Source organism: Seriola dumerili, unplaced genomic scaffold (assembly GCF_002260705.1).
Source record: "Seriola dumerili isolate Sdu_G_001 unplaced genomic scaffold, Sdu_1.0 BDQW01000450.1, whole genome shotgun sequence".
NCBI classification, from domain to species: domain Eukaryota; kingdom Metazoa; phylum Chordata; class Actinopteri; order Carangiformes; family Carangidae; genus Seriola; species Seriola dumerili.
The window spans coordinates 555,060-843,417 of NW_019174705.1; the positions used below are offsets into that span (position 1 = coordinate 555,060).

Consider the following 288,358-nt stretch of genomic DNA (forward strand, 5'->3'; position numbering starts at 1 on the left):
TCCCAAAAGGCTTCCTGCTGACATTTTGATCCTCTCCCCCTGCATCCCACTGTGAGCTCATATGACAAAAAACAGCCCTGATGCCTTTTGGGAAACCCACACAACAATGGTAAAATTTGACTGACTCCATCTGACTGACTCTGTTTCACGTCCTCCCACACACACACGTACACACACACACACAAACACACACACACCCTCCACAGTGTCCCTGGAGCCCAGCAAGCTGAAGCACACCTGTCATACTCTCTCTGCAACAGAGCGTCACAGACACAAGCGCACACCTCAACTGGTTTTGTCTGACGTCACTGGGTGGTCAGTGGGTCACCCTGTTAGTCATGTGGTGATCCAAACCACAGCCAGTCCAGGGGGTAGCAAGCTTGGCGACAGCTATTTGGCTATGTTGCTGTCTGACGGTGAATGCTCCATTGTGTCGAGAAAAACAATTTGCCCTGCACGCGCGCACATACGCACACACAGAGTTGCTTGTTTGTTTTCTCCCTCAGTCTATCTCCGTTTATGATTTTCTTCTCTTTCTGCCAGAGAGAAACAAAACGTAGCTTTATTTCTGTCTCGCCGTGTACTAAGGTAGAGCAGACAGTCCATCGTAATGCGTCTGTTTTCAGCACAAGGGCATTTTGCGACAGCGGAGAAGACAGATTTTTTCCCTTAAAATTTAATTTCATACTGTTAAGCTGAAGAAAATAACAGTGCTACTTCATCGTCAACCTGGCAAAGGCTGTCTTTTAAATCAATGTTAAAAATGAGATTTGTAGTGAAGCGTTGAATTTCCATTACAGCACCTTTATGGCTCCCTGCGGTAACGATGTATATTACTGCTCCTTTATGACAATAATAACATGCTTAATGAGATCAGATATAATACACACTCTGTGGCCTGATACTCTTCATCCAAGAGCCATACCTTTCATTAAATGTCCCTTTTTTGACATTGAGTCATGAGTAAAATGCCAATACAATATATATGATAATTACAATGTGTGGGTTGTAGCATCTCGCACCTCTTTAAAGTCACTCATTATCCATCTCCAGAGGTCGCGTATCTGTGTATCTATGTAAGTGTATGTGTGAGAGAAGATGCGAGTGTATGCTTAAGTTCTTCACTTAATATAATTTGAATGAAACGCAGCCGCAGTGTTTCAGTTTGGCCTCTACTTTGCCACAGATGATACATGTGTGTCTTTGTGTGTCAGAGCCTCCATGGCTGCACTTCAGACACGAGGCCTGCGGACAAAGGACCATTCATCGTCCCATTCAGGCGATTGCAAGGCCTCTCTTGGAGACAGTGGGGCTGACGCCGAGATTGGTGGCACCAGGCGCTACAATAGTGACATTATTTGGTGTCAGCACAGCTTCTTGGAAGAATGACTCTGGGCTTCGGCTCTGAATGCTAAACACACACACAAAAAAGGCGTGCACCAATGTAGGATGCATTTGTGAATCGGTGGTGTGTGTGTGTGTGCGTGCGTGCGTGCGTGCGTGCGTGCGTGCGTGCGTGCGTGATACAAACTCAAGACACTGCCATTCAGAAAGTCTTTGGCAGTCAAGATCGTGATCGCTTGTTTCTCTTCCCAGGAGCAGCACGTGTTTAGAAGCATGTTGTCTTGGTAACGGGATATTTCTCTTCTCAGTCAAGGTGATCGGCTTGGTTCTCACCTCTTTTGCACATTCTCACAAACGCTCATTGTTATATAGCACGCCGGTGAGGAGCACATGGTTTGGTTTGACTCCCCAGGCCCTTCAGAGCCTCAGTGTGTTTCCAACACGTTTCCCGCCGACATGCTCACAAAGCGTTGTTTTCCCCTGCACAAAATGGTGCCATCAAGCAGTGATTTTTGACATAGCGGTAGTGGAAAAGGGAACAATAAGGTGCCCAAATAACCTGGAAGGTATAGAGAAAGGATTACAAGGGGACACAAAAACCATCAAGTCACATGGGGCTAGTTCTGATGTTTTTTGGCGAAAGTGTTTGCTCACAAGTCAAACATCCAAAAATAAGCAATGTGAAATGTTGCAGACAGACCAAATTTGTTTGTTTGTGATTGCTTTGGAAACTGTTGGCTGTCTAATGATCAATTTTAACTGTAAAACCACCATAATCATAAATATAAGGAGTATCTGCACTAAAAGCAGCTTTATTGACAAACCCATTAGACAATCAGATAAACTTGATTGATTTTTTTGTATTACTGATAAAGTCATGCTGTGCTGCTTATGGTGAGATGTTATTGGACTTGATTGCTTATCATCATTCATGCCTCTCCCAGACAGATTGATTAAGTTATTGATTGGTCATTACAGAACAAAACCACTGTGGCCAACATCTCCTCTGGCATGTGTTTTGCCCTCTTATAATGGCTGATGCTATTGATCTAAATTATTAATAAAGCACGCACCATAAACATGCATTTTAACGCTAAGAACTAGGCATGTGGTAAGATCAGGGGGATAATAAGGGAGGCACAGAGACAGGAAATGAGGGATGTTGATGAATGGAGGGTGAAGAAATGGGAACAAAGAAACATAAACAGGTCGGATATGTACATTATTTCACTCCTGATCTCTATGAGTCAGAGAAGAAAAATTAGGGAGGGGCAGAAAGTTAGAACCGCTTACTTTCATCCATGTGATACTTTCATGCACCTTTTCCTCCAGTGTGTATTTACAGTGCAGGCTAACGTGTGCAGGGAGTGACTGCTTGGCCAGTAATTAAACTCTAGTTTGTCTTAACACTCACCTCAGAGCCAAAGGAAACACCAAAGTGTCAGAATTAACATACAGGTGTAAAAACCTGTTCAGCCCTGTTATTACAGAGCCACGGGCTTGGCTGATATATTCTTGTCAACACATATTTTAATCTGCAAGCTAACATACACAGACACAGGTTTATTTGAGTGTGCATTTAGAAACCTTTTGAAGTAAGCTGACTGAGAGGTGGCCTTAAATCAAAATCTATGCACTCAAATACCAGATGTTGAAGCAAGTAAATCTTTTTTTCTTTGAAAAAGGACCATACTGCCTAATGGTATTAGCTCATTAGCTATAAAAATGTGTTTACATTGTTGCTTACTGTTTCTGAAAGAATCTCTTGATTGATTTCCTGCCTTTTAAGCAGCCACTAATTCGCATTTACAAGTATTTCACAAGGAAAATCAACCTGCACAGGTTATTTTTAACTGAATCCATTGTTGTTATCTTTAATGTTTGTAAAAAACAAAAAAGAAATAAAAAAAGAAAAAGAAAAGTTGCAATGACCATGATAAAAAATCCTCCCTGTGGCTGCATTCAAAGATGTTCCAGCACTCAAGGTTTCATTGGCATTTTCCAAACTTTATCCAGTTGACATGTTTGCTTATTCTGGAAAGATGAGCAATGGCTCTTAATAAATTGCTGCATCTAATGTTTGACACAAAAAAAGCTTCAGCTGTAAACTGATCCAAGAATTATTGGGATTGTTGGCTGTGCATGCAGAACCTGCATGTCAATTCAATTCACTTTTATTTGAATGGCACCAAATCATAACATACAATATCTGAAAGGACTTTACTGGGTAAGGTCAAGACCCTACAATATTATAGTGAGAAATCCAACAGTTCCCACATTGAGCAAGCACTTAACAGAGAGGAACAGACTTCTTCTCAGACAGACTTCTCTTATTGATTGGTCATGGAACATGGGGACCTTGTAAGCTTTCCTTTTGTACTAAGCAACAAAAAAGTTGTAGCATGATGTGTTTGAGTTCATTTGCCTTGGCATTGTACGTCCTGCGATGTGACTATTGCACATGCTCACAATGCTGAAACGATATATTATGCAGCCCTAATGTAAATGTTTGCAAAGTGATTTTCATTGTGATTTGAAGATAACAGAAACCAGTGGCTGTCTGGAACTTATCTTAAAATGCCTATGGTATACTTTGAAATAAGGATGGCAGAAATGCAAAGCATGCAGTTTGTTGTTGTCAGGCTAAAACTTGCAAGAATTTAGACAGAAAATCCAGGACTCTTAAATCTGACAGTCTCTTTTTTTCTTTTTTCTTTTTTTTTGGTCAACTTTTCTTTTGAAATAATTAGACTTTAAAACTTTCTGTGGGGCTTATATCAGATACACTCAGATGTAATCACAGAGAGCAAAGATGGAGCATAAGCATTACGTATCAGTTGAGGATTTGGGAGAAAGAAAGTCAGACTAATGCAGGGATCTGTTCAGGATGTTGATGATGAGCTTAGAGTTGCTGCTTTGTGTGAGGTTAGGTTTCAGGTAGTTATGAGGTTAAGGGGAGAACAGAGGAGGGAGGAGGGGGGTGAGGGGTGAGAAGATTGAATTTAGGTGAAGTAAAGTGTGCAACGTTAGATTTAGATGAGGGGGGACTTTTTCCCCTAATAATAGAGACAGACGTGGCGCGGTCAGAGGATGCAACTAGAAACATCCACAGGCAGTTCGTTGATATACACAGCAATGTCCTCGTCCACACTTTCTTCACGGCTCTGTCTATCACCTTTGCCAACACGCAGACGAAACCAAAACACTAGCAACAAGTCATAGACTCCTTCCTTGCAATATGAGCTTTCAAACATATACAGTATATGCGTGTGTGTGCATAGTTGTGTGTGTGTTTCTGTCTGTCACCTTGCATTATCGCCCTTATTGTACCCTGCAGCCTTCCTGTTGACGAGCAAAGCCAGAAAAGCAAAAAAAACAAATGTATCTGTGAAGCAGAATGTGAGAGACATGTTGGATGAACTGTTAACTTCCTCAACCCACCCCCATCCATCTCACTCACACACTCTCTCACACACACACACACACACACACACACACACACACACACACACACAGAGTCAGTCCTACACTCTGCTCTTTGTTCCCCTATCTCTTTCTCTACTCCAACCCTTTTCTCCTCCCCCCTTGCTGCCTCCCTCTATTCAGCCTCTTTCCTCTCAGTCACTGCCTTTGACCTCGGCACCAGTATAAAAGCTAACCTTACACGTCAGAGGAAGGTCACTTGCACACAGGGAGGTCAAGGAGAGGTTTCGTCCGTGCCCCGGGGCGCTGCCTCTGTCCCAAAGGACTGTAGGCAATGTGACAAGGACGAGGCGGGGGGTTCCCACTTGACCTCAGGGAAGGGGGGGGGATTGTGGATGTTCAGCTACATACATATACAGCTGTATGCTTGACTTTTATATTGTGCTGAATATGGAGCTCCAGTTACAAAATAATTCAACTACATGAGAGAAATTTGAATTTTTGCTCAGTTCAAGGGAAGAATGGTAGAAAATAATGCTTCAAATTCACATTTAGCGTTGATGTGTTCACTGTTTATTGTGATTCACAGCATCTATATCCAAATAAAAATGCTAACAGTCTTTTCATGCCCACAGGGAGAGGTTTTTTTTTTTTACTGTCTTTATGTTTTAAAGCAGCTTCTCTGGACTGTTTTATATTTTGCATTAGAAAAAAATCTTATTCTTATTTATTTATTCTTATTTTTCTCTATTGCTCATTTTTCTGAATTATTCTCATTCTCTACCCCCTTCTTTCCTCCCGTCTCTGGGGAGTGTGTTTGTGTGTGTGCGCGTGTATGTGTGTGTGAATGTGAGTGTGTGTCCAGTGATTGTCTGCCTCCTACAAACTGATCTGTCTTCCTCAGAGGAGGGTGACAGGTCCCTCTGTGTCTCACAATAGACAGACAACCCCCTCTCATGCACATGCACACACACACACACACACACACACAGAGTCACACTTACCATACAGCCAGATGGGCTTGTGTCCCCCATCGCCAGACAAATTAAGTTTGGGCCCCCAGATTAATATTCAGGCAAAGCACTGGCTCTATATAATTGAATCATGGTGCCATGAGTGTACAACAGGGGCTACTTTAGATGCAGCCACCATGTGCACACACACAGACACACACCAACATCAACACTTGGCTGCCAGCTGCGCTCGGTATCCTGTCTACTGGTTGGGGGCAGGTCATGAATACAGAATTGTGGTTCTATGTGCACCACACACTGTTTTATGGTGGATTTTACCTTTATGTTTCTGAAAAGCTATTCAACTACTGTCAGAAAAAGACCTGCAAACAATAAAAAAATAATTCTTAATCATTTTTTGGTTCACCATGAGGCATGCCAGCCAAAATGAAACCACAAAACAGAACAAAAAAAGAGCTAGGGAGATAAATTGGCCAGGCAGATATTTGACATGACAAGTACTCTAGCAAGAAATTGCTGTGCAGAGATGCCAATAATACAAGTACTACTTTTTTTCAAGTTCATAAAATAAAAACTATTATTGCATTAAACTTAAAAATGAATTTTTTTTTATGTCTGTTGTCGAAGGTTGCTGACTTTTTTTCATCACAAAAAGTCAACAAAATATGTAATTTGCCCGGGGATGCCCAAACTTTGGTATATAACTATGAGAAAAGTAACAGAAATCTGTGCCATTATTATATAGTTTCTCCACCTAAAAAGCATTGACCAGTTTATTTATCAACCTTCATATCATTTAAACAAATTTAGAAGGATCCATAAACCGACCTCTGATTTCTGTTTCCTGAAAAGTCTGGAGTCTTACATTTCATTTACAAAAGTATTAAATGTTTTCTCTTGTTGTTATAAAATCTTCTTGTAACCGATTCTGGATGTCAGGAGACATTATAAACCTATTTACACCTATACATCTATGTAATTAAAAGTGGGATTGTTGTGACAGTGGATTGTGCTCAAAGGTGACTATTCAACCCGTTTTCTGGTGCTTCTGTCAACACCATATTGTGAACAGCGTCACTACTGGTAAGAACAGCAGCTGCTGCTTTTAGCAAAAATGTAAAGGAACTTAAAAACAAATCTATGGATGGAACCAGTTACAAATGATTCATTCTCCTTATGTACTTATCTAGGTCCCATGTCGCATTAATTTAATTAATCATATCATTTCCATCACACTTTCATGCATCGGTCGGTATGATCATAAAACAGATAGAAGATTGTATTCTATGCGCTATTAAAAAGGTTTAAAGGTTTAAAAAGGTTTTTTAAATTAAATAAGATTTTTTTTACTCTCAACCAATATCACTATTAATATCTGAATCATTCTTAAAAATTGCAGTATGGGTTGAGCTCTACTCGTTTCCTCATTTCCTGGTCATTGGTCCACAGATCAGTGTTCATTCAGTCCCATGTCATTGCTGTTGTAGATATTTTAGCAGCAGACACCAGCATTATCTTATGGCCAATAATCTTGGTAGGCTCCATTGTGTTCCCCCAGACACGTTGGTGGGAGGTCTGAGAGGAGAGCATCAGAAACACACAGCCTTCTTCTGTGGTGTACTGTGGCGAGAAGAATGAACCCTTTGGAATTTGGAAATCTGCATTTAGGTATGAATTGGTCTATAATATCACATTTTAGTCTAAATTACAAATTATGAACAAGCACTATGTAGTTGAACTAATAACACACAAATAATTTCATTGTTCTTGTCCATCAATCAAATATTCACAGTATAGGGTTTAAAAAAGTATGTGAACCCCACAGCTAATGGCATCCACATCAAACCTGGAGTCCAGCCAATGAAACCAGAAACGTGTGAGTTAGATAGATACTTTGACTTATAAAAAAAAACAACAAAAAAAAAAACATTTTGAGTCGCTAATTACAAACTTCTGCGGAATGATGTGAAACATGCCTCACATAAAAAAAGAGATGTGAGAAGATTTAGGATCAAGATGTGGATACTCTCTCTAGAAGTGGGCGTCAGCTGAGATGACGCAGAACAATCAGTGATGTAAAAGTGAAGCCCACAGTAACAGCTAAAGGCAGCTCGACCATACACAAATCTTGCTGCACGGTTGCATCGAGCATGTTGTCCTGCTATGGACACCACTGCTGCTCTCTAAAAAAAATAAATAAAATAAAAATGTTGAAGCATGCCTGAAGTTTGCCAAAGAGCAGCTTGACACTCTTCAACACTACAAGGCAAATATTCTATGGACTGATGAAACTAAGGTTGAATTCTTTGGAAAAGAACATGCGGCACTCTCATGTCAGGGTGGTGGAGCAGGACAATGACTCTAAACAGCATAGTAAATCTACTACAGAAAATCCAGCTTCTGGAGTGGCCCAGTCAGAGCCCAGACCTTAATCCCGTAGAGACGCTGTGGAATGAGCCGCTCACACCAGAAAGCTTGAGAATATGACTGAGCTGAAGCAGTTCCATGAGCGAGAATGGTCCAAACTTCCTCCCGAACATCGAGCAGGTCTGATCAGCAGCTACTGGATGATCTTGTTTGAGGTTATTGGTGCCAAAGGTGGTTCATTCACTTCCACCAGCACTGTGAATGTTTAATGGGTGTGTTCAAGAGAGACTTGAAAGATAACAATTGTTGGTGTGTTATTAGCTTAAGCACATTGTGTTCGTCTGTACTTGTGACTTAGATGAAGATCAGATCCCTTATTATGACCAATTACTGCAGAAAACCAGGTCATCCCAAAGGGTTCACACACTTTCTTGCTGCTGTATATGGTCAAAAGGTTAAAACCTATTTCTGTCTGAGTTGTGGCTTAAAATGTTGTGTTAACTCGGCCCCGATTGCTGCCGTTCATCTTTATTAGACAAGGAACCAGCTGGCTGGGAGGACTCCAATTATAGGGCTCTCCGCCTGTTAATGTCTTTGCATCAGTACCTCCATTGTGCCACCTTACGTCAAAAAATAATAAAATAAATAAATAAATAAAAAATCCAGTCTTAAAAATTCTCTTGAAGCTGTGATGTGTTCAGGTAGGCTGTTCACATATGCTGTGTATAGTGAGTGTATTCTATAGATTAAAGGAATCAAATATTAAGTTTCCTTTTGATAAGGATTTCTTTTTGATTGAGTATGCTTTTTGAATGAAAGTTTCATATTGTTTTTTTTTTTGTTTTTTTTCTTTTGGTCTTAGACTTTTTAACCAAAATTATTCTGTGTAATATTCTTAGTGGTGTAAACAAACTTTGAAGCTAAATTAAATTCATCATTCCCTCCAGGACTTTACTTGAAAGAATAATACAGTTTTGTAATTTGTAAAAAAAAACAAAAAAAACAAAAAAAAAAAAACAACCGTGTGGACACTTAACAGTTGTTTAGTGGCTCGAGCCCTTCAAAAGACATATTTTTGGTTTAATATTCAACCGGGAAGGTGAAAAGTGATTTGGTACCTCAAGGAATTACAACTGAATTTTCAAGTACAGCATGTAGCTATCACCCTGCCAGTCTGGTCAGTCATGTCAGCTGTAGTTTAAAGTAAAAATGCCTATTAAAGGGGCAAAAAAGAGCATATCTATGTAAACAATATAGTTTTTATGATGGAAAATCAAATTTAAAATTATACCTTTACCACATAATTACTTTTTCTTTGGAATTCAAATGCATGAAAGTAGTTTTTCTTCCCTGAGAAGTGACTTCTGGAGATACAAAGTATTGATCTAATAATAGAAGAGTGCCAGCCTGCTCAGCTAGCTGCTAGACTGCCCACTCATCTTTTACCCTCTTACACACACACACACACACACACACACAATATACACACACACAGGGACATGAACAAACTCACACACACTTGCACACTCACACCTCCACAGTCTCCTCTGCTTCCTGTTCTCTCACAGGCTGTCGCCCTCACAAGTTGTGGTGCAGAGAGAGGAGGTGACATGGACACACCCCGACTGCACACACACACACACACACACACACACACACACACACACACACACACACACACACACACACCACTTCATTTCTCACCAGGCTTTTTCTGTCGCTCCCACACCTCCTCCTCCTCCTCATCCTCCTCCTCATCCTCGTCTCTCACACTCTGTCACAGTGAGAGTTCAGTTGTGGGTTAGCTGGCACAGTCGCTACATATTGGATTTCATGTTGACCATCCGTCTGATTTCTACATTTGTTTTCAGCAGTGTTCGTATATTTCTTTAGGGTTTTGCATGATGTCAGAGGCACCATATTATCAGATCTGATAAGACTCCAAGAAATGCCAACTTTCACAAAGACATCAAGACCACTGAAGTGGTAATGATCCCTCATCTGCACCTTTTTGGTAATTTTCATAATTTTCACTTCATACCATGGCTCCTCTTGACATCTCTTTTGTCAAAATGAGAAGGGAAGGGAGGACACACCAGGGATGAATAAAGGTACCAATCAGTGTCATTTTGGCATGAACACAGCTTTTGCTCCTCCAAATATTCAAACTCAGTCTCAGGACAGACAGTAGAGACATGCTAACCACAGCTGTGAAAGCAGCTTTACTTAGCAAAGACACTCCCACGTAGAGCTCTCCAAAATTACATCAGTGCTTCCCTTTGTCAGCTTGATAAAAATTCTTCAACCACCAGACACGACTACATGCACATCAGCGTGTGTTTAAGGCCACAGTGCCAGTGAGGCTGAGTCTGTACTGTGGTAGAGGAGGTATCTGTCAGCCACAGATGTTTGTATGCTGTGTGAGACCCATCACTTTCACTTGATTAAATCCCCACAGTCATCTTATCTGAAGGCAGCAGGACAGGTGAGTGCACTCCACTGGCAACCGTTAATTTGAGGGATGTGCTGCACATCTTCAAAGAGCCAGTCCAATTACATACACCACTTCCTGTGAAGGTGCCTCGGTTAGATCTTTCTCAATCAGAACCAGACTTAACTTCTCAGCTTGTGTCTTCACTAAGCCGGTTGTCTTGGTTCTGCACAGCTTATAATTTACAGAAATTATCAAGGGTATACAATTATTCTCTGGGAACACACAAATCCACCCAGGATCCATTTGGAGCCGTTCATGATGATGATTTGTTCATTATGAGGAAATAAAACCAATAAAGCGTCTGAGCTTGATTGAGACACATATCTGCATCAACCATTTGCATCTCTCTATTTTCTGTTACTGTATGTGCTTTATAGTGAGTTTCTTTTTGTTTTTCGTTTTCAGCAAAAAGCTCTAAAAACACACTGTACGCTACCTGCTGAGCAGCAAACAACAGACGGACACAGCTAGTGACTAGCTGGTGAATGTAGTGGAGCAAGAGCCAGATTTCCTCAGGAGTTGATGGAGAGTAAAAACAGAGCGAAAAGGAGAATGAATGACTAACATCTGGCTGGCAGCCAGAAACACCAACGAATTCTTATGTTTCTCTAAGTTTGTTATATGTGTAAATAAGCAACTGTCAGCTGACAGTTCGCCACATCAACTTAAAAAGATGATATGTCAATACTGTGTTCACAACTTGTTTCTACGGCTCCCAAGTTGCCAGAAAATCAGTTAATGCAAGTTTCATTTCATGTGAGTGGCAATTAAGGCTGAATATAGGTATTGATCTACCAAATCGATTCTATTGCAATTCACGGAGTACAGAATTGATTAAATTTGATTCATTTGACCTTTGATGATTCAGTTACATCAGATAAAAAACTAATGTTGCATAAAACGCTTCTAAGAATTTTCCCTGTGAACTTAAATTTTATGAATATTCAACAAGTGAGCGACACTGTTGTTTCCTTGACTATAAAACTGCGTAAGGCTAAACTGTAAACATGTTTCATGGTTATAAAACTATGAAGGAGTAATTTTTCTTGGCAAATGCAAAATGACAAAAATGTGATATTTTTTAGGCCTATGTGTGAAAAACAGTTGAACAAGAATAAGATAAAAACCTGCACCACTTACAAGAGTGTCTTCATTATCCATATTTTAAAAAGCAAATGCTATCCCATAAACATGGACTGTCAGTAGCAGAAGCTTCAACTAAGTACAGACATGCACTTTAATGATCACTCTCAGCGCAGATAGAGCAGAAACTGAAAGTCTGCTCTCTAATTCATCTGCACCATTTCTGTTGACAAGACATCAGCCTGATATCTGCAGACAGCTGTTAGCTAGTGTTAGCTCCCCGGCAGGCACAAACTGAATAAAGTAGAAACCACACACAGTTCACTCAACTTCCACAACCAGAGATAATATCTCGTCAGCAAACAGAGCTCAGTGAGCAGGCTTTTTTCCAATTTTATCCCTCTCATAGATGTGATCTCAAGATCCGCTACGAGAGTCATCTAACTATCCCGAGTCACGACAGGCCTGTGGCCTGTGCTGGGTCGTAGACTGTAACTGTTCATGTCACAATTCACAGGATTGTTGTGACTCAAGGTGACTCACTTGGTCAGCTTTCGTCTACATTGTTTTTTAATTTCAAATATCCTTTTTGTGCATGTTGTAATAACTTAGCCACTATAACAACTTGTCACCATTGGAGTCAATAGTAACTAACTTGTATTTATATTGGCTAAAGACCTGCATGCATAGTTGCTCTATTTTGCATAATAGGTGCTACACACGCCCGTATACACAACGCTATGATCACACCAAGGGTGCCATTAATGACATGCTTCATAATGCCACACCTTTATTAACTGACACCACAACATAACGAACCAGGAAAGAGAAACAGATGCTTTTGAACTGCAGCTCACTCGTCACCCCAGACTCAACCTCTCCCCAAGGCACAGAGCTTCGCCACTGTAATCTACTACTGTACTCTCCCAGGCCAGATGAGGGTATTAGCAGGATGAATAATTAGGCCAGATGTCCTGTTCTGGGCCAGCAATACCCCGCTACGTCCCCCAGTGAGCTCAGTGCAGACACACATAGGGAGCCCTCATGAGAGACAAGCACAGGATGGTCCAAGGCAACGAGAAGAGAGGCGCAGATGTGATGTGTGTCATGACCACACAAACCACAAATGGTTAAATATCATGGCAGAAAAGAGAAGAGAAGAGAAGACCTAGATATCAATGCAATGCCCCTGCAGTCATGTTTTTCAATGTCTGAACCACTTAGCGAATGAGAGAGACAGAGATGGAAAGAGAGACAGAATGACACACACCACATCTTTCCTCCTAATGCAGCAGGGACAGCGGCAGCTCTGCTGAAAAGCACATGAAGCCCCAAGGCAGCTTTCTGGTCCTTGGTAATCTTCTCCAAATCTCATCCCTAATGCCCACTCACACCCAAACACCATCTGAAATGTTCCCAAAAAAAAAAGAAAAAAAGAAAAAAGGAAGACTGGCCGCCTGGATGACTGGATGGCTGGCTGGATGACTGACTGGCCGGCTAATTGACTGGGTGAGTGAAATCAATGTTGTGAACTGGATGTGCTTTTCAGCTCCACTAACAGCACACTGGTTCAGTAAGAGTTCAGCATGCCACAGTAAATGGTCTGGGGGATTTGTGTGTGGCTCAGCTGGTAGGACACAGAATCACCGCCATTACCATGAATCCACGAGAGAGGTTGCTTTACTGACATGTATTACCAAAAGATGAAAGACTGCATTATACAAGTGTGCACCGAGGAAAAAGGAGGACTGAAGGAAAATCATAACAAAATCAATTTTTGTAACTTTTGTTCAGTTTCTCTTCACTGATTATGTAGTTCTGTATCAAAGGTTAGAAAAGTTTAATAATTTGCCTTCCAATATCTAAAATGTTATATCTTTTATTTGTTTCATTCACTTTGAGACACATTCCTGCCAAGTGCATGAGGGCTCTCTCGAAGACATTTTGAGCCCTTTATGCACACTTTCCATATGTCTGCATTTCCATAGACTTTTCCTGAGAGAATTACCCACAGTTCATAGCGTGGTGACGTTAAACAGATGGTTACCAGGAGAACTCTTGAAGTATTCAAGATTAAAAAAAAGTAAACAAACAAGCATGGAAGGAGCAACTCACCCCAACGTTACAAGAAGAAAGAAGTTTCCATGCAGGTATAAACACATAGTTCACTGGTGATTCATAGCCAGAACTTTGTGTAGCTGTAGATGTAAAATATCCTTTAAATCCCAAACACACAATGGTACGAAACATGTTTTAGCCTCATCAAAGTAGTGACAGGTAAGGTAAGTAATATGACCCAAAGTGCCATCCCATTCCGCACGCGCACACACACACACACACATACACCCACACACTACAACAACTTACTATACACAGACTCAAACACAAGACCTCACTGCATCTGGCCTCCTCTCCCTCACATTTCAAGGCTGCTGTGGGATTTTCTCTCCCCTCACATACAACCTACATGCACACCCACACCAACACCCACACACACACACAAAATGGACACACACACTCACACTCACTCTACACATTGATACGCACACATCACAGTTCAGGCAGGCTTCTCTTCTTACTTCCAGGGCACCTCCAAGATGGGCGCAACGTTGAAATGAGTCCCCAGGAAAATTGGATCCCATCCACTGTTTAAATTCCACGGACTTTGAGGCATGCAGTTGCTTAGCAACAGCAGTGCTGTATCCCCCTCTCTGATATCCATTTTGGTTTAGTTTCTGCATATTCCAGCATTGACTCAGACCTAAGTTCATCTGAAATAATTCTAGTTTATGTTAATACACTTCAGAAGCATTTTTAGAAGAATTAGCAAACAAACAACTTCAAATCAAACAATTTCTAGTTATGATTTGTCATGTTTTTGTTTATACTACAATTGGGGAACATGGACATTTTAATTGTTGATGGAAAGGAAAGTCATAAACAACCACAACTCAAAATATCAAGTTATTAAAATATACTCAAACATTTGACCTCTCCACATGCTAATATGTCAAGTGTAAACACATCACAGCATTACAGCAGTGGGACCAGAGAGAAATATTTAGCTGTCTCTCTCCAACAGTTTACTTTGTTAACTCATTACTAGGGACGCCAAAACGTTTTTTTGGCCCTGATCCTGATCCGAGCCTTTATACTGTTGATACCAGGTCTGATCCGATACTTATATTTATGTTGTATAAATGTTGATTAAATAGTTTATGTATGTGACAGATTGAAATAAAACAGCTGAACACTACTAAATCTCACACAACTTATTTCTTATGAGTGTCTTGATCCATACACTGACGGTCATGGTTCAAAAATATAAAGTCTATAAGATTAAATTGATATCATATGAATGACAGTTCAGCTGGAAGAATGCCATCTCTGACAATGACACAATCTGCTAGAAAGAAGATGTCTTCTCTCACTGCATTTCTTGGAAGAAAAGAAACAGTTTACTTGTGGTTGTACAGTGGTGTTACAGTTTGAAGGCTCTTCCCTCATAGACCGTCTTAGACATATACTGACAGCAGTGTACAGAGAGCGCACAAGCCGACAGCAGCCAAGTTTCATTTAGGCCTCTCATCAAGTTACTCGCAGAATTAACATTAATTAGTTACAGCTGATATGACTCACCGCCGGCGACATTTGTCATTTTAACCTGAGAAAGCACTGTCTAAAAATGTGATGCTGCTAGCTGAACGTTTTCTACACTGCTTTGCTAATGATTATTATTGTCAGAGCTCAGTAAATCAGTGTATTTTTCCAACCTCAATGCCTGAACACAGAGCTACTCGCTGCTGATCCCCAGTAATATTTCACATTTACATATGAGACATCTCTGCTCATTACGCAAACTCATGTAATTAATGAATATTTTGGTGTGGTGTCATTCACTTTGCTGAACATTTGTTTCCTTGTAACCACGCACAACAGCACAGTAAGATGAAAGTGCGTTCTACTCTGATTAAAATCGGTCCATGTCTTGATTTCATGTCTGATGGGACTGTAAAACTTTAAGAAACTGTGTGTGTGTGTGTGTGTGTGTGTGTGTGTGTGTGTGTGTGTGTGTGTGTGTGTGTGTGTGTGTCTACTGCTCTAATCACGATAACTTTTGCATCACAGTCCCCAAGGGACAAGTGTACGTAGGTGGGGAGGTTGAAAACAGTGGGAGTGTGCGTCTCCTGTTTTTTTTCTGTTATGTTTTTTGGTTTTTGTTTCCTGTTTGGAGGTCCCTGCACGTCCCTTGATCCATCCAACTGTTTTTTTTCCTCCCTTCAGCTCTCCATCATGGTCACAGGAATCAAAGAGGCTCTGTCTGGTGTGTTGCCAAATATTTGATAAGGCTTCACATTGCCCAGATAGACCCTGGACCCCTGGACGAATTCCTCTGCTAACAAAGGGGATTTCATTACATGAACATGATTTGGTGTGTGTGTGTGTGTGTGTGTGTGTGTGTGTGTGTGTGTGTGTGTGTGTGTGTGTGTGTGTGTGTGTGTGTACTGCTTAGAATGAGGGACTGACTCATGCCGACAGTGGTCCACTAAATTCAGTGTATTCTCGTCAACGCTGCTCACTAATCCCACCATGTCTGCCTGCGCTGTTTAAGGTTTAATGCTCTGTGTTTAAGACGTCATCGGCTTCAGACATTTGTTTACAACCAGCTGCACACTACGCACTGTCCTCTTACTACCAGGGTTTCTGTCTGTTTTAAAAATAGATTGTTCACCGGCCTTTCTGTTCTCTACCGCCAGCTTCTCCTTCTCCCTTTTTTCTCTCCACTGTCCACAGGTGACAGACAGTCTTGTATGTGATTACAGACAGTTTTAATTATGAAAGCAGTTCCAAGGTTATTTGGTTTGTGCGTTTATGAGGAGACTATATCCTATAGCCCGCCTGTCTCTATGGCCATGGCTACGGCGGCTGTGGACCCTTGAGAGAGGAACCCCTGACCCCCAGTCCATACATACGGGCTGAAACGCTGGAGACTTGACAGTAATGATGTAAATGACCTCTGATGCACAGGAGTGACGGCTGATCAAAATCAAAAAAGCTGACCCTGGCAGTCAACGGCTTCTCTATTTTCCATGATAGAACGTTAATAAGATGCTGGGATTTGAATGAGAAAATAATAAATGTGGACAAATTTCTCAGAAAATGAAAAACTACTTTGTAGTCAAGGAAGTACTATTGAAGCTGATTCTGTAAACTACATACTTAATGCTTCCACAACATCGCACTTCAGACTCATAAGAGGCAAGAGAGAGCCACATGAGTTTAAATAAGGGCTGCAACTAAACTAAAATAATTTATTTTTTTTTGATTGACTAAATCACTGCAGCTCTAGTCTGTAGATGTGATCAGGGGCATGGCTGAATTCAAAACTGATCTCACTGCCAAATTATATCTGTGCATTTGCTATGATGCACCTTGTTAGGCATTTTTGTATAATCTCGATTTTCTCTATCAGTGGACCTACTAATGAGTTTTCTTTCTCTCAAGTATCAAGCAACTTAATGATTTTAAAACACTGAACTAGTCTATGCAGAAATAGCACACAAGAAGCTCCATAAAAAGTTCATGCATTAAGGTGAACAATTGCCGTCACGTATTTCTCACAACAAAGAATTGTCATCAGCTGCACACAAAGACTTCTGAAATGAGCCCAGTCTCTGAACACAGATGTGTGTGACGTGGACATGGACGACGTCGAGATGACATTCTTCCATCGCAAATTGTGTTGTGTGATGATAACATTAATGGGCCTCACTATTTTCACTTATTTGTCGACTGAGAAATTAAGTTATTGATTTATGTCCGTAAAACAACTTTTCTTGAAGGAATACTCTGACAGCACTCGGCTTGTTTGCCATCTCACTGGGAGTCAGGAGAGCGGATCGATATTAATTTCATCTGTGTGTTCAGTACAGTAATAGGTCTGAGACATGTTTAGCCTAGCTTAGCTCCAAGAGTGGAAGCAGTCAGGTGCATCCTAACAACTCCAAAGCTCAGTTTTCATCCCTGTGGCTTTTCCACTCAGCACAGGGGATTCACATCTTTCTTGACTGAAATATGAAATTCCTGCATGGAGCTTTATGATAGGAGGTTTCTATAAAACAAAAAAGATCCAGCCAGCTCGAGGCTTGATTCCTCTCTTATGTCTTTCGGATGGAGATATTTCAGTACTTCCATTTGCTGTAAAACACTGTTTTATTTTGTTAAGGTTTTGCTTTTTACAGTAGACATATGTATTTATCTTATTTGACTTCCCCATAAAAATGTCTACATTTCTGTAATGCGAGAGATTGCAGTAAGTAACGGTGGCAGAAAGCTGGAATGAAAAACATTTTCTCAGGCTCTTTCCAGACGGAGACCTACACATCATCACGAGCATAAAGCTTGTCAGCACACTTCTCTCTCCGTCTCTGATTGTTCTCAATAACCCCTGTTGCTCAGATGAATGATGGCAGGTACTGGATGAAAGCCAGCATTTGCTTCACTTCAGCTAGAAGTCTCTCTCCAATGTTTCATTCAGTATCATTCAATATCAGGCATCACTGCACAAACCAAAGAGTGATGCGTAATAGAGAGAGAAAATGGTTTAAGATGAAAGAGCACCCGGTTTCTCACGTATGATTAGCTCCATCAAGTGTGACCAAGGCAATCTGGAGTGAGGTGTTTGTCAATGTGCTGTTCAAAAGCAGAGAAAGAAAAACTTTGAAAGTGTGAGGAAACTTTTTAAAGCAGCAGTTTCAGCCACACTTAAAATAATAATCAGCAGCAGTACAGTTACAACAACAGTTAAAGAGATTCTCAGGAATGAAGATGTGGTTATGATTTAATATGCGAAACGTCCATACTGTCTGTACAGCACTCCGTGCTATACTGACTGTATGTGCACTCAGGACTTTTTCTTTCTCTGGTATCTCATTTTAACAAACAGTCTTTTCCTGGTGGTAATTTTTTCCTCTTTATCTTGCTCTTCTATCTGCTAGTGTGGCTCTATCAGCCTCGGTATGTTTGTTTGGAGAGTACAGCTCGCCCAGTACGACATGGAAGTACGTCAGCATTGTTGGCTCATGCTTAGAAAAGGGCAACAGGAAGAGACCACTCAAGAGAGAAAGGAGACAGGAGGGGTGGTGGAGGGGAGAAGGGGAAAATTGTGTTGGAGAGAAAGAAAAGAAAAAAATATAAGGAGGAGAGAGACGGAGAGGTGACAACAGTGGGCAACGTCGATAACTCACTAGATCTTGTTTTGTGCCTATTGATTGCCACTTCAGACAGCTCTTTGTCAGATTCATCGTTTGAAACCATTTCTTTATTAACAACACAAACAGTGGACACGGATGAGTAATGGTGCTTTTCCACTGCATGGTACTGGCTCAACTCGATTCTCCTAACCTTTTTTTTTTTTAGTTTCCATTGGGCAAAAGTGGAGGATAGTACCTGCCAATTTCTTTTTTTTTGGTATCACCTCCACCAAGCTGAAGCGATACCAAAAAGGTGACGTGAAAACGTTGCAGACTACTGATTGGTAGCTCACTGTTACATTTCTGTTAGTTATTGTACAATACTTTTAGTATATGGCAAACCCGGAAAAACACACCACGGCCAATTGAGGAGGTAGAGATGCTTCTCTGTTTGGTGCACCTTCGATATCCTCCATTGTTTGTGTTTATATTAAAGATGACGTCACAATAGCTTTGTGCATCGTCACTATAGTAAAAACACCGCTTTGAGGGTGAAAAAAGGTACCAAAAGTGAGTAGAGTTGAGTCGCAAAATGGAAAACTCACACACAGGAGAGACGCTGCATTAACTTGAATATAAGATGGCCTTCCCTTTTCCAATACCTGATTTTGGAAAAAGTCTCTCTGAAGATATAAAACACTGTCAGAGTATATCCTGCTTGGAAAGTTTAAATGAGATACTACTAGTCCAAAGAGAGAAAAACATTATTGAAGCCTTTTCTCTTTTAAAAAGTGAAACATGAAATAGGCCTACTTCCATTTAAGCATTTGTGTAGTTTGTCTCTCAGTCACTTAATCATCCTGCCCTGTCAGTCGTATTAGCAGGCAGAGTCATTTGCTCTGGCTGTTAGCATTTTCCTTCATTTTTAAGTCCTTTTAATTTGGTCCCTGGTCCATTTCTGCAGTGAAGTCGGGTCAGATGTTTTTGCTTGTCAGGGATTTATTTCCTCTGAGGATGCAAAATATGTCAAACAAGCCATCAGGAACACTTGCTGACTAATCCAAAGCACAAATTACCCATAATGCAACTCTATCTGCAGGAGCTGGTGTTACAAGGGGACTCGCTCCATTCAAAAAGACTGTCTGATGTTGTGAATACATCCATGTTAAGTCCTTATTTTATTATCATAAAAAGCTATTATCTATTCAGGCCAACATAACATTATGTCAGCAGTATGTAGCCATACAGGTAGTTTGCGTTTTATTTCTTCAGGTTTTGAGAATCTTTGAGTTTTCTGTCTCCAACCCAATATAATGGAGCTGGATGAAATGTTGAATTTGTGGTTCTCAAAATATCGAAAACTTTAAATATTTAACTATGTCAAATATTCAACAGGAACCTCTTTTCTCTTGTTTATCTGGATAATCCGCAGAAATCAGTCATCACAGTTTTCTATGGAATTATTTTTCTCAGTTAAAGAAAGTAGTTTGTTTTTTAAACTGTAAACTGCAGCAAAGACTGTGGATCATCTAGAGTAGCAACAACACAGTTTCTGGAAAGAGAAGTTGCTGTTGAAAGTTTTTATTTTTCTTAATAGTTCCTGTCAATGCTGTTAGAGCCACAAAAGAAAATTCAACTCCACTGTAGCTGGGTGGAGACAGAAAGTGAGAAACAAAAACTGTCTTTATGTCTAGAAACCACAGAGGTGAGCCAGTATGGTCGGTATTGTCGCTCCTAGGCGGATGTTGAGCTGAAGACAACTGAGTCAGTAGAAACTGGATCTTTACCAAGCTCTCAGTCGAGTGTGTTCAGGATGAACAGACAGCAGTCTCTCTACTACTACTGCTGGCATTTTGGGAGAAGATAATTAGAATAAAAGCAGAAGTTACAGTCGTCTCTGCATTCATTGCAGGATGTTCAGTCTTTCTCTCCCTCTTTGGATCTCCTTCTCTTTATCTCTTTCTCCTGCCTGGATCAGCACTATTACTTTGATCTGGCTCTTCATATAACAAGGCCCCAGGGTCTACTGTACAAGAGAGCAGAAAGAGTCCAAACTACAGTGTGTGTGTGTCTGTGCACGAGCCACGCACATAGTGTATGTCTACGTGTATACATGCTTTAACTATGTGCTGAATATCTTCTTGCTTGTGTCAGACACTTGACAAATTTCCCCTCAGGGATTAATTCTTCACGAGGATTTTTTTTTTCCTGAAATGCTCACTCTACTTTTATTGGAAGAGGATATCATAGTCTATTAGTGATGCTGCTTGGTTGAGTTTTTTTTTCCACTTCAGTCCTGTGGTTGCTTAATTGGCATGAAATCGGGACACTCTAAATTGCCACTGAGGAAGGTGATAAATGAATATCATTATGTTTTCTTATATTAACTATAGAAACGGAGCCATGAATTTGGTCATTCAGTTCTGTGGCTAATTGTCATGGTTTTGTTGCCATAAACAACTCATTTTATAACCGTACACTGACTATGGATCTATGAGGAACTGTTTCAGGATCGGGGAAATCTTTAAAGTTGGGGAATGTGGATTATTTTAAGACTAATGAGGAGATACACAGAAAAGAGGAAGGACATTATGTTCTCCAGCAATTAGAGCAAGTACTATTTCTGGAATTTTGTCAGATTTTGTTTCTCTCTGCTATTAAATAACATCATCTATCCCATCTTGTCTGTATCTCTCCCTCTCTCTGTCTCCGGTCAGACAGGATGTTTTGAGGAGGAAGACAGCAGGGTCACGGTCTGATCCAGAAAGTATGATAAAGATCAACCATTTCCTTTGCATCACATGCGTGTGTGTTTCTGTGTTTGTGTGTTCGTATTCAAGCATACTCTCCACGCAGATCCTACAATGAGCTTTATGTTTGACGATTCAAATACTTGCTGTGTTTACTCAAAGGCAAAGTAATACCACACAAAGCGAGGTAGTAGTAGTAGTAGTAGTAGTAGTAGTAGTAGTAGTAGTAGTAGTAGTACTCAGGAGTTTGATATTGAAATACAGGGATGTTGGATGTGTGTTACATGAATGTGTGGTAATAAATCGGTTGTAAATGCTTCATAGTTTGTAATAAGCCATTAATAAGGACTGCATTTGGAAACAGCCAATCACTTAACTGACTCCGCCCTGTTTGTCTTGACTGCCAGGCAAAGACTTTGTGATGAAAAGTGGAATTAAAGGAATAGTCTGACATTTCAGCAAACGGGTAAGATGAGATGATAGATGAGAAGATTAATACCACTCTCATATCTCTCTGTTAAATACAAGGCTGCAGCCACCAGTCGTTAGATCAGCTTAGCACAAAGACTGGAAACAGGGCGAAACAGTTATCCCGTCATATGGAAATGTCCTGTCTATCGTCACCTCCTAAGTCGCTATGTATAAAAAGAAGTAATTCTGTTTTATCAGTGTTATGTGCTGCTCTTTGTGCTTTGGGGAAACTGGAAAAAATTATGGCGTTGTGAAATGAAAAACTTACATTAAACTCTGCTGTTGTGAAAAAAAGGCGGAATAAAAAAGACATTCCATAACGAGAATGGCACGCAGTAGAGCACGTACCTCCGCCAAGGAGAAACAATCGTACACGTCTGTTGGATCCAATTGAACAAACTCATAGAGCTCAACACCATTAATATGTCTATTTTTTTCTTCTCATCAAGAGCCATGCATTATTTACATTACAGTCTTTGAACTGCACTACCTTGTAGGAAAGTTGCTATACAAAGGAAGTTTGATTTATTGATTGAGTATTTCCTGAGAAATTCACAAAGCTGTCTGAAATATCTCGCAACCAAACTTTAATGGGTTCTTCTCTGGCCCATGCCCCACCTCTCCACCAAGTCTGGCTAACAAGCAAACCAACAAACAAACCAACAAACAGACAAGGGTGAAAACATACGACTTGGAGTTTTTAAAAACTGAATTATTTCACTTGTTCCTCTATATATTTTGTGGTATTTATTCATCTTCTTTTGAAAATATTGGGTTTTCCACAGTGTATATCCTCCTCAATTATAAGTCAAAAGTTTTTTCCTCACAAAAGGTTACTGACTTATAAAGCTTTAATAATTGATATATTAACCATTAATAAAGCAGTTACAACGTATAAACACTTTAAAATGAATGCCCAATTAGAAAGCAGTACTGTCTTGTCTATACGTGTAACTTTTTTTTTCATTTTACAAACAAGTATAACGTCAGGTCCTGTTTCAGCTTGAGAACAGTGTCAGTTCAAGGTCATCTGTGTTTCATGGGGTGTAAACATACTACATAAGGACAAGTAGACAAAATGAACTGAATGAATTTTTGCAGTGAGGGTGGGAGGGTGAACACTAAGGCCAGGTTTGGGTTAAAGGGGGTGGGGGGGTGGGGGGGTCTTAAGGTCCCAGCCAAAGTGTCTCCTGCAGGAGGTGGTGTGTCGGCGTGGAGGGATTCCCACTCCTCTGAAGTCTGGCAGTCGGTATCTGGTTACTCCTGTAGGTCTGCCATGATTACCCTCCACTCACATTCCACAGCCCTCATTTACTCCAATCCACACAGGAATCTTACAAACTCAGCATTACACACAGAACAAACACACACACACAGGCACACACATAAACACAGGGACCAACAAACCCAACAGATCTCAAGTCAAACGTCAAAGTCAAAACATTCATCTCAAATCACCACATTTATCGCCCCCAGTCTTCCCCATCCCCTTTCTCCCTGTCACAAACTCCTTGTCAATCGAAAAATGTGACACAACTTTAGACAACAACTTCGACTGTGGCTGAGGTTTGTGTTGCCGCTGTAGTGCTAACCTGGTTGTAAAATGCCAGAAATGCTGTAATCCACATGGAGGCGTTTGTCATCTCACACCAAACTGTGAGGGGAGCAGCGGTAATGTGGTGGTTTAGCCCTCAGCCTCGTCTGTTGCCCTCCTGCTGGAAGGAATGCCGTTACAGACGGCCGACTAGACGCCCAGCTGCTCATGTGGCCACATGTTGCACAGTCCTTCTGCGATACTGCAACCGGATGTTGTGTACTTTCACAGACTATCCACTTTATGACGTAGGTGTTTGTACATATATCTGTCTGCTGGTGTATGTGAATGGGAGCACGACAACTCAGGCACATGCTACCTTGTGTGCGTTGCCGGGCCTTAGGCCTCGTATTTGAGAGATCTTGTCACCGCACACTGCTTCCTTCCTTTGAAAATGAATTTCCCATTGCTTTATTAAAGTCAGCTCTCTGTCAGTGCGTCTGACATCAACATTGTTCCTCTGTGGGGGGTTTCTGGCCTCTGGGAGGAAGGCCCTATAGGACAGGGGACAGCGCAATTCATAATCAAGACGCAGGCAAAGAAATGGCTCTTCTTGTGTAACGTAATTGAAAAAGAAAAAGGAGAGGATATTGCAGTCATCTCAAGCTTGTCTCATGCTGATATTGCACCTATCAATCATATTTCATAGGGTATATTCTCGATGTTCACTGACATTTCTCTTGATTTATCATAGTAATAATACACGCATACTGTGTGTGTGAATATAGAGAAAGAGAAGGGGCATCGGAGAGGGGGCAGCATATTATGATTTAATGTGATGTGATGTGAGTGGGGGGGTATAATATATAAAATAAGGGTATCTATGCAACAATATAGACATCCAAATAATCATCTTTTCATCCAAATGCAGCTAAAGAGAAAGCTTTGCGCCTGTGCAACCTGCGGAGGAAGAGTAATTCATACTCAAAACACATTTTGGGTGAAGTTATCACATAACAAAATATTCATTAAAATAAAGATTCATTCTCTTTCATCCATAAAAGAAAACAGCAGCTTCTGATAAAACTTAAGATTGCTTAAGTAAATTACAAATTATTGAGTTGGATGGGACCTATTTGTGCTCTCGCAAACACATTTAACAAAGTCGATATTGTGAAAGTGCCAAAAAAAAGGCTGCAGCTGCTTAAATTAACAATGATATTTAGATACTGTATGAGATCTAAGGGGTGATATTTGTGATAAACATTTAACCTTTGATGAGGATGGAAAGAAAACATTTTGCTTCTTTCGGTGGAGAAGAACTAAGGTTTGCTCGGTGCCGAAATCTGAACTGGCAGTGATATTATCCAGACCAAAACAACTTCTTCTGTTTGAATCGTTTTCTTGTAATTTTGCAATTCAGTCACTTTATTTTTTAGTTTTTCATGGACCTACAAGCTGTCTAATATATGCGTGTTATGAAGAGATGCACCTTTTAAAATAAACACGGACAGACAAGAGAAAGCTTATAACAAAAATGCTGATTTCTGTCAATCTTTCTGTCATGCAAAAATACCAAACATTCCCTCATTGTGGCCTCTCAGGTTTGAGGATTTGCTGCTTTTCTTTCTTTCTTTTTCTTTTTTTTTGGTGATTATCAAGTGGACTGTTGGTTGCACAAAGAAAGCACAAAAAAGACATCCCCTTAGCCTTGACAGGCACTATTTTCTGACATTTTATAGACCAAAAGATTCATTGATTAATTGACAAAATAATAAAAAGGTAATCATTCATTCTAGCCCTGTCTCAGTGGTAATCTGATGCTGTTGTCCATCTGAAAGTGGCGACCATGACAACCATGTTTATGCTAATCTGGATGTGTTTTTTTTTTTTTTTTTTTTTTTTGAAGCAAGCTGTTGTTAATTGTCCTGAAAGCTCAGTGTTTCCACAGTCGTAAACAAAGAACATCGCCACTTCTTCCTAAACCCAATAATGCATGAAATTCTATCACATCGGTCTAAAGGTTTACGTCCATCAACATAACCAATGACATACTGGGTTCAGTGGGTGAATTAGTTATTTATTTATAGCAATGTCTGACTTTGACAAGCACTTTAACAGGATACCAACAGGATTCTGCAGCACCCACAATAATTCTGTTTAGAAAGTGCAAAAATGTGGATGTTTGTGAATTTAACCTCGCCAGGGATAATCTAGTCTGTTTTTAAATGATTGTGATGAAAGTTGATCCTCTCCTCAAGTCTACACAGTTGTAATGAGGTGACTCCTGCTCTTTCACTGATGTTACTGCAACCACCAATTGGTTTTGTGTTTTTTTTTTTTAAGAGAGGCCTCCTTATTTATCAAATTTGGACTTTCTGGCTGCAGTAACTCACAAAGATGGTGGAGAGCTGCAAAACTACCTTTAGGTGATGAAACATTCCTTCAGAAACTTCTTAAGAGATGCAGCATCTGTGTTTTTCTACACTCTACAGACAAACACATGTGGTGCCAACATCAGTTGGCAAGGAGATGAAATAAGCACTGGCATCTAAACTCACTAACTCTATTTACAATGTGCACAGAAAAGCAGTCTTGTGTGTGACTGTTCCCAGCAAAAGATCAATATTGGCTCATAATTAATCACATGGAAAGTGCTGTACTCAGAACATTTTTCTAATGACGATCAGCGAGCTGTATACTCACCACTGTGAGCTAATTTTGGTGGCAGTGGTTAGCATAATAACAAAATCTTTTAATTACGCAAAATGCAGTTTTGACTTCCTATGAAATAAAAGGGTCTTTTATTTGTAACAGAAATCAACCACCATCTAACATGCCTACTTTGTGCACGTGTGTGCACATACGTTTCAGCCACTGAGTTTGTGTATATATTGTGTTAGTGTGTGATATTCTCTGTGATTCACTGAGATTAGGAAAAACATGACTGCAGGCCATGCTGAAGCTAAATAAGCATAAGAATGCCAGAAGTGACTGTCCCCTTCTTTAAACCCCCAAACGACACATCCAGGCTGTAAACACGGCTAGACTGTCCCCACTCCGCCACCTACATAACCACCCATCCCAGGCCCCAGCCCCCCTCCTGCTGGGAGCAGGCACATAGACAGACTGTCTTATCTCCCCCCCCAGGGAAGAGGAAGAGGGGGATGGGGGTGCTGGCTTTGTGTCTACCGGCACAGACAAGGACTTTGTGTTGCATCCCCACATGCATGCAGGCACGTGTGGGAATAAATGGACATACATAAGCATGCACGCACGCACACACACACACACACACACACACACACACACACACACACACACACACACACACACACACACACACACACACACACACAAGAGCAAATAATATATGACACATAGCACGCAAATGCAAGGCCAAAGCGTTCAGGATCCTTTGATCTATATATACCACTACCACTATAGGATGTCCCAAACAATAATGCAGTTTAAGATGACTCACATTCCAGACAAATCTACAACACATTATTTAGACAATCAAGAGGATGTTTTCGTCAGGCTCAATGTCAGATGACATTCTAATTAGAAAAAATAATTCCTGAACTGAAAAGGTCAGGGCACGTTCACACACAAAGACCACGCCAAAGCAACCCCCACTAACCCCACCTAGACAGGCTCATAATGCCCCACCTACACACCACAACCCTGTTCATCCTCCCAACCCCCAAGGTTTGTATCACACTCACGCACACACCCATACATATGTACGTAAATACATGCACATAGGAAGTGGGTGACTGCATGGGTGTGACAAACACAGAAAAACCACATGCTGGTTTGATTCGTAGATATGACTTTCCAACATGCAGGCTGCAGGTATTGCATTATATTGTGGAATGTAGCTCATTGCATTCAGTTAAGATGGTAGAACAAATATGGCATTTTTGTCAACATGATTTGGACAAAGTTTCATATATTCAAGCCTGTTTAATACAGTATTTACAATATTACAGTATTATTTTCTCCATACTGATGGTGGAGTAGGACACTGCGATATAAGGGAAGGAAGACAGAATCCACAGTCTTCATTTGTGCAAACATACATTTTTAATTGGTATCTTTGAAAGTATTTCGTTACTAAGCTGCAGTGGAGGGGTAGAAACAGCAAGCAGTCATACTTAAAAGATTGTACACTCAAGGATGAGCTGTGTAGCTAAAGGATGAATGGATGGATTTTCTTTGGGGCTGTACTCTGAACTGTGAACTGTATAGTGACATATGTATTGTGGTAGTTAATTAATTTACACATCACATTGTATGTGTGTGTATATAAACAAGGTTGTTCACACCTTCAGCTTTACGATTTGTGGTAAACATTCCATGTCTTTGCAGAAATTAAAGAATAAACAACTGGGAATAAAATAGCAGTGGAGAGGTATACATTGCCTCATGCAGATTGAATAGACTGGAAAGGATCCATCTGAATTTTGTCATCTACACGTCTGTGATGGTTCACACAAATGTCTTGCGGACATCTGTGTGCAGTCCAAAACGTATGAGCATGTGGACCACACGTGCCAAATGCACATGTGTGAACACGTCCACCTACGCAGACAACTGATATAGTATAAACAGAACCACGTGCAGGTCTGCAGTCCATGTCTCTCTGTTTTGAAGTACATCAGGGTTGATTTGTCTAATTAAGGTTGCTGAAGCCATATTATCTGTTTTCTGAACTTTGAAATGAAAGGAAACAGGCCGAGGAACGTGGATTTTGTAGCCCATCTCCTACAATGTAGCTATGTCAGAAAAGGCCAGTATGCATAGGAGGAATGATAACAGCAACCAATTACAAACTACAATTTAAATCATCGATTAATCGTTTAAATCATTTTTAAAGCAAAAATGGCCTAAATTCATTGGGGCCAGGTCCTCACCATTCTCCACTATTTCCTGATCTTTTATAGACTAGCCAATGTATGTACTGATATATTAATCTAACAAAAGGTAGAAAATATGCAAGAATAATTGACAAACATAAACACTGGCTACTACTACTTGAGTATTGTATTGAGACAGCTAGGGCTACCACTAATGATTATTTTCATTATTGATTAATCTATTGATTAGTGAAGCTGGAACCGGCACATATCTTACATTTTTCCTTTAGAAAAAGGCTTAAAACGATTATTTGATTATCAAAATAGCTGCTGATTCATTTTCTGTGAATCAACTAATCCAGTAACTTCATCCATTAATTAACTAATCACTGGAGCTCTAAAGATAGACTTGAGTGAATCTGGTCCAATCTTCAAGGATGAACAAACACTGGGTAGGTATTCCACAAAAATACCACAACAACTAAAACGTGTCTTTTTTTGCTCTACATAAACTACAGTGTTCAAGTTGCTTACTCAAGTTAATTCTGGCATGTACAATACCACTTAACACGGATGGAAAAAAAACTCTAAAAAGCATCTACCAGACCTTCTGCGCAGGCTGCAAATAACCACAAACTACAAACATACAGCTGAAAGGTGACTGAACAGCCAATAAATGCAAACTCTCTCCCTGCTCCTTGTGCCTGTCCAGGCAGCACAGACAGATTCACTGTCCAAGCAAACAAGGCACTGTCCATTTAACTAGGACAATCTTCATAACACACAGCCATAACCACACAGCAAGTTGTTAAATAAACATGTAAGTGTCCGTAAAGCCAACAGCGAGCAAAGACAGACAGAAAGAGTGTATCTGACTCACATTTAGTTGAAGCCGAAACCCATTTTCCTGTCTTTCATGGGGGTGAAGTGGTAATTATCCAGGTGATAGACACATCTCTCTGCACTTCATGGTAATTTTGTTTTGCTGTAGGTTACTCTTCTCGTTTTTCCACCTCTGCTGACGTAATTAACAGCTCTGGAAAACTACTCAACTACCAAGCTAACTCCAAACTCTAACTAATGTCTACAGTTAGTTTGTGTAAGGCTGTGTGATAATGAACAGCTGTGTTTTTAATCGAACGATGTGAACTGCACCTGGTTTCACTCCCGCACACCTGAAAGAGGTGTTATACCCTTTTTCACCACGCACACTGACTGACACGTAGCGGCCGTTAGAACCCAGAGGGGCGCTGTTTCACAAACTTGAAGAAACTCTGTTTAAAGACATGGTGGAAGAAGTACTCAGATCTTTTGCTAAAGTGAAAGTTGCAATACCTCAATGTGAAAAATAGGTTGGAATATTGTTATTGCACTGTCATGAATAAAATGGCTTGAGACGAAGAGCAGATCATATGTTCTTGTGCTGCAAAGTGACTAGTAACTAGCCCCCAAATAAATGCAGTACAGTGATATCCTACTTGAGTTAATTACAAATACTTAGAATTTGTACTCAACTACAACACTTCATTAAAATAACTGAATTTCCACCACTGATTTCATGACAAAGACTATCATTAGGTGTACATTATTAATTCAAATTACAGTGATGGGAGCCTTAGTTCCTGAGAAAACACCATTGGGTTTAGGAGGGGGCACAAGACAGACTGTAGCCAAGATATCACCCACATGCACCCACCTGAAAGGTCTGTATTTTATTTATTTTTCATTACTTGGGTTTTTCACATTTTACTTATTCAGTTAACTGTTCAGTAATATTTTATGTAAATTTGATTTCCCAACATGATGATCTTTCAGGAACCTTCTTCCCATTGATTTATTTATTATTTTCTTAGCTTAAAAATAGACAGAATTAAACATTTAGCATCTAGGCTAGTAATACTGGAACCAGTAACTACTCAGTGCTTTTCTTAGAAGGTGCTCACACAAACAGCTTACATGTGTAATGCACTGTACATCTACATGCTGACGAGAGATGCTGCTGAAATCTGTAATAGTTTTAATGGAATTATTGCCGGCCAGAATCAGGGTCACCCTGTCTGAGGGAAGTCATGGATATGAGGCCATTCCTCTCTCTCACACACACACACACACACACATGCACATGCACACAAAGCTTAGAGCCGCTTTGGTTGTATTAGCAGGGTTTGGGATTACTGGTGGGAGGGCATGGAGATGGCCATGAGTTTAAAGTGCATGATGTCAAGGAATAGGTTCCCACCATGTGGTCCCACCTGCCTGGTGGGATATATTCGAATAGTTTTTGCTATAATTTTAGTTTTCTTCCAATGTTTTGTAGTAAATATGAATATACAGACAGTAATTTGTGTTCTGGGCACAGTCAGTAATAGAACAGGAGGGGAAGATTATACATTTCTATGTTTGTACAAGTGGAAACTTTTAATAGTCAACCACAAATATTTGTATCTATCTGTGCGGATTCATATTTAATGTTTGTAGTCTGAATTATAATGTCTTAAATAAACCATGTGTAATATAAAAAATAATGTGAACTGTGCTAGGCAGCATCTAATTTTCAGGGACAAGGAAATGTGTGTTTGTGACTTTTCTAAAGGTTTTCTTCATTTGCATTTTGCATTTGCTTTTATAATTATAACTAAAGGGACAGCAAAGAGGCACATACATGCTCCATTTGGATTCTGCTTCCAACACTAAATATGTTTTTTTCTCTTATTTTCTGAATAAAATTGAAGGTTTTGCAAAGTGTTGTCGAACAAAGCAGAGGATGGGGGTTGGATGGCGTGGAAAGTGGGTCTTGTGAATGTAGGTCTTTGAGACAGTGTGTGTGGGTAAAGCAGGCTTACAGTAGTAATCCTCTTCACAGACACCCATCTGACTAGCAACAGGACGGGGCTCAGACAGACACACACATGCGTGCGCACACACACACACTGAAAGGGTTTATTAGAAGGAAATCTATTTTGTTTTGTCTGGTTTTTAGAAATACAGTGGGTCATAAATAGGCCTTCATCTCTAATCGCATACTCAGTCCAATCCTCTGATATCTAAGATGTCTGAGTGAAGTTGTAATCTTCCAGTACGTGCGTTCATTCCCGCAGGTGTGGCACCGAATTCTTTGTGCGATTGTTTGATACATTACATGCCTTTTCTTTTATCAGCCATTAAAATGAGGAAGCTCCTCCAGGAAGCTGGATCCTCTGTTGACTTTATTGGTTCCTGAAATTTGTCATTACTGCTTCCCGGCTGTGATGTCAGTCGATTAATGACAGAGAGGAAGAGGGACATTCATCCCAAAATAACTCAGGAAAAGCAGACAATTTGAAAAAAGGCATAATGAGCCTGTAAGAGCAGAGACAGTGAGTTATGACTCTGTCACAGTCTGACTCATGTTGTCTCACAGGGAAATGCTTTTACGATCCACGACATGACATTTAAGTCCTTCTGTGACATAAAGTGGAGCCTCTGTTGACTTCACTTATAATGAAGAGACAACGTTCTTCACCAAGACTACATTAAAAAGGGTTTTAGAGAATTGACATGTGGATCCATTCACATAATCCAATTTGGATTATGAGCGAAACAAACAACCAGAAAAAAAACCTCCAGAAAAAACTGAATGAAACATCACAAACCCAATAGGTAAAGCATAGATTGAACAAAGAATGTTATTTGTACTTTTTTTTTTTATTTTGGCATTTCTTTGTTTTGCATTTATATTAAGCAAAGTGCATCTTATTTTCTTTTTCTCATCAACACATTGCACAATACATAAATAATGATGCATATAAAACGTCTTCATATTTACAATTAATAATATATTTATATATAACATAAAATACATTTTCGCTTCTTATTTTATTTAATTAAATCTTCGTCATTTATTAAACAAAGTCCGTCAGAATTTTATACTTTCTTCTTCTTTTAAAACTTTTTTTTTTCTCTCTTTGAACCTCTGGAACAAAAAAGGACAGTGGGTGTAGTCTGTTTGTGAGGGGGCAGAAGAGGCCAGGAGGGTGAAGAAGAGGAAGGCTGCTGCTATCGGGTGTTGAAGATGACTTCCAACCAGCACGGGCAGCTACTGATGAACTGTCTGGTGTAGCACTGTCCCCAGCCTTTCACAAAGCTTATCTGCACCGTGAAGCCTGTGCGAGGCTGCTGAGTGAACTCGTGGTCGTTCGGCCTCTGCAGGCTGCCGGCCTTGTCATAGTCAAAAGCTTTAATGGAGAAACCGGGGAACACCTTGTGCACCAGCAGCGTGCGCGAGTCCGGGTTGTCCAGTGTGGCCGACTTAATGAAGATGGGGTAGCAGCTGCGGTTGTAGACCCACACCCCGTCTGGCTCACGCGTCAGCTGGATGCCATAGCCGATCTTGGCCCGCACCATCTGCACCAGCTGGGACTTGTTGTCGGAGCAGAGCTGGCCCAGGCAGAAGCCGTTCCCCTGAGGTAGATCATAGAAGATGTCCAGAGAAGGCTCCTGGACTGAGTAGAGGCGCCCGACGCGTGTCTTCTCCTCCCAGTATGCCACCACGCACCAATGGGCCCGCTCTCCAGACTCCTGCAACGCCAGGGAATCTGAGGGAGGAAACAGAGAAAGAAGGAGATGGTTAGACCTTTGGGAAGGCACACAGGAACGACATGATGACACTGAAACATCAGACCATAAAGTAAAGAAAGAGAGTAGAGGGTGGGGATCAGTGCAAGAGGCAGTGATGAGGGACATCTGAGCAGAAATATCTTTCTAAACTATTATGAAATTACTCAAACATTGCTGCTTCTCTACAACTTCTTCCTTATCCTCGTTTTGGGAAATGGAGAATGTGCTTTAGTCGAGAGCCAAAGCTAAACCGTCATCCTCAATTTCTGCCATACAGGAAAACCATGTTGGAATTCCTGGACTTCAGACAAGAGAAGCAACTCAGAGACACTGGCAGGCAAGTGTCCACACGCAGTACAATATTTGTCTAGGCATTAAATGCTTATCTTCTGTCTGGCTCACTGTATTTTTGTAGCAGCGCGGCCAACAATGTACTGACGTCAACCGACCGTCCCGATCATCTCTCGACAGCAACATGCTTCACCCCGCTGGAGGAAATTAGAGACTATCTTTGAATTTGTGTCTCACAAAGTCGGGGCCGCAGTTACTGAGCAACAGCAACAAGACGAGGGACTTTCACATGGACACATAAACCATCCGCTGTCTACGGTCGAGCACATGGTGTTTAGCTGCTGAGCGAGGCAGGCCGTTAACTCTCAAACCCTGGTGTCTGAATCGTTGACAAGCTAGGCCTCTCCAGTCTAAAGTTTCCCCTGAGCGTAAAAGAAGTGTAGCATTGGCCATGCTCCAGTTTCCACCCCCCACCCCACCTCCTCCCTCTCCTGTCTCCCTTTAGTGTGCCTCCTGCGCCGTCCCACTCCCCCCTTCATATCTCTATTCCACAGAAATCTGGCTCCCAGCTACTCCCAGCTAGAAAAGTAGGAGCCAGTCAGGCGCAAGGGAAATAGAGGGAGACAGAGAGAGCGCGAGAGGAAAGAAAGAGGGGGCGGGGTGGGGAAGAGAAGGAATGCTTTTCACATATTTTGACTGTTACTTTTGCAACTTTGCTTCCTCTCCTGATTTTTAAGCGTCTCTTGTGCTTTTAAGGTCATCACCTAATTGCTGCAACTTCTATCAACTGCTCAGTAATCTTTCATACTTCCTCTTCTCTCTGTCTCAACACCCACCCACACACACACACACACACACACACACACACACACACACTCAAATCCAGCCTCGATGAAAGACACATTCAAGGGTTAAGAAAGCTTGAAGAGGGGAAATATATGTGAGGGAAAAAAAATGAACAGAGCCCCTCTCAGAGCCATTTCAGTTGCCCCCATCCTTCCCATCCGACCCCAACCTACACCCCCCCCCCAAGCCCCCCTCCTTTCCTCGTTTCATCCTGCGGTAGCTGTGAGTGTAACCGGTAATTTGGAAGGTCCCGTCTGAGACAAACTGCAACGTTAATGCGGCAGGATCTCTGTCAGCCCGAGCGGACTCACCGCGGCCTGTCATTAGCCTTCATTAGACGCAGGGAGAAGGAGGAAAAAAGGGAAGAAAAAGACAACACTGGGAGAAGAGAGACAGAAAGGGGGGGGGGGGGGGGTACTGAAAGCATGCCTTCCGTAAAACAAGAGGGGCTGTGTTCTTTGAAGTTGGTCAGAGCCGAGCCTCGGGGAGTTTATCGTAAATCCGTCCTCATGAGGTGCTGGGGGAAAACTAAGTACCCAGCTATCTACCCTCGACCAAATGCAGGGGGGAAAAAAAAGCATCTATGTGTGAGATTAGAGACAGAAAGCGTCTTTTTGTATCTCAGGCTGATGTCAAACAGAGTCCGATTCTGGCCGGGGCTTTGCTCTCAGGACTGCTTTACATGTACGTACAGAAACAGTCAGGGTTGATAAGAAGAGGCACGCGTTGGACTTTCTTAACAGCTGACAGAGGGCCTGCTGGTGGAGCTCACCTGTGGGGCCCTGTGTGTGTGTTTGTTATTGCTGAGAGAGACAGGGCCTGGCGTCAGAGGTCATTAGAGCGGCTGCCTGTCTGAGCCTGTCATTGCAGCCTGAAAACACCCTGCTATTCAGGACTACACTAACTGCCCCGCTTCCCCTCCCTCGCCGCCTCTCCTCTCTTCTCCTCCTCTCAGAACCTCTGACTGTGGGTAAGTGAGAACCACAGAGGAGGGAAAAGAGAGGGAAGGATAAAAGCAAAGGGTTGAGGAGAGACAGAAAAACAACAGAGGAACATATGATGGGCAGTAGAAAGGGTCAACTAGTAAAGCAGTGATGTTAGAAGTATTCAGACACTTCTCTCAAGTAAGAGTTGCAACACCACAGTGTAGAAATACTATGTTACAAGCGCCATCTTGCCAAAGACTCATGAGAAAAGGATGGTGACGAACAATAATCATCCAAGATAATCTGACTTTTAGTTCCTAGTAACAGTCAAGCTCCAGAAAACACTGGATCCTGCATTTACCCTCTTCTGCAAGACCCTCCCTGACAGGCAAATGTCAACGTCTTCCAAAATCCATTTCACACAGACTTTCTGTTGTACATTTAAAAGTCTCCAGGAGCATATATCTGATGACAACACTATGACATCATTAGGGGGTTATTTTCTCAGACTTCCTCCAGAGCCACAGAGGACATCATACGACTGGATGAGAAGTACTCCTCATGTAGGTGGACTGCCCCTTTAACATTAAGCTGTTTGAGGTGAAGCTAATTTTAACCAATTTCTGAATTTATAATGTAACTACAGCTGTAAATGAACAAAAGAGGAGTAAAAAAAATAGAGTATTTCAATCCGAGCGTGACAGCAGCTACCCTGAATTCTTCCCATTCCTCCGCGGTTGGATAAAAAAACTGACTGAAAACTAATCTGAGGGGGAGTCCATCGAGACAATGACAAAAATAAATCTATCTGCAGGATTCTGTCCAGCTCAGACTAACCTCACAGGTAAACAAAACCAAACTTTTTCTGTTCAGTACATCAGCAGAGAGACAGCGAGACAGGCAGACTCCACCATCTGCGGGGCGCAGCCCTGTGAAGAGTATGTTCACAGCTTGTCCTGACAGCAGATGAGCTTACACCTCATGAGTAATGCTGCCCAACACAGAACCACACACGCACATATAAACACACACACTAATGTGAGTGGCCCCGTATCAACACACCTTGTTCCAAGTGCAAGGCTCATTTAACTGAATTTTAATTTTTAACACATCGTGTGCTTGTGTGTGTCTCTGTATTTGCGTGTGAGGTGTCTGCTGCTTGAGCTCCTCATATTACAGTCTGACACTATTTCAGGTGCTTCTCGCATAGGTGTATGCGTGCGTGTCAGACAGTGTCGTCAGACTGTCTGCGCCGAGTCAGTCTGTCCTTGGAGCGGCGCTTTTCCATCAGCTCCGGCCACTGAACACTTAGAGAGCTGTCTGTAGTCTCTGTCTGTACATCTGTCTGTGTGTCTGTCTGCTTTCTGGATGTCTGCCTATCGAAGCATTAGTCCGTCTATCTGTCTGCCGCCCCACCTGCTCATCTGCTCTGCGGCCTTTCAGCCCATGTGTCTCAGGCTTCTCCTCACTGGAGATAAGCTGGCTAGCTGGCAGCCTGAGGCCATCTGTCAGCCCGGCCCTTTCTGCTCTGCTCTGCCTCTGTCAGTCGCCTGCTGCTGGTCTGTCCCATTCTGGCCTGTCCCATGGGGTCTACACATAACCCCCATCCGAGAAGGAGAGATAAAATGTTGATAGATCATTGCAGAGATACTGGAGCAGACTGGTGTGGAGTGCATCATGTGATGGTGGACGATAATAATGATAACAGGCTTTTTTTTTTTTTTTTTTGCAATGTAAGAAATTGCGAGAAGCAGCTGGCGAGAGCTAATGTGGATGTTAGCCATTAGCAACACTGTGCAAACAAAAACAGCATATTGCACCCACGTTTTTTAGACATTTAATGGATGATCAGATTATGGTCTGCGTGGAAGGGAGGGGGGCTCTTGCAACAAACCAGGCCACGCTTCAAAGAAATCCGTCAACGTAAATAAATGCGTGCAAACCATTTAAACCATAGCAAAAGGAGGGAATATTTGGCAAATAGACACACACACTGCTAGCTCCCCTGTGGATTTTTAATGGTCCTATGGTCTTTAAGAGTGGACGCCACGCTAGCTGAGACAATTGGACTTGGTTGAAGGGAGGAGGGACGGCTGAAAGGTGGGGGAGGGGCAATGAGAGACTGGGTGCTTCTCTCAGGGCCAGAAACGCAGTCTGGAAAGGTTAATCATTACCTCTGTCTGACTCCACACACACATACACACACACACACACACATACACACACACACACACCAGGTCGCTACTATTCTTAGAAGTCAACACAGTCACAGAGTAGCACGCCTACATGCTCATGAACACACACGCACACACACACACACACACAATTTTCAACCTTCAGGCCTGGACACAACACTATCAACATCAGTAAATAGTGAGTAGGCTCNTTCTTAGAAGTCAACACAGTCACAGAGTAGCACGCCTACACGCTCATGAACGGACACGCACACACACACACACACACACACACACACACACAATTTTCAACCTTCAGGCCTGGACACAACACTATCAACATCAGTAAATAGTGAGTAGGCTCCTGAGAACTGTCTTGTATCGATCCCTGAGAGCTCTCTCTCTCTCTCTCTCTCTCTCTCTCTCTCTCTCTCTCTGTGTGCCTCTCTCAGCTCAGACGTGTAATGACCCTGTCGTCAGACACACACAAGGCAGCTGAAGAGAGGAATGAGGAAGACGTGAAGGAAACAGCTCAAGGGGGGAAGGAAGGACTCTTCACGGTGCCTTATTTTCTAAGTCAACACCCTCTCTCGAGCCGGGGAAAGTCTATTCCAAAGGTCAAGGGTCACCCTGGAGGCATTCCTTTTGTTCCCTCTGCCATGCCGTATATACTCAACCTCCTGAGTATGTGTGTGATTGTGACTGTAATGAAAGCCTGTGCATTTCTTACAAAAACATTTGGTCTCATTGATATTTTGAGTCAATGCAAGTTAGAGTCCTCAACAGCGGGTTTATTGTCTTCGCTTCACTGTCATTTGCGGCAAGAAATTCAATGACAGGCGACCCCTTCAGAAAGAAAAGGTTAGCCAGTGAAGACAGAGGAACTGTCCTTGTCTCACATCAATACAACTCCACAGCCTTGCAAATTTAAGCCAAGTTTATGCTAGTAGCGGCTAGTGTAGCCTCGAGCTGCTAGCTTCAAGCAGAGATGAGGAGTGGGCTACAGAGGTCTGGTTACCTCACTTTCTAACTTAAAAAAAGAAAGAAGAAAAAAATGATTTTTTTTCTTATCTTCAGCCCCAACTGACATTGCCTCAAGTAATGTTCATGCACCTCCCTCTGGGGCCACAAAAGGTTTTATGCAACTTTTTTCACATATGCAGTAGTATGTGAACCTGTAAACAGACTTTGATGCGTAAAATCGGTGCAGTTTCCCTTTAAGTTCGGTCACAAGGCAGAAAACAGTTTTCATTCATTTTATGAAGCAGCAAATGTGTGCTGGCTGTGCCTGATTTTCCCTATTAAAATACAACTTTTGCAAGACAACTAGTTTGAAGAGGAAATGACATATCGTTCAGCAACAGTAGATAAATAAACAGACAGATTGATGGTAGTGGGTTTAGTAGGTGACACAGGAAGTGCCTCTTTAGAATGGCACAGTATATAAGAAGATGTTAAGTCCTTCTTCCATTTCAAGAAACCCAAATAAGCCCTGATGGCAGGAAAACCACACAGGGGAGTGGCACGGTTTCGCTATCTACAGATCTGACTCCTTGCAGAAACACAGATAGAGAGAATGAGTTGCAGACACGCCATCTCTAACATGAACCATCCGGCCACGACTGGGAGAAGATAAGGAGGAGAAATGGCGCATGTTTTCCTAATGTGTCCATCTACAGTATAATTTTCTCTGAGTGGAAGTTTCTGCTATAATTACACGATCCACATGTCTCGATGTCCCTCAGGAATGGTGTTTTTCCTCAGTCGGAGATAAAATGGAAGAAGGTATCATAATTAATTGGGGGTGAATCTTCCATTTGCATCCTTCTCATCACAAAACTTTTTGGACATTTTGTATCCCTGTAGCACCTCCCTCCTTCTCCTGCAGAGTTATTATTCAAACACTTCATCGTGCTGACCCCCGCACACACACCATCCGCTGCAGCCCAGATTTCCCAAGGTGACAGGACAAATAAACACTAGCTAGTTGGATACAGGGTGCCAGGCAGGCCATAATGATGTCATCAGCTCACTTTTGCAAACACACAAGTCAGAAGATCACCCGCAGGTTCTGCATCTCAAAGCCACGCACACACACACACACACACAGTGCTATGGGCAGATGGACAGACAAGTGAAACAATCGCCCACATTGTTGTGGCACTGAGACACCGTGGGAACTAAATAATACAGGCACCGCAAACAGACAGGGAGACAACCAGCAGAGCCAGTTGTGTGCGGTCTCAGCCTTTGTTGTGTTGTTCCTCTGTTATTAATAATTATTATCCTCTAGATGTCCGTGAATGCATGTGTGTGTGTGTGTGTGTGTGTGTGTGTGTGTGTGTGTGTGTGTGTGTGTGTGGTTATGCCAGCGCTGTGGTCTGTGATAGAGATGTACCTAGTGACAGGGCTGAGATAAAAAGACACACGCACACCCCTCATACACAAAAGACAAAGTGACTACATGAATGAGCAGGCAGGAGGGTGGAGACAGCAGCCATGTGTGTCACACTAGAAATCTGACACACACACACACCCACACACATACACACACACACCCACCCACACACACACACACAGGTTTACAGGAATGTGTCTCCACTTATTTCCATTTTCATCTTTATCCTGCTGAAGAGGGGTGGGGGTGTGTGGGATGTGTGGGGTTCTCCCTCCCTTCCTCGTTCGCCTTCGCACACACACACACACACACACACACACACACACACACACACACACACACTCTCTTTCTCTCTTTTATATCTTCATACATTGAGGTAATGTCAAAATCCACTTCCACAGAGTGACTGCAAACCAAAACAATGTTCATCTTGTTCTGGGCTTCCCTCCAGCTCTGGCTCGGTGCCAAATCTGCATAGCCCACCTTCCAATCAACGGGCTATGCTAAGGTAGGCAAATGTTTTCAACTGTAAATGTTATCTTGATGCTACGCTAAGAACAAGACGGCATTAAGCATCTGAATCCGAGAAAAATCTTCAGAAAAACCATGCAAGCTAGGCACGCTTTCCCCTATCCTCTCCTCTCTTTTTCCCTCTCTCCATCCTCCACTGTCTCCACGTGCTGTTTTTTCGATTTGTGCAGCATAATGACACAGGGTGGGGAACAGAGGACGGCCAAAACCAAAATTAAGTCCCTTGCCAAGAGGCGGCTTGGCTGCCGCGCAAGGAGAGGAAGTGGGGAGTAATGAGAGATCCTGGCCCGGCACGGAGCGGCCCGGCTCTGCTCTGCTCAACTCGCTGGCTAACACGCAGCCTCCAAATTACAGAGAACAGAGCAGAGCTGCCGGCCATCTCTCCCTCCACCCAAAGCCGCCATCTTCTCTCCCTCTTCATTTTTTCCTCTTACTATTCAAGCAAGGGAAAAAAAAATAACAAAAAGAAAATCAAGATTCAACCAAAATAGAGACAGTTTTATGGTGTTCGTTTTCTCTTAAGAACATCTCCGCAGCGCGTCACCTGGCTGTAACAGTCGATATATACATTTATATCCGCCTAGAAGTACAACAAATGTTCAGTTTCTTTCTCTCTTTCTTGTTTTACTCCCTCCCTTCTTTCTGGTTGGTGCACTCCAGTGTTTGTTTTCCGTCAAGATGAGGCCTCGGCAGCCTCCCTGTCCGCTCGCCTTTTCCTCAAAGACATGAGGTCATATCCTGCGCAGCCCTTTCCTTTCCCTGCTAACCCAAACAAGGCAGGAATGCCGAGAGAGAAAGAGGGAGAGAGAGAGAGAGAGAGAGAGAGAGAGAGAGAGAGAGAGAGACTGAGAGTGCTCTGTTCTGAGATGAGCTGTAGACTGCTTTCCAAAAAAAAAAAAAAAATCTAAGATAGTGTCTTAGGTATTACATTGGTAATAAACAAATTCAAAACAACAGACAGGCCTTTTCTCTCACTGGGCTTGGACCAAAAATGGGCTGTTTCTGCGAGGCCATTCCATATGACAGCAGAACTAGCTTGATTTAATGAAGCGAGATGCCAGGACTAAATTTAATCTCTGTCAGAGCCCCTGATGAAGGTTATACCTCCAGCCGATTCACTGGATGACTAATTGACTGACTGATGGGCTGGCCGACTGTCTGTCGAGTGAGGTGACTGGCTGGTGGTATAAGAATACAACTCAGCCTAAATTTAACCTGCAGTGGGAGGAAGCGCCTGTGTGACAGTCGGCCGTGCGCCAGGGCTCGCACCAGGTCACTCTATCTGTGTGTATGTATTGGCGTGTGTGTGTGTGTGTGTGTGTGTGTGTGTGTGTGGGTGTCACCACTGCCCGAATGGATCCTCTTACACACAGGCACTCCGGGTCAGTCCCTGATGGCACCAGCAGGCATGCCACCAACACACACGCGTACGCACACACACATCAATGCTACACATCCAATAAGAGCATGGCACAAAGAGACGTCTATAACTCACCTCTTAAGAAGAGTTAATGCATATATGTAACACACTAAAGCTGGGCATTGATCCTCAGTGCTTCCTTTGACTAAATCTGTCCAAATGACCCAATATCAAAACTATGAAGAGCAGAAAACTGGCATGGAACGTCTGGTCAGGTTCATAATCCTGTTTACTTGCTCTTTGATCAGGTAGTTCCAGCTCAGATCAGAATTTGGCCAATTTTAAATAATGGAAAGTTTTTGTACAGCTGCTTGTATTTAGACAACATTCGAGAACATTTGGATTCTTTTTTTTTTTTTTTTAATAAATGTAAATTTGTCAAACTATTGTTTCAGTATCAGGACCAGGTATCGTTACCTGAGCTGCTCATATACTTGACGACTTAAGGATATCGTCACTAACAAGTTTAAATATTACTTAACACAGATTCCCAACCGACAAATCCAGCGTCCTCCTAACCCCGACCTGAGCTCCCATTTCCAAATCTCTCTCTTGATCTCTCTCTTCATTTCCTGGGTGAACCTAAACCCCTGAGCTAAGCCCTCACCCCAGCTCAAACCGAGATCAGAACCCCGACACCCAGCTCCAGGCCTCCAGCCATCGACCCTCCTCTCCTCTCCAATGCTCTCTGCTCCGCTCTGTTCCAAGCTGATGACGTGAGCCAGCGAGAGGAGCTTTGGAGCTGGTAGCCTGGCAGGCAGCCTAGTTTGCATTTGCGCTTGTCGCTGTCGCAGCTCACTTAACTCCTTCCAGCCTGGATGGCCTCAGCTTTCCGAGATGGAGAGAAGGATGTTTTCTTTAACCTCATCTCATCAGCTCTGTCTGAACTATGTTTTCTAGATGAAAGGGGATTTTCTTCTGGGTGCCTTTTTGCTCTTGCTAAGGTCTGACTCCAAAGCAGGGCCTCAGCTGCTCTACCAATACACTTTTTCTGAAAGTCGACAAGCACTGAATTATTCCACTATAATGCAAAAAGACCTAACAGTGTAACTCTCGCTGACTGCAAGTCTTTGCCACCCTCCTTCCCTCAACGCCACCCTCCTCTCTCTTCCTTCTTCCTCTCTGTAAATATGTCTGGAGAAGAACATAAAAAGGGCAGAGTGAGTGAATTAGAAGGTCAGCGGCGGGCCTCTGGGAGAGCCATGTTTCTTTTGTCAGGGCCCCAGAGGGAGGGAGCAAAGGAGGGAAGCAGGGAGGGAGGGATTGTGAGGAAGGGGAAAGGAGGAATCAAGCCACTTTTTTTTTCCTTGGCTTGCCAGGGAAATCATGAGGGCAGAGCGCTTCAGCCATCCCGCCCCGGCCTTTCTACCTCTACTGCTTTTACAGAGGGGGCCCATTCACTGGAGCGCTGGCCGGCGCTGCCATGTCATCCTCGCCAGGAAGGAAAACAGGGGAGGAGGAGGAGGAGGAGGAGGAGGGGCAGCATGTACGCTTAACTGAGGGAGGGAAGGAGTAAGGGAGGGAGCATGGGGGCGCCTGTTAAGACACGAGTTCTTGGGTTTCACAGTTTGAACTGGGTCTAAAATGTGTCTTTACTTAATGCACACAGGGAGGACTTTAATGTCCATCTGGGGGTCTGGAGGAGGAGGAGGAGGAGAGGAGAGGTTGATTTTTGGTTCCTCTGTTCTCTTTAGCACTGCTCCAATCTCTTCTCCCATCTAAGGACACACACACACACACACACACACACACACACACACACACACATACATACATAACCCCTCCATCCCCCTACCACCAAACAAAGGAGGGGGAAAAATGGGCAGTGAACACCAACTGACATAAAACAGGCTTTAAAGGCCCAGTAATGAGAACCATCTGAGGCAAAGGAAAGCACAGAACAGCACCAAGCAATCTCAGGCAGTGGAGAGCAAACTCTCGCACTCGCGGACACCATCTTGCTCTGTAGCCTGCGGACAGGGTGCTGGGTAAGGAAGGCAACGCTGCCAAAGGGGATTATGGGAGAAAAGCTGAGGAAGCCCGAAACACGTCCTGCATGAGAGATGGAAGAAAGAAAGGCGCCTGTGTCTCGTTCTTATCCACACAGAGAGCCCAGAGGAGAGTTAACTGTCTACAAAGACGTCCCCTGTACGCACAAACACACCCAAACAAACACTCGCATGTCAGTTGAAGCCGCTTTTCCTCCCCACAATACCGCACGCACAGAGCATATTCTTCTCCAAACAACGGTTGAGCATGTTTGTCTTCCATTACAACATAACACGGAAAGGGATGAGAGGGAATCGGGAGAGGAAGAGGAGAAGAGAGGAGCGTTGTTCAAAGAGCCAGGAGGGAGGAATTTATGTGAATGTGGGAGAAATACACCACCCTCCTTCACTGGCTTTTTTTATTACAGAGGGGAAGCAGGGGCCCCCACAATCACTGCCTCATCACAAGTACGGAGGGGAGATGGGTGTGCATATTGGGAGGAATGCACAGGACAAGGAAAAGAAAACAGAAGAGGAAAATAATATGGCTGGCAAAGGAGATGAACAGTAGACAATTGGTTGTTTAAATAGGAAGTGTATTGGTAGGGATATTTACCTGAAAGCCCCACAGGGGCCGAGTATGTCGTTCCCCCAGTATCACTGGATGAAGGTCCAGAGTCTGGAGAATCTAATGGAGAGAGAGAGCGAGGGAGAGTTTGAATTAGTACTGTGTCTGTGTGTCTGTGTGTGTGTTCCTGTGTGCGAATGCCTGTGTGTGTGTGAGGAGAGAAGGCAAAGCAGCAGCTGTGAGGCCGTCAATCACTCCAGTGAAATCAATGCCTAATGAAGACGCTGACGACGAAGCTCACACACACATACACACACACACACACACACACAAAGATACACACACACAGAAGACTTACAGCGGAGAGTTTCTTACACCCCTGATAATCCCCCATAATCCACTGCTTCAGGAGGAACGTTAGCCCCACATCTCTGCACAGACGAGCTGCTGATCTGGAAAGAGCTGTATTCTCTTTGCTAATGACTGAGGCGAGAGTTTGGGCTGGACACTGATCCCTGCTCAATAACCAAACACAAATCAAATACTTGAAGACTGTAAGTGCAACACTTTGTGTTCTGGGTGTCCTTTAATGGCCATTCAAATTCAACTCTGTGAGAAAGAGCTGAAAAATACACGTAAAATTTGATGCTTATAAGCCACATCAGAAATCTGAGCCTCCATACCAACAGCCAAGGTGTATCAGAAATCATTGTACCTCGAAAAAAAGTTAAATATGTGTCTGTGTGTGTGTGACTGCCTTGGAATTCAAAATTTCAGCAGGAGACACACCATGCTAGCAAAAACAATGAGGCACACAGAGCTTTGAAACGGCCTTGAAAGCAGCTCACCATAGATTTTCTTAACGGCGCACTAGCAGGCAAACAAGAGAGAAAAACTAGTCATTCTCTCTCGCTCTCTCTTTGCATTTGAATACTTAACTCCCACTAAGACTTGTAATGTCGACTAGTTTCAACATGACACCTGAATGGGGCTTTAACAAAACGGAGTGGAGCAACACGGCGCTGGGAGAAGGCTAGCTCTGCTGCAGAGCTGCTGCTGCTGGAAGCTTGGTATTCACTAATGATACATTCCTTTTGCCGCACGTCAACGCTTCCCTACACCTAGCATCCATTGAACCACAGTGTGTGGTGGTGGTCACCTCCTCTCCGACTGGATTATGACTCTAAAGTGCAGTTTGTCTGGTGGTTATATTGTAAAAGGAACATACACATAACTGTTTCACTGCATTCAACCCTAAAAAATGCTGAAGAAACTGAAGAAATAAAAGATGATTCCCGCCACACAGCATGCAGGGGTTCAGAAATCCACATATGCTGAGGAGGAGGAGGAGGAGGAGGAGGAGGAGGAGGAGGAGGAGGGTGGTGCTTCTGTTGAATACTTCCTCTCTCTAGCAAACAGATCGTCTCATTGGCCTCCTGTTTGACCGAGCATAGCTGCAGGAGCAATGAAGTAATTAAGAAACAGCGACCAGAGCGGTTTCACTGCGAGTCCTACTCCCCGCCACCCTGCCCCGTCCGGACGCGGCCCGTGCTGCTGTGGTCGCAGTAACGAGATGCACGGGCATAGCCCAGCCTGCCTCGCTTTCATTGGTTGCCAGCAGCCTTGCCCTGGTCTCCCGGGCAACAGTTCACAGCTGACCACAGGGCTGAGGGGGCATCAGAGAGAAAGAGCTAAACAGTGTGTGATTTATATTCCCCACAGCTGAAACAAGGTAGCGTTTTACGTCTGGGCTGCTTTCATATTGACCGCTGCTGCTGGAGCGGACAGGCACCCTGACACATATAACCCCACTTCCTGCTCACTGGAGTCATAAATCCATCATCATAAAATACATCGCTCTTCCGCTTCATGCAGATTTTTACAGCGTTTAATTGCCGTCTAAAAGTTAACTATGCAGATTTTCTGAATGTCATGATGATTTAACACAGCCCTATACAAAGCAAATGCAAAGAATGGTATAGAAAATTGGAATAGCTTGCAGTAATGGGAAGGAGTTGATGACTGACAGCTCCCTGAGGCAGTGGGGAAAAACCCCTGTCTTTCTGCATGATAAGCTCATCTGCCTTCTGTGCATGTGAGTGTGCGTGTGTGCGTGTGTGTGTGTGTGTACCCTCCAGCCTGCTCCATTGTCCTGGTAATATATGTTGTCTTTCACCCCCATTGGCCAATACAGACAGACAGACAGACGGACTCTTTGATTAACCACAACTGCAGCTGCACTGACTGAATGCAACCAAACAAGGAAATAGTTTGACAGGTGAGGCCGAGACTGTTGCACTGTTTCACTTGAATTATGAAAAACATGATTTTAAAGAAAGACATATTCACAAAACATATGAAACCCTCTACTTAAGAAAGACAAGCGACCTGATGATATTTTCCTTGTCTTGTACTGTTCTTGTTGCCAACGTTTAATTCCGCCACACGGTCACGCCAATGTAAGTTTTTTTTTTTCTTTTTTTTTTCAGTTTGCTCTGAATAGGGAAACAGGGCAGTAACACGGGTTGAATAATCACTTCCGCTGTCTGCATCCAACTTGCATTTCCTATTTACCTTCTTGTTTCCTTTCATCACAGGAAAGTCTCCAAATGAACCCGCTAGCTCTGAGACGGACGTCACAGCAGCAGATCGGATCAGGTCGAGTCAAGTATAAAGAAGATTTCACTCAACAATTTTTTGGATCAATGTTTGCTCCCATTTAAGGTTTTGGAAATGCTTTTCAGGTAAAACAATATCGCGAAAGCCTGGTAAATACAGATGACAAAGACGGGGGGGGGGCTCTTTGAAGAACCACAGCTGCAGCTGCAATGACTTCCTATTGTTTCCACTCACTGAAAGCCACTTTCTCCTTCTCCTGACTAACTAGGTGGCTGGTGGGCCGACTGGTCATTGTTTAACTGTGAGCTTTTCCTGCACTGACAGACTGCCAGACAGGGGTAAATGAGCAACTACGTGAGGGAGAGAGATTCAGAAAATTTAAAAACAGAGGCGTTGACAGTCCCACAGTTGGTCTACGCATTTATATCTTTGTCACCATTTCTGTGACATGAAAAGAAGCTGTTGCACAGAGTAAAAAGGAACTCATCTCCTCCTCTTCCTCCCCAGTCTCGCACTATTCTGGGTATAGCCTGAAATTTAACACACTTCAAAACCGACTTAATAGGCGATGACATAACCCGATGCCACTTTCTGGCACCAGGGAATAGGATGACAACCACAGCAGCATGTGGAGTCTGGCACAGGTGGAGGGAGAAAACAATTAAACTAAACCAAAGCTTGTTACGAAAAAGAAGAAAAAAAAAAACAATTGGAAGATCGTACGCAAATGCCCCCCCTTAGTCCCTAAAACAAAACACATCCAAACAGAGATGTGGGACTGTGACACACAGACACGCACACACATGCACACACGCGAACACACATGCACACACACACACACACAAGCCCTCAACCTTAATCATTTGATTAATTCAGCTGATAAAGGCTGGCTGGCTCCAGAGACGCCGCTGTCTGTCTGTTTCTCTCCCTGTGATTCACAATAGATAGATGGACACACAAACAAACACACACACACACAAGTTCCTCTCAGACACACACACAATGTGCCACTGGTGACGTGCCAGTCAGTCTATAGCTGGTATCTCAACTTTGTGCTGCTTTGCCCTGGCTGCCAGCCATGCTAGAACTGCCCAGCCAGCCAGGCGTGCCACTCCACTGCTATCATAAATCACAACATAACATAAACAAACTTCCTACACACACACACACACACACACACACACACACGCACACGCACACACACACACACACACAATTGCACTGCAGGGGTAGTGTGTAAGACTATATGCAATATAATTTCAGACATATCAGACAACACATAAGCATTCATGAATACAAGATGGCTTTTTAGATGTGTAGAAAATAGTGGTTCAGTCTAAAATATACATATGTATGTGTGTATTTATATATGTAGATTGAGCTCACCTGGTGGTTTAAGATAGTCCATGGGATAGCGCGAATATGGAGGAGGAGGAGACTCTGCATGTGGGGAAAAAAGAGAAGCAGAGCATAAGGAAAAACAAGGGAGAGATCTAAACTTTATGATAAGAGTTGTCATTCTTCAGGGAAAAGGGGTTTGTTTCTGTCAGCTCAGCCTGGAGAGGCAGGCGGTGAGGCCGGCCGGGCGGCTATTGCCTTTCATTGGCAGGCAGATAAACAGGGGGCCGCCTGGCGCCAGGAGGGCCACTATCAGCGTCTAGGACAAACTGAGATACGGGCCTCTTTTGGCCCAGGACGCCAAGCAAGCACACACACACACAAGCTCTGGAAACTTCAGCGTGGAAAGACTGTAAAGCCCTGGCTGAGTCGCTTTGCACTTTGGAAATGCCAATTGTGAAATGTTGAAATGCCAGAAAGGCTGTTTGTTTGAAAAGCGGGGCTTTGATGAAGTTGAAAATATCCTCATTTAAGATGGAACAAACAACTCATAAGTGCTTTGGCACCTTTTAAAGCGCCAAAAAAAAACAACAACATGTTGTTAAGGTTGGGTCGCAGCCTAATTAACCGATCTCTATTAAGAAATCAACACATGTAACATTTAAAAACACACTCACAATTATAGGAGAAAAAAACTAAACTGGAGGACATTTAGTGGAGGGGGAACCTGTGATGTAACTATTTTAATGTAACTTGCCAAATTAAAATCTAATGACACAACAGTGCCGAAAAGATGAAGAGGACCACTTGGCACGCTTTCCACTTCGGTCAAGTTTGACCTTATGGAAACTCAAGACAACTGTGCCAAGAGAGGTGATGTCATTTGAATTAGGCTAATTAGTCCTTTAAGAGCCAATTCTTTGACATAATGTCACGGTGTCTGAATTTGTACTTGATTCAAAATGAGGCCCGACCACCAGAGGATTAAACGCAATTTCAGAACTTTTGTTGTGAAGATGAGGTTATTAAAATAATCCAGCTCACCGAGTTCACAAAGCCTGCTCATGTGGTGCGGGTTGCAGCAAACGAGCTCTGGGTTGATTTTCCCGTAGGATTCACAGCAAGACAGCCTCTTCAGCTCCGAGGAATGCCTGAGGTCCGGCCACCTGAACACTTTGTAGAGCAGCATGGGGAGAGAGTAAGACTGTTGACCCACTTTGGCGTCCACTTTGCTGGGCAGGAGCAAGCAGGGGCTTCGGGCACCCCCCTTGGACTCCACCGCCTGCAAAAGCACCTCTAATTGTTTCTCTTTGATCTTTTTCAGTATCGAGTGGGTCAACGCCTTCAATTCAGCCTCCGACCCGGCGTTGGACTTGGCCACCTTTGTCGTTTTGCCCATGCAGCAGCCCCCGGAGCCATGCGTCCCTCCTCTATCCGCCTCCCCGTCGCCCTCCACGGGCGCACGGCTCCTCCAGAGTCGCCGGACGAGCCCCGATCGTTTGGTCCTAAACATGCGGGACGAAAAGAGGGTTCCCCGGCTAAAAAACGAGCATGGTGTCCGCAAATCATGAAGATTCCGGGATCCGAGTCCAGGCAATGACAAGCAGCCTGAGAAAATACGGTGGAAAAACTGGGAGCTGGATAAGCAGAGGAAGTCTGTAGCATACGCCAGTCTCTTTTGCCTTCTCCTGCAGACTAGATCACCGAAAAGCAGTCGAGGTTCACGGGACAGTCAGCTTTTCCTCTGGGGATAAATAACCATCACCCCCGGGCGTTTAAGACTAGGCTATAAAACTGAGTCTAGCAGCCTGTACACCTCTATAGCGGCAGGGGAAATGTGCTACAACAGAAGCATGTAGCCTCAGTGTGTTACAATTATTCACTTGGTGATGTGCAGCCTAGCGCACATCTGAACTGACCCCTTTTAAAACGATTTTCAGCTAATAAACAGTCAAAACATCTTTGTGAGCGCATTAGCTGTAGTGGAAACGAGACAAACTGGGGCCTAATTAAGCCTAAACGCGATCACAATTATCCCATGAAAACCGAAGCTCGCCGCTGTGTCTTCAAGAGCATTAATCCACAAAATCCTTGATCCGACTGCACAGAGTAGGGCTCTCTCCACCAGGCTAGCGGAGCTTCTTTTTTTTTTTTTTTTATCCGTTATCGTCTAAATATGCCACTCGTCTGCAGAGGATGTGGTCTGCTGGCAGGAATGAGTCTCGTCCAAAGAGCCAGGGATCAAATCCAGGACCGAATCTCTAACCCGAGTTGAGTTGCGTTTGAAAAGCCAGAGAGAAAGCGAGAGAGACCCTCGGGTTACACGTCCACGCACTGAAGCCTTGTAACCTATTTTAGTTGGCGAATCCCTCAAAATAAAATAATCCAACCTCGTATCTCGCACGAAGTTTCCGCGTCTGAGTGTGGAAGAAAGCGAGCCGACGAGTGATTTCGAGGGGGGTTAGAAGGCTCTCTGTCTGTAAATGAGGCGGATGGTTTGGGTGCCCTTGCTCCGTCTCCAGTCTCCAGTGCGCATTGACGCGCCCGGTCACGTGTGTGTCTAGACACCCTGTCGCTTAAAAGAAATGTGATTGTGTTGCGCAAACAACAGATCAAGCAGAGCCCACGGCGCACACACACACACACACACACACACAGGCACGCACACACGTATACGCACACACACATACACACACAAAAAGAAGTAGAAAAGTTAAAATTTTCCCAGAAAAAGTTGACAAAGTGTAAAGTTGAGAATGGGAGCAGGGGAGTTGTGAAACTATGGCAGTGAGGCCAAAAGATACAAACTCTCGATGAAAGTCATTTCTGTTACACTTTTGAATGTTAAATAAATGGCAAACGTGATGAATAAAAATTAGTTTAGGCAATTTGTTTGTCTTATTAAATCATCTTTTCCCCACTCATTCACCTCATTCAGTGAGCTTTAATGGCATGACAATTAAGAAAAAAGAGGCAAAAACCTAAATATTTGCAACTTTTGTCTTTATCCCTCAGTTGCCTGATGTGTTTGATGAGTGTTTTATTAGCAGTCTATTCATATTAAGTAGACATGTATGTTAGAGGTGTGTATTAACGGAGCTGGAAATCAGTCAAACTGATGTTGTGCTTTCAATTTTCCGCTCAAAATCTCAAACATCTTTGTTATTGTCATGTTAATCGCCCAGAGTAGTTTTGCTTGTTTTAATACGATGGGCTTTTTGCCCTGTGTGCAGCCTTTTAGGCCCCTATTCACCCCTGCAAACCAAATGGCTGTTCTGGTTTTAACTGTAGGCCTACTCGAAAGGGATTATGGTTACAGGACTGTAGATAAGGTCATCTCCTGCAAGCGAATCAGTCCAGAGAGAGCACTTGTGTTTGAACTGAAGTGAAATTGTACCTGCAAGACCGAACTTAGGGAAAAGAACCCGAATCTCAGCATGTCCGAAACAGGGATGGGAGCGCGCTGCTGCCGCCCTCTGGACGTTTAGCTTTCAGGTGGGACACACACACACACACACACACACACACACACACACACACACACACACACACACACAGTTTGTCTGTCTTAATTATCAACACAACAGTTTCCACCCAGTATTTATCCAGTAGAACCTTTCCAGTAGCCGAGGATCAATTTCCTTTCTTGCCGACAGTAGTTGTGTAACAGCATGTGGCCATTTTATTATTGTTTTTGCTAAATCTATATTTATTGTGATTGGTACAAGGGTTTGTTTTGAGCTATTGACAATATCACATGCAGTCTAAGAGACAAAGGCATAAAGACATTTAAGTGAGGCAGCTTAGTCTGCTATTTCTTTTTTATAGTTATACATGGCCTAAAACTATAATAAAAAAAAGGGGCAATGAAAATGTTTTGACAACACTGGCCGAGCTGTTGTCAGATTCAATTTATTAGCACTGATGTATACTGAATTGTAAGACCCAAACCAGAACCGTATGAAAGACACCAAACTGTGCAGAAATAATATAATTTTAAACAACAGAAGCATCTGTGGCTGCAGCCTCTCAGACCTCAGACACTCCCAGCGTCCTTCAGTCACTCTGTGCTGCATTAGCATGAATGCGGGATAAATAAGCATTTTTGTGAAATGTATGTGCGTGTCTCCTCAGTGTTCCCCAGACAGACAGTATCCAGGGGAGGAGGTGCAGGCAGCAGTATGTTAATGTGCCGGTGAGCCAGTGTCGCTGCAGGGCAGGAGGAGGGGTGGGTGGCTGATGATGAGATGTGAGGGGGTCGGAGGACGGAGGGGAGGGTGTGTGTGTGTGTGTGTGTGTGTGTTTGTGTGTGTCTGTATGGGGGTAGTCAATAGCTCATCCCCGCATTGTCCCAGGATCCCCCACTGGCGCCGAGCAAGAGCGCAACGCAAGAGCCCAAACGGTGCAGGGGACTGCGCCGCTTTTAAGGTAGTCTGGAAGCAATCAGTCAGGGGGAAAGGTCTGTCAGAGGGATCGTAGAAGTGACTGCAGACGCACACTACCCCCACCCCCACTCCCTCCCTCCGTCTCCCTGCCCTTCCTTTTGTGTGTGTGTGTGTGTGTGTGTGTGTGTGAGACTATTCTCCAGACTCCAGGAAGTAGCCAAATTTATCTAACCGTTTTCCATTTCAGTCCGGCTGGAAGAGTGTCTGCATTTTAGTCTGCACCAACGTGCAAGACATGATTTTATTCAATATTTAGCAGCATGACGTATGAGCCACAACGCTTGTGTCTTTACTAATTTCAAAATCCTACTTGCATTAAGTAAAACTAATTAATATTAAATGGTGCAAGCAGCTGCATGGGCCAATAATATGGCCTGGTGTTGAGGCCTATGACTGAATCCTAGGGACTGTGGGATGTGAACATTATTGTTGCAGTGAAGGGAGCTGGACTTAATGGTCTACTCTGTAAAACAGGAAAGGCCTCAGCATGGTTATTAATGTTTTCTTTCAACCCACCTCTTGACTTTGAGAAAAGCTGCAACACCCTCTATCCAGCAAGTAACACTTCAATTTCTATATCTTGTTTAATTATATGCCCCAGTTTAAACTGCAATGTCTTAATGGAACTTCTAATGTCACCAATGTATGTATTAATAAAACATTGGCATAGAGACAGAACTGTTGTGCTCTGCATATGGTGGGACAAAATGAACAGATAAAATACACTCCCCCGCTCTCCCAAAACAGTCAGACTACCCTACCTTCATCCAAAAGAAAAATTAAAATAGTTTCCCCCTTTTCTGACCACCCCCACCCCCCCCCCCCCACCCCCACCCTCTCTGCCCTACAAATAATTTTTGTATATACTCCCAGCTGGGTGATATGACATTACATCCCTTGGGATAATATAAATTAGTCAATGGTTAGATATTTTGTCTGAGTTTATATCGAGGTATCTCTACCTTTGATATATCTAGCTTTAGGACATTATGGACAATTGGCTTAATTGGCTTTTTGGCATTTTTGCATTGATGTGATGTAGTACCTTGATTTGTCAGATATTGTTTTGTTTGCTGGATTTGCAAAACGAATGTCATTCCTACCTGGTTATTTGATCCATTTGCTGTTTCACCATTTATCTTTCCAGAAAATGTACTATATCACGATCTATATCAAAATTATAATTCATTTATTTTCATAGACTACAAACTGTAGCCCTAGTATCTGCTTATATTGTGTATTACCAGGACTTTCTTTCCACACATTTTTTCCCCATTAAAAATAAATAATCCCACAAGGTTTGATACACTTAAGTTCTATAAAACTGAGTGAGAAATCCTCACTTTAGCCTGTCATGTGGTCCACACAGCTGATTCAAAAGTGGGCATGCAATGGGGTAAAACAGCATTATAGATAAAGACGGATGATTAATATTCTAGATAGCAGTCCTGGCCTTTACTATAATTTATTGACACAGTGACTGCTTCCAGACAAGGGGCCATGCATATGCAATTAAAGAGGCTTATTCTATTTGAACCACAGTGCTCAGAACAGGGTGAAGATGGCACACAGGGAGCTCGTCATTGCTAAGATAAGAACAATAAAAATAAGACAACTTTAATTAAAAAGATATGAGACTTTTTTCACCACTTGCACATCTGATAGCTTGTCAGGAAAGAGCAAAAACACCCACACTGGTAAATGTCACTGCATAATTAAAATATAAAAATTCCTGGGGGGGAAAGTGAGAAGCCTTACAATATTAGCTGTGGATTTACCTGTCTCACACTCATTTTAGCCAGCTGGCCTTTCAGTGAATTATGACTAGAGGTCAGAGGTTTTCACTTTCACTCTTCTCTATTCTTTCTAAAAAGGAAATTAATGAGTTTTATTCCCGAGTCAGAATATTTAGTCAAGATTTGTCTTGATAGTTTCCCCTGAAAGTGAAAGTGAGTATAATATAATCTGACCTGACAGCAAAAAGATGCCACTGGCAGCTGGGGATGAAGCCCACAAAGGTCTAAAAGCTCATTTTGTGAGTTCACAAAGTTAAACAATACAGTAAGGTAGAACAGAGAAGCTCCAGAAAAGCAGTAGGGCTAACAATTACTTTCATCATCAATTGTTTGGACTGTAAAATCTCAGAAATCCCAGAAAATAGTAAAAAGCCCAACAATGTGGCTTTTTGCCTGACCTACACTTCAAACTCAAAAATATCCAGTTTATTATCACATAAGACAATAAAAGCAACAAATACCCCCAAGTGAGCTGCTGGAACTAAGGAATATTTGCCATTTACTTTTCTGTCCGTTGACCAGTTCACCATTCAACTGTTTCATCTTAAAAAAAAGCAATAAAATGTGGTATCAAAATGAAATATATAGTAATATCCCCAGACTATAAAAACATTTCCATTTAAAAGCAAGGCCACATCTCATAGGAGCTCAGTGATTTTGTGACATGCTAAATTTAAAATGTACACTTGCTGAGCAGCTAATACCGCTTATGAATTATTAATCAAAAAAGAGCAAAACACACGATCAAAAAGTAATTCTAGAAGGTGCCGGATGCAAATAAACCCCAAACATTCAGACAAATAAGCCTACATGCCAGCAGTTCCTGTTGTAAAGTGTTATTTAAACGCTGACAGCCTTAAAAACATGTACAGTCATAATCTCTCACTATAGTTACATGAGTCAGAGAAATACACAGCATTGGCAAATTGAATAATAAATCTATTACAACATGTGTTATCAAGTGTTCCCTGTAAATACAATGCAAGTATGCCCTTACCTTCCAATATGACCGGAAACATGAAGCAAATTAGCAACATACTGTCATATGAAATCAAATGAAGGAATGCAAAGGTCTGTGTCCTAAGGCAGTGCCCTCCCAAAGGGTTTGCAAAAATAGATCTGAGATGATTAATAATGTAAAAGAAAAAAATGTTTCTGCTATGCAAATTCACTTTTCCCCAGTCTCCCTTTCTTCATTGTGAAGAAACCCTCTGCAGGCCTCGAAAAAACTTTTCAAATGAAACAACATGAGAGGGCAACATCACTCTCACTGAACCGCTCGCAGCTCATAGATGGCCTGTGACAAGGGCTTGCGGAGAGGCACCGCAAGGCACTGAAAGAAGTAATGGCACATTTATCCTCTCACAAATGAAGAGTTTAATTCATAAAAAAAAATAAAACTCACCCTTGCTTAGTTCAGTACATACAGGGTTTAGCTGTATGACTGGTAGCTTATACCTTATGTTGCAAACAGTAGATAGATACTGCTGTGGAACTGACATCAGACAGTAACCTTTGTGACTTTATGACTCTTCTCTGCTTGTGCTCCTGTTACACAAAGTTTTGCTATTGCGACACAGCCAAAGTTAGCATTAACAGCTGTTTACTTACCGGTCTGGAAGAAATGTTGCAAGTTCAGCATCAGACTTCAGTCTTTCACTCTCCAAGAGCTGTCTCCAGAGGTGGAAGGCAACTGCGATGCTAATTCTTGTCTCTATCACTTCTTTTCTTCTACTGAAGTTAGCATGCTAACCAGCTAGCCCAGGTCCATGTAGTCACTTTTCGATAGCGACACACTGTAGCCTCCAGTCTGCCATGAAGATGTAGCGCTGCTCAGAGGGTGAATTATAACTTCTTTTATTATGGAGACAACAATGAATCACAAAGTCAAACAAGTAATAAACACTGTAACTCTCCAGTAGACATGTTTGCTGTTTCCTTTTTGGAGCTTCAAACACTCTGGTGAGACGATTTAGTCCAACAGCAATTTTTATTAATTTTGATTCTTTCACCAGTTCAGCCTCTTTCAAACAATTCATTATGATTTACAACTTTTCATTCTACAAACCTTACAGGGAACAGTTCAAGACTTCAGCATCAACTGACAACAGTTCATTATGTTGTATGAGAGATGGAAGCTGGAACAGAAACATATCCCCAGCCCGCACACAGTAGCCAGTAAATAAAAAGAAACACCATAATACAATATTAATTACTTCAATCTATCCAAACTTTTCAAATGGATCAAATTGAAACTGGTGTTGTGTGATGCATCAATGGATGTTTTATATCCCTATATACCCCCATCATACATTTACATAGTAGTTAAAAATTAATAGGTAGCCAACCATCACAAGTAATTATAACGTACTGGGAAGTGGCTGGTTGAAACAGTCATGAATATACCAAGACTTTTAATTCATATCTTCCTCTCTGCAAGATCATTTCTTTATTTAAGAGGTTTTGGTGAAAAGAAACCTTTTCAGTGTGGGATTCATGTCTAAAAGCTATTGTTTGATAAAACTTTCCCCAGTGGAGGGTATAGAGAAGGTCATTTTACATTCACGTTTCTTTAGCCTGGTTTTGTGCAGGGATTCAATTTGTGACATTTTATCGAAGTAGCTGGAGGACTCAGTGACCCATTTCCCTTTATAGGCCATTAGAGTGAAACAATTTTGAAGATCTGCATACGTGTAAGTGGACTACATACAAGAGAGCCAAGGCCAAATGGTGATAGCAATGTCAGTCAGTCTCTTTGTCCATCCAACACTTTGGTCCAGAAAAAGATATCTCAAACCTAACGGTGAGACAAAAAGCATCACAATGCACTGGGCTTTGAAATGTAATAAGCACATTCATGCTCTCCAGAGGATACACTTTAACAAGCTAGGAGCTTTCTTCTTAGTTCAAATTTGGACAAAAATGTTAACTTTGAACATAAAACATATAAAACAGCCCCATTACTGTTTAAAGGAGCTATTTCTAAGTTTTCCTATTGCTACATAGCCAGCGTTAGCATTAACAGCTGTTTACTTACCAGTCTAGAAGAAACGTTGCGAGTTCAGCATCAAACTTTATTCTTTTATTCTCCAAGAACTGTCTCCAACGGGGGACCAAAATTTCATGGCAATCCATCCAATTTTCACTTAAAGCCAAGAACTGTATCCTGCTGATCGCATAAGTGGAAAAGGGGGATCACCAAAATGATCAGGATTCATCTTATGGGGACCATAAACAGCAAAATTCCATCTATCCAACAGTTGTTGAGACATTTCAGTCTGGACCAAAGTGATGGACCAACAGACAGACCTTGCCATCCCTAGAGCTTACATTGTCTCTGTTTCTTTATTTCTTGTCTTGCACAGCTTCGATCTTGTGATGCGTCAATGTAAAAAGGTCAACAACTGATCTGACCTAGAAAAAATTTGAGCAAGGTAAAAAATATTTCCTAAGGTGATTTGGCCAGAGATTGTTCACTTCCAGTGACCTGTGACTGGTGAACACAGGCTTTCTTGCAGACATCAAGATCATGATAAGTCTGTCTGTCTCTTCTTTTATATCCGTCAGTGTGAAAATTTGGTTCTGTTTTTCCATTGATGGATCAGCTTATTGAAAGACTGTTTTCATTCCACTGGAGATTTGTAGGAAGGAATGACAGTGAGACTGAGCGTTATCTGTTTTGTCTGACAGTTTATTTTTATATTTATATCTTACTCTGTTCTGTTTTCATGCTGTGAGCTAGCTTCCCCCTTGCTGTGACCTCATCCTAAAACCACTGAGCCTAATGACCTTCCATCGTTACTGTAGTGATCTGTCATATTAATGAGTTTGGTGTCACTAGGGGCAACCAGTACTTAGTACAGAGCCACTTCAGCAAACTGGTCTCCAGCGCCCTACTTTCTACAACACTCAATAGACACTGATCTGGGTGTGACCTCTGCGTCTGGAGTCACGCTGCAATGCAATCTCACCTAGACCTTGAGGAAAACGTACCAGCCTCTAAATAAAATAAATAAACTACCCATCCCAGAATCCCCTGCTCCATCCATCTTCCTGCTGTCACCTGAAACGGGAGCCCATGGTAAGGTGATCCCGCACCATGAAGGAACAAGGAGGGCCATGTCACTTTGTGAAAACCTCCGCTCAACCATCTGGCACTGCTATAATAGAGCTGCAAGCAGGTGAGAGTCGGTGCAGAGAGACAGAGCGCCTCAGTCTCCTCGAGCGTGAAGACTCACTGTAACCTACCAACGACCTCATGTTGAAAATGGGCCATTCTTTACATCAAATTGCATCTATTATATTGTCCTTGAGAATAAGAGAATTTCAGGCATGAAAATCAATACAATAGAGACGAAAGGCATGAAATTCTCCCGGGAAGTGGGAGCTCCAGCGACACAGTGGGTGCCATTGTGCTGCAAACCCCCCCCTCCCTCCTAAGTGGTTTCATGCCTCTGTTACTGCTGCCTCTGCAGCTATGACCACAACAGGCAACAATAAGACATGAGATACTTTCAGTGCTAAAGTTTATTAATATTCTGTGATGCAGATATCAACAGTTTGGACAGTTGGGCTGATTTTTCTTTTGTGGTGTTTGCTGTACAGAGGTACACACACATTGTTGAAAGCACTGATGATGTCTAAAAAGAAAAAATTCTCAGCTATTGTATGTACAAACTGTTGTAGTTATGGTGTCTCAATAAAGTTGACAGATCTGTCTCTGCCAATAGAAACCCATTTAAATTTCTTAACTTAACCTAAAAAAGTAAAATAAAGTCTTGAGTTTACAAGATAAATCTGACTGGTCTTGAGATGATTAATGAGGTACGATAGAAGAAAAAACATATATTATAATTTTTCGGACAAACAGTGAGGAGTTCCACTTCTTCAGACCTCTAAAAACTTTTCAAATCAAACTTATGCAGTGTGACAAGAGCCCATAAAAGATATTGCTTTGCTTTAAAGGAATAGTTTGACACTTTGGGAAATATGCTTCTTCGACTTCTTGATTTCTTGAAGAGAGTGACACGAGAAGATTCATACCACTCGATATTGAGCTAAAGCTAGTAGCCGCGTAGCTTAGCTTAGCATAAACACCGGTAACACAGGGAAACAGGTAGCCCGGGTCTATCCAAAAGGCAAAATACACTTACCAGCACCTCTAAAGCCCAGTAATGAATACACATTATATCATGCATCAACAAAGGCTGTGAAGAAAAAGTCTTAAAGCTAGAAGACATGGATGTAAACAATACAGGAATTTAAATGTTAGAAAACATAAGCTTTGCAAATGTTTTATGAGGCAGGAAATGCACTTGACAAATTTGTTAGACCTGAAGAATGCACATGATGCGTTTTGGTGAGTAATTATGTAAACATCACTTTTGTTTGTTTACGAGAAAACTCCACAGAACACATTTAATCTGTACAAAAAAAAAGAAAGAAGCAAGTGCAAAAACTGTGTCATTTTATAGTGCGTTATGTATTTGGGCTATTTCTTGGCCGTGTTCTGTGAACACTGTGAACCACAAATTGTTGTTTTTAAACTTGAGTTTTTGTGCGGATTAATCAAGTGAGATGTAAAGTGTAAATCAGAGCTTTAGAGTTGTTGGTGGGCAGATTTCTTATCATTGGAACAAGCTAGGCTAGCTGTTTTTCATGGCTGTTTTTTTTGTTTTTGCACTAACCTGAGCTGTCAGTGCTGTAATATTTCCATTCACTGACAGCTCCTGTGTTGCCTGCCTGACATAATCCACGAGTTAATGCAACAATTCGTATAAACCTAAAAAGATGACAAATCCAATATACTCCACTTTTAAGTCTACATTCTGCCTGAATGTTGGTGTTTCACTTTGCTTAATAACCATGTGACACTTTGGTTGCTTTGAATTATTATTTTTATTTAAACTCCTATGTTCAAAGTAATATTTGCCACAAAATGACAGCTGTTGTCATATAATATGTAATAATATAAAGCCAGTTTCCCACCTGGGAAGAATCAAAGTATAGTACCACCGTTTCGCTTTCAGAGTAGTAGTCATTTCAGTACTACTACAGTTTATATTTTGAGGGGCTGAATATATAAAAAAAACAATATACATGAAAATAAATAATTTCATACAAAGTCTCTAGTTAAACATGCAAATAAAGTGACAACTGTAATTATGCACAATAGGACAGAGGGGTTTAATGACTTGCCCCAGTTTGAGCACTTGCCTTAGGTTACCGTCAGGAAAAAAAATGAAAACGACAAAGACAGGGTAAAGTCAGATAAATGGGCTTGGAGCAACAATGAAATCACATGAATCAGAGTGACGTGGATTGCTAATATTATCCAGGGACTGAAATTAGGCATTAATTAAACTGTAACTCAGTGTGAGGGTATTGGAGGTGGCCACAGTGGTGGGCTCAAATCTGAAAATCCTGCATGTTGCAACACTGCATAAGACCTTCTGCTGGACATCAGTTCTCTTTCTCCGACCAGTTTTGAACTTAATTTCACAAACACAAATCTTTTATACAAACCCACTGTATTTGGAGAACTGTGCATGGTTAAAATAAAACACTAATTTATGCAATAATCATACTTAAAATTCTGTATTTTAGAGGATATTTAATAAAATGTGTGCTGTGTCTTCGAAGACACATTGCCTGTCTTGAATATTAAGTCTGTACTACTTCTTAGCATTCAGTGCAGCAGTAGATGAATGTTCACTAGAGCAGTGTAACTTAGGTGCATATGTTTTAATTGACCTTTTCTTTGTAAGTAAGAAAAAAATGTGGGATTACCCACCGCCAGTGTCCTGAGCTCCTCACAACAACAGAAGGTTTTACAGAAGAGATGTGACTCGGCATGTGCTATGGAACCGGGTGAAGCTGCTCAAATGTTAAATAGGTATTCACTACAGGACTGACTGTACATGAGTGGGTGCTACCGTGTGAACTGTTAACCAGTGCAGATGAAGCTTCACAGTGTAGAAGCAGAGGAATTATTAGGATATGAGGGGAAAAAAGAGGTGGTGCTGCAGAAAAAGAAAGAAAGAAACACCTTTCTGTACAAGGTCGAGGCACTTTCAAAGCAGCGTGCACATACTTATAAAGGGTAATGCACACACACCCACCCAAACACACACTCATACACACACACACACACACATGCTGTCAGTCTTTTTTCTTTTTTTTTTTTTCCTTTACTGAACGGAGATGGAGACACACACAGTCAGCTGCAGAAGGTGTTTCAGCCAGAGTCCATGCTGAACAGCTCGATGCCATGCGGGCTCCAGTTGAGGCCGACTCCAGAGTTAAAGACCAGGGACCAGACGTAGGGGATGAAGAAATCCTCCGGCTGGTCTTCCTCCACGTACTTAAATTTGAGCTCCGGAAACTTCTGTTCACACAAAAAGAAAAACAGAGAAAGTTGTTAGGAAAAGAAGAATGTTCAAATTCAAAAATGATGCTGTCACAATGTTAAACCTACATGCTGATATTTGCTATGTGAACACACTGACCTTTTTCACAGCAGACATTTTGATGAGTCATAGTAAGAACAACATATTATTAATGAACCATGCCCTTTTCTGTGTTGCATTTCAGTGTTGCAGATAGCAGTCAAAACGCACCCTGATATTTAATGGGGTGCACTTGACAGCTATGTTGATTGACGATGCATTTTAGCCACAAATGTCTAAATGAAAGGTAAATAGCAGTGATTAAAAAACAGCTGGATAAGTGAGTATGAGCTGCTTCAGATGTTGTCCATCCATAGTTTGAGGGCTTGTCAGATGACTTAACACTTCACAGCAGTTTGTAATACAATGAGGTTTAACAAATCATTTTATCATCTGCTGCAACGATCGCCAAGTAAACGGTAAAGTTAGCCCATTCACATACTTGCACATATTGGATTTGGAAACACAGTATAATGCCTGATGACGCTTCATGGTGCTGTGGAAAAAGGCCCCTGAAGTTAATGAGAGAGCAAAGTTTTTTCCCAAAGTATTATTGGTCCTAAAACGGCCTGTGACACCAACACCACTGAGAAATTGCCTCCAACCACATTTGATACTTGTAAAGTGCCATGACCAGTGAAATGACGTCTGTCTTAGATGGATGGAGGTGCGGCTACACAGGTAGGTTAACTTGCTTAGGCCACTCAGTAATCACTTTTCATCAGGTACAGTATTTTGCTGGCAGATGTAATTCCATCTGTCTGTGAGGTAAATTTGGTTACAGCTGCCTGCAGGACAGGTATCACTCTGTGGTCCAAATACTGACCTTTTAATGGGCTGGCTAATGTAGGAGTGTTGTTTTACAGAGCAGTCTGTCAGCCATTCTGACCTTACTGTTTGTAAGTGCTGACGCTACATCCACACTAACAAAATTTAGTTTTAAAGCACATCACTTGTGCTATGTTTTTATGCCTGGCCTTCAGGAAACACTACTGGCCTCGTTTTAGTTTGAAAACTCCTGGAAAACAACAATATGAATAAGAGGACTTTGGCTCTGGGAATCAGTGATGTACATTTTTTGACATTTTGTGGACCAATGAACAATTAATTGTAAAATCAAAAAAAGAATCAATAAATAGTTGCAGTCCTAATGGATTATATAAGATGTTGTTTTATTTTGTCGTTTTTCTTCTCCATCTGGTTAGGACAACAGATGAATATTAGTGTTCTAGGCTCATTTATACTTATTTCTTTCTGTTGATTAATACACATTATCACTGTAAAATAAACGGAAATAAATAAACCAAAAGAGGAATTCGGGAAAAAAAGTAAAATCCAGGATTAGCAAAAACCTAAACAAAATCCTGCACATAAAATGAATTAATTTTAAGAGCTCAAAACTAATCCTGTTACATATACAGAGAGGAAAACAGCTACAAGTAAATTTGTTTTTATTGACATTTGTTTCAGCACATTTCATTTATAATAACTTAAAATAATAACTTGAAAATTTAGCAATGAATTAATGTCTGCATTGCAAGTGCAATGTTTGAAACTAATGATTATTTTCATGATGATTCGATCTAAAGATGATTTTCTCAATTAAATTATTTTGTCTATAAAATGTCAGAACATAGTGGAAAATGTTGTGTAATTTCAGACAGTCTTGTCAGACTTGTCTGGTTTTGTTCTACCAACAACCCAAACCCAAGAATTTTCAATTTACAATGATACAAAAGAGAAAAGCTGGATCCTCACATTTTGAGAAACCATAATCAGAGAATCTTGAAGATAATTGTTCATTTCCTGGTGATCAACTAGTTGATTAATCGCTCATTTTGACACAACCCCCCACTGAAATAGTGGGTGTTCAAGTCTTTTTCCCAATTTGCCTGAAGCATACACGAGCCCACCAACCAGCCTAAACCAGGCTTCTGCCAGACCACCTAACAGCAGGTAGGTAGCAGAAGAAGAGCATCAATAATACAACGGTACCTCATTATATCCTCCTGTCTACACATGCATGTATATGCACACACGCAGCCAGTAATCAGTCTGCGGTGAAAGACAGACGCTGAGGGCCTTTATGTGATGGTCCGAGTCCTGTCTATTGACTCCTGGCTGGCTCTATTCACAGCCACACTATCGGTATCATAATGACATAGACAGAGGGGCTACGGGGTCACAGGCCATATGCCAGGCTACTGAGGCTAGACCACACACACCACCGCCATTGTGACAGCTAGACACAATACAGGAACTCTATTATCTGGCTGGTATTTGTGTGTAGGTGACTGTCTCGTGGACAAGCTTACCAACTCATCAAATGTTCATATGACACTGATGGTGACAGTTACTCAAGCCTGACTCACTTTCACTTCTTAGCATAGTTTTTAGTCTTTCATTTTAAGATGGAAATTGATTTTCTAGCAAAAAACAAAACAAAACAAAACAAAACAGAAGGCAGTTGAGCTGATTAATGTCCTGCCATAATCACCATGATATATGAAACATAACCAGTTATGCTAATTAGGTAATTAAGATAATTAAAGCATTAATCAGCAAATACTGCAATGTCAACATACTTTGCAACACATCTCCATCTTAAGGCATTAAGGAATCAAATTTCCCCCTCATTAATGTAACAGTGCTCCAAAAACTAATCATCAGGAAGTTGGTGGTGTAAGCAGTATGTGTCATGTAATGTTTTGAAGTTATCGTTTTCATAAGAACACATCTATAAGGCGACAAAAGCCACTGTAGAAGTGTTGCACATAACAAGTTTCCTAAGTGGCAGGACATTAAAAGAACAATATTGCAGCTCTTTCAAACCATGACTGGATTGTGAATATGAGGAGCACTTCATCGCGACCTCTGAACGCACTCTCAGTTTACAGGAACCGGTGAGACAAATCAGAGCTCTACTTTAAAGCACGCAAATGGTCTTTTCTCAGCCACTGCTGCATATATTTGAATGCTTTGTGCCTTTGTAAATGAAGGTATGATTGGCCTAACATCAAAAATGACTGCATAGAATTCTTTTCAACCCTTTACATAATTCAACATTTTCCCCTAAGATCAAGTATGTTCCTTTCTTAGGCCTCTGGTTTATTGTGTCATGGAAAGGCTATTGATGGGAGATAAAGAAATTACATATGTACGACAGCTAGACTGGCTCTGTCCAAAGGTTAAAAAAAAATGTACCAACCACCAAAAACCAAAGTATAAAAACTACAATTTGTGGTTTTTATGATGGTTTTTGTGAAGGTCGATTTCGTGGCTTCTAGATTCAGTTTTACATTTCTTTTTTGTACAGACTTGCAGGGTCCCCATTTCCTGCCCTCATGCCAAGCTAAGATAAACTAAACTAAGCTAAGCTAAACTAAGCTAAGCTAAGCTAAGCTAAGCTAACCTAACCTAACCATCACCTCAAGCTTCATACCTAATATAGTATACCTATTATATAAGATAGATGGATAGATACTTTATTTATCCCCTAGCAGAAATTCAGGAATGTATGTACAGATATGAGAGTGGTATTGATCTTCTCATCTAATTTTCTGCAAGACAGCGAACAAGAGTATTCCCCAAAATATTTTATTACCCCTTTAATGATAAAGGTTGTTAGTGTGGTCTTATATCAGTAAAGCAGGCACTATATAATCTCACAACTTGCCAAGAGACTGAAAAGTAAGTGAAAATGATGCAGCTAGAGCTGCTAAAACAAACATCTTTTATCCAAATGAGTGTTTCTCAAGACCTCAAGTGCCTACTGGAGGAGAAATTATGAACCTAAACAGCAGGAATATAAAGTCCCCTGTGCACCTTCGACCACTTTCACTAGATATTGAACACATAATGCGAAAAAAGAAAAATGATCCCTGAATCACAATGGCCACCATTTTTCCTCTTACTTTTATATTGGACAAGGGTCGCCAGGGGATTTGGTGCTTTGGGAAGTCTTGGATATCACTACATGTAGTACGGCTCACAGCAAAAACGACCCCTTCAGGCTCCAGTGCTTTCTTGGAAAAATCGGAGCATCTAACACCCTAATATTATCCCTGTCCCTTATTCTGTCCATACTGCGGCTTCCTCTCTTTCCTCTGGCACTCTGTTGCCTCCTCCCCTCCTCTGTTTTGTTCTCAGTCTGGCAGCTGTCTGGGCCCAATTGGCCCAGGCTCATATCAGTTAGTTATGGGTCTTGGCGGGTCAGGCCCTCGCCCCTGAACACAGACTGACTGGCTGGCCTCATATCTTCACTCAGGACTCTGTGTTCCCTTCCCTCCTCTGCACGCTGCTGTGCTGTCAGAGCTCAGCCAGACAGAGAAGAATGCGGCTAGGGAGCAAATATGAACTCAATACACACACAAATACACACACACAACACACACACACACACACACACACACACACACACACACACACACACTTAGATGCAGGTACAAAAGCATTGGAAGGTTATAGAAGTCATAAGTGCAACAAATTACTCCTTGATAAAACTTGTAGTAAATGTACAAATGCTGGAATTTCATTGTGTATCATTGTAAACAAAGGGCTTGCAATTAGTCATTCACTTCAATAATAACCATTGGTGATTTCAGGCCATGTTCACAGTGATGTGGACACAAAATATCCTGTGTAAGTATCCATCAGGCCCAATATTTTCAGATAGTTTGGTTGAAGTTCACTGTCTTCACTTCCTATCCATACTCTTTATTAGTGCAACTATTGGATGGACTGCTCTCAAATTTCGTGCAGACGTTCATGACCCCCAGAGGCTCAGTCCTAATGACTTTGGCTATCCACTGACCTTTCCTCTATCGTCACCATGAGCTAAATTTTTTTACTTATCTAATAAAATACATCAACATCTTATGATGGATTGGCACAAAACTTTGTACAGACATTCATACGCAGCTCCCACATGAAAAATCTGAATGACTTTGCTGATCTCTTGACTTTTCCTCTGGTGCCACCATGAAGTTCACACTTGTGGTTTTGAGTGACATATCTCAACAACCTTTGGACAGATTGCTATGAAATTCGGTACTCACATGCATGTTACCCTCAAGGTGAAATAACTTTTCATCATCTCCATGATCAGGTCAAAATTGTAATTAGTCCAGTACTGGGGATTATGACAGACATACCTGCAAAACTAATGACATTCCCATCAGCCTCCGCAGTATGAACATACAGTGTAGCCTCATAGAGCTGCTAGTGGTTGTAGACATTATATAGACAAAACAATGTATCATGTTTTGAATGAAAATAGTTGCAATATTCATTGATTTATTTGGTCAATTTATTAAATGTTAAAGCAACATTTTGAAATCATATTTAGGTATTGAAGATTGATAGGAGCAAAATTTAAGGTTAACTAGCTAAAAGGTATCACTAATTTCTACTACCTGGTTACAATAATCTTAAAATAATTTATTTTCACACTCTGGTTTTATTGCACGAGCCTTGTTCACCCTAAATTTGAGTTGTTGTCAGATGTTTATTGAATCCAGGACTAAAGATCATTCGGTAAGACAGGTTGTGTTACACGGCACGATCTCAAACAGGGTTTTCATAAGTTACTCCATTTGTCTGAGAGAGGCTTCAGAGTGAGAGACGTGTGGGAAAGTAGTACTGACCAGCCATCAGACTTAAGATCAAGGCCCAGGTACTGAGTAACAGCTGGTAAGCCCCACCCCCACCCAATCACCCCCCTCCGTCCTGTCCTGAGGAGCCAGAGAGTCTGTAGGCTATCGCTGCTCAATAAGGCAGATTTCAGCTGGTCAGGCTAAACAACACATTCCACAGGCACTGCCCATGAGAGCCTCTTAGCCTCACACACCCTGAAACAACACACACACATACACAAAGAATGAGAGAGAGACGGTTGAGTGGCGAGGCACTGAGGATCGTCCCTGGGGTATTTACCACCTTCTTTAAACCCTTTCTTTCAGTTGGAACCTAATTTACATGTCTACGTCTTTGTGTAACTGCTTTTAGGTACTTTAAGTAAACAGGCTTTCTGTAGTCTTGAGTCTACAATTCTCCCTCACCTAAAACGGCATAGTTGTGTTTTGTCAGTAAAATATAAACAAAATTATTTACTTTACAACTGTCACCTCCGCCCATCAAACAGATTTCCAGATACTAAGGTGCATGTCCACACTAAGGCGGATCAATATAAAAATGCAGTTTTACATGAGAAAATGAATTGTGTCCACTTTCAGGTAGCTGGTAGGAAAATGGCATCCATTGACATACATTGTACTACTATTAAATGTGAATATTACCACAGGATAGAGTGACTTCACCAATGAATGAAAAATGAAGTTGAATTACATGCTTGTACTCGACTTGTGTTTCTTTTTTTTTTTTTTTTTTTAAGAGAGGAACAAACATCCTTATGTCTCTTTCCTTTCAGCCCACACTGTGCACGCACAACTGACCAAGACACCAATACTCCTTCTAAGAGCTTTTACTGAGTAATTAACAACTTATCAATGAGTCCACACAACATTAATCCAACCTATGGATTTTCGCGTTGGAGGCTGAATAGCAGAATGAGCTCATAAGATGAAGAGAAGCGAGAGGTAGAGGGACAGCTGTTTGTTTGAGCGATGGTACCATCAAGCGGCGGGGACTTCTCCCCGAGGAGACATTGCCCAGATATTCTCTTCGCTTCACGGCACCCTGTGGAGCTGGAAAGCACTCAGATGTTGGAGAGTCAATGCGAGACTCAACACTTCTGCACAGAAACAAAGACTGGCACACATGGCTGCACACACAGTTACACATCTGAACACACCAACGCTCACACACAAATTAAAATGGTCATCTGCAAACGTGCACACACACACACACACGGAGAGGATGATAAACACATATGCACCTATTCCAGCCACAGCTGAGTGCGCGAGTGTGTGCTACAGGTACAGCAACCTCGCTGAAGGACATGGCAGGGTTATCCACATGGCTCCATGTGTAATTCTACAGCTCTACGGTCGATCGCTACATTAGCGCTCCGAGGTGCTGACTGAGAGCGAGACAGACAGAGCACATGGACTCGTGGCCACGCACCATCCCTCTTCCACACTGGCTAGTGAGACAAATGCCTTGCAGCCAGCCGCCAAGTATAGAACATGAAACACATGATAAAACATGCAATTAAGAGCTTCTGTGCGGGTGTGGAGTGGAGTGGGGAGACCGCCGGTTACATATTTCCTCACTGATTAATGGAGGAGCACTGGGAGGGGCGGGGGTTAGCGAACCCGCCAGGAGTGTTGGGAGTGTTGGGTAACGAGGCGCGGTGGCAGATTTATTTCCCCCCACCACCCTCCTCCCAATCTTATGTGCCCATGACAAAGTGCCCCATAGCCCCCCATCCCATCTCCTTGAAATGTCATTACATGTTCGCATGTAGCAAGCTAGCAAAGATGGAATGAAGATGGGCATTAATGCTAATGAGAATTGGGGTTTGGCCTTTTGTCTCACGTCCCAATGGTTCTTTCCATCTTTCCCTCGCCTCAGTCCATATCCCTGAGCCATACCTCTCCCGCTCTCTCACCTGTCCAGACAAACTAATTCGTTTTTCTTCACCTCCCCAGCACCAATCCACCATAGCTCGCAGCCCTTAACAACACATTGTTCAATTCTACACATGAATCTTGATGTCCAATATGTCCCACTTCTTTTTTCCTCAGCTAGCTATTTTTCATTATTCCTCATCTCCGTGCACTGTGATGTGTGTGTGTGTGTGTGTGTGTGTGTGTGTGTGTGTGTGCGTAAGATTTACCTTCAGTCTGTCTTTGGGCAGGGCCTGGGCTCCTTTCATGATGACCTCCTGAACCCTCTCAACTGAAAGGTCACTTCCAGCCTGCTCCAGCCGCTGACTGAAGAAGCCAATCACCTAATGGCCACACAAGAGGAAACAGCCAATCATAATAAAGAACCCAACTTTGCCAAAAATACATTTGGTCTGATGGAGATGATGATAATTCATTTTGGGAAATTCACGTGCACTAAATATTAAGCTACAGCCGGAAGCTGGTTAGCTTAGCATAAAGAAACTGGGGGAAACAACTAGTCTGAGTCCGTCTGTAGATAATACACCTATCAGCACCTCTAAACTTCCCGAATTAATGTCAATTAATACCTGAAGCAAGTCACTCCCGCCGGTGACGAAACAGCCCCAGACATAGATGCAAATTAAAACCACAACTCGTCGTTTTTTGAACAACTGATAAAATCAACTAACACTGGGTTGTAAAGTTTAAAGATATATCTGAATTAGTGCGTGTTGGCATATGTAAAAAAGAAATTGAAGAACAGTAAACTGCAGTCAACGTGTTTTGGTAGGACTCAAATGCTTATTTGACTTAAATTTGTCACGATTCAAATTTAATATAGTTTTTATGTGTAGTATTTAGATGAATTTCATTTAAATTCGGTTTTATTGGTGTATCAAAGAAGTAGTCGTGTTTAGGTTTAAAAAAAAGAAAGAAAGAAGAAGAAAGAAAAATTTCAGCAATATATTGTTATCATATTGTTGTATTGTTACTGCTCTGAAGTATCAATATCAGTATTGTCCTCAAAAATTCAGTATTGTTTGGTCTCTAAGCTAAATCTTTCACCATTAAATCCTGTTCCTGTTTCTAAATACACAGGATCTCATGTCATCTTGATCTCACTGAGGTTTAACACTCCACTCCCAGTTCTGTCATGAAGCTCTTTGACTCGTCTAATCCTACTGTTTGGAGCTGTCACACTGATATTGCAGCAGCCACACCCTATATGATGACACTGGGTGCAATATGAAAATCTGAGTTAGAACAAAGTGGCATCATGCTACATATAGAGGGCTTCAATCTGAAAATAACAACAGTGCTGTTGATGTTAAACCCTGTTAACAACATCAAGAGTCACATAAATTGCTGTTAAATCTATGCAGCTAGCTTGTTTTGATCGGTTTGATTTGGAGTCGGCATTTTAATTACTTGCATCAAGAGCCAATGAGATGCATCCAATGGTTGTCATGTTTCCTAGCATTAGCCCGTTGCTCAAGAAATGGAACTATAGTATGCAAGAATACAGAGTTACGTATAGTGTAATTTAAATGCCAATTATATCACAATACTAATTGAGAATATTCGTAACTAAGCGGATAAAAGTTGACGAAATGGATACAACTTTATGAACTCTGCTTTTAGAGAGTGGAAACATGCTGTACAAACTCAAAATGCTACGAACACAGGCTTGGCTAATACAGTATGCCTGTAGGCTACATACTCAGTAAAGACATGCAGTATTTCAGATTACAAATTCACCATAGGGTTTGAGTGTGTTTCTTCCCACTTAAAATAAGCACTTCAGTGGAGCTCAAATTATTTGAGGCCTTCTGGGTTTAAGCCAAACAAGAGATCAAGGAAACTGTATTTTGCATTTCCACTGCTGTGCTAGGTTCTTCCCTGGAGAATTGTTTGATATTTGATCATTAAAAAACTCTAGGTATTACTGATTCTTTTTAATGCTCTTCTTTGTCAAACCAACAGTGAAAAATGCATCTACAGGCAATGTTTTCTCTGCTCATGCTCCGTGGTTGCTTAAGAGAATTCAAACACACCATAGCCCACAAGCACACTGTGTGCGTGTGTCTACATCTATCTAATACTAATCTCTTCATTAACTCTGAAGGCCTCCCATATGGGGTTAATTTAGAGGAGCAAAAAAGCAGCCCCTCATCTTGAATCTCATGCTCACACACACGGATTTGCAAGCACGGGTAAGGCTTCGGAGAATAGCCTTAGGGAGACTGACTTAACTGAGAGATTCTAGCTAGCATGCTTCCCTCATACTTATGGATAACAGCAAAACCCCTGGCAGTGTATGCAGCAACCCCCATCCCTCACACGTACACACCAAAGCTCGCTTTCCCCCTCTACATGACTAATACAGTGATGAAGGACAGCTTTCTCTCGCTCTGTCCCTTCCTCCCCCGTACACCAAACACTCTCAATGAATATTTGACACAGAGCCTCTTGACACAAGGGGGTTGATTAATTCATCAATAGTACTTAAGCTCACAGAGCTCAGCATGCCATACAGTCCAACTGCACACTATGTTAATGATGCAGTTTGCATGTGTTCCAGGGGTTTCGGGCTTTTTGAAACTTTCCCTGCAGACGAAGAGGACATTCAGGGAAAACCTGTATAACCTTGATCTATGGAGTAATTACCACAAATCAGCCAGCACCACGAGGTAAAGCTCTCCCAGGCCAAAGCTTCCCTCACATTACTTCTGCTATTTGCGTAACTACCACAGAAAGAAGAGGACTGACCGTGTCCAGGTTCTGCATGATGTCCTGGAAGGATGGGTGCATCCTGAACTGCTCAAAGAGCTCCCTCTTGTAGAGCAGCGCATACACCAAGTTGGGGTTGTGGTGTAGAGAGTTGCACAGGCAAGAGTTGATGATTTCCAGCATCATGCGGATGACCTCTTCAATCACATTCAGGTCCTGGGCCTGCGGGAGAGGGAGGATGTAAAGGTTAATTGGTTTCCCACTACACTGGTTTCACTTTTAATGGTGTTTTAAAATAATTGCCTCCTGATAGACTGATCAGCAGGGGGTAACAGAGAGGTGGAAGAGATGGGAGGAGGAGAGAGAGAGAATGATGAAAGGAGGGAAGGAGGAATAAACAGTGTTACTAAGTTGTCAGCCAAGGTCTTTGTGAGGGACAGAGAGGTGACCTTGTAAGTCACAGATCAGGACATGTCACAGTTTGTTTCCTCTTGGGGCAAAGACAACTGAAGTGACAAGTGACAGTATGAAGGAGAGATGTGTGGGATGGATGGAGAATGAGACTCAGGAGGTTGAGTTGACATGATGAGTTATTTACAAAGTTCTTTTACACAAAGAGGGCTTGTCACAAATCAAAAAACAAAGCAGAAAGGTTCATAAATACAGATATCAAGCAGAGAACACGACACATTACAAACGTGTAAAAGGCAGCCTGAGTATGTCTTAGTTATGAGACATCAAGCTTACATCTGAAAGGTAAGTTTAAGGTGAAAGTAACTTTTTCAACGTAAGAATTTTCATCTCTAACTCACCAGCATTCAAGCTGAAGTTGAACTAAGTCGCTCAGCAATGCACGTCATGTCTACTTGCATGAAAGGATTTGAAATGAATGACAGATATGGCTCCAGCTTATCAAAGTCACAGAACCTGTCTTCTAACTCTTGCCCAAGTCTATTTATGAGTTGAGAGTACTTTTCTGCAGACCTGTACAATGCCCTAGACGCAGAGGCATTGTCATTCAGCACTGACTGCAAAGAGGGAAAGTGCTGCAATTTCTTTCTTTGTAAATGCACAGAGAAAATGTTCATCTTGGCTTTAAATGCATTTGCAGCTCTGTTCATGTCAGAGACTCTTAAATTTGCCTCGCAGTTCACAGTTCAAATGTTTCAGTTTCCCAGTGATGTCTGTTAGAAATGCAATATCTAGTATCCACTCAGTGTCCTGAAACAGCGAGGCATCTTCCCCTCTGGATTCCATGAACTCTTTGATTTCACCCACAAGTGATATAAAAAAAAGCTGCAAAGCCCTTCCCCTGCTGAGCCGTCGGATTTCAGTGAGTAGTAACAGGTCACTAAATTCAGCTGACAGCTCCTCCAACAAGACCTTGAATGACCTGTGTTGTTTAGCTTTGGAGTGGATGCCGTTTATGATCTTCACTGACTAGAGTCATTATGTTATCGAAGGTCATCACTTTTGCAGATAACGCCTGCTGGCGAACGATGCAGTGGTTCTGTGGAAATTTGGGGAAATCTGGGTCGCCTTTGCGTTACACGACGAGCCTGTGTAACAACCGGTCATCACAGACAGCAGCTTCTCTAACAGTATCTTTTTCTCCACAAAATACCCTTTCACGGTGTTGTAGATATCAACGCCCCTTGTTGTTATATGAAGGGGCAGTAGTGTCAGGAGTTCCTCTTTCGTGGCGAAATCATGAAACAGCAAAAAGATGGCTGTTTGCCTTTAATTCACAGGCATTTTCTACCCATAATGAGCTACCTGGTGAGTAACTAGCATTGAAGGTCATGTCGTATGTACTGACGTGCCTCTAGACATGCTGCTTTGCTGTTGCCACAGTTGCCCCACACATGTGACATACATTCTTTTCTTTCACTGTTTTGAAGAAGAACTCTCCCTCCTACTGCTTGTGAAAGTGGTATGTTTTCTTCTGCTTTTCTGCCATTGTTTACAGCGTAAACAATGGCATCGTATGTTCATCACTGTAGCTATGCTAGCTAGCAGGAATCATGCATGAGTGAGAAGAGGGGATCTGACAAACCTAATTTTGACCCCAGTTGGGTCAAAGTTATATATTGTAAATAAACCATTGATGTTTTTAAAATGTTATACACAATGCTAAACTAGTTATTTTTTACATTCATGCAAGTGTTTAAAAAAAAAAAGGGAGACAATTTAGGCTATTCTTAGACCGAGCTCTACTGGTGTCTTATGCTATTATTACAACGTGCCCTGCGGGTGACTCATTGGCTTACTGTGGGCGACCAGGTGCTCGTGGGCACTGTGTTGGCTACCCCTGCTCTACTTTGGGATTTTGTGTGTGGGTCTGTATGTGGTGTCCACCCAACCATGCTGCCCATTCTTAATGCATGTAGTAGTGGTAGTTTTAGTCAGTCAAGAGATGAGTAAAGCACTCTCACTCCATTCAATAACGCTTCCTGTTATTCACCTCGGTGTGACTAATGTTGTCAGGTGTGGAGGTCTTCACGGACCTGTGGATGTGCAAAAATGAAATTTTAATTAAAGAAGACCCAATCCTAAGGGGACCAGAGGACAGTCAGACCTGGTCTGAAAAGACACGAGGACAATTAAGACTTGATCCAAGGCAGTCAAGCTGAAAAGAACATGGGCACCGTCAGCAGCACGATGTTCCCCTACTTAAGAAGCACCCTACGCTCAAAAAGAGTTGTAAAACATGTAATTTTTCTCTGCATTTCACAGTTCACACTAACTATCTTGTCTCAGAAACACATTTTTCTCTGGTGACACCTTGGATCCACTTATTATAGACTTATTGAAAATCAGGCATGACTCGGGTCTTGGTTAGTGCGACCCAAGTGGACCTGTGAAGAGTGCTAGACAGATGGACGTTCTCTTCTAAGTTAGCTGTCTGTTAAGTACACATGTACAATCTAAAGTAATACAATACAATAGCCAGTCGATAAATCCTACATCTGTAAAACTTAAAATCTTCATTTTTCTAGATGCTGTCAGCTTGTTGGTACTATGACACCTTTAATCTTTGTACCACCAGTTGTAACACCACTTTCAGCCCTAAATTACTGAGAGTTTTGGTAGTTCCAAGAAAATCACTCTTGTCATTAATATAGAAATCTAAGCAGCAAGGTATTCCAAAAATGAATCAGCCCATCAGCTCTACATGGGAAACCTGCAGTGTAAGAACAGATATTCTATCCTGCATTGTTCTATAGTTACGGTGTTTACAACAGTGGGTCGAGACAGACAGACAGATAGACAGACAGAGAGACGCCAGCCACCATGACGAGATAACATGTTTAGTGCTAGCACAAAAAGGAAACCGCAGAGTGACGGTGGGAAAATGAATAATCTTTAAAGAGATAAAAAACAGGCGGCAATGAATTGGCGAATACAGCTCAAGAGATGATGTCTGATTTCCTATGGTGTGACAACTGTGGGCAGAGCTCTGCAAAATCTATCATGCACTGATGGTATTATAGATAAGATCAATAGATGATGCAGGCAGTTTCCAAACCAATCTAAAAATACAAAACAATGCTTTGTCTCAACAAAAACAAGCACTGCCAGTAAAATGGGCTTGAGGCAGCGTTTTCGTGTTCATTTGCCAAAAGTGAAACAATTTTATGACTACCTTCCTGTCCAATTTAATGCAAGATCATTTGGAAAAGTGTACCGCTTGAAAGCTCATTAACCCTACGATGTCTATAAAAAGTGTATCTATGTTGGGCTGAAAGGAGCCAAAAGACTTACCGGTCAACAGCTAAGAAGAAACGGAGACAAAAGGATGTAGGCTCGAGTCAACAACATTCAAAGCAACTTAGCTTAATGCAATGGAGTCGTAATGGAATTAATCCAGTAGTATGGTATGTGCATGCCCGTGAGCAAATATGCAGAGTATAGCCCGACTCATACTATTTTTGAGGTGATAACAATATTCTTTCTTTCTTTTTCTTTTTTTTTACATTAACAAGACAGAAACGATTTTGTTAAGAATCATTTAAGTTTGTTTTTTTTTGTTTTTTTTTAATGATCTGAGACCAATATATGTTCGATATAAGCGACAGGTTCAATAGTTGAAAAACAAACTTCAAATAATGGCTGTACTGTTTCTAAATTTCCATTTTTGTGTACATACTGAAAAAACAAACCCACATGCAAGTTACTGAACCACTTATGGACATCAGAATACCTTGCAGATGCACTCTGTCACTTATTCTCTTGACATTGTTCTGGCCAACATAGTGAGTGCTTTCACGAGAATGAATGGACTGACATGTTTGTATTCATCATCCACAGGCCTTTTTCATTTTGACTAGTCATAGCAGGAAAAGCACAGGTGTTACTAATAACATTAATTATAGCTGTGTCCCAGTAAGCCATGCTCAATATCAGGACACCGAAACTGAAGCTGCTAAATGGAATTTGTAAGAGAAATATATTGAAAGATTTAGTCTACAAGGATACTCTGCCCTGCAGGGTGTTTCTGCATCAACTGGTTCATACTGGTTCATACAGACCACCACGCTTCAGTTACTACAACTACAAAAATGCAAACTTTGACTATTGAATATGCTGTGACAACAGCTCAGAAAGGCACTGAATACCAGTCAAGGACAGTGACATTAACAAGATAGATGCTGGAATCAACACTGTAAGTGCACATCTGCATCATTCTAACAACTGTTGGACTTTTAATTGACCAGTTCAGCCAGTTGGTCCCAAAGCTTTAATCATTATCTTTGCTTTACAGGAAGCCTCGCCTTAGACAGTACTCATCAGCAACTTCCTCTGGGGTAACATCCTGCTTCATCTCAGGCTTGAAATGAGGAAAGTGTATTCCCTGGAAGTATTGTAAGTCCTGTAAAATACATTAGAATAACATGCTGAGCAAGCCAGTTTAATCTTTAATGTGTAGATGTGTAAATCAGTAGATTTATGATTTAGAAAAAAAAAAAAAAGCTTGTTTCCTCTGCACCGTGAGCCACATTTCAAACCGCAAAAAGTGAAATAAAGAACATCCAGAAAAATCTGTTTAGCCTCATGTTACCATAGGAAAACAAACATACAATAACTTTCACAGGAGATAATATAAGCCTCTATGTTCTCCATGACAAAAATGATTGTTCTGACGATGTCCTGTTTTGAAACAAGAATTTGCTAATACCAGCTAACACCAGATTCAAAACAGCAGCCTGGTGAGACTGCAATGGCAAGCTGAGACTCTACCTCCAATCTGGGCGAACCATCTGTAACAGAACTGCACGTGGTAGCATTTTATATTCCATCGTCTGTGCCCTGCTTCAGAAACAAGTGCTTATCTTATAAATAACTATGCTTGCTGTGTGGCCTTTTTTTGTGTGCTGTAGCCACGCATAAGCATATGCAGAATCTCATGCATGGGAACACACACACACACACACACACACACACACACACACACACACACACACACACACACACACACAAACACACAAACACACAAACACACACAACCAGCCCCTGAAAGAGTGGGCAGGGAGATAAAGATGATTGTAAATAACTGTATTCTGTTGTGTGTTGACCAAGAATCAGGCCTGCCACAGAGATACAATAATGCACTGCATTGATTTCCACAAGCTGGCGGATAAAGGTGTGTGGAGCTTTAACAGGCAGACATGAAGAGGCAAGTGGAAGGCAAGAGAGCCGGCGATAATGAGGATTGATTGTGCGTCTGGAAGCAGAGGTGGCTCTCTGGGCTCAAATCCACTGCCTAGCTAGACCTGCTCTATTCTCCTCTGCTGTGGCAGGCCATAATTAGAAAGAAAGCGGGGACAGATATGGGAGACAACTGAGTAGGAGGAAGAGGAGGCAGAGGACGTAGAGGAAGGAGGACAGGAACAAAAATGGAAGCACGGAAGAAGAGAGTAGGGGGGAGTTGATGGAGAAAGTGAACGTGATGAAGGAGAGACAAAAGAAGGAGAGGAAGGCAGAGTAGGAGTGAGGGATGCCTAGTGTGTTTGTTCTCTAGCTCTGCACCCAGCTTAATGAGATTAGCCTGGCAGGAAAAAAAATGCCACACTGGGGAATTCAGGTCACATGAAAATAGGCTAGCTAGACGTCTGCCTGGCCCTGTGTGTATGTTTGTCAAGTGGATAAGATTAAGAGGTCCATGGTCTACTTGAAACCCAGACAGGATTTAAATATCTTGGCTCCTCCTCTTCTTCCACTTCCCCACTCTGTTCTTTACACTTGTTTTTTCCCCCAAAAATGTATCCACTAGACAACAAGAAAACACCTGACATGTGTTTGTATGACTGCATGAAACCATTATTGCCTTTCTTTTTTTCTCTCTCTCTCTCTCCCCTTCCTCATTGTTTCCTCCCCTCCTCTCTGCTTTTCTGCTCCTTCTACTCCAGTCATGTGCTATTTTCCAGCCTCCTGCATTGTCATTTAGTCACAACCACTCATGCCGCTGTTTAATGTCCTCTCTCCACCCAAGAAAACATAGGCCTCAGACATGAGCTGTATCATTAGTCTCAATGATCCTGCCCCATTTTACTTGTTTCACCATTTACTCAAACCATGCGGGAAGGCTGTGAGTGTGTATATACCAGTGTGTGTGTTTGTAAGCTTTTCCATCTGTCTGATTCTGCTCCTAATTCTTCAGCATGCTGGGCACAAATGTGTTATGTCTGCAGGTATGTTTGACCTTTGGTATCGGTCTGACAAGGAAAATTATAGAGTTTGCAGATGCGATCCGTGACTGGGAAGGACACTGCACTATCTGTGTGTGTGTTTGTGTGTGTATGTCTAGCCGTCCTATCATACCCAAGCATGTTTTTATGCAAGGGTTTGTGTGTGTGGACAGGGTGTTTAGAGACACAGACATGTAAATCCCTGTAAAGTAGGAGCTGGCATCATTAAACCAATAGCTTAGTGATTCCCTGGCTGGCCCCGCTGCTCACTGCAGGCTGTTGCAGGGCAGACAAACCAGACCTATTAAGACAAGGGCATGGAGATAAACACAGACAGATACACAAAGAGACAAATAGAGAGAGACGAAAGCCACACCTAAACATGTCATCATGGGCAAAAAAAACAAAACAACAGAAGACAGTGAGAAGATAAATATTGAGGAGCAGTTTCTTGTGAAATGTACCAAAGAAAGGCAGTAATTTAAAAAGAGGGAATAAGAAAGACAGAAAAAGAAAAGCATGAGGAGAAGAAAAAACGGCATGCTAACAGACAGAGAGAGGGTCAGACTGGCTGAGTAGCAGCAGCCTGCCCTGTCTTTTGGGAGTTTTTTAAATAGGTCATTGTCTGACCTGCATTATGGTACCACGGCCATGTCATAATCACACCATTTTGTAGAGCATTGTGCCCAGGTCAGCCTCTTATTACCCCATAGCCTCACACATGCACAAAACATCCTTTGTTGTACACACACACACACACACGCACACGCACGCACGCGCATGCACGCGCACGCGCACGCGCACGCGCACGCGCACACACACACACACACACACACACAAACACGCACACACACAGAATGAGGCAAAAGACAGTGTTTGCCCCCCAGAACAATAGCACCAACAAATCAACACAGTCTGCCAGTCTGAGTCCAGAATCTGTTTAGGAAAGACTGTGTTGGACGATCACTGCATCACTGTCTGTGTGGAGGGGAAGTCCAGCATATTTGCAGACAGACACTTTATTATCAGTTTAAATAAGCACTCTACTTCTCTGAGACCTGGCTAGCACTAACAGCAGGAGGCTAGGGGGCAAAACAGCAGTGATGTCGGTGAGTGATAATGATAAAAAAGATGACGCCAACAGCTGCAACAGCACTCTGGCAGATAGGTGGGCAGTGCTAATTGATCTGCTGTGAGCTGTGCTCTGTTTTGCTGTGCCTCGATCAGGAAAAGACCAGGGCACAGCAGGGCTGTCCCAATTACCATTTGGAAGCAGACAATCATTAGGACCCCAGAGCACCTGCTGCCTGCAGGGGTGGCACTCCTACTGCCCGAGAATAAACACAGAAAGAGACAGAGTAGAGAGGATAAGAGGCTGACAGATATATAGAGAGATGGTATAACAAGTAAACTAACAACTAGACCTGACACCGTCTTCACTGTGCAGGTGAGGAAAAAAAAATTTGGGAGATGAGAGAATAAAAAAGCAAGGTCAGTGAGCAACCCATCTCTGCGCTCACAGTAGGATACCGCCTTAATGAGAAGAAGGCGAGGAGACAGACTTATGTTGAGACTGATATGATGCCATAATGAGCAAAATAAAAAGTAGCATAAGTCTAAGAGGTAAGTTATAATTTATAAAGCTTGACCTCATTATAGACCATTCTATTCAGTGTTAACTTTTATAAAGCCCACCAAAGACTTAAAACTACTTAAACTTTGAGTTTGGTTTATTTAGTGTAGGTGGAAACCACTCGATTATTAAAACGCATTTATAAAGGCATGTTACTTTCAAAAGCTTAGTGGAAGATCAAACTGATAACAGCAATGTATGAAAAAGAAAAAGCAAGGGGCTACATTAAAAGTGATGTGCTGAGTGAGTGAGACAACAAAATGTGATTCAGGAAGTCCAGTTTTAGCAGCGGATTACTGAGTTTGAAGGTCTATTAGACACCAAAACCACAAGCAAGTATTTTGCTACTTTGGAAAGTTCTCACGCTTGCCATGTAGTCATTGTGGCATTTGAGAGGTAAACAGTATAAATATGTTTCAAAATAATCTACCACCAATGTTCTCTTGCGCATATTTGATCGGTCAACATAGCCAAACAGTATGTGGAGCGCTCACATCCACAAAGATTTCACAGTTGGATGGATCAAAAACCAACTGGAGCCTCTTGCACTGGCACCCCACTGCGTCCATGGTCCGTTCCCATCCAAATGATGTGGAAGCTGCATTTTTTCATGCTAGGCTGATGTCTGACCAAACGTAGAAACTGCAAGGTTTATCTAATTTGCAAATGATAATAATGATAAAAAGAGTAATAATAATAATTTTTTTTTTGACATCTCACTCCCTAATCAGACAAGATCAGTTTAAAAGTGCCTGTTGTAATAAGCTAGTTAATACCCTCATGTTGCGCTGCTTGACTGTGGACCATGAGCCAAAATCTTCCACTGTAGGCAAATACATCAAAGGTTTGAAATTGGATGAAATAAAAGGTAAAATGTATAGGTGCCCTTTAACTTCCTCGTTTTTCTCTCCATCTCTCTCCTCTGGGTATTTTCACATGAAATGACAGAAGCTTCACGTGCAGAGTAACCTCTGATTTCAGGGGAAAGCAGTATGATAATATACATCAGTCTTGTGGGGAGACTGGCTCTACATCAAACAACCGCATGAAATGTGATAGGATAATTCATTCTTCAATCAATCAATTCCTACTTTTCAGGTAAACCATGAATGAAGGGCACATACTGGCACATGATGTTTTCCCAGAGTCTCCATCAGCACCATGGAATTAAATGAAATGGACATGGAAGAAGTCAGCGTAAGTAATAATAATAAAAAGTGTAAGTTGAAAATACATGAGATTCCAGTTTGTGATTGAGCCAAGTGGAGGCTACACTGAACACAGACCTATTCAAGTCATTTCACATGAAATATGCAGAGGGGAGAAAGATCAGGAGAAAAGGATGGGAAAGGAGATTGGAAGCGAGCAACACTATTTGAGATACATCAGTATATTTCCCACATCATTTTCCAGGAAGATACCCAGGTATCTTTTCATTACTTTCACACCGCTGGTGTTGAAAACATGATTATTAGAAATCAGTCTCATCCCAGACTATATCCTGTCTGAAACTGATATTGATGTTTCAGAGTTCAAAAAAATTCTGATGACGATGTATTGGATGATAATAATACATATAACATAACATTAACAAAAAATAGTGATATGGATCCCTTAGATTTTTAAAATTATGATTAACATGCACATAAGTGCCAATATATCTACAATAAGGTAATATCTGGCCAAACCAATTTTTTGGTTCAGCACTACATGTGACCTTGAAAACTACATGAATTAATTAGCACGCATGAGTCATCAACTGACAATTTAAAATATACACAAACTAATGAAAAACTGCAACCAAGCGAATAAAAATATTTGATGCAGGCTACTTCAAATAATCTAAATAATCTATTTCAGCATTTTGTTAGCCACATGATTAAAAAAATAAATGCTGTATGTTGACATTTTGTCTTTACCTACATACACATCAAACAGACTTCAAGAAAGCAATTTCTTGTCATGTATGAACTATAGTAGCATTAATGGAAAACTGGATTTTACAAAACAATTCTGTAGCCTAATAACAAAGTGGTTAATTCCTGGAAGCCCAGATAATAAACAGAAGGCATAATGTTTATTATCTGTTGATATATCCTCAGGCTGTGCTTTTCCCCTAAACAAGAGGAATGGTGCTACAAAGTTAATGCATGTGTCTACTCTGGCTATTAAAAAGAGATCACAGATTGTGACTCAACCAGTGCACATAAACACATAGACAGGGTGGTCCAACATGCTTCTGGCTGTGTGTGTGTGTGTGTGTGTGTGTGTGTGTGTGTGTACACTTGTAGTCTCTTCCCAGAAATGTGCAACAGTAAACAGACGAAGAGGCAGAGAAGTAACATTACCACTACCACCGAATGGGAGCATAAACAGTGACACACAACGCAAAGCAATGCAACACTGCACGAACTTCCTCTCTTTTTATGTTTGTTAGTGTGTACGGGCACATACTGCATGTCAGCGCACATATCTCAAAGGGCAAGGGGAAAAAAACCCATCTGCAATCAAAGGTGCAGAGGCTGCAGAGAGCAACTGTGAGGCCCCCTGAGAGCTGCCCTGCTTAGACTGGGAGCCTCTGGCAGTCCCCTGGGGGCTCAAGGGGCCCTAACCCTTCAGTCTTTCTTCTCTGACACTAACCAGACACAGCAGCACAGACACATTCAGGGATTGGGGAGTTGGTATATATATGAGAGAGAGAGGGAGAGAGACAGAGACCAATAGGCAGACATAAAGCAAGAAAGAGGGAGACATTAGCACATAAGCAGAATGGACCCAGCTTTAACCCACAGCTTAGAGCATTGGACGACAGTTTTTCATATCCTCCTCTCAGTCTCTCCCTTGTAAAGAGAGCAATTACATGTCCAGGACAATCCCACATTAAACAAACATTAGTTCTCTCTCCAGAGCCAGACTCAGCCAAATTACATTGTTTCCAGATGCCCGTCACAAAAACACGCTTACACCCACCCTCTCTCCAAATCCCCTTCATCTCCTCTCCTCCTGCCTGTTTCTCCTCTTTCTATTGTTTCTTTTTTCCCCTGGCATTTGGCTCCTCTTTATCTCTCCCTATAGCTCCCTAAACTTCTTCACTTCCCAAGTTAAGATGAGGGTTTGTGAATAACACCAGAACAGGCTGTTTCCAAGTTCACTGCCACATTCACTACAGATGGAAGCGAGGAGGGCCAGAGGAAACAAAGAAACGATGAGACAGCAGTCCTTCTTATAGATGTCACATCTTTAAAACCAATGACAAACCTTAGCCAGTGTGTGAGGTCATTATAACCGGCCAGATAAGAAATGCTATGCATGAGGTTTTATGTAAATTTCAGTTTAGGATTAATACTGATGGCGCGTGTGGGTAGAAATAAATGGCTAGTCAGCTAATGTTCAGCTTGTAGATAACGTTTGAAACTATTAACTTCTGTACTGAGTAAACTTCCTTTCTCATTTGCTGCTGCAATAAATATTTAACTAGCTGTTTATTTTCCATCTACAATCTTACTCCACTGATATGAACAAATGAGGCAGATATTTGCTTAAAATTTTAGTCTATATGCAAAGACAATTTAAGCACTCATCTCATAGTCGAATAGATTCAGTATTACCATCTATGACAAAACCTGACAGTCTTCTGTAAAAGTCACTGCAGCATGATAACTCGGTTCTGTTGTTTCAGTCGCACCTTTTATGAAATGATCTGATCACTAGAGCAGAAACGATCGTAATGGGCTATTTTTGCAATTAAACAATCATTTAAATCATTTCTAAAACAAGAATACCAAACACTCTCTACTACCAGCTTCTACTACCACGATTTGATTTTAATAAACTTTATATTTTTAGGTTTGTGGAGTGTTGGTTGAACAAAACAATGTATATGAAGGTATCACATCGGGCCCTGGGAAACTGTGGAAATAGTTTTTACTATTTTTTAACATTTTGGAAAATAATCAGCAGACTAACTCATGATGAAAATAATTGTTAGTAGAAGTCCTACTAATCATGGCTACATTTTAAACCCTCTCTCAATGCCATACTTCCATTCAAATAAAAAACAAAATTTCTGCATCTGAACATGCTCACAATGACCATGCTAATATTTTAGTTAGATGTTAACCTGGTTCACCATCATAGTTTAGCATGTTAAGCATGTTAACATTTGTTAATTAGCACTCAGCAAAGAGTGCAGTTGAGGCTGATGGGAATGTCATTCATTTTGCAGGTATTTGGTAAATAAACAACAAATCTGTCATCACCACGTAGTACAATTCATCCTGAAGTGAATGTGAATGCATGTACTAAATGTCATGGCAATCGAGGCCTGGCTGGAAGGTCCCCTGCTCTCTGAGCAGCACAACACAACAGGCCTTATCAGACGCTCAAAAACAAGAACTAAGAACAAGACGTTTACTACCAGACAAATGGGAAAAGCTGATTGTGCACTTCTGTGTGAGTGTACTTGAAGCTCAAGTCCTGTTCAAGACACAATTAAAGTGAATTTATATTGGGGGTGGGGGTGGGGGGGTGGGGTGGTAAATAAAGCTAACATATGACTCCTAGCTGGATAGTAGACACAGGAACCTTTGTAGACATGGGAACCAATGTCACATTGACTTAGTATAGTCTAAGCTCAAGGATAACTACCAAAAATGTTGACCAGCTCTCTTAAAAGTCTATGACCCAGACTAGATGTCAGACACTATTCTAGGAAAAAAAACTCTCAATGTAAAATAGTCATACTGGAAATCTGCCTTGTGCCCTTGAGCAACACATTCAGTGTCTTACAAAAAAGAGGGGGTGCTGCTGTGTAGGCGACCTTACACTTTGACCTCTCATGACGTATTTGTTTTATTATGTTTGTCACTACAATTAAATGCACTCTGAATGCACTCTCTTACAGCTGGCAGAACTGATACCTTTAGCAGAGAAGATTTAATCTTGGCAAAGTAATCTCTCTTTCTGTTTTATGTTTTTCTTTTCCATTTTCAGTCATATATACGGTTTGCGTTTATGCATGTGTGTGTAAATAAAACAGAGCATTAAAAGAAGCCCTGAAGGTTGGACGCATCAAAATAAAGCTGGATAATTGCATTATATATGTTTTTATGGATGTGTGTGTTTATGTGTGTGCATAGATGTCTGTTTGTAGGGCCTCATCAGACAGTCGCTGCATGGTTGAAGGAGCACTCAAATACACTCTCGTTTCCCCAACACCTAGGGGCATCTGTGGGGACCTCCTAATACATCTCCAAGCCCCAGACACATGCACACACGCACACACAAATATGTTTACACACAAACAGCCATCTAGGACCATGCAAATCTAATGAGACAGCCAGACTGAGATGTAGACAGACAAACCTGAGGGCAGAGGTGCCTCAACACAAATAGAGACAATTATACATAGTCAATAGTTAACAGAGTGGACTGACTGGTCAGGTGTGGCTGTTACTAAGATCTACATATAGTTAATTGCATTGGGTCAATATCATCATTAATTTATTGGTTTAGGCTCCACCACTTAGTTACTGCTGAGATGCTGTTAAGATTTCAATTTCCGATTAAAACTGATGTTTCAGAGAAATTTCAATATTAATCTGGTACCACTCTGAATGACTGATTTTAACATTCAGTTTTATGAACGTTCAACAGTTTCATCAAATATTAGTCCACCAGTGGAAACTATTTCAATGCAAATGAAATGTTCGTGATACGGACTGGGAAAGTAATGAGAAAAAGACAAAGGACTGGTGTAGACAGAGTTGCAGACTGCCACTTGACAGATGGCCTGCAGCAACAGGCCTTAAATTTGGTGCTCTCCAACATCAAATTATACACCACATCCTCATATGAATCCTGAACTGGTTGATATAACTGGTCCCACCAGCAAAATGTGGAGTTGTTTATTTTACAGCAGACAAAACATTTCAAAATCAACAATGGAAAAAAATGCCTCAAAGTATTTTCTTGTTCACTCTTGTATCCTTGCAATATCAAACAGCATAGAAACAACATCTTATGAATACACGGCTAATGAACTGAAAATTTATCATAATTCATATTAATTATAATGTTGATGATCAATTTTTTGAGTGATCTATTCAATACAAATAGAGCATTTTGCTTGTGACGGCTTTGATAAATTCGTTGAATTTTTTTATTATGGCTTGTTTAGTTAGGATTAGGTTTACGTTAAGATGTTGGACAATGATGGACAATTCAACATTTTATTAAGTGTACTATTTGCCTTCTTGCTGTGAGTTATATGAGAAGACTGACACAACTGTCATATCTGCTTGCTAAATACAAAGCTTCAGCCAGCAGCTGGTTAGCTCGGCTTAGCTTAGCTTAAAGGCTGATAGCTGGGGGAAACAGGTAGCATGGCTCATGCTACTTATTAACATGTAATATCTTGTTTATTTGTACAAAAACTGAAGTTGAAAATGTAAGGTCTTACAGGGCATTATTTATCAAGACTATTTCTTTGGGGGATGCAATAACTTGCCACACATAAACTAAACTAACCGGTAGCTTCATATTTAATGGGCAGACATGAAAGAGGTGTCAATCTTCTTGTGTAACTCACAGCAAGAAAATAAGTGCATTTCTCAAAATATTTAATGATTTCTTTAAGACAAATATTTTGGGCTATGGCTACTAATGATACATCACTAATTGAAAAAATATAGATTAAAAATTTTTTTAAAATCACTAAACCCGACTATATAAAAGTTGTAATTCATGCAACTTCATGTGCAAATTCATGTAATCTCACACTCACCAAAATATGACAAACGCCCATGTCAACTACTGCTCCTTACCCAAGCAGACATAATTTGCCAACCACTAATAAACTGAATGCAGACAGAGAGAGCGAGAGAGTGAGTGTGTGTGTGTTACTCACGTAGTCGGGCAAGGCTGTGTTGTCTCCCTGTCTGCCTCGCAGACTCTGTGTTGCCTGCTCCAAAACCTTGTTGTGCTTTTTGGAAAGCAAAGCAAATAAACTGCAGAAGAGACACAGAGAGAGTGAAAGGAGTCAGAGTAGCAATGACAGATGAATGATACACTTCTATGAAAACCAAATAACCCAAAACCCAAATACACAGTCGTCATACTGCACATGTTGACCTGTAATTAATGTGCTGTAAATACTCAAACAGTGGCCTTTACTCAGCTTAACTGAAGAGTAAAGCCTCTATTTAAGACTGATTATTATTAGAGACCGGCCTGTTTTGCTTTCTAAATGAGGCCTTTAAAATAATGAATAATAATGAATCTTGGAATAATAAAATAATCATGAAACTGGCAGGAGACTGTTTTAGAAATTATGTTTAAAAATACTAAAAATATGCTTAAATTTACCAATATTTTTTAAGCCTTCTTTTTATTTGCCCAAACAGGTCACAGCTTTGGTTACTTTTTGAGAATTTCCAGCATTTGAACATGTACTTGTTTGCTCCCAACTGGAGGTGACAGTCTGTCGTTTGACCCATCAGTTAACCGACTTGCTTTACCCTTATTCTATGTGTTTGTGTGTGTACACTTGTCTAGATGGGATTGCATGATTGCATGTGATGGCAGGACACAGACAAACATCAACAGTCACATAGTCTGCTTGGGTGACTTTAGGCAGTAGCAATAGGAAGGGTCAATGCGCTCACACATTAATGGCACAGTGTTAACATCACAGTCAGCTGAATCACTCAACAAGCGTGTTCATGCAAGAAAAATGAAAGAAAAAAACATTTTTCCAAGGATTTGCTTTGCTCTGTTCTTATATATTGGTTGACTAAAAAGTGGCAACATTTGTTTTCTTTTTTGATCATCCTATTTATCACAAAGTGTTCATTAGTGACCTTCTGTTTTAATTACAACTTTTTAATACTCTCTCTACACCACCCAAGGGTGTTCAATCTTTAATTTGTGTGTTAATCAAGTTACAAAAAATTTGCAAAATAAATTAAATTCAATGACAGTCAAGGGCTAGGGAACCTCAGCATAAACAGATCTCCCTTAGAGCAACACCTGTCCATCTGTCAACACTGGGAAACTCACACACACAATCTATCAGCATTCTTTATCCAGGCTAATTGGCCAAATGATAGCTGAATGGAGGTATCTGAGCAGCTATGTGGAGGTCTACTTGTTATCTATGGACCCAATGTCAAAGGAGCCATTAGCCACATCTACTTAACAGGGCCTGTTGTACTATCTAGTAAGTTTATTCTATTTCAAACGAAAGACCACCAAGGCAGTTCCATCTGGGACCCTTGCCCACGATAACATGACTAGTTGCTCTATCACATCCCTCCTTTATGCCGAGGCAGTGATGGACACGGACAGGAAGCAGTGACACAGCGACACAGAAGGATTTCCACACTGCTGGCTTAATCCCAAAATAAGGCTGAGATAATGACATAGTCTACCCCAACACACTGAAGATGTAAAGGTGCTCTGTCTCTAGCAGGACAAAGAATTTTAACATTTTTTTTTTATTTGGACACACAGTTTGTGGTCACACGTTGGTTCTCCAAAATGTGTATTCGTACATTTTGTAGGTATAACTTGAATTCTGAACATTCATTTTATGGCTTGAATAAGTGATCTCTGTTTAAAAAAAAAAAAAAAAAAAAGCGTTTCCATTAAAATGCTGCTCAAGTTTTAAGAGAATTTGGCAGGAAAAATTGGAATTGAAGAAGTAAAATGAGGATTAGCACATGACTCCATCGATCACCTTTATCGGAATATATTCAAGAAGACATGACGAGATTGCATAATTAATCAACGAACAGTAGCACCAATACATCAGGACATTTATTTGCTGCAGCCTGCCAAAACTTGTATTTTTGTTACGAAAATTAAACCAGTGACATTCCAGTAACATCCATGTGCATCGAGCCAGCTCTTCTTATTCTTACATTTTTTGGGGGGTTTCTGGTGGAGCGCAAGCATGTAATGGTCAGCGGCAGCAGGTAAAAGCCGGTACAGGTATTTTCTCTTTTTTAAAGAATTCTTTTACACACAAGTTAAAAATGTGCATTAAAACAGGTGAATGTGAGCAGATCGGTGATTTGACTGTGAACTAGAACAGAAATAATAAAACATTAGTAGGAAACTATTTTGATCACTAGTAGAAATTTAGCAATCTAGCAGTTTTTTAAGCAAAAATTCCCATGTCTAAACTTCCCAAATGTGAACAGTTTCTGCTGTGATAGCAAACTGAATATTTTTGGGTTTTGGACTTGTGACTGGCATTTTTTAGAGACATTTTATAGACCAAACTATTAATAGAGAAAGTTATTGGTAGATTCGTTAGTAATAAAAATAATCATTAGTCGCAGCCCTTCTGTGAATAAAACTCTGTCTGTTGAGTTTGCAGGCGAAGTAATCAGTGAATGAAGGGACATGTGAGCATGTGTGGTGACAAAGGAGACTGGATATGGATGCAGATGCAAAAGAGGGAGGAACAATGCGGCCAAAAGGCAATATAGATAGAGAGAAAGGATGAATAGAAAATAATAAGGAAAGATGGCGGGCAGTAGTTGGGGCGAATCCACCCACTGCTCCCTGTAAATAAACAGCAGCAGCCGTGATTCTCATAGAGTCAATTGAGGAGCAGAGTTCAGCCGTGTCTGGCTGAGATGTGGAAATTCCTGGCAGGAAGTTTCCCTTTATCTAGCAGCCAGCCAACCAGTTTAGCCCAGCCCAGGCCATCATAGTCATCATCATTATCATTATCATCAGACATGGAGTCAGTTGCTCTACATCACTGCAGGACAGACGTGCACGTTCACAGACAGAGTTCCTCTCTGACTCAAAACACCAGAGAGTCACAGATATGGAGAGGGACACAGGCGGTGAGATAAGAGGATCCCGGAGTGCACGTGAATGTGTGCATGTCTTTGGGGAAGGAAACATTCCTTCCCGTGTGCCTGGAGTTAACAAACAGGCATGAATGACTTGATATGTCTGTGTGTGTGCACGTGTGTGTGTGTGGTTTGGACCTTGTCCTCTCAAGTCTTCCGTCTCCCTGTAGGCCAAACTGTTTCCCTCAATTCTCTCATGTTACATAATGTTTTTTTTCTACACAGGCACTGCACCCTCTCAATATTTCATTTCTTAGTCATTTCTTCTGCTGCAGCCACTGTCACGTTACTATAGTGATAAATATTTTCTGCTGATTCAACAAGAATCATTAAAATGAATGAGCATGTTTGTGTGTGAATTAAGACTTTCCATTCCTTGTGTTTTGGCAATTTCTGTCTCTCCACTGGCTTCTCTGTCTCACACAGATGCTTTTATTAAAATCTGGTGCAGATAATTGTTCTGAGGGCCACAGCTTACACGAAGCTGCAATTAAGTTTGAACAGACACCAGCTAAGTGTGATACACAGTACCGATGCTGTTGGTTTCAGTGTATGAAACTTCAAAAATGTCAGATCGTCATCACATTTCCTGTGGTTTGGGCAGACTTTATTCACATTCATGCTCTGAGGAAGAGCCTCTGGCTGAAACATGAAACTCTGACTGCTTTGATGCTGTGGTACCTTTTTCTGCTTTAACTGATATAGATTTTTGAGGTTGAGCATCCAGGTTCTCTCTCTTGAATGCACACTCGTTTTCTTTTATTTAAACTGTCAGCCAGAAAAGAAGCATATTCAGCACAGTTAAGAGCTGGTAGACGATATATACTGAGAGCCAATTCCTCTGCTGTCAGAGGTTTTGCCATGCCATTCAAAATGTGGTGGCTATTCCCTTTATATCTATGAGTGAATTAAAAACATTGCAGGAAATGTTGAAAATCAATGCGGGGACTGTTTTGTGGTAATATTGGACTTTTATACATGTTTTGCATTAATGTATTGAAGTATTTTCATTTGTCAGGCATTTCATTCACTGGATTAACCAAAAACAGACATTAGTTTCTGGTTATCTTATCAATTAACAGTTTCTCAATTTATTATATCACGATATTTATTGATATCATGATAAATCGTCCATATAAGAGGTTGTCAAAAATATAAAAATCAAGATCCAAATGCTAATTAAAACCACCAAATATAAGACATTTTAATGCCAAACCCCAGTATTTGACACCTTGCCTTTTATTTTAAGCTAACTCTAATTTTCTCCATAATAATAAATTAAGATGGGAACTGGAATAGGCTGTATAGAAAATTAATGGATAGAAGAGGAGGGGCAACCAGTTAATTTATCATCCTTTGTTCTATTCTCACCTGATAATGCGCTGGGCAGCGTACTGGTGCAGACATCGAAATTGGGCTGACATGTTGGCAAGTGCAGCCAGACAGTTGGTATGGAGGTATTTATCCTGAGGAGGATGCACACAACAATGATGTTACTGTTAAATTGCAAACTACTTTGTGTTTATTTCAATCTTTACAGTTCCATCATGACAAATGCTGTTGGTGAATGTTACTCCTTGATGTAATATATTGCTATTTGCACCGGTACATGCGGTTGCAGCTGATGGATTTCTCATTGCATGTTATGTTTGCAAGTGTGAGAGTGTGTGTGAATGTGTTCATCTTACCCTTGTACGGGTCATGTTAAACTGGATGGTGCGGATGACCACCAGGATGAGCAGACTGCCAAGTGAGATCTCTGTCAATGACCTCTCTGTGTACCATGAGATGTTCTTCAATACCTGAAACAAGAGGGAGAGACACAGAAATGAGTCACAAACGGGAATGAGGAAAAAATGTACGATTATCCCAGCAAGTGCAGGGAGTGGATGGTTTCAGTGGTAATTCCTGTGTGTGTTTAACCGAGTCTACCCACCACCTCATGGATGGAGCGATTGAAGGCATCATCCTCTGTGAGAATGAGGAGAATAATGAGGGCCATGTAGACGTGATGAGAATTTCTATCCTCTACATGGTAAAGGATCTCAAGGATGGGCAACACCTGAGAGGAAGAGGAGGAGAGAATAGGACAAAGGGCTGAGCATATTTCTCAGAAATTACATTGACTAAACCTGTTTTTTTATATATATATATATATATATATATATATATAAAATCAAATACAAACAAATAGAACATTGGATGTAAAATGTAAACATCACTTTTTGCACCTGATGCCATATCATAAGGTAAACACAATCAAAAATGTATCAAAACATTTATTAAAATGTATAAAATCTAATTATTATCATTACTATGTTAAGTGGTGCTAACATAGCACCTAGTAAAAGAGACAAAAATGCAGTACTGCACATGTTAGTTGAGAAGACAAGATTGACATTATTTACTTCTTTTGAAAGTCATGGATTCAATCATAGATGGTTTCTAAACTATAAAGATAGAAATGAGCAGAAAAGAGAAAAAAAGTGATCGGCTACCTAAAGAGTGCAAAAAGTTTCATACTGTCAGAGTTAAAGCAGTTAGTAGCTAGCATAGTGAGTGTTAGCTCATTACGCTGTTGTGCAGCAGTGCTTTATTGTTCAGCAGAGAAAGTGACTAGACTCATTAGTAGCCCCCCCACATCCACACACATCCCCACACACACACATATCCCCACACACACACATCCACACACACACAGATATAATAGGCTCAAGCTAGATGTGCTAATGATGGCATTTTATCATAGCAGCCATAACTACAGAGTTACACAGAAAGGTCATGCTGATATCAAAAGTAAAGAAATGTAATAGACCTGCAGTTTCAAAATGTGACTGTAAATTAAGGTCATTGTCTGCACATGTTTGGCTATTATCATGGATGTGTGGTTTTCTGTTGCAATTAGTTTAGATGCTGTGACCTCACATCTCTTTTTAAACCGGTTACAAAGGCTTAACAAATACCAGTGAATGGGAAAGTGGTCTCATACTTCTGGACCCCACTGTATACTCTATTTTAACTCCTATTTCCTCTTCCTATCCAATAATACCAACTTATTTTTGGTTGCACTGTGTGAAGGAGCCTCATTTGTGACTGTCCACCAATTTCATACTGTATGTGATACCATCTGACATGCTGAGCTGCAGATTGATTTTCATTCACTAAATACCTCAGTACATTCATTCGGCTGTAAGGAATAACTGGCACAGTCCCACATGGACAGAATAGCACCAGCTGCCACTGCATACATCCTCGCTATTTACTGAGCCATAGCACTGGCCCTAGATGAAACGATTTCTTGGCCATATCCATGTGTGTAAGGAAGAACTGCATAATGTGCTTTGTTAAGGAGCACACTTTGACACATTTCTAAAAGAGTTGTTTGAATCCATCTTGCTAAAAAATGACCCAAAAAAGTCAGATTTAGATAGGAATAATGAATGTGCATGGATCTGTGTACAACTCTCTGTAAAGTAACAACAACATTAAAGTGTCTTCAGTCCCATCCTACTCACCAGATTGTCCATGTCAGTTCTGGAGAGCATGTATGTCCTCATGTTGGCATTCTGGTGAAGCAATGTGTACAGTAGTAGTGTGGCCTGGTCAGAGCGCTGCTGCTCGCACAACGCTGTGTATAGACTGTTGAAATTGATCTGGAAAGTGTGAGGTTGCTCAACGGGCAGCGACGAAGTGTCTGCATGGGCAGAGGTAAATATCATTAGGATTATTATTACATTTCTTTATTAACCTCAGGTACACGTCATAGACAGTATATGAAAAACTGTGGACCGTAAATGTATCTACCTTGTGTGTTTCTGAAACAAGTAATAGCTTGGCGGTAGGGGTTGGGCCAGCCGGGTCCATCTGTCAGATTGGCAAGGACCAGCAGTAACAGAAGGCTCTGATTAGACAAAGGTAAAGGGTTGTGTTCTTGGTCTATCCCTGCTTTGCTGCCAGCTCCACCCAATGTGAAGACACTCCACAGCCCACCTGGAGATCGGAAAGACAGACAGGTCAACCCACACAGATAAAAATATACACTCAACTACACTTTTGTTCCTTTGCATCATTTATTTATTACTTTTATTTGTGATGATGGTGGGTTCGTGTCATTTCTCTCATTTTGGTCATTTTTCTAGCAATAAATTGGTTATATTAAGCTTTTGTATTTATATTTGTATTCAATTTTTTAGTTCGCTAGAGGAAAATAATCGTCCTCTAACACACCTGTCCCGGTGTTCCCTAGGTTACACTTCAGCAAAGATAGTTTCAAGACTGGTCTGAGATTTCACCTGCAGCTCTCCATTTCAGTACAACAAAGGGGCAATCTTTGGAAAATCCAGTAGTGTGTAGTTGCAGTAGTGTGCTAAATCCAGTAGTGAAGAGCAGAGAGGTTCTGTATGTCAACCTTTTTATAGAAAGCACTAAAAGGTATTCTCACATCTTGCAACGCCTCAATCTTAAAACTGATTTACGCTTCATAGGGAAATGAATGCAAAACAGAATGTGCAGTCAGACTGATGTAATCAGGGCCAAAATGCACAATGGAGTCGTGCATGATCGTTTGCAGCACCTGAAATTTGAAACAACATAGACGGCGCCAGAGAACAAAGAGAAACTGGAACTACTGGCCAACTGGAGCGGACTTCGTTTTTCTTGTTGGGGGATGAGAGGGAGAGAGAGCTGAATTTCCTGCGGAGTAACTGAAGTGCTGGTGCTCTCAGGCGTCATGAGAAGCACGAGAAGCATGAACACCAAGGTACACAGATGACAGCCTCTGGCTCCTCCACGTCTAGCCACACAGAATACATGGACACAAGCTTTAGTGGGAGGCAGGAGGAGTGTGAGTGTGTTGTAGGTCCTCACTGATCCAGCCACTGAATTTGAGAAGTAGCCAAGTAGATTTGTTGCCATCTAGTGGCAAAAGTTGGAGGAGCAGAACAATTCTCTGGCTGCATTTACACGTTCCCTCCTTCATGTAAGAGTAATGTCATAAAAGTCATACTGATCCACCCAACTACGACGCACTAGCATCATCTGTTTATGTGGTTACTGAACCAGAAAAGATTTTAGTCAAGTGAACAAGGACACATTAGTTTAAAACATTAGAGGGGTGACATGCTTCATGTACAAAGACCTCCTACTCTATAGGAAAATTAACTCAAGGAGAAAATGGGAGGTCACATCCCATCGTCTTCTCCCTTTAGCGATGGGAAAGGAAGAAGACAGAACAAAGGAACAGCCTGTGACTGATGAAGATCCTGTGAGATTAAGAGTGGTTAAACTTTTAAAACCATTATGTATGACAAAATAAAGGCTTTTCATGTACTTTTTCTCCGTTCTCTGCCCTAGAGCTTCTTTTAATCAACTTGTGACTGTTTAAAATCTTAGTAACATCCATGATTTATATGTTGGATCGCCTCTAAATTCACTGATGACTAGTAAAAAGTTACTCCAACGCTGAACGTCAGTATAAGTATAACTGTGTACACAATTCCTGTAAAGACAAGAAGGAATTTGTTTATATTTGAATGAAAGGGCATCAACAAATTGCCTTCACAATAAAAAGAAAACCCCAAGAGAGAAATGACATCATGTGCACTGGTCAGTCTGTCTCTCTTGCTCCAAACATGATACTCTTCTTTCCTCCAATTGGCCAGAAAGAGACGTGAGTGTGAGAGAAAACAAGATCTAGAGAGAGAGAGAGAGGGCCAAGTTGTGACGGAGCCCTGTACATCTCATCACTGGCACCACAGTGACTAGCCCAACAGTGTCAGAGGGCCCGGTCTGGCAGCCACATTTCCTGCACTCTCGTGTATACACGCACACACACACACGCACACACTCTCTCTCTCACACACACATTCACAGAGCTCTGTTTTACCTTAGTGGGTGCTGTTTGTTATCCGTCTGGCTCAGTTCCCTCTGCCTGTCTGCCTGCCCACCACATAAACCCAATAATGCTACACTGCTTAGGCTGCTCCGGCCCTGGCCGGCCGCCGAGTGGAAAAAGAGGAGGAGGACATGAAGAGGAGGAAAGGGAAGGGGAAAGTGAGGAAAAGAGAAGGTCACACACGGACACAGTGGCTGGCACGCTGAAATCAGAATCTGGGTTTCAGGACTCGGGGGCAGTGAAAGCATCCTACTGTGAGACAAGCAACACAACTGCAGCCACAAAGTCTTTACTTGAGTACGAGTCTGTATCCACATCAGCAGCCTGTGAAGATGATCTTTTCTTCTCTGAAAACGCTTCATGACCTACGAATCTCTACAGGTCTTCCTAAAATATATACACACACAAACAGATGTTTATGAAAATCGATCAAACAGGTACAAAAACAGCCCAAATTAAGAGTTTCTGCAACAGAACATGAGCTTTTGACTTCTAACTAAGCCTTGGCTTTCGGATAGAAGGCTGTGTTGTCCAAATTACATTGGTCTTACATAATGACCACCACCATCACAGACATTACTGCTGGCACTAAGTCAATTTCTATATTCAAACCAAAATATAACACAGGCTGAAAATCTGGCTCTTCTAAATCCACATCTGCCCCTCGACATGCACTTCACAAGACCCTGACCCCTTAGCAAATATGAATTCACATCATGGGTATTATCAAACACACACAAGCTCTAGTGATGTACATAAATACGTCGCTGTTAGTAGACTGCTGATTGCGGGAATATTATTGGTCAACTTTGCTTAAACAATGCTGCAGTAGTTCTTAATTTCAGTCTGAATTAAGATGGTGTCCCTCAATATTTGAGGAATGTAATTCGCTCCATGCAGCTGCCAAATGTAGCAAGACATTCAATGACTATCAGAAAACAGAAAAACTCTGTAACACAAAGGTTGATTCCTTTGTGATTATACTATACGTCACTAAAATGTTAAGTATAGGCTAAGTTTAACTGGGCCTACTTCAAAATGACATCCAGAACACATAAAATCATTAATATAGCATAATTCTCTTATAACAGAAGCAGAGACTGCCTTTCTCTACTGGTTAATTTTAAACATGACACCTGGGAAAAAAGTCCATCAAGGGTAAAAAAAAACAAGATAAAAGTCCACAGCAATGCTAACACTTCTGTGACTCTGGAAAGACAGTGCTTTGAGCTAAATGCTCACAATAACAATGCTAACATGCTAATGCTAACCAAGTAATGCTTACCATGCTCACCATCTAAGTTTAGCATTAGCATAGATTTGCTAAGTAGCCCAGGACAATGGTAAGATTCATCTTCTGGGGAACGTGAATGTCGGTACAAAATCCAGACAGACCAGGATTGTCAGCAATGCCCTGCAAAGAGATTAAATCTCTGTGTACTAGTTTAAACATTTGCTTTTCCATTTCAGCTGTGCCACCTCTAACATTCACTTTAACATGTCAGGACCTCAGAGGCTTGTGGACACAATAGAGAAGGGAGCTGAGGTGGGAAATGATTCCAGCTGAGAATATACGCTTCAGTTCAGACAGAGATGTGGACGCCTAGTGAACAGAGACAGACAGAATGTGCTACTTACTTATTTACTTGCATAACAGAATGAAATATGACATCAGGGCTTCAGGCCAATGCCTTAGCCAAGCACGCAGATACACACACACGCACGCACGCACGCGCGCACACACACACACACACACAAGTCCACCAAACTCGTGATGATTATCCAAAAATGCACATGGGGAAACATGCTGTACAGACAATAAATAAACACTCTTCTGATAATCTCACAAAAATCTAAATATACATTCTCAAAGCGCTTTTATCCAAACCCAATCCAAAACCCTTCTAACATAAACATATACAACATATGAGAACATTCCAGACTTAGAATGATTTTGTAACAACTATTATAATCATGATAAAAACATATCCCAAAAATCAAACTGCCGCCACTAATATCCAAGTTATAGAAGTTCCCTATGCGAATGGGAAATGTGTGTCTGTAAGAGGAAGGCCTGCTCAACTATTACTGTGTGCATGAGAGTTAAACATTTTCATTAGAGGCAATTTTGTGGGGAGAGGAGAGGAGAGGAGAGGAGAGGAGAGGAGTCCAAAGTCCAAAGTTCTGAGTTGCCAGTCTGGGTGATAATCCCCCTGCAGATGCTCACTCAGACTCAGATAGCAGAGTGTGTAAAAACAAGACAGGAAGAGACATCCTATCTCCCCAGACATTAAAATGGCGACAGAAATCAAGCACTGCTTTGCTTTGCCAACAACCGGTGTTTGGTTCCGGGGAAAATCCAGCCCGTCTGTGAATGTGAATGTGTAGACATGAGTGATTTTAAATGCTACTAACATGAGAACCGGGTATTTCTCAACGAAAATGAAGGAATGTAAAGTAGTACCCTGTCTATTCAGAGCACTGTGTGTGATTTAAAGACTTCAGAGAGTTAGTTTGCAAGTTTAGTTTCCAGATCTACAAATTGTACATTTTTGCTGTTGATTTCTCAACGGAAGAAGACTTTAGATTTTATGGTGTATTTTTCCTACAGCTCTGGGAACCCATTGGTTTCATCCATTTCTGTACGGCCTGAAAATAATTTAAAACAGTTAAGGTAGACTTCATGTATCACAGAACTAATTTTCATACTGAAGAGAAAATGGATGGAAACCAATGGATGCATAATAATTTGGGAGTGATTTGTTGTAAATGAGCTAAAACATGCTCCTTTAAAGTGGTATTCCAGTGATTTTGTTGGGAGACTCACAAGAGATAGGCTGCTCAAAATTAAAGCTGAACTTGGTTGAGATATTCTGACCTTTATTCCCTGGTATGCATCAGGCTCCAAAAATGCTGCGTCCTTTTTGTTAAGATTTTCAGAGACGGCTAAATGCCCAGTTTGTAACACTGGCTTTTCTGCAAGGCTCTCTGCTGAGATAACCCTGATGAAATCAGGAGGATTATTTTTCAGACTTGACAAAGCTGCTCTTTCGCCACCAAGGACATTTAACAATTGTTTCTACAGGCTGAGTAGTATTAACCATGACGGGTAAACTGACCTTTATGTGAAAAACTGGTGGAATTCCCCTTTAACTACCTTAATATTTGCTCATGCTGCAAAGCTCAAGAAATTCACCTCATATTTACTGTTACTACAAAACAACACCCGTGCATACCCGTGAAATGTACTTGTTTGTGTACTCTGTCAATCCCAAATGGCCGTGCACAAATGAGTGCACGAGACAGAGAAAGAAAACAAGTGTTGTTTCTGAGCTCTGAGTATAAGAGAGCTTGTGTCTTTGTTGGTCTGCGTGTGTGTGTATAAGGGAGGCGGCTGCAGACAGACAGGCTCTAGGGGATTACGGAACAGGACAGGGCACCATAACTCATCGGGCCGATCACTGACCACAGACAGACAGGCTGGGTTGAATGCTGATGGCTCACTGATAGGAATCTGCCACCAACAACCGACAAAGAGCATTTATCTGCAGGGGAAACCCAGCCCTATTCTCACACTCAAACAAACATGCATTCAACACACTCACACACTCTCACACACACACACAGAGCATAGTGCCAGTCTAATACACACATACACTGTGTTCTTTCTTGACTCATCACTTTCATCTACGCTGCCATTGGCTGTCAGCATGGCTCACACTTTCATTTCTCAGTTTAAACATATTTCTCACTCTTTGGTTCCAAGGAAAAAGGAAAATAACTCTCACTCTCAATTCTTTTTTTACAGTCTGGCTCTTATTTTTGTAATTCTGATCTCAATCCTATCATTTATGAGAAAAATTTTTACACGACAGCTTAAAAGCACAATATGTAATTTGATGGTTTGGTGACGTTGTGAAGTAGCGTGGGAGTTGTTGTCTTCACCACCATTGCCATCACTGCAATCAGCTTCTCCCAGCTAGTATTCCTTCAGTATCAATTGTTCAAGAAGTTTTTAGTGGGAGCCGAATTATCAACAGGTCTCCTTCTCCCCAAAACAAACGGAACAAGTGATCAAAATCGGTAATAACCCTGACGTTTGCTCAGCTTGGTTCTCGGATAACTTAAGATCCAGACTAAAATCTTTCATGCGATAAAAATATATAGTTAAAAACAACCAAGATCTAAAACATGTATCCTAAAAATGCAGCTTATAGCTGAATAAAAACACATTTTACATATACATTTTACATTTCGACCCTTCTGGCAGACACTCACAATACTGACACATGAACAAAGGGGAACTGATGCAGTTGACAGACAACCAGTTACCTTCATTAAAATTACAGATTTCTATAAGTTTGAAAATAGCTAGAAACATACATTTTTAATGCAAGTACACAACCCAACAAAACGTAAAACGTAGGAGTAGTTATTGTTAGACACTTCAATGTGGAAAACTGACATACCTTTAAAAACACAAATAAAAGCTGGGGATCTGTCTACTTGCACCCCAAGAGCTCAGCAATGAAGTCAGTGAGTAAAATGTTCAGAATTGAAACAAATGATTGCCGAAATTATTATTATCATCATTATCGAGATTGTAAAAAAAAAAAAAAAAAACTGTATTTTCAATTTGCGTCATTGTTGTTGTTTCATTGTGTTTAATTTGTGTGAGGATTTGTGTACTCGTACTTGCCACCCCTGATGCCAGGCCATAAAGCAGGCCCCCCTCTGCTTTCGGCTCAAAGATGTGGGTTGCTGGAGGTGGACACTTCTCCTGCCTGATGAAGTTATAGAGCAGGGTCTTCACCAGTCGACTGGTTAAACACAAACTGGAGAGGCAAAAGGAAAGGCAGGGATGGAATTTAAAAAAAAGCCAACTCCAAACAAGTTTCAATACACTGTTATCAAGAAGATCCTTAGCCCACAGTCCACTCTAAGCTGTAATTGGTTGTGAACAACATCAAACATCACTGTTTTTGGACTCACATACAGCTTTTTGCTTACTTGACAGACCAAATGGTAAAATCATTTTAGATAGACTTCTAATCTGTTTTGCCAACATCAGCTACTTGGAAGCCTTTCTTCAGCTCAGTGGCAATTAATCCAAAGTGCTCTCGTTTGGCTCTTATGATCTGAGAGCCCTACAAGAAAATTACTTCCACCGTCTGCCCACCTCTTTAAACTGCACTACTACACTTCAAAATGCATTCAGTGGTACAGCATTTATCTCCATTTATTCATATTCATGATAACAGTGAAGGTAAATTGGGTTCAAACTGGCTCAAAGTACAGGTCAGCATCAGAAGTTTAGCAACACTTTGCTTCTCCTTTTATTAGCATTCAGTAAGTTATCTTATCACCGCATTTTACTTTTGCATTTTACGTTTGCAGTTTTAAGTTATTGTTATCATTTAAAAACCAGACTCGCCCAGATTCACAGACTACAAGGTCGCAGTGGAGACAAATGTCTTGGTTGGCTAGACTTGATTCTTTTTCTCCTTTTAGTATCAATTGAATGAAACATGAAGACATTGTTTGGAACATGATGATATTGTCTGGAAGCACAGAGCATCTAAAATTATCCGGGCCTGCATCCACAGACAATGGACAACACAGGTACTAGGGCATGGGAGAGTAACTTTCTTATACTTCCATCTTCATACAGACTTGGTTTTTGGGTTAAGGTTAGAGTTAAGATGGGTTGTAGGGAGTAAGTGAGCCATGTAGTTTCAATAGTTACTGTTACCATTTGGTGCATTATATTATTTCAGTGGTGGTCCTCAGTGGACTATGCACTTGTGTGTTTTCCTACCATCTCCCCTTCATGATGTGCTGGTAGATTATTCCATCTCGAAGGATGTCTTTGTGGAAGAGCTGATAGGAGAAGAATACCAGCAGCGTGGTCACTGCTTCAAACAGGATGCTGTAGGTGATGTCACTGCAGGGACAGATAGATTCAAGTAGAGTTAATGAATGAATGAATGAATCATCTCTTATATCACTATTTCATTGTTATCTATGCTATCAGGGGATAATCATGGATAAAAATGCCTACGCTCTAATATCAGAATATCACCTCTTTATGACTTTATTATATTTTGACAAGCAGATTATATGTAGCTGTGTTATCACAGCTATATCTCACCTTTAATGTTGTGTACACTGACATCATATTATAAAAGCGATACTGAGATAATGTGATTACCAAGTGGAAAGTGGCAGTGCTACGTAAGAATATCATTCCAGTGGGCGCCTCAGATGCACCTGGTAGAGCGCGTACCACATGGTCTTAGTCCTGACCTGACCTAAGCGGCCATGGGTTTGAACCATGGCCCTTTGCTGCATGTCATCCCCTCAGTCTCTCTCCCTGACTTTCCTGTCTATCTCAGTCTTCTACAAAAATAAGGCAAAAATGCCCCCCCCCCAAAAAATATATGCATCATTCCAGTGATGCATGTTTGTTTAACTTAAAGATCTCCTTCAGATGTATTTTTAAAAAAGGTCTGCTTGGAAAAATGTTTCTACTACTACTCTTTTCTTTCTTTTTGTTCAGAAAAATCTCATTATAAATTCTTCAAATCACATCTGCTCCTCTTCCTTCCATGAGAAAGTACAGAATATATAATTATTCAAATATTTTCATTTAAAAAGTTTTAACAGCTGGACACAAGATGTCTTCCACTTCACTGAAAAATCTATTCTCAGTGTTTATGACCTGGAGGAATCATCGCACTTATATAAGTTACATACTGGACTACAATGAGTTTCCAAAATAGTTGTGTCAGAAAATCATGCTCTTAAGTATGTATCATACACATATATCATAAAGGTCAGAATATGACTGTGAAAACAGCTTGAACTTCTAATATCAAACTCTGCACTAACAGTGAACGTCAAACATCCGAGTGAAGTAATGATGAGAAAAACATATTTTCGAGTGGGGGAGGGGGACTTTAACTGTTACCTGCTTCCTGGCACATAAACACGTACGCACACAGCTTTCACTGAAGTGACTGAAAGCGTGGGTCAAGAACAATTTCCTTTCGCCTTTAAACACAGAGTGCCAATTATGTCTCTTACTGAAGAATGGCGGTTTACTACACAGATGAACATAAATTAAAGATCAATGGCATCAATGAATAGTGTCAATGTTGCTTAATCTGCTGATTATCTTTGATTAATAATTTAGTTGATAAAATGTCAGATAAAAGTGAAAAATGCCTTTCACAATTTCCCGAAGCCCAGGTTGATCCAAAAACAGTTCAAAAATATTGTGTTTGCAATAACAGAAGCTGACAATAACCTGAAATTATTCCCACTTGAGAGGATGGTGAGTGAGCAGGTGAATCAAGACAATTCATAAATGATTAGAATTGGTGATTCATTTTTCATTTGACTAATCAGTGAATTGACAAATTGTTTCAGCCCTTTTCTGTATCAGCAGAATAATTACCTGTGACAAAGATACAGCTAAATACATAGACATATGTTGCCATGGAAAGTAAATGTCTTTACTATTAATCTGAACTAAACCTTAACTTCAATTTAACCAGTTAATAAGAGCTGCATGTCAAGGCTTGAATAATCTTATAAAAGTAAAAAAAACCCTCATACAGTAGCAAAGTCTTGAAAATAGGCTTAAATTATATTGCCTAGACGTATGCCTAAATCTATGGTATTTCATTTATCTTGCACAATATAAACAATGTTTTTAATTCATTAGAGAAACAGTTTCTCACAGTATGTGTGGAAAAAAAAATAGGGACCAACTGTGATTTGAATATCAACATGCCCTGGGGGAAAAAAAAGTATAAAAAACTACTGACATCTATGTTTCTTGTAAAATTAAATCGCAAAAGGTGCAGAGGCCTGTTAGGGATTTGGGTAATCTATACTAAAAGAATGGTAAGATTCCCATCCAAACCAGGAGCACGTACAGAGGAAATGGGCCGACGGCCACAAAGTGGTGGAGGGAAGAAAAACAGGGAGAGTCTTGAAGCTTGGAACAATGAATAATGTTGGAATGCTGAATGCATTTACACAAGAGCCAGGGTTTGATGTCCGGAGACAACAGAAGAGAAGCAGGGAGGAAACGCGAGAAAGTAGAAGAGATTGGTAGACTAGAAGAGGAGGACGTCAAGAGGGACACAATAAAGACAAGGGAAAAGAGAGGAAAAGTGGAAGATGCTGCGTCAAGGAAATAGCAATTGTCAGTCATGTTTCTGTGAACTTGTCTTGACACTGCAGAGGAGGTTTTCTCTACAGAGACGTACATACTATGTCTTTGTCTCCGTGTCAGACTGAGTGGCAGGCAGTGGATAATTCGCCCATTGATAAGTAAACACGCTGCAATATTCACTCAGACTGTGTTAGCGTGCACACCGTCCCATGAGAGTTAAGGCTGATACAATTTTTCAGACAGAACTGCATCTTCCCTCTTCTCCCACTCATTGGCAATGCTCCTAATCCAACTTTCACTTCAAGCCTTTTCTCTTCCGCTACACAACTGACACTTTATTTCTTTCTTTTAGTCTTATCCCTTCCTTTGTATTTTGCCCGTTGCTCACCATATTGCCAGCTCAGAGTTTCAGCATGAGAGTCTGGCATGTTCCATAATGGATTTCATATTCTCTTGGTTAGTGAAGCGAGGAGCGAATGAGTGAGCAGAGCACGCAAAGGGAAAAGCGCATACAAACTTCTCACAAACTGCTTTTCATTAACTGTTCAGTGACTAACATCCTAGACGCATTAACAATGAACAAACATGAGTAAAAACAAGGGACTCAAACAAAAAAGATGGGCTGAGAAACTGCACGAACTTGATGTTTTCAATTATGTATTGTGCTCAGAGAATAATGTCAAACAAGGGAACAAGTAGCACTGAGATGTTATTAAATCACTGTGTGGACAGTGTGAACAGCCTGATCATGTAAATGTCTTGTCAGTGTTGCATCAGACTTGGTCACGACACTCATGCAGCATATATATATATATATGTATATATATATATAAATAAACTAAGAAGGATACTTACAGCAGGGGCACTTCAACGATCAGGTGAACAAGGTTGGACAACAGCTCCTCAAGGAGGTCCTCGCTACCTGTTTCTTCACAAGGGGGTGAGGGAGTTATTATATGAGATGTATGTGGCAGCTCCCTGTTTATCTCTATCCTTCCCATCAGCCCCCATTTCATGCTCACTGAACAGATGAAGGGCAATAAGAGAAACTGGCTAACTGGGATTACATGGTTTCTGAAACTGTACTCAATGCTTGTTAAGATGTTTTGAGACTTGCAGATACCCTGGATTTTCTTCTCCTTACCACTTTCAGCAAGGTGTAACAAGCTTTGTGTCATTTTGCAGGTAAATCACAGAAACATATGTTTATGTTGCAAAATGAGCAAACAACTTTGTGTCTTTGTGAAAATGTCACACTTCACATGTGCAAGTGAAGACTGGTAACAGGAATAAAACAAAGAAACAGCCATGGCAGAATGATAAACATGAAGAGGCTGAAAATCTTTATAATTTTTTTCCCCACTTTCTTTTTGATGGTGTTTTCAATGTCTCTGTAAGTGAGCACCAAAAAAAAGAAAAGTTATGTTATTTACATTTGTCAAGGTCATCAAGAGGGCACACATTTGCAGAGTGTTTATTTAGGGACTCAGCGCAGAAAGGCCTAAAGTTTGAGGCCAAAAAATGATGTTCAGTAAGTGGATGCAGATTTAGACTTTTATTAACGGAGTCTCTCTGAGACAGCTGATCCAGGTCAGTAGCCAGGGGTATTTTTGCTCAATTAAAAAGTCAATTTCTTATCTCTCTTTAGGTATGAAGAGAAGTGTTACACATTTGACCCTTGTGAGTACATTTTAATAACTCACACCTTATGAGTCTGATGGGAGTCAAATACTTATTTTTATGTTCACAAGATTTCTCAGCAGATGTTGTGGATTTTGTTCAAAGTGTAGAGACACTCCTTAGAGCACTGCCTTAGAAATACCATGACCTAGATGACTGAGCACCTTCACAGACATGCTCTCCATCTGTTCAAAACAAGAGAAGATTTCTTTATGCAATGTGTGGCCCCATTTCAGTCTCCCTGTGACACACCTTCCTTTTCCAAATCAATCTGTGATGGAGCTCACCTCCACAGGAGCCTGGTGCCCTCTCCTGGTAGGAGAACTGCAGGTGCAGCTCTTCTTCGCTCATCTCCCTGATGAACACCTTGAGCAGGCAGCGAATCATGAACAGTGCGTTGTGGGCCTGCCAGATAAACAGCTGACTGCAGAGGAGAAACAAAACAAGAACATCACATTCAAGGTCAAACATGGAACTGTGACACAAATAAATGCTATGAAAAAGGGGCATTCTGCAAGATGAGCAGAGCTGGCTACATGATATTCACTTATGCCCTTTCTTTCGAAGGAAAACTTGGCTGACAATGTATGTTCTTTTGTAATATGTTGGTTCAAATGTAAACTGCTACACATATTCATATTCAAGAGTTGCTCATACTTTGGCAAGAAGAGACTGAAATTATGCCCTTGTGATTTTTACCTAATGAAACAGCAAACTGGCCTGAGGGGAGAAAGGAAATTGTTAATCTTCTCATGCCAATTAGTAAACCATCAGGATATCACACTGTAACCAGTGGAGTGTATTTGAATGAGAATCAAAAACACATTAGTTCAGGGAAGATTGTACTACAGCAAGCAACAGTGAACTTCTCCATTATAATACTACACAAGTTGCTGTTTATTCACATAGGACAAAGATAAAATCAGGACAAAGTTGTTGAGAAAGAAATGTAGAAGAAAAAAAAAGAAATGATTGGAACCATCTAGAGCAAGCTGTAATGTTTCATAACCACTAAACACCAACACGGGGGAGTCTAATCATTTCCACAAATTGACAATTTGCAAAATTTGCACATGGCAATTATGTTGCATTATGTTACACACAGAAAATGTAGGTTTGATTCTGGGACAAAACCTGTTATGAAACATGAGGGAAAAAAAGGAGTGGATGGGGAACAATAACTCCAACCTGTAATGATGTTCACTACAGACTGAAGAGTTCCCTCCAGAAGTATTTGGTAACGTGGGCAGGGTCAATCCATGGAAATGGAGTTTGGCAGCAAGAGCAGAATAATGCCACATGTGTTGATGGTTATACCTCAGCAGTTTTCTCATGGGAAACTACAACCACTTCAGTGTTTCTCTGCTTTAGAAAAATAGGGATTCCCTGCCTGCCTGTGATCAAACAATAACTGCCCTGCACAGGGTCTATCATTACCCACAGTCATCTGAATTCATTCTCTTCTGAAGGTTCCCATACTTACTCTTGGCATTCTGTGGAGATTTTCAGTTCTTTGGTTCTTCCCAGGAAAATTCTCACAAGAGCGCCAAAGTTCCCCGATCTGGGATTGTTTTCAACTTGGAAAAGAAAACAGGAGGAAAGAACTAATCAAGCGCATTACGTGAGCTACAGAAACCTCATAATTTGATAGTTTGACATCAAAACAACTACATTTAAACTCCAGAGAAGCTGACATTCACTGGGACAAATCGACTAAGGTATTGATCAGTAAAAAAAAACAAAAACAAACAACACATACAGACACAAACACACACACACACAAACACACACACACACACACACACACACACACACACACACACACACACACACACACACACACACACACACACACACACACATATTACAGGCAACATACTAAGGATCTTGGCCAAGGGGATGACGGCCTCTTCCAGCAACTTTGAGTCTCCACTGTTGACAAGAAAAACAAAAAGACAGGTAAAAAAAAAGGAGAACATACTTCAAAAATATGTTATGCTAGTAAAAATGGATCAGAGGAGCTGGTTGCTTGTATCAACTGCCCTCTGCTGTCATGCTACAAAACTGCAGTCTAATCAAACAATAATGGCACCCAAATTGCTGGTTATTTGCAAGTGTCACAGGTCAGCAGGGACAAGTCATGCAAATGCCTCTAAAAGTCAGAATGAGATGACTTTTGCTAGTGACACATGCTAGTGTGTACTGCACAACTGTACAGTACTTTTTTTCAAATATTTTTAATGGAGCATTAGATGTGTTAGAGACATTCATGGCTAAAACAAACTAATAACATCTATACATTTTCATTAGAGTTTGATCTGTTTCCTTTCGGGTGGAAAGCTCTGTCAAGTGCAGTAGGCTACAGGGAATGCCTCTCATTTTTGATAGTAAGACACATTAATCTCTCCCGATCGGCATTACTATTATCACTTTTTTATAAAAACATTAAAAACTTTTTTATAACTTCCAATGAGCTAAAATTAGCAGGACCAGCTGGGTCACATTAAGACCCTTAAATGAATAGTTTGACATTAGGGGAAATATACTTATTCGCTTTCTTGCCAAGAGTTACATGAGAACCTTGATAGCACTCTCATAAATAGCTGGTTAGCTCAGCCTAACACACAAACTGAAAACAGGGAAACAGCTGCCTGGCTCTGACCAGTGACACAATGTTTGACGGGGGTTATGCACTGGACTATTTCTTGACCGGGAGCAATAACTTGCTGGAGTCTGCAATGGTTGTCCGCTAACTGCCCTGACCAAGACTTAGTCAGATAAACTTGTAAGCATTGGAAGTTTGGTTGCCCTTGGATGGAGCCAGGCAAGCCACCCCCCCCCCCATTTCCAGTCTTTATGCTAAGCTAAGTTAACCCGCTGCTGGCTCAGCTACATATCTACCATACAGACATTAGAGGGGGTATCTTCTCATTTAATTCTCAGTATGACAGCAAATAAGTGTATTTCCCAAAATGTTGATAATATAATGTTACCTCGCCAAGGCACAGGGACAGACAACTATTACAGAACAGCTGGACGGAGATCGGACGGAAACTGTAATTTTTGACTCAGAGTGGTACTCTCTAGTAGTAGTTTAACATCCATCCCAACGTAAAGGACACATGGGAGTATGTGATCAGTGACGGTTATAATGTTTAAAACGTATGCATCTATTTTCATACATAACGGAAGCATAAATGAGCCTTGACACTTTATTCAAAAGTTAATGTTTCCATTTAACATGAACAGATTCTCTATTGGAAGAGCTCCTCCACTTCCCTGTAGTTCCTGAGCAGCCAGGAAACCAGGGTGGCTCAGAAGTTGAATCAATTTAATTTAATTAATTTCATTCAATGTAATTTAATTGAGTTGACTCAATTTAGTTTAATTAATTTCACGCAACCTAATTAAATTTAAATGTTACATTAATAATAATTCATTAATAATAATACCAATAATTTAATAATTATTTGATTTTAATTTATATTTTATTTTTATTTGATTTCAATTATTGTTATTATTACAACAACAATAGTTTAATAATTATCTTATTTTAATTCAATTAGATTTACTCAATTAAATTGTATTAAGTGTATTTTAAAAGGATCAAACAGTGTCAGAGAAACACTGATTTTGAAGGGTGGAACTGCTTTTCAACACCCGATAAAAACCTCCTGTACAAATAGCACTGAAGAACAACTCCCATGATCCCTTTATGGGAAGGAGCCAAGGTTTGTTCAAAAAGTCACTAGATGTTTTGCTCTCTGTTTCATGAAAACAACGTCACCAAAGAGTCAGAAAAATCACTAAATCTAAAGTCAAAGTTGTTTGACACTGGAAAGGCAAAGCAGCAGATCCATCGAATATAGAAATATTATCACTCATTCAGTCAGTCAGTCAGGGACATTCCAGATTATAGGGCTGGCCTTGCTGTTGCAGTCCAGCCAAACACATGCAGCGTTTAGAAAGTAAATAATTCCTTAATTGGTCACCTTTCTTTAACCGTTTGGTTTAATAATTATTCATCAGCCACACTGATACATAAAGTATAAAGTATATTCCTTACTTCTTCCTCCTAGAGCTGAAACAATTGGTCGATTCATTGATTAAGGCATTCACAGAAAATTTATTGGCGACTAGATTGTTGAGTTGTTCAAAAATGCTATAAATTCTCTATGGACTGATGGTCAAAGACATGTAATATGAATACATCAACTGAAAGATGAGAAGGTTGGTGTGTAAGTGCAAACAACTTTACAGAGGTGAATGATTGACAATCTCTTTCGAGATGAATATGTAACATTTCCTCTCAACACTCTTAACAAAGGAACTAAATGTTAACTAGTCGATCCATTCTCAGCCAGTCAAGACAATAACCCTGTTAGATCATTAATCAGATGAGCTCTGAGAACATCCTGTCTAGTGTCCACACATAAATGTTGGATCCAGCTTGGAAATGTTGCAGGACTTTCTAAATGGAAAGGTTGTGTGTCTGTGGCTATAGCATACTATCACTCTTGAGTAGATGTTTGTTTTACACACATCAACTACACAACATTGAAGGGAAGAAACACCTCAAGGGGATATCTTTCCCACCACGGCCCCTATGGACCACAGATAAACTCCTAAAACTAATGATCATTATTTAAAGTTGGATTCCACAAAATCAGAAAACCAACAAATCAATTGTATAACTAAATTAATAAATCAACTGATTGAAATAAGTAAAGCTGCAACAATTGTGACCCCACTAATTGCTAACTGCTCTTCAGCTGGACCCTCTCTGCAGTTCCTTTGCTGTAGGCACAAGGATGGCAAATAGTGGGGCAGTCTGAGAGTATTGTACTGCAACATTCTGGCAAATAATCTGACAAATATCTAACTTAATTTTTCCACATGTGTTTGTTTACCTGCAGGTGGGACTGATGAAGGTGAAGGAGATGAGCTGGTTCCAGAAAGGGTCATTCTCCGATATGGACTCTGTGCCCACCAGGGCCTTGAGGCTTGGATTATCAGACAGGTCACTGACCTGGCTGGTGTTGGCTCCCATCTCGACTGGCTCCACTCAGCCAGACTCACCACTCTTCACTGCTTTTTCACCAGGCATATGCCAAATCCTGGAGCAGAGGAAAGGCTTTGATTTTTGGTGCCATCACACATAATGAACATCTATGCGATAAACTATGTATGTCTAATAAATAAGCTATTACGTTTCTCTGTCTGCACTCAAATTCAAATATACGTAGTAGGACATGCCCTGGTAGCCAAGGGGTTTCAGGCACTGATGAAATAATCACAGCCTCCTTTGTTCGAGTCTGGTCGGGGAGGGACCTTTATTTGTTGCATGTCATTCCCCCATTTCTCTTCCCTCATTTCCTGTTTGTCTGTACTATCTGCTCTCTGATAAATGCATAAATCATTCCCCCACCAAATAAATGTTGGAATGCTGGGAAGTAATTTACATACCTTAATCTTATTTTTCTTTCATTTCAGATGTCCAGATTAATTATTAAGATATTCACACAAACACATAGCACATCTGCCAATTGTTGCTTTCACAAACAATGTAAATACATGCACTAAAAATACCCAAGCCAATTTGATAACTACACTTCAACCATTATTGTCTTACAAGATTTTTCATTTACCAGGTACACTGAGTTTGACTTCTCGCTTAAATACAGGTACTAAATACAGGTAAACTTCACCTCTGAGTTTCTTACAATACAAGAAGCCATGCTACCACTGGACCTTATAACATGGATCTCTCCCCATCCTTGTGCACTCAGTTAGGCTGTTTATTCGGTACCCCTAGCAACAACTAATGCAGTCTAATATTTTAGCTTTACAATAAATCCTACTTTCATGAAGGTTATAATGTTCTTTTTTTTTTTTTTTTTTTTAAACTGTTTCGGAGGTGTTGTTTCAACCTTAGGTTCAATTTTGAGGAAGTAATTTGCGGTGCTATTGAACTGTATTGTGTAATACTAATGAGTGTTTGAAATATTTTGTCCACCCTACTCATATCAGTATGGGTAGGTGAAATAAAAATAGATAGATAGAAAGACATACTACATACTACTACAAACATACTAGCATAAGTTTTAGTTAGGCATAACCAATAAACTGCCAATTCAGTGAATGGTTTCAGCAATTATATAAGAGCAAACAAAGTCTGTCTTCATTAATTCCAATACATTCATTCATGAGAGAGGCCAACTTCACAACAGGATGACACATAAGGAACCAGGACTTGAGTTTTGTTTTCTTAAAATGACACACCTTTGGTATACAGGTGTAGCCTGTGAGACAACATTTGCTAAAGTGAACTGGAACACATTAGAAACACGTAGACGTAGAGTTAAACCACAGAGGAGGATAGTTTCTGCCTCTCGTGTATTATATGATTATAACAATATTGATAATGGTTATACATGAAAGGCAGAAACCTGAGCTATGAAGGGGTTACACTGTACATGCCATATGCAAAAACATGCTATTTTCTTATCATTTTCTTATTTTCTTTGGCGAATAGACCTTGCCAGACCAAACTTAAGTTGCCAGTGTGCTATCTCATTTGTCTTTAGCTGTATTTGCCGCTTCAGTCAACCAACTTGCATGACGTTAGCTAGCTCATCCTGTTCGAGTGCAGGAAATACTCTGTGCCCCGGCTATTTTGACAGTCAAGTCGGTATACTCACAGTCTGATATCAGCATGAAATAATAGCTACGTAAATGGAAGATTGAGATGCGTGTCCAGACAACCCGTGGTTAATAAGTCCCTGTCCACAAAGCAGCTAACGTTCAATGCTTGTTTGCAATCAGCTGACCGCTCGGCTTACCTGTCATAAATGCTTCTCGCAGTTTCCGTTGCTCTCTCGGCTCTCAGGACTGTTAAGAGGCGACTGTTTTTTTTACATCAATTAGCAGCTTTGTCCAGTTTGTTTATTGAGCGTAACTCACCAAGGCAAATACTTGAAATTGTGTGAAATTTGAGGCTGTTAAGTTAACTCTACATACTCCTTTCCTCCATGTTTTCCACGTCGCCAGCCATTGCGTAATGACGTATTTACGTCCGCGACGTTGCAGATAGAAATAGGGCTAATAGATTCTAAGCGCCTACTCTAGATGATCTAGATCTAAACTTTAATATTCTATCTATACTTAGAAGTTCTATCTTAAAACTCCTAGAAGTCATTACAAATATTCTGCTACCGCCCTCAGGATGTACTCATTTTATTTTTCACAGAGCCTGCTATTTATACTATAAATTTATACTGTCTGAATATCATCAATATGAACATCTATGCACGTTTAAAATGATCAGTCTGCAAACTAGTTGCGATGGAGGCATTTGTCAGAATGGAAGTCAATATATTTTCCTTTATCTATTAATTAAACTCTAACTTTAACTTAGCAAAACGATTCCATAGGGAGTGAATACACTCAAGAATACACGTTCACATTGTATAAATTCGTGATAATAAAAAAGTGAAAAGAATAATTAATTTGGGAAGCTTCTGAAACCCATTTAAAGGAGATTGATAAATTAATTTATGCAGGCAAGGTAAATTTATTTCTACAGTATTTAAACAAGGCAATTCAGATAGATACACATTAGACATAAAGAAACACAAGGTGATATAAAAAAGATTAACATAAATATTTATTTTATATTTATCAAAAATTTAATAAAATTGATAAAAACAGGAGAATAAAAGTGATGGTACAGCTTCAGTATAGTCCAAGATATGAATGAATAATCCCATGTTTAATTCACTAAAGAGCAGTGGCAAACAAAACACCTCTATTCCAAAGAACAGAGACCTCGAGTTTGTCTGTGGTGGATAAAAACTGAATTCTTTCTGACAGTTAGCAGATGTCCCAGGTTATTTAAGACGCCTGGACAGTACATAACACAGCAGCAGGTCAGAGATGTATTGTGGCCCTAAATCATTCAGTGCTTTATAAACTAATATTAGTGTAAAGATCTGAAAACTTTTGTCTTGGTCTTAGTGAGGACTCTGGTCTTCCAACATTAGCGACAGAGGCTGGGCACTGACTTTTAATCATTTGGTAAAAAATAATTTAAGCTCTAGATATAATGTTCAGTAATCATGTGGACATATAAACCAAAACCATTAGTTAAAAGAGAGACCTCCCATATTCCAAATCAATCCTTGCAATATCTTACAAATACAGGTGTAAACAGAGATGTCACCTTTGCAGAAACGGCAGTTGAAGCCTTTATTGATGATTACTTAAGATTATAGGTGACTAATGCGAAACCCATTACCCTTTATTGAAGACTTACTAGCATTCATAACTATAGACTTGATGAAGGGCTGGCAAAGCGTCGTGCTGAAGGGGCATTTTCCATTACCTGGCAACCTAAAAGTGCTTATTGTCTTGTAACTGACCTGTAACACATTAGTAACCTATCTATTAACCATTAAAAAAGTAATTAATAACAGCTTAAAAAAATTCTTTATAAGTGCTGCCTTATCAGAAAGAGGTACAATAAATTCTACACTAATGTCAAATATATTTCAGTAGGAAATGGTTAAAACAGATTTTCAGCAAAGATGTGAGAATCATTTTGTTGTTACAGCAGCAAACAAGCTTTACAGAGACATAATATTTATATCAAATTTATATTGTTTAGAATGTCATTAAATACAAACAAAATTGAGTTGTTAGTGACTACACAATGTGAAAATGAGCGAGCTGGTTGAGGTGGAAGCACAGCGTGTATGGCAGTAATAAATGAGCATCTTTTTTTTATTTGAAGGTTCTGTTTTATTCAGTTATTAAACTGCAAGTTTGACTTAGAAAAACTATTTCATTAAGACTGAATATCCAATAAAGTAAATGCATATATCGACATGATTAACAGGGAAAACGTAACAATAACCAATTCATTAAATTTACTGAATGAAAAAATTAAAAATTCACACACAATTTTGGAAGGTTGTAAAAACCACTCCATTCAAAGAGAACTGATAAGTTATTTCATAGTTTATCTATATTATATTAATGGAATATTTACACAGTTTTATAAGCATTATAAACATTTAAAGCTGTCAGTCTGTCTTCTTATCTGCTGCTATAGTAGATCCATTGGCAGTGGCCTCACCATTGCTTTCCGGCTGAAACATATAAGAAAGAAAATTGTAGAAATATTGATTTTGAAGAATTTATCTGAAATCCTTGCACTAGCCAAGGGCTGAAATTAATATAACAATATTAATAAGACTATTGGTATGATAGTGATATTCAGTATGTCATGGTATCACAAATGCATGCAAGATCATATATAAAATACTTAAAAGGATTCCAGAGTTATGTATTACATAAGACCACACCATCCATTTGAATAAAACAAAAAGTTCAAGTTCAAAGTTCTTACAGTTATTCAAAATACAATGGTAAATTATCACCCAGCACTTCACAAATAAGTAAACAAAGTGAAAAAAATTAATTATTAGAATATCATGGTAAAAATAATTATTTTACCTTGTGAGTCCCATTACTCTTTTCACTAACTTTTTGGTCACTTGTGCCAGTCTCCTGGACTGCTTTTTTGGTCCAGAATGTATTAATAATTGGTGAAATGAAGGGATATAGGATAGGCTCCAGGAACCTCTTGTAGACCCACAATAGGACAGGAATCACAATACAGGGAATGCACACCATGACTGTGGCTGAGGTAAGCCGTCCGAAGTGAAGAACCTGTAACAAAGAAAATATACATATTTTTATTTATTTATTTATTTTTAATGAACAAGGTAGCCATTTAATTGATCAGGAATGCAACTCATTCTTGTTTTCATTATGGAGTAATCTGCTAATTATTTGCTAGGTTAATAGACTGATTGTTTTGCCCAAAATGATGCTTGTCCTGTCCAACTAATATCCCGAACCTGAAAATTATTAAAACAGAAGAGCTGTTGTGTTTTCAGCTGTCCTCGGTAACCGACGTCTGAGACTATTTCGTAAGCTGTCAACATGTAACTGACTGGAGAAATACACTTTGCCAGCGTCGTCACGCTGCTAGCTAAGGCTAGCTTCCTGCTGTCTCTCGATGGTTAACACAACTACTGTGAAGATTTGTAATAAAGCTCCAGGCTAGACAACATTTTACTACCCAAAGGACTTTAAATGAGTAACAATCCTCACCTCTGTGGATCACAAAACACCAATGCTGTCACTTTGTGTCGGTGTAGACAGGATTTCTCTCATGTGTTTTGGACTCCGCTGAGAAATCTCTCGAATGTGATCACACATGCGCAAAGCCGTATTTCCGTAGAAGAGGAGAGAGGCGGAAGTAACCGAGGCGCCTTTCTTCAAAACACAACTGTGTGGGTCGCTGAACTACAACTTTGTAAGTGACTCGCACATAAGCACAGCTGGACACTAGCATTGTTTTTTAATCTCTTATTCACCGAAGACGCTAGATAGTACAGATCATAACACTGAAATTAGCGGCAGTTGGCTATTTGCATTCTTTTTAACTGTACGTGATCTGCTGTAGCATGTAGCCCAGCTAGAAATAGATCGCAGACAGTAAAATGACAGTTTAGTGCGTTTGTTGTACAATTTACATTAATCATTTTTCTGTGAAGCGTTTAATCTTCAGTTAAATAATATTATATGTAATATTAATATATGAATATATGCTGCCCGAGAGGCTGAAGTCAGCTAAAAGTTTTAAGGCCACTTTCAGGTTTCACAAATCTCAGATTTGACAAGTCTAACTACAGTGGTTTTTTGAGTGAGACCGGGTCTGGTGTGGTCTCCTGGGGAACGAAACAGTGAAATCGCAATTCTTTGTTTTCAGAACTACATTATAAGCAGTATCCAAATTTGACAGGTTCAGATGAAGTGGTTATTGATCTAGACCTGACCTGATATGGTCTAGATGGGAAACCTTGCATTTTCTACTACATAGGTATGATGCTTAAATATCAAAATGGTATCCAAGTTGTAATAAAGAGACATATCTGTTAACTATCTGCTCTATACATTTTTACCCTGCTGAACTTGTGCTATCCAAACCATTCTTGCTGTGTGTCTCCATTTCAGTGCTACAATGCCTCTGTCCACCCAGTCTCAGGCTGACGATGAACAATACGTTTTAGTTGCCAGTTTGGACCATGCTCGCAACCTCTCCAACATACTGAAAGCAATCGCCTTCAAAGACCATGCCATCTTCAGCGCCACACCCAATGGCCTGAAGGTCACTGTGGAGGACTCCAAGTGTCTGCAAGCCAATGCATTCATCCAGGTGTGTTTGATTTGCATTTGTAATAAACTTTAATAATGTTCATGGTGCGCAGACAGGGTTCTGGTTTGTCCAAACTGCACCGTTGTGTTAGAGGTATCTCATTGTGATATTATAAATAGCAAACTCTGTTTATTCCAGGCTGAGATCTTCCAAGAGTTCACCATAAAGGAAGATTTGGTTGGTTTTCAGGTCAACCTCACTGTTCTGTTGGACTGCCTAAATATTTTTGGAGGAAGCACAGCACCAGGTAAAGATAAAGGAAACCTGGCTGTAAAGTGGGCAAAAAATTAGAGACATAATTCTATTTTAACTGTTGACTAAATTTGTTAATTTTCTTTATCCATAGTCGGATTTATACCCTTCTCAGACCTGACTCAACATTTTCATTATCTTCCTGATCTGACGTTGCAGGGGTGTCAACGGCCTTGCGCATGTGCTACAAGGGGTACGGTTACCCTCTGACCTTGTTCCTGGAGGAGGGTGGCGTGGTGACTGTTTGCAAGATCAACACACAAGAACCTGAAGAGCCAGTTGACTTTGAATTCTGCAGCACCAACGTCACAAACAAGGTGAACTTTATCTGTTTCATATGATGAAACTGGAATACTATACATCTTCATAAATGTGCTTAGATTTACAAAAACAAGCCAATATTAACCCATTCCTTTAGATGCTATATATGAACAACAATACGCATTTCTGTTTATTGCAATAATTGACTTAACTTTACAGATCCATTAGGAATATATTAGACAGTATCAGCAGGTGAAAACAGTCATTGGATACATGGAATTGATGACTACTCATGTATCTCTGGATCTTTTTCAAAGGTGATCCTGCAGTCAGAGAGTCTGAAAGAACCCTTCTCTGAACTGGATATGACCAGCGAGGTGCTACAGATCACCATGTCCCCTAGCCAGCCATACTTTAGGTGTGTTGTCAAAAGTATTCAAACAGAGAAAAAAATATTTAGTCTACATCAGCTATGCTCTTTTACATCAAGTAAATATTTCAAGAGGGATACAACTACTACACCTAGTTCTATAGTTATAAGATTGCTAGTCTATTATTGGTCTGATTAATCTATACAGTGTGTGAGGTTCACATATTACTACACTGATACTACCACTGCTGTTTAATCTATTTCTTTCTGAAGCAACGTTACATATTGTTTAACCTTTTGTCAGTAATTAAAGTAACTACTTAGTGTTATAAGGAAGAAAACTTGCATAAAGCCTTTTTCATTTGATCATGTTGACTCTGAAATGAATTTTCAACTAACTTTTTCTTTGATTTTATTCTTCTTTCCAGGTTATCCACGTTTGGGAACTCTGGAAATGCTCATTATGATTATCCCAAAGACTCAGACATGATGGAGCTGTTTCGGTGCACCAAGACACAAACCAACAGGTAAGCACAGTCACAAACAGCACAATAAGACTACAGAGAAATACATTATGCTGTTATGACCGCAAACTGGACTTCAGTCTTGGGATGGGATTGGGATGACTGCTGAGATCATGCTATTCATAAATAATTATATATAAATTGGATTAAATTAAACATGCGTTAACCCTGTGGATGACCTTCAACTTTTGATTTCTCTCTTTAGCTTTCAAATCACTGCACACAATAGTTCAACCCCACAGGTGTTTTCACTTAATTTGCCTGATTAGACCTCTCCTCAGGACTGTGTGGGTGTGTGTACACTGTAATACCACAGCATAGCTCCACCCAGCCTAAGCAGAGGTCTAATCAACCAGAATGAGTGACACCTGTGTCGGCGTGTAGGGCCTTGTTAAAATATCTATAAAAAATGCCTGTTTAGTTGCTTTAGTGTTACAGTTGCATTACATGTATTATCACTCACTGAGTACTATCCCCTATCATTATACCTCCATATTCTGTGCCGTCCCCTCTGTTGACTGCTGACAGGTACAAGATGTCCCTGCTGAAGCCATCCACCAAAGCCCTGGCATTGTCCTGTAAAGTCTCTGTGAGGACAGACAGCAGGGGCTTCCTCTCTCTGCAGTACCTGGTCAGGAACGACGATGGACAGATCTGCTTTGTAGAATATTATTGTTGTCCTGACGAGGAGGTGGAGTGATTACAGTGCATTCATTAAATTCCCCTTTACATACGCACCTTAACTTCAGGAGTGGCCAGTAGCTTTGACTGAGTGCAAGGATGAGAGGACAAAGTCTGCCAGAGGAGGCAGTACAGTCAGTGCAGTGCACACAGGAAAAAAATACAGGACTTATAGTGGGCATAATGGATAATGGACATAGCGAGAAAGGTTGTTTTAAAAAAAGAACTGGTTCCTCATTTTCCAAATACTCACATTTGAGTGGACCATTGCCTCTGGACTTATGGAAAGATAATGTCACCTACCTGGTCTTGTATACCTGTGTGTAGTCTGACCACTATCATACTGAGTTCATGATTTCATAGATTTGGAAAATTATTTGTATGTAGTTACTGTATGTTGTTTGTTACTATGGAGACCTAGCTATTTTGAGTCCAAAGCCCCTCAACATAAGAACACTGCCTGTAAGTGATGAGTCTGCATGGCTTGTAGTCCAGGATTTGTCTGCATACAGAACATATCTCATATCATCTTTCTGGAGCAGATATGGCACACTGGCACTATTTTCTCCTGGTGTGTGAGCTCTGCACATGTATCGCCACTTGGTTATAATGCGTCCCTGATGATGTTGTGTACGTTTACAGCTTTCATGACATTTGTCTGGAGTATACATCAGATGATGCTGAGAGTAAGTTTGAATCATTTTATTTCCATGACATAGAAAACTGTGGTCAATCAAAATCAATAAACAAGTTTTTTTTTGGTTTTTTTTACACTGATGGAAAATGTTATTTTATCAAAAAGAATCGGCAAATATTGTTTGCAGTATTGCAGAAGGTGAGACTTTTATGGTCAGCTACCACCTACACAATTCTTATGATGAGGGAGCAACATATATATTGTATGAATTCAAAAATGATGGCAACAAACATAGAACACAACATGAGCATAATTAAGATTTTTCTCTAGGACTGTCAAATCTGATACTTCAATGAGGAAGTTTTATTATAACCTAACAAAAAACTGACTCATGGCAGCAGTAAGTCATTCAGTCAGCTTCATCCAGTCCATCCAGCTACCTGCGTGCCATCTGCATCCTTTGCCTTTTGAAAGGTTTTTGTTTTTTCTTTGACACTTTTGGCTCAGGTGCTTCTGTTTCAATGTGAACAGGCTTCTCCTCAGCTGGTGTCAGGAAGACGTCAGCTGTAATATCTCTGACCAAATCCACCTTCGTATCAGTCCTCTTCATTTTCTGCATCTCCTTCACCATCTGCTTCTCACGCACTTTGGCTGCTGCTGCAAGTCGGATCTCTCGCCGGTGCTGTAGGTGTGTGAAGAGAGAGGTGATTAAACCAATCAAAAAGTGTATAACTCTACACAGTAATTTCCCCATTCTGTAGCAACTGTGCCCATTTTACTGTTAAAAAGACATTCAACATGGGTATGCAACCCAACACTATGTAGCATATTAAGGTGTTAGGCATATTACACTCCCAAGATAAGCAAAGACAGAGAGAGTATGTCTACAATTTCAACTGGCATGAACTGGGATTTACCATGTTAGGAGACTGGAAGCCTGGGTTTTCATACAGCGTAGGCCCACCAAAGCTCCCCTGAAAGATCTTGATTAGGTTGAGAACAAATCGAGGACCAATCTCCACTAGAGAGGCATCTTCCTCGATGATCTGAACATGGAATGAAGGGACAGAGAAATTATTGCAAAAGGAAAGAAAATAAAAATAACTGAACATTAACTTTCAGAACCTTCATATTGGAACATGCATTTTTCTTCTCAAGGCGATAAAGTATAAATTAATGCATTTTTATTACCCATAATCAAGTGTGATGAAAAATTACCTGGTAGTTTCTAAACCATATCCTGTTGTCTGCAATGGTGAATGTGAAGACGTGGTCCACAAAAGGCTGACTCTTAGGGTGGTAGCGTGGAGTGGAAAATGTCTATGACAAGAAAACATCATGAGAACTTCCTTGCATGTAAAAAGGTAGATATACAACCTGCTCAGCTTTCAGGATTAATGTATATATCTTCTGACATGCAGCTTGTATACAGACCTGGATGAAAAGCTCCTTCAGTAAAGCATACTGGGGCTCCTTGTCAAATTTCTGTGGGTGAAAACAATTAGTAGAGATGGGAATGATGGGAAATCATTTACCAAGAGTGGAGTGTGCAGGTTTTTGTTCAAATACCAAAAAGACATCAATAAAAATGTCTTCTTAAGTTGTATATGCACTGAATGCTGAAAACTTGAAAACAAGTGTTTATTATTTTAATGAGGCAATCAACAGGAAAATAATCAGCAACCATTTTGAATGTAGCAAACGCCAAACATTTTCTTCCTCCAGCATTTCAAATATGAGGATTTCCCACTTTATTCTGATTTGTATCATTGCATACTGAATATATTTAGGTTTTGTGCTGACATCACATTTTTTCAGTTTTCTGACGTTATAAATCAAACACTAAATCCAAATCAATAATTAAATTATAATTAGTTGTGACTCCAGTTGTGCTAATCAGTGAAATCATTTGGTGTCATTTTTGGTTGGAATTGTAAGACTTTGTGGCACACAGCTGCCCATTACCAACATACTGTATGTTTCCAATAAAAATAATACAAGTGGTAAATAACTGACGGCAGGTGCTACTCACCGGATCGAATGACAGCAGCGGCCTGGATCCTTTGAGGCAGTTTCCTGTCATTTTGAGTTCAGCCAGTGTATGAACTGTAGAAGAGACAATAATGTAACTCTGTTTTTCCTGTGGCACAAGGTAGATGTTGTCTACTGGACTTCAGGACTGTAAGAGAGATAACTCACTGTTCTGAACCAGGAACTTTGCAGAAGGTCCATGAGGGCTGTTTGAAACCCTGTAAAGACAAGAACATTATTGCATTTACTTTAAATTTGTTCTGCAACAGGTTAGAGGTTAATGTTTAAAGAATGTAACAAAGAAAAAATAACCTACCACATATAGAGGTCCTGCTTCTTCTTGGCCTCAAAAAAGAGGCATTTGTTGCAGTTTTTGATTTCACACACCTGCAAAACAATGCTGATCTTTAACTATACTGTAATGCGTGCGATACTGTATGAGTGGGCACAGTTTAAACAGCAGACTCACCTCATTAACTACAAACAACTTGTCCTTTCTGTCCATTTTTGTATCTATCAAACAGAAGAAAACCATTATTATTATGACAGTATATTTCCATATCTCTGGGTGAAATAATATCTTATATGATTGAGCTATGATACTAACCTGCTTTTGAATGAGGCATCATGGTCCTCAGGTCTTGCATCAAGTGTCTTGTTCTGAAGTTGATGCCTCTTGAGGAGAAAATGAGAACTCTTTCCTTGTTGGTCCATTTGCCCTGTTTAAGAGAGTTTATTTCAAAACTTCAGAACAAATTAAAATAATGTTATATGTGAAAGGATTTTACCCTGTACCCGGGCGACTTCTTCGGGTTTAATATCGTGTAGGAAATATCAGATTTAGTTTTGGCTTTGTGAGTTTTTTGGTGGTAAACTCACATACTCCTGGTCAAATTGTGTATTACCGACATACTCTCTGCCAATGTGTACACCAACGTTATATTTCACTTTTAGTAACAGTGTGTTTACTAAATCTACAGGTTTGGTAGCCATGTTTGTGCAATGTTTTGTAACTTAAATACAACATACCCAGGTAGAGTGGTGAAATAAGCTAAGGAGCTAACCAACTTCAGTGGCTAATAACAAGTCTGAGCACTTACCGACGAAACCGGTGCTGGAACTGTGATTTCATTTTTCTCCTCCCGTTCGGTTTCCCTTGGTGCTTCACCTCCGTCTGCAACAATTTTTGCTTTCTTTGCCTTTTTATCGACAGGACCTCGTCCTCCACGTTTTCTCTTGAAAGCCGACATGTTTGGTTTCTACACTGACACAAATCTCGCGTTGCTAGAGGCTACGTGTAGCAACACACGTGTGGACTGAGGAGGAGGGAGGGTCCCCTAGTGGCGCGGAGGTGGTACTGCAGATTATTCGTCTTCCTGTTCTTCTTTTTCTTCTTCTTTTTAATGGAAGTTGGCAACCAGCGTAATAGCTGTATTACCACCACCTTCTGCCCCGGATTGCTCAGCCCCTGATACAGAGTCAAAAAAATGTACGTATGTATGTGTTTGAGTGTCCTCAACGGCAGCTACAGCCACGAATGCAAGTCTTCCTGTCTTCACTAGAGAGCACTGTGGGATAATCAATCGCACTTTCTGTACTTGAGACCCACTTGTGCGCATGTCTATCAAACTACATCGGGAACAACACTGAAAACTGGGAAATAAAATAGATTGTAGTAGTCAAAGTGCACTAATCGATATTTCATTAACGATTGTTAATTTACATTTTAATAGTTTAGGCTGGCTGTAGAAACGAATAATAACGAGAATTATCGTATTATTCTTGACCATCAGCCAATCATTGACAATGTTGCAAAACAAATCCTAACGACATCAACAAAAGCTAACTGGAGTCAGGAGTTATCGAACATGGAGTCGAGTCAATGAAACCAGATTGGAAGTGTGTGTTAGAGCTAGTGACTCGTAAAAACAACGCATTTTGAGTTTGCTATTCACAACGGTAGAGGGCAGCAATACGCGGTTATGGCGTCAAATCTGCCAAAATTATGAAAAGAAGAATTCTCGCGAGATTTAGCGGTAGCAGCAACGACTCTCCTGTTCGTGGTATATATATATATATGGTCCCAACAAGTAACTTATAAGAAGCTGTTAAGTCAGTATAAAGAACGTCGCACAGATTTGAATATGTAATACCAAAAAATTACAATATTGTCGCTATTACCTGAGAAGTCTGGATTGTTTTAAAGATGAAGTAGAGATGCTGCCCGGTCGCTAATATGCTGCAGTTAGCTACATGCTAAAGTTAGCCTCGTCTGGGACAACAATTTTCAAGTATTTATCGTAGTGTCAGGTTTCTATTCACAGTTATCTAACAATGAAGTGTCACTATGAAGTATTAGGTGTGAAACGAGACGCAGGAGATGATGATTTGAAGAAAGCCTATCGTAAACTAGCATTGAAATGGCATCCAGGTAAGTTGTGGTAGAAACAAGGAGTGTCTCTGATGTTCAAGCGTCATTACTGCACTTGAATGAAGTCCTGAATTCACCCCTATACTAAAAGGTGTTATAATAATATTTCCAGAAAGTGAAGTTGCCTTAGGAAAATACCATCCACTGCAATTGTAGTTGTCTGTATAGGTGCAACGATCAGTTGATTGACAGAAAATTAACTTGCATAATCGAATAATTGTTTTAAGCCTTTATGTAAGAATTTCTTTGTTGTACATGATAGTAAACTGAATATGTTCAGAAGTTGGACGAGCAAAATTAGACATTTGAAGACATTAACATGGGCTGTGGAAAATTATAATGGGCATTTTTACTCTCTTCTGACAGACAAAACAATTAATCAACAGATTTATCTGTAATGAATGTAGCCCTGCTCTGCAACAATTCTTCACATATCGATTGCATTGTGTGCCTTTAGTTATCCAATTTGGCTCCGCTGGGTCACTGAATGTACCTTTTGAAAACTTGCCCTGTCTCTAAAAGAAACTGCCTTGCATAAACATTAGGATGCTGTTAACACAAACCTTACAAAGTTATCAATACAGCTTTCAGAAAGGTTATTAACTAACAATAGCTGTGGTTTCCTTCTAAATATTTCCAGATAAAAACTTGGACAATGCTGAGGATGCGGCGGAGCAGTTCAAGTTGATTCAGGCAGCTTATGAGGTCCTGAGTGATCCACAGGAGAGAGCTTGGTGCGTTCAAATTCATCTCAGTAATATTTGTGTAAATAATCTCTCAACTTTAGCAGGACTTTGACTGCAAAGCTCTTTATGACTCATTAGATCCTTACTGTTTTATGTGCAGACTGTGGCAGTGTGGGTTATGTGTGTCTCTGCAGGTATGACAATCATAGAGAGGCTCTGCTGAAAGGAGGACTGAGTGGAGACTACGAAGATGACAGCATTGACCTGCTGCAGTACTTCACAGTCACCTGTTATTCTGGCTATGGAGATGACGAGAAGGTTAGTGTTTGTGCTTGTGTGTGAGGATCATGTTACACAGTACGAACAAACGGTTGCATCAGACCTTCAACAAGGTCTTTAGGATGTTTTCAGACCTCTTCTTCATACCAGGAAAGTGACAACACAAAGACGATTTTAGTCTGCCAAAAATAAAACTTCTTTCAAACTCCCTGTGGAGGATACATCAGATATTTTACCATGTGATATTTGGTAAGGGAAAGTCCCATAAAACATCAAAGCTAGTGAATTTAATAATGTTTCCCCCAAAAGGTTTCTTTTGATGAATACCCCTGTAATCGCTGAAATGTTAAGACGCAGAGAGATGAGATAAGTGTGACTGACCTATGAATGACCTAGAAATAGAATCTTAAACTCAAAACATATACAACACAATTTGATGGGATGTCTCCTGAATCCAAAAGCTCCAAGTGCCCCAGGACTCATGGCACCACACAACAAAATGATAGACATAGTCTGTCCTTGTCTGACGAGTGTACAAGTACATTGGCAAGAAAAAGCAAGTGAAGCCTTTGGAATTACCTCCTAGAGCCCAAACCTTAATCCAGTAGAGATGCTGTGGAATGACTCAGAGAGCCGGTCACACCAGACATCCTGAGAATATGTCTGAGCTGAAGCAGTTCTATAAGGAAGAATGGTTCATAATTCCTCCTGAACATTGTGCAGGTGTAATCAGGAGCTACTGGAAGTGCTTGTTTGAGGTTATTGGTGCCAAAGGAGGTTTGAACAGTTATTGAATCCAAGGGGTTCACTTACTTTTTCCACTAGATCTGTGAATGTTTAATGGTTGTGTTCAATAAAGACAAAGTTTATAATTGTTAGTCTGACATTAGCTGAAGCGCATTGTTTGTCTACACTTGTGACTCATATCACATTTTATGATCAATTAATGCAGAAATCCCGGTTGTTCCAAAGGGTTCACACACTTTTTCTTCTCACTGATGAGCGAGGAATGAGATTATCAAAAGACTGATAAAAAAGCAATAACATTTATGACAGCTGCAGGACTGTGGGGAATCTAGAAGTTATGCCTCACTTAAAAAAAGACATCCAGTCTTTTCAGTGTGCATGAACACACAGCCAGTTTACCTAAAGCACACAAGGAATAGTCCCGAGATTTCATGAAACCCAGGTAGAACTTTTTGGTCTAAATTCCACAAACCAAGTTTAGCACAGAACCTCTGGAGGCCACCACCTCAACGACAGCAATTGGTGTTCAGGTTGGTGGAGGCTGCTTCGTTCTTTGGGATGACAGAAATTATGCGTGCATCTCAGAACATTATTATTTAGTATTCTCTCTTTTTTTTTTATCCACTTTCTCTCCCCAGGGTTTCTACACCGTTTACAAGAATCTCTTTGAGTCCATTGTTAAAGAGGAGATGGAGCAAGGCAGGGTGGAGGACGAGGAAGACGAGGAGGAGTTTCCTCCCTTTGGAGACTCTCAGAGTGATTATGATACCGTAAGCCAGCTCCACACTTAAGACACTTCAGGTTGAGTTGTTCCTTTATTGATGATGTAAGAGTTCTTTGTACAATTCAATTACATGACTAAATTAGTAAGCAAGTTTTTGTAAAAACAAAAACTAAAAAGCATAAACACTAAAATATTAATAGTAAACCGGTAAAGAAGGAACTTAACGATCTACTTAAACAGCCTCTGTTTCCATATCACAGGTCGTACATGTGTTTTACGGCTACTGGCAGAGCTTCTGCACCCGTAAAAACTTTGCCTGGAAGGAGGAGTATGATACGAGGCAGGCCTCCAACCGCTGGGAAAAAAGGGCCATGGAGAAGGAGAACAAGAAGACCAGAGACAAGGCTCGAAAGGAGCGCAACGAACTGGTGCGACAACTAGTGGCTTTTGTTCGCAAGCGTGACCGACGTGTGCAGGCCCACAGGAAGCTGGTGGAGGAGCAGAACGCTGAGAAGATCAAGAAGGTGGAGGAGCTGAGGCGGAAGCAGAAGCTCAGCCAGGCCAAGTGAGTAGTGGATAGATATTTGCGTAAATGTGACATTTATTTCCCTCTATTGCTACTTTTTGCTAGTTGCTAATTGCTATTATGTCCCTCTAAGACTGGCAGAGGAATACAAAGAGCAGAGCTGGGCGGCCATGTCTGAACTCGAGAAGGAGCTGCAGCAGATAGAGGCTCAGTACGGAGAAGAGTTTGGAGATGCATCAGAGAGTGAGGAAGAAGAGCAGGATATGGACACACGGGAGAAGAACAGTGAAGAGGGAGGAGGTTAGTGAGACAGCGTGTAAGAGACGTGAGATTCATTTATACTTCTGTGTTAAGGGATTATGTTGTACTATCTTGTGGTTTTCTTCCGGTCTATTTCACTAAATAAAAAAACATTGAAGACACAGCAAAACAGCTGTAGTTTATGTGTGAGGTTACATTTTATTTTTTAATTTTTATTTATCTCAAGCAGGTAGTACTTGGCATACACCATTAGGCAAGCCATTGATGTTTATAGCAGTCTCCACAGATTTGAATTGAAAAGTGATGTTTATGTGAAGTTGTTGTGTGAAGTGTTTGTGAGCCTTTTTTCCCCACTGTAAATATAAATATCCTTTCACAGATGCAGACCAGCCTGACGGAGATGAACTGACAATCGACTACTATGATGACCTGTACTGCCCAGCCTGTGACAAATCCTTCAAATCAGATAAAGCGTGAGTATCCTCCCACGCTACATGCTAATTCACCTCGCTAAGCTACGAATGATTTTAGTGACATTTAATCAGCACAGGGGCCAAAGTTTAAAGACTCCAAATGCAGTGATTCAGTGTTCACAACCTCAAATGTATTCACTTTGATTTCAGCACCGCATTAGAAAATCACACTGTTTGATGTAAATTATAGGAAAGATTTGAAGTAGTAAACAGACTGCCTAAAACCTTGTGGTCATTTTTATTTTCACCACTCCATGATTGCCGCTGGTGTGGACGTTGCTGACTCTGTTTGCCTTTCTGCTGTGGGTGGGGAAGGGATTTTTGCTCCTTACAATGCATCTGAAAAAAGGAGAAGAGCCTGAATGACAAGACCTGCCTTTGCCGTTGTTTACACATGATTCATTGCCATGGGTATAATTCCTTTAGCTAATTTAACTTTTCCTTGAAGGACCATCAGTAATTATTTTTAATGATTCTGTTAATATTACAAATCTGTAAAGGGCTTTAATACAATTCACACACTTAAATCTGTGTTCCTAATGCGTTTACATCGACATTGTTTTCCTTTCTTCTCCACAGTATGAAAAACCATGAAAAATCCAAAAAGCACCGGGAGATGGTGGCGTTGCTGCGGCAACAGCTGAAGGAGGAAGAGGATTCGCTTGGTTTGAACCTCAATGAAAAGCAGGGAAGAAATGAGGAAGATGAGCAGGAAGAGGAGGAGGAGGAGGAGGAGGAAGTAGAGGAGGAGGAGGAAAAGCCAAGGCAAAAGTATGTAACTTACTTTTCACCTGGTTGTCAGGGTGGTCAGAATTGAGTCATTTTTTTAATGTAACTTTTTTTCTGTTCCCCCCTACACAGGCTGTCCAAAAAACAAAAGAGGAAAAAGAAACAGAAGGAAGCAGTACATGTGAGTAATATCTTAATCTTTCTTTCAACAACTGTGCTTGGTTTGGTTTACTCTAAATGCCTATCAAGTTAACCTTTCTTAAAAGCCTTCTCTGTTCTCTATTCATGCTCTCCTCTTCTGTAGCGGACTGCTCCAGAGGAAGAGGAGGAGACACCAACACCAACACCCACCACCTGTGAGGAAGATGCCCCTGAGAAGTCAGCAGACCCTACAGAGCCTGAGAAGCAGGATGATCTCCCTCCCACAGAGGTCAAGAGGTAGGTCCAGGTTTTTGAGATGTCCGCCTCCGTTTTCTGACCAAGTGTTCTTCCTGCTACCAGGTACAGTCACTCTGTATGTCACTCAGTTGGTTCTCTGGTTTTGCTCAGAAGTGACCGTTTTGCTAGTGAACCTTAAGTGATGCTGCAAATTAAGCCTTATTCGACCAAATGCATGTCCACTCTTGTTTCTTGGCTGAAACTACCAGCTATTAATGCTATCGGACAACAGTGGGACAACAGTATCTAATTACACACCATTATGCTCAGAGACAGAAAAAAATGCCAGTTGGGTACAATTGTACATTGAGTCCTTATTATGGCCACTTTGGGGCAGCAGAAGAAGCTGAAAACACAACATCTGGCATAATCACCTTGAATACCTAGCAGATATTGGCATTCATTAGGAGTTGTGTTTCTGGCCAGCCAATGAATCTGAGTCCTCTCTTTTTTATGAGGAAAGTGTCTAGCTGTCTAACTTCCTAGATTTTCCACTATACTATGTTCCCTAAGTACAGTTAGTCTAACTGTGTACGTCGCTGTTTGGTGATGCACAGGTAGTGTGCAGTAGGTTTATCAGAGTGAAAACGGCTTCCTGCGGGAAAAGGAGTCTGTGGGTCGTAAAACCAAAACAATGAGCTGAGAGACATTAAAATGCTCCATTGAGAATGTAGAGAACTGCACACTCGGTTGATAATTCCCTGTGGATTCATCACAACACCTTTCGATTCCCATTGGTTCATATTTTGATCTATTGTTAATGTGAAAATTTGAACTAATGCAGCTTTAAAAACTAAAAGAACTTAAAATTACGCCCTGTCATTAAACCTGTGAATACCAGTTAGCTTCTTGTTCCTGGAGTCCCTGCTTGCTTCAGATTAGGTTCCTGTTTTCAGATAAACAAAGAAAGATTTAAAAACAATTTTAGCCACACTACATTTAAATAAACTTCAAACATTCTTATTTAGCTTTTGACATAACATTCAAAACAAGGGAAACAAGCGTTTTGGAAAAACAGGAACGTCCATCATATCAAAGATTTTAGAAACCTCTCATGAGCACGGAGCATGACAGAAATGCCAACCAATAAGTGACAGTTTTGAGCAGGAGCATAGAGAAGTGACTCCACTGTTTGAGAGTAAAAAAAAAATGTGATAGTTTTTGCCTTGTAGAATCTTATTTTTATTTAATCGTCACCTAAATGTTGCCTGAGCAGCTCCGGGAAGACGAAGGGAAAGAAGGGAGGAGGAAAAGACAAACCGAAGAACGTCAAGTCAAACACAGGAGGAGAGCAGTTTCCTGAGGTTTGTATTGATCTTTTTCAGTGTCAATTTAATCATTTTTACTATTAAAAATCTCTTCTGCCTATACACCTCTCCACACTTGTTAGTTTAACATCGTTTTTTTTTTTGTGTTGGGTTTCCCCCCCCACACACATTTTTTTTTTTTACATTACTTAATCACATTTCTTCATTTCCACCCCCAGAAGGAAGTAAACCTCTGCTGTGTGACCTGTAACAACGAGTTCCCGACGAGAAACAAGTTGTTTGACCATCTGAAGACCAGCGGCCATGCCATTGCTGTCTCCTCAAATGCTTCTCACAGCTCCATGAGCAAGAGTAAAAAAGACAAGAAGAAAAACAGATAACACATCATTATCTGGGCAGATGATGAACCTGAGAGTTTGATTCAGTAAGGACACAAGAAACAGCACTCTGAGAAATCCCTCAGGAGGGAGATGAACTATATAAAAAAAAAAAAAAAAAAAAAAAAAAAAAAAGCCTTTTGAAGTGGACTTTAATGGACTGGATTGGCTGACCAGAGAGCAGATAGTTTTTTTTCAATTACTCATTAAACATGTTCAGTGTGACAGCTGTGTATGCGAGAGATTGAATCTTCCACATTGGACTGACTAAAATGTTCTGAGCAGTTTTCCAGTATCTTTCACAGTAACTTATGAATGATAAAACAGATACATATTCATCCCCATTATCAAATACTTTACTGTTTTAAGACCCATCTCTCTTTGTTTGTCATGAAGAGCTCTGTAGTGGTATTACTGCATCGTAAAAAATAAAGGTGATACTGCACGTTGGTATTTATACAACAACTCTGGAATGATTCTCATTAATGCCTCTGATCATTATGTTTAACAATAAATTACTGTTTGTTGGATTTGTCTGTTCAAAACATGCAACTGTACATGTTATATGCTGTTTTTATTGAGAAACAAATTAGAAAACAAATTTTACATTTAAGCAAATATTTAAAAGCACAAATATTTTTTTCTTTTCAAACAAAAGATAATTATTACTTTTATTTATATATTTATATATAAACATATAGTTGGTAACAGTGTTCAGCTGCAGACTGACTATAAAATCATCCATTTGTGTTCATCACAGTAGTGTTTGCTCAGTGTATTGAAGGATTGAGTCCTCACTAAAGGGGAAAAAAGCAATAAAGCAGGACTGACTGCTTCACGTGTGTCTTGATAATTATAACTTGCAGATCATTATTAAGTGTTAAAAGTTCCTTTTTTACAGAAGGAAACTGTTTTCCACAACAGCAAAGTCATTATCAATTACATTTTCACAGTTGCAGTCACAGATTTAAACAAATGCAGGATTCACTGCTGAGCGGGTGTCCAGGTTTGGTCCTTGGCATTGAGTTACTCCACTGACCTTATTTTCTTTCCATGTAGCTGTGGATGGCCTTGTTAAAAACTGCCACAAAGAAATCTGCATCCTCCTTTGTGATGCACATGGGGGGTTGGATGCGGAAGGTCTGAAGTGGTGAGAAAACAGAGGATAAGAGGGAAGATAATGTAGCGCCACACAGACTGGTTACTAGGAAGATGTGCGTAATCGGCCCAGCTGCTTTATTCTGTGGTACATACTTAGGGCACAGCACTCACTTCAGACATTTCTAGCACATGTTTCAAGGTTATATACAAGGTCAATATTTATTAGACCGATAAATGGTAAAGTAAATCCCTGTAAAGAATAATAATGATGATGATAATGATGAATAAGGGGGTTTAAGTTCAGGTTCTACACATCCCTCATTAAACCTGAAATCTAACTGTACTGAAATAATAATCTAACACAAACTGATTCATGAAATATTGCAACTTTTTTTCTGACTTTTTCTCATAAAATTACAACTTTATTCTGAAATGAATTCAAATCAACCCATTTGTATTTATATAGCCAAAGATCACCTTCTATCCTTAAAGCCCAGGTTTTGAGGAGGAAAAATGCTATATTGTGACTTTTTTCTCAACAATTCAAATGTATTATAAGAATTTTTCCTAAATACTATATGGTCTTATTCTTAAACCCTGCGAAACATAAACTGACAGAGGGACAGGCTACTTCAAGGTGAGTGCTGTTACCTGTCCGTATACTCCTCCTTTCCCTATCAGGACCCCCATGTCCTTTATGTCTTCAAAGAGTTCACTCATTACCTCCGGAGGCAGTGGGTCTCTGCTGGCCTGTGGATGATAGACAAGAGGTGAAAGTTTGGATGAGGCTCGACATGGTCTAGACACAATACTGAAGTAACTATCAATATGAACATTGTTCATCTGCCGGTGTCCAAGACATTAAGCACTTGCTGCCAATTGACCTGAGAGGCATTAAATCTGGATGTTGGCAGGACCAAATTCTGCACAAGCTCTAAGTACAGACCAACATTGGCACAGTCAAGTGTTTGTAGATGTTTGCAGGAAAAAGATTTTCACTATTAGTGAACTACATCTAAAATTTCCAGGCTAATAATAGAAGAGTGGTAAAAAGCAGGTAGTTGAAGAGAGTAAGCAAAGTCAAGTCAAAATAAAGCAATTTAAACAGTTAGAGAGGCCAGAATGCTGCTGCCTAAATTACTGTTAATATGTAAGGGCGAATCTCACAAACCACATGAGAAGCTGCAGTGGAAGAGGAAGAGAGGGTAAAATTAGACCCTAACCAACACTGACTGAAAGGCACAGCATGATATTTGCCTAACGGCACTGCTACATTCAAAAGAAAGTTGTAACAAAATTGAACATTTCAAGCTTCACCTTATTATGTGCTGCAGATGCACACAGCATGTGAAACGTGAGGAAAGGTGAGTGTCACTGCTGGTATAACACAATACCTTGTCTTTGACCATCTCCACACCGATCTGCAGGCCTTTTCCACGGACATCACCGATGATCTCATACTTGTCTCTGAGTTTGGCCAGCTCTGTCATCAGATAGGTGCCCACATGCAGACTGTTCTGCTGCGTTCCATCCTCTTTGATAGTCTGTCAAGTAAAAGAGTCATATTCTAGTTATTACTCAGTGTGCTGCAGAAATTACAAAGCTTCAGTTTTCCAATGTAGTTGCATTAATAATAGGCAGAAATAAGTTGGATTTGAACAAACTGAGCTCTCTTGTGCTGATGAACAGGACTGATGTAGAAAGAGAAGATGGATTCTTACATCGAGCACTGATGAACCGACTGCACAAGCCATGGCATTTCCTCCAAAGGTGTTGAAGTGGAACGCCTTTACAAAGGAAGATGCAATTTCTGGAGAACACATGAATAAAGAAACTCATACCTCCACTCACTGCTGCCTCAAATTAAAACTATATTTACAAATGATTTGTGTAAATATCCAACTGTTTTCATGTTGGTTTAGGAACCTTTAAATAAATGTCACCCAGTGACAGTGAAATAGAAAACAGTGGGATCTCTGAGTGAAGTAATTGTTAGTAGCCCACATCTAAAGGCTGATTATTAAGTGCTATGGCAACTAGCTACCTCAATAAATCACACAAAGAGGAACCTGTGATCACACACCCACTCACAGAAATAACACATTCAGCTGTATTTGTTTAAGGATCAAATGACAGAACTTGAAATCAGGTGTGACGGAATTACTGAAGCTCAATGCATCGAAGAGAGAGCAGATGTGTGTATGTATGTACGTAATGTCACCCAAATCTGAAGATCATCTTCATCGCAGCGAGTATTTAAACCCATACAAAACTCATACAAAACTTACTATATGTCCAAATAATTCTTCTTCATGGGACCATATCACCTATTGATCAATGAATTATATTCACCTGAGTCACAGTTTGTATTTCATGCAATACTTTCCCCAGGGAAGACTGAAGAAGTCTGTCATGGAGTTGAAGGGCACCAGTGTTGCCCTTCAATGACTGTTCACTCCCTTGACTGGAGCCTCCACACATCATTATCTTTATGACCTTGGTTGATAGGCAACTGATACTGGGGACTGGGCCATCTAGACTATAAGTATCTTCACAGCCATCTTTGAGACAATGAATTATTTCTTTTTGGAATAACTTTTAAGTAACCTGTGGAAACACTGTCTAATACTAAGAACTAAAGAGGTTAAAATTCTTTCACATCAGGTCGGTGCAAACGTGAAAAAAGAGGTGGAGAGCCAGTGTACTGTACAGTCAACTGAAGTCATCAACCCCATGATTATTCTGGTACATGTATTACAAAATGTACCACAGATATTGGTGAGTGGCTTCCAGCTAGTAAATGAACTATCAGTACATACGGAAAACATTTTACCAGACCAGATGGTGGAAATAATAAGGAAAAGATTGACCGCTCAGCCTCTTTTTTTAAGCACATTTGATGTTTGAAGGAGACATTTGCAGGTTCTAAAAAAGGCTTTTTCTCTTTTATCTCTTACAGCAGTATCTCACCTGGTGTTGTAACAACAGCTCCTATTGGGAATCCATTACCAATCCCCTTCGCCATTGTAACCATATCAGGAACGATGCCATGACCTTGGAAACCCCAGAAGTGGCTTCCTGTTCGCCCAAATCCAGTCTGCACCTGTTAGGCGCAAAATAGCTGATTATGTTTCTTTACATTATTAAATTCAAATTTCAAACCAGGCACTGCCCACTTACTCGCCAAAAGCATCACACATTTCGATCACATTCTTGCATTGTCTTTTACGTTTACGGCTAAATAATAGAAGCCAGTAGTTCTTAGTATTGTTTCATGGTGCTTGCTTCATGTCCTTTATTTTTGAACATAACATAACAACTTTCTTTGCATCTAACCTCATCAGCAATGCAGAGTCCTCCTCTCTCTCTCACAAGTTTATAAGCCTCCTTGAGGTAGTTCTTGGGGTACTGCACAGCTCCCCCCATTCCCTGTATAAAGCAAACACATTCACATCCTCATGGTCCTAAATAACACAAGCAGACACACTGAAGATGAGAACATGAGAAAACATTGAAGATGGATGGCATGATAAAAATGTACAGTTAAAGTACTCAATAAATAAAGTTCTTACTTGTAAATATCACATCGATGACGTACAGTAACTCAAGTCAATTTAATATTCCACAGCAGAATATGGTACCTGAATAGGCTCTGCAAAGAATGCAGCAATTCGACTCGGGACACTGGTAGCAAATGTCTCCTTGAGCTGTCTAAGGTATTGTTCATTTGCCATGCAATGACCTGTGAAATCAGAGAAAAAGTATTTTGGTGAAACTAATAATACACAAACTAGCAGTATTCCCAAAATAATGCCCATCATTCTCCAACAGCTAAGAGCTGAGCAGTTATTCAGTATATTGTTTAATGTCTTTCTATACAACAGTATGATGGAAAACGTCTCACATCATAAAACTGTTGTTTACAGTTTGATGTCTAAATGAATTACACATTAAATTTTAGGAAAATCAGCTATAGCATGAGACTTTAAATACATGAGAACAGGCATTTTTCTAAATATGTAAATATGTAGGATTTTGTTCTTATAAAACCATTTCAAGCGATGAGGATGAATTTATGTGAATGTGAGTTTGGATATTTCTATTTCTATTTTCTATTTTGTCTTTTCCTAAACCAAGATAATGCTGCGATCATTACCATGATAGAAATTTTGGACATATGGCCACTGAAACACTGAAACAGTCTAATTTTATTAATTTTATTAATTATTATTAATTAATTAATTAATTAATTGATATTATTAATACTAATTTTTATTAACCCTGGTGTGCCTTATATCATAATATATACTGATATTATATAACAGTCATGCTAACATACTGACCATTTCCATGCAGACAACATGTAATTTCACTAAAATACACTATCCTTTCAGCTGATACAGAAGTCAATATAAAATTCTGTATACACTTTAAATGTCCTTTCACCTCAGACCAAGAACTTGTGTTTTCAAAGGTCAAATATTCATGCTAACAGCACTGGCAGTTTCTTGTGGAAGTTGAACTTGTATGAATGTTGCAAAAGGGATTGTAGTGCTTACTCTCACAGATAATGGTGGTGTATTTCCTGTTTGTGAGAAACAAGAGAGCTAACCTGAGTCTGTTGAGCCATGGATGCATGTGTGTGTACCTTGGGAACAGCTACACTCTCTGGTGGTCTGCACAGGAGAGTCCCTGCAGTGGCTTCCTCCCCACGGACCTCTGAACACATCAGGACACATGGTCTGTTTGTTGGGCAGAAACATAATTAGCTGGGTCAATCACATTATTCCCCGTCACCAATCCATGCAAAATAAGGAAAAGTCAGAAAGCTGTTATACTCATGTAGGACTCATGAAGGACAAACAGGTGGAAGGTCAGGAATATAAAATTCAATACAAAATTCCTGTAGTAACCTAGCACATATCAAATAGTGCTTTTAAATGTTAAATTATGTTAAGCAATTGTGTGTAGTGTTAGTTAGCAAAGATCTGGATGGCTGGAGTTGCATATGTATTTTACTCTTAGATTGTATGACTTTCTTATGGTATGAAACTGCAATGCTTTCATATATACATACATTTGTGCAGCCTGAACCAGTGGGGACGGGATATTTATATGGTGAGTTGGAGGTAAGGCCCATGGTCTGTGAGCTGCCACCGTGGTATGATCCACTAGAAGAGACAGAGAAAAAAAAGCAGCACTTAGATGAGAGAGTTTGCTTATCAATCAAGCTATCAAGCTTTGGTATGTTGAATGAATCAGGAGAGTAATACAAAATCTATGACAATGACATCCATAGAGATTTTTTAGGATGGACTCAGGGGCCTTTTTGTTTACTGAAGCTGTTTGCCTCCCCTGTCTATGGCCCATGGAAGGATCTATTTTTTTCTAAGTAGAATCTAGAATTAACATGAAGGACAAGCTACTGCAAAGCCAATGAAAAACAGGCCAAACAGGCCAGGAAAAAAACCCTGTTTTTTAGTTGTATTACAATATTAAAGCTGTGTCACAGATGTTACCATCAATTATTGATAAGAACATTATCTCTTACCACAGACTAATAAAAAAGAAACAATTACCCACCTGAGAAAAAATTTAAAAACTGCCTGTGAATTTTAGTCTTTAGCTTTATGAAAAAGTCATGTTATTTAAATCTTACATAATGTCAAGAATTACAATTAAATCTTACTTTGTCATATATTTTTTACATAATTACAAAGCACATTAGGATGTCTCTCCCCACTGAAGGTTCATAAAAAGACTTGTACTTGAAAGTGATGATATCAAAGTTGCCTGTGTGGAGTCGAGCCATCAACATAGCCAGGTCGTTGGCCTCTGAGCCGCTGTTGGTCAGATATACCACCTGGACAGGGAAACACAGAGCAGCAAACATTCCTATTTTAACCTACATATTGATTCAGGCTCCAGCCCTCAGGTGATCAAAATAAAAATCCACCACAGTACCTTAAGGGGATCTGGCAAGTAGGAAGCTAGTTTCTCACAATACTCATGGAGAGGAGGATAGACGTAGATGTTAGTAGTATGCCACAGTCTCTTCATCTGCTGCTCTGCGGCTGCTGTTACTTTCCTGTGCACACACACATGAGGATAGGAACAACAATGAGCAGTCATTTTTGACTGAAAACAGATCACAGTAAAACATACTATCACCGCGTGACACGGGAAAGAAAAAGACAAGATCTTACGGGTGGCAGTGGCCCACACCAACAGTAGCCACACCAGCAAACAGATCCAGATATCGTTTCCCATCCACATCCCACAGCCACTGCATGTGTCCCTGGTGGATGAACACTGGTTTCTTATAGTAGGTAATCTTCATGGTCATGGGGTTGCAGTTCTGCCTGCGAATCTCCATCATGCGCTCTTTGGACATACCCTGGATAGACATACAGTAAAGGTAGAAGTTACAGTACAGGAAGAGATGTGTGTGTTTTTGGTTCTGGGTGAAATGTCTAACTACTGGATGGATTGCCATGAAGTATAATCCAGCCAAGTTCTTTTTGCTTCTTCAGGTCAAAATTTTTCTTAATGCCAGGTCACACCAGCATTTAAAATGGAAAACATTTTTTGCGGGCACTTAGGTGAATTTGACATTCAAATTGACCCATAGCAAACTGTCTGGCAGTGCTGAAATTTAAGCAAGTCCAAAATTGAGGAAGGTCCCTGCAGGGGGTACAAGGTGCTCCAAAGAACAGGCATAGAGAGTTATGAGACAGGAGAACTTGGTACAAATGTCTCTTGAATAAACTGTGTGGATTTACTGTCCCATTAAAAACCAAGCTAATAAGCTTGCTCCCTGAAAGTAGCCAGGTAGCTAACTCAGAGAGCTAATGTGACCTTAATTGACATACACTAGCATATTCTCTGCTGACTACCATGTTAGCCATTGGCTTGCCAGCTATTGTAGTTCATCAACTAGCCCTTTGAGTATTCTCAGAACACCAAGTTGCTATGTTTTGGGTAGACTGGGTCTTTCACCAGTGAAGTATCATCTACTGAATCAACTCCTGACATTGCTGGTTCTGTAAAACCTGCATGTTTTAATCCACTTACAGTCTTTTTCTTCCTTTCATCTTATATAGCTTCTTTTTAAAGCCACCAGCAGTCCATATTATTACACCACCCTCTGCAGTCGGCAGTGATTTAAATTTGTCTTCAAGATGCCAGAACACAGCACAAATAATACAGGACCTGAAAACATTGCTCTGCCACTAGTGGCCAAAAGCTACACGGGGTACCTTTAATTACCTGCCACATATTGTGGTATGTGTACTGTAGGCTACTGCTGATAATTCAATTTTTAGGGTAATGTCACATATGCAGCACCTGTCAGGTTAAGTTGAATATTTAAGTGCATCGTGCATAGTCTGAACAGTGCAGAATAGACTCTGTCTGGATGCTATAATACTCTCACCTTGTATTCCTCTGGTTTGAAATTGCATGGCGGCAACTCTGGGAGGTCTGTGGGACGGTATTTGAGGGCCGATTTCTGACATACTGCACCTGTGAAATGGTTACGATTGAAATTCAGAAAGAGAGGCAAAGGAGATTGTTATTTATTTAAAGATAGATGTGGCAGCAAGTCAATGATGGTTAATTATGGTTGTACCTGCTCTTGTTTTCATGACATTCTGAATTATCTGGTCAATATTTAATCTGATTAGAACCTGGTTGATGGTTTAACCACATTAACTTTACATTGTGCAACACAGGAAAAACTATGCTCCCTGTTTTCTAACCATGGCTGGAAAATGTTAGTTACAACTGGTAGGACTGGCAAATATACAATTTATTTTATCAAATAGCTGTTACCCCCTGGAGGAACATGTAATGTAACCACAGAAACAGTTATGCACAGGTCTAGACAACATGTTCTTAATCCTCACCATTTTGCACTTCAATTTGATATTATCTGTTTTATAATCTGTGTTTTATACTGTTTTCTTATTTTGCTTTTTACTTCTATTTTTTATGCTTCTTTTATTTGTCTTAAGCACATTTAATGACCTCTGTGTATGATAATATGCTATACAAATAAATTTGCCTTGCCATGCACTTCCTATATAATAACTCACATTTCAAAATAAATATGACTAAAAGTATTTTACAATGTGTGCAGGACTATATCTTTCTCTGCAGTCATTTTATTTGATGTAATTGCCTTAATTTTGATGTCGCTATATTACGTCTTGTTTCCATAATGTACTTGAGACAATTTGTTTATGAACAGCAGTGAATACATTAAGCAGTGATTTATACCGTAGTCTGTAGTAACACATGCAAACTAATGTTTATTTCTGGTTCCTGGGTTTTACTCAGACATAAATTGTAAACTTTGTGGATTATCTGATAAAATTCACCTAAATTTCTACACTCAGTGACAAACAATAAGGTTAAATAAAATACTTCCTATACAGGATGTGTATCAACAAATTATGTTTTTTGATCATCTCCATGGTAACTTACCATTTCCCACGTGAAATTTGGCCAAACCAGGTGAACTGCAGATCTGTCCTGTGAGACCTGCAGAGCGGACACTTAGACAGGATACTACTTTGTACATGTTGAGTAGGTACAGACGGGACACTATCCTTCTCCCTTCGCTGTTTGACACTCAGCAGCAGATTTGTCTACGGCTTTTTCTAAAAGGTCACAATGATGGGTGGACATAGCACAGCCAATGGTACCCTGATCTTACCCAACTACAATGATTTCTCTGCAACGTCACATAGATAAATATATAACTAGTGGCACCTGGTCATGAGATTTCCACTACATTCACAGAGTTTAGAGAAAAGACCAAATATGTTGGATGGTGCCGGTTCTTTCCTGTTAGAGGCTGCAGAAGACGCTTGCCTCACTCTGAAGTGAGTGGGAGTTTGATATGCCTTAAGTGTGACAACCCACCCTCCTCAGTACTCATACTATGCCTGCTTTCCCTCTTACAGAAAGGAAAATAGGCAAGTGCTTTGATGACCAGAGCAGCTGGTTGTCAGAGCACCTGAGAGGTGGGGGTGGCAGTGGCTGTGCATAAAAACCTGCACTCATCCATACATAACTTAATACACCGATTCCTTCCACAGCTCCACCCTTTACCATATTCAATCCAAACTAGAGCCCACCAGTGTGAAGAACCACGCACTACTGAGGCAGTCATAAGGCTAACAGCAGTAAAAATTTGGACGTGACATCAGTCATGTAGTTGGTAAATACGATGAGGGGGATGTTGACTTGGGTTGGGTGTGTGTCACGTTTGTTAGATAAATTAGTTTCTTTAGGAAATTTTAACCATGACAAACTCTGAATGGTCTACTAGGTTACACTGACTTGGATTTCAGGGTGATGTATATATATGTATATATATATATGTGTATATATATATATATATATATATGTGTGTGTTTGTGTGTGTGTATTATATACTGTATATCATCATGTTGTGGGGTTGTGTTCCCAAAACAGCTGTGTAGGCTGTAGCAAATTGAATTATTGATTGAATCCCTCAAGTCTAATGAGGGTTGCCTCTGTGTCACTCTCATTAATACAAGAAGAAAGATGGAGGGTTTATATTATTTGTCATAAAGCCTGCAAAAGTACACTGACTAGATGACTGAAAAGATGAGAAAAGATCCCTTTCCTTTCCCAAGAATTGAGTCCTTATACTGTATCTGTGCAAGCTGACTACAAGTTACAGCCACACTAGAGGCTCTGTGAAGCAGTCCTCAGACACAGCAGTACTTTGAGCTAAATGTTAATGTCAGCAGGCTAATATACATACAATGAGATGTTAACATACTGATGTTTAGCGGGCATGTTTCCAATGTTTACCATCTTAGTTTAGCATGCTAGCATGCTAACCAATTAGTAATTAAATACACAGTACTGAGGCTGATGGGAAGGTCATTAGTTGTGCAGGCATTTGGTCATAGAAGAATATTTGGTAACAAAAAAATAGATCATATGGTGGCGCTTCATGAAAAGTTACAGTATCACCAAAGTTATAATTCATTCTGTGTGTTCCTTATCGCAAGATAATGAAGTAATTAACACGTTATTTATGGGATATCTGGATTAAAAAGATCATTAAAGTCACTCTCAGCTTCCATACCACAAATAGCTATAACTATAGAAAAAATAATTGCAGGAGACAGTTGTTCCTCAAGCTCACAGATTCATTATTATTACATTCATCAAGAAAGCATGATTCTGTAGATCCAAAAAAGGCAACATGAACTTCAAGTGAGTTGTTAGAAATGTACTGTACAATATCTTTTCTTCATTAATGAGTTAATAAATTAGTCTCTGTAATTACAACATGATTAAATAGTTTAAAAAGTTCCCTTTTACAATGGCTATGCAAAGGTAATAACATAAGTACTCTTAATCAAAAGGTCAAAATGACTTTCATCTTCTTTCCATGTAGTTGTGGATGGCCTTGTTAAAAACTGCCAGGAAGAAATCTGCATCTTCCATTGTGATGCACATGGGGGGTTTAATACGGAAGGTCTGAAATGGTGAGAAAAACAGAAAATAAAAGGGGCGATTATGGCGTACCAGAGATACTGATTACCAGGAAAAAGGTGTAACCAGTTCAAGTGCCTCATTCTGTCACATAATGGTGGAAGAGCATGTACTTCAGTCTGGAACATATGATTCACAGTAGAAATAGATAAAGATGGTAAAGGTAAAGTAATTTTTTAAAAAAAAACAACCACTGATTATCATTTGGAGTGATTGATGTGAGGCTTTTTTGTGAAAACTGAAGCTCATGTCAGGTTTCTGAACTAGTCTTAATTCCAGGTACTGCAATTTAGAAAAAAACCCATATTGTTATCAATAACATAATGAAAATTGTGCTATGATTGCAGCTGAAATTACAGAACATGCTCTCAATGCAAGACTGAGGTGATGATGAATCTTTAAATCTGAGAAACCTAAATTTAAAAGAGGAACCCAAAGAAACAGTTTTATATACAATTTTTTTGATTTTCATGTTCTGAAGATTTCTTCTTTTTCATTTAACAAGATAATGAGTAAATAATTGTGGCGATGCATTCTAACTGTAGTAGTTGATGTGTCTTTTCCTAGGGGTAATAATCACGATGCAGCTACAACTTGAAATACCAACAGTATTTTGTAGGTATTATCATACATGTATTATCAGAGTGAATCAAGCCTGTATCACTACAAAAAACAATGGACATGGATCTTTATTGATAAAGGGTGAAAAAGCTGTATTTGAAATGCTGTGCTTGTTTATTTAACTTGTTTTCAGCAAAACAAGAAGCTTACTGATGTAGGTGTGTGTTACCTGTCCGTATACTCCTCCTTTCCCTATCAGGACTCCCATGTCCTTGACGTTCTCAAAGATCTCATTCATTGCCTCCGGAGGCAGTAGGTCTCTGCTGGCCTGGGGATGATAGAGAAAAGGTGAAATGATGAATTAGGAAGAATGTGTTACAGTTACCACAGTAATTTAAGTAATTACCTACACCAAGGAGCCAAAACATTATGACCACTCACAGATGATGCGAATAATCTTGAATATCTCATAACAACAGCACATGTCAAGGTCCGTGATACATTAACATTAAGTGAATGGTCGGTTCTCGTGGTCAACATGTTGGATGCAGGAGAAATGGGCAGGTATAAAGACCTGAGGAACTTCGACAAGGGCCAAATTGTTAAGGCCAGACGATGGACAGATTTTACAGTGGTGAGTTCCTGCCGATAGTGGTCTAGGGAGGGACAAACCACGAACTGGCAACCTGGTGTTGGGGGATGTGCTGGAACTAGTCTGATCTGTGGCATCTTCACCTTGAAACTTAAAGGACATAAATGATCTGCTGGTAACATCTTGGCAGGAGATACCACAGGGCTACTTCCGATATCCTGCCAATCTGCCTTGGCAGGTCAGAAATGTTTTGGCTAATCAGTGTATATGAACGCTGTCCAACAGCTTGTGTCCAATAATTATTGTGACTCAAGCACCTAACCTCTAATTGCTGACTGGCTTGAGAGGCTATACATTTGCATACTGGTAAGGATAACTTGTGTATAAGATTTCCAATATTAGTCAGACACATATCTACAATTTTCAGGCTAATTACAACTGTTGGGTAAAAAGCAGGCAGTTCAAACACGGCAGTAGGGATTATACATTTCTAGTCATGTCCAACCAGTTACTAACTTTTTTTTTGTTAAATTTAGATTTTTGAGATTGTATGAATTGTTAGGTCAATTTGAAAGTTATTTTAGAGCCTGTAGTTTGTGTTAGGTTTACTTCCTTTCAGTGAGTCTTTGAGAAATTGCCCTGTTTTTCCTAAATGTCATACATTTTGCGTTTCTTCTGCTTACTACATTTTCTGATGGTGACTGCTGATACATGCAGGACGTCTAACAGAGAATACTCCAGTGTTTTCAGGCTAAAATAGAACCAATTATGATGTTAAAGAGTCCAGAATCCTGCTACCTAAAATGCTGGCACAACTGTCACAGACACTGCAATGTAGCAAAGTTTGCCTCACAAATCATGTGATATCTAAAACTCAGGAAAACTGGATTAGCAAAGAGGAACAATGGTCAAAATAACATCCTTAGCAACGCTGATACAGCAAGATATTTGCCAAACAGTACTGCAGTTGCCTCAAAAATAACATTTCACAAAATTTGCATTTACTACCAGGAAACTGTGATCAGAAGTTTCTGTACTGCCTCTTCCCTTTACTGACTCTTTTCAAATACAATTTCTGCCAGTATTAATAGAATAGAAAAGAAGCATCATTACTTCAGTCAGTAGCACATGCAGTGCAGCTGAGATTGTTCTGTTCACAATTAGAGATGGTCACTGCTGCTCAGGCTAATGGTTAACTGGGGCGCTGCTGAACCATGCCCCTCGGGAGACACAGCACAGACACACGTTGTACAAGCATGTGAGGAAAGGTGAGTGTCACGGCTGTTACAAAGACAATACCTTGTCTTTGACCATCTCCACACCGATCTGCAGGCCTTTTCCACGGACATCACCGATGATCTCATACTTGTCTCTGAGTTTGGCCAGCTCTGTCATCAGATAGGTGCCCACATCAAGACTGATCTGCTGCGTACCGTTCTCTTTGATAGTCTGTCAAGTAAAAGAGTTTGTTATGTTTTAGTTATAATTCAGTGTGCTTCACTAATTATGGAGTTTTCCATTGCAGTTGCATCAATAATAAGCAGAAATGATTGGATTGTGCTGATGAACAGGACTGATGTAGAAAGAGAAGATGAATTCTTACATCGAGCACTGATGAAGCAACTGCACAAGCCACAGGATTTCCACCAAAGGTGTTGAAGTGAACCCCCTTGGCAAATGAGGCAGCAATTTCTGGAAGGAACAACATTGACCACCAGAAATAGATATACTTCTTTCAAGGGTGTTCTTTATGGCAATTAACACATAAGGTCGGCTCTGACATGTAGAAAAGACGCTAGAGAGCCACAGCAGCGAGCAATAGAGGTGAGGGTCAAGAGAGCGCATCCTGTCAGCACTGTGGTATTCTCTTTATTATTATAGATTATTATTAGATTATTATAGAGTACAATTCTAACAGGTCTCCAGTATTGATGCACACCTTCTGGCTGTAAGTAGTCATCAATGTAACTAACATGCCCTCTCCATCCTCCCCCCTCAGCAGAAAGCCTAGCTCCCTTGAGGGTGAAGCGGTGAGTCATAGACAGAGAATCTATAATTTAGTTCCCAAGTGATCAACCCTATAATTACTCTGTTGCAGTTCAATGTATAACATGCAGATAAGATTGTGATGAATCACCTAAAACTAATGAGTGAGGTGCTGAATGTGTAACTGTTACATTTTATTATATTTTTTAAAATGAAGCATCATTTCAGGTCTGAGCTAACACTGTGATTTGCTTAAAATAGTTAAAATATAGTTTGTTTGTTTTTTTAAATAAGAAGCTGCTACAGTAAATCATTCTTCATTATTCATAAATCCGCCCGGCTGTATACCAATTGTTGTTGTTTTGAGCTTGTTTATTGGTGTGGGCTCCAAATCTCAACTCACAAAGTAAAAGCTCAATGATTCGTCACTACATGGGAAACCAAACTGAGGCTGTTCATTTCTTCCCATGCATCTTGTCGGTTTACACTAACAGTACACTATACACACTATAACTGTATTTAATCTTTAGAAGCAGAAGCAGATTTTTATGCCTCACAGTATTATCCCACCTGGTGTTGTAACAACAGCTCCCATTGGGAATCCATTACCAATGCCTTTTGCCATTGTAACCATATCAGGAATGACATCATGACCTTGGAAACCCCAGAAGTGGCTTCCTGTTCGCCCAAATCCAGTCTGCACCTGTTAGTCGCAGAGTAGATGATTAAGTTTAGTTACATTTATGTATTGAAGTGCTTAACAGATGGAAACATACTATAAGCCACCGAGGCAGTCATTTAGTACTTAACCTTTGAAAGCAATTCAATGGTGTTTGCTTTATATGGCTTTCTCTTGGGCATAACATAGCAACTTTGTCATGGAACTGTAAGCTCAAATGTGTAGAAATCCTTATCTTTCAAGATAAGTAATCCTGTCAAGATAAGTAATAACCCAACTCAACTAAATCATTGACTTGTTGTCCCACGAGCAATAAGTGTTTTGCTTTTCTTAAAGTTGCAGGGATCAATATTTTTATATTAACAATGGTTCAAATGATTAAAAAAACTGCAGAGAATTATCAGCTTTGATGTTTAAGCATCTTCCAGCTCATTGTTTTTTTTTTGGTGATAATATGTCAATGTTGTGCTTATAGCTCCAACATGTAGAAAAGACGATAGGGAGCCATAGCAACAAGCAATAGGGGTGACTGTCAGCATTGTGGTATTTCTTTATTATTAATCTAGTTACAATTCTCACAGGTTACCAGTCCTGTTGTGTTAATGGGATAAGTCCCAGAAAGCCCTCTAATGACCACCTTGTATTATCTATAATCGGATGCTACAATACCCTCATGTGATAGGTATTCATAAATGCAAATTTTCATATTGTTCATATAAATACAGGCTCCATTTTTTTTAAATGTATGTAGCATTTCTTGCACTGAGTTTAAGTTGTAAATAAAAAATGATGTATCTAACCTCATCAGCAATGCAGAGTCCTCCTCTGTCTCTCACAAGTTGATAAGCCTCCTTGAGGTAGTTCTTAGGGTACTGCACAGCTCCTCCGACTCCCTGTATAAACCAAACACATTCACAGTCCATAGTCCCAAGCACTTGGAGAAAACAATAAATATTGATGGTTTGATTACAGAGAGTCCTGTCCTGACATTGTAATTTACAGTATCTATGACATACAGTTAATAATCATAATATTCAATGTGGCAACAGCTCAGCAATAGACATGGCTCTGAGCAACATTCACAATTTTAAGACTGTTTCTTGAAATGCTTCACAACAGAATATGGTACCTGAATGGGCTCCCCAAAGAAAGCAGCAATTCGACTCGGGACACTAGTAGCAAATGTCTCTTTGAGCTGTCCGATGTATTGTTCATTTGCCATGCAATGACCTTAGGGATACACAAAGACAAGTCCTTTATATCAAACTACTACAGACATCAACATGTGTATGCTGGTCAGGTCAATAGAGGCAGCTTTCCTGCCACTATTGACCAGGTGAGCTTTCCTCCATTTTCTTTCAGCTGCCTGACAGATTCTTTTAATCTCATTAACATGGTTATTGTTTAACCACAGGGAGATTCTGTCAGTTGACCTCTTTTTAACCTTTAGTGGAGCAGCAGTATTTACTGTATTGTTGAAATTTTCAGCCATGTCATTTAAAAAGCAGTCATAGCTGTGGCTCAAATGATCTCATAATAGTAGAGAACTATGTTTCTGCCTCATCATCTAGGAATCGCTTTTGAACCCAGAATCCCCTTTTGGGTTTTGTTAACATTAGGTCGGCATCTAAAACATTATCAATGTTTAACCCTGTTGTTATCACTAAGTCCAGGGTGTTATCATGCTGATGAGTGGCTTTATAAATGTTGAATGAGTTCAAAGCTGTCTGGTAAATTTACAAGCTCCATAGTTTTGGAGTCATTGTTTTTATCAATAAAATATTCAGGTCTCCATTCAGCATTGAATATCTGGGTGGCTGATAGAATGTAATGATGAGCCCTGATCAACCTGCTTTGAGCTCAACGGCAAGATATTCAAATTATGTGAATTCACCCAGCTCAATGCCATTACACACAAAAGTGTGTCGAGAAAATACTGTAATCCCTTCTCTTTTCCTGTTTTATCTCACTGACTGATACAATTAACAGTTTAGAGGAAAAGCCTCTATCAGTGTTGCTACACCAGTAGTGCTGTTTAGCCAGGTCTTAACCAAAAACATACAATGTAAATTATTTTCAATTATCAGATCATTAACCAAAAAGGAATTGTTAGCCAATGATCTAACAATAAAAATAGCTCATTTCAGCTGTTGGGAGACTGGTTGTAGCTGAACATTGACACATTTTACAGAGACAGGTACCAGATGGTCTGTGATTACTATGATATGTTTGACCATGCCACCAGCTGTTTCAGAGTAATAGTTTATCAATTTAAGTGACTTTCAGTGTGGCAGCTTTAACTAACTCCTTTATTGTTGAGAGTGGTAGAGCAGACAGTCATCCACACATTCATTATTTGGGTATGGCATCCCAAGAGCATGACACAGAATGGCACAGAGTGATCTGGATCCAGTGATGTTTGGATGAACCCCGTCAGGTTGAAAGCGGTCTTTCCTGAAAATAGTGAAATTGTCAATATACCATGGGTGAGGCACACCGAGGTCAGCCATGCATTAAGGCCAAGGACCTAAAAGATATGATTCCTTCCCCCAGGGTTGGAATGGGGCCTGAGATGAATGCATGTTGCGAATGACAGTCGCTCAGTTTCTCCAGCAGCAGGAAAAGGTTTTTTTCCAGAATCTCAGAGCAAGTTTTCCTTCACAGAATTTAAAAAGACCCAGTGCAGATAATAGTCCTCCTATTACTTGGATGTGTAGAGAGGATAACTGGCAACAGCTTTGTCATATGCAGCGCCAGTAAGTAGCGTCATAAGGGAAGGCTGTTTTGGGAGCATCCACAGCTAATTCAGTGGTGTTAGGACACATCCAGGGAAGTGTGTCAGCCAAGTTCGTGATGGGAGGAAGTAGCTGCTACAGAGTCATTTAATTGCTCATTCTCATGTATTTGATACAGCATTTGGATATGATGCAAAACTAGTCGCAATATGACATCCTAAACACTTGAGAACATAATTAGTTTAAAAAGAAATTTGATTCTTTTCATGTGCTCTCAAGTATTTTTATAATTATATTGTATTTTGTGAATTGAGATAAGTCTGTGATAAATATATAGATATTATTTTTTTCCATATTGCCCACCACTATAATAACATTACTGTGTGTTAAATTATTATTAAATATATTATTATACTATAAAAGACACAGCAGCAGGGTTGTTATTGACTGATATTGATATATTGCAGCATAACCGCTGTTTGCTTTGCTTAGACAGATATTTAGATATGCTTACATACTGACCATTTTCAGGTAAACTTTCTAACTGACAGGCACATTATATAGCTAAAATTCCTGAAAATGGTAAAAGGTTAAAGTTAAAAAAGGTAAATGATCAACAGAAGGAGACTTTGAGCTTAGAGTTACACTGACCTGTTTTACCCTCACGACCATTCAGCATATTTTATAGAATAAGAAGAATATATTTTGGTTATTGCAGCTCCTGTAAAAACAGCAGATAACTGTTAAGCAGTTATGGAGGTCCAAAATATAAAACTGGTCAAACACTTACACATAAACACATATGGCTGAAGGGATTGAAATGCTTAAACTCACTGACAACTGTGGTATTTAACAGTGTGAGTGTGTTGAGCCATGTATGCCAGTGTTTGTGTACCTTGGGCACAGCTACATTCTCTGATGGTCTGAACAGGAGAGTCTCTGCAGTGGCTTCCTCCCCACGGACCTCTGAACACATCAGGACACATGGTCTGTTTATTGGGCAGAGACGTAATCAGCTGGGTCAACCTGACAGCAACAGTCACTCATAATTAACACAGCACAAATAAATGATAATGAAATTTATTCACCTGTAAATTTCAGATTAATCTATGTATTCAAATCAGAAATGTTTACAGCCATAAGTTTACTTAATTGAATTAGTTTTTAGTTTTTGTCTGTATGTGTGTGTTTTCTGCTTCTAAGTGCAGGTATGCACTCATTGAGAAAATCTTATTTAAATTTTTTAGCACAGCACAGCTTCCACTTTGTCTTCAGTGAAATGTTTATCATATGTCAGTTTATATGGCTGTATTATATATTCACCTTCACTAAAAACAAAATCATAATGTGCATTGTATGCTTTTCTGATAATATTGCTACAATATGTAATATATTAATGTATAAATACATTCGTGCAGCCTAAACCATTGGCGATGGGATATTTATATGCTGCATTGGAAGTAAGACCCATGGTCTGTGGGCTGCCACCGTGGTATGATCCTCTGGAAGACAAAAATCATTTCAAAGACTGATATTCACAAATTCAAATTCACTGTTTACTCATACTTTGTGCTTCTCCTGCCTGTGCCATATAAAACTGTCTATTTTTGTCATGCTGGATCTAGAATTAATGGGTGGAAGGGAAAAACGGATCAAAAATGATTAACAGGCTGAGAAAAAAATTTAAAAACTGCCTGTGAATTTTAGTCTTTAGCCTAAAAAAGTCATTTAAATCTTATGTAATGAGAGGAATTACAATCAAATTTTACATTTTCATATGTAGATATGTACATATTTCTTATGTATAAAAATACATAATTACAAAGCACATTAGGATGTCTCTCTCCACTGACAGTTTATAAAAAGACTTGTACCTGAAAGTGATGATGTCAAAGTTGCCTGTGTGGAGTCGAGCCATCAACATAGCCAGGTCGTTGGCCTCTGAGCCGCTGTTGGTCAGATATACCACCTGGACAGGGAAACACAGAGCAGCAAACATTTCTATTTTAACCTACATATTGATTCAGGCTCCAGCCCTCAGGTGATCAAAATAAAAATCCACCACAGTACCTTAAGGGGATCTGGCAAGTAGGAAGCTAGTTTCTCACAATACTCATGGAGAGGAGGATAGACGTAGATGTTAGTAGTATGCCACAGTCTCTTCATCTGCTGCTCTGCGGCTGCTGTTACTTTCCTGTGCACACAGATATAAGACATCAGATGCAAATAACACCAAATATCATTTGTAGTGCAAACTGTATATTAGAAACACACTATTACTGTGTGACACAGCAAAGAAAAAAAGATCTTACGGGTGGCAATGACCGACACTGACAGTAGCTACGCCGGCAAATAGATCCAGATATCGCCTCCCATCCACATCCCACAGCCACTGCATGTATCCCTGGTGGATGAACACTGGTTTCTTATAGTAGGTAACCTTCATGGTCATAGGGTTGCAGTTCAGTTTGCGGATCTCCATCATCCGCTCTTTGGACATACCCTGGACAGCAAATACACAGAATAACAGTTACAGTATACAATGTTTATCTTTTGTTTTTATTTAGGCTGAGCTTGTCAAAGACCTAAAGACACTGCACTGTATGCCTGGAGAATGCTGCTTTTACCTTGTATTCCTCTGGTTTGAAATTGCATGGGGGCATCTCTGGGATGTCTGTGGGAGGGTATCTGATGGCTGATTTCTGACATAACGCACCTGTGAAACAATTGAAGTTCAGATAGTGAGGTAAAAGAGACAGTCATTCTCTGAGGAACTGACTGTGTTACTTGCGTGAGCTGATCGAAGTTCTACTATGACGTTTCTGTGGCATTTGGGAATCATTTGTGAAAGCACCACTAAGTGACATTTTACCCAAAAGGTCTTACAACCTTCACCTTTCTTTCTGTACCATTATTATCTACAGATACATTCACATTAGAAGTATACATTTTAATTTGTTTTGATGCTTTTGTTGTTTTCTTGCAAGCAGGTAATTAGATTAAAAGCTGGCTGACACTCTAACCACATTAACTTCACCTTAGACCTCACATTGTGCAACACAGGATAAAATACTGCCTGTTTACTCTTGGTGAGGGAATGCGAGGGAGAGTGAACTCTGGTCTGGCCGGCATTCATATTAACATGGCAAAACTGCATACTGTATTTCATCCATGGATGTGCTTAACCATTCCCTTTTGCTTTGCTGCTTGCATTTAACCAGTCCCGTTTTAAATGAGGTTTCATACTATGACTTAAAGTCTTGTATTGCAATTACAATCGTTTTACTGCACTGCAGTTTCATCTGATGTAGTCACTCCTATTTTAACCTCACCACCTTGTTTGAATCATGTTTTACATTGCAGTGGATAGTGCATTGCACAGATTTCTCCTGGCTACGCTCAGTTGCCAGTTTATTAGGTACACCTAACTAAAACTAATGCAGTCTAATACAACAGCACTGCAGTAAATGCTATCTTCATGAATCATGTTTTTAACAAACTGTTTTAGAGAGGTGTTGATTTAACTATATGATAGTTTTGGAGGGTCTAGTTTTTGTTGCTGGTGGACTGTCTTGTTTTACTGACAGATGTTTCTGTCATTTAGCCTACACTCACTGATATAAAAGGAATGGGCAAAACAATATAAACACCTGATAATAAGACGGAATATAATTCCACAACACCTCAGACAAAACAGACATTAATTGTAGCTAAGTGTACCTAACAAACTGTCAACTGAGCGTAACGTTATGTTTAGCTAAGCACGTTAACGTTAGATTTGTGGATTTATTCACGTCAATTTGGGCCACAACTGAGCAATATATTACGTAACCACTTAAATCGTATAAACAACTTTGCCCTTTCTACATTACCATACAATCTTAAATAACATATACCTCCAGTACAGGTCGTTTAAGCAGCACCAGAATGTATCATAACCAAACAAACAAGCTCGATATTGATTTGGTTCGTCTCCATGGTAACTCACCACTTGCCAAGTGGAATTTGGCCAAACCGGGGAGAAAGGACTGTCCTGTTAAAACTGCGCAACGGCCACTTACACAGGACACAACTTTATACATGTTGTGCAGATACAGAGGGCACACAGTTGTCCTACTTCCTCAGACTAGCGGCAGCAGACTTACTTGAGGCTTTTGTCTCTGTAAAAAGTTTGTAGAATGGGCGGTCAGCAAGCAGCCAATGACCCCCGATCAATCACTGAAGCGCCCCGTGCAACGTCACAGGATGCGTGCGCACACACAAACATAAACATATCTATTTGAGAAATTCACAGGTCCTACACATTGCCCCTGTAACACAAATACTTTTCAAATTCACTGACATAGATAATAAATGCACGCTTCTTAAGACTGAACCACAGAAATTCATGCATTTGTTTTGTTGTTCCCCTCATTTGTGCATGGATGCATGAACCCTCTATGGGACACCAGGGAAAAAAATGTTCCTATATGGGTTCCTATATTCTCCCACTATACACCGCAGTATTCTAAACCTGAAGTGATTAGTTAACTGATTTGTCTGCTACAACAAGCACGTACATATCAATACAGTACTTGAAATCATATAGAAACGGAATCAAAATCAAAATCCCATTACTGTATATTGTAAATTTATTACAAGCATGATTCTTACAGCAATCTGTCCAAAAAGATTTGAGTGCTGTTTCAAATTGCATTTTGTGTGTGGCTGGTTGACTGTTTACAAAACTATACATAGATACATATACACACACAGATATTTATCACTGTTCAACAACAGAGATGGAGTCACTTAAGGTTAGTGCTGTACATGGCCAACCAAGTATCATGATACTATTTTCCCATCCAAAAAAACCAAAAACTAAACATTTTTGTAGAAATAACTTTTTTTTTCAAATTTACCACTTAACCGATTAAAGCAGTAATAAATGTATACACAAAATAGTCTCTGAATGAAAAATTAAGCAATACATTCCAGTTCGGTTTTCTTCTTCTTGACACAAAATCTCAAAATATATACATTTATATATATATATATATATATATATATCTCTGTGTGGGATCCAGAAGCAGCTTTAAGACGTAGTGTTCCACAGGGAGCAGAGGAAATTTGCACATACAAAAACGGAAACAAAAATAAAAACATCTGTTTGAGCTTCCTGCAATTTTGATTTTACACAAATAATTTGAACAGATATGAACATTACACCAGTATACATCAGAAAATCTCATGAAATATATTAAAAAAGTTCATGACATGAAAACATGTGCCTGTGATTGAGTAAAAGATTTGTGACAGACATAAAATTACTCATAATGACAGCATGTAGTACCACATAATTTTTACAATCAATCATATTCTTTATAAAGTTGAATGACGATTATTATTCACATACTTTGGGATTCTCAAAAATCAGAGAGTCTCTAAACAAGTCATCTCTTACATGAGAGGAAAAATAAATAACAGTAATTCTGTGACAGTAAAATTTTGTGTTTGCAGCCATTTTTTGAAGGAGTCATTCATTGCCAGTGTTAGTGTTTTTGTTTTTGGTTTAAGTCCCTGCTTAAAACAGGTCTTGTAATGTCCTAGACCTGCCAGCTGGGCTTATGGAGCACCTAGTAAGTAGGCAGTGTGAACACGGTGGCAGTGTCAACATAACCACTCGCTGCCAGGGCCATTTCGTCCTGGATCGGCGTGGCAGTGTGAAAGAGGGCTGTAGGCTTGTGGGTAGTGGTACTGATGGACGATGTGTGGCAGGTCTCTGTTGTTCCATTAGTCTCCTGGTCCTCACAAGGGCACCTGCACACCTCCTCTTTCATCACCTCTCTTTGGAGCAGCAGCATGTTGCCACTGTCCACCCCCTTCACCCTGCTGTAGTTCTCCTGTTGGCGCATCTGGCGGTAGCCTTCCCCATAGCCATGGTCCGACACAACGGGCTGGAGAAGCACCATGTCCTCCTCGTTGACCCTCTGGACTTCGACATAGCCAGTGGGCCGGAGAGCAGGCGATTCCAGACCAGCAGGTGCCTGTTTGCGGCCGATGCTGGAGATGTTGACATCACTGTGGGCCTGGAGCTGCCGGCAGGGTTGCGTTTGGGGAAGGAGTGAATGAGGTTGCTTGTTGCTAAAGGAGAACTCCCAGTAGCTTGGTCCGAGAGCCTCCTTGGTGCTCTGGCCAGGTTGGGTGAGGTAGGAGGAAGTGGAGCCTGGGGAGAACAGGCTGTCGGAGTGGCAGTGCTGTTTGGCCATCTCAAGTGAGCTCATTTGGTCTGGAAGGCTTGAGCTGTACTGAGGCAGTGGAGAAAACACAGAAGGCCAGGTCTTCACCCTTCCACTGGACTTGCCAGGGCTAACCATGTCTTCATGGGCATAGGTCAACGTGTCCTCGTCCCAGTCTCTCCGGCGCCTTTGTGACTTCGTTTCTGACGTACTGTCTTCCTGATCTGTTTGCCTCTCTTCTTCTTTTGCTTCGCCACATTTATCCATCAGCAGAGTGTGGCTGTCGCAGCTGACCCGGCCGGAGTCATTGTCTGACGTGGAGCCCTCAGATTTGAGGCAACTATCAAGTAGGTCCTTGCTTTCTGCCAGCATCAGCTCCTGCTCTTGGGGTACATACACCTCTAAGTACTCCACAAGCAAGTCCTCATAATTGGATGACGTAGTTGGGGGGAAATCAGACACCACCAGTGCACTGAAGATCTCCTCAGACTTGCCATTCTACACACAGAGGAAAATTGCTCCATTACAGAAAAGTAGTAATGCAAGATTTGATCCATCAGAAATAATTTTGTCTTATTTAAATATGGTTATTTGATTTAGATACTAATGTAGTGTATGCATCAAAACATTTTTCAACATGTTGCTGCTTTACCTTGAGAAGCTGCTTATCAAATCCTTTGATTTTAGGACCAGGGACCGGTGGCAGAATACAGTGCTTCAGACTTATCACATGAAAAACAAAGGGTTTCAAAGTCAGCGCTTGTGAGCAGCAAATGAAAATCAATAAATAACAATAACATTTCACTTGTTGTATACCCTGAAAGCCCATAGTGGCAGCAGTTACATAAGCCCTTTTATTTTATGATGACTATTGAAATCTTAAGATATTAAACTGTTTCAGTGTAGGTTTTACTTCAACTTGCAATGCCAAATTGACAATTCTTGAAAAATCTTGAAATAAAAGTATAAAAGTAAAAGAGTAAAAGTAAAAGTAAAAGTAAATACTTAAATATCTCACCATCTCTAGACAGTAAGTTCACAATTTTCCCTGTGAACTTGCCCACAAAGTTGTAAACATACTGTTTTCCTTACAAACTAATGAAAATTCATGAATGTGAATGATGTCTTTCTGTGCTAAGAAAGAAATGACTGTTCTGGGCCTCTGTAGCATATAATATGACGACATCACAGTATGCTACATTGGACCAAAAAAATTGCATAAGGAATTCATGATCCCTCTTTTACCTGTGGCTGTTCATGTGTAGCAACCATGTGAGGATGAGGAAGATGAAGGCAGAAAAGACTGTAATGAGGATCCACACTGATTTCTCTCGATGGAAATCTGTAAGACAGCATAACAACATAAGTGCTACAACACAGCATACAACCTCTTTTTACTGTTATAGGATATTAAAGAAGTTTAATGCATAGTTACATAGTCAACCTGCTTATGTGCCTTCAACTTTTAGTTAAAAGGAATAGTCCCCATTCGGGAAATATGATGGATGAGAAGATTAATACGACCCTTATATCTCTCTGTTTAGTATGGGGCTGGAGTTAGGATATGGTTAGTGACTGGAAACATGGGGAAACAGCAAGCCTGCCTGCATCCTAAGGTTAAAAATACACCTACCAGCATATCTTAAGATTACTTATTAACATTCTATGTTTTGTTTGTTTACCCAGCATCAGTCATGCCACTACCACCTCCATGTTAAGGACAGACTATCAAACTGAGGCTTTACAACAGCCTGGTTCCATCTGTCTTGCTGTACAATTCAGAGACCTGGAAGGACATGTGGACGCCTTTGACGCCAACTGTCTGTGAAGGACAGGAGACCTGAGGTGGTACCTTAGGGGTGTCCAGTGCCTGACTCCTGCAGCTCACTGCACAGCCACCAGTTTAAGCAATGACCATGCTGTTTTGACCACATAACCGCCATCTCTCGGAAGACTGCGGGGGGTTGGGACTCAGCTACAATACAGTCCAGAGACTGGACCAGAACTGTACGGCGTGGCGGAAGCGAAGGTTTTCCTCAACACTCCAATGGAGCAGGAGCGAATGTGTGAGTGAGTAGTTTTACCCACACAAAAAAGCAAACGTGAAAATGACACATTGCGGTTTCAGGGGTGAACTGTGGTATTACTTCTACCACAGTCTGGCACATAACCACAACCTTCGTAAAAACACAATGTGTCATTTTTACATTTTGTGTTCTGCACGAATTAAACAACAGGAGAGAATAGTAGGCCTATTGATATTCTCATCTAACTCTTGGCAAGAAAGTGAAAAAGCATATTTCCCAAACTGTTGAACTACTCCTTCAATACATGAATTAATATACCTTATACAAAATACATGTTATAGCATAGGAGTGTAGTGTAGTGTACTGTAGATAATTATTGGTTGAAATCTTACAGTCAGGAACTTTGATTTCGGAGGTGGAACTCCATTCACTCCAAAAGCCATGATCAGGTTTACAGCGCACCTGGACGTGGTATCTACCACCTGACCGCAGACTGAAAACGTTAAACAACTTCTGTTGGCCTGCAAGGTGCATCTGAAAACACAACGCGCACAAATGACACAGTCCAGCCAGCCCTTCAAGCGGTCAATATATACAGTGGATTGTAAATGCTGTATAGTGTGGTATGCAAATTAAGACTATCTGGTTTAAGAGGAAACTAATCAGACACTTCCCCTGGGCAAAATTTATTCAGTGTCCTGCACACTTCACCAACATGTGGCTTGAACTCAGGTTTCACATTTGAAAGACAAATGTTTTAAACCACCGGGCCACGAGCTGCATACCTCCCAGTCATCTTCTCCCTCCAACGTCACACGGAGCTCGTAGATGAGAGTGATCCAACCGGAGCGGGTGTCAGCCTTATGTGGTGGTTCCCATGACACCCGGAGGAAGGGCCAGCCCTTGTCCTCCATTACAGTGACAGTCACCATCTCTGGGGGATTAGGCTTGACTGGAGAGACAGAGAGAGAGAAAGAGAGAGAGAGAGAGAGAGAGAAAATGTGAACGAGAGAGGATGTGTTTTGTGTGACTGAGAGGGAGGAGGGCAAAGAGACTTTTATTGGATAATAATGTTTAACACAGAAACACAAGAGAAGCCAACTGTAACCGCGTAAGGAATCAGGCTAGACCAGTTTTCTTGATACAGGAGTTTGTCTATGTCTCTCCCGCTGTGTAATAGTAAACCAATGCACACCTCCAGCGACTGAACACTGTCATTGCAGGAGTGGCTTTCCAAATATTTATTGACACATGTGACGTCGTCGTTCAGATAAATGTTAACATCTGGGCTTTAAGTTATCTTCTTGGAGATACAAAGTTGACAATTGTGAGGACAAGGAAACAGATCATTCTTAGGACAGATAAACAAACCAGGTCAGTGCAACTGTGAGAGACAAAGGGGGAGAGGAACATTTTCAGATAAGCAGCTTCAAGGGCAAAGTGGATAATTTAAGTCTTTTAGTTCTTTAACTTTACATTCCTTTTTGGATATTTCATGAACCAAACAACATGGTTTTGTATTTAGCAGCATGACAGCACTGGACTTATTCCACACCTCATACAATATTCATATATTGTTACATAATGTGAAGTAGATCTGCCCAGTATGTATATTTAATCAGATGTCTCTGATTAAATATACAATTAAATTTACAATTTAATATATATTCCTCAAAGAGGAGAGAACAGTGCAGTTGTTGGGGACTATTTTCAGCTGTGGATTAAGTAAGGGCTAACCTTAGTGAGTATTTCTGGCAGCAGGATGGTATGGATATGTACGACTCAAAATAAACTGCAGTGTCTGTGTATGTCAGCCAGCGCAACACTGTGGCTTGCCATTTTATTAATAGTTTTTGGACAATAACTGAGGTCTATGGCACACAGGAATAAGCTGTATAGAGGGAGGGTTAGTGCACTCAGAGCGCATTAGCTGCAGTGTAACTCAGTGTGCCACTAAGCAGCTGCGTGAGTGTGTTAAAATATAATTTTTTTTAAACCACATGGGGGAAAACTGTGTCTCGAACAGCACGCTAAAAACCATGACAACAAATTAAAAAAAAAAAAAGAAGGTAGCACACATTCCCTCACCAATGTAGACCACGTCTATATCCACGGGGTCGGAGAAGTTGCTGCCCAGTGCGTTGGTGGCCACCACAGTGATGTTGTAGTTGACCCAGATGGACGTGTCATTCTTGTTAAAGAAGCAGGAGTTCTCCCCGGCTGTGTGGTAGTCGGGACACTCGTACACTGTCTCAGAGCTGCAACAGAGACAGGGGAACGGTATGAAACTTTATGTATGCATGTACTAAACTGTATTGTTACACTTCTAAAGAACAGCGTGTATTCTTCATGCCAGAGCTCCTGATACTTTGTGCTTATGTGTGAGTGTGTGTGTGTGTGTGTGTGTGTGTGTGTCTGTGTGTGTGTGTGTATGTGTAGGAAAAGATGAGACACACAGAAAGAGAGATGAATGGCTATGTTTTTCTGAATTGCAGACAGGAATGGAAAGAAAAGTTCTGAGCCACAAACTACAACAAAAGAGTTGAGTGGGTAACTGCTATGTTTAAAGGATAATGATAATTTTTTTCCCACTTTGTACACTCTCAAATATCCTTTTTGTTAGCTGTACTCATTTTACATTGTCCTATTACATCTGCATCTTGTGTAATGTTGGGTTTGTATCTTCTTTTTCAGGTCAAATTTAGAAGCTCCCACACAACTGTGTCTCCGACTGCAGGTTTGCCTCGTCTCTAGGATGTTTTTTGACTCATGTAATGTATCATATCGAACAGCCCTTGTGCACAGTGAATTTACTGTATGGCTGCACATAGTAACGTTCTTCTTATGGGAATATAAAAGTAAACTGAAATTGAATGCAGAATGGAAAGCAGAAAAGGGAGCATGACTCCGGGGGCAGATGTAAAAGTAGGAAAAAGAAGCAAGGATACTAATATCCAAGCAGGCAATCAAAGAACAAAGTGTCAGACTGAGGAAAAAAAGAAAACATGATCAGGATCAAAACAGACAAGCAAAGAACAGAGCACTGTGAAGCTAAGGCACGTACCACAGAGACAATGTGGCAGAGAACAAGCGCAAATGGACCAGTATATATATACCGGGGAGCTAATAATGGGAAACAGGATGAGGCACAACTGCACTGAATGAATGAAAGGATGGATGGATGAGCAACTCAAGAAACTCAAACCCATGACACAATGAAGTGTTTATTGGACACTTATTTTTTAAGGATGTTTTTCCACACCTCACCTTTCAAAAGAATCTGGAATAAAAACTAAGAATGTTTTCCGAGCAGTGGGCTCTGCTATCATCGTCTCCATTTACTATGACTCTGGAGAAGAATACACATTCCTTACAAATACTGAATAAAAAAAATTATATCACTCTTCCAAATCATCTCTTTTGTAAACCTCCAATATATTTAAATAACCACTGCATGGTGATTTAATTACCTCTGTGCCTTTGCTACAGATGTTGGATATTAAGAGCCAAAGATTTATCTATACTGACATTTCACACAAAGTTTCAGATCTTTCTGGTTTGGTCTGAGCAGTAATGGAATATTGATCATACTAGAATCAACTGAAGAGCTTCAAGATATTAGCTATATTTTTTAAAAATTGCGCTACTTTTCAGCCTTGCACATTTTTAAAATTCACAGCCACGAACACAACTATGCTCTATCTATGCTCTATTCTTCTTCCTCCGACATGTATATTGATGTGATGATGATACATGCAGAGCGCCTCATTCTTGACTGAGATCAAACCAGCTCCTCCACCCTAGACCTCTATCATGATGATGAACAGATGAAAGATTCATCCATGTCACTCATCGGTAAAGTAATACAAAATCCAGAATTAAACAAAATGAAGTGAATGAGTGAATTCTGCATGAAACTGGGAGCCGCTCACTTTTCTTTGCGATAGTACAAGGCGTAAGTGGTGGACAGTCCCCCATCGGAGCCTGGCTTCCACCAGCAGGTGAAGGTCTCTTTTTCAGGTGAACGACATCTGGTCAGCTCGGGCTTCCCTGGCGGGCTGAAGCCTATAGAAAGACAGGAACGTGTAAAAAGAGGAAGTGAAAGTAATTACTAGATTACACACTAAAGGGGGTGTGTTGTAACAACATATAACATAATTTTGATGTGAATTGTGCATATACCACAAAAACATCCACAAATAAATAACACTGTTACTTATCATCTGTTAATTGAGCAGCTCTTGTTTCCTTTGTCAGCAACAGCCAACCAACCACCACACACCTCTCAGATGTCTTAACTCAATGCCAGAAACTAGAAAGAAGACGCTGAGGCTGTGTGTCAAGCCTCGCTATGTGCAAACACTTACGCGTTCCCTTTGCATGTGGTGCGAAGAAAAGCAGCAACAGCAACAGGATAGCTTCCACGACTTCCATCATCATGGCACCACAAAGCCTTGGCTGTTAGATTGAAGACAAAACAAACAACGAAAGGTGAAGGTAGGGGAACTGCCTGATCTGTTCTCTTCACATGGCCCACAGTGTTTGATGCTGTCCACCACAACAGCAGAGCTGCACACCATGTATTGAGTCACAACATGTTTGCCTACTGCAGCTGAGACATTGACACTGAAGTCAAGGCCCCTGAAGACAATATTAGGAAGAGACAATATAAAAGGATGTCATCCAAAGGTGAACAGTTACAATTAGAAGAGAAACTAGAATTACTGCCTTGCGGTTGTATGCCTCTCCCAACCAGTCAAGTTGAAGGAAATATAGTCACAATCCCCACTTCTGTTCCTGAGTTACAGTGTTGAATAATCACCAGACATGTTTTTGCATTCAACATTATAATGTCACAGTGACCTTTGACCTTTGACCTTTTTGATATAAAAAATCCTCACTTCATCATTTTATCCTATTAGATATTTGTGTTAAATAGTGTCACAATTAGTGTATGAATTCTTGAGTTATGGCCAAAAACATGTTTTGTTCATCAGTTCATCTTTGACTCCAAGTGAATGGTTGCGCAAAATCTGATGAAACTCCCTCAAGGTGGTCATTCAAGAAGCCAAAAACATGATTTTTGAGGTCACAGTGACCTTGACCTTTGACCACAGAAATTTAATCAGTTCATTCTTGAGTCCAGAGTGAACGCTTGTACCAAATTTGAGGAAATTCCCTCAAGGTGTTACTGAGGTTAACGTGACAGAAGAAATAGTGGATACCCCACTGCAGAGGTAAAGACTAATTGATGCTTAGAAAACATTTCAGCAGTGATACAGAATCAGTCTGAGGACATTACTGAATGAATCCTGTCATTTAACTCATGTCCTTAACAGACATGATGAGTACTAAAATGACACAAAGTCTGAATACAGGGCATAAATGTGATGAGCTGAAAGGAAAACAATCTTCTACAGAGAATGTATGCTATTTCACTAAGGATTAAAAAACATCCTCTCCATTTCTGACTACCTCAACCAGCTGGCACATGCAGCATAACTGATTGCATAACCTGAGTTGGGGCTTTTGCCTCAACAACAGAGACACACACAGCAGGAAGCTGGTTTGCTGCCGGCCAGCCAGACTCCTGTTCGCATGACTTGGAAATCTGCTTTTCCCTAGCCATGTGCAGATGTTTAGAATTATTACTCGGCATGACCCTTCATCTCTAAACCCAGGGGAAAGACAAGCAGGGATGGAGAATGTAGGAGGAGGGGGAGGTGATATAGAGGGTAAATAAAAGGGAGAATTGATGTTGCATCAGTGAAAACTGAAAGCTGGCAGGAAGCTCATGCTCCCTCACTTTTTCTGACATATTGAACAAAGAGAGACATCTAGACCTGCTGTAGTCCATCACTGCCAGGAAACAGGTGTATATTTGTGTTCAGGAATGTTCTTGAATGAAATACAGCTTCTAAATTTATCTTATAATATGAAAAAGAAAAAGAATGTTTTGCAGAAAAAAATCTGATAACACAGGAACCAGGAAATGGAATATCAAATGCTTTTAGGAACAGAAATATGAAGCCAGAGAATATGCAGAGGCTGCTTCTTATTTAAGCCAGTAAGCCATTCTTCCCTCGGAAAAAAAAACAAAGCTTTTATAGTGCTCTTCTCCACCAGCATGATATTCTGCGACACAAGAGGGCCCGTGCTGTGTAAAACATAAGCCATGAACTTTGGTGGAAACATAGGTCCACTACAATGAAATCCAGGACAGGATGTGGTGTATTTTTAAGAATGTCAGTACAACACAACATGTCATTAAAGACATGTTCCAACATACACAAACTACTGACTGCTTTTGAATTGCAGCCAAGTGTTTTTGTTTGTGAGCATTTCACAATATGAAATAAGCCCTCAGGTAATTTCCACATTAATAACATGCTGCAAGGCTGTTGAGGGGTGTGGCTGCCTGTGTGCGGTTATATCATGTCTACTGCTAAGCTAACTTAAACCGCATCCATGTCATAGTCGTGTTGTGCCACCTGATGAAGGATCTGTGATGGCAGCTTGTTTTAAGGCTGTTACACTTCCTTAATATCACAAAGATTTTAAGCAAGTGACTGTTATCAGCTCTTCATTATGGTGCCTTAATTTCAATAACGTCACCATGATCTGATAATTGGCATTAAGGTCATTGCACTGGATTAGCTTCCTGCTGCATATAGCCTTCTTACGTAACCAGTAGCCCAAACTGAATAAGCTGCTAAGCTGGGAAAGTGCTGGCCAATAGTGTGAAGCTCTTCCCTCAAAGATAATAATTGTCTGAATGTTAAATTTAAACGATGTTATATGGATCCGCAGCAGGAGCACATATTGTACTTAAATAACAAACAAATAAAAAAAAAACTTTCTCAGTTTTACCTCTGTAGCACTCAGCCCGTGTCTTATTTGTTAATTATATCTCCCTTCACATTTGATTTCATCATAGAAATCAAATGTACTTTTAACTGCCTGTTTTCCGATCTACTCCTTCACAGGTGTACGTAACATGGTGGCCTTATGTACTACAGATAAAATTACACATGTGTGGTTTAAAAAAAATTATATACAGATTTCATGTCTCGAAATTGAGCACAAGCTTTACAGCAGGTGAACGATGCCAAGAAGTGTACCTGCCTGATCTGTAAATAAATAGGTACATTTAATGGCATATTTCCCCGGCTCTGAAAAATAAAGAGAGGATGTTTGGTTTTGAGGCGAATAAAAACCAGATGAATACAGTATATTGGTTGTGGCATTATTTCCAAGCGCAATGTACAGAGTGTGATGTATGTAAAAAATGGGGTTAAGACCTAAATTCAGCATAGTGAAAATGAATCATTTATGGTTTGTGTTCATCAGTGGCCTCTCAATTTCAAAAGGTGAGGAGAGAGGACGTGTCAAATGACCTTTGAGGTAAAATGTGTGCAGCGAAGCAAGATTATCCCCTCGAGCATGGTTGTACAGAACAGCCCACCTTTGCAAACGTGGTTAATAATGTTTCTTTCTCATTCCGGGTCACCGCATTCTTAAGAGAGCCGGCCGACAGAGCTGAACACAGTGGCAGTGGAGCTACAGCGGACCAATTTTCTAAGAGTTCTACCTTCTGGAAGGGTACAGAACAAAACAAAGGCACAAAGTTAACAATATATCCTCAATGATTTACTGCACAGTCATGAATTTCAGTTTTATATTAACTTGCTCTTTATATGCAGCACACATAAAATGAGTTAATGGGACTGTTTACGTGTTAGCTGTTGCTTCATTTAAAGGCAGAGCATAAAAACTCCCATCCATAAGGGTTTTACCACTCTGCTGTAGCCACTGCCACATTTCAAAGCCCACAAGCAGAATAGCAGGTTGTCATGGCATGACAGAAATGTGGTTCATTGACATAACATTTACTAAACTGTCCTCTTATCAGAAAATATAGATACTGTATATTGCACTTTGTAAATTTGACCATGAGCTGTTGCACAGTTTGGGTGAACAATGTGTACAACAGATGCCAGGGATCACTTAAACTGCTTTCATATAAAAACCTTGACCTGTACTCCTGCTCAGACTGGAACAGTCTAAACACTTCCCAACAATGTAAAAAACCGGTTTGATCACCAGCACCAGCGCCTTTCTAGGAATTAATTTTCTGATAGGGGTAGACAAGGTAAGAGAGCAACAGTAAACAAGATCCAGAACTTCAAGTTAATGAATAAATTTCATGGCAATGAAACTGCTCCAAAGGTGATAAACTCTTTTGTCTTTTCTCTATTGTCACACTACTGTTATATTTCTCTATCTGTTGCACTTTTAGTTGTTTCTTTCTGTTTTATACATTTATATAGTGGGAGTAATGAACAGTACAGATTCTAGTGGCTTCTAGTGTGGATTTATACTAGATTTTACTTCATCATTAGTAAATACAACCCTAATATCAGAACATAAAGAATCAGTAGGATTAATATTTGTGTACTTAAAAACTGTAGTAGAATGATAACAATATAAGTATGAGTTTAACAGCAGTTGATATGTTCAGGTGTAGTTCTCTGATATACTTAATTCTCCATCTTTTGCTCCATTAAATAAATTTTCTCCTTATAGGCAAGACTCAAGATCTAATTAACTGCACACACAGGGTTCACAATGCACAGAAAGTAACCCATACAACAATGTGCACAGATTCTGCATACAACACATACACACATACACACACATACATACACACACACACACACACACACACACACACACACACACACACACACACACACACACACACACACACGCACACAGTGTGCGAATATAGTGGCGTTTACATGCATACATGATCAAACAGCATCCTGTTTCAGCATTGTTCCAGCTACAGTAAACACATCACTTTCATTGTTGCCTGTGATTGTGTTGCCCATGAAATTGTACTTCCTCTGTTTTATTGCACAGTGGGGGAAAAAAAGGTGTCAAGGACAGAAAACGACACACCCTTCGCCACCTGCAATAATGAGCACCCTGATCTTCGGCCGTATTGAAGTCAAGAAATAGGTTAGTCAGATAAGGGTATCCACAGGAGGCCATTGCTCCTACTGTAATTCCTGTGTTTAGAAGAGAGAAGTAACAGTACAGATGTGATTTTGAGAGCGGCTTCCAGTAGTTTAAGTGACGCATTAGCCTGGTGAAGCAATAACTGTACATTTCTAAAGGTGCACTTGAACATCTGATTTCACCTGACACAACTCTGATGTATGAGATAGTTTTTATGTAGGTGGCTCTGTTGGTGGGCATAATGACATCCCAACTCACCCCCACCTGCTTTGTCTTTATCAAATGGAAATAGTGGGTTTAATAGTTGAACTGTGCATGTACGCATGAGCAGGTAAGAGGGAAGAAAGAATACATCTTCTGTTGTTTTATTGAAAAAACTGAGAAGAGTGCATTAGTAATTGATTTACAGAACAGCAGTAGTCATAGTGTTTGATAAGAGAAATCATTACCATGAATCACAACTTATTTCAATGCCAATTAGCTCACTGTGTGCCTCGCTGCACCAAAGCACCAACCACTACATTATAAATGTTAGCTTGCAGGTTCATTTCCAGCCAGTGTTAACACAAATATGATACATCTGTCATGGGATAGGGGCTGGGGTTTACGTGTAAATCTGTATAGAGAATACCCATATTGAAGTGCACCTTCTGTTCTATTATGTCACACGAACCTTTGTTGTCTGTGTTTTCAATAGGTTTAACAAAAGGCTAAAACCAGCGCTACCTTTCTGATCCGGAGATCTAATCAAACTTATCACTGATACACTTTTTAGAACTGTCCCCTTTAAATGTGAATAATCCATTATTATTCATAAACAAGCATTACTAAATATAAACACAAGAAATGTATTGCTTTAAATGACCTTTTAAAACACTTCTAAATAGATTTAATGCTTGAATCAAGCTGTTTGACCTAATAATTACATCTGTAAGTCATGTGCAATGCCCAACCCTGACTTGCCTATTTAAAGCCCTGGTGCTGGACTAACAGTGGAAAGAGTCAGTAAGCTGCAGGCACCTAACAATAAATCCAGTATTGAGTTGATCAGCTTGGTGCTGTAATGGCCAGTGGCCCCTTTCACCTCGTCCTGGCCAGGGTAAAGGTCAATAAGCATGCAGAAGAGGAGCAGATCACCACCATGAAAATCCCATTAAACTGCTGACACCCTAGCATCATCATCCTCCTAGGCCGAAGGAAATAACCCGCCAATCAGTCAGTGGTCAACAAGGGAATAGGTTATGTCTTCATCCCAGAGGAAAGCAAAGAGAAAATGATCATAGGAGTGGTCTCTCCCGGACCCCACTTTTGTACCCGATTTTACATTATAGCCTCTCAAATTGTGGGAGTCATTAAAAGACCCTTCTTCTCTGTCACCGACCATGGAAGACATCACATATAGGCTGTGTAAACAGTTGTTGTTGTTGTTGCAGTAAGTTGCGACCAAATCATCACAGCTGATATTTATTGGTATTTCCCTTTACAGTCATTTTATGTGTTGTCAGTGAGACACAACAAGTATCAATATGTGCAAATTTGATATATAGATTTTAATACGGCTCTGTGCAAAATCACTCACATAACCTGACAACCTTCTCCATTCAAAGACGCTTTGGAATCTCTACGTCAAAGTTCATTAACTGACTGCTTGGGCCTATAACAACAAGCATAAAGAGAGTGTTTTGGTCTCCTGTCTTTATTGTCCATATTGTGGCCTCTGGGTTCATTCAAACTGGTCCGGACGGCAGGATACAATCTAGATATAGAAGTGAGTCTGTGACTTACCGGCAGCTGACAGGAGTTTCTAGTCTCTCCCTCCGTGCCTCAGCCGTGGTGACTCCGCTCCCGGCTCCCAGAAGAGCGGACTTACCGACTTGTGTAACTGGTTTACTAGGATGATGACAGGAGACAAGGGCACATGCATTACCGACCGAGCCGTGCAGCTTAGCTTAGCCGTCCCGTCAGTGAAGAAATCGCAACATCCCACTCCGAGCGTCTATGAACCCGAGGAGGGCGGGGCAGAGGAGCCCAGCCTCAGAGTAAACCCCGCCCACGGTGTAGGTTGCCAGAGGCCTGGGTTTCTAGGAGAGACAGAGATGCTGGAGGAAGTAAACATCCAAATGAAATTCCTCAAAAGCGTAACAATTTAGTTGCCTAATGTAAAGTCGTGCAAATGGTTTTGTTTCTCAGTCTCAGTTTGCTTTAAATTACATAATATTCCATGTTTAGGGAGAGAGAGAGAGAAAGAGAGAGAGAGGGAGCAAATCAATCAAAAAATGTGCACATAAATATACACACACTGTGGTGGTTTTCTCTGTCACCTCTCTCTGTCACACATGGTGCTTGTTTGCTGCCTAAGCGATTGCTCCTCATTCTACGTATTAACAAATATTGTGAAACACGATGTGACAATCAGAACACCGTGCCCTGCCAAATCAGTGTTTATTCTTTCACTGGTTCCTCTTACTGGGAGTTGTAAACATAGTAAGGTCTCCTAGTATTTGACATCCCCTCTCTCCCTCCACTGCCTTCTCTGCACAGCCTGTTCCTTATTCACTCTTTTATTCATGCATGAATGTGAGTTTATCTCTACAACTGTTTGATATGAATATGTAAATGATTATTATGTGTGTATGTTTTAATTCTATAAAAGACAAAATATATCACATCATACATACAGAGACACACAAATCCTGTGAAAGAAGGGTACACCCTGAGTTGCAGTATTTACAACAGGATGTAACTGTGAACATGATGTTCCCACTGGCTAAACTGTATGTATATCCATCCATATCTCTGTCTAAATGGCAAAATGGAGAAAGATCCCCATTTGCTGACGAAACCTGTGATAAAACATGAGGTGTACATTTTCTTTGTAAGATTCTAACACCAACTGTAGGTGTATGAAAAGCATGAGCTCACACTGACAATGTGTAGGCTGCAAAAGCCCACAACTTTCAGCTGTGGGAAATTCACAAAAGTGAATGAACTTCGAAGTGCACATAATTTCAAAGGAAACTCTGGGAGACAGCTGGGCGGGTACAGAAGGAGACAGAAACAGATTCCTTTAGGAATCTTTAGGGATCTGTCTCTGACCCGATCATTGTCTCCTAAACCGAACTTCCTTTTTGCTCATTGTGTTCACTTTCTGTGAGGCCACACCTGCAGAGATCTTACAGGGATGGACGTAAAAACACAAATATGCATTCATGTGAAATTTGAGGCCTGGAACTCCTGGAAATAGAAAATGAGATAGCAGTGTGTGATTGGCATTAAAATAGCCTATCATCATATTAAATCATGTGGGGAAATTTTGAAAATGAAGAAAAAATCAGATATTCAATAGACTATAACACTGTATAGGTATTATAGCCTACTGTATTATTTGTTAAAGTCACAATAGAAGCATGTATATGAAGGCAGGTACGAAGTCTTTGTGTGTGAATAGTAAAAAAAATCTAATATATTTTATTAATGAAAAGCACCCATAATCGTATTTATGGTGGCTGGTTCCTTTATAAAGCTTGATGCATGCTGTCATCAATGTCTGTAATAAATGCAGCTATTTGTGGGGAAGCATAGGAAAATTAAAACAAGCTTTGGGGCGGAGTAAATGATGGCCTCGTATCAAGGGTGGCTTGGGAAATCTCTGGCCCTCCCCTTTTCAGCTCTACTTAGAAGCAATAATGTTATATAATATGGCCATCTGCTCTTCACATTGATTTAAAAGTCCCATTATGCGACATGGCCATGATGAATGCCAGTGAACATTTGAACAAGGACGTGCTAGATAGTTGAACTCAGTAATTATGCTCGAAAGATTTATTGCCGTTTTTCAAAAAATAAAAAATAAAAATAGAATTCAAAAAAATAAAATAAAATCATGTTCTCTTCGCTGCGTTGATGGATGGGTTTGAGACTTTTGGTATGTCAGCATGCATGCCTGTGCCTGCTCGTTGATTCTGGCGTTGTTGCGTAAGAGGAGGACTGACTAGGGCACGACCAGGAGTCAGAGGTGAAGGACTGAGGCCCACCTCTTCCTCAACGAAACACAGCGTGCAACTTGGGTTTGTGTCCGTGTGACATCTGCTCTCTCTCTCTCTCTAAATAATCACTGGACATGTGGAATCAGCTGTGCAGGGACAAACCGGGACAAACGATGAGGTGATCATGACTGTGTATGTTGTGACATCTAGCGGCGCTTTTGGGGAATACTTTGACTAAGCAAACAATTCACCAAACCAACCCAAAGCAGAACACGCACAACCCAGCATCATCCCAAAGCCTACGTGCAGACAGGGTTAAAGTCTTGTAGCTGTGTGTTCGATTTTATGTTTACATGACACTGATTGGAAAGAAAGACCACTCTACACGACCAATGTTGGGACACAACAACAGCAATCACTCAGCCATCACTGAAGATATTGAATTCATGTTTTCAAGGAGATAGACATCTCTATGTATTCATAGCATTTCACATTTACTGTACTCTTGTCTCTACATTTTTGCTATTTTCAGTTTTGCAAGCAGATGAAGAGCTAGACAAAATCTATGTAGAGATTAATGAATTGTTCTGCATAGTAAATCTACAGCTGTAAATGTTAATGAGCAGTTCATAAATGGATTCCTGGATTCCAGATGCCTTGCAGCCCTTTTCCTGAAGGTGAGTGGTCAAAGACAAGCAAAGTGTCATGCAGGAGGAGAATCTTCCACGACCTTGGAACCCAAAGGTTTTTCTTATTTATGGCTTATAAATGATCTATACAGCATTAGTAAATGATTTATTATGCAGTAATAAAGCCATTCATTTATTAACCATTGCAATGATGCCTTATCATACCAAAAATCCGAACTAAATAAATAAAAACGTAAAAAGATTTTAGTTTAACAGCAAAATCAATAATAATAATAATAACAACAGTAATAATAATACACATTTATTTTGTCACAATAATATTTACGTATCACTCATATTCATTCATTTGTATTGCTTATTCTTATAACTGTCATTGTACCTTTGTCATTCATTTATGTTTGTGTATTTTTACGTAGCTACAACCTCACACAATATAGGCCTATTTTAGTCCAGTGTGCTTATTTTTCACATAACAACTTTCTCGCTCGTTTTTATATTGTAGCATTAGATGTAAATGCTGTGTTGAAAAAAACAAAGTTAATTAAATTTACCTCGGTTAATCCTCTAACTTTTGCAGCTACATCGACCGAAATTCGTGATACGGATCAGTTGTTGGATCTTATCTGTTTCGTTCTGTGTATCCTGTGATTGGCTGTCTGTCACAGGCCCCACCCCTTATATGAACTGGCTGAATGGTAATGACCAGAGCCAGAAATCACCTTCACGAGACTAGTTAGCTGGAAATGGTGATGTTACATATTGAATAGATACCTAAAAATACTGACGTTGTTAAACTTAGTTGCTTTCCGAAATACAGCCTCTCACATCCTAAAAAAAAGCAAACACACACATACACACACATTTTAGCTCCACGCCCTCTGCATATTTTATTGGCCCGTGAAGAGCTTCGGGGAATTCTCGACACACTTGATTGGTTGATATTGACATCAATCTCGTCTAACCGGCACACGATTGGCTGAGCTAATAGGAGGAAGTCAAATCTCGCAACGTTTCGGGGGATAAGCTCGGAGTTGACAAAAGCGATCTGTCTCAGTCGAAACATTTTGGATACAGTTTTTTTTTTTAATTTTCCCAGTTGTGTCCTGGACCGACCACGCTGGCGAGCTTTTACGTTATCCGGCTGAGAACCCACCCGCGAGGACTTGGTCTCACTGTGGACTTGACCACCACCGCACGGCTGAGATAAGAAAGTGGGACTTTATTGTTCAAGGCTAGCTAGCTAGCTTTGCTAAGCGGCTTGTTTTTGTGTGTGCAGCTTGGACCGCAGGCTATATGGCTACGAATTACGAGCCAATATATGGACTTTCAGAAGATGAGGTAAGCTTTAATCTCAGCAAAGCTTTGGTATGTTGACTATAGTCATGAATAAGTGTCTCTCACACAGTAGGTTCAGTCGGAGATAGCTAACGCAACCGTTAGCCGAAGCTAACAAGCCCTCACCCACGGTTACATTCCGTAGTAAGTGACTGGCGGCTGCCAATATCTTGGTCCGGTAGTTTACTTACCTTAGTTTAAGAAACGACTGCATTACGCTGTCAAGCAAGCGTGACAGCTCCACTATATCCTCTATTTGCGTTAAAGCATGAACGACTTGTACTCGACTAGTACCCCAGAGTGCTATTTTGGAGACCCGGAGATATTGGTTAATTTCTTGGGTGGGTGGGCTGGACTGCATTTCCACTCTATCAAACTTAAACACCACCTCTTGTCAGTTTGATGGTACACTGACCACTAAACGAGTTTGAAGACCGAAGTAGAGGCATGTGCATCTTTCCCTGAGATCGATATCTACTTGTGTGGTGAACTCCGTGTCGCCTTTGACATCCAGACTTCAATCACCACTGTGGCATGAAGTAATGCTGTAATGAAAATGTTGTTTTACATGGCAACACGATAGTCACGAATCAAACATGAGCATCACTGAATGACAAACAAAATGATTTGCCAACCGAGCAGTCATACAAGCCACCTACCTAATTGCAGTCAGAAATAGTAAGTCTGCAGATTTTGTGGATGATCCGGATTGATGTCTAAAAATACATTTCATGTGTTCATTCAAGGAGGTAAATAGGGGCGTTCTCATGACTTTTGAGTTTGTCTCAGCTAACATCAGTAGGCTAAAATCGCTATTTCACCGGGATGCAGAGGAGACTTGCATGTGGCCTTTTTATGTCAGTTTAGTGGGCATACTCTAAGCCTAAGACTAGGTCTTGTCAGATACACTCAACATGGAACTGGCCAATATCTGGATAGGTATTCAAAAACCATTTAAATGTGTATTTCTGCCATTTAACGTTTTACATTATTAAGACCAGAACAGGTCATGATAAAATCTAATGAGCAGTTCAGCTAGAGCTGCAACAATTAATCAATTAGTGGATCACCAAAATGAATCAGCATTTATTTGTAATTTGTTAATGTTTTAGTCCTTTTCAGCCAAAAAATCCCAAAAATATCTGAATAAAGCCTCTCAGATGTAATAATTTGCTGCTTTTCTGTCATATTTGATTGTAAATTTAATATCTGGAGATTTGAGATAGTTGGTCGAATGAAACAAGTAATCTGAATAGTGCTTTGGGAAATTGTAGAGGGGATCTTTCAGTATTTGCTCACATGTTACAGAAAAAAAATATTAATAGATTGTGAAAGTAAGTGGCAGATTAATCCATGATGAAAATAATTAGTTGCAGCCTTAAATCTAACCCGGCCAGAGCTAGTGTTTTTCTGCTGTCTTGTCTAGGTAACTGTTCACTTTCATAGCTTTGTGGTACCCTATCTCTCTCCTAGCCATTACTGGAGGGGATGCATGCATATAATAACATTACACTCAATGCAACACGTAAGACTTTAAAAAGGGTTGTCTCGATTTTTTTATTAACATTCACCATATTACAGACATGACATTTGAGCATGTAATCTCCACAAGTAAAGATTTTAAGTCAGTTGTGGGTCTACATTCCATGAGACAATGCACTTCCTGTGACTATGAGGTAAACATTCAGTAACACTACACCCTTTTAACAAGGCCATGGCCTAAAGTAACAGCTGGGTTGGCCTGGGCTCCGACCCCCACTACCTGCTTTGTTAAATTCTCTAGCACTTGTCATAACAAAAATTGTGACAGAATTTGATGTCAGGCTTGATGTAATTGTAAAACACAACCCACCAAGAAGCAGTGTGTCAGGGATTTTACTTTAGGCCCCATTTCACATTGCAGTGAAGTAGAGAAGAGTGTGTACAGCCATAAACCAATTATGTTTTTGAGGTGGTTTAATTCGTCCTACAGCAAGCTTTTTATGCAGGATGTGCATGAAGATGAATACATGCACACATTAACATAATGGTCAACACATGAATTGCCAAGACTGATGAGGGAATGCTCATCATTGCTGTGTTTTTCTCTGTAGTATTTCAGTATAGCTTATGTCATCTGTCAGGTTCTAAATATTGGAGTCACACAGGACTGAAAACTTTCTGATACAACTCATTTCATTTCTAGGTCAGGGTTATTGACTAAAAAAAGACAGGTTAGAGCAGGAAGCAGCTTCAAATATTTGAAGTAATAATTTTTCTTAATTCTTTTTCTTCTACAGCATGAAACAAGAGTGCTGCGGGTTAAGGTTATTGCAGGAATCGATCTGGCGAAGAAAGACATCATTGGAGCCAGGTGAGCATCAAAATGCTGTTTTCATCAGAGGTTTCTTAGTAGTTGTCCCGTTATACCACTTTCATGTCATCATTGTGAGAAGTGTGTTCTGGTCGGTGCATCTGCTTTGGACACTCGACTGCTTGAGTTCAGGTGCACTGGCCCTGCCTCCAACATTGCACATCTTCTTGCCAAACCAGGCTCATATTTTCTGCTTGTGTTTGGCACTCTAAAGGTGACATTTTTGTAATCTTATAACAACAATCAGGTCAGTCAACGATGTTGATTCGTCAGGGATATCTATATATTTAGTATCCTTCTTTTTAATTTAGAGGGTCTCCTGTAGCCTGTTCTTTCAACCTCGGAGCATACAGTGTTATGCAGTTTCATAACATTCCTTCTACTTACAAAGACCTTGAACTGCAAGTGTTAATCAATGATTACCTACCTGCCTCTGCTATCCTTTTCATAACCAACTTCTATTAGTTTTTCAAGATAAAGTGTTTGACTAAATATTATACATAACATATATTTTCTCATGTGGGAAGAGATAATTGTTCAACTTAAACTTTTGATGGTCTTTGCATTACGTTTATCAAGTGGCCTTTGTCTCGTGCTGTCGGACCTCTCCTCTTGTGCGATTCAGTGTAACCCACTGTTATTACAACTTTTATCTGACTTTGTATAATAGCCCTCATGGAGGTGTACTTGAAGTATCTGTTTAGTTATTTTTTGACTTCTGCTCTCCTAATTATAATTACCTACTTCTCTGATAAATTAATAACACAATGAATGACCATTAGCCATTGCTGAGTCAGGCAGCATTTTGTTCATGTTTTAAAATGGAAAATGAAAATAGTTTTGATGACTAAACCCATTCATGTACATGCCAACAGTCAGAACCTCCTTTCTGCTGCAGATTCAGGAAGTCATAGGCAGCCATTGTTTTCAAAGACATAGCTTACAATGACACTAAGGCTTTAGGTTAGCTAATCAGGTGTACAGGACAAGACTACAACAAATTTTTAGGTTCCAAAAATACGCAAAAGAATCCACATATGATTCAGTGCCAGAAGTTACCTTGCCCCCCCCCCCCGAAAAGCGAATTCTTAGAAGGCTGAATTGAGAGGTGAAGTGAAATACCTGAATAAGTCTGTACACAACAATGTAAATCAAACAAATGTTGAAGTATTTCAGTAATAACATCCTAGGGACTGCTCAGAACAGGCTGGCTCGCTGGCAAGTTGTAGTAGGTTAGATGTTGGAAGATGGTGGAGACCAGGCTTGGGAGATGACTGATGAGATGGTGGAGGCTTGAGCTGCAGCGCAGGGGGAAGGAAACACAAGGGCGATGAGGGGAACCAGGGAGATAAAAATGAGGACCCAGGGGCTGGAGACAGAACTGCAGAGGAGAGGAGACAAGGGTCAGGATACAGGCAAAAGGTGACGGGCTTTAGCAGAATAGCAACTTGCAAAGTAACAGAAAGACTCAAAGCGTAGACTGACTGAAGCAGAGGCAATGATCTGGCAGGGTGGCAGTATTGGCAGAGCTGGATACTTGTGGAGGGTTTGATTATGGCGATGAGGTGCAGCTGGTGCGGCTCTGCTCTGACTCCAGCACACCTGCTTCCACTCAGACACATAGACAGGGAGGTAGAGGGAAACTGGGGAAGTGACAACAGGTTAAGGAGACACAATGAGATGTGGAGGAGGTGTCAAGGAAGGTTGCTGAGACGGATGTGACAATCACACAATTATTATCATTTTTTAACTGTATGCTCATCAGTAGGTTCTGCTGGTAAACAGCAAGCAAGGGCAGCTTCAAGGATAGATGTAGATGTAACTCCAGCAATTTGGAGAAAAGCTTTACTCATACAATCAGAATTTAATTATTTTAATGCAGTTATGGAAAAACTGCATTTACAGGAATTTTTTTTTGTTCTTCTCTGGCATGAAATGTTTCAAAATTGATTAAATCTCATCTAAATTTGAACACTGCTCCTACTGTTGCTTATGGTAATGCATTGTATCTGGGCTATGAGGAAGTAGACATTGTCAAAGAAAGAGCCTGGCATGTTTGTGCTGTGTGAGAGCTACTCACATGCCAGAGTGCATGTGTTAGCATCCTGATACCCTGCTGGCAGGACAGCTCAGCCTGGCTCAGGCGAAAACTGAACTGTAATGAAGAATCACTGAATGAGGTCTCGATGTGTGGCTACAGGAGACAGTGCTGACTTGGCAGTCTGTCCCCTCATAAGATGCTCAAACAGTGCTGGCTTGTTCTTTTCTGCTTTTTGCTCCAAAGCTGTTCCTGTTGCTGCTGTATTCTGTAATACAACAGCTTTGTTCTGTTGTGTTCTGCTCTATTATTTTGGACTAATTGAAACACCCTGAGGTTTTGTTTTTGTTGTTTTTGTGAGGTGTTGATGGAAGCCCGAGGAACGCTCATGCAAGCAAACAACAAGTGGATCGAGCCACCATTTAAATCCGACGTCCTATGCTAGCTTTCATCTCCCACTGTTGACCTGAAGTAGCCTGTCTGCCTCCCTGAGTAGGTTTTTTGTTGATAGAGGGAAGGAGACAAGAAGAAGTCTCGGTGCGGCTGAGAAACAGTAGGCCCATTGTTTTTGTTTAGTCACAGCACATCACAGAACCATACAAACACACAATTAGAGGCTGTGGGGTTTCTGCAGATGTTAATTAGCAATCAAGCAACAGCAGTTTTTTTGGGGGGGTGTTTGCAGCTCATTTTTTGATATTTCCCAATTCTTCTGCCCCTTTCCTCCCTCCCAGCTGTCTCCTTAGAATGAATTTAAGGCTGCGCTCCAACTGGCAGCCCAAATCTAATTTTTGCTATATCCGTACTGGAATTAGATTACTGCTTATATCAAGTCTGGATGGCAAAAAAAATCCCATGGAAAATTGATTATGGCAAGTCAGATTTAAAACACATTCATAGTTTTTAGTTTGAAATGCGATTCAAATTGAATTTCTAGCCTTGTGTGTTAAGTCTAGCCACTGCAATCAAAATGTCATTTATGAAACACACAACACTGCCGTCTCACCAAGAGCATAGGGAAAAATTTCACTTCCTTGGTGTCATCTGGGAATATTGAAAGATGTGTTGGTGTGAAGAATTGGTGGATGTGTCTCTATTCTTCTTTTAGCGTGCAGCTTGCTGTTTTACATCCACAATGGAGAAACACCATGTGTTACATTATGTTTATACAGTACACTGATTAAAGTTATCTCAGGGCACAATGTAGATGAGTAGAAAAGGACAGAGAAATTAAGCTTTATGGGTAACCTTTGTCATTTCTGAAGAAGATAGTTGATTAGTCAGTTAATCAATTTGTTGATTGGCATATAATCGTTTAAAGTCAAAATGCCAAATATTTGATGACTCAGGTTATCAATTGTGAGAATTTTGTGACTTTTCCTGGTCTATCATTGTTGGGGGAAAAACGCAAGACTTTTCTGATAGACCAAATGATTAAAAATAATTCTTCCAACAGTGAAAATTGTACATGATATGCACTGTGATACAGTGTGGTCAGATCAGACCTGTCACGTTGTGTTTAGCTCTCAGCAGGAGTCGGGCAGATTAAACACCATGACTTCCCTTGGAGTTTGCTATCCACTTAGGCCTTAATTAGACTCCCATGCAGACGCGCACATGGACACCTGTGGACACCGCAGATGTGTAGTTGTTCTTATTATACTTGTCTCTAGTCTGTTTTTAGGAGCACATGTGTAGTTGGTGCTCTTGTTGTCTAGTGACCTTGTGGACCACCCATGACGGACATCTTCCTCAGAGCCTGATGTACACCCTCTGATGATGAAATTTACATCACGTGGACCAGAATAGACCCTCATGTACTTACGGATGTGTACAATATAACATTAGCTGTAGCTTTATTGAAGTACTTGAGCACAACCTGCTCTCTGCCGTCATCTCCCTTCCATTATTCATTCAGAGCATTCACTGTAATAATTTATTTTTCTGTGAAAAGTCTAAAAAATGTCCACTTCTCCTTGACTTCGATGGAAAACATCATGAGGTCAAGGAAAATTGTGAAGGAGAATTCATAAGGGCTCAGGAAAAGACAACCACAGTCCTAAGAGAATCCAACTGCACTTACACTGGGCTATGTAATTATGCAGCTGCGGATACTATTGACCTGGAATTGGCATTGCTTTAAATGTTAATAAAGGATGGTCCAGTGTACCCTAAGATGAGATAAGAAAGGAAGCATTTAGAAATTTAGACTTAGATTCTTCTGGGTCATTTGAGTCAGTAAAGAACCCTCCTAAACAAATAAGACTTTTTGACTTTATCTGGTATACTATGATGAACAAAAATGGCATTATTGAGCTCAGAATACAGACAATATAGATATACATATATATGATGTGTAACTGTAAAAATTATGAACAGAACAAGTAACATCACATTTGTAGAAGTGATAACTTTGATAACCAGGTTTGGTTTAATTGTAGAAGGTTTTATTTTAGAATGTACCAAGTCTGTTTTTTTCAAAGGGAGTTTTTGGAAAGGCAATAACCTGACACTTTACCTCGTGTGGCCTGTTGGGACTGGGATCAGTAGGGTAATTGCTCAGCCTGGTGAATAGTGCAGCTCTGCGTCTCTATCCAGAACTTGCTGGTGATTTCTACCCTGTCAGCACCTTCAAATAAACCAATTGGCCATTTTAAAATAGCACAGTCACAAACACTCTGCTTACTATTTGCACTGTTCACCTCAAAATGTTTTTCAGTTTCTATTTTTAGCACTTCACTTTGTCAATAAGACATTACAGCCTTATCTCACAATACCCATATGCAAGCTTTTTTTATCTGCTGGGATGTTCGTCAGACTCAGATTTCAGGTCTGAAAACAAGCGGTGTGGTAAAGTGTAACCTGGCAATATGTGCTCTGGAACCTGTGGCCACAGTTAATATGATGTTAGACTGAATATAGGACTAAGTAAGGTTAGGCACACTAGGCTGTTTTGTTGTACAAAATGGGCATAAAGTGTGTCTTAATACAAAGTATTGAAAAAAGAATGTATGTATGTGTGTGTGTATATATATATATATATATATATATATATATATATATGATAACCTTGTAACTGTTTTGGTATCAGTGCTGAAATATAGTAGTGTCAACACCAAGGAAAATACCACCTGTATATATTTTTAAATGCTTTTGGTGAAATGCACTTAGCTTGTGAAGAGCAGATTTGTAGCTTTACATTTTTAATTTTCACCACTGACTTTTGTTTTTTTATTCCTCTGTTTTGTTTCTACAGCGATCCTTATGTCAAACTTTCCCTCTATGCTGCGGATGAAAACAGAGAGCTTGCCTTAGTCCAAACAAAAACCATTAAAAAGGTAAGTCCTGAGGTAAATGGTGGCTTTGATCTAAGTTGCATATTGCTGCTCCCTCCTGTGTTCTGCACGGACCTTTGGCTTGTTGTTTCAAACATAATGAACTCTATTGCGTTTGCACTGTATCATACTGGCCACTACTGCCACTGTAATCTCCTCCCACACGTGCACCTCACACTTACTGTACAGCCACCTAAATGGTGACTTTGTTCGCTCTCTGGTTTGAGATCACCAGATCATTCTAATCCCACTACCACCACCTTTCCTTCAAATCAAGGCAATCATATCTTCTTGAAAGAGGGAAACCAAAGGAAGGCACCAGAAGGCAGTGCTTCCTGTTCCTGTTCCTGCTTAGGAGAATCTAGAAGGAGACATTGGGCAAGCTCTTTTCTCCCAGTGGCCTATTTTAGGGTGGAAAGCTGTTCACAGCAGGGGGAGCTATTACTTGCTATTACTGTGAACACTATGTGATTTTGAACAAAATGTCCATATTCATTGCCAACATTGTGGAATGCAAGAGGATATGTGGTTGAAAATCCAGTCGAAATAGTTCTGCACTACGTTATTCACTGCCCATGGCTAGGATTTATGGAAATACATTTATACATTTGCATTGTGGACCTGAAACTTCCATCACACTGTTTCTGCTTCTGACACCATTATGTAGCCTGACTCTGCAAGCAGCTCCTTATTTCTTTGTAAATTTCTCCTATCCTGGTAGTTACTGTTAGCTACATGTAGCTGGCAGCCAACCCTCTGCTGGAGTCAGGCAGCTCAGGCCTCCATGCAGGCAGACATATGCTGCCAGTGGCCATGCTTGCCTTATAGGATATAAATAGCTGACAATGCACTGCTATGTGGAGCAGAAAAAGAAGCATCACTGCTTGCTTCTTCTGTGGGCTCTATGTGTCTTTAAGTGGGACACCTTTGATGGCATCTTTGTTGTTGAAGCTAAGAGTTTGGCTTGTGGCGAAATGGCATGAGAAATAATGGCAAATATGACAGAAAAAAAGAAGAGCCAGCTTGAGATGAATACCAGTAAGTAGATGTTACCCTGAGCATTTGCCAAACGTTGATAAATGGCATAATTTTCTGGATACAGTCATCATTTGTTCAGGGAGAATTTGACAGACTTAAGTGTTAAATTGGCTGATTGTCAAAGGGCAGAGGGTTCATCTGTAACTCTGGTGTCTCAGCAGTTTTTTTTTAACAGAGATGTTATTTTATCGCTGCCATAAAATGTCGTAAATTGTTTATTAATCAGAGTGACTTGTGAAATTAAGACTTCATTGACATTCTAGTGTTTAAGTCATTTCAATCACAGAAGGAATTTTAATGTGAAGTGTCACATAGCTCACAGTCCAATAAAATATCAAATGTGTGAGGCAGATTGAGAGTGTCTGTGCAGCTGATGCATCCAGAAAGTGGTTGAAAATCCTCATGGCTGTTAATCTAGGGCCTAATGCCAATCACTGGGACATGTTGTTAGCTACAAACTTCCTCTAACAACGTAAGAGGATCATTGACGCACAAGACTGAGTTTAATTTCTCACTTGGGTTCTCCTCTCTCACCCTTAGTAGGATAGGTTTCATACATCTGCTCTGTTTACTTTGTCAACTAATGATGATGTTCACTGTGCTTTAATACACACTTTTTTAATTTATTATCTAACCACGTCTATACTTGTGTTTTAGACCCTCAATCCCAAATGGAACGAGGAATTCTACTTCAGAGTGAGTTCAGATTTTTAAAATTCTTTGTATACTTTGAGAAATTTTCTGTCTTCACAGTATCCTTCCCTATTACAGTCTGTTAGTGCAGATGTTTACTCTAGAGAGGTGGTGTTAGTGCTGTTAATCTTTGGTTGTAGTTTAACTGAGAGCTGAGTCCACCTCCTCCACCACTGTAATCAGACAGACCATATTAGACTTTACAAGCTTAGCTTCATGTGTATGTTTTTTTTTTCCTCACTAGTTATTCATAAATGAATTATAGTTCAGTCCTGTGTCATAAGGATATAGTGTTTATTCACCTCCTAGCCACAGTAGTTTTGAATTATTGTGATGCAAAAGTGAGCAAGCAGTTACCTACTTAAGTATTTGTGTGCATACACATCTGCATTGGCTTTGTATGCCACAAAACCAATGGATGACTGCTATAACATCTCCCCTGTTGTTTTGTTGCCAACACAGGTGTGTCCGCAGAATCACAGGCTACTCTTTGAGGTGTTTGATGAGAACCGATTGGTAAGATTCACATTTCATAACCTCTTACCCTTCACTCCCTCTGTTGCTTATATCACACAGTATTTTTAATTTCAGTCTTTCATGTTTTGACAGCTCTCACCAGAAGTTGATTTATTAAGTTCCACCCACTACGATCCTCGTGCCTCTTTTAATTCATTTCGTGCAATTTCCTTCTTCTGTAAACTATTTGGGAACTATTTGTCTTGATACCATCTCATTCTCTCTTCTCTTTAGCTATGATCGGCTTTCCATCAGAACTTTCTCTTTATGGTTTAGTCTCATTTATTGCAATACAATAATGTACCACCAGATAAAATGTGATCATTTTAAACTGATATTTCAACACACCTATATTCAATCTCAGCCAGTTTCTTTGAATAGTTCTGCTTTCATTTCACCACAGGGATCATCATTAACCTGAATGAATTGTATTGACTTTATCTGCACCCCCATGTCTTCACAATTTTCATCTCTCTGACATATTGCCAGAGTTGATATCACAGGGTGTCAGCTGCAGGCTCGGGCAAAATGGCAAGCAAGCAAGAGAAATACATCGCTGTACACTTTGAGGAAAAGTGGGCAGATGCGGTCTATGGCTTGTTTGTCTCCTAGTTTCATTGCTGTGCTTCAAGACTTTAGCCCACTAACAACTATCACATTCCTCTCATGTCAGATTTTGCTCACAGAAGAGAACACTAGTTTCCTTGACATGTAAAATTAAGCCTGTTGTAGGCCCTCAGTTGCCATGACAACTAGATTAAATGTCTGCACAATTGTCAAGTGTTGCAGCAATTAAAAACAGTACAAGTAGGTCGTGATAATCAATTCCCTAATTCATGCTTACGTATAACCTTCACCTCGGGGAACCATTCTCAGAGCTGACAGAGCCATGTGAAGTGGTTGTTGACATAATGAAGACATTGTTCTGTGGAAGAGGCAAAAGGCTTCCCTGAAAGGGATTTAGGACTGTGATGGTGTTTGTTTTTTTATGGCTTCTCTATGGTAACTCTGGGGGTCTGGATGTGGAGTTTAGTGTTCATTAAAAATACAAACAGCGGATGTGGCCCAACGCAGAATTGGTCTTCTTGGCTGGATAAGGCACATTCTGTCTGTTCGTCACAGGTTCAGGACTACCGCTTTTATGCATGGAGGACCATCATGGAAAAATGAAAGATTTTAGTATCTTTTTGTAACATCACATTCTGTAGTTTTCCTGATAATTTACTCATTTGCATGTTTCATGTACTGCTAAAATCAGTGCATACACTGGTTTTTGTTGTGTGTGCATGTTCAACACGTCTCTGCAGAGAGGAATTGCTAGCTCTCAGCCCGCTATGAAAAGGGCAGCTTTAATTTTTCCCTCAGTACAGTGGGAGCTCTCTGTTGCAGTATAGAAGGGGATGACACAAGAAAGCACAGCACAGGCAGCCTCAAGCCTCGTCTTCTCCTTATATGTCTGAGGAGGTGGTTTTCTGTCTATCTCTAAGTGCATGCCAAGGCAGCTCCTCCACCACTGGCCAGTATTTCTTTGAAGCGGCTGCTTGTTCTCTTGCATCCATCAATTTATGGTTTATTTGTCAGGTGAGATGAAAGATTGACTAAGCTTGTGCTATCACATGTATGAAAGATTAGGTGTACGTACTTGAAGTTAAATACTGATGCTCTAGATACCCTAAATGTCATCCAATGTAAGTCCCTACAAAATAAAGGAGGACTAACCATGATACTGAAAGTTATGATACAATGTAAAGAAATAGGTTGAATAGGCTTACAGTGCAGTGAAATGCTTTGTTTAAAGCAGGCATGTTATGTCATTTGGCAAGCTGGGCTTGCTGCCATTGGACCACACATTGGCATTTTGTTTCTTTTATACAGAACATTCTCCATAACATTTCACACACACATTTATTGACTGTGCTTAACACTGTAGGCAGTGTGTCATCACAAAGTGTAAGTGGCTGCCAAGCCGTGATTTCTTCCTGCACTACAGTCTCTTCCTTTTCGACTGTTTCTCTGTCTCCAGTCAATATCGCCTGCCTCCTTGATGCCCTCTTGTCCACAATGCAGAGTTTTGATTTGTTTTGTTCATGGCCTCTCCTTTTTTTCTTTTTTCAAATGTGGTTCACCATCAGTGGCTTAGCTTGTTGCTGCTTGCTTTTTGATAAAGATGAGGTGACGCTTTGAGGGTAATCCATAAGTCAGATCAGTCATAGAAGTTTGAACAAGGCAGCCACTTTGGATTACATATCTGTGAAATGCCAAATTATCATAGGGGGTTTTCAGTTCTTTGTATGGAGGTGGACAACTCCCCCGCTAAATCTGGCCTTAGGGGAAAGTAGCCTGAAACCCCCCTTTTCACATGCTGATGCACTGGTGAATCACTTAACTGTCTCGCAGTATAAAGCATTCTCTCATGAATGTACAGTTTGTAATTGAAATGTCTCTCTCTGTTTTACCCTGTACTCTGGCCAAATGACATATTACAAGTGCTTAAGCATCAGCATTTCAGCATTGCAGACTAGGATGACAGCTGAGTTGTATCTTGGGCGGTTTTTGGATGCAAACAGAGTGGCCTATAAAACCACCAGACAGTTAAGTGTTTGGCTGTGTATGGGAGACAGCGAATGTCTTTTCTGTTTGAAGTAGACTTAGATATCTTTCCCTAGAGAGGGATCTGCTGTTTGCCTTATCAAAGCTGCAATCTGTCAGATATTCTACTCCCCACTCTGCTGTCGCCTTTTTTCTGTTCCATTTTTAGCAACAACTTCCTTGTATATTTTTTTCTTTTTTGTTTCCAAGCTGAGAGAAGTAACAAGGCTCAATTTATCCTCTGGATTTGTTGTTCCATTTTTTGGGGGGACTGTTGGCTTTTAAGTGGATTTGTTAGGTAATTTAGCAAGAAGATCTTGACATCATGTTGTGACCAGTGAACCTGTTGAAGGAGGATATGGATGTGATATTTTGTGTGTTTGTACGCTTTACTCTCTCCTTCTTTAGGAGAGTAAAGGGTAGAATGGAGGGGTAGGTGATGTTATTGAGGTTGAAAATGGCCAGACAGTGTGTGGCTAGGACATTTATGATAGGTATGGAGGTAGATAAGTGGGCAGGGGTTTGCATGTCAATGGAGGGATGGATGTACAGGGACAAGTGGGATGTGTTTGAGGGGCCAGTTGGCACTTGAGGGCAGCATGAGGTTGTAACAGGAGGTAGTTGGGCCATTTGTAGTCACATGACTGACGGGCAACCCACTGTCACCTCGGAAACCAGGAGCGCCGGCTTCTCTTATCCAATCATGTCAGGAATGCTGGCCGTCACTGGGCTCAGGCTATTTCTGCTGTCTGTCGCTAGTGCTTGGTAGTGCTGAGAGTCCAGCATACAGGGATCCTTCTTCTTTATTTTTGTTTTTCCCCCTCACCCTTCCTCTCTGTAGCCTTCACTCTGCCACTCCTCTCAGTGCGTAGTGTAAAGTTGTCAGCTCTTTTGCAGTGGCTGTGTAGTTTCTGTGGTGTGACTTCTTTCCTCCGTACAGTTTACTGTGGGAAGGAAAGTTGTGGAAGAGGCTCGGACAGGGTGGGAGGGGGTGGGGGGGGCGAGAGAGAGTGGAAGAAAAAAGGGGATCAGTCATCTAGCCAGCCAAAGGAGAGAAGTGGGCGACACTAAGACACAGAGACAGGAGCCAGAGGAGAGAACCAAAGAGCCAGTCAGAGAGAGAGTGTGAGGGAACAGGAGCTGTGGGACGTGAGGTGAAAATGGCACAACGTCTGCGTTTGTACTTTGGCTCAGGCCGCAGTAACACAGCCCCGGAGATACTGGAAGGAGACTCTGAGGAGCAGCAGGGAGACAATGACGTGATCACGGCGCTGCGCATGCAGCCACCTCCGGTATCAAGGCCTTCTCAGGAGCAAGCTGTGCAGCACGTCCCACCAAGAGCTTTTGGTTTGCGCACGGAGCCTTCGCTTAAACGCAGTTCCTCCATGTTCATACCCCAGCTTGCCGCCTACACAGACCCACGGCCCACGAAGAGCTCCTCCATGCGCATCTCCCTCCAGCGTTCCAATGGATCAAGTAATGGAGATTCCAGTGTCCATGCTGATGATGTCCCACCACCTTGTTATACTCCCCCAGGACCAGCGCCTGCCTATTGCGAGCCACAGATCCGAACAGATGTTCCTCAACAGCCGCCTCCTCCATACTACAGCCCAGAATCTTTAAACTCACAAACTTTTCTGACAGAGCCGAACCTGCCCAAACGCAAGGTTTTTAGTATTGGTGCAAATGGCCATGCTATGTATAGCAGAGGACAATCTGGATTCAGTGTTGGTGGAATTTGTATCCAGAGGAACTCTCCTGATGGTTCTGATGTCCAGCATTTCAGAATCCTCCCTTATGGTGGTACTGGCTGGTCTGTCCAGCAGCAGGCTTTGGACCATTGCTCAGGTGTTAATGGTGGAACACAGAGACTAGTGTTTCAGCTCCAGCAAAATCAGAACCAGAACCAGGATCAGAGCCAGGGCAGGCAACAAGCTGCTGCATCACAGGAAGATTGTGCAGATGTTGGCTCTGCCAGCTCAAGAGGTAGCCATGTGGTGCGTTACCCCAGAATTCGACTGGAGAGAAGCTCATCTCATCAGAGGCTGTTCCTGGAGAATCAACATCAGAAAACTGGCGCAGAGAGCCAAGCTACAGAGGAGACTCAAACAGACACTGAGACACAGAGGATGGAAGCAAGAAACCGATCTAATGGTTGTACTTTTAAAATCAGTGGAGATACTCCTAGAAGGCAGCCTCATTTCAAGATATATTTTACCCCGGGTGGAGGTGGAGATCAGGATGTGAGTCTTGGCAATGATTCAACGAGGAATAGTCCCAAGGTAAAGATTATTGGAAAAGTTTTGTAGTACTGTTGCCTGTAGTAGCCTGTCTCTAAAATGTTGGGTGAAAAAGTTTTTAAATGGGGAAAAAAAGATTCAGCTGTGTTTCTCCATGGTTTGTGTTAGAATTATAAAAAAACACAACAGAAGATTTTCAGTGTTGTCTTAATGGTGAAGAAATCCATTTCAGAATGAATAATAAATAAATACAACAAATAGTGGAAGGATCATCTCACTCATATGACATTTAGTTGAATGTATAATAGCTCATTTGTACTGTGGGCAAAGAAACATTAGGCAGTAGGTACATGGACATAACAACTGGAACATAAGCAGAGTGAAATTTATGCTATGTGACCTATTCAAACTATGTCTGTAGTTTTCACATCTAATTTGCGGAGTTGCTGGTATTTCCCGTATTTCACTTACTGAATCCAGCTCAGATGAGGAGAGATCCGTATGGTGCAGGAAGAGGGTGGTGACATTCTGGGAAGTGAAAAGCTTAGACATGGTTTCTGAGCTAAAGCACACACACTGGCTTTCTTTCACTTAACAACCACAGGCATTTGAAATTTTACACACATCAGCCAATTCAATCATGAAAGGAAAACAGGGACAGGCTTATGGATGAATGGATAATTTCCCCCAATGCACTTGTTGCCTTCTGTTTCACAGAAATGTGACACATAAGTTCAGTAATACCATTAACTACAGCCAGTGCTCTTTGAGAGTTGGCTGTTTCTATCTTTAGTCTGTTTCGAGCGTGGTTGTTGATTTTGAGAGTGGGCAGGCGGCATGTCGTCTTTGGCTCTAGACTGGTATGGATCCATATCCTCGCAGCTGCTCTGTGAGTGATTAAGAACTAAGATGTCATTACAGCCCAAACGGTGATCAAGAAGTTTCACGGGCTGCATCAGTGTTTCCTGAAAGCCTGAAGTCTTTTGATGTAACTCTCTGCTCATCTGTGCTCAACTTTTGGAAGCAACACAGATCTAAAGGTTACACTTTCATAATCATGGTGTCATTACCTAATTTATTTCTCACAAGCTGCCTCTTAGATCGCTCTATATATTTGACTTTTCTGCAGTAGAAAGTTATCTAAACCATCTTTTTCCTTAATTTTAAACTTGGATAATAAACTGAAATCTTAAGCTGCAGCTATAAATAACAATAATGTACAATATATATTTAAGTTATGGAGTTGTCATTAACTGTATTATCATTATTCCCAGTAGTTTCTCATAAAGAATTTGCTGCCAGGAGACTGCTCTTAGACTTTAGAGCAAGTCTACTTTCCAGATATTTCCTGCAAAGTCTGCAGTTGGTGTTGCAGAAATATATTTTTTCTGCTTCTCATCATCTCACAACCTCAAAAATTTTCTTGCTACCCCTTGGGGGGGCTTGGAACTGCTGTGCTAAACCAGCGAATTATAATGAATCAAACTTAAATGTACTTGGTGGACTAATTGAACGCTAGCAGCATATATGCACACGGATGACATGTTACTCCTGTGATCAACTGGTGGTTGTAATACACCAAGATACGCAGCAATGCACCAGGAAAGGCAGTACAGAAGAAGACTGGGAGCAAGTTAACATAGATGTAAGAAATGCAAGTTTTATAATATTCAAAATATCAGCTTTGGAAACAGGTTACACACAATGCCTTTTTGCGAGAAACACTGAATGTAAACACAGCACAAATTGTGCACCATAATTATTTGTCACAATAAGGACAAGTGATAAATTTTGTTGTAGCATGTCTCAGTGTCTAAGGATTCATCTGTCTCTAAAATTTCTGCGTGTCATGAAGATGGTGATGTGCCACCTTTTATGATGTGAATAACATTTCTGATAAACCAGTTAGAAATGCCTTTCTAACCATTAAGGTTTGACAAAAGCATCATTCACATTATGCTAAGAATTGCTAATCTTGAAACCGAATGTTATGAATGTTAGAGTTGGTAAAATAACTCTTTGTTTTCGTCAGTCACAGAGTTGGAGACCTGAGGATATGACGTGACTGACTTGCTAATACTGGCTGCTCTCCACTAATGCATCCGCAATCTTGACATATTTTAGTCATATTTTTGAGAGCACGTAAGCCGTATACACGACTCCTTTGCCTTATTTTAAAACACATGGTGTTGTGTTACCCCAGGGCATCCCGTTTCTCATGCAACAAGGAAATCCTCATTTAGACTATAATGACAGGTCTTCCCCAACTGGTGGCCTAGAGTTGGAGTGCCCCTTTTTAAAGCCCTGCATGGGATACTACGTGTGTGTGTGTTTGTGTGTGCCAGCCAGCCAGACTAGCTGCAGACAGCTATGCCACTGCGCCATGCCCTCATGACAGCCCTGCCTCGACGCCCCCAGTTGCCATTTAGAGAGCTTTTGCAGGCCACTGGGCCATCCACAATCCCAGAGACAGGATTGTGGATGGGGGTTCTCTCTTTTTATTTTGGTCCAGTAGCATGTGAGAGGGATTCAAGTTGCTATTGTTATGAAGGGCTTTTCTCTGTCAGCTCTGATCTCTCAGAGTTGCACGGCATTGTAATTCAGTCGTGTCAGCATGGAGACTGTTGAGTAGGTGAGACAACCTTTTCACACCTCATTGTCAGCCTGGACTTGTTCCAGGTTCTTCTATATCATAAACTCTCAGTCTGTTACCACTTCTTCATGTAGCTTCACAGCAGTGCATTATAGCTGCAGTTAGCATTGCCAGTTCTTATCACGTTATCTTCAACTTGTGGTGTTCAGTGATGCTGATAGTTTTGGTTTTATTTGTTCAGGTCCAATACACATGAATGGACTTCAATATGTGCGGCTCACAGCATTGAAAAAAGGAAATTTAAAAAAAAAAAAAAAAAAAAAAAGCATAAACAGTGCCCATGAAAACTGTTAATACTGTGTTATGTGGCTTATTGAGGTACTGGTACATTGTTTTTGGGGAGAAATTTTGCTGTTTAGTTTTTTAAGTGTCATTTCTAGATAGCTATGAGCACCACAAAATTAAATTGCACTCACTTACACTGTGAACCATCACAGTGGCAGAACTTTATGAGACTGATACATAAAACCAAAACTATCTGCATACAACTAGAAGTATGTGAGAAGTAAGAGTGTTGATTTGGTCAAAGTAACCTTTTTGTGTTTTATCCTCTAACTTTTTACCAGAAGGGTAGCCAGCTATGTACAGTCCTTCATCTGCCTCATGCCTCTTTGACTGTTCGTCCCTCCTCCTTCTCTCAGTCGTTAGTAGCACCCTCCCTCTCTGAGTGTAACTTGGCCCTGAGAGAGGCAGCTGCAGGCTCAACTGTGACCCTTTGATGACTCTGCAATTATATCCCTTCGCATACACACACCCACAGCTTAAAATGCTTGTTATGGTTAAGGACAGAAAACAGCCATGTGTCCTAGGATTACATGTGTCCCATAGTAAACTGCCTTTGCTACTGCCTATTTCATATGTTGAGGGCTACAGGGTTGCTTCATATGTTCAAATCAGGTAGAAAATTATATTTAATATGTAAGGATTAGATGCTCATAGTGATTCATCAGTACTGAAAGGCTGGTCAGCTGATTCTTTGCAACATTAATTATAATTTTAAACTTAAATTTCTGCAATACTTTTCAAAATAAAGTGACAAAGTGCTTGGCAAATGCCCGCTGTAGTTTACAGTTCAGCACATGTGAAAGATCGTAATATGATACTGTCATATGAATGCTGTGGCCCAGGTTGCTTTTGTTGCTCTCTCCAAATTCAGATGAACGTTATGCTTCACTGTTTTGAATTTCTTTGGACTTATGCAAGCAGTAAATTAATTGTCTGGTTGTTGGTTTGGGAAATGAAAACGGATACCGCTGTAATTCACACAGTAGTGGCTCTGGCTTTTCCAAGAAGGAGTCTCTGTGTGTGAGTGTAGGTGGTTGGATGTGTGTGTCAGATGCATTCACTGTGACTGTTTACGTGCCTCTGCATTAATAACTCAGTGTTTTTATGTGACTCATTTGTAACCTTTCACCTTTGAATTCCAGGTCTGTTAACCGTGGTGGGAGCCTAGTGCACTCACTCCCCAACACTGCTGTTATTTTTTCCTTCTGACAAATCAGATTAAACTATGACTGCTGCACACCTTTTACACCAGATCAGTGTAAAATACTGTACTCAAAGAAAATAGTTTTAAGAAACTACCAACCACACAGACCTATGATTTTTGTTGCTAGATTTACCAATTTTTCAGACCCCTTCAGTGACTTTTTTCAAAAAAGTACTTAGTAAAAGTACTACAACTCTAGTGACTTTAAGGACAAATCCATTCTGTAGAAGAGAGTCGACAGTGTTGTCCGACAAGTGCGAGATTGGGCTATCCCTCCGCAAGCACTCCTCTCTGTGCACTTCATTCAATTGACCACTCAGGAGCTGACATAGACGTGAATGAACTTGGTCGCGCCATGTACTAGGTGGACCACATCTCAAGTGAGAAACACTGGACTAACAGAAGTATTATTCATTGTTTCCACACAGCCTTTCCTGTCAAACCAGTGTCTACAAATAGACATTGTTGTTAGTTAACGCCTGTTGTCTAAATAAGTTGTGTCCCACACACAGGCTACTACCAAGAATGGGCTTTTCCATCTCGGACAGGTAATCATTTCTCCTCCCGGGGGCTGCAGCAGTGCAGCTCAGTTATCTGTCAATCTCCCCCTTTTCCTTTCAGTCTACATTACTTATGGCAAAAGGTTGAACAAATATACAGGTCTCTTAAATTGAAACCTTCCCTTATTCTTCCCTGTTGTCACGTTCATCCTTCTCTCCCTCTGTCTGGCTGACTTGGCTTCTATCTGGTGGCAGTGGATGTTATTTTTCCTTGCTGGGATCACGGGTTCTTCTCCTATGAAGTAATACCAAAGGCCTCTCCATAGATAAAACCCTAGACTGAGCCTTGTGCCTTGACACCTGTGGAAATCTGTACTGATTGGTAGAGAAAAAGATAAAAGCTTTTTCACCTGATAAACTATATAAACAAGAAAATATTGCTTGATATTTTCACTAAAATTAAGTAGAAATTGCTCAAAAGTGCTGAAACATAATTGCGCTTTCCTGTTCTGCAACCATCTGAGATTTTCAGATCTCCACAAGTGTTCATCATAAAGCTAGATGTTATTCCTTGATGGGGCTCTCCATGAAATGAAAATCTTTGTCTTTTTCATTCTGTCTGTGAGAAATAAACACAAAATGCTGCTGGATCTTGGGATGCATTAGTTAATTCACCTCAACATTGTGTTTTTTCCCTCTCTTTCCTTACTGGCAATTTTGGTATTCCCCAGACAGATTCAGAAAGCTGCCATTTCTAAAATTAAGCTGCCGAAGGTGACCTTCTTGTTTTCTTTCCTAGACCAGAGATGATTTCCTGGGTCAAGTTGATGTTCCTCTCAGCCATTTGCCGGTGAGTTATTTGTGTGTGTGTGTCTGTGTGTGCGTGCGTGGCCAGACTGACTGTTTTGAATACTCAGCTGTTTCTTATCTTGAATTTTGCACTGCCTGTTTGACCTCAGGCAAGGTCAGCCAAAGAGTGTGTTTGTGTGAGAAAGTGTGAGCCACACAAGCAACGTTTTGTTGTGATCAAACAGCACACTCCTTGTTTGAAACAGGCAGCGGGCTGTCTAGAATGTAAACAGAGGTGACTGTCCTGAGGGCGGCCTACCCTCAAGAGCCAATGGAAACACACTACACAACTACACTTGTCAATTTCACACACTTACACTGGACTTCTGGGACAACAGATTTTCAATCACATGCAGAACCAGTGTGCGCTGCTTGGGAGTTTGTATAGTTTATGTTTGATGTGAGTGAGCAGGACCTGAAACTAAAACAAACCGACCTACAGCTCATTCTGACGCAGCACATCTTCTACTCACTGTGCTGTTAGACTGATTGTGGCTCTCTGAAGTTCTGTCTAAGGTTTGAACCTTAAAAGCATATCAGTAAAAGGTGTTTGGGTTAATTATTAATGTCCTGTTTGGCTCCCACAGGGCCAGGGAATTAGTTGCAGATAAAAGCAACAGCTGAGTCATGTTGAGAGGTGAAGTCATTGGACAGGATAGAGAATATTTGGTCCTGATGCGGCTAATGCTGCCTAATGCTGAAAATCTTATTTAAGCCATTAAACGAATTGGCTGAGCATGAGTAAGTTGCTTCTATGTTTGTGTAGATGCTGTGTTCTGCATTTTAGGTGTGTTTTGATTTTGTTTGATTTATGCATGACTACATGTTTTTAGGAGTCACAGTCTTATTCATAGTTACTGGATATTACTTTACTTTTCATGAATCAGGTCAGCCTCGCTGACTCACCAGAAGCAATCTGGTAGCTGCATTTGCCTTGTGGAAGCTTGAGCTACTTCAGCTGTTTCCAAACACAGTTTCATGCACCATACAGCATGAAACCTTGTGCCAGCTCATGTCCTCACTCAAGTCCTGGATTGCATTAGCCACACATAAGTTGGAGTGCATGTTGCTTCAAGCTTTTAAGAGCAGTGTTTTCAAACAATTTAGATGCATTATGTTCAGAACGTCATACCAGTTTGGCCCAAACATAGATGAGAGATTATTTGTAATAATTTATTTTATTATTTATTTCTTTGTTACAAAACTTGCATTGAAGATTGTACTTCTGATATGGTAACTGTCTGATTTAGTTAAATTACAAAGCAACATGTGGTAAGTAGCCAGTGTGGACTGGTTTGGCACAGTCAGACAGCAGTGGGAGATTACTGTGAATTGCAAAAGACCTTTCTGCTGTTCAATATGTAACAGGAGAAGCTCAGCATTGCATAATGACCATGTGATGGCTGTGCAGAGGGTTGCAGCCGTGTTGGAAACTCATGACTCTGATATTTTGATACTGCCCAACATGTGTATTTGCTTATGTGTTCAATTGATTGCTGTCAACAAATGCGTCCATTTAATTTGCAGACAGAGGACCCTGCTATGGAGCGTCCCTACACATTTAAAGACTTCCTCTTGCGGCCCAGAAGGTCAGTCTATACTGGATGTAACAAACAGGATGTGACAAGGAATCAGTGAAAATAGATGCCAGTAATGAAACTTCTTAGTTTGAATGGTGTCTGCTTTGCCCCATTAGCAAGTACACAATGACTGTTTATTAAACTCACAGTGACTTAAATCCTGGTTTGAAACACTATACAGACTGGTGTCATGTCTGCGGAAAGTGGTAAGTTCATGTGGAGGTTGAATACTCCAGCTGAAAGACCATCTGGTTAGTAGGCAGTTTGGAAACTCCCCTATATTTCTAAGCATCTCCCTAATAAATGGGAAACCCCCCCCCACCACACTATATTTCTAAGCATTAGCCCATTGTGGGGCTCAGAGGCTGCAGGTCACCTGGTTTTAATGTACTATTTTCTAGTGGGTCCATTCTTAGTGATGTTTATCTTCCAGTCACAAGTCCAGGGTGAAGGGTTACCTGCGTCTGAAGATGGCCTATCTGCCCAAGCAAGGAGGACATGAGGAGGAGGCTGGAGAGTTGAGAGAGGAGGCTGAGGTAAGGTATTGGCCACTGTTGTCAGTGAGTTAGTTGTGACTGCTGAATATGCATTACCTAAGGTGACTCTTTGACCTGTTCATAACAACCTGAAGCCAAACCACATTCTAGTTTTATTGTTTCCTTCCACGCAAAGAAAACACAGTTTTAAAGAGCTTAAAGATGAAAATAAATGTCCCACTTTGGATTCAAAGAAATGTGTGAGTGAGAAGAGAAAGGACAGTTCGTCTTTGTATTATTTTCTCTAAGAATTCAGGCAGCATCTTGCTGCCAGAATCTGGTGAAAGTCTTTTCCAGGTCAGGGTCTGGAAAAACCATTTACTATATGGCCTGCTATTTGGAGAAATAGAAGCTTCTCCTCTTTTGCTTTGTGTTCTTGCATGTGTCTGTGTGTTCAAGTGTGGATTTCATATGGATTGTGGAAGAGTGCTAGACGGTGTAAGGCTTTATAGATAAGGTGACATTTAGCAAGCACGAAAAACTTAAATGCCACTCTGCTAACCTTCCTTCAGTTTGCGTTCCCACTGTGAAAAATCCTCTTTTTCACTCTCTAGAGTTCTTTTTTTCTCCTTTACAAATAGGGTGTTTCACCAGCTTTACAAACGCACTGTTCCCATGCTCACCTTCTCTGTCTGCCTAAAGGAGAGTTGAAATTTGTCAACCCAGGCAGTGACACAATGCACTAACATTAGCTCACTCTCAGATCCTGTGGTCGGAGAGATATCCCAGCCAGCCAGCAGCTTGTTACACAAAAATAAACACCAGTTAATGTTAACCAAAACATTTCAAACCACAACACAGCACTCAGAAAAAAATGAACCACCCACAAGTGAGTCCTACGTCTTTAATGTATTTCCATACTTGAATCACTTCCTAAACCATTTGCTGATGCTTGTGTACCGGACAAGCTCACAGGAGTATCTGTTTATCTATGTCCTGAGCTACCAGTGAGTTACTCATACTACCTTATGTCAAAAATTGCAAACTTTTCTTTCAGGGATGGGATGAGTCTGCAGACTCAGGCTCCCAGCGACCACAGCAGCTGCTGCCCCCATTGCCCCAAGGTTGGGAAGAGAAGGTGGACAACCTGGGACGTACTTACTATGTCAACCACAATAACCGCACTACACAGTGGAAAAGGCCCTCCAACATGTACGCCTGATCTCCCTCTTTATGTTTTCAAGTTTTAAAACATATTTTTTACATTAGTTTAATGATAAATCATCACGAAAGCAGCACTATAGACCTGAACAGCACCTAAAAGTAAAAGTGTAAATTTTATTACATAGTGTATAAAGCCATTTGTTTAAGGGGTCATTGTATGTATGAATGAATCAATAGGTCAGAATCATTTTAGCCATATTTTCCCTCTATTCATCTTATGCTTTGGTAAATCACTACAGCACACCACCAAACTCATGTATGAGCCATGCTTAATATATTTGTGTAACCACTTCTCATTGATTTTCGTTTAGAGCTTTATAACTCTTGGCAGGAAAGTGATTTAACATATTTCTCAAAATGTCAAAATGATTCCTTCAAGAAAATATGCAAGTGAGACACAACTATAGCTTTATAGACACATAGCCCACAGACCATTCATTTGGAAAATTCATTCTTTCCTCAAATTCACTTTTGTTCCTCTGTCAGAATGAGCATGTAGAAATCAGTGTGAGAGGTGGTAGACTTGGCCTACCCAAAATTCCACTATTCTACTACCTTGGCTATCAATTTAATGTTTGGTTTTCATTTATGTAGCAGTAATATTTCCTAGCAGTAATTTTGTGACTTAGACTTATTTTTTTTGCATGAAATTTTTTCTTCTCAGGGATGTGATTTCAGAGACTGAGAGTGACAATCAACAGCGGCAGATCCATCAGGAAGCGCACCGTGTTTTCCGTTCAAGACGCCACATTAGTGAAGACCTAGAGAACGAGCACCTGGAGCCCAGGGACATGGACAATGTGAGAAAGAAGAATATACACATACATATACTACAAGCATGTTCTGAGTCACAGCTTTCTGAAATGATACGGTCACTGAAACATTATTGTTTCATGATTCCCTCTCCCTGTTGCTCATGTAGTCCTGGGAGCTCATCACAGAAGAAGATCCTAACGACAGCTTGTCCCAGTCTCTGCCTGGCCCCTCCTCCATCTTGACACCACAGCACCCACCAACACCTGTCACCCAGGAGTTTGCTGAAGATTTGAATCTGAGGCTGTCGCTCACTCCCGATACCAACGGGGAAGTGCCAGGGCCCAGCTCTGCTCAGGTGAGACATGGACACTGTAATTCTCAGTAGTCAAACCCTAAACCACCCCACATTTAAATGACATGTAGGCAGTCAAATCAAACAAGTGTTTTTTGTGTCAGACAGCCAATGCTTGCTATAATATTTTTTTTACTCTCCACTTGCTATTTTTTTTATTACAGAGCCAGCTGTCAAACAGACTCCGTTCCTCCAGTATGACGGATGGCGTCAGTGAACAGGCCCAGGCTCCTCCTCTTACGGTACATATTTCTGAACTGCCACATGTTGCTCCATCCTGCCCACTTTCTTCTTTCGCCTCCTCCCTTTCCTTGTCACGTTACTCCTAGTGTAGTGAACATCCTTTTCTTTGTTCTCTGATTGCCTTAGCAGGTTTGTATTGTTGTCTTATTTACCTCATCTCTGTTGGCATGTCTCACTGCTGCTGGCGTACCACACATTAAAATCATCGTTTTTGTTCCTCCTCACATTTAAAATTTCCACTTGTCCGTACTAGGCAGGTGTCGCTACCTCCTCACCTTTCCTTCCTGCTTTCTATGCTTCTTTCTTCATTTCACTGTTCATCCGTGTCTTCTTGCCTCTGTAGGAATACCACACCTCTTCCTCCCCCTTGTCTCCCACTATGACTTTATGCTCTTTGTGATTCACTTGCCGCTGTGTTTGATGTATTGTAGAAACATTGGCTCCAAAGCTATGTGCCAACAGTTTGACCATTCCAGTAGAAAAGCCATGGCAGGGGGAGTGAGATTAGGAACAGAATCACATCAGTTCAGATATTCCTCAGAGAGTCCTGAGTCATAGCATTAGTGGAGATTCAGCACGACTGACTTTGTCACAAGATCTGAATCAGATGTTTGTCACACAACTGAGTCACAGCGGTGAGCTTGACATTATTAAGCCAAGGAAAAGTATAGGTGCCAATGTCAGCCTTTCCCTTGAATGAGAAGTCTCTCAGGAATGGAGAACAGCAGGCTCATAAAGAAAACATCGGAGGGAAAATATACGCTGCATTTAAGTTAAGTTTGCTGCCTCCCCAGGGTTTAATATTTTCCTCTGGGTGTAGTGAGCAATTTAGTATTTAAGGTAGTATTGGTTATATTGAAGTTGAAAGACAGTGTTCTTCAGGAAAGCATTTAGTTAGTACAAACAGTCCTTTAATGACATTAAATGTGTATGTAATTGGATAGGTACTCTTTGCACGTGTGATTGCATCTTGGATACCAGGCTTTTATTTGAAACAGGCTCATGTTAGAGACAGGCTTGTATTTCTCATTTCCCCTGATTCCCAGCTAATGCAATTTCAAAACGTCCTCTGTGCTTACCTGTTGTATTAATAAATTCAGTATTGGGTGCATTTCCACAACACTTATTCCATCAGTACAACAGAGTCACCACTCTGCTGCTCTCAGTTTCTCTTCTGCATTCACCAATGAATCCTTGTACTTTCACTTTTCCATTTTTCCTGATCGATGTTAAGATGCCGTGAATGCATCTCAAAACACAGATTTTTTTTTTCACAATAAATTCTTGGTGAGCTTATAATGTTAGAAGTCTACCTTTTCATTGTTGGGAGATCAGCGTTGATCGGAAAAAGATGGAAATGTGGAAAACTGGAATTGATGGATGAATGACACTGGTATTTCTGTTTATATAAAAACAAAAACAAAAAATAGAAATTCAAAGGGGTGAGTATGACATGACTTGGTTGTTGTACTGATGGACTTTGACACTATTTGAATTTATGTAAGCTTGATAGTAGTTTGTAGGGTAGCATTCAGTTTCAAAATAGTTAAATGTGTGGTTTTGACTGAACTGCACTGATATTGTCATCCTGCATGTGATGTGTCTTTTGTATTGCTTGAAAGAAATTACAAGTTCCGTTTTGTTTTCTGGGCTTTTGATTGTTTTTCTTCTAGTTCTTATCTGAAACTCACTCATTTTGTGAACTTTCTGTGAACTTCAGCACTGCTCTAACATTTTCAGGACACAGAGCTGCTTTCTCTGATTGTTGTTTCTGTAGCTTTTCTTCTTGGGCTGAGAATAAAGATGCTGAGTTGCCTGGGGATTGAATTTACAGTTCAGGGAAAAGAATCTGTGTCTTCCCTCCAACAGGGAAATGCAAGCCTGAGAACTTCTGCATCTCAGACTGTCTTGATTTTCCTTCTGTTTTGTCTGTCTTAATATTAAAGTTGATTCACTTTCCACTTTACTATCCAAAACTTACTGGCACCACAGTCCTAAAACTTTTCTTAACCTACCTTTTGTGTGATTGAGTCAGCCAATCACAACAGCGTTTTCTTGCCAAATGAATTGCGCTCCTTCCTGCTGCCTGTCAACCTCACAGCGCGTATGCTTCAGTGGGTGTCCTCTCTTTTTCTTTTTTAACACTGTCAGCCACAGCACTTTCCTACCATGGTCCATAATCACAAGAATCTCCTCCCTTTTTGTCACTCCTCACCTCCTTTGAGAATAAAAATTCCCCCCTTTGTCCAATCAGTTTTTTTTTTTTTCCTCATTCAGCCCTCACTACTGCCCAAACACTCTCCCTTGCCCCTTTACTTCCACCCTGGCAATGAAAACATAACATACTGTGAACTAAAGACAGTCTTCCCCTGTTGTCTACCACCAGCAGAGTTCCCAGACCAGAAGAACAAGAGCTCAAACAGTCTCAGGTGGTGAGGAGTCTATGGTAATATCTCAGTTTATATACAGTTTAAATCCTGTCAGTCTTATACCTCTTAGTTCCCAGACACTACTTTGAATGAGCTGTATCTGTCCCCTGACTCATTTTGTCACTGAATTACTTTGATGAAAAGCTGCACTTGGGTAGAAAAGCTCACAAGAGCTTTTAGTCATTTATACTACAGTGTATTGTGTTGTTTTTTTTTTTTTTCAGAGGTTATTTGTTTAGCTTTGTTCAAACAGATTCCTATCCAAACATTTTTGCTCAACATGACACATTTCCATGACATGAATAAATGATACAGTAAATGTTCTCTCTGAGAGGGACGGTACAAGTTTGTGTGAACATTCATAAAAATGTACATCAATGCTGACATTGATAATAAGCCGTAAATCAGCTTTATAATGTCTCCAGTGTTCTATGGTGCTATCTATGCACAGTTCTTAGATATATCAAAAGTCTATGTTGTGATCATTTGGTCGACTACTTCTGTAATCTTTATGCTACAAACGGTTAATAGGTCACTCACATTAGTAATGTTCCACTACTTTTCCCCATGTGATGCTTATTTTAGTACCAGTGTTTAGTGTTTCATTGTGTTTTGTGTGTGAAGGTTCACCTGTTTTCCCATTAGAGTTGTAAAGCTTCTCTTGTCATATCCTGTCCCTAAAGTGTTTGTCATTGTGCAGCTCAAATGTGAAAAGGTTTTTAAAGCCTTTGTCTTGTCAGTAGATTCTGAGAAAAAAAATAAGCGGTTTGCTGGAAATACCTGACTGTATTGAAAACCTCCGTTTCTATCCTTTTGGGCAGACAATAATTTGTGCTCTCACTCCCAAGAGAGTGAGAGCACAAATCATTTAAAGATATCAATAAGATTCCCTCCACATGTCCTTAAGCCTATTAGCCTGTACTGATTAGTTGTCTTTGCTTTGCTCTCTCCACACTTGGCCAGTCTCCCTCGGCGACTGCTTACACCTTGACCACCCCTGGCCTGCCCCCTGGATGGGAGGAGAGGAAGGACGCCAAGGGAAGAACTTATTACGTCAACCATAACAACCGCACCACAACCTGGACTAGGCCAATTGTGCAGGTACAGCAGGTCTGAAGGCTGGCTGTCGGGCTGCCTGGAGACTCTCTATGCATGGGACTGGACCTTACCTTGGCCCCTGTCATGGCCTAGGCCTGTGTGCTGGACCTCTTCCTCCTCTATCCTCCCCTCTGTTTCTCCTCTGTGTAGCAATAAAGAATGACGGAAAGAGACACAGCTTTGCAACCTCAAAGTCTCCTATTCTGTCGTTCTCTCTGTCCAGTTTCCTATTCTGTCCAACTCTACTGTCCTACTTTATGATTGTACGTCTTCCTTCTCTTGTCTAGCATTTTGTTTGATACTCTGGATGAAGTGCAACTCTGCATTGGTCACATCTTCCTAAACTGTGGCATGGAACTGCAACCACCACTTTTTCTCTCCCTTTTCCCATTTCTACCCTGTTTTTCCACTTGTCTTCCCCTTTCTTTCTGTCTACAAATGAGGCAGCTCCACATAGTCTGAGCTGGGAGAGAGACTCCTACATGAGACTGGGTGCTATGGTTGATCCTCACGTCTCTTCTCTTTGAAATCATCCTTTTATTTCTGCTTTTATTGGAACACTGTTGTTTTATTATAGCTGGTCATCTGTCTGTCATCATAGTCTTCTCATTCTCTGGTTCTCATCAGTTTTTGTTATTACTCGGAAGGAGAGGACACTGCCAAATGATTTTGTCTTTGTTACACATGCCCTTTGTGCCTGCTACCAGGGTGAGGGTTCAAAGTAACACAGACTTTAATTTCAAGCCTTTCCCTACCCCTGTTTTCCTGTTGGACGCATAATCTTAATTGTTAATAATTATATTTTTAGTGACATGAATGATTGCTTTCTTGGGCCTAAATGACCCATGCTTTTGACATTTTAGGAGCTCATTTTCCTGAGAGAAAAGCTTGCATCCAGACCTCTCCGGTGCAGATAAGCATCCTTGACAGCATGGCTTACAGTGTGATGGGGAAAAGTTTACGCAAAACAGCATCATTTGCCTTATTCCCAACCCCCCATTAACCTCAAAAGTGCTATTCTCACTGACAGCTGACTGAAGACGGAGCCAGCACCTCAGCAGCCGCAGCAGCATCGGCATCAGGAGGAGCCTCGGCCCTGGCACCCGCATCCACCCCCTCCTCCTCTTCCAATGCCTCCAACAACCACCTCCATGAGCCCCAAGTCCGACGACCTCGTAGCCTCAGCTCCCCTACTGTCACCCTTTCCACCCCCATGGAGGTGAGAATTAGCCACCTGCACCATCCCTCTCCTCCATACCCATATCTTTTCCCTCTTTTCACTACCTGAGGAATACTTATTTCTACCTCCTTTTTTCTCCAATCCTTACCCATTTTCACTTTCCTTTCACGCAATCCTTCATTGTATCAGTACGTCCATCCCTTAGTAGATGGCCAAATCATGATCCTCACCGTTATATATCAGCGAATCCTCAATTTCCTTCTTTAATATTTCACTTCTCATCTATTTTCTCTCTTCCTTTCAGGTCTGTCATGCTGCTGCTCTTCTCTCTTCCCATCCTTGCCTCCCCTATGAAAGTGTTAATCTCACCATTTAACCAGACTTTTTTCCTCGTCTCTTATTTTCATCTTTCCCTTGGTGACAATTTTCTTTCTTCATAAAGCTCTTTCTTTCATCCTCAATATATCATGAGCTGAGGGCTGAGCAGTAAACTATCACTCACCACACAAAACGATCTGAGCTTTACTCAAGCTTTGTTAATCACAATGATGAGTTTGTTGTCAACAGTATGCCCAGTCAGCATTTCATTCTGCAGTACAGCTTGTTTTGAAGCAATAGCAATAAGAGGATGAAGCTGCTGTGGTAAATCCAAGATGGCAGATTCATCCAGTTGCTGCTGAATGACTAAATTATTTAAATTGATCACAGGTCCCAAATGGTTTTCGTAATCTGCTAAAGCAAACCTAGGATCCAGAGCCATTTTACTAACACAAAGGCAGCCACAAAAGCAAATGAAAATTCTATTCTATTCTATCTTATGGTTAACATTTCAAGATTCATTTGTACAACATGGCATCCTTTGTGAATACCTTAGAGAGCTGTGCATTTCATTTTTAAGTCACCCTTTCTTTTTTTTTAATAATAGATATACCAGCTGCATGATATATTTCCTTGTTTTAAATCTTAATTGAGAGATGAATTTCCAGAATCATCACTTGCAAAGAGTGGTAAATCAGAAAGTGAACAGTCATAAAGCCTTTCCCTTCCCTTTATCTCGCAGCTGCAGTGTCTTTTATGAAGGAATAAGTGAGCATTCAAGATTAACTCAAACACCTCAGGTACTGTAAGTCCTGAGCCTGCAGCTGTTATAAACTAAAAAGCTTCCAACCACCAAATATCTTAATGGAACTTGGCCCTGAAGCAAGTAGGCATGAGTGGAGTGCTTTTAGTCTGAAGCCACTGCATGTCCATTCAGAATGTTGGCCTGAGCCCAAGCAGTGACAAATTGAATTATTGCTTTGTTTGACAAAGAGTGGACCATTGTTCAATTACTGCAGAGTGTTTTGATCACAGATCTTAAATAATCTGATTGTCAGTGATCAATAATGGCTCGTAGATTCATTCCTAATTTCTCTGCAGTATGTCGGCATTTTTCACATCCTGGCTTTAAATTTACAACATTATCACGAAGCCAGTCTCTTACTCATTGGTCAGGGGAGTTTAATAATCAAACAGGGCAGGTGATTTATGTGTGAATTAATAACTACATGAAACTAAACGTAGTACATTGAAATTGCCACTTTTTTGTTTTGACTTGCACGGGCAAGTGTTGTTAAGGCTGTTAGGCAAATAACCTTTGGAAATAATAACATATTATTCTGGATGCCGGATTGGATTCTGTTGCATAACATACTCTCATCGTAACTCTGTGTGGGTTTTGGTGTATGTTAGTGTTATTATAAAGTTTTGTGTGTGCATGTGCACACACACACTTGCATCTAAAAGCAGCTGATGGACTTAAATATTAGAAAACTTTAGAAACATTTGATTTAGTTCTTGACCTGCTGTTATCCTCTATACAAAATAACATTTATCTTGAACTTTAAATTATGCAGTGTATCTATAAATACACCACATAAACTTTGCTAATTAGGATCAACACACATCCAAAAAAAGATGGTCTCTTTTTGACCTCACACTGCATTTAATGGCTTCACTCAGGGGTGAGGAGCCTTTGCTACCACCAAGGGAAGAGACCTGCAGGAAGTTTAATTAAGGTGTGTGTGTTTTCACAAGGCATTGTGGAAGTAAAAGGAAGTGAAACACTCGCAGCAGGATGTTGTAATTACAACTTCCAGAGAAGGTGGAAGGTCTGTGAATTAATTAATGCAGTTTTCCTTTTGTTAAAAATCAGATCAGTCAGTGATAATTACAGCTAAAAGAACAATGTGAGGTGGGAACACTAATTAAGCTTGGCAAACCTTAGTCTGTTTAATGCTGCTTTAGATGCTTTTAAGATGCCAGAAATGTTAGATTTCCAGGAGATACATGTTTTTTGGACTAGTGGTATCATGTTGCAACTCATTTTTCTTTTACCCTTGACCAAGGTCTCTATTGCTACAAATGGATGAATGAAGAGTTTTGGTAGTGCTGCAGTGAATTAGCTTCACTTTTTCTTGGACTTTTACATCATTCAGGGAACCATTGCAGAGGGAAAATCAACAAAAAGAGCAGTTATTGTACCGTTAAACCTCAGAGGCAACATCTAGGGAATTGGAAAAAGCTGAAATCTGTAGAGCTTATCAAGAATTCATGCACTTTTCTGCTGGCATTTTGACTGACAGCCTGACAGGCTGGTGGAGTATGCAGCATGGGTGTTGATTAGCTCCCTCCTGCTTTACATGGAAATCAAAAGAATTTACCCCCGGCTTTCTTTGTTATGATGTTGTGGTGACGATGGTGGTGTTTTTTCCTAGGTCTTTTCTGATATTATTTAGTTTTTGGAATGGAACACCGAGGCAACTTTTGGAAGACTCATTTCCACCCTTGTTATTGTCTGCATTGTTCATTTGTCTCATGCAGTCGGTCATTCATATTCAGTTACAACTTTAATTTTTTTTTTTTTACAACTTAAATTTCCTTATTTTTCCATTTTGTTTCCAGGGAGCAAATAATATCCAGGTACGGAGGGCTGTGAAGGACACATTCTCAAACCCCCAGTCTCCCCAGCCATCCCCCTACAGTTCCCCCAAGTCACAGCACAAGACACAGCAGAGCTTCCTGCCCCCAGGCTGGGAGATGAGGATAGCCCCCAATGGTCGGCCTTTCTTCATTGACCACAACAGCAGAACAACCACCTGGGTGAGCTAACACATAACAGGATGGGTGATGTCATTTTAGGCAAGATGATGCATGTAGAATAGAGCTTTGTTGTACAGGTCTGTAATTGTCTAACAGTTTCTCAATAGTCTCCAGAGATGAACTATGTTGTGTGGTAACAATTAAAGGGAGAATAGAGACAATTTTCAGTTCTAGTGAGTTGCTCACATAACCTCAGTGCACAGCAGGTCAACATAAAGTCTGCACATAAGAATATAATCCAACATATACAGTATGATTTTTTGATTATTATCAATATATTCATTGTTTCCAATAATGAATGATTGTGGGTTTAAATTTCAAGGATGATCCTCTGGGAATTAACAGCACAACAACACAACAAACTAAATTGTAAGAACTGTCTTGCACCTTGTTCTCCATTTTCCTTATAATTTGTACCAATTTACATGGTACTTTCCAGAAACATCCTAGGCTCACGAAGAAAGTCTTAGCAAATGAAGTTATAAAATTGATTAGTAGTTTATTTGTTTGGTTTCTGTGTGTGATCATGAGCATTATTTGACTGTTTCAGTCAAATAGGCACCAAAAATCTAGGGCAGTGTTTGGTGTTGATCTCACTGATCTTATAGTGGCACCTGGTGGTGTGAAAATCAATTGCATGTTTACTTTAGCCCTTATTAGTGTTCACCTTTTCAGACCACTTTGTGGGAGTAGTGTAATATTTATGAGTTGCTGTTTTTATCCTGGAACTACAGCAACTATAAAATGCTGTATTTACGATTTAAATCCTTCCTTCCCTTTTGCTTTTGACTACCAGGAGGATCCCAGGTTGAAGTATCCAGTCCATATGAGGAATAAGAACTCGATGGAGCCCGGTGACCTTGGTCCTCTTCCTGTAAGTACAGTCACAATAAGATCAGCTACATATTTAACCTTTGGTCCACAAAGCCCACCAACAACAGCCTCATAGTTCCCAATAATTGCTTAGCTTTGTTACGCAATTACCACTGTGCTCTCTATTATATGTTTAACAGATCAACTTGTTTAGATGACCATAACCATGTAATCTCTTTTCTTAGCTAAAATTTGAAACAGAAAAAGTATTCACTCAAATTGTTGCACCATCAGTGACTACTTATGTTGAACGTTGGGTTTTTGTTTACAGGTCAGCTTAGTTAGCTTGACTCAATGGTCAGTGTATGTTTGATGTAAAGTATGTGAATGTGGCTTTTGCAGTAAAAGATGAGACTTGATCATGTGATGAGACAGTATTAGACATTTCCTTTTTAGTCCTGTTAGAAAAGAGGGGGGCAGTGGGAGAATGCAACTGGCGAGGATGAGAGAGCAGAGTCTGGGGGCTGTGATAATCCCTAATTAGGTGGTGAAGACTGTCTGTCACCTGCACTATTATCTCTGTGACAAAGACAATCTCCCAACAAGTGGGCCTAACGTTACCATAGCTAGATGTTGAATAATCAAAGCTTCATGGGTTTGTACATCTCACAGGCTTGTGTGGTGTGTGCATGTGTGTGTGTTCTCTCTCTCTCTCCCTCTTTCTCTTTTTTCACTCCGTTCTGGTGGATCTAATGTATGCTACTTCTTCTACACCCGGCCATGTCTGTTTGGCAGAACCTACCAGAGGAGGTTGGTTGGTGCCTCCCTCCCTCTGCCTGCCTTACTTACCTGTCTGGTCTGGTCCGATCTGGTCAAATGCCTGCAGACAGCCTTGCACTATTTTTTTTTTTTTTTCCTCTCTCTTTCTCTCTCTTCTCTTTCTTTCTCATGACCGGCATGGATGGACTGTACCTCTCCCTCCCTTTTCATCAATACATTACCCCACTTCCTCTCTTTGTGCTCCCTCCCTGCACCACCACCATCTTCACCTTCTGTTGATGCTTAACATTTGGAGCTCTCCATCATTCTCCAGGGATCCCACAGACTGCTCCATGTTTGTGTACTTTTATCAGTGTCTAAGGAGACAGATAGACGAGTTGGGGAAGTGGAACAAAGTGAAATGCATGGGCATTTGTTAGAGTAAGACAGAGAATGAACAAACAAGTGAAAATTTGGCTGAAAAAGGGGCAAAGAGAAACAAAAATAGCTGTATGTTAGAGGAAGGATCTCGCTGTATGCTGCATGTGTTATCATTTATTCGATCTGGTTTCCACTCATGTAGTTGCAGCTTATTTAGAAACACATATATTATACATAGTGTAGGTACAGCCAGTTTGACAGATTGTCAGACTCAGCCCCTTTCCCCACCCCTTGACTCTCAATCTACTGTAATTCTTTTAATTGCCTGATTGCTGGTGCCTTACGAGTGTGTGTGTGTGTGTGTGTGTGTGTGGCCTGTGACACTGTACTGAGTGGTCACCGTGTCAGTGGTGGTGTTCTGGTTTGAACTAGTAGTGGTGATCAAACTTCATGTTGTGGTCGTACCCCTGCCTTGCTGCTATCTCAGACCTGACTCAAATAGGAGAGAAAATCCTCTCAGTTCCTTTGTGGTGATTGATTGAGCTTGCCTCGCCTGCAGTGCTGGGCTGTCAGTGTATGGGCCATTTAATGGTCAGTCAAGTTCAATCAAACATGAAATAAAAAAAGGGAAACAAAAACGTGGATGGATTTAATTACTATTTGAGCATGGTCTGTTCAATAGAGCTATGTAATGGTGACTGTGTGCTTCTTCCTCACGCCTCCTTTGTTATGCTCCTTTTTTTTCAGCCTGGATGGGAAGAAAGAGTTCACTCAGACGGACGCACCTTTTATATTGACCACAGTAAGATCACATTCTGTCTCTTCCAAGCTTGTATTTGGTCATGTGTATACCGTATATCTGCCTCCTTATCAGCATAAATTGATTCCCTATCTTTTTGTATGACTTAATGGAGGTATGTTTATTACCTTAATGGATGGGTTTCACTATGTGTGCAACTGATAAACTTATCTCCAAAATTGATTTAAGCAGTCTATTCTTTCCTTGACTAATTGTTTAGTCTTTAAAATGCCAGAAAGTGGTGAAAAATGCTCATTTACTGTACATATACCAGAGCCCAAGCTATTCAAAATACTTGTTTTCTCCAACTAACAGTGAGAATAAATTAAATTTATGATTATGTAAAACAGAGACAATCAGCAAATCTTCACATTTGAGAATGTGAAACGAGAAAAGGTTTCGGATTTCTGCTGTTGAATTTTCATTCAAATTACTAATCGATTAAGCAGCTAATCATTTCAGCACTAGAAGTCACTGTGCAGCCTATTCATGCATAAAAAGTTTGTGTTATTTGTGTTTGGTTCAACCAGATACAAAGAACACACAGTGGGAGGACCCTCGCCTGCAGAGTCCAGCCATCACAGGACCTGTGAGTAGTTTCCTCTTAACTTGTTCAAAGAGTCGCTGCTGCAGTGTCGCTACATAGAAACAACAGCTTCTTCTTTTAACACTGTAGCTCTATCTATCACACACTTTCATCAGTCTCAGTGTGTCTTTGTACAGCAGAGATAAATCACTTTGTCACTGCGGTTGTCGCTTAACATGCCAGCACCTTCGTGTCACTCTGTGCACAGCTACAGATATTGTTGTCGCTCATTGCCAGCTCCCCTCCTCAAGTTACACTCTGTCGTTCAGTATTCCCATTAAAGTGTTTACATCACAAGCTGCTCCCTATTAAAGGTATTGATCATTTGTTGACCTTACCATTCCTTGACTCTTGTGTGTGTTCTTTGTTCTCTGTGCAGGCTGTTCCCTACTCCAGAGAGTTCAAGCAGAAATATGACTACTTCAGGAAGAAATTGAAGAAACCTGTAAGAAGTGATTTATAAAATACACATCTGTCTTGGGTTTATGGGTTCTTGTCGGGGAACATTTACATAACTATAACAAGGCGAAGCTAAATTCGGTCAAAACCTTACAGCTTCTCCCTGACGAAAGGATGAATTAATTTGCTTCTATTTTGATTGCATACTTATTTAACTTTCTTCACTCTGTCTTGACACACTATGACTGAGTTTGAGATGTTAAGTATTCATTGCAATCATTTCATATTCTTTGCAATTAACACTTGGTAGGTGCAGAGTGCAGAATTTTCTGACAGTTTTTTTTGTAATGCTGGAATTTAATGATGGGTGAACAGTAAAAATAACCAAGCGGAGAGAAATTGCCTAATGTTGACACAGCGTGCAGTTTCGTTAGAGCATGTTTAAGGTCAGTAATTTGATTGGTGTACTGAGGGTAATAGGAAACAGATGCATTTTATTTCTCAACTATGATAATGTGATAAATGACTTCAATATGCTTTCAGAAAGCTTTCAACCCCCTGGACTTTTTCTTCATTTTTCACTGTCTCAACCAGAATTCTGCAGTCCGCACATTACAACAATTTTCGTTCAATAATTTCAATAAAATAATAAAAATGTTGTGAATGACGTGTAACAATATTGTATTTAAACTCACACTTCCTGATAAGTCTAAATATATTGGTTGTACAAAGGGTCATACCTCTACTTAACTGAACGCATTCAGATTTCTTTTCATTAATTTATTTGTTTTTATTTGCATTAAAGTGCATTATATGTGAATTGTTCCAGGCTGACATCCCCAACCGATTTGAGATGAAGCTGCACAGGAACAACATCTTTGAAGAGTCGTACCGTCGGATCATGTCCCTGAAGAGGCCGGATGTTTTGAAGGCACGGCTGTGGATCGAGTTTGAGTCAGAGAAAGGATTGGACTACGGCGGTGTGGCCAGAGAGTGGTTCTTCCTCTTATCTAAGGAGATGTTCAACCCTTACTACGGCCTGTTTGAATACTCAGCCACGTAAGTCTCTGCTTGTTTGTGTCTGGTTGGAAAAAAAACCCTTGAGGCATTTGACAGGATGTGACACAGGACACAGTGTCACGCAAAGCTCATGTCATAAAGGAACCGTTCTATATGTTTGCAGTCATGGACAAATGTGGATAAAGGGGTAGAGACTGTCGTATTGTTTCCCTATGAGACTTAAAGTTTCCTTTCACTTTGATTAACTTTTCCTCTCATTCAAAAAGCCATCCTGGAACAAATGTTTCCCACATGCAATACACGTCAAGATAATCAAAGTGTCGTATGTTCTGTTCCTTTTGTTGGCACCAGTAGAGGATGACTCAGTTGACTTTGTCTCAGTTTTGCCCCGCAGGGCAAAGGTAACAGAGAATAAATAATATAAATGGTGCTGTTGAAAGTGAACCCTTTCTTTAATTACAGTTTGCTTGATTCAATAAAATAATAAGAGAACGATTAAAACTCTAAACCTTTAAAATTAAACCACATTGTGATTATTCATCACAGCAACTTTTATTATTTAGTTTTAACATTATCATGCAGCTGCAGTTGAATAAGAAGCCGATGCTTAACAGCCACTTTGAAGTTTTTTGTCTCCACTTGTGTGTTCCTCGGTGCATAAAATCACTGATGTTATCCTCAACCTTTCTTTTTAAATCACAAAATGGTTTTCTTTATTTTATTTTCATAAGGTTTCCATAACCAAAGGGACAAATATAAATAAACCTATTATTACCTCTGACTGTTCTGAGCATTACTGAATAACCTGGTAATGGAACCTGGATATTACTTTCTTCCTCTGTGTTTTCCCAGGGACAACTACACTCTCCAAATCAATCCCAACTCTGGCTTGTGCAACGAGGATCACCTCTCCTATTTCAAGTTCATCGGGCGTGTGGCAGGAATGGCCGTGTTTCATGGAAAACTACTAGATGGTAAGCAGCCTGATGTTTGACCCTGTCTTTTTTGTTATTGCGTTTGTGTATGTTGAGGTTTGTCATGTGTGAGAACAGTTGTTTTTTTTCCCCCCCAACTACTGCACTGAGTTGTCTTGTGCTTTCTCAGGTTTTTTCATCCGACCGTTCTACAAGATGATGCTGGGAAAACAGATCTCCCTTAAAGACATGGAGTCTGTGGTAAGATCTCACTGCGACGAGATTATTAACTGATTCACAGTCACAAAGATTCTGCAGACATAGTGAAATAGACTGAATATATATATTCACTGAACATCCCTTTAATTTGCTGAATCGTTTTAATAATATTTTCTATGAGGAACTGTGCAATGAACACTGACCATGGGGTTGATTCTTTGATTTAAGTTGTTCTACATTAATGCAGTTCTGACCAAGTTAAGAATGAAACCCTATAATCTCACAAAAGCCAATGAATGACTTTTTCTTTGTGTGGAATTATTATCTTCTCTGCAGGACAGTGAATACTACAACTCTCTTAAGTGGATCCTGGAGAATGATCCCACTGAGCTGGACCTGAGGTTTTGTATTGATGAGGACAACTTTGGACAGGTGCACAAACCTAAAATCAGTCACTTTGCAATAATTAAAATCTAAATATTGATTTTTAATTGCAGTCAAGTGTTCTGGCCTTCTATTTTCCTCATGCTTTTTTCTTTCTCAGACATACCAGGTCGACCTGAAGCCCAGTGGCTCAGACATGGTGGTCACCAACGACAACAAAAAGGAATACATAGAGTAAGAAATATAAATTATAAATGTGTTTCCTCTTACTTCATCTTTTGTCTTTTTATTTAATAATGATAGCCATGAAACTACATTATCAAAGATAAATCTATTCAGAAAAAGTTATTTTAGTTATTTATCCACATCGCAATAACCTTCTGTCAACAGCCTGGTCATCCAGTGGAGGTTTGTCAATCGGGTCCAGAAGCAGATGAACGCCTTCTTGGAGGTATTTATGCGCAATAATACTACCACCATGTGGGGGCAGTGTGACCTCAGACTTTGTGATGGCCCCTTGTATATGTGTTGAACCTACTTTAATGAATCTGCTTATTGATATCTTGAATATTTAGTGAGTTGTTTTGTATTTGTGTTGCTTGTATTGTACTTTCATGATGATTATGTTCTTTTCTTTTAATTTACAGGGATTCACTGAGCTCATTCTCATAGATCTGATCAAGATCTTTGATGAAAACGAACTGGAGGTATGGATACCCTGCGGGTGGAGTTGAAATAATAAGTCAGTTAATCAATTACATGAACAACAGAAAATTAATCTGCAGCAATTTTTGTTAATCAATGGATTGGTTTGGTTATTTTTTAAAGCAAAAATCCCCAAAATTGAGTGGTGTCAGATTCTCAAATTTTCTCTCGTTTTAAATACCGATATCTTTAATGATAAAATAATTTCCAGAGTTATTTAAAATGAATTGTTTCATTTGGAAACCCTGGTTGATAGAGAGCATTTTACTGAAGCATTTATTGTATGAGGTGCTGTCTGAGTTTAAAAGTAAAATTCTTTCTTCATGTCGTCCCTCCTCCTCTGTCTCTGTGTAGCTGCTCATGTGTGGTTTGGGTGATGTGGACGTCAACGACTGGAGACAACACACTGTTTACAAGAACGGCTACTGTCCCAACCATCCTGTTATACAGTGGTTCTGGAAGGTATGTGTGTTAGACACACACACACACACACACACACACACACACACACACACACACACACACACACACACTTGTAAATACATGCGATAATGCCCTCAAACTCAAAACTCAATCAGGTTTTTGCCAACATGTACTGTCTACATCGTCACCCACATGTTGCTACATGTCAGTCATGAAATCTGGTTCTTTCATAATAAAAGTTGGTTCCAGTCATCTTTTCCTTCATCCGGCCGGCGGCAGATTCGCTGGCCTCGCTTTTGAAGATCAAAGTCTGTTTGGATAGATCAGGCTTGTTTGCTCTGATGAAAGAGCCTAAAGTAGTTTTACCTGCCCTGGTTATCATCTGTCTTGACTTGAGCTTTAACACACACACACACACACACACACACACACACACACACACACACACACACACACACACACACACGCACGCACACACGCACACACGCAAAGACTGCAGGCCATAATTTGTGCATGTATACACTTTTACACACACAGAGACAGCAGTGTCATGTCGTTTGATTAAGTGATAAAGCTCAAACAACACGTACACACAGATACACACACACACACACACACACACACACACACACACACACACACACACACAAACACAAACACTGTCTGAAAAAGTGTTCTTGGTTTGAATTATTTCATCATCCTCTCTGTGACCTAGTTGTAATAATGAGAAAGTACAAATTTTAAATTACTTTTTTCAGAGTGGCGATTGATATTTGATAAAAAAATTCCGTTCTGTCAAAAATTGAATAAATTAATGTTGTAAACTGTTTGTCACTGAGAGATTTTATCTTTCCTCTTTTATCAGGTTGTCCTCTTGATGGATGCTGAAAAGAGAATCCGACTCCTTCAGTTTGTTACGGGAACTTCACGAGTGCCGATGAATGGCTTTGCAGAGCTTTATGGTAGGTGAATTCACCAGAGGAGTTTGGCTTTTTTTATTAACTACTTTCATAACGGCACCCATTTTTTTGAATCATACATTATCTGTTATAATTGCAGGGACTCAATTCAATGCAAAAGTGGCAGAAAAATAGATTGCAGTCCCAAGAATTGAATTATAAATCACTCTAAACATACAGATAGATAAATATGTCTCATTGTCATACTGTACTGTACTGTACTGTTAACATCTTAAGTGCCTACACTTTTTGCACAGAACTGTGTATACTATAGAATTATTTATGAGGCTTTAAATGATTCAAAGACTAAAAATGAAAAATAAGTTATGTAAAATGCAATAGTTATCCAAATGCTCTCCTTTCTCCTCTTTCTATTGCGATGATTTTATCAGCTGAATTGACCTAGAGGTTAGATTTGTGGTCTCATAAAAGCATTTTTGGATCATCTCAACTTTGCCATCATAATTATTATTTCTTCTTTTTATGCCAGGTTCTAATGGTCCTCAGCTGTTCACAATTGAGCAGTGGGGGACACCAGAGAAGTTGCCAAGAGCTCACACATGGTATGTCACTACTGAACACACACACACACACACACACACACACATACAGGCACAGAAAAACCAACTCTGTAAAACAAGTTTACAGCCTCTCAACAGTAGTTTGAGCTAGATTCTCACAGTAACAATGATAATATGCTCATGCTAAGCGGATGTAATATTTACCATGAACACCATCTTAATTTAGCATGTTAGCATGCTAACATTTGGCAATCAGAACTAAAATCGGAGTACAGCTGGTAGTAATGATATTTTTGGAGGTATTTGGTCATAAAGCAAAGAATTGGACAAATTAAAATTGTCACCCACTTGAGCTCGAGGAAAAAGTCAGTGGGATTCAATCTCTGGATGCCGATCCATCTAGTAGATGTTGAGATATTTTACTGGAAAAGGGAAAACTTTGACCTGCTGGTGGCGCTAGAGGAAAAGTCAGGGAATCATCAGAGTCAGCAGGATGAATCATCTGGGAATCATGAATGTTGGTACAAAATTTCATGGCAATTCCTTTAATAGTTGTTGAGATATTTCAGTGTTGACCAACAGACTGACATTGCCATGCACAGAGCCGTGCCACTACCGTAGCTAGAAGCACACAATACATTTAGTTTTGTATTATGAAACAGAATCCCTTGCTACCTGTTTGAAATGTGTCCATTAAACGTTTCCCTCTCAGTTTCAATCGCTTGGATCTGCCAACCTACGAATCATTTGAGGACCTGAGAGAGAAACTCCTCATGGCTGTGGAGAACGCGCAGGGCTTCGAGGGGGTCGACTAAAACTGACTGCACCAAACCAACCAACAATTTTAAAAAAACAAAACAAAACAAAAAGCCACAGGGATGTCAAACCAGCTGCTGTAGCAGTTCTATGCGAGCATGTTGTACTGTAATGCCTGACTGTGAGCCACCAACACAGCACAGTGGTTTGAGACTGTACAGCGACTTGTCGAGCCAATATGCCTACGTCTTTATATCTTTTCAGTGTGGGTAGGTCACTCCTTAAAGGTGCTCGGGAAAGAAAGGGAGCATTGCACTGTCGAATGCTGAAATCTATTATCCACAGGCATGAGCGATGAATGACGAGACCTGGCCCCTGATCCGCTGTTTCTTTCCCCCTCTACCCTTGTCCTGTGAAAATCTACAGTGCTGGAAAACACTAATGCATTTCAATAGCTCCTTTATGTAAACTATAGCACAGTATTTGAGCACCCTTTCAGTGGAAGGGTCTTAGCATGGCCTTAATCTGGCTCCTACATGCACTATTTCTCAAAGAAACTGCAATGGCACTATGATCACAACTCTCTCAAATCCTTAGACCAACACCAGATTACCTTAGGAATGCTAGCCAATCACATTTCAGGAAATCGGCCACACCCCTCCGTAGAGCCTTGTTTATGTTGTGTGATCAGAAATCGCCGCTGCAGCCTTTTGTAGAATAAGGTTTTTGTTTTCTTTTTTTAACTACTGGTAAGGATTCAAGAATGGGGGATGACATAATCCCCAAAGATGATTTTTATAGTTTTTCTCATCATGGAACAGGTTTTTTCTTTTGTTTTTTGTTTTTTTTAAATCATTGGTATAATTCTGGCAGGAAAATACTCTCAACGTATTTGTACTGATGAACAATGTTGTTTACTATTTTGACGATTCTATATGACATGGTGTGTGAAGTGTAAATCTGGCTAGTCTGGGAAATGATTAATCCATATCATTTGTTATGGTGATAGCAAATGTGTTGAATAAAATGGTTTTTATTGTAGTGCTATGAAAGCAGCATGAAACTGTATCTTGTGTTTGCTTTGACTACATAGTAATTTGGACGTGTAACCGGTCTCGAGGTTGGGAAGGGAAAACTAAAACCGGGTGTAGTTTCTCTGAGACGTCATGATTATATTAATATTCTCATGCCTGTTGCTGTTCATAATGCTGTAAATTGTTCTTGAGGAAAAAAAAAACATTTTAAGTTCTTTCATGATATATAAATATATGTATGTATTACATTTAACAGAAGTATTACTGATCAACAACACTAAAATGAAGCTGTGTGTGTGTGTGCGTGCGTGCGTGCGTGCGTGGGTGGGTGTTTGAGAGAAAAGCTGTGATTGCCACTGAATATAAAGCAGCACGTTTCTTACAAAGAAATGTTTTTTTTGTCTTTTTTATGTTTTTGTTTCTCTCTCCTTTTTCTAACACCATTGAACCTAAAGGGCACTTTATAGATCACTCTGAGGTCATGTCGCCTATTGTATGTCTTGTCATTAACTTGAATGTGATTCTCTTTTTTTTTTCCATTCAGAGCACTTGGTGCAATATAAATAGTCTGTAAATCTGGGCTGCTGCTAAGGTAGAAAAAGTTGACAGAAGTGAAGCAGAGACTTCACATCCTTTAGTATTCTCTATTTTATCTCTTACTTTGTCCCTTTTCTCTACCCTGTCGTCCCTCCTGTGATCCCCCCCCCCACTGCAAAGGACTCTGTAAACATTAGTCTTTTTTTTTTTTTTTAAGAGGGTTTTCTTTTTTTAATAAATGATGGGAAATATCACTTTTGTTAAAAATACCACCACTCTCTGCAACTCTTTGTGGTTCATATATCTTCAGTCCAATAAAAATGAAACTTCTCAGACTGTGTTGTTTGAGTTAATTGAGACTGGACTTTTACTTTTACTCCCGTTAGAGGTGAAATGTAATTATAAAAACATGATAAACAATAGACAAATGTAGATTGGTAAGCAGTTATTCTAACTGTAACAGTCCTGTAAAAACATTAAGTTTTATCAAATTTAAATTCACAAAAACTTTTTCAACACTTTTGAAATATCAATTCCACCATTGGCCTGTAATTAATGAGTCTTTTCCACCGGTGGAGATAAACTAAGTAGATTTACTCCACCAGTGTGTTTAAGCACAACTTTGTGTTAAGGTTAACTTATACACTTACATTAGTGCATCCGGTATTTTATACTTTTGACACCTTCACATTCTACACAATTTCTTTGACAGCTATAGTTACTCGCAAAAATGTAATAAAAAATCTAAAACATGAACATCATGTAAATGTACTATAACTACTGTTAGACTAACCCATCAGTATGTAGCATAAATAAAATCTTGGTCCACGTTGATTTTCACCTTACCTGCATAACACCTAGAACTCCTTCACAGCAACAAACATATTCCTTAGAGATTTCTCATATTCCTAAAGGCCTAATCTGCATCAATAACAATATTTAAATAATACAACACTGCGTAATGGGTATTTTACTAATGATAGTAAACAATACTTATACTAAATAATACTTTCACTTGAGTGAGATTTTGAATGTGTAAATTTACATGTAATTGAGTGTCATGGCGGTAATGTTAATTTTGCCCGTAGTCACAGAAACTACACCTAAACTGCCTTATTATTGCCTGTTCATTGATGGTGATCTGAACTGACGTTTTAAACTGTGCTGTCATGTTTGCAATCATCTCTGTCTTAAAAATCACAGAAATACCAGAATGGCCCTTTAAGTGTAGCAGTTATACGAATCTGAACATATCTTTACTTGTGCCACGTCACACAGTTTTAAAAAAGAAAAAGAAAAAAAAGGTTGTACTCCCACATGGAGTCGCGCTGCTGCTGCTGCTGCTGCTGCTGCTGCTGCTGAGAGAGATTGTTTTCATTTATTCACAGTATCAATTGATTCTTGAAATCCAGCCAACCACAGCCCACTTTCCCCACATCCAAGCACCTGGTGATAAAATCACAGTTCAGAGAATAAATGTACCTGTCCTTAGAAATCTATGAGATTTACAACTCTTTTCTGTCACTCTCTTTTGTGTGTGTGTGTGTGTGTGTGTGTGTGTAGTAGCACGTGGTGTGGTGAAGGGACATCAGTTCATTCACACATACAATCTAGGAGTTATCAGCTCCAAGGACAAGCAAATAAAAGCCACCCTGCCAGTCCGGGGACATTTTATCAAGACCTCCTACCCCCAATCTGGTCACAAACAAACCAACAGCCAACTCATCTGTAGATCCACCTTCTAAAACATTCTGCCTGCTTGAAAAAAAAAAGAAAAAAAAGGCACAAAGTGCGAATGAGAATTGTTTGATCAAACACACTTCTTTAATTTCCTGTAAAAGACGAGACCATTCTGATAAAAGCTGAGGCCTCGCAGTCTGCCTTTTTACTGTCTGTCATGTCTCTGACAGGCCTCTGTTTCTGTTACGTCAGCGCACTGACCTTAATGAAACTCTGATGGGACGCTTAAGTAATAAGCTGGACTGATAGTAAGAACATTGAAAACATTACATATTCTAATAATTCACATTTTCAACTCTTCATCTGCTTAGACTCATCCGGACAGAGAGAAGACGTATGATTTTAAAGCTTATGCATTCATAAATTCGTCCACACAAAATTTGAAAAAAGGAAACTCACCAGTATTTAAAAATAGCTTTGGCTTATGTTAATCACAAAATTCTTTCCTAACATACAAAGTGTAAGAGTCAGTGTGTTAGCAGCATGTGTCTGGAAGCAATTCTCCTTATTTTTAATTTAACACTATAAATTGCAAATGTATGGCAGTGAAAAAAGATAATAGAAATTTTTGTTTGCTGTCACAATGGTGAAGTGTAGCGTGTCTGCTTTATCCTTTCTAGCACAGTAGTACTGTACTGTAGCTTACATTTTTGTAGATGATTGAACATGCAGAGCATTGCTATATCTGAGGTGTGGTGTCATGAATAAAAACATGTAGAGAAAGAACAAGAACAGTAAATTACAATAATACATTGCATTCACAGTCACAATCACAATGTTGTCTTATAGGATCAGACTAAACTCAGGAAAACATTCAGTTTATCATGGAGTCATACTGTTTACGTGCACTAGGTTTTAATGTAAAAGACTGTTGGATCATCTAGAGTTTCAGAGGGTGGAAACTGAGCAGTGTCACATTATCAGGCCACTAGTTAAAGGGATGTTATTTCATAATCTGCCCTCTAGGTAACAGGTTTCATTATGAAACTGATCTGTGGGGACATGGCATAGCACCGCTATTAACTATATTCTATCCATTAACCATTAACTTAAGAAACTATGTGGGCATTCACAGTGTGAGTTATTCTAAATGTGGTGAAGTACTGTAGTGATTTGAGTTTGTCAATTTCTTAAATACAGTGAGGATTGTGAACATATGGAATAAACATTTGTCAAATATGCAAGTGTGCTGACTTGACTCTGACTTGTTTTCGTTTTATGTGTGTAGTTTTACTCCAACGTGTGCCAGCTGGTTGTGCACCTTCCTGGCTTTTTGTCCCTTCAGCTCCACCAAACTCCACATCGTTTTTTTCTTTTACATACATTTTCACTGTGTCTGCTGTGTGAGTATCCATCGCCTTCAGCTCACAGTGACTTTCAGTGAAACCTTGCTATTAAGGCCCCTGTTGCCTCACCAGTTTTTCGGTCTCCCCCTCCTCCACCCTTCACCCTCTACCTCTGGTCAGGGTCGATCAATACTTCCCCTGTAGCTTATCACTAATGTGGAACTGGCTGTTTGTCCAAACTCTGCTCTGTCTACATAAAGACTTGGACGGGACAGCGCCAAACCCAAAAGCACCACGGATCACCTCGTGAACCTGCAGCTGCGGACGCACTACTGGACTTTTAACTGTTTGGCACAGATGGACTCGGACACAAAGACATGACATGTTGGTGCAGGCGGGAAGGAACAGAGAAAAGAGAGAGTGGCAGGGAGAAGCAGGAGCAGGAGACTGACTGTTGGGTACGAATGAATGAATATGGATCCACTCTGGAAACCTGAGGTGAGTTGTTGTCCTGCAAAAGGTCAGAATCCTACAACAGTGTTTGTAACTCACACTTTTATTTGTAGAGTTGATCATTTATGTGCTTTGACAAATTTAACAGCTAGAAAAAAACACAATGAAGATTATATGGAATGTAGTACGACACACAGTCTAGACAACCAGTATTTTATCAGCCACATTTGAAAAAATAAGGCGAGATCGTTTTTTTTACAAGGGAAAAAAGGGGATCAAACAGGTGTTCTCCAACTGTGTTGCTTTCTCACACATGTGAACACAGCTGCAGTCATCCCCACAATCAGCAGTGAAAGTCAGGACTGGACTTTGGACACTTTGGATAAGCCTTGAATGTTGACTTGGCATTGTTTTCCACCATATGGTTTCTGTGTTGTTTTGGCACATGAATGCGTATAAATTAAAAAAGCTACATGGCTAATCGTAAATCACAGCTTTGTTTAATTTTAGTCTAACGGGAGTGATCAACATTAACGCCATGTGAACCTTGACATTTTTCCTCGCTCCATTGCGCCACGTCAACAAACTACTTTTTTTCCTTATTTCATCAGGTCGTCCGGGGCACCAGTCTCTATTAACAACATCTCCATCTGCATATCCACTGCAAACGTTGTCCTCCAGAGCTGTGGAGTGTGACAATGGTGTTTGTGTCCTGTGTGTCAAACGCCATTATCACACTAAATAGCTACAGTGTGAAAAGGACCTCAGTGTATCCCTCCATTTCATTTTTTCATTTTTCATTTCAGTCATTTCTTTGTCTTGTGGCTTCTGTGTGATCTTTTTTTCAGATTTAAAATAGTTTCCTTATACATATACTGCAAATGTGTCCAAGTGTCAATAGCTGCTATAGCATGGGACACATTGCACCATGCAGGAGGGGCACAGATGGAAATAGACATAATGTGATGACACACAGTACATGATCTCGAGCCTCTTAGTGTGACCTACTTTCTTTTGCATTTGAGGCGCTAACTTGCTGCTGCAGACCTTCTCCTGTAAGTATGGATGGGAATAGAGGGCTTATCTGTTTCCATGCCCCCACCATTTCTTTCACCGTCATCGTTCAACATGTAAACAGGTCTAATTTAATGCTACATTATGTGACTGTAGAGTTTTCATCCATGCAAATTGAGTAAATAATAAACAAGTGTTTGTTTTTTGTGACCTTTTGCACATAAGCCACTCGGAAGAATTACACAACACATGAAATTCGCATTTTAGAAATTGCTCTAACACCAGACAAGCAGATATTTGCATGTTCACGTAGACACACTGTCAAAGTCATGTTGCATGACCCACCCCCCCCCTTCCCTTCTTATTACATTACAGAAAATGTGAAGTGACAAAGAAGCCAGAAAGCATTTTCAACCAGCAACATCTCTTTAATAACAAAGTTTGTTTGCACACTGGTCAAAGCCCCAACCTGAGAGCCATGTCAGCAATTTGGGTCAGGGATTAAAAAGGCAACAGTGAGAGTAGGACACAGAGGCTTATTATATAAAGACAGTCGGGGACTTCAATTGAATAGCTGGCATGCTACTGAGATCATATGAGCTGTGTATGAAAGTAGATTTGGCAGTGTGTTGTTAGGTTATTGTGGTGTGATTATTGGTTTTAGCTTTACATGTCTTTCACGTAGTTTGACCCAGACCAGTGCAGCACAGATCCTCGAAATGATGCCAGAAGTTTCAATTCAATCTTACAAACAGAATTGTCTCAGATAATAAAGTGACAAATTGATAAATCAGTTTCAGTGAATACATTCACAGTTATACTTTACAAGAGCTTTTTGTGTAAAAAATGCCTTTTTGTTGTTTCCAGAATATAAACATGAGCTAATAATGACAGTAGCAATAATAAATGAGCAAATATTATAATAATGAATTTCACTAAATAAACCTTTATCAAATACCTTGCAAACCAAACACACAAAATATACCCACTCATACTGTGTAACCCAGCATCCATATAACAACTCTCCTTTATTGTGTGTATTTTATCGTACAACCTACTTCAAAGACATTTCCTCTGAGAAATAAACAAGTTCATTAATTTAATGAACTAATAGTTTGAAAACATCACTGAAGTAGAAAAACAAGGAAAAAAAACTCAGCATTGATCTGTAAAGAAAAATCACACGTAATCAATAAAGCAATCTAAGACATCACAGTTCATCACTGTAGATAAACTACACTATTTATCTTTTCCAAGTGTTCAAGTCTTACTTTTGTCACAGTTTTCCAAAAACTTGTGAGGTTTCTTCCCCTAGATCATAAATACAGTGCACAAACTCTCATAAATCTTGGGTGAAATCTTAATTAAAATAAAAATATATCTCTCAAATGTTCAACATGAGATGAAGCGAGCTCTCTTATGGAACAACAGCTACTGGTTGTGTAACAATCGCTCCCTTCAGAGTCAGATACATCTGTCTCCAACCTCTGGCCTGCAGCAGCCCAACGTCTTGTGGTTGGGTCAGACTCTGCATGACGAAGCCCAGGTCAGAGAAGCAACTCAAACCAGCTTAAACTCACAATTTCAATTAATAATCACACCTTTAGTCCATGAATTTCCCCTTTTGTTATGACTTGCTCTTCAGCGTTGGCCCAAAAGTTTTCTTCTTGGGTGCAGCAGAAGGTTGGGGTTTGGGTTTGGGAGCAGATGTAGACTTTTTGGGCTTAGGCTGCAGGGATTTGAGGCCCAGGATCTCACAGAACATGTTGCACTGGTGCAGGGCTTTGAACTGGTCGATGAAGGAGGTGGCACAGTTTCCTTTGAAGCCCTTATATCTGAAAAGTAAAATTAACTTATATATCAGTTTGAATGCTTTAACAGTTTGCATCCATCCCTGCTCTTGTTTTCAATAAAATAAAATAGAATAAAATACTCACCCTTTCTTACAGGTGGCTATTCCCACGTCGGTCAGCCTCATCCCCACTCCTGAAAACACAAAAATCTGATTAATATTTAAGCACTATAATAAAGCAGATAAAACCATTTTTCATGTATTGTAAGATATGTAATGCTTTTCCGACCTTGCATGTCTGTCACCAGCAGGTTGCCCTCAGTGTTATGGTAGACCCAGTGCTGGAAAGCACAACATTTCTGTCCCGCCTCCGAGTCGCGTCTCAGCAGGTTGATCTCTTTCCCGTCCTTGACTGAATACTTGACAAAGTCACCGATCAGCTCCTCCTCCAGTGTAGCGTAGGGGATGTCATTGGACGGACGGTGAACCAAGTAGATGGGAATGATCCTGGGTGAGAGCAATGAAACAGAGAAGTGTCAGCTGAAAGAGCATGGATGAGTATGTTGTGCATTAAGTGTACAGTTCATCAAACATGTCACTCACTCTGGGACGTCTCCGAAGGCTTCGACAGACTGAGCTGCAGCAGTGTACGCCTTGATGTACTCTCTTGCTGTATTCTGGACCTGACACTCCTACAGAGCAAAAAGTAAATTACATTACATGTATTTTATGTCTCAGAATATCAATGGACATAATGATGGTAAATCTATAGAAAACCAGCACAGCTTTTGTAGGCTTCTTCCATGGAGGCCGTCATGTTGCACCTCCATATTTCTACAGTAGCCCAGAATGGACAGACCAAACACCAGCTCTAGAGAGGGGCTTCAGCGTTTTTATGTTACCTTAAGGCCAGATTCTCCCTCACACTTGGAATTACAGTGTCAGGTTGTGCGCTAAATTAAAGTTTTTGACACTTGTGCACAAGCATTTTATCTGGTATATCTAGACTAACATTACATTTCGTCACATCATTTCATGCACATGTTTATCAGAAAAATCAGTCTCGAGCTTTGCAAATGAATGTGGTAATGATATTGTAAGTTTTTTTAAAATTTATTTATTGGTTTGTTTGTGGCAGAGAAAAAAATCTGCTGTTCCATGTAAAGTGACACTATGACAAAATAAATTCAATCATACCTCGATCTGTGGAGGAGTGTTGTGCCTAACATCAGAGTGCTGTGACGTCCTTACCTCCACAGCCAAGGTAAAGTTCTTCTGAACGAGCTCCTCGTTGTTCTTGGTCCCGTAGCTGATAGCGTTGTGAACTTTGAGCACACAGGAGTGTCCTGGCAGTAAAAGAGGCATCTGACCCGTTTGCAGCTTGGTCCGGAAAGCCCGCCGGTGCATCCCCTCCCCAAAGTGAACCTTATCAGTGATGATGCTGACAGGATGGTTGTCTCCAAAGTATTGGTCAGATAGGAAGTTCTCTTTGAACATCAACCTGGAACAGTTGACATTCTCTTCTTCATTTCCCACCTCTACAGGAGCAGCTGGAAAAAAGCCAGACAAAATGTCAGCTGTTATCTGTCAAAACCCAAAAACAAAATAAAAACAAACACTTATAAATCTCAACTGAATGTTGAGATTGTTTTATATCTCAACTGTGTAAAGTAATAATTCTTTGTTCTGAGATTGCAACTCACATGAGGTGATCTTTGGAGATGGAGGAATGACAATCTCACTGAGCACTGTGAAGAAATGCAGGTTTTGTTTTGGTAAACTACCTTAACTCAAGTTGGACACACATTTTAAATGATTTTTTTTATTTTTTTTATAGTTTTTTTTATTTTTTTACCTTCATATGTTAGCAGGTAATCCAGGGTGACTGATCCATGTAAGCTGGTGAGCCGACACTGGTACTTGCCCAAGTCTTTGTGAGAAGCGTTGGAAATGTTGACAGAAACTCTGCTTTCATCCCCTGCACTTCAGAAAGAGGTATAGAGTCACAAAATGCACGGCATAAATTCATAAACCTCTATACAACCACCTTCTGCCATTAGATCTGAACATGATTTGAAATTCTGATTCAGGTCAGTGATTCCCAACCAGCAGCAATTGTATCTCAGGATGTACTTCTGCAGTTGCTAGTGGGTGTGTGGAAAAACGGCTGGAGTAAGTTAGCTTGCAATTTATTTTGAAAGAAATATATCCGTACATGGAGTTAGCTGTAACACCTGAATGTTGGTTTGTGAAAACTAATTATCAGCCAGCAGAAAGTTGAAATAGTTTGTTAAAAGTAATGAAAACAGTTGACCTTATTAGCAAAAAGTAATGGATGAAGTTTAAATTGTGAGTAGATAGGGTTAAATGGTCAAAATGGTTAGCTAAAAGTAGTGAATAACCAGTTGAAGCAGTTAGCTAAAAGTAGTAGAAAGAGTTGACATAATTAGCCAAACCTAATGGATGAACAATTGAAATTGTTAGCTTAAAGTTGTGAATAGATAGGGTTAAAACAGTTAGCCAAAAATAATGGATAAACAGTTGAAATTGTTAGCTAAAAGTGGTGGAAACAGTTGACATAATTAGCCAAAAGCAATGGATAAACATTGGAAACTGTTAGCGAAAAGTTGTGAATATATACGGGTAAAATAGTTTACTAAAGCATTGAATAAACTGTTGAAACAGTTAGCCAAAAGTAGTAGATGAAAGAGTCGAAATAGATAGCTAAAAGTAATGGATAAACAATTAGAATAGGTAAAAATAGCTAACATCAATGGCTAAATGGTTGTCCAGCTTCTTCCACTCCAAGTGGTAGTAGTAGATGAACTCGACCAAACCACAGTTCAGTTGTACATGCTTTAATACACACTTTACGGAATTAATAGTGTTAAAATTCATTCAGATGAACACAATTTTTAAAATGATGGGTGGGGATGAGGAAGGGATACTTAAGTTCATTTGTAAGGGCCTGCGGGGATACATGACAGAACCACTGCTGTTATAGCTTCGCTAAACTGGTTACCAAAGATAATGTGGTTATGTGGTAACACATGGGGAGGTTTAGGTGATTGGTTGGTGCTTCAGTCTCAAAAGCTTGAGTTGGAAAAATGGTGAATTAAAGTATTGTGTAAGAATAAAGATAACTGAATACCTTCTCTTGATCTCAGCGAGGACAGCACCCTCTCTGCTCCAGGTGACAGTGTAGTTGGAGAAGACAGCCGCAAACTGACACCACAGGCACAGACTCTGGGGGTCCCCGCTCACTGACACTGCCTGGATGGGCTGCACCACCTTGGGGTCTGAAGACATCATATGCTTTTATTATGAGGTGAAGAATGTGTATTTACATACCATCATGATGGAGCATGTTGAAAAGCTGTGTTGCCAGTGTGTCATATAAACAAGCTTAGAAAAGAAATTGTTTAATGCAAATTCCCTACCTCCCTTAGGTGGGATTGTCTGTTTGACCACTTCACTGTACGCCTTTTTACGAGTTGCTTCAGCATCAGCCTTGGGCTCCTCTGCCTTTGCCTTTATAGAAACATCTGGCTTTGGTAGTTTAGACTCCAAAACACTAACAATCTTCCCAAACTTATCCTCTGACAGGCGTCGTCTTTTAATAACATCATCTTTCAGAGGACTGGTCAGTTTTTTTGGCTGGTGGTCTTTATGCTCTGCATGATGCACAGATCGTTCTCCCCGGGAAGCTTTAGCTTCCAGTTGCTGGGACTTTTTCTCACATCCTCCTGACTGATCACTGTCTTTTTGAGCTTTCTCAGCTTTGGCACCCAGCTTGGCCTCGAACATATCAATCCTTCCTCTTGCAGTCTTTGGTTTTGCTCCATTCTCTACTTCAGCCAGTGGCTCCACTACGCTCTTCGATGCTGTTGCACTCTGACTGTGTTTCTTTTTCTTTTTGCCATGTGGTTTGCTTGGAGCCTTCTCGGGTGCCACACCGGTCTCAATCCCCAATTTAGCCTGATTGTCCTCAAGTCCAACTGGAGTGTTCTCACTGGTATGATTTTCTCCAGTAAGAGGATGGATTTCTTGCTGTTTGCATATCTGATGGCTTGAAACATGATGAGATAAATTCTCCTGCTTCTTAGAAGCCTGTGCACCATGATGATAAGCAGCTGATTTGTCCTTTTTAGAGCGTGTTTTGCCCTCTGAGGTGCTCTTGTGAGTTTTGTGAGGCATCTTTTCGGCTGTTTTCTGAGTCAGCTCAGCCCTCTCAGATGGTACAGGTGTGGTGATAGGTTTTGCAGCCCTGGAGACAAATGGGTCATTTAAGTCCAAAGTGATGAATGCGACACGGTTCGTCTCAGAGATGATGAAATGATCTGCAGGTATAACAGCCAAGTTTGATAGTTCTCTGCTGAGTTCATGAATATCCTCGATTACTGTTTTTCTCTCTGTCAGGAAACACTCAGAAGTTTTGCCAGTGAGCAAGTCCAGTTGTCCCTCTGGTGAAGATTTCTCAGCACAGTCTATTGCATTTTCTTTTTTATGAATCGCCTCCTCATCACCTTTCAGGGATGGTTTGTCAGTAATCCTATCTGAGGTCGGCTGCAGAACGCAGGGTTGTACGTGATCACAACTTAGGTCTCTGTTGTCATTGAGAGACCTTTTGGCACAAATTTGATCTCCTTCCAAACTGCTGCTTGTCCAACAGACGAGGGGACTGAGGGGAGCTAAGGGCATAATAAACTTAGGACTCCCCCACTGTGGCTCCACCTGACGTGCTCCGTCAAGTTCTGGTAAAGTGTCAGGCGACACGTGTGTGTGAACATTAACATGTAGGCCAGGTTTTGTGTTCACACATGGCACGTGTGAGTGTGTCAGAGTGTGTGTGGCGAGGAAATGAGGATTTGCTGAAGATTTGGTTCCTTCACTATCAACCCCGGCTGGCCCACCGCTCCTTTTAGCTTCCTGCTCAGCCACCAAGCCTGGCTGGGCGATACTGTGCTCATCTGTCACTTCACACAGTTCATCTCCAGAGGGCTGGTAATGAAAATGGGCAAATAATAATAAAAATGTTAGTTCATTTTAAGAAATTGTATATTTCTGAGACATTTTATTGACAAGCATGTCATACGCTTGAATAAAAGACTGTCAGACTAAACTGAGACTGTATTGTCACAGTATATATATGCAATTATACTGTATTTATAGTACCTAGATAAATATCACTGAATGGGTATTTATTTTAAAGGAAGATTCAACAGACGGTTATATTACCATGCAATTTCAGATCTTTTCAATTTTTCTGTTCAACACATACCTTTCTATAGAGCCACAAAGCAGAAGTTTATGAAACATCATGCTTCTATATCCAGTCCCACAGTCCATATGTCTGCATGCAAATGAACCGTACAGTGCCACTGTCATGGACAGGAGCTCCAGCTATGCCTTGTACACCTTAGCCAATCAAAAGCTGTCTGCCAGGTCTGCGGACCTGTCTGCGCCTTGACCCTCGGTTTTTTAAAGGAGATGCGGTGGGAATGGGTGTGTTAAAGGGTGTGTACAAAAAGAGAGAGAGCTATAGAGCAATGGAGGGTCGTGTTTCAGTCCTCAGCTGTGCTCTCCTCTCACCCCTCCACCCTGACACGCCATGGATGCGTGCTATTATCATTGAACTCTCAGCTATTATTAGATGCCATTTCTGTCCATCTGAAGTTTTCCTCTCAGGCACTCTCATTTCCTTTAGCTCTCACAGCTGCCAGTCTTTGAGATGGGAGCCAATGGACTTATCCAATAATACAGAATGGAGCCCGGGTGAAAGTCTTTAGATGCAAACCGAATGGCTCCGCACCAAAGCAAGGTGACAATACTCATGAGTCTCATGTGTGGTGACATACGTAGACTTCACTCACAGAAGTACTCCACGTACGTTCCTCCTGACTGGCTGTCAGTACTGTAGGTATGACAACACTGACAAGGGCAGGAGAGGAGCGGGAATGTCTCTTAAAGTTCTTGAATTGTTTCCAAAGCTTGTGACTGATTTATCTATTTGTCCAGCACGACTGATGTGAAGGTGATCGCTGTTATTCTCCCTAACGTGAAGGGTGAATCTTTCCACTGCTCCCTCTCTCTTTCTCTCTCTCTGCCACACACTTGGGAGAAAGTGGTGTGTGTTTGAGTGTTTGTGGGCAGGCATATGTGTGTGTGTCATGTCAAAAAAAATGCGGCCCCCAAGTTTAGATGTGAAATATCCACTCATATTTCATGCTTTTCACATCAAGCAGAGAACAAACTTTCACTTGTCAAACACTTATACTAACATTTATATATACACTTATATATACATTTTGAAATACAAAAGATAATAACCAGTATAAATCTATATAATAAGCCCTCTTACCTCTCCAATTGTCAGCTCTGCAGGTGCATTTTGTCCCTCCAAATCTGTATCCTCTTTTATATTCAGTATGATTGGATCGTCATCGCTGATGAAAATGTCTGTCTCTAAGGACTCAACATATCCACCAAACTGAGAGAGATCCAAATCAGCAGAGGGAGTAGATCCAGGGTTCAGAGTGACTGCAGTCACATCTACACCATACCCTCCAGGAGCGGCCACCGTAGCACTGGAGGAACCCACGGATGAGTGTGGGAGAATGGGGCATATAAAGGACTCCACCTGGCTGCTCTGGATTTCCTCTGGCTCCTTCTCTCCTTGTGTGGTAGGTGTTGAATCACACAAAGCTTCAGTGCTCTGGTCTTGGAGCTCAGGTCGTGGAGATTCGAGGCACAAAGAGAGACAGCTCTGCCCACAGAGGACTGAGCTCTCTGGGATGTTCTGTGCCACTAGAGGCTGATCCTGGACACCCATGGGTGGCTGCGGTTGCGCCGGCACTGCTGACTCCTGACTCTGTCCTTCTTTAGATGTCTCTGCGTCTGTGTCAGTGTTTACCTCTGCTAGTGCCTGTGTCAAAGCATCTATCTCAGCCCCTATCTCTGTGAAGGCAGCTGTGATGTCCTCTGGTGGAGCGTTGATGATGGCGGTCCAGTCTGAGAGTGCACTGGCCCAGCTATCCACTGATGACCACCTCTCAACCGGTTGCCCCCAGCCTATGGTGTCCTCACTGGCCCAGCCAATCCCCTCGCTACCTTTATGGTTGTAACCTGACACTGGTGTCTCTCCTGGGAGAAAAGATAAATCACTGGTGGCTCCTTGCATCATAGAATGACTTGTGTTGCCCAAAACATCACTATCTTCTATATCCTCACCTGCTAGGTACTGGTATGCGTCAAGCCACAGCTCGACTGGGCTGTCACTTCGTCGTGCCTGTGGTGTTAGACCAGTGACCTCTGTTTTATCTAGTCCCGCATCATTCACTGACATCAAGCTCGCCCCACAGGCATCCACAGCAGGTGGTCTCAGCCCTGTATGTTGGCCCGTGTCTGACTCATAGTCCACCATACCTCGCTTCTCAGTAGAGCGGTGATGACATTTTGTCGGCACGTCTGCTGAATCACACATCATGATATGCCTATCACTGTCATGGTGTGTCTTTTTTTCCCCTGTTTGTGATAATGGCTGGCATTCAGGACATTTAATCTCATGGAGATCCGCATTACGGCTCAGGATGAAGTCCTGTGTCTCACTCTCAAAGATATAAAGGTCTGACACAGGTGCTGTGGCTGTATCACCCTCTGAACTATCTGAGTCAGGTGATAACGGCCTTAGTAGATAAGGGCCCTCAGAAATAGATGACATGGCCCCAAAAGGTTTGGGTCCAGTATTGTCTTGAATGAGAGAAAAGGGGAGGGATGACTCTTGCTTAATGTAAAACTCTGAGAAAGTTTCAGATGGGGGTGAAATAAGTTCATGAGAGAGGTGAGGTAAAAGAGGTAATATAGGTTCAGATAAGCCAAAATAAGCGTGAACCCTGCAGTTATTTTCCTTTGGCGTAGGCTCTGAGCAAAGTGACAAACACTCTGACATATTATAGCTGGATGATGGACGTTTTAAACAGTCTGAGTCAGTGCGTTTCTCCTGAGAGAGGCATTTGGAAACGTTTGATGAAGCCTCAGTAGATTTGTCAGTGGGGTCTAAGAGATCTGCTGCAGTGCTGCTGCACTCTGTTGTTGTCTCATATGCAGACAGCATGTTTTCTGTAGGACTGTGTAGAAGAGAAAGAGAGTCTAAACCCCCCGTCTGACTGTCTGTGAGAGATGCTGGTGACCGTGTTTGGTCATCCGTGCAAAGGAGTGACAGATCCATCGGGGCTTCTAGTTGTGCTGCTCGAGGAGACTGTCAGCAGCAGGACTACAACTGTCAAACAGCAGCTTTGGGCCGAAGTTTGGGACAGACTTCTGTGCACAGTGACAGATTGGTTGTGCCTGGCTCTTCTGGTGTCATCTCTTCCCCAGGGTGCAATTGTATCCTTGCGTTTTTACTACCTGCAAAGTGAAGTATGACATTACCAGAGAATAAAAACATTTCACAATAAAATTGCAAAACTAGTAAAGTCAGACAGTCAAATGGCGTCTCATCTGAGGCTCATGTGTATATTTACCTAATCTGAAGTATTTGAAATAAGGCTCACTATCTCCCTCTAGCTGTCACATTGTGTGATATGGTTATCTGAGTTGCAGGAGATGCCCGTGTTAAACAGCATGTTGCAATGTATTTTCGAAGCTTTTAAAGGCCACTTAACATACCATATCAACAGGAAACCTTCCTGTTGTTGTTAATTTGTAGCTGATAAAAACGTCTGGTGTGTGTGGTTGTGCTTTTAATAGGCTCCAGACTACAGTCTGCATTTTCTATTGCCTTGCACAGCTGCTATTATATACACTAGTATGTGGGATTGTGCATTAGACAATGTGTAATATCATGTAGAAGTGTTATTGATCTTATACACAATCCTTTCCAGTCACAAAAATATACAAGCTCTTAGAGCTGTAGGTAGTTACATACTGAGAGAAATGTTAAACGTATCAGGTGTTACTCATGAGTTCAAGGGAGTCCACTGCAGTACATGATATGATAATAAACATATAAATCAAACAGTGTTTTCTAACTGTCCATTTTTAGCATTTTTTTTGGTACAAAACTATGGATGTTGTTTTTTTCAGCTTTTGTTGAGCCTTTCATTGTAAATAAATTATTTAAATTATTTTATATTTTAGGCTCCTCTGAGTCACCTATAAGCAATTAACACTGATACAAACTTGAAAACCTTCATAGTTAGGTAAAACACACAGAAGTTTTACCTAGTTCTCAAGGAATTATATAATTGGGGCATTTACCATCTACCATCCAACTATTTGATGATACACCTGATGAGTACTACCAGAGATGTTTAATCTTTCAGTTGTGTTTTATATTATTTTTCTTTTAGATTTTAGCTGCATTTATTTAGGGTGCCCATCAAACCATAGCTGCGTCTTCAAAGCACCTATCTTAAATGACATTACCTGTGTTTGTGGCCCACTACAGACGACCTGACATACTGTGCGTGCAGAGGCCTGAAATGAAGTGTTGAAGGGGGACGCTTCAAAACATGCACCCTGATATACAAGATTGGAGGAGAGGAGCTAGTGGCACAGACACTGGAAAAATACCAGTACCTCTTCACCCATGACCTGCATTTGTCACATTCCTGCTGCACTGAAGGACACCTAGCTGAGCCGTCCAGCCTGAAATGTTTACTATGGAGCACAGATCCTAACACCAGTGAGTCTATTGACAAACACATCAAATATTGATAAAGTTGACATCATTTTAGGCTGAAAATAATTGTTCCAAGTATTATACAGTCAGATTATTTTCTTGTATATCTATCAATAACATCCTGAATTAAATTATCTTAACACTGCCCAAGATAAATTTCTGTTTTCCTTAAATGAATCCAATCTGTTTTAAAGGGCACAGAGTCCATATTTAGATTTGACTATTGCATGCAGATTGTCCATATGTGTTGTAGCCTACTTTTAGAGACAAGTGGAAGTTTTAAATTGAATTGAAACCAATCTTGTTGATTAGTGCATTAGAAAGGTGGATAGACAGATTCATCTGTACTGACATTATAAAAGAATAAAGCTGTCAGCACCTTTGTGACTGAGAGCAAGAAAGTGTAATTCGATTTCATCTCGACTGTCTGTGCCAAAATAGATCCATCCTCGGTCACACAACCCCCCAAGAGCCTGGTGCATCTTTAAAGCTTCTGTATGTGAATGACTTGCTTGAAAAACGTGATTTAAAGGACCCTCTATGTATATCTGAACACCATTTTGAAAGTAATACCACAAGCTACCTCAAATGTAAGACTTTCTTGACAATGACAAATTACAAATAAGCATGGAGGTGAAAACTACACAAACAAATATTAATCAAAATTCAAAATTTGTCTGACTTTAAGGAATTAATTCTGATGCTCGAGTATATAATGCATATAATGCATACAGTATCATGCAGTACAGCGGTGTGTGTATGTGTGTGTGTGTATGTGTGTGTGTGTGTCTGTGTGTGTCAGCCTGTCAGCACGTTCCCAGAGAAAACAAAAGTTACCTCACAGTGGAATCATACATAATAAAACTATTATTATTACTGGACGCATTAAAACAGTTGTGAAGGGGATTTCCAGCCATGCAAGTAGTACGTACCCTTTTCATAGCCGTGTAGTTGAGGATATGGACCTATGATGTAGGACCTCAGTATGAGCTCAGGCAGAGCTGGCGGTCTCGGGGTGTGAGTCTATATTTAACTGTTGTCCCCCGCAAGTACAAAGTCAGTTACCTGATATTGCGGGCATGTGCCGATCTTGAACATTTAACACTCGATATCTATATTTACAGGCTGTTTCAGTGATGGCCTACTTTACAGACTGACTTTCTTGGTTGTTATAGAAACTTTATAGATGGAAGTGGCTTGTTTGATTTTTGGGAACAATTATCAGAAACTTTCGCCAAGAACACATTGCGAAAATAGTTAAAGTTTCAACAGTAATTTTTCCACAATTAAACAAAGAGTGTGAGAGAAGGAGCAGCCCATACTGTATTTAACAGTGTTTGTTCTTTTTTGGCACAGATTTATTTCCAAATGAATAATCTAATCCAATTGTCTTGATAGTATTCAGACCACTTCTGAATATTAATCATTCAATAATTCATTTTAAGTTTTAAACATTTGGCTCACGGAGCTAACTTTCGAAAAAGTGAACCATTTGATCAAATATAACATATGTAATATAATGTGTGTAATGTATAATGTACGTCAATATTGCTGTTTGGAGTTGAAAAATAAGATTAGAGTTGGAAAAAAAATTAATTTAAAAAACATTCTTTTATATCAATACAATGTATGAATACGTGTGTTTACAGGTCACCCGTGACACTGTGGGTCACATTTCTGGCAACATTTATACCCCTCTAACTACCCTGGCGGAGCAACAATGGACTGTTGTCAGAGGCCAAAACAACCTAATGAGGCCAGACCTTTCCTTGCTTTTATGGAAATGATTAGTTGTCAATTAGCTCAGTCTGGTGTGACAGTGATTAAATGTGACTTTGCCTCTCATTTAGCCAAATTAATCATTTAACAAGTAGTGAACACAAGCTAATCCCTGATGGCAGACCAGTTTCCAATAATTTGAACAGTGATTATAATTTAGTCGGAAAGATAATGATAGTCACGATGGCGTGGATTTCTGTTATTTTAAAGCATAAGACAATGTTCCTTTTATTTGCCAAGCTTCAAGTGTCCATAGATACGTTCTTTATTAGAAAAGGTGTAACACTGGATTTAGAAAAAATAGCTTGCAATTTTGGGAAAGGCTTATTAGCTTAGCTTAGGTAGATTACAAGACGGATACCACTTTCACATCTGTCTGCTAAATATAAAACTACAGGAGACAGTTAGCTAAGCTTAGTATAAAGACTTGAGACAGGGGAGAACAGCTGGCCTACCCAAATCTACATAACAGGACCTTTAAAGCTCACTATTAACACATTATAGCTCATGTCTTTTACCCATGTTAGCTGTTTGCTCCCAGTCTCTCTGCTAAACTAAGCTAACCAGCTGCTGGTTCGAGCTATAAGGAAGGAATAAGGAATAAGGAAGCAAATAAGTATATTTTCCAAAATGTCAAAAAAATCCCTTTAATTGTTCACCAACCTGCAAACATTGAAAAAGGCAATAGGCTGATAGAGTTGGGTAAACACTGGCTTTCCCCTGAGGTAACCCTATCATCTGTTCCTCTTATCTCCTTTATTAAACACAACTCGTTCCAGTTACACATAGTTACACATTTGCACGATGATCATTCTTCTTGGGAAGTCTCGGGAAGTTTAATTCATTGAGGGACTTTCTCAGGACCAGCCATGGCCATCTCCTTCTCTCTCCCCTAATTACTTCATTCGTGCTCTCCTTGAGGCTACGCTCTAATTATCCTGCTGCTTGAGTGCCTCATTCCTGTTACAATGCTCCTGTGCATCACTGTCTCTAACTTCGCGCCCTACAAAATCTTTCTTCTCTTGTAGCAGGCCTTCTTTTGTGCTTGCTGATCTCATGTTTTCCCAAGACCAGGCTTTCACCATCTCCAGGCCTTTCCAAGTCCTCATCGTTGTGCAGTGTCACCTTTATGAGACAACATTTTCTTTTGGTTGGATCTAACACTGCTGCATACTTATTTTCTATGTACTAACCATATTGCGTGAATTCCCTTTATATCTTTCAGTAAACTGCAATCAGCAAACTGCTTATGTTCTTTCATAACGATAGTGAAGGACGGTTTTATAACCAAGTAATTTATGGCTGTTACATCATTGTTCCTGTGACAGGTGAGAGGAACAGATTCTTTTCCTGCTTTAAAATCAGCACATTGTAAATAGTGGTTTAACAACAGAGACCCTCCAATAAAACAGTAATGCCCCAAGTCTGACCTTTTAAAAGTAAATGAATAAAATAGACTGTTTATGACTATTTTTAGCTACTAAACACTGATACCCTTACAACTGCTTTGGCAAAGCGACATGTGAAGTCACTGTTAGTCATTGTTAGTGTTTGTGTCCTTGTGTGTGTGTGTGTGTGTGTGTGTGTGTGTGTGTGTGTGTGTGTTTGTGTGTGAGAAATGAATGAAACCCCCCAGATGTACACTAACACACACACACACACACACACACTATAAAGGGTTTAATTTGTCATTACAAGTACAATAAACAGAAAAAGATGAGGCCACAAACGATTAAAATGATGTCATGTCCTTTTACTCTTTTTGAGCCATTATGTAACACTTAACATCCACACACCTGTTCTTCTGGTGCCTTGTAAATCTACTAAGCAACAGGGGGAATATTATTGGACTATTGCATGTGTGTGGGAGTTGCTATATTTTCATTTGCGCTGAGATAGGAGATCTCAATATGTTTTATTTTATTTTGAACAAACATATTTCAGGGCAGATTTATTCTATTGAAACTACTTTGTATAAATAAATAAAGGGGAGCAATGTAACTAAAATATGTGTATTGTCTGTCACATGTCAACTGATTGACCAAGAAGCAGTTGGATGGGACTTTCATTCGTTCAAAGATTGTGTTGTGTCCTTGTGTGTGTGTGTGTGTGTGTGTGTGTGTGTGTGTGTGTGTGTGTGTGCATGTGAATAGTTCTGTGGCTTCTCAGAAGCAGCACATTTAATGTCTCTGCACGGAACAGCTGATGTTGGTTGGGGGACTGTTAGGCAACAAGTAATGTGTAAAGAGATTCATTGCATCAAATTGAAAAATAACCAACTGCTGTATTCAGAGGTGGGGTATAATCATATTTGTTGTATCTTTTAAATACAGGTAGAAATATGGAATTAAATCATATAAAGCACACATGGCAGTTTACTAAACAATTTCAGTATTTCTTTAACTGTAAGAATGCTGCATTTCATCTTTCTCAAACAGCAACTGAATAATTTTCAGTTAAACATTTGAAAATGCTCCCAGACGTGTTACACCATCTTGAGCATGTTGTTGTGATGTTTTGGATTGGATGTGGCCCCCGTGGACTCTTGTAGTCATGGAGAAAGAAGTATCATCTTACCAAAGCAAGATATATTTTTACACCATGTTGTTGCACAGTCTGCCTCGGCTTGGCGTCTGCCCTCCTTCCTTAAAGCCCCCCCCACGCCCCCCACCCTCCAACCCAGACAGGACCAGGTGGAGAATGGTGCTACACATGGAAGAAGTGTGCGTCATAGCCACGTTTTGTTTAATGTGGGCGTGCGAGAGAGTCATCTAAAGGATGCTTTTCCAGACCCAATTAAGGCAGGAATGGCATAGCAGGCAAATGAAAGCTATGGGATATGTCTTCACTATGCCAAAGTCTTATGAAAGAAATAGCAACCCATATTTGGCATTTATCTTATAGCACTGAGCACATGGTAGCCTAGTTTATCCTAAACTATAAAATAAACCATGGTTCAAATACACACATTGAAATTGTGGGTAAATATTCAAGGATAAAATAAATTGAAAAATCACCACCTAGGGAGTGTGTTTCTGTGTAAGTGGCAGAGATGAAGAGCAGGAGAGGGATCAAAGCATTTCTTCGAGGCTATTTAACTAGCATTACTCAACTTAGTACTATGAAAAACAGAGCACGTGTCCTGCATGACTCAAGTCCCTGGGATGGAAACGTAGCTGCGTGTCTTTGCGTCATAAGAAACTAAAAACCTTTGTCATGATCTCATCAGCTGAATCAGTGCTGCATGTAAATCCTGACTCATTGCCATGGAAAGTGCAGTGAAAATATAGTGTTGTCCTATAGTAGAGCTGTTAAAAGGAGTGGAAAGATGGCAGGGGAATAAGATGAACTTTGTGACTGGCTAGGAAGCCAGTCACCCTGTACTCCTCAAGAGCAATGCTTTAAACATTTTGCTGTGATTTTAGTCCTTTCTTGTTTTCATAGCTTCTAAATCAAAATTAAATGATTTGAAGAGACAATAAATTATATCATGCTTATACAGTAGGAAACCACAGTTCATTCTGAATAGGAATTAATTCATATTTGATAAATGAAAATGAATAAAATAAAAGGAATTAGGGAACTTCTCCTTAATAATGTGACACCGTTGAATTTTCACCGTTGAATAGCTCACGTTTATTTAAGGGGTCGTTGATAGTGATGAATCCACAGATACTTCAGGTACATTCAAAGCTTTTCTCATAACACTAGTGCTACCAGATTTTATACAGTACTGTATGTGGAACATATAAAACAAACCAGTTTCTCCATCAGCAGTAATTCAGTGATGAGGGCACAGTATATCTAAGACGACACACAATATCTTTATATGCAGATGACAAACCGCTATATCTTCGAAACCACCAATCTGAAACAGATTCAGTTTCACCAAATATGGACCTTTTTCCCTACAACTCTTCATTCCTAATTGGTTAGTGTTATTTGTTCTGGATTTGTTTGATTGAAAATTCAAATATATTTTCAGTATATTTTAACCATTATAATTGTAGGTTGATGAAAGTTGATTTCACCTTTTTTGTTCTGCAGGACGTTTTTTCTATATCAAACATCTGTTAACTGCTGAACTTCTTTTAAAGAAACAAATAGGTTTATTGTCTGTAAAAGCAGATTTAAATAATGACACTGGCAGAGCTTACAAGGCACAAACAAACAATATAGAGATGGTAGGTTTTCTGTTGTGTTCTGACTTCCATCTATGTACGGCCGCATTTTAGAAGGAGGTAGGGCTTCTCAACCAGCACAGTCAACACGTAGCTCACCACCAGCGTCAGTACCAGGTGGCCAAGGAAAAGGTACATCTAAAGACGAGAGGAGACAAACAGTAGACTAAATTAAAAGAGCACAGAGCCAAATCATGGTAAAATCTGAAATGCAGTATGCTTGATGACACTGAATGAAATGTTTACTGCTTAAAGCACTTACGAAGTTTAAGTCTGTGTAGTGGATTGGGGTCTCTTGCAAGCCAATGTAGAGGATGATGAAGACAGGATGTGACAGATAGCATGCAAAACTAATGTTGGAGAGTGGAACCCAGAGACCCCATGACAGGAAGCTCTTAATAAAACCTAGAGAATCAGAAGAACAGAGAGAAACGTTTTTTTTTTAAAAAATATATCATTTTGCTTTCATGTATAAGATTACTCACATATGTCCATAAATGCTACTACTGTATTTGTACCCATTTACATTCAGTTTGTTTTATAGTGTGTAGTTAATCACTGATCAACATGGTCAAGAGTTTTGAATGCCACAGAAACAAATACTTGAATATTTGTTCCTTTTCTTTCTTTTAATATTTTTTATTGCATTTTGTTTGTTCTGAACATGGTTTTTGGACTTTGGATCATCTCTATCTGGTCTGTGTTTACCTCCGTAACCCTCCTCACAGGCGAGTATGATCCAGGTCACAGATAAAGCCCAGAGTGGTCTGTGCAGTCCTTGATAGAGGGCATGTGGCACAGATGGATAGGATGGAGTCTCCCTGAGGACGTAGGCCAATCCAACCAACACAGCCATGAGTAAAAGACAGCACAACCAACCAAGTGCTGCCTGCCACTGGAGCAACAGTGAGAATAACATCAATAAGCACATAAGTGTGATGGCAGCTTATTTGCTTGTATGTGTACTCGGTCTGGTTAGCTATCACAAAAATTATGTTTTCAAATCTCTGAAAAGAATAAGATGTGTGTAGTGATGTTGTAGCAGAAATGCCTGTTAATGTAACCAGGTGTTCTTACCTAACCAGACGTTTTTACCTTTCGCTTTAAGAGCTGATCTTTCTTTGTCATCAAGTGTATTCCAGTCAAGATCCCAATTAAAAATGGCCCATATCTTGTGTAAGGTTTCAGATAGTAATGTAAAACATAATTATAAGATGTCCTGCAAAATAAATGAATAAATAAATAAAACCTTTTTCAATTTTAAAGAAATGGTTCCTAAGCTGTTTGCATTAGCACTGGCCCACCGTCACTGAGTCTTACATTGTAGATGGCTCAAAGACTGGCAGCTGCATGAGTGCAGTTATAACAACACCAGCGACAGTAGTCATCAGCAGCAGGCCTCCTGCCACCGCCGCAAACATACCTTTGTTCCTGATAAACACAAAATAGGATGGAAGATTACCTGTGTTTACAATACAGCAATTTAATAATATTTTGGAATAATATGAAAGAACAATGGACATACAATCTGTAAAAATAGAGCAACAGAGGAGTGGTGGCATAACACTGGAAGTCAAGAGACAAGTACCATGTCCAAGGAATGCACTGTAGAGAAAATGGGAAATAAGATGTGAAGAAATACAGTAGGTCAATATACATAGAAATACAACTTGCGAAAAATAGACTCAGAGCTGCTATACTACCGTTTAAACTTACTATCTCATGGACTGGGAGGAGATTGTTAATCAGTAGTATGTTAGCCCACCAGTACGTCTTACAATCCATCATTGTCTCTATAAGTGGGAACCAGTAGGGTCCCCACTTGATCAAAGAGATGAGGCCAATGGTTAGACACATAATGAACAGATGCAGTGGCTGAACCCTGAAATAAAGGAAAGAGAAAATTATAATTTATATTGTCACTAGTTTTGATATCACACTTAAAATGAAGGGCTTCTAAATTCAGTTTTATTCCCAAGAAAAAAAAATGACAAGGTGACAGGCAGATATTTGGTGAACTGATGAATACTGTACCTTTTAATCCTCTTGAAGATATAGTTGGCCACCAAACAGGTGCTCAGTTTGTCCTCAGCCCTGCTGATGGAGCTCATCAGAGTCTTGGCACTGAGCAGTCCCCTGAAACACAGAAGCTGCTATTAAAACTGCTAAAACTGGCAACTCAAACCTTACCAGTTACATCCACCACCACTTTAAATTTGATGCTGTTTCAGTCTCACCCTAGCAGTAAAAAGGTGTCTACGGCCAGAAAAACAGGTCCACTGATGGCAAACACATAAAGAGGGCTTCTTTCTACTGTTTTCTTCCAGTCTTTGTAGTTATCTACAGTAGAGATAATGCATTATAAGCAAAATAATATACAAATAATGGCAGTGACTTGCAGACTGAATGAAAAAGTACCAGAAAGTCTTGTCATACCCAAGTTATTTATTACAGAGAACTGTGTAGAGTGGCCACATATGATCCATAACAGGCTGAGAGAGCGGATACCATTCAGGGAGGAGTAACCTCCTCCTGAGAAGGTTGTCAAGACACCTTGGCTTGTATTCTGTAGAGAAAATGCCTGCAGGCACCGGTTCACACAGCTTCGAGGAAAACACAGCGGTGTGTGGCTGGTGCTATCTACCAAAGACAACATTTGAAAAAGCAATGTCTCAATATAAACACAATCTATAAAAAAAGGTTTGGCAACTGATCTTTCAATCACAGAAGAGCTTACCGCATGTGAGGTGTCATCTGGTAAATTCTTCAGACATCTTGGAGAAATTGAAATAGTGCATTGTACTTACCATTTTCCTCGTTGGTACTGCTTTTCATTTCGCTGCTTGAGGAGCCATTGGTCTTCAGGGTCCCATAAAGATTGAGGCCAGTGTTTAAACAGAAAGACTCCACAGATGGACTGACCTCCCTGTTCCTATGCCACCTTATTATGGTGGTGAACAAGGTAGCTGCAAGAGGAATTGCTATCATTAAGCAACACACAAACCTGCAGGAGAAAAGGTATCAGTGTTAGTGGGGAAACAACAGAGTATCCTGAGATGAAGTTCAGCACATGTTAAAGAGACACTTCTCCAGTTGAGTTTACAGATAAAATCATATACTGACAGACAGACGACATCTGATGCATCTGGGGCAATGGCTCTGGACAAACAGTGGGTCATGATCATCTCCTGCGTGGATTGATTGACCAGGATGGAAGGTAAAGGAGGAATGAGGGAAGTCTGACCAAACTGAAGTCTCCCTGTTAAAAAGGTGAAACTAGTCACCATTAAAACAAAAATATTGTACTGAAAGAATCAAGAGTAATAAAATTTTAAAATCACTGACCGTACAGCACCAGCGTTTCCACATCCTCTTCCCTGCAGGAGTCAGGAACACAAATACCCACAAAGTACTGGACTGATTCCTATGGTAGTTAAAATACTTTGCTCAAAATCAAATCTTCTCACCTTGTAACCAGCTGTCAGGAGGACATTTCATCTTCTACAATTACAGTGTTTTGTTGTTACCTGCCGAAGGAACACCTGGCAGTACTGTCCAGAGAAGGTGGGGCTGTGGGCAGAGTGACACCGCTGCAGCGAGCCAGGCTGGTTGACATTACCTCCTTCAACATTGCTACCCATCTTTCCAAATGCATCATACACTGATAATACACACAAACACACATGTAAAGGCAATTTAGAACAAAGAACAAAACAATCTTTGAATCAAACACCCCCTGCAGTGCCTTTGGATAAAAAAGAGCCTGAATTTCTAAAATAAAAACGTGGCATACTATCTAATTACACAATAAGTGTGTTGTATTTCCCTGTAATTCAGTTCTCACAAGTTCTCACAGATTGAAAATTGAGTCTGAGTTTGTATCATTAATAATACATAAGCCTAAGAGTATCCAATATGGGCATATCGCAAAAACAGGTGTGCCACATGTGTGTAAACATAAAATAATCAAAACATGAAATTAATTGCACAAGTTTTTGATAACGAAAATTAAAAAAAACAAAGAAACAAAGCAAGCCAGAACTCCCTCGCTATATAGAAAGATAAAAAGGAGTTTCTTTGTCACAAAACAGACTAGTTGTTGTGGTCTTTTCCATTTTGGGCGTTGCTAAAAGGGGGGTAACAGCGCACTCCTGGGTTGTAACGGTTGGTCAATGTCAACCTTAGTGGTCCAAATCGGCACCCGTACTGAAGGGAAGACAGGTGAAATTAGCAAACTTTGATTACAAAGTATTAAACAGTCCGATGCGGTTATCTGGATGTCACCGTTAAGCTGTGAATGGGAAAGAAACTGGAAAAGAAGCTCTGAAGGACATTTTGAAGTTAGTCATACTCTGGCCTCGGAACAAGCAATATAGTTTTAATTTTGAAGCCAAACAAAAGTAAGCTAGTTTTTCAGTGTTTCTACCGTGTTTGTCTAGCTAGCAGCGAGCACAGGTGAAGGCGTTCCGCAAGCAAAAACTCAAATGACCATCTCAGCAAAAAGTGCAGTGGGACATGAACCTTCAACAGGGACTGCATCACTTTGAGTAAAAGAAAACATCAAATAAGGTGAGTCAGATACACCCTTCTCTCTCAGTCTCTTTCTCTGAGTTTACCCCATGATGGTTCAATGTTTACATGAATGTCTGTAATGTATTGCTGTGCGGTTGATGTAATTGAGGTCATATTATGTACCCTACCCTTATTTACCTGGACATTGAAGCTGTTGGGATAGCGTCACACTGCAGGGACAAAGCCTACAGGGGCTTTGAGTGACTCACAGTTTCTCCAGTTTTGCATTTTCACGTGGGTCAGTCACCTATTGATTGTGTATGTGAGATTTGTGAAACTGTGCAGAAGTTCTCATAGTTTCTTGGGAGAACTTGTTTAATTTCTGTTAAAGATATGCTGCTTACTCATACTAATACTACTAGGCTACTAATGCTAATACTAATACTACTGATAGTAACATATCTATTTTCAAACTTCAGACAGAAAGTTTAAATATTAAAGTATGTTTTTAAAAAGGACTAAAATATAGAACAATATAGTAAAAAAGTAAATGAATTTAAAAAAAAAAAATACATTAATAATAAATATTATAGAATAGAAACAACAGCAAAAAAGATTTAATGATTGCAATTCTTTAAATATCCTTGGTACAATTAGCATTGTCAGGTAACTACAATACTGGAGTTTTTTTGTAGGCATACACCAAACATTAAGAGCATGCAAGCCATGTATTGGATACATGCATTAATACTTTTGGTGTGCTTTTTATTAATAATTTATTTCTTTAAATGGCCTCTTTGTCTTGGCTCAGTGCTCCAAGCTGACTGCAAATTTACATAAGAAAAAGGCAGCAAAACTTACTGAGAACAGCATATTCCTTTGGTGACTCCTGGTTAATTTCCCAGAGAAAAGTGTTGGTATCCTCTTCACATCTTTGAGGCACAGTCAAGACTTGCTTATTTTCCAGTGCTAAACTAAACCCTGCAAACAGACAGAAAATCACACAACCCAGGGCCATTTCAGGACTGACTGTGTATTTTTGTAGAGAAGTGTTTAAATAACACAGAAGGGGACTTGTCATCATCAATAAGCCAGCATGAAATCATCTTTCACAGGCTAAATTGAAAAACTGCTTTTGCAACTGTGCATCGTCCTCACCTGGTTTTCTACATCAGGTGTGAACAGGATTGGGTTACATGAGGAGGCTAACGAAAAGATCCAGGCTTTGTGATTATGTCACCATGCAAAATCAACTTAATTGGAGTGTACGCCTAATAATGATGGCTACACTTAAAATAGAAGCGCGTGTAGGGTTGTAGTAGGGACAACAGATGTTTTACCATAGCCTAGTTTTCTTTTTAACGACTTTATCATATATAGAAGTTGTATAGCCATTTTGAGTAGCCTTAAATAACCACAGAGACTGCTCTACTCTGGTTTGGTGTGATCAACCAGCCAATTGCTGGTAATTTGTTTTGGACAGGAATAAATGACTCATCTATAAAAAAAAAAAAAAACCCTCATCTACTGAATTTGTTATTAGAGCCAATTATCTAAAAAGGAACACAAAAAGTCCAATATGAAATTAAGTAAACCAAATCTGGCCACTAGAGGGAGAGCTTGTCCTAAAAACCTACACAGAGTGCCATGGCTTTACCAGGCTACAGGCTGGGGGAAACAATCTTTAAAAATTTAGTTTAATTCAAATTTAGTGTGATGCCGTTACGGTCAAATCAGTTATTATTTTTGGGCTCATGCTAGAAAGAGGAGATACGCTTTTAAACATTAGATGTACTGTACATGAGTCATTTTACTCCACAGTGAGAACGTGACATTTTGTAAAGTTTGCCTCATACAGAGTAGCATCATATCAGAAACAAAGTAAAGAGGTCAAAGTTTTATCATTGTTTTTTTGCCTGTTGTTGAAAACAACAATCGTAACTCTAACTGCCGAGGTCCTGTTGGTAACACACACTGAACAAATAGCTGTCTCTACAAATTCCATTTACATATTATAATGTTATAAAGGTTAAATGGTTCTTATAGCAAAACAGTTGCCTGCTTAGTAATCCTGGATACACAGAGCAGTATTATCATTAATTTGAGTGTTTCAGGTGATCTGAAAAATGTTAGTTGACTATTCTTTCTCCTTTTAAGCTTTCTATTACACCCACAGACCAAATTGTGTCATTGTTTGCATTTTGGCAGGCAGGTAACATTATACCTGCGCCGAATTAGCTGTTAGCAGTTCCAGTTTGCAGGTTACCCATAGATGCACAGACAGCTGTCAATGGATTACTTTGATACAACTGAAGTTAGTAGACAGGTCTTTTTTTTCTATGCCTTCCAAGCAGGTTTATCTATTTATAGATTACATTTATTCAGAATGGACATCAGAGATAACAATGTCCTTAGAAAGTGTGAGTTGCACTCAGTCTAAAACTATTATGTATCATGTCTGTGTGCTCAGATCTGTCTGCTGTTTGGTGCTGGGCAGGTAGCATAGAGGGGTTTTATCAGAGCTTTCTCATGTCAGTGAGAGCAGTGAGAGTGAAGCAAAACAATAAAGCTGTGGGCAGTAAAACCAAAATAATGAGCTGAAAGACAAAAAATGCTCCAAGAGGGGGATGATAATTTTCTGTCGATTCTTCACGATGAGTATCCCTGATCACATTATGTATAGTCATTTGATCCATCGTTACGATAAATTATTTATAGTACAGCTTTAAGAATAGGGAAGAACTGTGCTTTTGGTTAAATATTTAAAAAAGCAAACATTTCCTGTTCCACGCTTCAATTCAAATATTGACCATTTCAGTATTTAGTAAGCCACTGTGTTTTTTTTTAAGCTCAACTAGATGCTTCAAGTTGCCAGAACAAAACAACATCACTCATGCTTTAGCTGCCACAAATGGATACCGTGGGAAAAACACATGAAATACATTGTCGTTTTGCAAATTTTCTGATGCATTCATGAAAAACACTTCCTTGTTGTGAAGAAATTTAATTTGGGAGGTATTATGTTTCTTTCAAAATATATTTTCTGTTGCATCTAAGGCATTTAGTGTTTGGTTGAAGTTGTGTGACATTTAATACTACTCAAGATTTGTCATTCAAAAGAGAGGGCTTTGTGAAAGTCTATTTGTTCATATGAAACTAATACTTAATATTTAGTACATTGCAGGACAATTGCATCTCAAAACACCCGTTAGAAAAATCCAGCATTTGGACTTAATAGTAATAATGATGACAAGAATGAATGATCACAAGAGGATTTCTGATATATTTCCATAGAGAAGAGCTGATGTCTTATGTGCAGTCGACATCAGATCTCATCCCTGGCAGGTTTCATCATTTATTGACATAAAGAACAGCTTTGTACACAAGCATCAGAAATGTCTAAAAACAGCAGCAGCAGCAGCAGCAGCAGCAGCAGCAGCAAGACACATTCTAATCAACAAACAATTCACAGACTGATTCTCACATGCAGTTTTACAGCGCGAGACAATTAGTCTTATTGTCTGAGTAGAAAAAACTACTGGTCAAAAGTGAATGATGATGATTTTTGGAAGTGCTTGGAACAAAGAAAGCAATGTAAAGCACTCTGTATTGTCACAACTGCCAAAGTTATGTTCATTTACATGAACAGGTTGTCCTGTATAAAAAATTTAGTCTCACAGCCAAGTTTACATTCGAAGAGGTTTTTCTTCAGTTTTTATATTTTTATCAACATAATACTGTCAAATAACATTCATTATGATTTCAAAATAAATCAAAGAACCACAAACTGAAGAACCGTAGGAAGGAAACAAAAAGACAGAAATTGATAATGTTGATATTCGTTATGAAATACAGGATCGTTAGAATTGTATTTTTATTGCGCAATAATGACAGAGGAACTATGATATAAAGAAGACTGCGCTTAAAAGAGAGACAAGTGCTTTGTATTTTATATTTTAAATATTTAGGTAAATAAGTTGTAATCTAAAAGAGCTGCCATTTACAGTACTTTAAGACAGGAATGAAACATCACCATACAAAGTTTCACAGCCTTTTACAAAATACATTATTAAAAGCAAATTCAAATTTGGCCCATGTGTTGGTCTTCAAAAGACACCTGTTTCTGATATTTAATGTTCAACATATTCTTCCACAAAACTGAGCATTAAACTCCATCCATTTTCAGAGGTTTTGTTGTATGAACTATATGTACGTATCTGATATGCAAATTATATTATATTTCAAGGTTGTATGGAAATGCAGATAGACGAAGATAGGCTTTATCTTTGAGTGATTGTCCTGAAACCTGCTGATATTCCATGTAATTGTAGCTCAAAATTAATGCAGAGATTTAGTTTTAGGATTAGTTGTTTCAGGGTGTGTTAGGAGGAGACCAGGGTTTTATTGTTGAAGCCAAGAAAAATGCTCTAAGAGAGATATTACATGTCCATGAAATTAGAAATTAAAACATGAAGAACGCTGAAATTGAAGACCTTAGTTAGGTGTGACATATACTGGGGAAACCTGGATCTCCCAAAGTTTTCAATATTTCCCCACCAGACATTCATTGGACATTAGCAGCATTGAGAATTCAGAACACTGCTGACTATCTGAGGATTAATCCCATTACACTAATATATCCATACGTCATCTAATCCTAGTGAGAAGACAATGGAAACTGTTTAAAATAAAAAGCTCTTCTATAAAAAAGGTCTATTCAAGGCCTATAGAAACATCTATGTGTGTACAAAAAAGTATCTTGTTCCATTTACTTTAAGACAGTGAATTTGACATATTACATATTTTTGTGTGTATATTTTATACATGTTGTAGTATGCTACATGTACATTTTGTATATACAGCATAACCACAGCCAAGAGAGATACTGTAAGTTGTCTGCAACAATTTAACAAACTATATAAGTTTAAAACAACAGTGCTGCTTTAGATGGAAAGGTTAAAAAGTGAGTTCTTCTCACTTCTCGGCTGCGCTCAGTCTCTTTGACTTTATGAACGCCATTCCATGTGTCCTCATGTGAGTATTCAGGTTTCCCTCAGTTTCAAACATCTTCCCACACACTTTGCATTTGGTATTTGGGGTCCCATCATTGTTCTCGTCCGTAACTTCCAGCTGGTTCTCCCTTTGACTCTCATCATCATCCTTTCCCCGTCCGTTGTATCGGGCGAGACCCTGTGGCTCCTTCAGCCGATGGACGATAAAGAGGTGTCGGGCCAGCGAGCGGTGGGAGGTGTAGCACAGGCCACACTCCTGACACTGGTAGGACGAGCCATCTGACTTGTGCTGGGGAATGTGTTTGTGGAAAGCAGCGATGTCCTCAGTGGTGAAACTGCAAACAGCACACTTATGAACTTTGGGAATGTTCACCTTGAGCCTCTTCAAAGGCTGTGAGTCTGAGCCCCTGGAGTTCAAACCTGGAGACGCCTCATCCTCTTCTGGCTTTCTTTTTGGGCTGGGGGTCTGTAGAGGTCATTGAGACGTTAGATTAGGTGTGACAGGAGCATCATGAAATTCACTTATTAGGTAAAATGATTCAAAAGAAGCACTTCCTTCTGATAAATGACTGTATGTCTGCAAATTTGTGCCACAGTACCGTTTCCTTGTCAGGTAAAGCCTCAGAGTTGACAGTCTTCCCCTCTGGGTCTTTGACTCCATGCATCAGCTGAATGTGCTGATCCAGCAGCACTCTTTTAGTGAATGGCTGACTGAGAGCTGGACAGTGCCTATCAAAGTACAGTAAAATCACAACAACAACAATTTTAACCCCTTACAAGCTGATTTTGTGTTCTGTTATTTGCATACATACAATTTGCCTGCACTTTTCATTTTTATCAAAGACTGTTGTTTATTATTTTGCTTTGAATTGTAATCCATGGAAGTAGCATATTTTTACCCTTCAAGTATGTTTTTTTTGTTTTATTGCGTGCAACTACAGCGATGTATTGGGCTGTCAAAACATTGGTGACCTATAATAAATACTGTGCCTAAATGCCTCCTGTGTAGACACAGATGGAGAACCAAAGCTTCTGCTGCTGCTCTTCTACACTGTATAATTACGGCTGGTGCACAAACCCAGTTATGCCTTTTAGAATTTGAAACACTGGTCTGAGGCCGCGCCAACTGTGAAGACTGGCGCATTAATTTATGGTACACCTAAGCCAAACACTTCTTCTTCTGCCTCCTTGGCAGCCAATGTATTTTTAAAGACAAGAATGGAGGGCAAGTTTCCTGCTTCCATCAATTACATTGGTAACTCCTGCACAGACAAGAGTGTGACTTGCACAGTTACAGGCTACACATTAATTGTTCGCACACCGTGCAGATGTGCTTTGGGACCATGCTGAGCCCTTACAGATCAGAGTGTATACTCACGGGCAGGTGTAGACCTTCCTCAATCCCTTGTGTTTGAGACGGTTGTGTCGGCAAAGACTGTGGGAAGAGCTGAAGGACTTGTCGCACTGTCGACATGGGTGCTTCTTCAAGATCTGTAATATGAGTGGGAGAATGCATAAAATACAGAAACACATGCTTCAACAGCTCAAATTATGCTTCTCCAGGATGCACGTGTGTGAACGTGCACCAAGGTGGCTTGGATACATTCGTGTGACAGTTTATTTATGTATTTAGTAAGTTTGTTTTTGTCTCTGTTTCAAACCCGTTCCCTGACAACCTCTAGCAGAATCTCAAAAAAAGACAATGTGACAAATTGAAAACTCACCTTTCCATGTTCGCGCCTCATATGAGCCACAAAGACCTCTTTTGAACTGAAGAGGGTATTGCAGTCTCCACATGTATATCCTGAGCTGGGAGGGTTCTTGAGGTCAGCTGAGCAGTTAGTGTTGGTTTTCTTCAGTGGTGAGGGTGGAGACTTCTTTTCTCCCTTGTCCTGACTATTGACATTTCCTCCATCCTTGTTGTTATTATTACTGGGGCTGTTGCTGTTGGTATTGCTAGAATTAGTGGGCTTGGTGCTGAGAGGAAGGTTGATGCCCAAGTTTGGTGGACCCTCGATGGTCTTTAAGGTTCCATGGATGGCCTGGAAAGGATCCGCACATACAGAATGAATTATAATTTATAAAGCACTGATATGAGAAACATTTCTAGGCTGAACTTATTAGTATATAAGTATAACTCACAGGATTGGCTTTGAAAATTTAAATAAAAATAGTATTGCTGTGTACACATATATTCATTAAGTCACAGCAATGGGGTTAATGATAATGTTAAAAACAAACTCATTAATAAACTAACTTGGGATGCATAAAAAGTGGATGATGATCAAGCATGCTTAAAATAACAGCTTTTTATGCCTACTTTGATATGGTCCAACATGAGCTGTTTCTGCGCGTAGTGCATGGAGCAGTCGGGGCATTTGAACACTGAAACTTTATGATTGACAACGTGCTGGTCGAAGTGTGTGTAGAGCAGGGACTGCAGAGTGAACACGGTATCACACATGGAGCACTTATAGATCATCCTGAAAGACAGGAAAAAAACAGTGTTCTTAAAAAGTTTACAGCAAAAGGTAAGAGACTCAATGTGTAATAAGAGAAATAAGTGTTTAGAGAATCAGAGCTGCTGTGTTATAGGTTTCACGTAAAGCTGTTCAGCTGCAGTTGTTTTCTTGCACCTAATGTCTATCTGGAAACAAACTTTTTGATAGTTTTAGATCAGGATATGAACAAATAATTAAACATATTAAAATAGATGGTTCAGTTCAGTTTGACATCATATGAATTCAGCTTTAGGCTTTGGGCACAACCAGGGCCAAACCCAAGAACACCTGTTCCTAAACACCTGAATCGTCAATAGTGCTGATGATGGACAGTATGCAAGTCAGTGAGAAGTTGCCATGTGGAAAAACAAAACCAAGTTAAGCCACCATGTCTAACACCCACAAATCCTGCTACTGATGAGGCAGCAAGGATGATCTTCCTAAGAAAAATTAATTGGACATGGGTATTGGGTTACAATGGTGTGTGCCTGTGTGAAAGGAAGTGTGTGGAAGTATAAATGTGAGGTTGGAATCTTTTTGAGGAAATGTTTGTGTATTATGCCGGTACTATTATTTTAATTTAAATATTTATAGATTTTTATTTAGCATTGAATTCAGTTTTGAGTGCTTGAAAGTGTATACTTAAAACAATAATTGTGATGGACTTTGCTGAATGCTGTCTTTAATGTTACATAAAACTAAAACAGATTTGCTTTCGAAGAACATTTTATATACATCACAGTTTTCATGTAAAGACCTACTTAGGCTCTCCTGCCTTCATTCCTGGATGCTGTGTATATGCATGGGAGTGTGTGCCAGGCGCAGACTTGAAGGCCATAGGGCAGAGAGGACATTTATAGAAGATCTCACAGTGAGTACTCTGGATGTGGGACTTTAGAGTTGCAACATCAGCGAAGATCACACTACAGTGTATACAGCTGGAGGGAGAAGGAATGGACACAGAGGACAGAGGGAGAAGAAGTAAGAGTTAGACAGTCAGACTTAAATGAGATTTTAAATTAGTACAAGTCGGCGCAACTCATTCATCAGAAAAAGGTACGCAAGTATGTGTGCGTGCAAAGTTACATTTGTGACTTTGTTGAGTCGTTATTGATATCCAGACAGTCTCCAATTCATAGTATTTTGAAATACAAGACTCATAATTGAACCATAATTGGTCAGATACTGAGTGTTCAGCTTTTAATGGCTTGTAAATTGTGACTGTCTATTTTTCCTCATAAGTTTCTTTGTGAATAACGTCACATCAAGTGATATGGCATTGTCAAGCTGAGGCAAAGATAATGTACTAATAAGTGTAATTAGAAATGACATTGTAAATGGCGCTTTGAAAGAACAGCAAGAGCCATTTAAGTCAGGGTATGACCACTTTCCAAAGAAGAACACTTCTCAATAGTAAACACTGTATTTGTTTTTCAGATTTTACTATCCAAAAGAAATCAAAGTCTTAACAGAAGAAATACTTTGAAAATTAAAGTTGAATGTAAACTTTGGGAACTATATCTCACAGTACAATAGAGGGCTAAAATGCCTATTAATAATTTTATGATTTTAGTTAAGGTAGACTGACCGGTAGCCGACTCTCCGGGTGTAATGCAGGCAGTTCTTGGTGACATGTGACTGGAAGTGGACAGATCGGCAGCTGGCACCACACTCGGGGCAGATATAAGGAGACTTGTGCTGGTGGATTCGCTGATGTGACAGAAAACTGCACTGATTTGGGAGAAGCATTTGGCAAATAGCGCATGTTTTCTATGGGCACAGGAAAGAGAAGATAAAAGATATCATCAGGTGTGTTTTATTATGGCACTGAAATGATTGTATCCTCAAGTGTTAACCTATTTTACATGAAGGGTAGTATTATCCATTTCTCAATACAGAGTAAATGGTTCTCACTTGTGATGTCTACCTTTGTGAAACCTTTGTCAATTTATTTGCCAGAGATGTAAAAAATTATATTTGACAAACTCAAAAGACATCAACATGTATTTACAGAAAGAAGATACTTGGGATAATGCACAGTCCTCATTCTGAATGGTTTTCTTTACTTACTTTGTATTATTGAACAGTCCAAATAAAACTAGGTTATGTACTGCGTCAGAGAAGTATAGAAACCTTGGCAAATAAAACTAGTAACACAAGAAGTAAGTGATGCATCATGTGATTTGAGTGAATGGACCCTTTAACTTAAAGTGGCTATAATCAATAGTTTTACAATAACAATGTATCTCCCACGACTTTACTGTTTTGGTTGGCTCTCACTGCTGTCATAGTACAGTTCTGTTCTGCAGCAGGCACCTATTTTCAGTGAAAACGCTCAAAAAACCCTCTGTATACTACCTCCTCAGCACCAAACAACAGACAGACACAGTTAGTGACGAGCTGGTGAATGTAGTCGATCATTCAGCTACTAAAAAGCCCAATGTTTCCCTCAGGAGTTTGTGAGGACCAAAAACAGAGCTAAAAAGTACTTAAATTTGCCAGGTGTTAACAACATTTGGATTCATTTGGTATCATGTTTCTATATAACTGCTGTGATGTGTAAAGAGACAATTGCCAACACTTTCTCAATAATAACTTAATAAGGTTATGTTAATGCCCCCAAGTGGCCAAAAATGAAATCAGTTTCGTCAGGATTAAGTTAAGTTAAATCGCACCGTGTAGCAGATAACTGACTGTAACTAAATTGAACCATATTGTGTTACAGTTCACACCACACATACATACACACACCTGCCCACTGGACTCTGGTGCCTGTTGATAGTGCATGGCTAGCGAGCTGTCGTCCTGGAACACTTCATTACATTCCAAGCATTTTAGGCTGTGCCTGCAGAGCTTTGATGCATCATCCTCTAAGGGCATGGCTGCCACAAGAGGAGCACTGCATGGAGCTGAAATCACTGCAGTATGGGACCCACTGAGAGCACCTTTCCCTTGGATTTGACTTGTGGGTGCATGGGATTGGGAAATGGAGGTGGCACCGGTGATGTTTGCTGGGCCTGATGATGATGTGTTTATCATCTGGTCTGCAGGGATGGGTTTTAGGATTAGATGGGAGCACTGCATGACAACCCCTTTGTCCTTGTGGCCCCTGGCATGAGACAAGAGGCTGCATTTGTTGTAGAACACTAGACTTTTGGCACAGTGATTGCAGGTGACCTCGATCCGCACACTGCGACGTTCATAGTGCTGTGTCAGGCTCTTCTCAAGAGCAAATGAATCTCCACACTCCAGGCACTTGTAGCCACGTGAGGGTAAAGAGATACAGGCTGAGGTTGGCGGAGAGAGGTTTGGGACGTACACAGGGACAGGATTTATGCTACTCAGGACTTTATTGAAGGCGTCCACTACAGAGCTTTGAGAGCTTGTGAACACTTGAACCCTAGAGATTTTCTTTGAGGCCTGGCCAGTAAGAATTGTCTGCTGTTTGACTTGTGATTGTTGCTGGCTCTGTTTGGAGGATGATAGGGCCTGTTGGAGATCACATGCAGCAGAGGATACAGTCTGAGGCAGAAGGTTGAGGTTACTAAGATGGACTGTCTTTGGCACAAGTTTGGCATTGGCCAGACTGGAGGCAGGTACCATGACAGTCTGTTGCTGGATGGCATTAGCAGCTTTCAAGATGGCACTGCTGGCACTTTGGACTGATGCAGCAGGGATTACTGTTGCTTTGACTGTGGTGTTGTTAGCCAGCTTAAGGTTGATGACTTGCGACCCAGCTGTCTTGACTGCGGAGACTGGCAGGAAAGCTGTCGCTACAGGTTTAATAGTCATTTGCTTGGTTATTTCAATTGAAGACCCTCCAGTGGTGGCTACTACTGTGGTTGGCAAAGAGGGTCTCGTGGGAGATGAGAAAATTGCACTGGTGGTTGCCATGAGAGATGGGCTATTCTCTCCTCTTTTCAGACCCTCAGGATCAAACTCTGGGAGAACTCGGGTGACAGTACGCTTGATCTGTCCGGATGAGGTCTTGATTGTTTTGATCCTGACCTTTGGGATGACTGGGGTTGTCTCTGTACTTGAGGCAGGGGAACCTTTGCTACTGCCCTCACTGGTGACACTACAGGGGCTGTCTTGTGGTCTCGTTAGGAGCCTCTTTGCAAATTCTAGGGCTGACTCGTGCTCCTGTGGCTTCTCTGGAGCTCTGGGATTTTCATTGGCTTTGATGGATACTTTCTGTGTTGTTGGAAAATCCAAAACAGTCAAGTCTGTAGCATTAGCCTTTTTTGCACTGAGGGCTGCTATGGCTGCAATACAAGAAGAAAGTTTTGCAGAGGACTTGGCTTTGACCTGGGGGATACTGGACACATTAACAAGCCCTGATGACTCTTCAGCCTCCTTGCGCTCCTGACCTTGAGACTTAAAGAGAATTTCCTTGAGTTCCTCCTTGGGTAAACTTGACGGAGGGGAATTGTTAGACTTGGAACCTCCTAGTGTGCCATTATTATTATTGTTGTTTTGATCGTGTTTTTGGTCTCTGTTTGCTCTGAGCTTGGATGCATTGTCCACTGATACCGGAGATTTGGGATTCGGGTCCTCTCTCTTAGTAGTGGACCTAAAGAATGTCTGACCAACCTGCTTGTCCATGGGGTCGTCTACCTCAATTTTATCATCATCATCAAACTCCTCAGCACTGGAGATGGGGCTGAACTGATTGAAAGTAGATGATTGGTTGTTCACTGGCTGTCCTTCCTCCCTGGGACCCTTCGATCCATTCTTGGTGTGAGAACCATGTGGTATGCCACATGGCAAGAAGCCATTTTGAAGTCCATTGCAAGTGCTTACAGAATGATGTTGAGGATGGGAGTGGAAATGTCCATCCCTGTCTGATATGGTTCCACCATGCTCTGTTGTGTCTGTGTTTCGGATGTTCTTGACAATGACACTAACGCCAACATCGTGTCCTGTTGAGGTGTTGTGGGCCACATCTTCATTGGTAGTCAACCCAGCACTGGGTTGCTTGAGCTGTCCATTGTGGTCGTCATGGTGACCAGATTCAATAGCAGCTTTAGGATCCACCATGTCGGGGATATCAAAGGCCGCCAGCAGGTCATCGAAGTCTGGCGTCTTCATATCTCCCATGGTCCTGCTCCTGTTCTGATGAGATCACCTGGGGAGCACAGATTGAAGGGTAATTAATAACGTAATATACAATATAACAGGCTGTTCAAGGTGTCACATTTTGAAGTGAAACTCTTCATACTGTCTTTATCTAATAGTTAATGTATGTGATAATTTTAAATAAATTACAATACAGCATAATTATGTGAGGAAAAAGATAATTTAATGTAATCATGTTTGTATTATTGCTGCTGCAACATATTGTGCTGTATGGGATAATAACAGAAGAGACAGAAATTGGTATTATGCATTTCTGTTCAGCACAACAGGTCACAAATTGACACAGTGTACTACAGCGGATCCCTTGTGTTTTGGGGCTGACCATGCATAGTCAGTTTCATTGCAATGTGCTTAATCGACTCTGAAATGTCTAATATTTTTGGATTATATTATTCATAGTTTCCATGAAGGAGAGCCTCATACAGTTGTAGACATGAATATGCTCGATAAATGTCATGGCAATCTTCACTGCAGATCTTAGAAACTTTTTGACCTGTCAGCCAATAGACAGATAGCCATGGTGACGATCATCGTCCTGAGGCCATTATTGGTTTCAAATGATGATTTTCATTCCTTCAATTCATGTTGAGAGGAGAAATCTGTGACATTTTTCTTTATTTTCTATGTAATGCTCTCCAAACTTGGAAGAACATCAACACTGAATCCATCAAGATGTGCACAATAAAAACTACGGCCATTGTAATATAATCCGGTTCATGGTTATTTTGGCTTTTGAGTTATGATAAATCGGATTGTGACATGGGAATATGTTGTCAGCAAAGAAGACATCTGTAATCCTTGGGAAAATCACAAATTGCGGATGATAAAACTATAACTATAAATTATTATATTAAAGAACATAAAACACATAAAATGATTCTCTAAATGTTAGAAATTACTGAATTTCTGGGATGATTTGATATGGGGGGTGGGGGTGTACTGTATATTCCAGTCAGTATAAATTATTAATTGTAGCATTCATATTTACTAGAGTGCAGACTGTTGACTGTAATAGAAACAGCTGCTAAACACATTTCTTCCATGAGGCTATTCATAAAAGAATAATTGCTGTAGCCTACTATTTTATTCTGTAAGTAGCACAATGCAATACATGTACTCAAATACTGTTGTCAGTGTTGCTAAGCTTGGCCACAGAGCAATAGATGTATTGTCTGTGTAATTGATGTGCTATTACAGGCAATACTTACTAGATTATAGTCAAGATACATCATTTTCTTCCGAACAGGAATGACAACTAAAAGATTTTCACACATCCAATTGACGATTTGTACAATGCACTAATTTATGGCTCTATATGCAGTGCAATATATTAGGGCTGGGACGATTATCCGACGTAATCGACGTTGTCGATTATAAAAATTATTCGACGTGGAATTTTAATGTCGACGCGTCGTGTAAAACCACACAGGGTAAATGTTCATAGAACAAAACCAGAACTTTCTAATGGGACCGTTTATATCCATCATCTTTGGTTTACCCGGATACAAGCGCAGCGCAAGGGCTGGGACAACTTGGTGACGTAATTAAAGTCATTGACTACGTGAATGATTTGCGTCTGTGTAATCTATTTGAACAACATGGCGGCGTCTACCAGCAGTACGACGGAGCGTGTGGAGCAACACGCGGCAAAAAGGCTCGCACACTGTCCTCCAGAGTTTGGGAATACTTTAATCTTGACACCAACAGTGCAAAAAAAATAATCGTTAGATTAGTCGAATATCGAAAAAATAATCGCTAGATTAATCGTTTAAAGAATAATCGTTTGGGACAGCCCTACAATATATGCAACGACAGGAAAATAGGGGAAAGTAATAATAGTAATGATTTGATAAATCATATTTTTCTATTCTGATTAAGTGCATTAATTTTATAGTTCAAAAATGTCACAAAAGTACAAAATAATATGGACGTTGTATTACAGATGAAAGCAAGGAGTTCATAAAAGTGGCCTTTTGTTTATTGTTAACGGAAATGCTTCTAGCTGTACACTGGTATGTTATTGCATGTGTATATTTGATTATAATATTGTGACATTATGCTAAAAAGAGGTGGGCAATTTCATTTTCAGCCTAATTTTCAGTCGTTATTATTTCCCTTTCAGCAATACAATAGCGTACAAAGATCAACTTACTTGACTCTAAAAAAAAAGGTTGGCTGCAGCAAAGGGATATTTGCACATTTTCTTTCATTTATTGGTGTTTGAGAAGAAGCCACCTATATTTTCCCTATATTCTGTGAATTTGTGGACTCGGGTCTTAGCAAATGAACATCATTCAGTCAAGCTTTAGTTGAATTGTCACCACAGTACAGCCTGTGAAACACCATGTTTACCATGACTTAGTCATTGCTTTCTGGTGCTTGTTGTTTCATTAGCAGACTGAGCTCAGTGCTTGCCCCCCCCCCCCCCCCCCCCTCCCCCCCCCCCCCCCCCCCCCCCCCCCCCCCCCCCCCCCCCCTCTCCACACCGCCCCCCCCCCCCCCCCCCCTTCAAAGCAAACTGCATCACATGGATGCAAAGCTTTCCTGAAAAAATGAGTCCAGCTGACATACATTATGTGTATACAAGTATGTACAATTACACCTATTTCTCCCGCATTTGTCCTTACAGCAGGTGACTTTATTGATTGTCTTGAGAGAGAACCACATGCTGGCCCTCGTGGGGGTGTATGTGACATTTTGATGACATTAAATGTGGGTAATCTGCAAATCATTTTCCCTCTTTAGTCACTACATGCTCAGCATTAGTATAATAAAACAGTAGTATACCAGTGTACTAATGAAATACATTTGTACTGAAGAGTTCCTCCTCTTGAATATATATTTTCTAATATAAAACATCAGGAGAATGATGGGCTCAATATAGCAAAGGGGATGAGTGTCCTTTCAATTTGAGTAATTTTCTCACTAGTTGACTGACACTTGTCTGTTGGTTTGGGGCTGAATACAACATGTGAAAAATACTTTAGCTGAAGGCATTATGAAGTGTAAATATGAATATGATGGCAGAAGACAAGGCTTTTGATAAGGCGATATTGAAAAGATCTAAAGATGATCACTTTCAAGTAACGTATGTTTATTTATCAGAAACAACCAATGTTCATAGAACATGTTCTGGTTTGTCACTGCTTTAAGGAAAATGTCTTATGAGTTTTATAAGAAACACTTTGCTTTCAGTGGGCTGTAATTCTGCAGAAACAAACCAGTCTTTATTTTTCTAATAGTGAGCACTACAAATAATATATGATGGGACTGAAATGTCTGTATCTATTAATGGTGTTGGGGACAAAAGACAGCCATGGAGCTGTACTGCTTGTATGTGCAGTTAAATAATTGCTGCTCTTTGATCCAAATGCATGGCAACCACATCTGCACATACACAGAACCAAATCCCTTAGCCTCAACCTAGGTTTCAAAATGTAACCATTCTCAATCCAGATGATAGGAGCGGTAAAGTGATGAAGTAAGCATAAAAATGTGATGGAGAGAGGGAGAAATGTTAGAGGGAGGGCAGACGAGAAATGCAGTGAGGGGGGAAAAATGGCTGCTGAGCTGTGTGAAGCTGCAGCAGAGAGAGAAAGGCCTGGTGGAAAGAAGAGCTAGTCACAGCCATGACAGCCAGAGCAGCCTGACGTAGGAAGTAAATGAAGGTTAAAGACAGACAAATATGAAAAATACACAACACAGAACCCCCTCTTAGCAACAGCAGTTTTAATGCACATGCACTGAAATCCACACTCTGTGTGAAAGACTACTACAATATCAGTAAAGTGAATGGAAAATAACAATAGTGGAAACATGCAAGTGAATCAGCCACTCCTCACCCTCTTGCCTCCGTCCCTCTCCAGCCACTAGCCAAACCTTCTTTACTTCCTTCCTTCCATCCTGCAACAAACACAGTCACAACACTACTAACCCATAAAAAGCCATCCACCCCACCCTGCCTGGAAAAAAAGTCCTGTTTCTTCCCAACCAGGCAAAGGCCCAGAATACAGGGTCAGGTTACATCCATGGATCTGGTGAGTGGTGGTGGTCCTGGTAAGGATCCTCCTTAGTCATTCTCTGCACCACTAGCAGCACACAGACATGCAAACAGACAGATAGATCATGCTCCTGTGTGTGTGTGTGTGTGTGTGTGTGTGTGTGTGTGTGTGTGTGCGTGTGCGTGTGAGAGGCAGGCTCTAGGCTTCAGATTCACAGACTCCCAGCCGGCCACGTCCCCCTGCCCTCGTCCCTTCCCAAATCTCCCTGCTCCCCTCGCTGTGAGCAGGGGAGCAGCTGCGTAGCACACCGACATCCAGCCAGCAGTGAGCAGCAGCAGGGTCTCTGCCTGTGCCATGGTAGCCAGTGGCTGAGCTGTGAAGGGCTGCCATGGAGTAGCCTGGGCTATCTCTATCCCTCAGTGGAGCACAGAGACGGCATTGTTCCTGTCAGCCCTCCGTCTGCCTCAAACCGGTTTCAGCTGGTTCCGGTCACCCAACATAAAGCCCTGTGCTGCAATACGGCCTCAGAAACACACAGGCAGAAGCACTGTACCCACCTCCCAAGAAACACTGCAGCATTTTTCACTAAACTACATGTATATTGTCATATAGATTTAGTGAAACAAGAACACATAATATTTTATAGAAAGTGTGGTGTAAAGAGATTCCCTAGTCTAGTTGCTTGCACTGCCATAAGATTAGATAAAAATACATACAACAATGTACAAAAAGATGGTGTTTGGGTGGGCACAGTTACTTTCACACACTTAAAAAAACAGGGCAGTAAGTAAAATGATAAAAATGACACCATGTAAACAAAAAATATATTACATGACGTAAGATTTGAAAGGAAATAAGGTTAAAAAGATGTGCAAAATGATCACTGATGATAACAGCAACTTAATAAATTGAAAAGTGGAAGAAAGTTTAGGTAACCATGATGGTAGTTGTATCTCAATCCAGTACCTTGGCCTGTTTCTCAACCAGATCCCCCATTGCTTTCACCTCAAAGACGCTGGTTGTCTTTCTGAAAACTAAAAACTTTCATGCAACCCCCAGCAGCATTACACCCAGCACTGTGATATAAAGACAAGGAATGTAAAAACTCAACACAGACAATCTGACATGAGCAAACACAGGCCATTCATGCACCTCCCTCCCCAGATTTCCATCAAACACATGCCACCCCTACCCCACATATATGCTGCCACAGAGACACACATAAACAAAATCATGCACGTTCATGCATATATAGAGGTAAATGTGGCATACCCTTTTCAGATTTTTTTCCACTCTCAGAGATATTCAGGAAAAAAAAGTCTTCCTGTAGAGGCCTCAGCACCTGCCTTTAGTCAACCCCAACCATTCCAGCCCCCATCCTCCTCCTCCTCCTCCCCTCCCCCCTCTTCCCACTCTCCTTCACTGGGTCAGTCCTAGATTTTAGTCCCAGTCCAGGCCTCGTTTTTTTCCTGAAGCCCCCGCCACCACCATGGCCGTGCATGAAGGGACGGCTGGAGAAAGGGGGCAGTGTTCAGCAGGCGAATCAGGCCTTTTGTCTCTGTCTGTGAAGGGGGGGTGAGGGGACTCTCCACTCTGGCTCTGGAGCAGCAGCAGCAGCAGCTGGTGCAGAGAAAGAAGAGAGAGAGGGAGACGGAGACAGAGGGAGGTGGGGGAGATGGAGAGGAAGAAAAGGAAATGAGTGGGAGAAGAATATTATAAAGGCTTGAATATGTACACTATGCTCATATCTTAGGCCTGTGCTATCACATAACTATATCATTGGTGAAAATGTTTGCCTGGGATTGTCCTTATAAACTAGTCTCGATCCTACACCTTTTTCTGAAGGGATACCTTTTTTAAAAATTTTAATAACATGATATTAAAAATATATATAAATAGCTGAGGCCTCTATTTAGGCCCAACTGCCCATCTGCATGCTGCATATGCCAAGGTCAAAGAGTCTTGTGTCTGCGGTTTTGTTGTTTAAGATTAAGTCTTGTAAACTTGTAAACACCCACACATATATAGTATGGGGAAGCAATGCAAATGAAAGCATATTACATAACACATATTGTAATGGCATTCATTTCTAACATTTTAAAGACATTTCATGAGTAAAATTGTCCTGATCTGAATATTCAGCACACATTGCACAGTAGAGACACAGAAAAATGGCACATCAATAACAACATAATCAAACAGTAGAAAGGTAACTTCACATTACAGTACATGTGATAGATAATTTGGTAAACAATACACGATCAAATCAAGTATTTCATAACCTACCTGCGAGACTGCAGAGAGAGGCTTTCAGCAGAATAAGGCTGTCTCTCTTTGGCCTGCTACCAGTCCTTGATACATCTGGCAGACCTATCAAAGGCTGCCATGAATGCTGCAGCATAAACTAATTAGCCTTCATTATGTAAAGAATCATGCCAGATTTATTCATCAGACAACACAAATGCATTTATATACACTGCAAGGCAGTGGGAGATGTGCATATATATCATTAAAGGCCCTTATGGTGCCTCCTGCCTCTCTACAGTGTGACAGATTCATAGAGGAGGCTGAGGTTGCCGTGCTGCCCACCCCTAACAGACACACAGTCACATGACGTCACTGCCTCCATTCATGTCAGCTATAAGCTGCAAAGGGGAGCTGCTATAAGCTTCTCATCCCATTTTCCTGAATAGGGATTTTTCCAGTTAGTTATATCATGTGATGATGGAATATGTATAGTATTAGTAGTATTTTTTTGTCCAGATCTAAAATGTTTAGTATTTTGTAGCCCTATAAAAATCCTAATATTACCTTCATAATTTCCTGTACCCCTACAGTTTTGTGTAACAGAAACCAGAATTAATTTCTGATACCTTTAATTATCTTATCAGCTTTAGGGAAGGTCCAGACCCCCAGGCTGGAAATCATTAATATCACCTCTTTAGAGGTGGGTCAGTTAGTTGAACCTAATGCTGTGCAGCCAAACATTTTTCAAATCTAATTTTAAATCTTAACGGAGATCCCTAAGTACACATTTGGGAGAATGTATGTAAAATTATGCCCAACACACACAGTATTTGCAGAAATAGAAACATGGAGTCTTGAGTTTGAATATTTCATTCATGTAGCTTCTGTGAAGAGCTGGAACAAGCTGCTGCACAATATATATGTGATACTGTCAGATAGTGATGAATAAGAGGATTTTCCTGACTTTGAAAGGGGAAAGCTGAATTTTCAGGGGTTAAATTTGTCCTTTAAATGAGGAATTTGGACTGAGTTGACTAAAAACCAAAACCTGTTCGTAACACAAGGATTAATCATTTATATAAACACACACTCCTTCTCTGTCTCTTGTGTAACAATATGAAAGCAAGTAAAGCAATATGTTTCTTTTAAATCCCAGCGCCACCTTCAAGGTCCCTGAGTGGACAGCTGCCAGGTGATTTTGTCAAAACTGTGATGAACAACACAGATCTCATAATGGCAAACTGTCCATTTTAATTGACACTTTCTTGCTGAAAGGCCTCCCTTAAATGGCTCTTTTTTTACTTTTCATAAAGCCAATATTATTACAGTCATGACACCACAGTCAGAGCACTTAATGTATCATATGACATTTGAAAAGAATGAATTGTGTGAATAGAAAACGGAAAGGGCAATATTTTCACAGCTAAAAAATAGAGATTTTCAGCATGACTTATCACTTATTGTTCACTGTGTTGTACATGAAAGAAGTAAAATGAGTGTCAAAAACTTTTAACAATTCAATATTTATATTATGTGCTAATGATTATGACTAATGATTGTTTAAAAAGAGATAATAATATTGCACTTATTATTGCACATATTAATAAACTAAACATAATCTATAAATGTAAGTAAAATCGATATGGTTTCATGCTTGTAAGTACGCTCACATCATGTAATAATATAGATCCAAATGTAATATAATTCTTAACACTAAGGTTATTAGTGCAACTTTTTACCCACAGCAAAAGACTCATAAAAATCATTGACTGACTGAGTACTGCCTCACAGTGTCACCCCACAGTGCCACCTGGTGTCCCTTGACTCAACAAATGACATAAAGAGAAAAACTGAATTTTACAGTTGGACCAAGGTATTATTTTTTAAAAACATTACTTTTAATTGATTTTTGAAGTTATACACATCAGGGGATACCAATGTATGAAGAACAACAATTTTCCCACTTTAATAAAGTCATAAAATGTTTAAAGCTCACTTCATACAATCAAAAGTTATAATTACCAGCCTCTATGTGCAAAATGCTGAATTACGCAGCTGACCACGCTTAGTCAGACTTTGAAACCAATTACATTTGGTTTAATTACATCGTCTGAAGTGATTGCAGTGGTGATGAAAGTCAGGCAATCAGTCAAGAGTGGCTGTTACAAGTGAGTGAAAGAGTAAAAACTCCTTGGCCTCTCAGCGTGTGGTTATCCAGTTCATACCATCTTTGTGTAGTATGGTTAAGATTCTTGAAAGGTTTTTAAGTTAATGTTATAATATAGAGAGTCCATTTCAATGATACCTACCAAAATAACTCAGAAATTGGATTAGGATATTACACTTTTAAAACATAAAATTAACTTCTTTATTAATAGTTTCATGTATGATTTTTAAAAAATGAACCCACACAGAATCTTAGTATTTCAGTGATAACCTTGTATCTAGCAGTTTCTTAAGACATTTCCTTTGTACACAATCATGCACAGGATCTTGTTGTCTCTCATAAACATAAACCAACAAATATTTTAGATGGCACTGCTCTGTGTGTCCTACCTGTTGCTGCCCTTTGACCATAGGTGACTCATCCTGTTTTGTTAAGGTCAGCCTTGGATGAGGATCTGATACGTTATGAGCCAGAGATACTCTCTAATATCCTGCAGGGATGTGTGTGGGGTTTTGACCTGACAATACCCAGAGGAAACCTCCAACCTTTTCAACACAAGATGTTACCCACCTGCAAACGCACACAGATGAGCGCATGGACTCCTTATCTGTCCTCATCTATTCTCTTCCTCCAGAAATCTGTACGTCAATACTGCCATGAAAAGGATCAGTCAAGTATGAGAATTTTACACAGACACATGCGTGGGCACCTCACTGTGTTTGAGGACTGCTTCATTCACACTGTTGACCTTTCCAGAGGGTTCAGTACACTAATAAACTGTACTGATAAATGATGTAGACTATACACAACAAGCTGACATATGCCGCATTGTCAAATTCTTGTAAGTGAGCACAGCACAGGTGTTGTCTGCAGCAAGACTATTTTCAGCATTGTGATTCCTGGCATCTTGTTTGACTTGTGTTCCTTCGCAATTGGTGTATTTTTTTTTTTTTTTATAATTCTGCGTCATGTCCTCTGCTCTGAAAACAAGATGATATTTAGAAAGCAAGTGAATGCATTTTATTTGCAAAAATAGGCAAAAGAAACTGGAGTTGTGTACAGCTCAGCTAAAAGAAAATGCATTACATTATTCTATTCTGCTGTTAAGTGATATACTATTCTGATTTATTAGGTTCTTATCTGCAGGTTTCTCCTCAGCATTTGGATGAAACACTCATTGTTTAAATCTAGGAGAGTGCCATTTCCACCATAGAAAACAACTAGGTACATTTATACATTTATTCTAGGACTGTGCAATATGTAAGGTACTTTTATTCACATCGACACTGTACAGAGGCAAATATGGAATGTATTACACTATTATCTGACAGCTAAGTTTAAGATATTACATACAAAACACATCAAAGTGTTGGCCACATGTGAATTGATCAGAAATATAATCCCATGATATGATATACAAAATGTCAATCTAACACTCTGAAAGGGGCCATTGTGCATAATGAACTCTTTTACATTTTGTACTTTATTTGGAGATGATATATGTATTTTTGTAAAATTTAGAATTAACTGAAACGGCTTACAAGAGACATATTTTTAAAAAAAGAAGGGTTGAAATGTTGAAAAGTATTGAATAGATGTAGCCCATAGTACTTACACCAAGGTCTCCTACTGCACTGAAGCCTTTGTGCCTCATTTATATATCGCTTTAAATAAAAGCGTCTACCAAATGAGTAAATGTAAAATGGAAAGCAGCTGAAATATATATAAAATAAAAAAGCAGCTTAAATATATGAGACATTCCTTGCTTAGTAAATGTATAGTTTGTAACACAGTTGTGTGAGCTAACCTTGACAGCCTTAACAAAACTCCACCAGGGCACAGAAGACATCATCCAAGTGTTTTCATAGTCTGTGAAAAAAAAAAAAAACTTTTTTTGTGTCCAGAGGAAGCGCCATGAGATCTGATAAATTGCTCAAGTGATGTCACTAGAGTCGGCATCAGTTGGGTTTGAAGACTCCAAACCTGAAAGTGAAAAATATCTGGTGGTGTGGGTTATGTAGCCTGTGTAGCCCGCTGCTCATCTCTACTTGAGGTTAGAGGCTTGAGGCTACACATTAGCTTCTACTAGCATAACACACCTGAATCTCAGACACAACTGTTGGTGGACAATGGTTCTATTGTGGGTAATGTAGGCGGCAGGTTTTGGTTTTGACAAGGAACAAAGTGTAGAATCTGGCTCTGCAGCATCGATTTGGAGTCTAAGTAGTTTTTTAGGTACAACATTTTATGCACTTACCTCTCCACAGAATGAAATATTTAACTTTTTACTTTCCTACATTTATCTTAAAGCTTTAGTTACATCAATTTCTTCAGTTTATAAATTGTTAAAATTTCCACTTCAACCGGCTTCAACATTAAAGTGCTGCTAAAATGTTAATGCCTTAGAAATAACAGGTGGCTGTATACAATAACACTGAAAGGTGCCATTTTAGATGATCAATACCTTTAGTACTTTTCTACATTTCACAGGAAATACATGTAGTGGGACTACTTTCTCTTGAGTAAATTATCGGAATACTTCTTCCACCGCTGCTTTTCTCCATCATGCTCGTTGAGGCGGAAGCAATTACTCACGAGTCCCGTCCATCATGGTGAAATGACGTTGACACCTGCTGCAGTCACCCTACAATCTCTTGACAAACAATAGCGCGCATTAATAATTATAGGCTATAGATGATCATTTGTCATCATTACTTTCTCATCCTGATGCCGGCACCGTGGTACTTTTAAAAACACCCGCTGACGTACAACTGTGTCAGGAGGGGCACTTAACTTTCCTCATTAGCCGTTTCTATCAGAGGCGTCATCGGGAGTGTAACTTCAACAAGTGTGCAGCTGGACGCCTTCATTTTTCTCGCCCTTTGCGGTGCCGGTTCACACAAATAAAAGAAAAAGTCGACTATGGTGGAGATTTTCTAAAGTTAAGTGAAGCTGATTAACTGCAAGTAAGGGTTAATATACCGTTGTTTAGATCAGACATTTTCTCTGATAACATGGGCGGAGTGTGCTTGTGCTATTCATGGACTTGCAGACCAGTGTGGCCAGTTTTTATTATTCTGGCTACAATACCCTGTATGATGCACTGCTCAGAGGGTCCGGCAGCAGCTGTTGGAAAAATGTACCCACGCGGCAACCACTGGGCAGTAGGTAAGAGAAACATTTCACATAAGATAATGAGATACATTGATTTAATTAAAATTATACTTCGTTGATCTGATTTAGTTAGAAATATGCATCATGATAAGTGATAATATTTAAAGCAAATCATTTCACATTTTGCATCAAAAGTGGATCAGAAATATTTTAGCCTCAACACTAAAAGGCAAATTCTGTAGGCTGTACAAGACTGTTGCTCTGTTGAGTAAATATTTGCCCACTAATAATTTTGTGCATTATAAATGTATTTAAAATTAATAATAATGACAATAAAAATAATGTATTGATCTTCATGACCTGTGTGTTAGTTCTCATAACCCCTGTTTATCTAATAGTCATGTATTTTTTTCTCAGCTTATGCCAGACTGGTCATTGAAAGAAAGATAATTAAATTACAGAATATTGAGTTAAATTAAATTAAGCAAATGTGACCTCTTTTAGACATGAAAGCTCTTTGATGGGAAGCATATAGGCTACTGAATACACTGCATTAGACAGTTTTCCAACCATCCAGCCTTGAAATATGGTGAAAATGTGAACTATAATTGCAGTGTAATTACAGATGAAGGCCTGTGATAATGTTGGTTAACCGAAACGTAGTCAATCAGTGTGATTGACCACATACAGATCAATCTTCATGCATCTCTGTCCAACTTACCAGGTCATTTGATGGGAAAGAAGAGCATTGAGAGCCTGCCTGCACTGCAGGAGACAAACCCTGACAGTGACTACCTCACACCCCCAGAAACAGCTGGGGTCACAGGGCTGGACCGATACGAGCGACTGATGGAGGCTCTGGTGCAACAAAACAACCTAAAACAGATGAAGGCACAAACTGTAGACAGGCTGCTTCGAGTGCGCAGCGGCTGGAGAGAAGAGGACAGAGACAAATATCTCAGGGAGGTCAGTCTGTGGATTTTACCGCCTTATTTATGTGTCTATTAGTGATCCTTCAAGTGTTTTGGAAATAATATGTTATGGTTATGTGTATTTCTCCATTTCTTCACTGCATTATAGATGTCAGAGCTGCTTCTTCTGGCTTTGAAACTGCAAGGCAATGACTCCACCTGAAGGATTCTGTTTCAAAAACAGTCATCATTATCTACTAAACATGTGCCCTGTAATCACATAGCCAAAATGAAAAGTTTTTCTGCTGTAAGAAAACACTGGAAAACCAATAGAAGTTTATTTTATCAGTAATTTCAAATTTCTAATATGTATGTCATGCACTTTATGTTACATAAGCTAAAAATCTGAATGAGTTTAATTTAAATTTAATAAAATTTGTGATAACTGCATTTTGATGTCTGAGCATGCTTTGCACACCATTCTGTTAAGTGGTCTGTTATAGGTATCACAGGTCACAGTCACAGTTGTTGTCTGAGTGTATGTAATGCTCTTGTTTACACCACCAGATGGCGCAAAATATACGTTTTAAGAGCATCTAGTTTCCGTGTAACATTTTGAGCATCTTAGGAAGGGTTAACATGATCATAATTACAGATCACAGAAATAAGTCTATGGTCAATTCAATTAGCTCTGATGCTGCTTTTTCTCTTCAGAGGGAAGAAACACACACACTATGACACACACATCCCAGATACACAAATTCCAGTGTGTATTTAGGACAGTAGGATAGATGATGATGGGGGCTATTATTAGCCCTCAGGGGTTGTAGACAATAGGACATGCTAATTGAAACAGTTTGGTAACACACATCTTTCTCTTAAAGCCAAAGGACAGCTTTCTCTTCCCTCATTTGTCACGGATGATTGGCAAACAATAGAGGTACAAGCCACTTTCACCCCATCATTATGAGTCTAATCCCAGGAGCGAATGGGATAAAGTTTACAGGAGTTAATGAGGATGAATAAGTGGGTTGACAAACTCATTCCCTAAAACAGAGAGAGCGAGTCTGGGACACATCCTCTGTTTGTTAACGCTGCCAGATTAAAATTTAAATTAAATAATAAATGGTAAGTTGGTACGCAATTTTGAACTATAAAGATTCTGATTTTTTAATTTTTTTTTTATCTGCAATTGGATTTACAGTTGGCTGGATGGACCTGTTTGAGCCCATAACACCTCAGTCAGTGATGAAAACGCGATACATTAAAATCTGCAGCAGGGATTTAGACAAAAAATGCAAAAAATATCTTTCAAAACTGAAAACTTCGACAGGCTTCTTTGCATCACGTGCTTTGCATTTAATGTAGAATTTGTTTTATTTGTCTTTATGAATACTTTTCCCCCCAGCCTGATAGTCATCCACCACTAAGGGGTGCTATATTCAGAATTCTCCACATTGAAGTCTGCTCAATTTCCATCTACTGTACCTTCTGTCTACAATGTGATAATGATGCTGTACATATTTTTACATAAATGTGATTGGTAGAACAACTCCAGCTCATAAATGCTAATCTACTGTATATTTCCTTGTTTATCAGCCATTCCAGACTATTGACCAATCTGCATGTCTCGAATGTGACACATATTCTGGGAAAACTTGATTAGTCATTATTTTCTTTGTTGATTTTACATATAAAGTTTATTGTATAGAGAAAATATTCACATTCGATAAATCTTTTATAGTGAAAACCAAGAACTTGGTTCCAAAAACCAGCAGGGGAGGATGAATCAAAATGAGGAGTACTCCATTTACAACAGTGGAATAAATACATACTGATGGGTAGAAATTGGGTCTGTCTTTGTTATATTGGCAACGTAACACTGGTCTGAATGAACATAAATCTTTACAGTCAAAGTTTGCAGAAAAGATTAAAGAGAAGAGGAAAAACACAAGAAAACTATGACTCATCAGTAGTTCTGTATTTTACAGTAGTTTCACAGTTAGTGTCAAAGCTTTTCAGAAGGTCACGTCCAAGTGATGAGGATGTCTCTAGTCCTAGATGTCAACTGCACTTGTCACCTTTTTAAAACTTCCAAAATAATGCAATCCCATCCTCAAGAGGATGAAGTCAGTTTTTCAAAAAGATGCAACAGATGCATTCTGGTTCTTGATGTCTGTTTGACCTCCACTCAGAGATCACCACGTCTTCCCAATAGACTGAATGTGTTCCTTAGCCTTCATCCTCAGTGAGGCAATACTGGAGTTCCTTGGATCTGCAGAGCACTGGTATGCCGGGGGTGGGGGGCACATGGAGCCGATGTGGGGTAGGTGAGGGCTGTGTCCCAGGGCTGGGGAGTTGAGGAAGGAGGCCGGCAAGGAAGATGGCATGGATGGGGGAGGAGAAGGGGTGTAAGTGCCTGGGAGGCCCTGCGAGCCACTGATGAAGCCCGGGAGGGACTGCAGGGAGGTGGAGGTGGTGATCGGAGTGGAGAGCCAGGGGTCCAGCTGCAGAGAGCTGGTGGGAGAACGGCTGAAGGAGAGCAGAGAAGAGGTGTCCTGGAGCTTGATGGAACTCACCTCCAGCTTCTCCTGCCGACGCCACTTGGCCCGTCGGTTTTGAAACCACACCTGAAAAGAAAAAGGAGGATCTTAATTTTCAATTCACTTCAACTCAGTGCAACTTTATTTATCCCCGTGAAGGCAACTGCATGCAGCAGCTCGCCACCCATATCAACAGATTCACACTCAATAGACAGAGGAACAGAGAGCAAACATATTTAAAGTATAAAACCTGCAGACTTTCTAAATGTATCGTGTAAAATATAATAGTGTGTTGAAGTATTTTAACATTTAGAAATGTCTAGAATGAGAGTGAAGATTTCAGATATTGAAATAAGCATTTTGCATCACATTGTAATGCTATTTAATACAATGAGAGATTGTTACAAACATAGGCTATTTTAAGAAATTGATTGAACTTCTCATTTACTTTCAAATTTCTTTCAATGATGAACCTGAGATAAAAGCCAAATTTCTCTTTTGCTTAAGCAAAGTAATCATTTTGTAAATACTTTTCAAATCTTTTTCTGTGTTCAAATTCGAACAAATAAGAAATGAAATGGCATTTTCCCCTCCTGCACCAATTCCCCCAACAGTTATAGTTTTACTGATATAAAAGTCACTGGGGAAATACAAAATGTAAATAATAGCTCATAAGAAAGAAAATTGTTTCATTTTTTTAATATTTATGACAAATCAAATTAATATGAGCTGATCAAATTAATATGTTACAAAACGTTTCTCTACATTTTTGCCCAAAACAAACGTTTAATGCAAACATATAAAGATGTCATAGGCTATTGGAAATGTTTTTTTTGAGAACATCTGTTTTTGTATTTTTTGAAACTGTTACAGATGTTTTTTGTGTTTTGGCCACAAAATCATTATTATTGGTCAGCAGCCATCGTTGATGTCTGCAGGCCTGCAGGCCGAATAAAGGCGTCTGCACAATGAAGAAAACCTTAAAAAAAAAAAAAGAAAAAAAAAGTGGTCTAGTGTGTGGGACATACCTGCACTCGGACCTCCGGCAGGTTGACTTTCAGCGCCAGCTCCTCCCTGCTGTACACGTCCGGGTAATGGGACTTCTCGAAAGCTCGTTCCAGTTCGTGGAGCTGGAAGGTGGTGAACGTGGTTCGGTTCCGACGGTGTTTCTTCTTTGGGTTTTCGTCGTCGGACAGTTTGCCGTCTCTGTCCGGGGAGTCCGGGCAAACCGAGGCTTCAGCGGTGCTGCTGGCGCAACACACACCTGCGGAGGAAGGACAGTGTGAGGAACGAGGCAGAAATCCGGAAATGCTCAAGAGTTGTCCAAGTTTAAATTAACCCTGACTTAAATCAAGTTCTGCTGGTTTTAGTTAAACCAGCGCTACTTTTTTCACTGTTACTTATTTATTTCTTAATTCTAAGATAGTTTCATTGCCCCGACATCTGACTCCAGAAAACGATTTTCTTGAGAAATAGTGGGTAAAAGTGTTTGATTATATAAAGTTTAAAAACTTGAAAAACTTAAAATTACCTCACTTGACCCTGACACTTGGAGAAAACTGAATCCACTTACTGTCAAAACTTTCAGAGTAATGACTTTTCTTCATTGGAGTCACAATTACATTCCCGTTGCGCTCAGCATCTTTGACCAGAACTTTTTCCGTCATGCTGTAGGAGGCTGATTTATGGAAGATGGTGTCCTCTTTAAACCCCAGGATCGCCTCTATGCTGTGGACTGTGGACGGGTTGTTCCCGGGGCTCTGGACGGAGCGTGCGGAGGGAGACATGCGCTCATCCATCATCATGACTTGGGAGGGTGATCCAAGAAGCCACATTGGTCGGTCCAGTCCAAAAGATGGTCAAAATTACACGCAGTCCGACTTCTTCCCAAATTTATCGCGTCTCCTGTGTTTGGAAAAGTTGTAAAATTCAAACTATGAGGGATGATGGAAACCATGCGCACAAGATACACACCAGCAGTAAGACCGCTTGCTCAGTGGTTTGAGAGCATCTTCAGAGGGGGCTTTTAAAGTAGTGCCTGCTGTACGACCCCCACCCTCCCTGTGCTCATACGGCACCCCCGCTGCACGTCAGAGAGAGGACGTCCTGTTGGATTTGGCCCTGCTGGATTTAGGGGTAACTGTGCGCCCGGGCAGGCACTACCACCACCAGCCTCCACACCCTCCCTAACTCCTCCCCATCTCAAGTGCATCAGTCAGTGCTGGCTCTAAACCTTCTTACATAAATCTTAAAACCATCTTTCCACTCCTCCAGATGTCATGTTCATGTCAGTCTGGAAAAAAGAGAGGAAGATTAGGCAAACAGATTAAGGTACAACAAAATCATAATTACAAGATTTCTGGTCAGGACATGGATTGCAAGATGAGAGCTTAGTATTTAATCAAAGCGTCAAGATATTGTCGCCAAAATGAATAGACATTTGATTTAGTTGAAGAATTATTTGTTTTATTGACGTAAAGGCAAAATATTGCACCTCTTGACACATGTTGAATACAAGTAACTGAAATACTTTAATAGGCTAATTATATTCATTTAAAGTGTGTGCTAATGATTCATAAGACTTAAACTCTGAGCAGAGTTTCTTTAACCAGTTCCTACAGGTGTTGAGTCAAATAGGGCAACAAAGCCCAAACAATAACTATAACCACTTAACAGCAAACAAAGATTGACAGCAGTGTGGTAATCCTGCTTAAGGGGATTACATTATTTTACTCAAAAGAGTTAAAACCCTTAGAACTATTTAGCTTTTCCTAATCACCGAAGGTGACCTTATCCTTTGTTTGCCAGAGAGAGGAGGGGCACCCTGAGAGATGCTAACTGAGCTCTGTTTTAATTAACAGCAAAAAGTTGTGGCGCAAGTATATGCAAAAGTTTATTCATACAACAAAACTTTTTAAAGATTCTCTCTTGTGTTTTTGGGTGCCGGCTGTGATGATGTTTATGGCACACATACAGAGCATGATAATAGGTTTTTAAGATGTGTATAGTGTTGGAAAAGTTTAATTGAATTGATTCAATTCCATTGTTAAAACATTTTTTGACCTGTGTAAATAGCTGAACATTCAGTTTCATTATCTCAGCGCTCAGCTGCCAGTTAGCCTTCAAAGTTGCATGTGCACAGGCTGAACAAAGCTTCTGTGTCAGTATAATAACCTCCAGTGTTCACGACCCCAATAATGACGAGACAGCGAGGAGAGAAAAAGTGTGTGTGGTAAAATAATGCAAATCATACTCCATTTGAAAACAATTCTCTCTCAGTCCTAAAAATCTTGCAAATGTATTTCCAAATCCAGATGTAAGCTCGTCTTTTTCCCTCAGTGGGAATCATCTGATCCTCCAACCTGTCAACAAATTGTCTTTAATCCAATTAACACCAAAAAAAGTTGAAACTAAAATGTTCAGATTATTTGAAATTTGAGACTGAAACTGAACTGAATCGTGAGCATTATGGGAACTATGCTTTTTTGCTGCCTTGCTGAGTGTTAGATGAGAAGATTGATAGCACTCCTATATCCGTAGCCACTTATCTTAACTTGGCCCATTCCAATGGTACAAAAATCCACCTCTCAAACTCATCATTTTAAAACATTATATCTCATTTGTTTAGTCGCTTCATAAACCAAAGTGTAAAATGCCAATCTGTTACTCTTCTGAGCAGTTACATGCTGGATTATGTCTCGTCTGGACACAGGGTGGCTTTTGTACAGATAGGCCTACAACAAACAAGTTAACAAACAAACATGTTAATTAGTCCTGGTAAGTGAATTTTCTTACCAACAAAGAGCTGTTCCCGCTTTCATATTCAGCACACAGATATGAGAGTGGTATGAATCATTTCATCTAAATGCTTTGCAAAGAAAGCAAAAATGTTTATTTCCCAAAAGGTCTCTCTATTTTTTTTTTTTTTTAAAGTAACTTACACAATGTGGCCAAACCCCAAATCCTATACCCAAAGACCCAATAATTGCCAACCACAGCAGCCTTAATTATTCAGGGCCGGGTTCCAACACAAGAGCATCAATGATGTTGGGCACTGACGTTAAGCGATAGGGCCTGGCTCGCAGTCATCATTCCAGTTCATCCCAAAGGTGTTGCATGCTGAGGTCATGGCTCTGTCCACACCACTTTATCATGAAGAAACAGGAAGAGATTTTCCAGAAGACTTTCCATAATGTTGAAATCTCGGCCATATTATTTAAAATATGATAAGAAGCCAGTGTCAGAGAGGAACTGAGTCCATTCAGTCAAGTACTTAAGTACAATTTTGTCCTTGTACTTTACTTGAGTATTTCAATTACATGCAGTTTTATACTACTACTACTGACAGGCAAATATGGTACGGTTTCCTGCACTACAAAACATTATACAAAACATTTGGTCAGCCTGTATGATTTATCATAGACTTAACTGTTTATAAAGTGTAAGTTTATAAAGTAGGTCAAAGTTAGCTCCACCTTGACCACCGACAACAGAAAATGTTGCTTACATGTTCATGCATCTGTAATGATTTAGAAGTATTTTTGCTTTTGATACTCAGTATATAAGTATATTTTGCTGATAATGCTGCCCTAGACCACTAAACAAAAGTTTCCCAATTTACATTTATGAAAATATGAAGGTACAGCAGTGATTCCTAACCTGACCAGAAGTATGTGGACAGGTGTGTCTGTAACACTGCTGATAATTAGTATATCAACAACATTGATATTTCAACTGTCAATTATTTCGGCTATTGATTCACTATTTTTTTAGCAAATTTTCTATTTTGACGCATTACATGTGGCTAATTTAGCTAAATATTTCAACTTGTCCTCTGATATCCTCTTTGAGAGAGAGAGAGAGAGAGAGAGAGAGGGAGAGAGAGAGGGAGGGCACAGGCTGACAACCTTGGCTATGTTGATCCTATTAGATGGTAATCTCCAGACTTTACAAATCCACAGCCGTTTTAACTTGGGTTCATGTGAAACTCTAAATGTTGAGGGTTCGTTCCTTCCTCCCCCTCATTCTGCCTAATCATCCCTAACAAGTGTTTGGATAATGCCCAATTAAATTAAGACCCATTTCTTTAGTCACTGCATTAGCTTTGATTCAGGTACATGGGATTAATCATAGTTGGCTAAGCATTTATTTTTAATGGTTGGGCAGTAGAATTTCTCGGTGGCTGACCATTTTTAAAAAAAACCATCCAGCAATTCAAGTGAGAAATCCATCAATCCCCATGCAGCAACATCACAGTTAATAAGCATAACAAGTTGTCTTTTCCAAAATTATTGATCATTCAACTAATAGTACCTGATTCACACATAAAGACAGTAAAGACATGAAGTTTGAACACTTGGGCTGACACGTTAATAAATTATTTGTGTAGGAAGAGGCTTTCCAGCATCACAGCATGAACAGACATATTTCATGTATTCAATATACATCTTTATTTGAACAATACATTTGTTTTCTCAGTTTGAAGTACCTCCATATATTTCATCTGTGTTTATGTACATTGTTTTCATTTGTATGGAATAAATCATTCAGTATTTTAAAATGATGATTTGTGCAAATCTGCAAATGTCTCTGCAAATGTTTCAGGCTTACTGAACTGCTTAACTGTGTATGTGGAGAAAGTAACAGTAAATCGACATGTCAAGACTCGTAATAACACTGAAAGAAAAAAAATCTAAATATCATAATTAATTCAAACACCACATACAAAAAAAATCTAGAATAACCAACAAACCAAAAGGAACGTTGAAATACTCAGGATTGGATTTGGACGTAAATAAGGTTTTTTTTTTTATAAGCAAGTCTGGGTATATTGTTATTTATTTGACTGAAAAACAGTTTTAGAGACTGAACTGTCTCATCTTACAGCAAACGGAAAAAGTGATCATTATACCACCAATAATCAGCATTTTTGAAATGTAGTGTGGCCTGTGAAGATACGAAAAAGATTTGAAAAGAAATACTTTGCTGGGAATGTTCAGGGAAAATCAATTTTCTACATTATTTATCTAAAACAATAATGGGGTAGGGATGGGGCACCTTGGACTTGATTTAAAATCTTTTAAAATCGATGCAGATTGGTAACAGTAACAGTACAACACCATGGTGTGACCAGGCTTTTTTTTTTTTATTTAAGGAAGGTGATTAGCCTTTTTTAGTGCTTATAATAGATGTGAATGCTTTGTAGGCGTTTTACAGTGTGACTGAATCCCAGACTTTTTAACACAGCTCTGTCTGTAGATTCCCAGAAAGTGTTGAAATTCATTTTCTTGTGTTATTCTCTTCTCCCTTTTTTCTTCCTCATCACATCCCTTCTTCACATGACGGAGCATTTCTCCTCTGCTTTGCTCTTCAGCTCAGTGACGGTGGCCGAGGCCTTCTCCTTCAGCTGGTCCATGTCCATGTTCTGCAAGTTTTGAATCTGGCCCATGAGGGAGTCCTTGCCCTCCTCCTCCGTGGCGTCCTCGTCTACCATCTTGAGCAGCTCCTCGGGCACGTCCACGTCGTCCCCGGCCATCTCAATCATGTTCTCATCCTGCTCGCTCTGCAGACGACAACATCAGGCAGAAAACAAGGTCAGGAAGCATCTGTTGTTATACCTATGCAGTACCACAACAACTCTTCTTCATCACACCAAACACAGAAACATAAACCACAAATGCGATATGAAACAATCTTTTTCTTAATTAGTTTTATCTTTTTATATTTTAGAAATACGTGAAATCTCTCTTTTAGCGAACCATGTAGGACTTTTAATGTTTTCTGCTTCCTCTGGTGTTGTACTGGAACTGGTAAAGGACCAGAGATGATTGTTTTCCCTGGTGGTAACAAAGACTAGGCTATATGGCCTATATATTTATCGTATTGAATTATTATTTGCAGAAGTAAACAACCGCCTGCAGGCTGACTTAAAGGCTTTTTACAGGATTAACTTTCTGCCATGGCTGCCTGGTTTCCAAAACATTCCTGGTTCCACTGACATGCTCATATCTGACAAACACTGCACATATCGGCTTTGGTTTATCACAGGACATATCACGCTCAAAACTTTAAAATTGTCTGCGTTCTAATTCAAATTTAAACAAGCAATGAGGCAAGTAAGCCAAAAAAACAAATAGATGAACTCTAGGATCTGTCTTAATCCAAACTCAAGTGACTGCACTCGAGGATATTCTGCTGTCTGTGTTTTCTACATTTTTGTGAAGCAGACTTGAGCCTCCTTTGACTTTATTATCTCTGCACTTATGTGGTGTTGCATCACAGAAATGCTAAATTTAAAGCCTTTCAACAAACTAAATCTAATCACTTAATATCTGGAATAGTCATGCAATAGGCACTGCACTGTGACTACTTTAAACTTCAATCTGTGGGATTATCTCAGACCTGCCTTAGCCTTTCCTCTTTGAATCCCAACGATAGTCTAAAGATAACTACTATAGTGTCGCACGAGACCCTAATTCCATTAGACAAACGGCACCAACTCCCTGTTTCCAGTTATACTGTTCACTTGTGCCATGAAATATATATATATATATATACACACTATATACACAGCATTTTATGTTCGTTCCCAACCCCCACCCGTTAAAAGAATCAACAGAACAGGATGCCTTTAGGTGTCTTATTGTTGTGATGGTGAAAATCCATTTAAAATGCATATTTCAGCTCTAATGAAGACACTTTGGCTTTTGTCATTTGGTCTTTTCACACTGACATGCAATGTAAACATCATTTAAGGAGAATAATTAGATTTATACATATAGCCACCTGCCATTGTCTTCTATGTGTGGTTTCAATTTAAAAGACAATCATCGAAAAGAAATGTAGCCATTGTCTAAAACAGAAAATGAACAATAGAATATATATTGTGGGAGACTATTAGAAATGCCTCCAGCAGCCAAGGTCATCACTGCATTCAGATGAATAAAAATCATAAAATCATGGTGTGGTTGCAAAAATATTGGTATTCGAAAACATGTTTTAGATTGATTTTGATCTTTTGCCATAAAAACACACAGTTCATTAAAAGCAAGGCTTCAGCACTAAGTTAATGTATAAGGATTAGAAGGCTCTATACCGGTATTTATATTTAAAAGTCTTAAATAAAATCCCAACATACCTTTTGTGCTCCTTCCATTACAGCTTTTTTTTCTTGAAGAGTCCCTTTTCTCTGAGTTTACATCCACTAAAGTAGATGTTGTTCTTCCTTAAAGCCAGTTCACACTGCCTGTTGCTCCCTAATGAGCCTGGGACACCTGCTCAGTGGCATTTGGCTTTGTAAGACTCAAGATGCAATATGGGACTCATAGGCTAACGTCTCCAGGACGTTGGTCGAACGTCTTTGTCACTAATCTACTGGCATGGCTTCCACCTCCTGTTGTCCAGGCAGCAGCTGCCAAGTGGTGCTGTTAGATAAAGGCAACTTCAACTAACCATGAAACAGCTATTTGACTTAAAGCCATTTAATAAGAAAGGTCTGTTATTTTTTACCAGTCTGTATTAAAATACTGAGAAAAGGAGAATGTAATGTAATGAAAAATATGAAAATTGTTCCAGTGGGAAATGGTTAACTTTAACACTGCCTATTTAGTATTTATAAGCAGTATATAAATGTGTAATAAGGGTGTAGAGGACACTAAAATGTAGCTGTAAGCAGATATAAGTGTTTATTTATGTATTTATCAACAATTAAACCTCTAATTGGAGGCTGGTCTATAAACATCCAGTACATGACAATATATCGAACCAATGTTAAACTGTACATTAATAAATAGTAATAGATATCCTTATATCTGTTTACAATTATATTATAATGTGTTATAAAGCATTTATATATTTTTTTATAGACTGCTTATAAATGCGTGTTGCCTTGAAAATGTTTACCTTGTCGTCAACCATTTTGCGTTTGTGTTGCTTGTGAGGGGAATGTATTTATGTATAGTATTAAATCAGATTTTGAAATATGAGTTTCACCACAGTTGTAGGGCTATAAACCCTCAGGTGCTTACCTTTGGCAGTCTGTATTTATCTCTGAGGCAGACCCTGAGTGTCGCCCTCTCTGCCTTCTTGTGTAAGAAATCTGCATCTCTCTCCATCCTGAGATAGACATAAAAATTTTATTAGTACAGTGACTGTTATTGTTGGTCACAAAAACATCCTGTACCGGTTAAAGTAAAAACTTTATCTCTGTTAATCTCTTCTCTGGAGCATACAAAGGGAAAAGCTGCAAGAAAGGTGGGATTTTACAACCTTGAGCTTTTGTTTGTCATCATTGCATCATTGATTCAGAATGACATTTTCAGCATCAGGATTTTCATAAAACAAAAAGCTTTAACTGTATCTTCACCCAGCCTGATGTGAACAGACATCAGCCTGATCAGATAAACAACAGAGAGGTAGTTCAGATCATCACAATATCCCCAACTTTGGTTCAGTTCACCTGAACGTCATTAAAGCAGTTAATCAAATCTGTAGTAACATTTTAGATTTCACCAGTATGGTCTCAATATGTTCTCAATAAAGTTTTGTTACCATTAGTGTATAATATTGCACTGGCTTTAATCCATCAACTATTATTTACATCAAAACTTTTGAGCGTCCATGCTGATGTTGTAGTCTAATAGTTTTCTTGTTATAGTTGTTTTCAAGAGATTCTTATTTAAACGGCATCAAATAGTTGATATCGTCTTACTGCAGTAAAATATTTACCAACACTTTTTTCAATTAGATTTTTCACTGGGTTACTTTGCAGTTTTGTATTCCTCAGACATGCAATCTGTAGTGTAGTGTATGTCATTGAATGTTTTGGCCTTAGTGATGTTTAATTTCAGGTACGCCGCTGTTGGTGATCCTATCATATCAATAGAATATAAAATACACACTGAGACTAAATTCTGTGCTTAACAATCCAGTATCAACAACATATAAGTCTGCAACATTTAAAACCATCAGAAAACATTATTTTAACATGTTTCTTGATTATTTCATTATTAAATAAGTGTTTGTATCTTTGAATTATGCTTTAGACCATTTGTTGTAGACAACCTGCACTCTGTGTATTCCTGTATTTTCAAGGCGAGATTCATGTGCTTTCCCTCAGCCAATTAAAGATGGGGATTATTAGGCCAGACTGAGTCAAGCAGATTTGAAATCAAGCCAAGATGCTGCAACTTGAACTGTAAACACAGTGGACAGTAGAGGTTTCTAACAAACCATCAACAAACTACGCTTTTTTTGCCAGACAGGTTTTACAGATATTTTCAAAGTTTAATAGTATTTCATGGTCTTTCCATCAAGTTGTCTGCATCAGGAGTTATTTGAATACACTGTGAGAAATCTACAGTTATGGAGAATGTTGTCATTTTTTAAACAATGAATTAATTCCCAAAACACGAGAGTAGAGAGGGTGGATTAATCTTGTTATGTAATACGGACTGACTGGATCTGATGCTGCAAAATCTACTTTCACTGAAGTCCACCTTTATATTTGTCAAATATACACAGTTTACACTATCTCTTCAAATGCAATTCAGGATGCATTCATCAGATTGTCGCACATTTTATTACTGAAATATCTGCTTTAGTCAAAAGAACTGGATCTTTGTATAAGACAAACTGACCATAGCATCGGTGGGCAACAACATGGTGGTGAATAAATCCAAGCTACCTGCTGCTCATACCAGTCTGTTAGAATAAATACAATAGATATTCCGTAAGTAAATTAAAGTGATAGTGTATAAATAAATATAATTGTGCAGACTTTTTATCGTTTGCCTTTGCTGCACCACCACAGACCGTCCTTAACCAAATGCTGCAACATTTACTGCTCTAACGTCCATGTAATAAAACTGCACATTAGATTGTGTTTTAAACTATAAAGTCCCTCAAAATGTTACCCATAACTGTTCTTGATGCAGAAACAGATGAACCATTATGAGAGATTATTGATCCAGGTCCATGCACGACCTTTAGCCTCAATGGATTATTATGTAGAAAATTCTGGAAAAAGAAGCAAAGGTCCTCTTTGGAGGCACCATGCTTTGACCTTCAGCAACAATCGCATCTTTCAAAAACTCATTGTATGTATACGAAAAGTATAAATTCATTGGCATTTACATTTAGTCAGGGTCAGATGTGAATATTATGGTTAAATGTGGTTGCGAAACAGGGAGTATTAAACAGAGATGAAGTAGATAGCAGCTTGTCAAGGTCAGATTGTACACTCTGCAGCCATACTGTTTTCCATGGACCAATGGCATGAATTCATAATGTCCGTGTCACTACTTACTTCTCCTCCACCACCTGTTTTTGGTACTCTTCATACTCCTCTCGTGTCATCCCTGCTGCTTTGGCTGGATCTGAGGGGGTGGCCTCCTCTTCTTTGTCACCTCCACCACCAAGACCCATTCCTGACAGGGGGTTCCCAATCATGCTCTTGATCAAGAAAGCCATCTTGAGTTATGTGACTGTTTACTCTTCTTTCGAGATGAAAATAATGTTGCTCCCCTTATGGTGCCCTCCGCTTTGGCTTCCTATAGCTGTCAAATCCAGTGGTAGCTCTCTTGCTAACCTGCTGCTTGTCTATGGAGCCAAGGACACACTGATGACAGGCAACAGACACGTACACACACACTTACACACACAGCGTTTTGCCTCGTCCATAATCTGGATTTAATCCTCCCTGCTCCACTATACTAAGAGGCAGATGGCCTGTTTTCTCTCTATTTTTAAATCGTGCAGACCTTTGTGAATGTTTTTACCTTTATTAATTTTGATACATAGTGCATTCTTTGAGAGAGCTATGTGCACTATTCACAAGAAAAATAGTTCTGGAGATGGAGGACCTTGGTTTGTGACTATACACATATGCTGCTTCCACCCACTGTTGCTTAATCATATTAGTAAAGTACGGGCTGGCCCGTGTGCAGCTTATACTGCTGAGACCAAGCAGAGTAGAGAGAGAGGAGCGGGATTACAGTCTTGTTTATCCCCACTGGCGCTGTCCTTCATGCCGTGCTATTGTTCTGTGGAAGGAAGATTGACAGGAGGGTGAGAGACGGGGAGGAGATACCATATCACCCCATCAGATCTGCAAGATTGGAGGATTTCTAGATTATCTCCATATTTTTGAGCTGTCAATTGCTCATCTGCAATTGAATATTTTTAATAATATCTAAAGTTATTCTAAATATAAATCATTTTTTTTATTTTGCGATCACCTAATAAAACACATGGAGGAGCAAGGATGTATATGTTTTGCCTCTTTGGCACTGATAGGCATGATTTAAAAAAAAAAATCCACCTATTGTTGCTGTCTGCAGGGCTGCAGCATTGATAAATAGGTTTAATGCATGTGAGAAATTGAAGGAAGCTCTGGTCTCCATTACCATGTGCTCTATTAACTCTTGCTACATCTACACATTCATATGAAAGAACCTGTAATACATGCTATAGAATGTATTATATATAATTTATGTTCAGTGTTACTCGTGGAAAGAAAGATGAAGCTGCTTCAGTGTGTATATAATCCCTGATACGATTTCAGGTTTCCTTTGGCTGGAAATGTAATCCAGTATTTTTGATATTGCCACGACAGCAGCAGCGCTTCACAAACAGTCACAATTATGTTATTTCCCACTGAACTGACTATTAATACATGTTGCTCCATGACTTTGGTGCAGACTGAAACATCTCAACAAATAGCTGATGAATTGCCATGAAAATTTGTAAAGACATTCATGGTTCCCAGAAAATGAATTCTAATGACTTGGTGATCCCTTGACTTTTCATCTAGTGCTACTGTGAGCTTGGCGTTTCTGGTTTTAAGTGAAATGTCTCAACCACTATTGAATGGATTGTCATAAAATGTGGTTCACTTGACATCATAATGTTTTGTAATAAGTTTGGTGAACTTTTCATCAAGCACCATCATCATTTTATCCTGTCCAATACTTTTGTTCATGGCCAAATAAATGACCAAATACCTAACTAACTAATAACTAATGATATTCTTATCAGCCTCAGCTGTACTTTGTGCTAATAGATGGCATCCTGATGTGAGCATTTAGCTCAATGCAGCTAGCTGCTGTGCTAAGTCAGCCTCACAGAGCTGCTAGTATGGCTGTAGATATTTTGTATTAACATCACTTGCTGCTGTTCTTCTGTGGTGCTCAAACATGTAGTACTGTAAGTAAGTACTGTAGTTGCTAACTGGAATAAACTGCTGTTATAATGACAGATGAACAGAAGACACATTTTTCAATGTAGATGCATCTTGTGTGAAGTGTACCTCACTTGATGAAGCAATAAGCAGACACCACAGAGTAGTTTGTGTTCTCTGTTTATGTAAATTGTTCAGGTAGAGGATATGTCAGATTCTGACACGTTTGACCCAGTCAAAGCATATAAACAGAAGCAGCCGTCTGTTCTGAGTTTTCATCACCAATAGTTCAGCATTTTTTTATACAAAATTGCACATTTCAAAACACAGGTTTTTTTGTTGCCAGTTCAGTTTTGTGGAATGGGGCTGTGGCAGATATCAGCTTTGTAAAACATAATCTAGGGATCTGACCAACCAAAAATACTGTAAGGAACATATAACATCATGTTGGAAATCCAGACCAATTAAGTCTCACACTAGCATTCATACACAACGATTTACCAATCAAATTAAAAATCTGCATTAAAACAAACTTGTCTTCAACAAAACCAAATTTTTCAAGTACAATAACTTACAACCTGAAAATAATCAGACCAAAAAAAAATTACCAAAATGGACATTCCCTCATTTACAAACTTTCATATCAGAAATACATTTCATCAAAAGAACTTCTTTGCTGCGGCTTCTTGTTGACTTCTACAAGAGAAAAGAAGAGACACAAAGTATTAGAGAATCCTTTAGATCTAAAAGAACACTTACACAAAGCCAAATAAAAAAAACAATGACGTCTTACTTGTACATGATGTAGCAGAAGAACAGGACTGACTGGATGACAATGAAGATTGTAAAATGAACAGTGGATAAGCACGAAGGCATAGGAGGCACCTCAGGGCACTTGACAACCTTTTCAGCAGGATTCTGCAGGTGAAAAGACGCAGAAAAAAAGCAAAGTTCAGTCAACTGAATCCTGACCTAGTTTGTTAACTGCTCTAAGTGAGATTCAACTCTCTGAGCCGTACCTGAGCATTACGCTGCACCAGGTGCTCCATGTCCCTTTTGACCGTGTGCAGATGTTCCTTGATGTCGTTGAAGTGCTGAATGGTCTCATATGTTCCCATTCCAGTTGCCTGTCCCTGGTGTTGGGCTGAGCCGATCTGTTTCAGTGACTCATAAAAGGAGTTTCTGCAGAGACAAAGAGACGATGCACTGAGTGACAGTTTACAGGAGAGGCTCCACCATGATGTACAGTAATATGTTGTGTGGTATCATTTATTCACCATAATACAAATAGTCTAAAAATAATCTTTTAATCCCTATTCACAAGAGGCTACATATTCTCAAAGTTTGAAAAACAGAAAATTACCATCTGATAAAAGAGGTCATGATTGCTAAATTAATCCCTTATAAAAACATGTTCTTACAACAGATTACAAGTGCAGTAGGTTAAGAAACAGACCACAGAAGAACACTATCTGGAATATGCAATCCATAGTCTCGTTGTGATGCTAAATACAAACTAAAAATAGTGAAATTAAAAAAAGCATATAATAAGTGGAAACAAATAAATTTGATCACTGTATTGTATCTTTGAGCGCATAGATTAAGAAGCTTATGTCTCTCCAAACAGAGAGGGAGAGAAAATGTTTTTAATAAATAAAGAGGAAGGAGATGGTCGACTCAAGGGAGAAAAACCCCAGCTTAATATGGATGTACTTTCAACATTTGGCCCGTTTTCTCACCATTACTGGTTGGTTGGTTGGTTAGATAGACAAATGACAAAGGGACAAATAATTGGGAGCTTCCAAAAATTCAGTGACCTGTACTATCTGGCTGACTCTCTCTAAAATAAATAATGTATATTATTTTCTTGTCTAATTTTAGTGTCTTTAAAGTGGGGATTACATTTACACTGGTGATTGAACATACTGGCATAATTCAAATGCAACCTCACTGTAAAGAATTCACTTTCTACAAGTTTAAAGGTTTATGTTGACATTTATGTTTTCCTGCTGAGAGTTGGGTGAGAAGATCGATACCACTCTGTCCATTAAATATGAACCTATACCCAGCAGCCAGTTAGCTTAGCATAAAGACTGGAAGTAAGGGGAAACCGCTAGCCTAGCTCTGTCTAAACCTACAAAATTCTGCCTACCAGCACCTTTGAATCTCACTAATCAACACACAATATCACTAAAATATACAATATATCTAAATGTGAGGTTGTCAAGCATCCAGCGGAGACTTCCCCAAAATGTGTGACTATTCTTTTAAGTATCTTTGAGATTGAGAAGAGAAGGTGTTGGTTGATAGGGTTAAAAGTCATAGCCAATATCTGCCCATGGTATATATAAATCCTTTTATGTATCTATAGTATATTTGTTACAATAGAAATCAGTGTTTGTTCTTTTATTCTACGACAACAGTGCACTGTTAGACGTCAGGAGCGGGGCCAAAAAGTCCCGTAAGATCATATTTTGCATTTATTTTGTGTCACTACATCCTTCTGGGTCTGGTTTATGTGTCCGATTGTCTCTCTTTGAGTTATGTCCATACATCTGTCCCTCAAACAGACATCAAAATGTACAATCTATAACTGTTACTGTCATGGCAACTACCAGCTACTAAATGTGAAATCTGTAAATCTGTATTTTCACTTTCCATTTCATCAGAAAATGAGGTTGAAATACAGTGTAAAGCATTCACAGAAGAGAATGAAGATGTCTAAGCCTGGATCATATTTCTCAACAAAATGTAATTTCTTAAAGTTGATTACTTACAGGGAGGAAGCAATAAGTGTCCCTTATCATCTTAAACACATCTAAGACGATTAATAAGAAAAAAGTGACTTGACAAATGAAAGGAATTCCAGCAGCATTAGTAGGAAGGCCCTGAGGGGGGGATTGTGACAAGAAATCAATTGGAGGGAAACCATGTTTTGCCTGTGTATGACAGATGTATTTAAAGACTACTAATCTGATAAGGACAAAATGGTGCTAAGATGTGGCCTTTTCTTGCTTGGCCACATGGCTGCAGTCTGAAAGGATGTCCAGGGATGACATATAAACAAAATCTAATTTGTTTCACAGAGAAGGGGGAAAAAAAATCTCCCTTGAGAAAGTAAGTGAGCATTTATTAAACCCTACGTCTAATCTTCATTTACTACAAGTGACCCATTTATGAGCAGAAAGCCCTCCTTGAGATGAAGTCCTATCATAAACTTGGTGTTTAAAAAGACGGGTCAGGATAAACTGAGCGCTTAAGCTACAAAGTAATACAGATCAGTCGCTCACATTAGCACATTAGAGGGAGCAGCTGCAGCGTTTTGCCAGGGTCTGAACTTATTTACTGTGTCAATCAGCTTACTCCCATGCACCACCTCATCTTCAAATTACCATTCTGATATTATGCTTTCTTCAAACTGAATCATTGCAGAAACTCTGTCTTTCCCTGCCATCTATTGGATATAAATCACTTACACAGACATTTGTGTGGAATGAACAATATGAGGCAAGTGAGAGTTCATGTGAGTTATGGGTCAGACATTTAATGAAGAAAATCATGTATGCAAAATCATTTGAGGATGAATGTTCTGTTGGATTTAGGGCATATAAACAGCTTGGTTCTTTTATGATACATGAGACTAAGAGATTAATGTTACATAAAATAAAATCTTTAATATCTTGTGATTCTGATTAATTCTTTATGCAGATGGTGTGTTAAAATTAAGACACAATCAAACAGCAGCGGCAGGACAAATATGCCATTATTGAATAAATAAATGCTACGTTTTTTGTTATTTTGTTCATACAATGGATTTTTGAAAAGGCGCAATGTGCCGATGTAAATTAAAGAACTGAAGACTTTAATTTTCTCAACATTACTAACTGAGCCAAAGGTTGACAAGCTATGATTAAGGAGACTGGCTGGATAATTTATAACTTAATTATTTAAGAAACTGAGGAAAAGAGTGATTTAAAATCCACTCACTAATCTACAAGAAGGGTTTTGAAGATGGCATTTTTTTTTAATCTCTTGCATGCTCACAATGACTAAACCCACAAGCATCTTAGGCAAGCAGTACAAAAGCACAAATGGGTTATTGACAAAATAAAAGCTCTAAACATCAAAAAATTACATTCTCTACACCTAATCAGGCTTACTCACTGTAAGTACCAAAATCAAACAGTCATTTAAGACTTGGCCATGGAAGGCACACCATCATGAAATCTCTTAAGCTGTATTATCTTGGCATTAAAAACTGTACATTTTGTCATCTGAGAGTGATAAGAAGACCATTTTTACAGTTAAAAAGAAGATTACAGCTGGGTATTACTATACCAGTTATCATATGATAACTACAGTATGTCTCAGCAATGACAGAATTCTAATTCTAAGAAATAATATATTGTAAATAAATGTCTTATAGATAAGAACAGATACCTTTTGGGTTTCCTTCATGGCCAAAATCATTAGGCAGCTGATAAAATGACTTCTGCAAGAAAGTCCTGTTTCTTCATCAGTTCTGAATTATGCAGCTGCTAAATTCTTAAAATGTTATCTGTCTTTTTATTTGTATCCT

The 288,358-nt window shown here is 40.1% G+C and overlaps 17 protein-coding genes across 23 annotated transcripts in view; 4 read left to right on the top strand and 13 right to left on the bottom strand.

Moving 5' to 3' along the window:
• Positions 1-32,392: 32,392 nt before the first annotated feature.
• On the bottom strand, positions 32,393-50,720 carry smad7 (SMAD family member 7). The gene is made up of 4 exons (XM_022762886.1): positions 49,235-50,720; positions 48,239-48,292; positions 44,282-44,353; positions 32,393-33,069 (listed from the first exon to the last, which is right to left on the bottom strand). Exons 1-4 carry the CDS (start codon positions 49,701-49,703, stop codon positions 32,531-32,533), a joined length of 1,134 nt encoding a protein of 377 aa, XP_022618607.1. The 5' UTR covers positions 49,704-50,720; the 3' UTR covers positions 32,393-32,530.
• Positions 50,721-57,443: 6,723 nt separating this feature from the next.
• On the bottom strand, positions 57,444-113,171 carry dym (dymeclin). Of its 5 annotated transcripts, none has more exons than XM_022762827.1 (17): positions 112,972-113,171; positions 111,040-111,246; positions 108,009-108,061; positions 107,613-107,706; positions 106,417-106,553; positions 105,305-105,371; positions 102,083-102,208; positions 100,960-101,099; positions 94,176-94,361; positions 93,887-94,065; positions 92,308-92,433; positions 92,060-92,173; positions 91,743-91,837; positions 87,410-87,509; positions 72,220-72,402; positions 69,678-69,791; positions 57,444-61,818 (listed from the first exon to the last, which is right to left on the bottom strand). In XM_022762827.1, exons 2-17 carry the CDS (start codon positions 111,177-111,179, stop codon positions 61,669-61,671), a joined length of 2,004 nt encoding a protein of 667 aa, XP_022618548.1. In that variant the 5' UTR covers positions 111,180-111,246; positions 112,972-113,171; the 3' UTR covers positions 57,444-61,668. The 5 variants fall into 5 exon arrangements, with proteins under 5 accessions (XP_022618548.1, XP_022618544.1, XP_022618546.1 ...); XM_022762823.1 differs by having other exon boundaries at positions 105,305-105,377; XM_022762825.1 differs by lacking the exon at positions 112,972-113,171 and adding an exon at positions 112,831-112,914 and having other exon boundaries at positions 105,305-105,377.
• Positions 113,172-113,841: 670 nt separating this feature from the next.
• On the bottom strand, positions 113,842-116,410 carry cunh18orf32 (chromosome unknown C18orf32 homolog). Its single transcript, XM_022762862.1, has 3 exons — positions 116,309-116,410; positions 115,646-115,861; positions 113,842-115,278 (listed from the first exon to the last, which is right to left on the bottom strand). Exons 2-3 carry the CDS (start codon positions 115,823-115,825, stop codon positions 115,213-115,215), a joined length of 246 nt encoding a protein of 81 aa, XP_022618583.1. The 5' UTR covers positions 115,826-115,861; positions 116,309-116,410; the 3' UTR covers positions 113,842-115,212.
• Positions 116,411-116,433: 23 nt separating this feature from the next.
• rad1 (RAD1 checkpoint DNA exonuclease) lies at positions 116,434-120,093 on the top strand. 2 transcript variants are annotated; one of them, XM_022762859.1, is made up of 8 exons: positions 116,483-116,513; positions 116,970-117,080; positions 117,215-117,416; positions 117,555-117,663; positions 117,828-117,985; positions 118,247-118,347; positions 118,728-118,826; positions 119,352-120,093. In XM_022762859.1, exons 3-8 carry the CDS (start codon positions 117,222-117,224, stop codon positions 119,521-119,523), a joined length of 834 nt encoding a protein of 277 aa, XP_022618580.1. In that variant the 5' UTR covers positions 116,483-116,513; positions 116,970-117,080; positions 117,215-117,221; the 3' UTR covers positions 119,524-120,093. The 2 variants fall into 2 exon arrangements, with proteins under 2 accessions (XP_022618579.1, XP_022618580.1); XM_022762858.1 differs by lacking the exon at positions 116,970-117,080 and having other exon boundaries at positions 116,434-116,513.
• Positions 120,094-120,191: 98 nt separating this feature from the next.
• On the bottom strand, positions 120,192-123,452 carry brix1 (BRX1, biogenesis of ribosomes). Its single transcript, XM_022762863.1, has 10 exons — positions 123,273-123,452; positions 122,780-122,891; positions 122,642-122,685; positions 122,489-122,559; positions 122,341-122,390; positions 122,174-122,247; positions 121,576-121,626; positions 121,360-121,461; positions 121,059-121,187; positions 120,192-120,823 (listed from the first exon to the last, which is right to left on the bottom strand). The coding sequence occupies exons 1-10, from the start codon at positions 123,420-123,422 to the stop codon at positions 120,578-120,580; spliced, it is 1,029 nt and encodes a 342-aa protein (XP_022618584.1). The 5' UTR covers positions 123,423-123,452; the 3' UTR covers positions 120,192-120,577.
• A 750-nt stretch (positions 123,453-124,202) lies between these two features.
• dnajc21 (DnaJ heat shock protein family (Hsp40) member C21) lies at positions 124,203-131,641 on the top strand. Its single transcript, XM_022762847.1, has 12 exons — positions 124,203-124,603; positions 125,244-125,337; positions 125,484-125,607; positions 126,954-127,085; positions 127,300-127,604; positions 127,699-127,865; positions 128,206-128,299; positions 128,879-129,070; positions 129,161-129,209; positions 129,333-129,466; positions 130,683-130,770; positions 130,953-131,641. Exons 1-12 carry the CDS (start codon positions 124,507-124,509, stop codon positions 131,112-131,114), a joined length of 1,638 nt encoding a protein of 545 aa, XP_022618568.1. The 5' UTR covers positions 124,203-124,506; the 3' UTR covers positions 131,115-131,641.
• LOC111234704 (alanine--glyoxylate aminotransferase 2, mitochondrial-like) lies at positions 130,985-140,889 on the bottom strand. 2 transcript variants are annotated; one of them, XM_022762865.1, is made up of 15 exons: positions 140,700-140,889; positions 139,648-139,736; positions 138,419-138,609; positions 138,177-138,300; positions 137,981-138,075; positions 137,290-137,383; positions 136,861-136,954; positions 135,854-135,954; positions 135,549-135,641; positions 135,183-135,315; positions 133,934-134,022; positions 133,607-133,756; positions 132,864-132,962; positions 132,151-132,253; positions 130,985-131,071 (listed from the first exon to the last, which is right to left on the bottom strand). In XM_022762865.1, the coding sequence occupies exons 1-14, from the start codon at positions 140,794-140,796 to the stop codon at positions 132,152-132,154; spliced, it is 1,551 nt and encodes a 516-aa protein (XP_022618586.1). In that variant the 5' UTR covers positions 140,797-140,889; the 3' UTR covers positions 130,985-131,071; position 132,151. The 2 variants fall into 2 exon arrangements, with proteins under 2 accessions (XP_022618586.1, XP_022618585.1); XM_022762864.1 differs by lacking the exon at positions 130,985-131,071 and having other exon boundaries at positions 131,729-132,253.
• A 1,506-nt stretch (positions 140,890-142,395) lies between these two features.
• Positions 142,396-153,425, bottom strand: agxt2 (alanine--glyoxylate aminotransferase 2). The gene is made up of 14 exons (XM_022762854.1): positions 153,296-153,425; positions 151,935-152,023; positions 151,620-151,810; positions 151,378-151,501; positions 151,182-151,276; positions 150,716-150,809; positions 150,203-150,296; positions 147,702-147,802; positions 147,373-147,465; positions 146,464-146,596; positions 145,511-145,599; positions 145,207-145,356; positions 143,545-143,643; positions 142,396-142,739 (listed from the first exon to the last, which is right to left on the bottom strand). The coding sequence occupies exons 1-14, from the start codon at positions 153,387-153,389 to the stop codon at positions 142,638-142,640; spliced, it is 1,548 nt and encodes a 515-aa protein (XP_022618575.1). The 5' UTR covers positions 153,390-153,425; the 3' UTR covers positions 142,396-142,637.
• Positions 153,426-153,939: 514 nt separating this feature from the next.
• Positions 153,940-168,529, bottom strand: prlr (prolactin receptor). Its single transcript, XM_022762875.1, has 9 exons — positions 168,362-168,529; positions 161,920-162,010; positions 161,485-161,617; positions 159,641-159,810; positions 158,338-158,504; positions 157,945-158,086; positions 156,771-156,867; positions 156,178-156,247; positions 153,940-156,023 (listed from the first exon to the last, which is right to left on the bottom strand). Exons 2-9 carry the CDS (start codon positions 161,990-161,992, stop codon positions 154,923-154,925), a joined length of 1,953 nt encoding a protein of 650 aa, XP_022618596.1. The 5' UTR covers positions 161,993-162,010; positions 168,362-168,529; the 3' UTR covers positions 153,940-154,922.
• Positions 168,530-172,257: 3,728 nt separating this feature from the next.
• nedd4l (neural precursor cell expressed, developmentally down-regulated 4-like, E3 ubiquitin protein ligase) lies at positions 172,258-216,509 on the top strand. Its single transcript, XM_022762828.1, has 32 exons — positions 172,258-172,550; positions 174,827-174,900; positions 180,195-180,276; positions 181,969-182,007; positions 182,467-182,520; positions 192,004-192,039; positions 192,791-192,841; positions 194,368-194,429; positions 194,854-194,956; positions 195,954-196,108; positions 196,785-196,920; positions 197,043-197,231; positions 197,393-197,470; positions 199,858-199,917; positions 200,864-201,001; positions 202,029-202,217; positions 205,122-205,319; positions 206,116-206,193; positions 208,020-208,074; positions 208,602-208,660; positions 209,037-209,102; positions 209,886-210,115; positions 210,929-211,050; positions 211,181-211,251; positions 211,546-211,641; positions 211,754-211,827; positions 211,984-212,044; positions 212,241-212,300; positions 212,653-212,760; positions 213,587-213,683; positions 214,171-214,243; positions 214,914-216,509. Exons 1-32 carry the CDS (start codon positions 172,506-172,508, stop codon positions 215,014-215,016), a joined length of 3,042 nt encoding a protein of 1,013 aa, XP_022618549.1. The 5' UTR covers positions 172,258-172,505; the 3' UTR covers positions 215,017-216,509.
• Positions 216,510-221,442: 4,933 nt separating this feature from the next.
• Positions 221,443-228,244, bottom strand: alpk2 (alpha kinase 2). The gene is made up of 10 exons (XM_022762822.1): positions 228,095-228,244; positions 226,254-227,814; positions 225,965-226,112; positions 224,669-224,796; positions 224,517-224,561; positions 224,065-224,363; positions 223,417-223,505; positions 223,103-223,320; positions 222,959-223,007; positions 221,443-222,856 (listed from the first exon to the last, which is right to left on the bottom strand). Exons 2-10 carry the CDS (start codon positions 227,512-227,514, stop codon positions 222,649-222,651), a joined length of 2,445 nt encoding a protein of 814 aa, XP_022618543.1. The 5' UTR covers positions 227,515-227,814; positions 228,095-228,244; the 3' UTR covers positions 221,443-222,648.
• Positions 228,245-238,459: 10,215 nt separating this feature from the next.
• LOC111234692 (O-acyltransferase like protein-like) lies at positions 238,460-245,237 on the bottom strand. Its single transcript, XM_022762848.1, has 16 exons — positions 245,234-245,237; positions 243,829-243,948; positions 241,983-242,116; positions 241,801-241,879; positions 241,579-241,714; positions 241,263-241,459; positions 240,892-241,095; positions 240,693-240,795; positions 240,490-240,591; positions 240,172-240,337; positions 239,981-240,060; positions 239,776-239,886; positions 239,551-239,674; positions 239,164-239,350; positions 238,718-238,860; positions 238,460-238,593 (listed from the first exon to the last, which is right to left on the bottom strand). Exons 1-16 carry the CDS (start codon positions 245,235-245,237, stop codon positions 238,489-238,491), a joined length of 1,995 nt encoding a protein of 664 aa, XP_022618569.1. The 3' UTR covers positions 238,460-238,488.
• Positions 245,238-247,911: 2,674 nt separating this feature from the next.
• Positions 247,912-255,580, bottom strand: znf532 (zinc finger protein 532). The gene is made up of 8 exons (XM_022762857.1): positions 253,232-255,580; positions 252,069-252,250; positions 251,242-251,418; positions 250,300-250,462; positions 249,704-250,021; positions 249,358-249,470; positions 248,579-248,708; positions 247,912-248,445 (listed from the first exon to the last, which is right to left on the bottom strand). The coding sequence occupies exons 1-8, from the start codon at positions 255,578-255,580 to the stop codon at positions 247,942-247,944; spliced, it is 3,936 nt and encodes a 1,311-aa protein (XP_022618578.1). The 3' UTR covers positions 247,912-247,941.
• An 11,591-nt stretch (positions 255,581-267,171) lies between these two features.
• grp (gastrin releasing peptide) lies at positions 267,172-268,282 on the top strand. The gene is made up of 3 exons (XM_022762849.1): positions 267,172-267,202; positions 267,873-268,114; positions 268,229-268,282. Exons 1-3 carry the CDS (start codon positions 267,172-267,174, stop codon positions 268,280-268,282), a joined length of 327 nt encoding a protein of 108 aa, XP_022618570.1.
• A 1,566-nt stretch (positions 268,283-269,848) lies between these two features.
• rax (retina and anterior neural fold homeobox) lies at positions 269,849-272,523 on the bottom strand. Its single transcript, XM_022762870.1, has 3 exons — positions 272,176-272,523; positions 271,631-271,866; positions 269,849-270,689 (listed from the first exon to the last, which is right to left on the bottom strand). Exons 1-3 carry the CDS (start codon positions 272,435-272,437, stop codon positions 270,258-270,260), a joined length of 930 nt encoding a protein of 309 aa, XP_022618591.1. The 5' UTR covers positions 272,438-272,523; the 3' UTR covers positions 269,849-270,257.
• Positions 272,524-276,737: 4,214 nt separating this feature from the next.
• On the bottom strand, positions 276,738-282,222 carry cplx4 (complexin 4). Its single transcript, XM_022762856.1, has 3 exons — positions 281,908-282,222; positions 279,629-279,716; positions 276,738-277,164 (listed from the first exon to the last, which is right to left on the bottom strand). The coding sequence occupies exons 1-3, from the start codon at positions 282,069-282,071 to the stop codon at positions 276,937-276,939; spliced, it is 480 nt and encodes a 159-aa protein (XP_022618577.1). The 5' UTR covers positions 282,072-282,222; the 3' UTR covers positions 276,738-276,936.
• A 1,721-nt stretch (positions 282,223-283,943) lies between these two features.
• Positions 283,944-288,358, bottom strand: part of lman1 (lectin, mannose binding 1) — an 11,186-nt gene continuing 6,771 nt past the window's right edge. The window contains exons 11-13 of the mRNA XM_022762884.1: positions 284,799-284,961; positions 284,573-284,697; positions 283,944-284,475 (exon numbers count right to left, since the gene is read on the bottom strand). Coding sequence (XP_022618605.1) covers positions 284,439-284,475; positions 284,573-284,697; positions 284,799-284,961 — 325 coding nt within the window. The 3' untranslated portion in view covers positions 283,944-284,438. The remainder of the gene's footprint in view (positions 284,476-284,572; positions 284,698-284,798; positions 284,962-288,358) is intronic.

Excerpts from the sequence above, each read along its gene's own strand:
- LOC111234704 (XM_022762865.1), bottom strand. The coding sequence starts at position 140,796 with ATGTACAAAGTAGTATCCTGTCTAAGTGTCCGCTCTGCAGGTCTCACA. Across the intron at positions 138,610-139,647 it reads TCAAACCAGAGGAATACAAG|GGTATGTCCAAAGAGCGCAT; the intron begins GTGAGAGTATTA and ends ATGTCTATCCAG. Across the intron at positions 132,963-133,606 it reads TGGAGATGGTCAAAGACAAG|GCCAGCAGAGACCCACTGCC; the intron begins GTATTGTGTTAT and ends TATCATCCACAG.
- cunh18orf32 (XM_022762862.1), bottom strand. The coding sequence starts at position 115,825 with ATGGTGTGCATTCCCTGTATTGTGATTCCTGTCCTATTGTGGGTCTAC. Across the intron at positions 115,279-115,645 it reads AGAGTAATGGGACTCACAAG|CCGGAAAGCAATGGTGAGGC; the intron begins GTAAAATAATTA and ends TATATGTTTCAG.
- brix1 (XM_022762863.1), bottom strand. The coding sequence starts at position 123,422 with ATGTCGGCTTTCAAGAGAAAACGTGGAGGACGAGGTCCTGTCGATAAA. Across the intron at positions 122,892-123,272 it reads TTCCAGCACCGGTTTCGTCG|GGCAAATGGACCAACAAGGA; the intron begins GTAAGTGCTCAG and ends TCTCTTAAACAG. Across the intron at positions 122,686-122,779 it reads GATGCCTCATTCAAAAGCAG|ATACAAAAATGGACAGAAAG; the intron begins GTTAGTATCATA and ends TCTGTTTGATAG.
- nedd4l (XM_022762828.1), top strand. The coding sequence starts at position 172,506 with ATGGCTACGAATTACGAGCCAATATATGGACTTTCAGAAGATGAG. Across the intron at positions 192,842-194,367 it reads TTCCTCTCAGCCATTTGCCG|ACAGAGGACCCTGCTATGGA; the intron begins GTGAGTTATTTG and ends TTTAATTTGCAG. Across the intron at positions 211,828-211,983 it reads AACAAAAAGGAATACATAGA|CCTGGTCATCCAGTGGAGGT; the intron begins GTAAGAAATATA and ends TTCTGTCAACAG.
- dnajc21 (XM_022762847.1), top strand. The coding sequence starts at position 124,507 with ATGAAGTGTCACTATGAAGTATTAGGTGTGAAACGAGACGCAGGAGAT. Across the intron at positions 124,604-125,243 it reads AGCATTGAAATGGCATCCAG|ATAAAAACTTGGACAATGCT; the intron begins GTAAGTTGTGGT and ends AAATATTTCCAG. Across the intron at positions 125,338-125,483 it reads GATCCACAGGAGAGAGCTTG|GTATGACAATCATAGAGAGG; the intron begins GTGCGTTCAAAT and ends GTGTCTCTGCAG.
- agxt2 (XM_022762854.1), bottom strand. The coding sequence starts at position 153,389 with ATGTATAAAGTTGTGTCCTGTGTAAGTGGCCGTTGCGCAGTTTTAACA. Across the intron at positions 152,024-153,295 it reads CAAATTCCACTTGGCAAGTG|GTGCGTTATGTCAGAAATCA; the intron begins GTGAGTTACCAT and ends ATTGTTTCACAG. Across the intron at positions 143,644-145,206 it reads TGGAGATGGTCAAAGACAAG|GCCAGCAGAGACCTACTGCC; the intron begins GTATTGTCTTTG and ends TATCATCCCCAG.
- cplx4 (XM_022762856.1), bottom strand. The coding sequence starts at position 282,071 with ATGGCTTTCTTGATCAAGAGCATGATTGGGAACCCCCTGTCAGGAATG. Across the intron at positions 279,717-281,907 it reads AAACAGGTGGTGGAGGAGAA|GATGGAGAGAGATGCAGATT; the intron begins GTAAGTAGTGAC and ends TGTCTATCTCAG. Across the intron at positions 277,165-279,628 it reads ATAAATACAGACTGCCAAAG|AGCGAGCAGGATGAGAACAT; the intron begins GTAAGCACCTGA and ends TGTCGTCTGCAG.
- rax (XM_022762870.1), bottom strand. The coding sequence starts at position 272,437 with ATGTGGCTTCTTGGATCACCCTCCCAAGTCATGATGATGGATGAGCGC. Across the intron at positions 271,867-272,175 it reads TTACTCTGAAAGTTTTGACA|GTGTGTGTTGCGCCAGCAGC; the intron begins GTAAGTGGATTC and ends CTTCCTCCGCAG. Across the intron at positions 270,690-271,630 it reads TGCCGGAGGTCCGAGTGCAG|GTGTGGTTTCAAAACCGACG; the intron begins GTATGTCCCACA and ends TTTTCTTTTCAG.
- LOC111234692 (XM_022762848.1), bottom strand. Across the intron at positions 240,338-240,489 it reads ATCTTCAAGAGGATTAAAAG|GGTTCAGCCACTGCATCTGT; the intron begins GTACAGTATTCA and ends CCTTTATTTCAG. Across the intron at positions 239,887-239,980 it reads TTGCTCTATTTTTACAGATT|GAACAAAGGTATGTTTGCGG; the intron begins GTATGTCCATTG and ends TGTGTTTATCAG.
- dym (XM_022762823.1), bottom strand. The coding sequence starts at position 111,179 with ATGGGAGCCAACACCAGCCAGGTCAGTGACCTGTCTGATAATCCAAGC. Across the intron at positions 107,707-108,008 it reads CCCCTTGGCCAAGATCCTTA|TTGAAAACAATCCCAGATCG; the intron begins GTATGTTGCCTG and ends TTCTTTTCCAAG. Across the intron at positions 87,510-91,742 it reads GCTGCCCAGCGCATTATCAG|TTTATTTGCTTTGCTTTCCA; the intron begins GTGAGAATAGAA and ends TCTCTTCTGCAG.
- prlr (XM_022762875.1), bottom strand. The coding sequence starts at position 161,992 with ATGATGATGGAAGTCGTGGAAGCTATCCTGTTGCTGTTGCTGCTTTTC. Across the intron at positions 159,811-161,484 it reads TTGTACTATCGCAAAGAAAA|CTCTGAGACAGTGTACGAGT; the intron begins GTGAGCGGCTCC and ends TCTCTGTTGCAG. Across the intron at positions 156,248-156,770 it reads CTACACATGAACAGCCACAG|TCTGAAGCACTGTATTCTGC; the intron begins GTAAAAGAGGGA and ends TCATGTGATAAG.
- smad7 (XM_022762886.1), bottom strand. The coding sequence starts at position 49,703 with ATGTTTAGGACCAAACGATCGGGGCTCGTCCGGCGACTCTGGAGGAGC. Across the intron at positions 48,293-49,234 it reads GAGCAGGCTTTGTGAACTCG|AGTCTCCTCCTCCTCCATAT; the intron begins GTGAGCTGGATT and ends CCCCACATGCAG. Across the intron at positions 33,070-44,281 it reads GGCCCCTGTGGGGCTTTCAG|ATTCCCTGGCGTTGCAGGAG; the intron begins GTAAATATCCCT and ends TTCCTCCCTCAG.
- rad1 (XM_022762858.1), top strand. The coding sequence starts at position 117,222 with ATGCCTCTGTCCACCCAGTCTCAGGCTGACGATGAACAATACGTTTTA. Across the intron at positions 117,986-118,246 it reads GCACCAACGTCACAAACAAG|GTGATCCTGCAGTCAGAGAG; the intron begins GTGAACTTTATC and ends TCTTTTTCAAAG. Across the intron at positions 118,827-119,351 it reads ACCAAGACACAAACCAACAG|GTACAAGATGTCCCTGCTGA; the intron begins GTAAGCACAGTC and ends GACTGCTGACAG.
- alpk2 (XM_022762822.1), bottom strand. The coding sequence starts at position 227,514 with ATGCCCTTAGCTCCCCTCAGTCCCCTCGTCTGTTGGACAAGCAGCAGT. Across the intron at positions 226,113-226,253 it reads GACAATCCCACCTAAGGGAG|ACCCCAAGGTGGTGCAGCCC; the intron begins GTAGGGAATTTG and ends TGATGTCTTCAG. Across the intron at positions 224,797-225,964 it reads CTCGCTGAGATCAAGAGAAG|TGCAGGGGATGAAAGCAGAG; the intron begins GTATTCAGTTAT and ends CTCTTTCTGAAG.
- znf532 (XM_022762857.1), bottom strand. The coding sequence starts at position 255,580 with ATGGGAGATATGAAGACGCCAGACTTCGATGACCTGCTGGCGGCCTTT. Across the intron at positions 252,251-253,231 it reads CACCAGAGTCCAGTGGGCAG|AAAACATGCGCTATTTGCCA; the intron begins GTGTGTGTATGT and ends CTGTGCCCATAG. Across the intron at positions 248,709-249,357 it reads AGGAAGGTCTACACCTGCCC|GCACTGTCCAGCTCTCAGTC; the intron begins GTGAGTATACAC and ends GTACTTTGATAG.
- grp (XM_022762849.1), top strand. The coding sequence starts at position 267,172 with ATGTACCCACGCGGCAACCACTGGGCAGTAG. Across the intron at positions 267,203-267,872 it reads CGGCAACCACTGGGCAGTAG|GTCATTTGATGGGAAAGAAG; the intron begins GTAAGAGAAACA and ends CCAACTTACCAG. Across the intron at positions 268,115-268,228 it reads GAGACAAATATCTCAGGGAG|ATGTCAGAGCTGCTTCTTCT; the intron begins GTCAGTCTGTGG and ends ACTGCATTATAG.